The 208,439-nt window shown below is 37.7% G+C and overlaps 4 protein-coding genes across 6 annotated transcripts; 1 reads left to right on the top strand and 3 right to left on the bottom strand.

The window, feature by feature from the left end:
* Positions 1 to 6,870: 6,870 nt before the first annotated feature.
* Positions 6,871 to 17,988, top strand: p2ry2.3 (purinergic receptor P2Y2, tandem duplicate 3). Its single transcript, XM_056265911.1, has 2 exons — positions 6,871 to 7,022; positions 16,845 to 17,988. The coding sequence occupies exon 2, from the start codon at positions 16,857 to 16,859 to the stop codon at positions 17,820 to 17,822; it is 966 nt and encodes a 321-aa protein (XP_056121886.1). The 5' UTR covers positions 6,871 to 7,022; positions 16,845 to 16,856; the 3' UTR covers positions 17,823 to 17,988.
* A 3,576-nt stretch (positions 17,989 to 21,564) lies between these two features.
* On the bottom strand, positions 21,565 to 53,764 carry relt (RELT TNF receptor). Its single transcript, XM_056265906.1, has 11 exons — positions 53,615 to 53,764; positions 37,712 to 37,786; positions 36,623 to 36,715; positions 36,089 to 36,273; positions 35,854 to 35,906; positions 34,813 to 35,067; positions 29,333 to 29,413; positions 29,171 to 29,249; positions 26,436 to 26,672; positions 24,976 to 25,147; positions 21,565 to 21,876 (listed from the first exon to the last, which is right to left on the bottom strand). Exons 2-11 carry the CDS (start codon positions 37,751 to 37,753, stop codon positions 21,865 to 21,867), a joined length of 1,209 nt encoding a protein of 402 aa, XP_056121881.1. The 5' UTR covers positions 37,754 to 37,786; positions 53,615 to 53,764; the 3' UTR covers positions 21,565 to 21,864.
* Positions 53,765 to 61,003: 7,239 nt separating this feature from the next.
* On the bottom strand, positions 61,004 to 164,978 carry LOC130100429 (rho guanine nucleotide exchange factor 17-like). Of its 3 annotated transcripts, XM_056265888.1 has the most exons (22): positions 163,943 to 164,978; positions 163,370 to 163,664; positions 160,165 to 163,243; positions 92,838 to 92,915; positions 88,909 to 89,091; positions 85,289 to 85,405; positions 84,380 to 84,472; positions 83,173 to 83,358; positions 81,833 to 81,883; positions 81,632 to 81,741; positions 79,675 to 79,760; positions 79,350 to 79,468; positions 78,925 to 79,132; positions 77,053 to 77,314; positions 72,323 to 72,564; positions 71,681 to 71,921; positions 65,433 to 65,519; positions 65,277 to 65,344; positions 65,038 to 65,186; positions 63,865 to 64,039; positions 63,210 to 63,482; positions 61,004 to 62,036 (listed from the first exon to the last, which is right to left on the bottom strand). In XM_056265888.1, exons 1-22 carry the CDS (start codon positions 164,475 to 164,477, stop codon positions 61,840 to 61,842), a joined length of 6,834 nt encoding a protein of 2,277 aa, XP_056121863.1. In that variant the 5' UTR covers positions 164,478 to 164,978; the 3' UTR covers positions 61,004 to 61,839. The 3 variants fall into 3 exon arrangements, with proteins under 3 accessions (XP_056121863.1, XP_056121861.1, XP_056121862.1); XM_056265886.1 differs by having other exon boundaries at positions 160,165 to 163,664; XM_056265887.1 differs by having other exon boundaries at positions 83,182 to 83,358; positions 160,165 to 163,664; positions 163,943 to 164,977.
* A 4,641-nt stretch (positions 164,979 to 169,619) lies between these two features.
* On the bottom strand, positions 169,620 to 191,502 carry LOC130100437 (P2Y purinoceptor 3). The gene is made up of 2 exons (XM_056265907.1): positions 191,368 to 191,502; positions 169,620 to 170,732 (listed from the first exon to the last, which is right to left on the bottom strand). Exon 2 carries the CDS (start codon positions 170,707 to 170,709, stop codon positions 169,732 to 169,734), a length of 978 nt encoding a protein of 325 aa, XP_056121882.1. The 5' UTR covers positions 170,710 to 170,732; positions 191,368 to 191,502; the 3' UTR covers positions 169,620 to 169,731.
* Between the last annotated feature and the right edge of the window lie 16,937 nt (positions 191,503 to 208,439).

Raw genomic sequence — 208,439 nt, 5'->3', positions numbered from 1 at the left:
ACATGAATATATTTCCAGAGCTGCTCTGAGAGAACGCCTAATGAGCATTTTCATAATTTTATTTGAGAAAAAACATTGTCAAATACACTTTGAAACGGTTCTTCACTACAACCTGTCAAAATAAAAGTTCGGTTTTACTAAAGAGAAATTCTGGGCATACAATAGAACGAACTTCTCAAAATAATAATAACAACAATAATACATTTTATTTAAACATTATTTAAAGGAATATAATTTTTTTGTCCATGGTTTAATTTAGTAAATCTGTTTTTGCAGCGCTTCCCCCAAAAATAAAAGGACACAAAGATTAAATTTACATTTGATTAGCACCGTTTTTGATAATATATTTGGATTAAATCATAAAAAGAAACATTAATTTTCTGAATAAAATACATTTCATAGGACTATATTATTCTTAAACATTTTAATAAATTATTAATGTTAAAAATAAGTTGTCAATCTAATTCATTATCAATTATTGAATTTAATTGATTAGACATGTTTTATTGAAATTTTAATAAACAAAACAAACGAATGGTTTCAAGTTTGTTATAGTAAAAGAATTTGTTCAACCAAAAAAACCCCTGTTTTCATTAAAGGAGTCATAATGTGCAATTTTCACTTTTCCATGAGAATCAATGTATGTTATGATTGACTAACGATTATACATTGGCCGGGATGTCGATATTCAAAAGTGAAGCGTTTGTTTACCCCAGGGTTCTTAAACTAGCCAACGTGCACGCGCACTCAAATACGAGATTTCAATTTCTCCCCCGGCTTGACGTCAAGACGGGGCCGGATATACCATATATGGACACCGCAGAGGAGGCCCGCCCTGCCCCTCTCCCCATCATATTCAGCGATATTCAGTCAAGAAAGATGCAGAAACGTAGTGCACACGTGAGTTGCTCTGTGGTTGACTGTCATAATCCACATTCTAATGTTTTTTCTTTACCCAAAACTGACCAAACTACAAGGGACAAGTGGATGAAATTTATTTTTAATGACGCTGTTCCAACAACCATCTCAACTTGCTCAACGTTAGGTGCTGCGCTAAACATTTCACAAAAGAATCTTTTACAAATTTGGGGCAATATCAGGCGAAGTTGGCATCGAAGCTACGTTTGGAAAAAGGTGCCATTCCAACAATCAGGGACTTGCCTGAATTTGAAACGGTAAGACTGTGTTTTTATTACTATATTTTGTGTAACAAACAGCAGGTAACTACTAATGCGGTTAATGTATGTGATGTAAACACGGGGAATGGACTCTACGAATGCTAGCCACATCTTTCCACTTTGTTTTACACTACAGTAACGTTAGCTATTATTTAATATAATCGTATATAATATAACAATGACAACATATCATTGTATTGATTTTTTTATATAATAGATAAGGATAGATAAATTTAAAAAACAGTCAAGAATTAATAAACATAAAGAAAAACATAACGTTACATGTCTGCAGATGAAAATTATTAAATATCTAAAAAACCACAACGTCAAAAAAGGCAAAAACAACACATTATAGCAAACGTTAATCTCTATAACCACTGTAAGCTGAAAATAAAGTAGACTACATCTCCGTTAATGTAATCTACATTAAATAAAAGCTAAACTTATGTGGGAGAAAATAGCAAAAAAACGTTTTAGCTCGTTACTGATGTTAATGTATGTCTCAGTCAAAAAAATTGTCTTTACCATTCAGAGACATGTTGATGTAGACGACGTCCTTCAATTGACTGTTGTTCCTCTTCCGTTTCCAGCTCTGGTTCAGAGTCTGGCTCAAACATATACGGTTGAATCCCGTAGGTCGCGGCCAGGTCGGGTTCATTCACAACTTGCGCCATGATCTCTTTTTGGAATGATATGCTGAAGTTACCTGCGGTGTCAAGCCCCCTCCTTCCTGCCACCAATCAACGCGCCCCTCATTTGCATTATTAAAATGACCGTCCACGACAGCCAAAACCTCGCATCAGATCTCGCGAGACAATAATGCATTCAGAAATAAGGGTCAAACGAGCTCTGTGTTTATTTTTTTCCAATTTTTCTTTTTTAGAAGGGCATGACATGACTATAATAGAGCGTGGGTATCAAAGTTAATACTACATTATGACTCCTTTAATTTAACTGTCATTTTAACTAATGATAATAATAATAATAATAATAACCATAATTTAATAATACCGTTTATTTATTTAAAGGTGCTATATGTAACTTTTCTTCTAAAATGAATCCTTTTTTTATTGCCTGTGTGTGAAGGGGTTGTAATCACACATTACAATGATCCACTTGTCGGGTTTAGCTATTACCTCTGAAGGCCGGTATTCCTATTTCTATGTGAAGTCTCCGGGTCGGATTTACTGCGAAATCCATCGGATGTGACGTGCATGCGCACTCCCGAGCCTCTCTCCTTTTATATACAGTCTATGCGACAGCACTGCAGCTGACGACATGGAGTCTGATAACACCAACAAATGACCTGCCTCCGCACAACACACACTCCAACACAAACTCCACAAAAATATAAAAACAAAACAAAACAAAATGTATCTGCTGAAGCTCGTCAGGCCAAACGTGAATCGGATCGACTTAGGACGAAAACACGGATCAACATTGGCAGAGCGTTTGAATTATGGAGAGACCTCCGCTAATTTTATTGTGATAAATTACAAGTTTTCAGATATGCTCAAATAATGTTCAACTATAATGAAATAGCAAGGTAAACTACAACATACATGATGAGACATGAAATGAATACAAAAGACTGTTCCAGGATAACAAAAAGTAGGTGCTTTAGGATGTAACTTTTATTTTATGTACTAGATCTACTGTCTAACGTCACTCATCCCACTACTATCATATTGTTTATAATACACATTTCCAGACACGTTCAGTACAGTAATGTTACTTCCTACGATCTTACTGTTACACTGAAATTGTTCAGTCTAGTTTACTAACCGTTTTCGTTATCATATTATAGATTCACCTATGTTGACATTGCTGATTGTGAAAGATACACGAATAGTTAGTGAAATGCCTTATGCTAGATAACACCACAAATGTAACGTTATCATGGTACGAGCATGGAGCATTAGTTCAACGTCAAGCTGATAAAAGTAGCCTATTATTGTAACGTTGCAGTGGGAGTTTACATGAGTTTCCAGCATGTTGTGTGATGCTTTCTCTGGTGTGTTGAAAGTATCAGTGTGGCCGGTACCATGAGTGATCGCTCTTGTGTTCGAGCACGCGCAAGAGCACGAGCGCTCTTGTAAAAATTGGTTGCAATCTGAAACATCACCGATAGAGGCCGCTAAAAAATACAAATAGCACCTTTAATAATTGATTAATACTGTAAACCGTGATATTTTCTGAGACGTTATCATACTGTGAAAATCTCATACCATTACAACCCTACACGGGGGATTCCCCCACCCGCTGTTAAAAAAGTAACTCAGTAACTTTTACTCTGAGTAAATTTTAAATGAGCTACTTTTTACTTTTACTTGAGTAGATTTTTAGACCGGTACTTTTACTTGTACTTAAGTAAAATTTAATTGAAGTAGTAGTACTTTTACTTGAGTAGAATATTTTATTACTCTTTCCACCTCTGCCCTGCACTACACCACTGACTATATCACGCTATATATTTGCTCTTTGACCAGAGAATGTTCTATTCTATTCGCGTTCTATTCATGCTGCATAATTGAAGCACTTGTGGTAAAGGTAACTAAGCTCTGCTTCTGTAAGAAACCTTACAAAGTGACAGTCCCTGAAGGTCCCTGGAAAAATATAAAGGCTAATTAAGTTTTCATTAATTTCTGAAAAGAGGTTTGTGGAAACGGTTAGCAGCACAAAGGCAATTCCACTATAGGCTTAACTGACTTTGTAAAATCAGAGAGACCTGTCTTTACGTGCCTTCAGTGAGACAAGGGAGAAAAGCCAAACTAAAACTAATATAATAATATAAATGAAATAATAATATTACATGAAAAACTTAAAATTTGAAATGTTGCCTTGGCAACTAACCAAAATAAAATGTTTAAGCTACTTGCTATTTTTAAAGCTAGAACTGGAATAAAATAAATTAAAGCTGAAGTTAAACTAAAATGAAAATGAAAACTGAAAAGATAAAAATAAAAGCGAATTCAAAACACTAATAAATAATAAAATAGTGTATAGGCTTTTAAAGGGTTAGTTCGACCAAAAAAGGAAATTTCTGTCATTAATTACTCACCCTCATGTCGTTACAAACCCGTAAGACCTGAATTCGTTCATCTTTGGAATGCAAATGAAGATATTTTTGATGAAATACGAGAGCTTTCTGATCCCTCCATAGACATCAATGGAACGACCACTTTCAAGGCCCAGGGAGTAAAGGTAGTAAAGACATTGTTCAAATAGTCCATGTGACTATGGTTCAACCTTAATGTTCCGAAGTGACGAGAATACTTTTTGTGTGCAAATCCCCCAAAAATAATGACTTTATTCAACAATCTCTTTCTCTTCTCTTCCACGTCATTCTCCTCCAATGTTGACGTAGTGTACATGTTCTGCTACGTCAGAACACCGCCTCACTATTGGCCAGCTCCTGCGTCAGCATCACACGCATGTGTCGTGGTGCTCACCTGACCAGCGTCGGCCAATAGTGAGGTGGCGTTCTGACATAGCAGAACATATGTACTTAAAGTTTGCACTTTATCAGCAAAGTAAAGGAATTTGTGAATTGGGATTTGAGATGGAATCTAAGTTAAATGTACATTTTGAGAATTGTACTTATTATTTGAGCATTTGATTTATCATCCTTTTTTTTTTTTAGGAAAAACTTCCATATAAAGTCAATCTATGATATATAGGCAACTTAAAGCTGAAGTTTGATGTCGTTTCAGTGCTAATAGCGTCACCGAACGAAACTGCAAAAATAAACATAAATATTTTCTAAACAACTTTCCGAAAACAGTAAACAGATAATCCCGCCCCCAAACACACGCCATTGGTCAAGTACATGTTGTTGTGTAGGAAAAGACGTCCCCTACCCATCTATGGGTCAGGAGGGGAGGTAACAAAGGAAAAAGCTTTTAAAAAAGTGAGGAAAAGAAAGGCAAGAGCACACTTAAATCCTCTGTCCCGTGGACTGTGGACATGTTAGAGAGAAAAGTCAAAGGATTATGGTCTGTATACACAGTTATTGGATTAACATCAGAATGGCCTATCTCTCTGCATATTAAGATGGGATAGGAAAGTAGGCTTTAACACCGAAAAAGTTACATACTTCAGCTTTGAAGATGATGTCCAAATCTGGTTATAGAATCCGGTTGTCACTGCCGTAAATAGGCCTATAATAGACTTGTTTTTAGAGAATAACATAATTGTAACGATTTTTTTCTTGTTTTAAGCAAAAGATCACTTATCAATAAATCAACTTTCATTGAGGAAACATAAATGTAAAATAAATGCCTGAAAATAAATGTAAATATCAAGAAAATGGGACATCATGCGATTTGAATGTTAACTGTATATGTTAATATGTTACATTAGGCACTTTGTGGCGTTGCATTCTCAAAGCTAACACAAATGTTACAATAAGAATTACTTGTATCTTAAGTTACTGTACATTAAAGGTTAGGCTTTGTTCTCATACGGTGAACCCATGACTTTGGTATTGCTCTACAATTTTACATCTATGTCCAAGTTAAGCTAAATTAACCAACATATGAACTTGATCTACGTTGATTTTCCCTTTCAGGTACTGTCATACATACTGAACATCATTCATATGCGATACATTTTCATATTCTTAACATACTGTATGTCTTAATATATATAAAAGATGTAAATCGTATTAGATAGTTTTATCACAACTGAGCTAACAGAAGGGTGAAGTGTAATAAAAAGTGGATGTTGATATTTTTGTCATGTTCCTGGTCTGCACTAAGTTGTAAAATAAAATTCATTAAGAAAAATGTCTTCATTTAGTTCTTTAATCGAAATGTTTCAAAGGAAACATGTTTTGTTGGGAATGGTGCTTTAATTTCACAAACAAATTTCATCTGTTGCACAAGTCAAGCTGAAAAAGCATACACAGATTCATACTTCAAAAATCCTCTGTATATCACCCAGTCTCCTTTGGCATACTATTTTTAGTCTATTATAATTACACAATAATTGTGTACTATTTGGAATGGATACAATATGAATTGGGCACAGATTGAAATTGCTCTATGCTATGATCGGAATAGCATTATATACCATACTAGCCTACTCTTATCATTTTTACAGTACACAGTAAATACTGTAGACAGTATACACATTTTAGAATAATTTACACAGAGACAATAATGTAGCATTTTTGAAACTTGTTTCATAATGCATCCTGTTTCACATAATATTTATTAAAATATTTGGCAGTATATGGTGCAGTGTTCCATTCCAAACAGTGTTTTGTTTCACTGGTCTGACCGTGAACTTCTGGCTCAACCAATGCTTTACATGTTTACATGAACAATGAAAGACTGGAGGCAGGGCTTGAGAGTTTTTTAGGGAGCCTGTTTAGTGAACTAACTTTAACTAGTGCTTTCAAACTGAGTAATCGTGATTAATCGCATCTAGCATACAAGTTTATACAGTATCTCACAAAAGTGAGAACAGCCCTCACATTTCAGCAAACATTTTAGTATATCTTCTCAAGGGACAATACTATAGAAATGAAACTTGGATATATTTTAGGGTAGTCAATGTGCTGCTTGTATAGCACATATACACATATTGTATATTTACAAACTTTTATGCTATGCGATTAATCGATTTGACAGCCCTACTTTTAGTTGTGTGAAGCTCTCAGCAGTGATTGGCATGTCATTGACTGATGTTCTGACCAACGGGAGTTGGCTTAGGTGTGTTGACATGAGAAGTACCGCCCACAATGAAGAAATGCAGCATGAACAAGCAGAGCAAGAGCAGGACTGTGCAGGTATAAAGAACACGAGGGGGAATTCCTGAAAGTATCTGCCGAAAACACATGTGAGTATGTTACTTACTTTTCTTTTACTTACTAAAAATGTGAAGTTTACAAAAAATTTTCTATAATTTGTTACATTATGTAATGCTTATTGGACTTTCCTATGATTTCTTTTGGTACAAAGATAAAACAATCAAAATGCCTCCTTTGTGGAGTATCTTTTTTTATCATTAATTAATTTAGAGGATAATTCTTTACTAATTGACTTAAAAATAATGAGTGGTAAAATACAACGATTCATCCTAAAAACATTAGACATTCTGCAATATAAAGATGTAAAAATTTGTATACTGTATATGGAGTTCAAAAGTCTAAGACCATTTTAATAAAATTACATTGAACTTGTGATTCTTTGCACACACGAGCAGATTTTTTTGCTTTATGATTCTCAAGATTCTCAAATCCTCCTGAAGAACATGACCATGATGTTTTAGTTATGTCAGCTCCAATAGTTATGACAGTAAAGCAATTGATAATATAATTTATACTGAAAAATGTTGTATTGCATTATACAAAATGTAAAGCAGACACATGATATATATAGCCTATATATATATAGCATGTGCAATTGTATATAGCAATTGTATCGCATTATAACAGTTTTAGGATGCCGAATAACATCTGGCAAGGGGACTGCCGATGAAAACTAGCCTGTGGCTAACTCGGGTACGCTTACATTTGTTCTGAATGTTGATCAGTGTAGATTGTCCCTTTTCAAATAAACAAATAAATAAATAATGTGTCTGCTTTAATAATGAAATAATCGAATAATAAAAGCATTATATATATATATATATATATATATATCATGTGTCTTGTGTTTATATAATAAATGTGTATATATTATTAGACATATATATATATAATATGTGTGTGTATACTGTATATATACACACATACAACAAATATCTAGATTTTTAGATATATAAAAGGTTAGAGTGTGTGAAGTGTGTTCAGGCTTTTTGTGAAATTAGCTTTTATTAAAACATCATCTGGCAACTGATGTAGAGAGGAAGTTCTCAGGACATTCTCAGGAGATTCTGAAGATACTTTGTGGCTTGATTTGCTTCACTGATCGATATGATGTGTTATTTTGTGGCATAAATGAGAGTGCTATCAGGCTGTGTGATTAGCAGAACAACCATTTTGTACTTTAAAAGCTCATTTGTGCATCCGCTGAGTTTGGAAAAAGCCATTTGAAATTACTTTGACGCTCTGTTAAGAACAATTTTCCGGGAATATTTGTAGTCTGCCATATGCATGACAGTATCAATATGGGTGTGTGCGGTTTGTGGACATTTACCACCTCTTAGAGAATGGCATGTGTGGTCTATGATCCTATAGACAGATGTCATAATGATCACTTATTCCATTTAAATATTGCAACATGACAGAAAGTTAATTTTTTTTTATTTATATACAAAATGTATGATAAAAAGCAATACCAGGATTTGGGAGCAAAATCAGAATCACTCTATCTATCTGCTTGCACTTATACAAATTATCTCCCAAATTGTCAATACCAGAATGCAAAAAAAAAAAAAAAAAAGAAGAAGAAAGAATTAAATGCTGTTTGGACATACATTTCACTTTATTTGAAATTATATTATTTTCTATTTAATAATGAAAGCATTACAGTTTTTCTCAGTCACTTTGAAACACTTCTTGAATGTCCTTAACATTTGCAAACCGTGCATTTCTCAAAACAAATTGTACAAACAGCACCACACTGTTAGCACGGTTCCAGACAGACGAATGAGGATTAGGATAAAGTTCAAATGCAGGGTTTAATAATAATCCAACAGGCAAAATAACAGAAGGTAGTAGCAACACAAACTCAAACAAGACTGGGCAAACACTGAGTGTAGGTGAGTAACTTAAATACACATGGCAATTAACTAAATAACAAACAACTGTGATGAAGATGAGTGACGGAAACTCAAACAAAGGAACACGTGACTAATGAATACAAACTAAAAGTCCATGAAAACCAAACTAACTGAACATAAGTGTGACATTACGCCCCTCCGAAAAGGTGCGACCTCGCACCGCAACAGACAGTAGAGGGAAGGTGAGGCCTCTGGAGGTGGGCGAGGAGCAGGCGAAGGGATGGAGATAGAAGGCGGGGGAGGGATGGTGATAGAAGGATGACATCTAAACCCTAGCGACAATGAAGGAGAGTGCCCGATGCAGCAGACCCAGAGCTTGGCAGTGACGACAGCCCACGGCGGAGTCGAGGGAGGGAGGAGCCAAGATGCTGTTATGGTCGACAACATCCGGGGGACGACCGACATAGAAGGAGCCGATGGATCCCAGGGCGCAGAAGAAGAGCCGATGGTACTGAGCGACATCGCTGGCACTGGAGACCATCGCTGGCAATGAGCGTCTGATGTGGAACCAGAGTGCCAGAGGAATGAGACAGAGGCGGAGCCGGAGGGAAGGAGGAACCCGCTGTAGCCTTAGGGGTGGACGGCACCTTTTTCTGCCAGAAACCGTTCCAGTGGCTCCTCCTTCCTCACCACCCTTGATGGCGGGGTGGCTAAGGGTTACATGCGCATCCTTCCAGTGGAGCGGGCTGTTGCTATGCAACTGCTCCCTAACTCCACCTGGCGGGGGGAGCCGTGTCTCCCTTCCCGGGCCTGTAAGCACTCGTCGGACTTAACTGGCAAGGCTTACCAGGCCTGTGGGGAAGCCACCTCTGCCTTACATGCTATGGTGTTGTTGCAGATCTATCAGGCCAAGGCACTGAAGGACCTCCACGAGGGTGGTCATGATCCCCAAGTTCTCCAAGAACTTCGTTCCGCGTCGGACCTCGGGCTTCGAGCGACAAAGGTGACCGCACGGTCGGTGGGTCGTGCGATGTCCACGATGGTGGTCCAGGAACGGTCTGGAGGGTCTGGCTGGGTCTGGAGGACATGATACCGACAAAGTCAGGTTCCTTTACTCCCCCGTGTCCAAGACCGACCTCAGGGTTTTACAGCCCCTACTTCATTGTACCCAAGAAAAGCGGTGGTTTACGACCCATCTTGGACCTGCGAGTTTTGAATCTTGTGTTTTGAGTCTCCACAAGCTACCGTTCAAAATGCTCACACAGAAGGGGCAAACGCATCTCCGAATGCATCCGTCCCCGAGATTGGTTTGCAGCGATCGACCTGAAGGACGCGTACTTTCATGTCTCGATTCTCCCTCGACACAGGCCGATTCTGCGCTTTGCGTTCGGGGGTCGAGCATATCAGTACAAGGCCCTGCCCTTCGGGCTGTCCCTGTCTCCCCCGCTTCTTTACGAAAGTCAGAACAGGGCGTTCGCATCCTCAACTATCTCGACGACTGGCTCATACTGGCACACTCTCAAGATCAGTTATGAGAACACAGGGACCTGGTGCTCAGTCACCTCAGCCAGTTTGGTCTTCAGGTCAACTGGGAAAAGAGCAAATCCTCCCCCGTGCAGAGGATCTCTTTTCTCGGTATGGAGTTGGATTCGGTCGCATAGACAGCACGCCTCACAGAGGAACGCGCTCGGACGGTGCTGAACTGCTTGAATACTTTCAAAGGCAGGACGGCGGTCCCACTGAAATATTTAACACCGCTCGGGTTGCTCCATATGAGACCGCTTCAGCACTGGCTTCACGGCCGAGTCCCGGGATGGGCATGGCAACGTTGCACTCACTGGGTGGCAATCACACCTGCGTGCTGCCAGACCATCAGCCCGTGGTCAAACCCCTTTTTTCTACGGGCAGGAGTCCCCTTGGAACAGATGTCCAGGCATGCTGTGGTGGTCACAGATGCCTCTGCCACCGGCTGGGGTGCCATGTACAACGGGCATGCAGTGTCAGGGGTGTAGATGGGCCCCCAACTGCATTGGCACATCAACTGCCTCGAGTTGATGGCAGTACGTCTCGCTCTGAGCCGCTTAAAGAGACCGCTACAGGGCAGGGATGTACTGGTCCATACGGACAACACTGCGACCGTTGCGTACATCAACCGGCAAGGTGGTCTACGCTCCCATCGCATGTCCCAGAGCAGCTGCAAATGATTGCATGCTAATGTGCATTGGCTCGTTTAGTTACACTAAAAGTAGATTGGCTCTCTGGCGAGATTCCTATAAGTCGGTCTGCCGTACGTCTGCGTTCCCTCCTTCAGGGAACGAGGGTTACCATACGTAACCGAGACGTGATCTGAGAAATGTAAAAAGCAACTGAGAGGAAGATAGAGTTAATTTAAATTCAAAATTTACAATAGAAGAAATTGGACAAGCCATTGACAGCATGAAATCTGGAAAAAGAGCAGGGCCTGATGGCATTCCTATAGATCTGTATAAGAAATTTAAGAATAAACTTTTGGTACCTATATTGGACATGTTTGAAGAAATCTTTCAATCGAATATTCTTCCTCCATTGAATAAAGCCTTGATTACTCTCTTGCCTAAACCAGGAAAACCTTTAGATAAATGTGAGAATCTAAGACCCATTAGTCTTTTAAATTCAGATTTGAAAATCATTTCTAAATTACTAGCAAAACGACTACAAAATACTCTCCCTTATGTAATAAATCAAGATCAAAATGGATTCGTCGTGGGAAGGCAGGGCTTCCACAATGTACGGAGATTATTAAATATTATTGTCATAAGGTTGAAGAGTGAACCCAAACGCAGACGATATGCAGACTAACAGGGATTTATTTAGGCACAAAACAGAAAACAAAAACCCACGAGGGGGCAAAACAGGACAGATGGGGCAGTACAACTAGACTAAGACAGGAAATAAACTAGGACTAGATACTGACTGATAAAGACAAGATGAAGAAAACAAACAGCTACATAGTCTGAATATTGTATTAAGAATTGTGAGTTTAAGTACTCACAGGACTCTCACAAAGAGTAACACGCACAGATTGACAATGTACCGACACAGGACAGCAAACACAAGGGGATAAAATAGGGAGGCACTAATGACAAAGACAGGTGAAGCTGACTAGACAAGGACAGGTGAAACTGACTAGACAATAATGACGAGACGAGGATAACAAGGGGGCGGGGTAACGTAACGAGACAACACAAGCACATGGCCCAAGCAATTGGCCATGGGCTTGTACACAAAACACGGGTCTGTCATGATCCAGCCTCAAGACCAGAGGAAATCAAGGACAAGAAGGCCGGATCATGACAGAACCCCCCACTTAAGGAGCGGCTACCAGACAAGACTGATTGTGACATTGACACAAACCAACAAAACATGACAAACAACAGTAGTGGCAAACACGAAAACACAACAGCAGGGTTAGGATGAAACAATAAAAATAACAAACAAGGAAGAGGTGGCGGAGGAAACACAGAGTTCATGGGGGGTGGTCCAGGGTGGATGGGTGTGCTGGGGTTCTTCGGAAAACGGGCTGAGGGCTTAGGGCGAGGAATCCGGGCAGGTTTGGATCGGGACACAAGAGGGGTCTTGGAGGAAACAGTCTGGGGTTGATTAGGGACAGGAGGTACAGTGGACGACGGAGAGGGAATCACGACAGGGGAAGCGGAGGGTGGCGAGACAAGACTCCTGACTGGGGAAACAGCGGGAAAAGGAACAGGACACATAACAGGGGACGTAGCAGACGGCTGTGGAGCGGGAACCGAACTCACAGAATCAGACTCGGCACACATGAAAACAGACTCCGATGAAGCGCTCAAATCAGAACCGGAAGAAGCGCTGTCTGCCGTGGGCTCAGTGACTGCAGCGGGCTCAGTGACTGCAGCGGGCTCAGTGACTGCAGTGGGCTCAGTGACTGCAGCGGGCTCAGTGACTGCAGCGGGCTCAGTGACTGCAGCGGGCTCAGTGACTGCAGCGGGCTCAGTGACTCAGTGACTGCAGCGGGCTCAGTGACTGCAGCGGGCTCTGTGACTGCAGCGGGCTCTGTGACTGCAGCGGGCTCTGTGACTGCAGCGGGCTCTGTGACTGCAGCGGGCTCTGTGACTGCAGCGGGCTCTGTGACTGCAGCGGGCTCTGTGACTGCAGCGGGCTCTGTGACTGCAGCAGGCGAAGAATGGGAGGCTCCCCTCTTCCTCCTCTTTCTCCTAGGTCGAGAAGCAGTGACCATCACCGGAGCTGAGACGGGTTGGGGAAGCACGGCGGGAACTGTGTCGGGCGAAGAAGGGGTTATCTCTGGCAGGATAGACTCCGACGCTGAGGACTCTGAAGGAGAGTCCCACGAGGTTCGCCTCCCTCTTTTCCCTCGAAGACGGAAGGGGGTAGATGAAGTGCCAGGAGTCGTGAGGGCGCCAGCCTGATCCCCAAGCGTCACGACGCCTATCATTCGACCCTCGGGAATAGCTGGCAGGCAGAAGGTGGAGAGCCCGAGGAAGAAGCCTGCGGAACCTCCCGGGAAAAATGATCCCAGAGGCGGGCATAATCCCTCATGATCTGCTCACCCTGGGACGGGATAGGGCAAATGACCCGTTCTCCGTTGGTTGGTGCGGACAACCAGCATCGCTCACGGAACTCCGTTTGGAACTGGAGTTGGGAGGTCATACTGTCTGCTGGGTTCTTTGTTGGTCGGTACATTCTGTCATAAGGTTGAAGAGTGAACCCAAACGCAGACGAAATGCAGACTAACAGGGATTTATTTAGGCACAAAACAGAAAACAAAAACCCACGAGGGGGCAAAACAGGACAGATGGGGCAGTACAACTAGACTAAGACAGGAAATAAACTAGGACTAGATACTGACTGATAAAGACAAGATGAAGAAAACAAACAGCTACATAAACTCACAATTCTTAATACAATATTCAGACTAAGTACTCACAGGACTCTCACAAAGAGTAACACGCACAGATTGACAATGTACCGACACAGGACAGCAAACACAAGGGGATAAAATAGGGAGGCACTAATGACAAAGACAGGTGAAGCTGACTAGACAAGGACAGGTGAAACTGACTAGACAATAATGACGAGACGAGGATAACAAGGGGGCGGGGTAACGTAACGAGACAACACAAGCACATGGCCCAAGCAATTGGCCATGCGCTTGTACACAAAACACGGGTCTGTCATGATCCAGCCTCAAGACCAGAGGAAATCAAGGACAAGAAGGCCAGATCATGACAATTATTCATTGTAAACAGGATGCGCCAAATACAGCTCTTCTATCATTAGATGCCGAAAAGGCCTTTGATAGGATTGAATGGCCATATCTTTTCCGGGTATTAGAAAAATTTGGATGTGGTAATAATTTGATCAAATGGGTCAAAATATTATATGACAGCCCCACTGCTGTAATCATCACTAATAGAAATATTTCTCAACCGATAGCAATAAAACGCGGGTGCCGACAAGGCTGCCCGCTCTCGCCTTTATTATTCACGTTAGCAATAGAACCATTTGCAATTGCAATACGCTCCCATCCCCAACTCAGTGGAATTACAGTAGGACCAACTGAGCATAGGATTTCTCTGTTCGCAGATGATGTGATCTTATTTATTTCGAATCCAAGCACATCAATAAGGATCATTCTTGAAGTCATCCAGTTATTTAGTGAAATTTCAGGTTACAAACTCAATAAAACTAAGTCTTCTATTTTACATTTACATAAAACATGAAAGATCAAACCCAATCCAAGATGTTATACAGTTTAATGTTGTGACACAATTTGAGTACTTGGGGATACAGATTTTACCAAGTTTAGAAAAAATAGTTGAGGAAAATTACAATCTTTTAATAACAGGAATACAAAATTCAGTTGATAGATGGATGCCGCTGCCAGTATCTATAATTGGGAGAATTAACATTTTAAAAATGAACATTCTTCCAAAGCTACTATATCTGTTTCAGAACATTCCCCTCCCACCCCCTCTTGATTTTTTCTCACAAATGAAAAAAATGTTTATACGTTTTCTTTGGAATAATAAAAGGGCAAGACTTCGTTTGTCTTTAATCTACTTGCCTTATGAACGTGGAGGTTTGAAATGTCCTAATTTCAAGCTGTACTATTGGGCTGCGCAACTAAGGTCTATGTTTTATTATACTAATCATTCACCACATTGGATAGAAATGGAATCACAAGGATTGAACATACCTCTTCCCTCATATATATACTCAAATACAACAAAAAAAACTATTAAGAGAAATTAAAAACCCAATTCTTAAAAACATGATAAAAGTATGGAGTGATGTTAAGAGACTTTTGAAAGATCCACACTGTCTGTCTCAATTTAGTCCATTATGGGGCAACCAATCTTTTCCACCAGGCAGGGCAGACGCAACATTTAAGTTATGGAACACCAAGGGACTGAGAATGGTTCGAGATGTGTATTTGCCAAAATCTGACATACTAATGACCTTTCAAGAATTACAAGATAAATTTAACTTAGATAAAAAACATTTATTTAAATATCTCCAACTCAGGAGTTTTATAGGAGCAAGTCAAAACAATGTATTAACGAAACCCACTACTTCAGACTTGGAAGAAATGTTGTTAAAAGATAGTCAAAAGAAAGGCATTATTTCTCAGTTCTATAATCTGATTATGTCCTACGTTCCTGAAAGTTCTCAGGATAGATTTAGAGCTTGGAAAGAGGATTTATCATAGCAACTTTCAGAGGAAGACTGGCAGGATGCATGTACTTTAGCCCACACAACATCAATGAATACTTGTCTTAAAGTTATTCAATTTAAATGGTTAATGCGAACATATGTGACACCAGTGGAACTCTGTCGATATAATGGAAACTTATTCCTGATGTGTGTTCAAAGTGTAACCAATGTAAAGGAACACTGGTTCACTGTATGTGGCATTGTACAAAAATTACACTCTTTTGGGAGAAATAAGAGACATTATTCAAAATATTATTTCCAAACAAATAATATTAGAACCAAAATTGTTTCTTTTGGGCTTATATCCAGAGAAGCATAACTATACTAAAAATGAACGTACATTTATAGACCTTAGTCTGTTTAATGCCAAAAGATGTATAGCTTTATTTTGGAAAAAAACATGTAGACCAAGAGGCACTTTCTGGTTACGGCAGATGCTGTCTGCTCTGCCACTAGAGAGAATTACATATGTGCTAAAAGGCAAACAAGAACTATTTGAGAATATCTGGAATACTTTTATTGAATATGCCAAAGATTTGGATTTAACAGATGACAATGACTGAGATGTGTGGACACTGCAGTTCACTTCTGGACAATAATTTGTAGCACAAATAACTCATTTATTTTATTTTATATCTTTTATTTTAAAGAAAAGTGGTGAATATTTGTAGGCTGTTGCATTGTACAGGGATGGCTTTCTGATAGGCATTGTGGTTGTTTGTCTTGTGTTTGTGTATGCACAAAACTTGGCAAAAAAAAAGAAAAAAAGCAACTGAGACAAACTGTAAGTAAATACAAAAACTACTACACTGAGGTAGCCTATATTTAAATATATAGAATTTTTTTAATGAAAATAATGCCACAAAAATCATAATGGTCCAACGAACAACCTTCCTTTTAATGCAAAATATTGTTTTTACTTTTGAGATGAAATATGAATATGAAATGTGGTCTTGACAGTTTATATGACATTCATATATTACATCGCCGATATATTTTCCAACCCAATTCATTGCAATGACCACTACTGAAAAAATGCTTTCATTCTGTGGCAGCTTTGCCATTATTCTCTCTTTCCATCATAAAACAGGGTCATTTTAATGCTAACGTTGTTTTGTTGACATACAGGAGATGATTAAAAGCATTTTCATCTGTGTTTTTATACATAATATAATATTAACATGTAAATTTAAGCTTCCTATTAAATATAATTTCCCCTTGTTTCATTGTCTTATTTTTTAACAGATCTGGTTCAGAATGGCAACACTTAACGATACTCTACCAAAAAATGAAAGTGAGTATCGTTGTCCTTTAAAAGAAGAATTCAAGTACATTCTTCTCCCGGTGAGTTACAGTCTGGTGTTTGTGGTCGGCCTGGGCTTGAACATCACCGCCATGTACGTCATCTTGTTTCGAACCAAACACTGGAAGCCCAGCACCATCTACATGATCAACCTCAACGTCTGTGACACTCTTTACATCCTCACGCTTCCGTTTCTGATCTACTATTATGCTGATGAGAACGACTGGCCCTTTGGCGAGCCGATGTGTAAGCTGATTCGCTTTCTCTTCTACACGAACCTCTACGGAAGTATCCTCTTCCTCAGCTGCATCAGCCTGCACCGATTTTTAGGCATCTGCCATCCGGTTCGCTCTTTGTCCTGGATGAACGGTCATCGTGCTCGTTTGGTCTCTGTGGGAATATGGGCAATCATACTCATCTTCCAGGCCCCGATCCTTTATTTCTCCAGGACGAGACGTAATGGTGACCTTCTGATCTGTCACGACACCACCAGCAAAGAGCTCTTCAATGATTTTCTGGTCTACAGCTCGGTGGTGATGTTCCTGCTGTTTGTCCTACCATTTGGGGTGGTGCTAGTCTGCAACGGGCTGATGGTGAGGAAACTTCAGGAACCCGGTGTTGGCGAAGGACCAATGTCACAATGCTCCAAGCAGAAGTCGGTGAAGATGATCATAATTGTGCTTCTGGCTTTCATGTTGTGCTTCCTGCCTTTTCATGTGAACCGCAGTATATACTACACCTTCCGCTACCTGGACCCAAATAAATGCAACATGCTTCAGCTCGCCAACAATGCCTACAAAGCCACGCGACCTCTGGTCAGTATCAACAGCTGCATCGACCCCATCCTCTACTTCATGGCAGGGCAGAGCTTCAGAAAATCCATCAAGAATTCTGATAAAACCCTCTCAACCTTACAGTGAAGATGAAGATCTTGGGGGGAAAAAAGCTCGATAAAAAAAAAAAGATTTCAAAAGGGGGTTTTCTTCGCGATGCCACAGAAAAAAAACATTTTTGGTTCCTCAAAGAAACTTTCAGTGAGGAATTCTTAAAAGAACCGTTTTTTCCCTCAGTGTAAAGACATTTTTTCCACTAGCCTATAAAATATAATCTTTTGTGCAATAGGTTTCATGGATGTTAAAGTTTCTAAATGGAACCATATAATGTATTAAGAGCGCATACTCCATTTATGGTGTGGAGACAAAGTCATGGTGGTCAACTTTGAACATGTGGAAGTGTGAATGACATGACTTTGGTTTGTTCCTTACACAAATCTACTAGTTTGCATGAGAAGACTTGGAATATTGCACAAATTGCAATTATATGCATGCATGGCTGCATGCGATCAGAGACGGTATCATATGTTAATGGAATAATTATATCAATCTTAGAGAAGGCATGTTTAAATTTAGGCTGTATTTTTTGTCTTTATTGCACTTTAAATGTAATGTAAAAGTGAAAAAATGACAGGAAATTTTTTGTTAATGGATTAAGATATATTGTTTGTTACTGTAACAATTTCCTGGTAGCCTAATCATCAGGATATTTTATGAAACGATTGACATCCATACAATAGCATGTGAGATTATAGAATAATATGCTCAAATTAATATAATGAAGATGTTAGTTTATTCTATTTTCTGCATTGAAGTGTGAATTAATTTTTATTTTATTTTAAGTGAATCAATACAGTAATTAATACTTTTACTCAGCAAGGATCCATTAAATTGATCAAAAATGACAGTAAAGACTTTTACATATTTTTTTTTTAACTTTTGAAATTTCTATTCATCTCAAAATCTATTCTACTTTCAAAAATGTGTAACAGTTTCTACAAAATAATATTTCACAATATTACTGTTTTTACTGTATTTTTGGCGGGGGAAAAGTCAAACTTCATGCTGGTGAGCATAAGACTTCTTTCAAAAACATTTTAAAAAATCCAACCCCAAACTTCTGAATAGTATATATTACCAAATTATTGCACATATAAATGAATTTCCAGATCTCAAATACTGCTGTAAAGTTCTTTATTTTAAGAGTATAAATATAAAGAAAAACCAACATTATTATTTGAATGATAATAAATAAAAGCAACAACAATACAGATATCCAGAGGAAGTCCAGAGTTTTCCCCTTACCTTGTCGTTCTACTTCATCTTTGCAAACAGCGGTCTATGTCTGGCTCTGACTATGTGGTATTCAAGAAATGATTGCAAACATATTATCGTATAAAAATTCACTTTATATAAAATGTGCATGTTAATGTCAGTAAAAGAACTGTGATGTTATACCCCTGAGTAGCCTTGCTTCATCTGAATTGCAACGGAAAAATCAATAAATATAATGGAAGAAGGAAATTCAGCTTTGAATGCAAAAAGCTCTTGTAGCGTCTTGTTTCTGATCATCTGTGTGACGAACACTCCGCTATACATCCTGTAAGAGGAAGATCTTGATATGGAGGTTACGTTCACACCTCAACATGACTGATGTTTTCCAGTAGGTTCAAGGAACTTATTACCCAGTTATTGTATCTAAAAATACATAGTACATACATGTAGGCGACATGGGGAAAGTGCTCCCATAATCAACTAATGAGTTGTAAATGAGTATCGTTTCATATTTCTCTATAATTTTTTATTTGATGCAGGCATCATTGGATTGTATTTTTTCCCCTCAGTTTTTCAAATACATACATTTTTGCTTTAAATCAAAGTTTGTCATGTTATTCACTTTCTGTTGGCTTAATTGGTTATTGGTTTATAACGCTTTAAAGAATATATATTTTTAAATCCCTATGAAAAAAAAAAAAAATGGAAAAAATACCAGCGCACCACTGAAAAAGTGAGTGCGCTGGTATTTTTCACGGTTGAACGTGCTATTACTTCCGAGAAATTCAGGTAATGACAACCCCATTTACAAAAATTCAAGGCAGTGTGTACGGAACCGAACAGAACGAGTTGTTAATGCCATATTTTAAAAGCACACTGATCAGAGATGTGTCTCTCTTCCGTGTGCACTTAATCACAGCAGGCCCTTGACTCATTCGTTATGCCAGATCTTGCTAGAAAAACAGTGAACAAGAACAAGCCTATAATAAACCGGGGGGGAAAACGGATGCACACTGAAACCAGGACCAAATTGCGACCCGCACCTTCCCACTTTAAAACGTCATAAACTTGATCGCTTATGAGTCAAGCCCAAACAACAAGCCTAACAACGCTTATGATATGATCATTCAAGTACACTTCCGAACATAAACGAAACACACCTCCCCTGTTGAGGGTTATTTGGTTAAAATAACAAAACAGCACGACATTTTGGTTGCTGTAATATTAATCTGGTTAAAATACAGATGGCACACATACGTCTCCAAGATGTCATTTAAAGAGTGCTTTATTTGGAAAACATCTGTGTTGTGCAAAACATCTGATAAACATCTTTAAAAAAGTAGTTTTACATACATTCTAAATAATAAACATCTTAAAGACATTTTCTAAACGTCTTTTTTACAGCAACATAGTGTTCTGGGCCGACACTATGTTGCTGTCTGGAATCTGACAGGAAACTGTACTCCAGAACACTGACGCCAGAACATATAGTCACCACAGTGTCAATCATTGCAATTTCCGGATTGAGTCGTGTTCCGTACACACAGAACGAGAATTTAGGGGACTCACTCCTGTATTTAAAATGGGGTTGTCTCTCCTGAAACAGGTGTGCAGTGTGTGTGGCCTAATTTCCAACACGTTTGATAAAGCGAGCAATCTGACATGCAAAAGGTTAAGCACTAATACTATCTTTAACTGTTACTGTATATAGCAAAGAAGCAGACAGCTAGTCTGAGCTGAGGCACTACAAATGTTCTTAATGATAATACTTTTAAAAGGAGCAATAAATCTATTTTTAGAGATGTTCTCAGCTGTCTGTCCTCAGATTTATGTGGTATATTGTAAGATACATTGCTTCATTTAGCTGTTTTAGAGAAAAGCTTTTTAAAAGCTGTTGAATCAAGCTGATGAGCTGAAGGTTTCTGGTTGCCCAGTGTTTCTGCCCTGTATCCTGTGGATTATAGAATTTAAAGACTTTCCTTGCATACTTGGTATTCGTGCACTCTATAGCACCCTCCCGTGACAGTTGTTAATGGAACAGGTTCATATTTAATCTGAACTTTGTAATCTAATATTAATGACATTCACACATTTATGGTTTTGGGCTGCTGTGCACATAAAACACATTCACTCGATTAGCAAAGATTTTAAGTTTGTGAATTAGTGTAAACCATCTTTGCTTAAGTAAATAAATATTTTTGTATACATCCTGTATTATTGTTTGAATATATGAGGTACGGGTGTAAACACGGGTGTAATGTTTATTAAACCATAACATATATATATGTATAAGAAATTGACAGTTGTATGCATGTTTTTCATGTTTTATTTGAATTCTTTTTTTTTAAAAACAAGGTGTTTGCAAACTTTTGACCATAGCTGTACATATTCAACTCATTTAAAATCTTAAATACTAAAAGACAAACCTACAGTAACAAAACGAACAAAAATGTATAATAATAATAATAATTAAAATAACAGATGTAAATCAAACTAGTTTCTCATAATACTTCTTAATGTCTCTTTAGTGTCTAGTTGTTCTGAGTGTTTTTTTTCGATTGTGCGAGAAGTCAATCGGCAGCAGAGGCTGCGCTTAAGACATCTTTAGTGTCTTGTTGTGAGTAAATGCCATTCGGTCTCCTATCATCTGTGAGCAGAGACCGAGCTTATTGTATTTTAATAAAATAGTTCTATGACTTATGCAATAAATACGAATGTTTTCTAAGGTCTTGAATTCAAGGCTCCTCAAGGTGGTGAACTGACATCACCACATATCTGCCCTGATCGGTCGCCTACTGATGATGTCATCTGCACGAAGGTCGAGTCCTGTCAGCGCATGTCCTTCTCCAACCTTTCATATGTTTATCTGAGAAAGAGGGAGCGAGAATGAAAGAAGTGGTGAGATATTAGTAATATGATATAAAGGATTTCCTGACTACATTTGTCAAAAGAAAAACATTTGTTGGAACACTGTTCCAGCCACCAGAGGGAACTAGAGAAACTCATTTTCTCCTGTTTGACCCGGCATGACCTGAACCAGTGGAAAAACTGACTCCAGCTCTGAGAGGAAGAGAAAAGAGGGTGAGCGGAGGACAGCTGAAAACCAAAACAGATCCTCGCATTTGTCACTGTATTCACCCGTGAAGCACCAAACAAACATCATTAACCCTCTATGGACCGCCACATAATGAGATATAATGTGTTGTAAAAGTTAAAAACTAATGCTAAAAGTAATTTCAACAGATGCAAACTCAATTACATCTTCAAATCTGCCGGGCTGTAGTAGAAACCCTCCTTCGACCCTCCCCCTCCCTTCCGTTGCACGAGCACTAACCCCCCAACCCCCACCCTCAAACCCTTCTTGTCGGTGATTGGCTGGAACACTGTTTGTTATGTTTCGTGGTGCGGGTTGGACCAGTTTGTTTTTGTTGTCAGTTTGTAGCCTGGGCTGTCTACAGAGACCGTGTTTTTTTACAGTGTGTTCAGGGGACAGGCAGCCAGCGGATAGTGAGGAGATGTTTGCTGTATGTGACAAAAAATGTTTCGGCCTAAAAAAGGCGTGACATCGCTTAGAGCACCTTTAATACTACAATTGAGACACACTTTGCATCTAGTTATTGCCTATTAAAGGGGTCATATAATGCCCTTTTCACAAGATGTAAAATAAGTCTCTGATGTCCTCACCCCAGAGTGTGTATGTGCAGTTTTAGCTCAAAATACCATACACAGATATTTATATATAGCATGTTAAAATTGTCACTTTTTGATGGTGAGGGTGACTTTTAGCCTTTTATGTTCAAACCGGAGTCAGAAAGATGGAGAGACTCAAGAAGAAGTGACAACATGTAGAATGCCACAGGACATTTCTGAATGGTTAGTTGATGAATTTGTGTAGCTGATGTGGAGTTAACTGTCTTCTAGTCATTGATTAGCATATTCTGTCTTGATAATCTATAAATCGGGTTCCGGGGGCGGAGTTTATGTACATTTTCGGGTTAGTGACATCACGGGAGGAATGTCGCATAGTCCCTACCAGCCGTTTGTTGTAGTCCTTAAAAAGAGATTGATTTAAAATAAAATATCTCCCTTTGCTTTGAACTTTGAGCGTTGTAACTTTGCAGATGTTGTTTATGCTTAAACAGCAACATTACACACTAACTAAAGTTAGAAAAGTGAAATCATAATCAACCACCCCTTTAATGTACAAGCAACACTATGGGCCCTATTTTAACGATCTGAAACGCAAGTGTCAAAGCGCAAAGCGCAAGTAACTTTGTGGGCGGATCTCGGCGCTGTTGCTATTTTCCCGGCGGGATAAATGCCTCTTGCGCCAGGCGCAAATCTAAAAGGGGTTGTCTGAAGTAGCTTCATTATTCATAGGTGTGGTTTGGGCGTAACGTGAAATAAACCAATCAGAGCGTCATCTCACATTCCCTTTAAGAGCAGGCGCGCTTGTTCTAAAGCGGATTCCTATTATAACGGCGGATTTGCCAGGCGCGCGCCAGGAGCGGTTCACAGCCGAGGAGAGCAACGTTCTCGTCAGGGCCGTAAAACACAGAGAAGTGACATTGGGGATGGAGAAACCCACCCAAATTAACTTCTGTTAAACAGGCGTATGATAATTTGGGTAAATGTGTAAGCTACATGTATGCTTTTATAATAAATTGTCTATCTATCTATCTATCTATCATCTATCTATCTATCTATCTATCTATCTATCTATCTATCTATCTATCTATCTATCTATCTATCTATCTATCTATCGTAATAATGTATGATTTGCAAAAATGAAAACTGCTGCTTAGATGAGAGAATCAAAGTGTATGCGCGTTGTGCACACGCTACATTGATTATGGCCAAGCATGCGCGCTTAAAATAGCATTATGAACAACGCGCAACGCGCCACTGACTTTAGACTAGGTTTTTTCTGGTCAGTGGCGCAATTGTTTTATAGAACAGCAAAATAGCATGAGGGAAAGTTTGCGCCGGAACACGCCTCCTCTTTGCGCTGGACCGCCCCGGGGAGCGCAAGTGTATTTCTTAGTTAACCGACGTGTGTCTGTGGAGGGAAAAGTCCGCTTTGCGCGGGTGCAAAATAGGAATGATACATGCGTCAGTGTACAAAGTCATTTGCGCCGAGTGCAAGATAGGGCCCTATAGGTCATGGGATTGATTCCCAGAAAATGTATGAATTGATCAAACGTACACTTACAATGTTTACCAAATACATAAATGTAACTAAAATGTTCCATTATTACACATTATATGTGTTTTATTTACCCAAAGCACTTGAATTTGTTACATTTAAATACTTCAAACTATGCTAACCATGTTGACCTTCAACAGCGGGTCTATTGAAGCTTGTGGCCAAAATGACATCATATTAGAGAAAGTAAAACTAGGTTTAAATAAAACAGAACCATGTGACTTTATGAAAATGAAAAGCAATTGAATAAGTGTTGTTCTGTGTCATTTATAAATACCATGAGCCCACAAAGGATGCCAAGAGCAGCTGAAAGGATGAATTGTGAAGAGAAGCCTTGAGGTATTTATGTAAATCCCATGAGCTATTGATAGTCAATGTAAGCCATTAGCCCACCGCCCCACAAATTCTTATGCAAGAGGGCAAATTGTTAGGTAACAAAAACTGACCTCCCCTCAATGCAACTCCACTGCATTTATTATTAAAAGATTGCGGCTGTCTACAGTCAGGATGTTCACCAACCCGGACAAGTCAGCTGTGACTAAGTGATTTGAGTGTTTCCCATTCATTTACTGATGACAAATGCACCAGACATCCTGTGAGGATTTTTATGCATGGCCTTAGACAATGAACTTTAGGTCAAGACCATAATGAGAGATTAGAGGAAGAGGAAACTACAATTCAAAAACAAACCGGGCCAAAAGGACTATTATAAAAACACGTTTGGAGGAATATTCCTGTTCCGCATGTTTAGTCACTCACCTCCTGTCTGCACTTTGAGGAAGAGGAGTTAGAGGAAGAGGACACACCCAGCAGTGAACGCTCTTCTGCGGGCTCAGTGTGGCCACTATCCACGGAGTCGGTATCGCTCGATTCCGGTTGGGTGACTTCCTTGGATGCTGACTTCATTTCTGGGATCTGAGCAACTTGGAACCTGCCATTCACACACGGGTTACACAGAGGTCATTGAGTGCACCTGATTCATCACTGTGAGCATAACTGGGTGTGTATCTGAGAATGAGACTGAATTCCCATCTCAAACCAACGCAACTGATTCATTCATTTCAATCAATCATTTATGTATAGGTCTGCTCCAAAACTTAATGCTATCTACTGCCTAGATAGGCTGCTACCTTCTAAGGCAGCATACTAAGTGAAATGGAACCTCATAAGTTAATAAGTGCTAAGGTAATAATAACTCCATATTCTAATAATAAAAAAACTACACAATACACATCAATATTGGGTGAAATAATATTTTTTAATTAAATCTTTTTTTTGTTGTTGCCAATATTAACCCTTTACTCGGCTACATTGGATGAATATTTTACATTTTAGCTCATTTCTATGCATTCTGGGATCCAGTTATTATTGCTAACTAAAGCTTAAATTAAAAACATTAAAAATCATTTAGTTATAAAATAAAATACAAATATTAGATTTAGATTAAAAAAAAAAAAAAACCTGAAATGTTGCCGATTCAATTAAACGGCTGATTAATGAATGATGTTGAATCAGAATATTAATTTCTAAATCTACTTTTTGTAATGTTTATTAAATGCTTTTCCGATCTAACACAATAGTGAATTAAAATGATCTTGTTTTGGGGGTGCCAAAAAACACACACAAAAAAAAACCTAATACATCTGACAAAAGCACATAAAAAACAAACTAAGATTATGAAACTGAAAATTAAAATAAAGTATAATTAAAAGCTAATTCAAAATATGAATAAATACTATAATATACATAAACATATATTAAATCTCGCCTTAAGACCCATCTTTTTAGGCAGGCTTTTATGTGATTACTTTTATGCTTGCATCCAGGCTGTAACAATGATCCTTTTGTTTAATGTTGACTGTTTTATTGTGTTTGTAAGGTGTCCTTGAGTGCCATGTAAATGCGCCTATAAATAAAAAGTATAATTATAATAATAAACAGTACTAATATAACACTGCTGGGATTACCTTATTTGTGAAACACATATGCAATAGATATTGGTCAAAACAAGTTATCTTTTTAGGAAATGTTTGGACGGTCTTCACATGGGAAGTCTAAAAGTGTTGCCAAAGAGCTTCTGTATGTTTAATAAAAAAAAAACAATTAAAGCTAAAAACAGATTTATCATGTTTCAATTGCAACAACAAATTCGGGATTAAATTAAGGCCTTTCTTCTCAGAATTCACATAATTATATTTTACATTGGATTTTTTTCTCACCTTCCTACAGACAGGATGGTGACCTCCGGCGTCTTGACCACATTAGTTGGGCTCTTGTGCGTATCGGCGGGCAGTGCCAGGGCGGGCAGCAGCAGCTCGGGCCATTTCTTCTGACTGCAGCGGGAACAGCAGAGCCCGGAGCGTGAGGCCAGCCCGTTTATAGTGTGCAAATGATGCTGGTGGGTACACAGCCGGGGCAACGAACGGAACTGGGAGAAATGAGGAAGAGCCGGAAACCTGACAAAGAAACAGACACTTACAAACTGGTATCAGTATTGTGTGTATATACATATTTTGTATATTTGTGTGTATTAAAGTTTATATATATATTTTTGGAATTTTCTCAAAAGTACAGCGGACTGGGAAACGCTGCGAGCCAAATTCAAGCTTGTAACACTGGCATGATCACCCTTTGCTCAACTTGTTGCTTCTCTAAGCAACACCCTAGAAACCACATAGCAACACCCTAAACTAATCAGAACACCTTAAAGCCCGGGTATACTTCATTTTCTGCATTTTGCTCCGTCTCAAGCACAGTTGAGTGTGCGAGCCTTTCAAAGTATACTCCTTTGGCCGTAAGTGCAGAAAGACACGTTTGGTGTGTGTACACTATCAAGTAGACTTTGTTTTCAAGCGCTCAAGTCATGCCGAGTCCCAATTTTGCCTACTTATACTACGCCCTAAAAGTATGTACTCTTTTTGTGAAGAATAAGTACATACTTTTAAATGTGTGTAGCAGAAGAGGAGGCAAGCTTTGGGACATGCTACTTCATCATCTTTAACGGACAGCTCTGTCGCTTAGTTACGTGCATCCTGTCACTGTTTAAACTGCCCTGTGAATCCTTTTGTCAGTTAAAATTCTCCACATTCAATTTCATTTCATTTCCTTCCTACCATTTCGAAGAGAAATATAGTAGCACGTTCATCTTTAATGCGGAGACTCTCCTCATGTGTTTGCAATTTGCATGATGCATTTCCAAACAAAAATTCACAATGCTGTTGCAGATTAAATATAATGTGGCTAACATCGAATAAATATCTTTTCGTCAGGTTAGATACTGATAATCACTCAAAATCACACTTTATGACAAAACCTCTCAACTTAACCATTGGACTCGCACATCTGCCATGTTTGTAGTTCTAATCGAATCCTCTTCCAACGTGCAATGGGTTGTGGGCAATATTAGCCGTTAAGAATGCACGGAGCTACACTTCGGATTCTAACCGGAAAGAGTAGACCATCCGGGTATCTACTCATTTCAACATACTACGATTTTGGGACAATTACGGACAGTGTGCGCACCGCTGAAGTATACTTTTGGCTTTAGCAACCACATAGGACATAGCAATACGCTAAACTACTAAAAACACCTTAGCAAGTACATAGCAACACTCTAAAACTACTTAAAAACATCCAACATTAGCAACACCCTAAACTAATCAGAACACCCCAAAAACCATAGCAATGTCCTAAACTGCATCTTAGCAATCAATCACATAGCAAATTCCTAGCATCATGGCAGTGTTTATTAATGCTTTGGCAATGTAAACACTTGTATCGTACCAATGAAGCTTGATTCTTGGCCTACAGAAAGAGGCTTCTAACAGTTCTTAAAATAAGTCGTGAAGTACAAAACAAACCAGAATACATTCATGGAGGCTTGAAAAGCACCCCACCCCCCTCCATAGTTCCACTGTGATGATGTCAGAGTCCCCTGAGGGTCTCTCAGGACAGCTGTATAATGCACCACTCTTGGCTTGCCTGGAATTAAAGGATCTCTTGAACTAAGCAGCCGGCACCTAGTGTCATTTCAGCCGGCACTGATGATGATGGCACTGTGCCGGTTTCTGAGAGGTCACAGTACAACTGTGGTGTCAAAGAGGTGAACTAGGCTCTGTCTCTGAATCTTACGATGTGTTTGACATTGTAAAATGCATAACTAGGACGTAAATCTGATTGTATGAGAATGGTAAATTGTCGGTGAGGGAGCCTCACCTCACTGCTGCAGTGTGAAAATAAACAAGCACTTGCTTCTTGATGATTTATATGTTTGTCAGTGCAACTAATTAACACAGGCACAATCTTTTCCCCCTCAGCTATCCTAACACTACATTGATTCCTTTTCCTTATTAATGAGTTTACAAGAATGAGCTGCATCTATATCTGAGCTAACGGAAAGCTGCTTCCTGTTTCACAACTGGGAATTCCTCCCAGAACTCCAGTCCACAAGTGAAGTGACCATTAATACAATTCATTATAGCTGGAGATGAATGGTAGTGTACGTTTCAAAGTTTAAAACCTTTCCATAAAATGGAATTGTGAGAATCGTCTGGCTCTTCAAAGACAAACAAACCATACACTGAATAAAACATAGTTAATCTAGGATGCCTAAAGCTTTTTATTCTTCTCCAGAACTTCCTGTGGTGAAACATATATGGAATATTCCTGGCAAAGACTCAAGAGTATGAGGAACTAAACCACAATGGGTCTTTGCTTTTGTTATAGGTAAAGTTTCATGAGTCATTTATGATGCTGTGTTGACAATGACTTGCACTGTGTATCACTAATGTGAAAGAAAACAGCTTAAAAATCCCATTGTTATAGGGAGAAAAATATATTGTGTAATAAAAAAAATAGCTGGATTTTGCACTTTCTCAGTTTTGATTTAATTTTGGACTGAGAGTTTTTGACATCGGTGTAGATGTGTACGTTTGCATGTGTGTGTTGTTCTTACTTGATGGATGAGCTCTTGTTGAGGGCCATCTGTTTGTCCTCATATTCCTGCAGAAGTTCTTCCAGCGCAGCAGCGTTTTCTGTAACACACATATTGAGATGCCATAAGACTCACAGTGTGATGTAAGGTTGAGTTAAATGTGTCGAGAAACATCACACACACCTTTCTTCTCTGTGATGAGCCTCACCAAAATGCTTATGGTGTCTTCATTGGGGTCATCAACGATGTATGGACAAGGGTTTGCTGAGGAGAGAGAGCAAAGTATAGAGTTTAACACTTTCTGCTATATTTCATATCAGGGTCTTTTTATTTAGAAACCAATCTAAAAAAAGGACATAAGTGGGTGAATTGCATAAATAAATGCCACAGTCCAATTTCACCCCAATTTCCAAAATATTATAGTTACAATTAACAAAAAAAGAAAGAAAGAATATATTAAAAAAAAATATTTTATAACTGGGATATAGTAATGAAAAATATCTAGCACAAAAAAATATTTTTTTTCTTTTTATTAAAATGAGCATGAATTAAAATTAAGTACAACAAATATATCAATATTTACTGCATAAATATTTTACAATTTAAATATACTTCACAGCAGTGTCATTATCATTTACTAAAACTAAAACTATTAAAAATAATTTGCGGTAATTGAAATAAGGGTTAAACTAAATATAAATATTAGACGGAAAACTTGAAAATGGTGCCTTAGCAACTAATTGACATAAATATGTACTAAAATGACTAAAACTCAAATAAAAAAAGGTAATAAAAATGTCAAAAGCACATAAAAAAATGACTAAAAAAAATAAAAATAAAAGCTGATTCAAAATGTGGCTAAATATTATAATATTATATAAATAATACTAAAACAACACCACTTTACAGTATTGAGAATTTGGGGGGAAATGTGGTTCAAAACCCTTCTTTTGGCGAGATGGTGACACGGCCTTGACCGGTTTTGTGAGATTCACAGTGAACAAATATTACTTTAAGCTCAAGCATTATTTAAAACTCTTCTGTGGGTGTGTATTTGGATTGTCGTGATGTCATCCTCGTCATTAAGTGCTATTTTTAAAAGAGTTTAGGGAAGCCGTCCTCATTAGCCACATCCACGTTAGTTAGAAACATGCCAACTCAACATGAGTCATTGAAGACACAGAAGGATTCATTTATGTCGTCATGCTAATGCTAAACTCTGCAAATTCCATCTCTATTGTGAATCTATTGGATACAGAAGGCTCACTGTGCACAGTGTGCAGTTAACAGTGGTCTCTATGGTAACCGGCTATATCCCAGAGTTCCACAGCGAGGCAGCTGGGGACGCTGAGAAGAAGAGCTCACTCAGCACTCTGCTATATTCACCCAGAATAACCGTCAGCACTGCACAAGCGTGGCTCTATTATTCTGATCAACCAAAGACACTTTGTTAGAATCATATTCATGATACACATCAACTGAAGCTCCAGAAAGTGCCAGGACATTTCAGTCACACTTAAAAATGTAGAAGAAAGACAACGCAGTTTCGAGCAAAAATTTGACAATAAGAAGTCTGTACAGTTTGAAACGATGAAACAATAGATCTAATGTTGAAAAAGAAGACAGTCGGTGTTGTGTGACTGTGTTTGTTTGTGGTTAGTGGATTGTGTTGATGTGAGGTTTCCTCTACTAGGACACCTGTGTAAACTTGAGGAGAATTTACCTCATACATCCATGTGATTGTAAAATGGCTAATATCCACTTATTTCTCCATTTGTCTGAAATAAAAGCGGTTTATTTGCAAATATCATACACTACCCTTCAAATGTTTGAGGTCGATTAGATTTTTTAACGTTTTTGAAAGAAGTCTCATTTATTTGATCAAAAATACAGTAAAAACAGTGATTTTGTGAAATATTATTATAATTTTTTAAATAACTGTTTTTAATAAATGTAATTCCTGTGATGGTAAAGCTGCATTTTTTTGCTGAATCATTACGCCAGTCTTCAGTGTCACATGATCCTTCAGAAATCATTCTAATATGCTCATTTGCTGCTTAAGAAACATTTTTTATTATTATCAATGTTGAAAATAATGCTGCTTCAAAATAAATGCAAAATTAACTTAATGCATCCTTGCTGAATAAAAGTATTAATTTATTAATTAAAAAAATATATATCATTTTACTGACCCCAAACCTTTGAACGGTAATGTATATGTAAATTTTCACTATAAATGTTATATTATATACAAATTCTGACCGTTACATCAAACCATCAAACAAACCACCAAACCATGTGACGTTTCTGGTCTCAAACCTACTAATTTAAATCATCTTTTGTTTCTAATTATGTATACCCAGTATACAAATATATTATATGTAATAGCTATACTGTATAATTGTGCTATTCTAAAATAACCAGTGTGCTTTCTAGCCCACAGCTGATATAGTTAGTGAGGCTCTGAGGTTATTCCATCTCTGTGTTTATCTATTTGTTGCAGACAACAAAATTACCAGCTAAACTTGACGTATGTATTGCAGAACAGTCTTATCTAATGGCTTCAATCTAGTTTCAAACTTGCTGCGAGCCATCAAATGGCTCTTTTTAGCTCTGTCACTAATTGTACTGGTACACCTATGGTGCTTGAACTTTCTAATGCATGGGTAATGCATCTTTATAGTTTTATCTCAGAACAGCAGTCTGACTCACCGATGACAAAAGCATAAAACACACATTATACTGACAGAAAATTGCCTAAATCAACACTGGATCAAAAACACAGGACAAGATGTTAGAAGCTGTCTGTTGTGCCAATAGGTGGTGAGCACTTTTTCGAGATTTACCTCGTTGCTGGGATTGGTAGGCAATCAACTAATGGGGATTCTCTGAGTTGTGTGGGAGGTAAATCTTGGACATTTTGGGTCAATTGGGTACGGGAGACATTATTAGTACAGTGCCCATGCACAGCTAAGTACATACAGCACCAGACCTTTCTTACAAAGCAAAGCTGACCACCGAATGCTCAGACATCTATTAGAGCTCTTGCTGATTCATCTCACATCTGAAATGTGTAATAGCTATATTTTAGATTACCGTTACACACTGAAGTATTGAAATGCTGGTCAAGGTAGAAGTGCTCTCTTGCTCTTGAAAGCAAAGTGCTTATGTAATCGTTGCTGCAACAATAAAAAGTGCCAAGAAAAGACATTTAATTTGGCAACATTTACAATCGACTGGGAATATCAACAGCGGATTGAATGCTGCATTCTGACTGCAAACGTCTTCACTTTGTTAAGTGATTTCGAGCCTATTACACCCCAGGGACCTCCATCATCCTCTTTCATCTGGATGTCGTTACCATCTCTACGAGTCCTGGATCAAACCCAGACTGATACAACAGAAGCTTTCAAACTCCAATTGAGCCAAGACTTTTATTATTAATCACCTAGTAGCTATCTTGTGATATTTTCAATGCACCATGTTCTCAAAGCTTCTTACATAAACAGTCCATGATGTCATCCAATAGTCTATTTTCTTCTTCTGAAGTATATAAAAACACTTCAAATAGAGGCTTCTCTTGGTGAGTGTTTGCTTAGGTCAAAGTGAATCAGATGTAGTCGGCACTGACAACATCAGAACTAGTCAACAGTGTAGTAACAGCAGTTAGAGAGCATACAAGCAGAGAACAGAGTGAATTATTTATCTATCTGAGGAAAGAAGATACAGATGGAGTCTCATGCTGCTCAAAGATAGATGAAGAAAGGAGAGAATGCTTTAGCAACCACATAGCAACGCCTTGGCAACCACCCACTACATTCTAGAGTTTTGCATGAGCAAAAAAAACATAAAAATCAGTGTCTTTTATCATACAGATTGTGCTGATATGTAACAAAGCAATAATTCTCTCACATTGTACATGTATAAGCTTTCACATGACGGGTTAAAGTCATCTTGAAATCAAAATGGACAATTCTTATGACGGTTAAAGTCATGTGCCCTTGTAATCTTTAATCAAAATAACTTCCCCTCCCTCGTTCAGCGACATCTCTCTCTTCTCTGATGATGTATTTACTGGTGTAAGGGCGGGACAACCTGTCACTCACATGAGATCCACCAATAGCAAACCACAAACATCCAATCAATTTCCCATGGACAAAATCAAGTCCCATCCTACACAAGTTCTTGTTTGAGAAGTCGTTTCACACGGATATACGTCACAATAGGGGAGAAAAATCTATCGCAACTTCCGGACTTTAACATCAGCGTTTAACCATCATGTACAGCTTCTTGTGGTTTATATGATTAACTTCCATTTTCTACTTTTTTCTTCTAAACACAAAAAATAGGTCACTGACATCCTGAGCAAAACCCCAAATCCAGCTCTGCTGCTCTGCTCATTCAGCTGTAAAACATGATGTGATTATTGTATTATTTACTCCGTTCCTAAAAACGTTCCTGCTTTACAGGCAGAACCTGAATTATTATGCAAGCGTTATTGTAGATGGAAGCCAGAGCTCATCACAACAGCTGCGGCTCCACCCACTGATTCACATGCATACAAAGGATATGAAAACAGTGTGTTCTTATTTCGTACAGTGATTTTATTTAGGAGGTGGTTTTAGTGTAACACTTGGGCCTTTGTTGCTACTCATTTTTTAAATCAAACTCAGGTAAGGTGATAGCAGCTGCATATAAAGGTGAGCTGCATGGAGATGTTTGCATCATTAATATGGGTGTATGCTTGACTCTTTTGTATACTTGACTTTCAGGGAGTTGTGTTTATAAGGTTTATTTAAAGAGTTAATATCAAACATGAGATAAAAAGCAAGTTAAAAAACTCAAAACATCATTCACAGTCCAGAAAGAGCATTTACAGGAACAGAACTGCAAAAACGCCTCGTTCTGAACTTCCACAACTTTCTGACATCAAATGAATGCATTTGAATACTTGACCATCCAAAAGGCCTATACAGTATCAAAATAAAATAGTCAAAAACGGTGGAACATGATCATAAAAAAGTAAATGATGACTCTTTTTGGTCTGATCAGAATATGCGTCATTCTGAAGTACAGCTGAAAAGTTTGGGGTCGGTACGATTTTTTAATGTCTCTAAAAGAAGCATCTTATGTTCAATAAGGCTAGATTTATTTGATCAAAAATACAGTTAAAAACAGAAATATTGTAAAACAATTTCCAATAACTTTTCTATTTGTATATATTTTAAAACATAATTTATTCCTGTGATGGAAAAGCTGACTGAAAACTCCAGTCTTCAGTGTCACATGATCCTTCAGAAATCATTCTAATATGATGATTTGCTGCTGAAGAAACATTTTTTATTATTATCAATGTTGAAAACTTCATATTTTTTGTTTTTCAGGATTCTTTGATGAATAAAAAAGTTCAAAAGTACAGTATTTATTTGAAAAACGAATCTTGTTTAACATCATAAATGTATTTTTATTGTCACTTTTGATCAATTTAATGCATCTTTGCTGAAAAGTAGTATTAATTGATTTCAAACTGACCCCAAACTTTAGATGTAATCTTCTTAATTACTTAGATTTTTCTAAAAGCACATCTTTATGGACACGCACAGTGATCTAATAAGTGTTTCCTTTGTTGTGTATGGACACGTGTGCGTGAGTGTGTATTGTACCTTCTTTCTGCGGAGTGGCGGCTTCTGCGTCAATGCCCTCTTTCTCTGCGTTGCAGCGGTAGCCCTTCTTCTTGAGCAGGTTGCAGATGAGAATTCCCAGCAGGCCCATCACACAGAAGATGGGCACTAGTGCAAACACAGCATACTCCGCGCTCTTCTCCTCGGGATTTTGAACGTTGGTGGCGTTTGCACCTCCCACTCCAGACCTGCTAGGGGTGCTCCTAACAGCGTTACGTCTCCGCCGGCTGTATGGCTCTGTACATTGAACACATTCTCTTATTAATTACTAATAAGACAGATGATTCTACCTCTGAATTCTGATTGGATGAGTATATATATTTTACTGTTATAAAGTCATTCCTATTTTTAAACTAAATAGCATAAATAATATAAAAAATAATATAAAACATTAAATTTAAACTATATATATATATATACTGTTTAAATTGTATTATATATGTATTATATTATATTATGTTTTATATTATTTATGCTATTTATTTTAAAAATAAGAATGACTTTATAACAGTAATGAGAATCAAATAAGATTTACTATTAAGGATAATGGTAATTATTTATGTATTTATTTTTTAGATGTATATATATATATATATATTTCGTGACAACAAATTAAGAATTCATTCCCTCGTTTTATGAATTCATTCCCCCAATTTAGTAAATCATGGCCACGTTGTAATAATTTGTTCCCTTGTTTTAGTTAATTGAAAACATTAAGGGAACAAATTTGTACAACATGGCCACGATTTACTAAAACGAGGGAACAAAATTAGTAAGTCATGAGAATGAATTTTAATTCGTGGACACGATTAAACTAAAACAAGAGAACAAATTGTAAAATAGCCAGTATTTCTACCATAAACTGCTTATAGCTAGCCTAATCCTCCATATTACTTCGCAGAAGAATTGTTTATTCAGATTTTGTATACTATTCAATGCAAAAATGTATTGAACATTTTTCTTCTTTGTACTTCTGGTTGGTGAAATGATTAAACGTTGATATATGAAAAGCTAGACACTTACTCCTGACGCAGGCGTGGAGGGTGGAGGACTTCCGTTTAGCAGCAGGGTGAAACCTGAAAAATATTTCAGTTCATAAATACTTTCCTCTCACTTTCCCTTTAATTCAGTTTTGGGAACATTGTGCGCCTATGAAAACACATCTGCTAGGACACCAAAGTGACGCAATGATGAAGACAATGACTGGAATCAAAAGGATAAAATAATAATAAAAGAATAAATATTTTTTGTTCTTTACCCGGGAAGGCATCCTCCACACACGGCGTCAGAGTGTGAGGTCGGTGCGGTGGTGATCCAGCGGTTGAGTCCACTGCAGGAGATATGTGGGCGGCACGGCTCAGGGTCACGGTTATCAGAGAAGGTGCCTGCTGGGCAAGTCCGGCACAATCCGGCCTCACCAGGACCCTCAACTTCCCCACAAGCCTTAAAGAAACAAATAAACATCACTCAGATGATATAAATCACAAATTGTGTGAAAGAACAAACTGTTGTGTCTCTCACAGAGTGGTGTCGAATTAGAAAAGATTAATAAATGAAGCTTTCTTTGAAAATTCATATATATATATATGCATTTCTAGGTAACACTTTACGGTTCCATTAGTTAAGGTTAGTTAATTCATTAATATTACCTAACAATGAGCAATACATTAGTATTGCTAATACAGCAATATTAGCAATATTTATAAGCTAATGTATTAGCAAAGTATTGCTAATACATTAGCTTATAAATCATATGTGTGTGTGTGTGTGTTTTGGAGTTGTTGTCTCTCACCGTGGTGGGCTCCTGCCCGGCTGGACAGAGTGGACACACACACCCGTCCTCCCACCGACACTGCGCCGCTAATGTCCCCCATAACTCCAGCAGCTGCAGAGAGACACAAACGAGAACAATCAGTGTTAAAAACACACAAACAAACCTACCTGTGAGAATCAAACCAGAACTAACTGTTGCATGAATAGGAGTATAACAAAGCAGGTAAAATACAGGATTAGTAAAGTGTAGTTTGAGGCAAGACAATACAGGTGAATAGGGTAAATATTAACAGATATCACCATACTTTCACCAGTTGATTAATCACAGGACCTACTGTATATGTTTTATAATACACGTGTAAATATGGAAATAAGCTGATAAAATAAACACAAATTTGCATACATTTCCAGACCATAAATTTGAACATTAGCCAGATCCATTTTTTTTTTTCTACAGCAAAAAAAGGTTTTCTACAGAGAGGGTTTTTATTACAGTCAACAACCAGAAAGAAAAAAGTTATATCATTGAAATGTTATATAAATCAGTTGAATGGTATATGAACAACAAACCCATCTGTAAAAAAACCTTCAGAATATAAATAGGAATAAATCTGTAAAGTGTGGTGTATGTAAAGTTGCTGAAGTGAAGATTTCTGGTTCAGCGAGAAAACAAACTCATGGCTTTTAAAGATATGTATTTGTAAGTTAAATCTACAGATGCAAATAGATATAGTGTAATAAACACTTAAAATGTGTACACTAGTTTGAAAGAAAACATGTTATGAAGGAAGCAAAATAGTCCAAAATCTCAAAATTGACCAGTGCATGAAAAACACTGGGTTTGCCAGTAGTGAATTGTCTTGTTGTAATGTAGTATAGTATAGTGTAGCCATTTATAGTATACTGTAGTGCAGAATGGGATGTTCGTTATTGGCTACATTGCAGGTTCTCTGTGCAGTGAAGGAACAGAGAAGTGTGAGAAGAGACAAAGTGTTCTGAGAGAAACCTCACTGTAATAGCCCTCATTCATCACTGTCAACTTAAGCACACTGCAGTAATCACACACACACACACACACACACACCGTCACATTAATGAGCATACTTACAATCAGACAGACAGGGGCAGAGCAGTAAAGGTGGTTCTTCATCTTCTTCAAAATATTCTTCTATATTCATGTAATCTGAAAAAAATACATGACAGGAACTCAATGACACACGCAGCAAATATAACATCATCAGCGTCAGCAAAAACCACCAAAACCTCACGATGCGGGGACAGGTAAACAGCACTTAGGCTCTCTTGTGGTGGACACATAATGGGTTTGTATGCGTACAGAAGTGATCTATAAGCTAAAGCGGGATATAAATAGTCAGCTAAACTTAAGCAAGCCTGTGGTTTGGGGCAGCACTGCTTTTCTTGGCCTATATTTGGATCAAATATGCTCAGTCAGGCCAGAAACTACTTACTGGATCTACTGGAGCAAAAGAGAAAAAATGATTCTCTGATGAGAAGGTCATGTAGACACACTGAACTATACCATCACTGTTTTTAGATCACTCAAAAAGCCTAAACTCTAATACAAACATCAAGATCTAGACCAGACCATGAAATGCCAGCGGTGGTTCTCAGACCCTCCTCTCCTTAAATGACATTAACTGGAAATCAAATGGAGACTTTAGCTGAAGTCCCTTGCATCTCTGTTTCAAAGAAAAAGAACAACTCTAGAGTTTAAAAAGAGGTCTCAACAAGGTCTCAAAATGTGCTCGAGACCAAGCTCTTCTCCACATTCATTTCATTTCATTCATATATGTACTGTAAGAAAAATATCTGTTAAAAAACAGAAAAGGCACTAGTTATTTTCTTGCAGGACATTATTAAGTTATTAAGTTTATGGACATTCCATTTACCCCTAAAACACAACACAATGCATAATTCAAAATATCTGTAAAAGATCTGTGAAAAATCAATACGGAAAATTCCTTTATATTAACACAGTACATTGTGCCCTGCTTTTTACAAACAGTGCAAAGACATTAAAAACAAGACATGAAAAGCTAAATTGTGCAAGATAAGACATTCTTTTCACTAATTTGTTGTAAAGAAAAGCAAAAAACAACAACAACATAAAAATATAAAATAAAAATATACTAAATCTCTATATAATAACTTTATGAAATATTTAAACAACCATTTAAACGTTGCTAAAATCATCTTCATCATCCAGTTCCAAAGCAGATGCAAAAAAGATAAATAAATAAAACCACAATTTCTAACACAACCAAACACCTGTGCTGCTTTGATCTCATTGCCATGACAACAAACACTGAGTGACAGACACACTTACCCCAGAGTGTCTCTGTGCTCTGTTGCCCTGGTAACAGCTGAGGATGCTCTGCTCACTATGATGACGCCTGCTCACTGTCCCACTGTACCTGTCTACATAACGCTGTCATTCCTTATACTGCCACTCAGAACCACGGCTCCTCCCACCACCTGGAAGAGGCCCCGCCTCCGTTACACAATCCTCCAATCACATGAGTTTACTGATGATTTGCACATTGTGGTGGAGAGGTTTTTTTCTAAGTAAATGTTTTCTAAACCCAAGTGAAGAATATAAAACATGAATGAATAAAAACAGAATAACTGAGCTCAGACAGCACGTGTCCGTCCGCAAGCTTTGACATTTTGGTCCATTCTGGTCTGTGCTGCCACTAATTTTAGCACATGAATGCTGCAAATGTTCGATACTTATTTATACATCAACGGTGAAAATGATTATCCAAAGAAGGTCCTATCAACCAATCAGGTTTTAGGATAGAAAAGGATACAACTGAACTGAATTGAATCCACACTGAACTAACTTGAGCTAAATAATAATACTATTGCCTTTTTAGAGCTATATTACAGCAGAATTAGAATTTGTTTAATATTTGATTCGTGACTCGAATTTATGCGTTTCAATGCAACACTATCAACACCAAAATGAGTCTGCAGCAGTCAGGTGGTACAGGTCAGAGCTCTTTAAGTTGTTTATGTTCATTATTATTGTAATGTTATGTGCTTTGAGCAGGGAGCAATGAGATGGCAACGAGAGAAACTACCTCATGTCTCAAAGCACATAACATTACAATAATAATGAAACATAAACAACTTAAAGAGCTCTGACCTGTACCACCTGACTGCTGCAGACTCATTTTGGCGTAATATTAGATTAAAGACAGGGTAGGTGATTTGTTCCAGAAACATTTTTTGTTATGCTGGTTGAAAGTCTCTTCACATCTGATAGCCATCACTAATTTAAGTGGTCTAAATGTATTTATATATGTCTGTGGAAGGCATAGGACCATAAAATGATCGTCCAATCATTGCATTCGGTCCGAATGCAATGATACGATGTCCTACCTGCCTATCAGCGTATACATGTCAGTGTTTCCGCTACATTCATTCTGCCGTGGCGGGCCGCCACACCTAAAATCATCCCGCCACGGCTGCAGCTTCTCGGTCCGATATTGTTTGTGTTATTGTTAAGCCCCACTAAAGGCATACAAAACATTGTGAAGCACCATAAAGTTTTCACACTATATTCCAAGACTTCTAAAGTCATTCAATAGCATAATGTGAGGTAAAAATGTATATTTAAGTCGTTAAGTTAAAGTTAATGGAAACTCATCTCTCCTCAGCCATCTCATTGGAACTCAGTTGAGACAGTTGAAGCCCATTTTTAGCGATTTTTGAACACTTCCATTCCTGACGCGCAGACTCAAACCGACTCAAACTAAGCTTGATGACGTGAGCAACCTGTCTGACAGACGTTAATCTTCTAGTAGCTGTGCGTGAAATTGCCAACGTTAATCTTGCAGAGACGGGGAACTTGAGCAAAGAGTTATTTGGCGTGAGTGAGCAGGAGTAAGTATTCCGTTGCTTTTATGGACTCATTATCTATGGGCTTCTCCCTTGACGGGACGTCCCCCCGATAGCCTGCGAGCTTCTCCTCCTGTCTGTACGGTCATTTCTGTACAGCGCGACAGAGAGTCGAGTGGTTATGACGCAATCGTTAGCCTATTTTTACTAAAACTGTTTCTACGGGGCCATAATGTAACATAGAAGGTAATGGAGCCCTTTATACATTGTCGTGTTTCTTTAGAAATAAATAATGGACAAATGGAGTCTTTAAACGCCTCAGATGTAAAGTTATTCGCTGTCAAAGTGACGCCAAAATGAATGGGAGTCAATGGAAATGCTAACGCAAGTAAAGTTCTGCTACAACATGGCGGCACCCGGCCGGCTTCAACTTCCGGTCGATGGATTACCCCCTTGGTCATTCTCCATTCAGGATTCAAACAGCACGTCGCGTTCGGTTACGACAGTAACACATAGTAACACGACGACACTCTCTTCAAGATCAATGTTCCCTTTATACTATATTTGTAGATAAAGGTCTATAGTTTGCATAAAATTACTTTATCTTGCTGGAGTTTATAGCGCTTTCTAAATCACATTCCTTTCTCCCGGGTGTCTGTTACTACAGCACTAGAGTAGAGAGCACTATGAATTGTTCTTCATGCGCACTGTAAGTTAACTGAAATTTAAAACTGTTAAAAGAAAAGGCTTAATAAACTGTTGCATAGATATAATACATTAAGCAGATATAATCTCTTCGCTTTGTGCTTTGAACCTTTCAATGCGAAGCGCTGCACGCTGTGACTTCGCGTTGCTTCAAGTGCATCATTCTGCGCACGCGATGCGCATAATCGCTTTGCCGCTCTTATTGGCGCCTTTCATGTTATAATACTTAGGGGAGGTTTAAACACCTGGGATAAGGGGGTGTGGCCAATGGGAATATCATTCATGGGCCACGCCCCTCCCCCTGGCGAAATGGGCCTGCCACCACGGCTGGAAAAAATCCTAGAGGAAACACTGCATGTATTTCCATACCTCCGCGCACCTGCTCATGCAGACGTCACACGTCATCAGCGTGTTTCATGCAATGCAGTTAGACAGACGGCAACCGAAACAACAGTCACCTTTTACAGTTCCTCCTGAACCAAGACAAAAAACGTATGCTGCGTTCACGCCATTAATACCGTAATTTGGAAGAGATGGAAACCTGTGACGTTATACACTGAGCAGTTCGTGGCTTTGGAGACGCTCTGAAGGGAGGGTGGGATCTTTTGCTTTCAAAGCTAGCTTGCTAGCCTCTACGAAAAGTGCCTCCCCTGCATCATTGATTCTGTTATTTTCCTGTTTATGAAGGAATTATTTTCCTCTGAAGCTGCTTTGAACCAATGGCTGCGTCCGAAATCGCATACTCTCTTGAGATACTTATTTTGAATAAGAAATTTCTTCACAACCGCTAAAAAAGTACGTTCTATATAGTGTGAGTGTTTGTAGTATGAATGAAATCTGGACGCACAACATCGTACACACGTACAAAGTGTCCATCGCACACTTCAGAATCTCAAAGTAGTAGGACATCCGGGTACTTTTTGCCTACTCTTTTATGAGTACTGTAAATTTGGACGTACTTTTTTTGTCACCTCCTGTTTTTCGCCTACTATATAGTAGGGAAGTATGCGATTTTGGATGCAGCCAATCGTTATTGTATAAAGCACTATATAAATAAAAATTACTTGACTGAAATTAGGGTCTGTAAATCATTATTTTCAGCCAATAAATTCCCTCAATTTCTTTCCCATTAAGTAAGGAAAATATTAATTCAGTGTTGGATCAAAGTAGCTTTTTCAGGAAAGGAAAAGTTAAATGGCATCTGGAATCACCTTATATTGGTTTGGAGAACAACCGGTCACATTCTTGCAAAATAAAAGTAGTCTCACCCACATCCGGTTGGGCAAGCTTAAATCAAGACTAGTTAAACTTATACTTCTAAAAAAATCCCCAATGTTTCAAAGTGCAAATGAATGAATGAATGAATGAATGAATGAATGAATGAATGAATGCAACAAACAAATGAGTTTACAATTGTGGAAACAAGCATTCAGTCGCCCTTCTTGATGACAGGGCTTTTTGGGAGAAATGTTCAAAGAATGAACGTACCCCCACCTCTTCCTCCGCCCCTGCCGCCTGGCGCCCACCCACAAACCACCCCACAGAAATGGCTTTCCTTCACATTTCAAGATCAGCTGCCAGTCAGACGTGCTTCGTGCCTGCTTAAATTTAGCTCTTTCATTAAAAAGCAATAAAGTCCCAGCGAACAGTAATTACAGTTCTTGCAGCATCTCCATACTGTCCGGTTCTCCGTTCCGTGGCTTTGGAAGCACATGAAAAACGGCATAACGTAAATAAAACAACAACAAACATAACACAATCACCTAGAATTATCCATTTTAGGATCTGTCATCTTACAAATTGGAAACGATGAAGAAGTTGCCCTGGATTGACTTTTGGAAGCGTGGCGTTTTGCAGCTCAAGTCCTGCTAGCATGTCGCTTCAGGATCTAGACCGGAATCAAGCCATAAGGCAAAGCGAGAGTCCCGGTATAAGATTATAGGGCTTTATTCTACAGCAAACCTTCAGACTAGAAACCAAAGTCTAGCCATCGCTTGATTGACACATTCTTGTTAAGCTTTCAGAAGTATTGATTAGCTACAACAGAATAAATAGAGACATCATTTTTGCTGACTAATAACCTCAACCACAAAAGGAACATACCACATTTATCTAATATCAACCAAGATATGAATCAGTAATGATGCTGCTGATCACACTACAGTACTGTAGGTCTCAAGAGAAAAGTGGGGCAGTTTTGTTTGGCTTACTAAAACTCTCAGCCCAGCTTTTAGATATCTTTAACTATACAATAAAACTAGATGTTACTAGCCTATGTTCTTATGAATTTGCTAAGATGTTCTGAGTGGTTTTTAGTGAGTTGCTAGGTTATTTAGCCTACTTGCCCAAGTCAAACGAGCTCACCTCGAGGGAGGGATAGACTTCAATGTAAGTCTCTGGGATTTTTTTTATTGTTTTAACATCCACCAAGTTATAATTAGCCTTAAAAAACGCAAGGTCTCAAGGCGCGTTTTTTAAAAGTTGAACTGATTTTAACTTGAGCGCCACGTTTTTAGAACGCCGTGTCATGCGCGAGACGTTGCAAAAGACGCGAGAGCAACGGTTATACACGTCCGTCTATCGCGTTTACATATAAAAACATTGGAAAAGTAGCGCATTGGAATGAAAAAACGCATTCTGTGTGAACGGCCCCTCAGAAATCACTACCCTTTTCAACAAACTGCACAATTTGAGGTATCATTCGTGTCTTTCAGTATTTAAAGGGATAGTTTAAAAAGAACAATTCTGTCATCATTTACTCACTGTATAATACTACTGTATTATTTCCTTTCTTTTGCAGAACACAAAAGATGACATTTGAAAAATCTAGGACGCCACTGACTCAATAAATGGCCAAAAAATGCTGAGAAAAAAAATCTTCTTTTGTGTTCAACAGAAGAAAAGTCATACAGGTTTAAAATGACAAGATGGAAAGTAAATGATGACAATTTTTATTTCTTTTTTTGAAATATGCCCGTACACCTTTTAAAAGTTTGGGATCTGTAAACGTTTTTAATGTTTTTGAAAGAAGCCCCTTATGGAAAAAACGACACTATTGTGATTTAAAACCGTAATATAAGCAACTGTTTTCTATTTGAACATTTTTTTATATTTTCCTATAATGGGAAAGCTGAATTTTCAGAATCCTTCAGAAATCTTTCTAATATGCTGATTTGCTGCTAAAGAAACATTTCTTATTATCATTGGTAAAACTATTGTTTCGCTGCTTATTTTTGTGGAAACCGTGATAAACGGAGTGGCAAGTTGAAATTTACATTGTACAAAACATTTCTGTCACACAAAATATTTCACTTTCGATTAATTTAATGCTTCCTTACTGAGTATTAGTGTTAATAACTTAAAAAAATCTTAGTAGTGTATTAGCAACAGCAATACTGACACACGCTTTAGGAAACCCACGTGTCACTTGTCTTGTAACTCTCTTGTCAGCAAGTTTCGGTGCTGCTGACATGTGCCATACAACCACGTCTCACTTCCTATTCGCACTCTGAAAGTTCAACACGCTTGTCTTTCTTCAAATACCCACCAGCCTGATGATGCTGACAAATATAGCCTAAGATTTTAATAGCCAGACACTTTCCATTTTCCTACCCTCATTTTCAATCCCTCCCTTTCTCTATTCCTTCAAATGAACTGACCACCGTTTGCTTTCAGCTGCTAACAGCATGTTATGTTGTATGTCCTGCATGTTTCAAGATACGTGCCAACCACGTGCTGCGGCCAGTAACCACAACAATCCCTCTGTCACCAGGGGTGAGGAACGTTATGCAACAAGAGGGACACCATCAAGCCGAATAAAAACCACTTCAGACAATGGGATGAAAAGGGAGTTTCTGCTCATAAAGCTGTTTTGGGCTTCATTTTTATGTTGCTGCATGAACATCTAGAGCTATGATATACTGAGCAGGGAAAAGCAAGGGATTACGATCCATGTGCATTATTCTACTGTGGGTTTCATGCTGAATCGTGAATCGAATTGATTCACACTCCTAACACTGAAGCTATAAGGGAGCCATTCATTGGTTGAATCCGCTGGGAAACTGTGAACACTGTGACGCTATCAAAACATCACTCTGTTTGTTTGAGGATCTCGATCTGCCAACATCGAAAAAATTTGGACAGGACTATCTGTTCGTCAGACCAATGGAAGACGAAAAAATGTTTTCTGAAAACCTGTATGGAAACAGTCATTATTTTTGCAATTTCATTTGGTGATGCTGGTGCCATATAGCGCTATTGCCAAAATGTATTCTTTTGTTTCCCTGTGCAGCAAACATGAAAACAATACAATTAGATTCCCCGTAAACCGCGCATATTGTTTTAACATAAAATGTTAAAGTAAAATGTTTTTGAACCTGCAGAATAGGCATCATGGGGCGGAACTGTTTGTCAAAAACCAGTAAGAATGATTTAACATTTACTAATAGCTTTCAAACAGTGTTAAAGAGATTGCAGTGGTAAATGAAGTGTTTTGTTGCTTGTTTGGAACAGGTCTCCTCTCCTGTTCTTGTTGTGGACCGTTTGCTGTTAAAAGACGAGGTCACTGATGCACAAACATAATTATGGGCCATGTGCATCATTCTACTGTGGTTTCTACTGAGAAAAACAGAGGAAAACCAATTATTCTCTGAGATGAAACATCTGCCTGTTCAAAATAAGGCCCTTGATGTCATACCTAAATAACAGTTGCCAACAATCATTCTGGACAAATACCTACAAAATGGCTATTATCGACTCCCATGCACACGAGATTTGACTATTCATAACCGCTATAGATAGCATCACGATAGCTGTTTTCACCATTAAATACATGATTATGTCATAGGTATTAGATTGTGTCTATATTTAGCTTTGTTTGTTGTTTACTCAGTGTTGGGAGAGCTACAATTTTGATTTTTGACAGTGAAGCTACCCATATAAACATTACACTGAAGCAAGGGCTCAATAAGAATATGATGGCAAAGTTATGCAATGAATGTAAAATGCAGCACAGGGACTCAAACAAATTGAAAAGTACTGGAAAAGGACAATGCACTTCTACTATCGTTTACTGTAGTAAACACAAGCTGGTGGCACCAGTGTTGAATACTGATAATGTAAATTGACACATTGAGAAAGAACCTCATCAGTGTCGGATTCCACTCATTTGATTGACATGCTTACATCACTACCTGTAAGGGACTTTGGAACAGACTCAATGTCTTATTTGCATATTATCACAGCTTTCAGGCAGTGTTTCACTATCTATAATAGAAAAAGAGAAGGAAATCGTTTAATATTCCTATTTCAAGGAAACTTGAAGAAGTAAACCGTAAGATGCTTGACTAGGAAAACACCACTAACATAGCACAAAATAACTGAGATCATGCTGGCAAATAAATATTGATGAAATCCATATATTAAGTGATTCCACATTGTTAACAACCGAGATTCTTACAGCTTGATCTGGAAAAAAAAGAGAGAGATAACTAACTGTACAAAGCAAATTGCCAAACCCTTGTGAAAATGAAGTAATCTAACTTCAAATCATTCAAGTAAATCATTACAAGTGTCATTATTATAAATATATATAAATACATAATACAAGTTTCAAGAGAAATTACATTGAATTTTATTTTACCATAAATGTTTGTCAGAACATTCGACAGTACACTTTAACCATATTTCAATGACAATAATGACAATAGAAGCAATGATGAAATTACATACACCTATACAGTATGTATTTAAGTCCAACTTAAGTAAGTCAAAAAGCTCTCAATTTCAAATAAATTCATTTCATTTCATTGCATTTCATTTTTCATTTAATAGCAAATACCATGCAATTAAGTATCCGAAAACATTGTGTTCAGTAAATGTTTTCAAGTACTACTATTTATTTTCCTAATCTTTTTAAAAGATTTGATCTATTATTTTTAAAAGTGTGCTTAAGTTTACTTATCTTTCACAAGGGAAAGCCTTTTCAAGAAGAAAAAGGAGCAACCTGAAGGGAGACAAGCTCATTTCACCAGTTTTGAAATTAAATAGCAGGGAAACACTTCCTTAATGTAAGTGTGGAACAATTCCTGTTCCTAAAGGGGAATTCCACCTCATCAGTCCAAACAGGAATGTTAAATGCACTCGCCAGAGAAAAGACAATTCTTATGGAATATATTTACATATTATATTCGTTAACAAAAGAAGCACATGTGCAGTGTGTCTTAGATTACTCTTCCAGTGATGCCAAATGTCTAGAATAAGGAAGGTCAAAACCTTTGCCTTGAGATGGGTCGGTCACCCAACTCTGCTGGCTGCATCTTGTTCTCTGAATCTGTAATTAGCCTTTGCTGCAGGAATGTCACATTACCCACGCTGCCCAGTGCTAATTAATGGATGCCGGCCTTTCGGAGGGTGCAGGCCAGGGTCATGTGGCCCAGCATCGGATGGAGGGGGTACTTCCATTCACATGTCCGCCTGTGCCCTATAATGACACCCTGAAAAGGTCCAAATGTGGCCCCGGCACCAAGTGCTGTATCATCACATCCTGAATAGCAACACTTTCCCTTTGTATTGGTCTTTGTGGCCAGATCTAGTGTAAAAGCTAACATTCCTGTAGCTCAACATGGTGCGAGTGATGCCAAGATCCTTGGTTTAATTCCCAGTGAAGTTGAAACACACATACACCAAATATATACACCAAATATACACCTTAAACATCACTCACATCGGTGTGCTAGTTATGGCTAATTCATTAAAGAATTGTTCTTTTAAAAGTAATTTTTTTTAAATGAATGGGTTGAACTGGTTCACTAAACAACTGGTTCACAGTCTAAATGATTCATTCATGAATCTGACTGAATCGGTAAGAGTTCTTGAGTTAACTGACTCATTGAATCTAGAATGATTTGTTCACAAATCAGACTGAATCGCTAAGAGTCTGAATCTCAAATTAGCATCCCACTGACTAATTGAACCAAAAAGGATTCATTCACAAGTCAGACTGGGTGCTTCTACTCAAATTGATTCGTCCTCGTTTCCTTGTTCCTCCACCTTCCAGCCCGTGAGCCGGAAACCGATCGTACTCAGCCATCTTGAAGGTTCTCTCAATTTTCTAACTGTACCGCGAGGAGGCGAGGAATTAGGAGAGAGGAAGCTTCCTGAGGAGTCATGAGCGAGAATAGGGGGTGGAGCTAAGAGGAAATGAGGATACACAAATAAGAAATGAGAAGCACCCACTGAATCACTCAAGCAGTTCTTAAGCCAACAACTCACTGACTCATTGAGCCAAGAATGATTCATTCACAAATCCGACTGAATAATTCAGAGCAGTGCTGCGTTTAATTCCACTTTTAGACATACACTCGCAAATGTCCCTTAACATTCCCTGGGGGAATCTCCGCTTCCATTTTGAAGTGCGTTCAACTTCGTCTATTGGGCGAGTGAAGTTTATTTGGACAGACCCTCGACCCCTCGATTTTAACTGAGGGAGCAAGTTTACTCAATATCATTCAGGCAGATCCATAGACCACAATGCAACACGATTGTGACACCACAGCAGATCGCGCAGGTCAGAGTTCACTCTTCCACCAGAACTAGACTCGTGTACGGCCGTTACCAGAAGCCAGTGATTATAGTTTATAAATGTATAAATATGGATATTTTTCTTACAAAATGGCATCGCTTCACTTCAGAACCCCCTGGAGCTGTATGGATTACTTTTATGATGGATGGATGCACTTTTTGGGGCTTTTGGGCCATTATAAAGCTTGGAAGAGCCAGGATATTTTTTGAATATCCGATTGTGTTTGGCTAAAAGAATAAAGTATACACCTAGGATGGCTTGAGGGTGAGCAAATTATGGGATAATTTTCATTTTTGGGTGAACTAACCTTTAAATTACCCCACCCCACACAAATCTACTGTATGATATTGGACGTATTTTGACATTTAACTGCATAATACTTATAGCTACCTTAAGCTGACAGTTTTTTTTTTTACACAGTTACACTACCCGGTTTCACAGACAATGCTTAAGCTTAGTCCGAGACTAAAACTCATGTTTTTGAGCTGTTTTAACTGAAAGCAACTTGCACTGGAATATCTTAAAATATGTCAGTGCCATTGTTTTGTCTCAAGATGCACAACAGTAATGTTTTTTTTTCCTAAGGCATGTTTATAAAAGCCACTTAAATGCCCTAACTGAACTAAGGCCTAAACCTGGCTTAATCTAAGCCATGTCTGTGAAACTGGGGCATAGTTTCTTGTATTGTAATTTTACCAAACACCCCAATCACATACAGGCCTATAGAATGGTGTGTAAAACAAATTCATAAGTAAAAAACTGTAATGAATCAGTTCCATAGCAGATTGCAAATTTTCAAAGGTTTAGGGAGTTCCATTTAAACCCATTTCAAGAATTCCGCAAGTAGTGGGCACTCATGCAACGTAAGCAATGACGTACATTCGAGTGAACGAGACGGAGGGAAGTTAGCGATGGAAAGGGCATGAAAAAAACTGACTTAAACACAACCCACTAACTCACTGAACCAAGAATGCTTTGTTCACAAACCGGTCTGAATCACTTATCGAGCAGTTCTTGAATCAAAAACTCACTGGCTCATTGAACCAAGATTTATTCATTCACAAGTCAGACTGAATTGCTCAAAGGGTTTCTTGAGTCAACAACTCACTGAAGCAAAAATGTTCAAAAACCTTTTCAGCCAAGAGATGCAAATGAATTTTTAGTACTCTTTAAGGTAAATGCAAATTATATAATATAGATTCTGAATGAATTTATGTAATTTATGAGCGACATCAAACTGAAGTGTACATGAAATTACCCAAAACACTCTTATTGATACAATTAAAAACTAATTAAAGCATAATAAATGGTAGTACTACCTACACAAGAGTTTTGGAACGCTTTAGAGCATGTAAAAGCCATTAAAGAACATTCATTTTTACCATTAATTAAATAAAATATCTCCTGTACGTAACATAGAGATTATTCTCTTCATTCAATGTTATTGTTTACTCATACTACTCAATGTATCACAGTAGTAGCGCTCGCAAGGTCAGCAGGACCCACGGGGACACAGTAAATCCCTGCTGATCTGAGGTTCAGAGCGGTCGGTGCGCCAGCAGCGCCCAAACCACATAGAGGTCAACGCGGACACGCCAGCCAACGCAGGTAGATGTCTGCATGCCAGGGAAGGAAAAGTATACAGTAAATTTGGTTCGTTTCTGGTGAAACGGTCCACCAACACAAATAATGAAGCTTTAATTAAGCCATTGATTCCTGCATCCAGCCATGGAGGGTTTGGGTTCTTCCCAGACATTTGCTTCATAATTTCAGAGGAGCGTGCCCAATGTCAAAGCTGCCAACCAAACTCCCACTTCAAAACTCTGAATTGGTGCTGTCGTTCCAGCACGGGTCAAGAAAGGAGCATAGGCCATTACAGATAACAGTCCTAGCAAGGTTCTTGTTTGGACAGCAGAGTCACACTAGCAGAATCAGGATGGTCAAATTAACTATCAAAACAAAAGTATGCAAGCATGGGAAAAATGCATGGACAGCTATGTAAACACATGAACATAAGTCTCGTTAATTTGGAAACATTCTGGCACTGAATCACAAATGCCAAATTTATCCGATCATGATTTTTCATGGCCTATTACATTTTTTTTTACAAGAAAATTGGCCGATTTTTTTCTTCATTTATGCAAATTTAGTGTTTATTTGCTCTATTAAGGAAAACTGCCATTAAACAAAATCTATCCCCGGTTTCACAGACAAGGCTTAAGCCTAGTCAGGGTTTCTGCAGGTTTCACAAAGTCAAATTTAAGACTTTTTAAGACCTTTTTAAGACCATTATGAATTAAATTTAAGACCTATATCACACCATAAAAAAAATGTACAAAGGAAACGCAGAGTCTCAAAATTACTTGCAAAGTAAATTAATTTATTGAAACTGAACAGTACTGAAGACAGCTTAGATGGATGCACAAAGCTGATTGGCTGTTGCATGTTGGTCAATTTTGTAGTCGTAAAACAGCAAATTATTTTTGGACTAGCGAAATAAGGAACTATAACACCACGCAATAAAAAAACACACATTCCAAAGCGCTGCGGGAGGACGTAGGAAAATTAAGAGCCGTTTAAAATGATTTAAGACCTAGAACACAATACTTCAGCAAATTTAAGACTTGTTAAGGCCTTCAATTGTGATTTTAAAATTATAGACTTTTTAAGACCCCGCGGAAACACTGCTAGTCCCAGGCTAAAAAATGCATGTTTGAGCTGTTTTAACTGAATGCAAATTGCACTGGCATATCTAAAAATATGTCAGTGCCATTGTTTTGTCAAAATATCTACCCAGATATGCACACAACTATTGTTTTTTTTCCCCTAATAATTGAATATGAATATGAATTTGAATAAAAGCCTAAATTAAATCTGTTGATCGTATAAAGTGATCGTGTCTCTTCAGATAATTGGACTAAACCACTCAATTCATATAGATTAGTTTTACGATCTCTTTATGAGCTTTCTGAAGTGACAAAGTTGTAGTTGCGTATAGCTGTCAATGGAGAGACAGAAATCGCTCAGATTTTATTAAAAATATCTTCATTTGTGTTCCGAAGATAAACTAAAGTCTAACAGGTTTGGAATGACATGAGTGTAATTAATGACAATTTTTTAATTTTTGGTTGAACTAGGCTAACCCTTTAAGGCTGCTCGTGCCTCAAAATCTGAAAATAATGTAAAGACTTCATGCTGATGAGTCAGTCTGTCCCATTTAAACACCGGCTGTATTAGAGCCATGCATTTAATCACACTGCTTTATGAGCCTTAAAGTTACTAAAGCATTTGCGTGCCTCATAAAGCAGGTTATGCTGAACACGGCAATACTAGTGCATTTAGTTCAAACGTGAGAATAAAATATGTTCGTACGAGTGTTTGAGGCAAAAAGATGTAGAACTACAAAGAGATTACAATTACATCCAGGCTCTGTGCCAATGCTGCGATTCACTATAATATTCATGGGGGGTTAACAAAAGATGTTAATTATAATGACAAGGGTGGCGCCTTGTAACTTAAAAGATTTTTTAAATGGGATTTTTTGGGGATATATCCAACATGTTCCTATAGGCTGACACATGAGTTGTGCAATGTTTTATAACCCAGCATTTTTGTGTATAGTGCAGACTATAAATTATGCATGCAGCACAAACATGTGTTTCCAGCTGGTATAAACCGCAGCTGCTGCAGTGTGTGCCAAAGTCTGTTGCCAGAAGGTAGGTGTGTGTGTGTGTGTGTGTGTGTGTGTGTGTGTGTGTGTGTGTGTGTGTGTGTGTGTGTGTGTGTGTGTGTGTAGCTGCCCAGTGGGCGACACATTATGATGAGATGTATTTAAACATGCTCGCCGCTTTGTTTCAGTTAACCGAGTTCACTAGAAAAGAGCTGAACAATTTGTGATCCCTGAATGATTTAAGCAGCTGAAGTGGATGACACTATCACAGGAGGTAAATTAAGGCAATACATTATTTTGTTATGCTTCGTTTCATAAAACAAATAAATGCTGTTCCTCTTTCTACTCTCATACATCAGATTCTATGGACATTGTATCAGGTATGAGATGTTTAAAGACCACCATAAATACTGAAGGTAAGTTCACAACATACAGTAAATTAAAACACAACGTTCCTGGCTGCAATGTCGTTTTGGTGCATAATATTAAATTGCTTTTATTTGTTTTCAAATGATAGTTTATGCATTTGCAATTGTAATCACATACATACGTTCACATAATGGATTTTATTACAAATATGAATTATAATATTTAACAGATCAGTACTTACAACAATGTAACTGCTGCAAAACCACAATAAATGGTCAGATCTCTAAAGTAAAGCTTAATGTTAGAATATTTGTTGACGTGAAAGTTATTATAAAGTGTTACCAAGTCTTAGCGTTGTAGACTTTTTCATATTTAGTGCGTCTGTCAATGAGGAATTCAGATAATAATACAAAGTAATAATCCGTTCGAAGCACTTTTGCAGTTAACAGTTAATATTCATAGAAAGACACTGTTTTGCAGCCCCTGAAGTGAACGACCGCAGTAAGAGCATCACGAAACACTAGCAAACTCAACACAACACATTCTATTGTCTTCAATGCGGAACGAGATATCGGCAAAACTTGTCATATCTTAAACTCTAAAAACACCAACATACTGTAGCACAGCTCAGTACAGTATATCACTCATCTGAGTATGAAGTAGGCTATACAATACAGGACACACAACCGAATTCATAAGTTATTAGCCTAACAGTTAACGTTACAGAAAATCCCCCCGGCAGAAATGCCGCATCCGCACTGCAACTGTCCCCATCCGTTAATAAACTATTATACGGACAATGAATAAAGTTTGTATCTTACCTGTTTTACTGAATTCATAAGTGTCATATAATCATCATATGCCGAATGTGTAATCAATAATTACACAAAGAGAGAGAGAGAGAGACAGAACCGCAGAGATGAGAAGAGGGATCCAACATTTGAACCAAGTGACGGAGAAGAACGGAGAGAAATACGTCACACACTGTCTGAGTGTAATATGATCTGCACCTCCCTCTCTCTACTCAGATAGGCCTACATAGGCTACTGTATACGAATGTAGGCTATAAACAAAGAAAATAAAAAATTATTTTAAAATGGTAGCTATAACCTTGCTACAGTGGCAATGTCATTAAAATATCGAACCAAATGTCATTTATTTGCATAAATAGTCTTTTCAAGGAAAAACAAAACTGTAGGTTTAAAATGATAAAGTGGATGTTACTGTGTTAGTGAATCATGTAAATGTTACTGTGATCCGTTTGAATGTGATGAGAACTGACTTAGCCTACATCCACTAAAACACCCAAACAGCAGGTTTAAAAAAAAAAAAAAAAAAAAAAAAAACCCTGAAGCTTCAAACATGATGAAGAGAAGTTAATTTAGTAAGAGAAAATATCCCACTTGGGTTGACAATGAAATTACATTCATTTAACATGTTTCCATGTTAATGCAGCCATCCAATGAAGTGGATATTAATAACCCTTAAATGCATGAATGTTTCACCAATCATTATTACATATTCGGGTCTTTAGAGACCTGTAGCAATAATATAAATCTCCTGATAGAGTACAGAAGACTAGCCTGACTTCGTCATACTCATATTCTAGTCAGGAAAAAACAAACAAACTCTGCACTCAATTGGATAGACCTACAACCAATCAGAGCAACGCAGTAAGTGACATATGTTGAGCTACGCATAGTTGTCAACAGAACTCAACTGCACGCACGCTGGAAGAAGTAGTAAAAGAGCGTTGCTTCTTTAACTTGGTCCTCCATGAGGAGAAACCACACCGACCACGGGGTTTTCATTGCGTCCCATCTTCTTACCGACCATCGGAGCCAGCTGATAAAATAAACTTTTGCCGAATCCCGTAGGAAGGACGGCAAAAACATCTTTCCGATCGACAAATGCCTTGATTGCAGTTCTCTGTTCGTCTTTTAAAATGAATGCGCTGTCGATTTCTTTTACGACAGACGCGATAGCGGAATTATAGGCTACATCTCAATTCTCCAGCTGCAGTCATCTTTGAGGGAAACCAGTTCAACCCAAGCGCTCTTTGATAACGTGATGATTACGTAACTGCAGATCATCTGTCCATCATGGTATAAAGCCCGCCCTGGCAATTTGATTGGCCCGACCATTTCTGAACCGATCATAATTACTCCGATTTTTGTACTACCATCTGGCAAAGTTTCAAGGCTCCAGCACTTACGGTTTGGGCTGCACGATGCGTTTTACGGCAGAAGAAAAATAATAATAAAAATCCTTACAATTACAATAGGTTTTCAGCACTTTGTGCTTGAACACCTAATAAAAATCCTTACAAATACAATAAGCGACCTTTTTGGCGGTTATAGCGCCACCTATGGTCCGATCTCCATGAAACTTTGCATGCTTCCTCAGCATGTTAGGACACATATGCTCATCAATTTTGGTGAACTTCGGACTTTTTCTTCAGGATTTATAGGCTTTTGACTGCATTTTGCCCTGAACCATTTCCTAAATGACCCTGTTATAGCCAACCAAATGCAAATTTTCAACTTTTTTTCGATAATTATTGATCCTCTCACTCCAGAGAACATTTCTGCACCAGTTTGGTTCCGATCAGGCAAAAAACCAGGGACTAGTTTGCAAAAGTAGGTTTTGGACAAAATCGGCCATAAAAAATTTTCCGAGGCTCAAATCGCGAATCCGAGATATACATCTTGTTCGTCCTGAGCCAGGGATCACAGGGATGTGAAAATCTTGATTCTAGGTCAAACGGCTGAGGAGTTATAGCCATTTTAGTAAATCGTGTTGCTGTGGCGCCACCTATGGGCCAATCGGGCTCATACTTTGATAACCTCTCCTCGATTTTTGTACTACCATCTGGCCAAATTTTTTATGGCCGATTTTGTCCAAAACCTACTTTTGCAAACTAGTCCCTGAATGTGATGAGAACTGACTTAGCCTACATCCACTAAAACACCCAAACAGCAGGTTTAAAAAAAAAAAAAAAAAAAAAAAAAACCCTGAAGCTTCAAACATGATGAAGAGAAGTTAATTTAGTAAGAGAAAATATCCCACTTGGGTTGACAATGAAATTACATTCATTTAACATGTTTCCATGTTAATGCAGCCATCCAATGAAGTGGATATTAATAACCCTTAAATGCATGAATGTTTCACCAATCATTATTACATATTCGGGTCTTTAGAGACCTGTAGCAATAATATAAATCTCCTGATAGAGTACAGAAGACTAGCCTGACTTCGTCATACTCATATTCTAGTCAGGAAAAAACAAACAAACTCTGCACTCAATTGGATAGACCTACAACCAATCAGAGCAACGCAGTAAGTGACATATGTTGAGCTACGCATAGTTGTCAACAGAACTCAACTGCACGCACGCTGGAAGAAGTAGTAAAAGAGCGTTGCTTCTTTAACTTGGTCCTCCATGAGGAGAAACCACACCGACCACGGGGTTTTCATTGCGTCCCATCTTCTTACCGACCATCGGAGCCAGCTGATAAAATAAACTTTTGCCGAATCCCGTAGGAAGGACGGCAAAAACATCTTTCCGATCGACAAATGCCTTGATTGCAGTTCTCTGTTCGTCTTTTAAAATGAATGCGCTGTCGATTTCTTTTACGACAGACGCGATAGCGGAATTATAGGCTACATCTCAATTCTCCAGCTGCAGTCATCTTTGAGGGAAACCAGTTCAACCCAAGCGCTCTTTGATAACGTGATGATTACGTAACTGCAGATCATCTGTCCATCATGGTATAAAGCCCGCCCTGGCAATTTGATTGGCCCGACCATTTCTGAACCGATCATAATTACTCCTCGATGGATCGAGTCCAGACCGAACTTCCCGACCAAAAAATGTTGTGGGCGGGGTTCGGGCTGGCATCCAGGCTAACAGAAGACTAAAATAAAGCATATTTTGTTACCTTTTGGAGCTTGGAAGGGTTCAGTGTGAGCAGATGTTTTATACCATCATCACTGTTCTCATCAGAGCTTTCCCAGTACATTCAGCATCTGGCTCATATTCGCAATCTCAAACATATTCTCTAAACTATCATTTATAACATCTTCTAAATCAGTATTTTGATCGCTGACAGCTTCTTCACCAGATCCATCAACAAGTGACAGTGAGACTAAGATTGTGTTGCTCTGCAGTAAATCACTGAGCTATTTTAAGTTTTGTTGATGATACTTCCTATTCTTTTGTTTTCTACATGCGGTAACTATATATGAGTGAAACGTCACTTCATCATTGTGTACCAGACATTGCCACCTTGTGGAATAAAGGTGAATTGTTTTTATTCAGTCCTCAAAGATTAAATTATTTTTGTGCAGAAAAAAAATATACTTACACTATTACACACCTCGGGTCATTAGCGACCCCATTCAATTTTTACAAAAAAAAAAGGGAAAACAGGCATTTTTTTAACAAATAATTTGATTATTTTTAATGAATAATATAATTTATTATAATTTATATTTGCAACAACATGTCAACTCATTAAAGTATTAGACTATATCTGCGTGATACTAACACTATTTTGATGGTTCCGCAACAGACATTTTACAGACTTACTTTGCATGTCAGCTTAACCCTAAGTCTACTACTTCTCTAATAAGAGTTAGTTGACATGTATTTGCAAAGTTACTTATGGTTAGTAGTAGAATGTCTAAAGCAAACTATCGAAATAAAGTGTAACTGTAATTCTTCAAATGCAAAACACAGTTCAGATTTTTGAAAAACATGAAAAACATCAAAGCAGACGACGTGACCGATTCAAAACAATGGCCTGTTCAATTGAATAAACAAGATGGCAAAGACAGTGAATCTGTTCAGTACAATAACCCTAAAAATATAACTGGATAAAACCATCAGTTTTTTTTTTGTGTGTGTGTGTGTGTGTGTGTGTGCATGTTTTCATTATCTTACACAGTCCCATAACGGCCCTAACTGGTGTTCCTCCTCTCCTCTCTGGTAAATAAAGTGCATGATTGTTCAACTCTTTTGTGTGCATTTAGTTTGATTGATGCTTCTGTAGAAACCTTAAAAATGCTCTAAATCTTTAATTAAATGTTTCTTCACTGTTAGGCTACTCTGTAACCTGAGAGAGAGAGAGAGAGAGAGAGAGGGGGAGGGAGAGAGAGAGAGAGAGAGAGAGGGGGAGGGAGAGAGAGAGTTCATGTAGTCTGCGCCATTCTTTGGTTTCTTATACGCCAACTGCACTGAATTGTGCGACAGAATATAAACAGATCTCTCACACAAACCATGAACTGCATTATCAGGCACCGAATGTTCATTGCGTGACATTATAAAGCTTTCTTTGTGCTCTCGCACAACTAGTTCGCAGTGAGATGACGTGAATTGGTCTTGTGTATTTCATTCAGTTGGTGTCAATGTTGGACAGTCATTCAGAACACTGTGCTGACACACCAGCAACACAAGCGCTGATTTAGTAAGATTTGTTAAAAAGAAACTAATACTTTCATTCAGCAAGGCTCGATTAAAATTGATCAAAAGTGACAGTAAAGACATTTATAATGTGACAACAGATTTCTGATTCAAATAAACTGTTCTTTTGAACTCTCTTTTTCTCAAAAAATTCTGAAAAAAAAAAAATCACGATGTCCACAGAAATATGAAGCAGCACTACTGTTTTCAACATTGATATTAATATTAAGTGTTTCTTGAGCAGCAAATCAGAGCATGATTTCTGAAAGATCACGTGACACTGAAGACTGGAGTAATGATGATTTGCATCACATGAATAACTTTTAAATAATTAAAAAATATATTGTAATCATTATTTTACAATATTACTGCTATAATACTGATTTTAACAGTAGTGTATACAAATATTAAAAGCATGAAATGTCCCTACCCTCCTTAAAATGGTGATGTAGGCCTGTCTCTCCTCAGAGGTCATGACCTTCTAGGCTGATCCAACAATTAAAAATCATACAATGTCATTTTTCGGTTGAATTCACAATTCAAATCTAAGTGATGATTCACACTTGATTCATATTTTACACTTACTACTCACTGCTTTTATTAATCGTATAGGGAAATGATTAACAAAAGCAATGAGTGTGAATCATAACCTAATGTTTAATGGATTTACACACCAATATAACAACACAGAAGACATCAATTAAAATGATCTTGCTATTTTAATCACCACACGTGTAATATTTAGCTGTGTCCTACATTTTTGTGAGCAATCCTGTAACTGCATAATTTTACCCCATAAACAAATCTAATATTTCATAAAATTTTGACACCCAGGAAACAAAAGTTACCCAAGTTATTCTAAGAAAAAAAAGTCGATGAATCGAACAGATGTGAGATGGACAGGTCGAACATTTTCGTATTATTATTTAATATAAGTTTTTTTTTTTAATTCGGTTTAAACATCTCATCTTTTGGCACAGAAGATTTTCTTCTCATTTCATTTCTTTAAAAAAACCTGACCTTTTCAAAAGAGTGTTTTGTTTCCTTTCCCAATAAGGTGCCAGTTCACAATCATTGAAAACTTCCTGACATTGACAGTGACTCATACACGAGTCTGATGATGATAGGGATCATGTGTGAGCATGTTTGTAAATGAGTTAACCGAAGCCTCGAGATTCTGGCATCAGTGAAATGTTTAATTACAAACAAACCCACAGTGACATCATACGACAACGGTGTGAAAAAAAAGCATGACAACTGTTACAAGGACCGGCTTTTCTTTTCTTCTTTTAAAATACTGTAATAGTTTTAATTTCAATGAGACGGCACATGCCAAATGAGGAAAAGAAATAGACAAAAATACTTATAAAAATATGCCATTAGATTCATATGAACAATCGTGTACCGTGAGAGCACTATGTACAGAGAAAGGCAATACCAATATTTACAATAAACATTGATGACGTCTTTAACTAGAAAGGGCTGAGAGGGTCACTTACAACAGTAAGACTCGACGATCATCACTGGTTGATTTAGATATTCGATTAAAACTTTAAAATGCAGACTCGGTTTATGAAAATATGATTCTCCGAGGATCTTCGTGACGATTTCTACCTGCGAACATTCATACCTACCCAGATCAATCAATAAAAAAAAAACTTGTGAAATGTTCCCATGCGTGATGCAGTCTGGGAAAAGTCTGACTTCCCATACTTCAGGTCATTCGGCATATTTTGGATACGGGTGAGTGAGTATTTGGGTGTGTTTGTGACGGACTCGGTTCTTTTCAGGCAAACTAATAAGGCAGCTGAAAAATTGCTCATTTAACAGGAAGTGGACCCACCTGATGGCGGGCGGTTCAGCAGTTAATCGTCTCTTATAAGCGGCCACATGCAGTTGAAGGGCTGTAACCCGTCTGACTTCATTCTACATGTCATAACCTACACACATGCACAGTTTATCTATCGACTCCAAACTCTATTCGTCAAATCAAGGCTGTCTTTAGCAATAACACAATTCCCTTTCCCGAATGATGATGAAAACCATGGAAGCATATGGGTAGCAATATTCAATTTGAAATGTAATATGCAAAATGACAATTCAATATGTAAAATGGCATTGCATTCTGTATTTAAATTGAAAACGACCACTGGAATTACAAAGCTGTCAATGTGTGAATCTCATGGAGCCTGTCAAGAACATGTCCATTTTATAATTCAAACTATATGTTTTTACATCATTTTTTTATGACAGTCACATTTCCCCCAAATTCCAATTACCATAATGCAAAAAAAAAAAAAAATTCTCAATATTGTAATTTTAAAATACATACCATGGTATTTGCTGTACTAAATGTAATTTTAAATAATTGCCTGGAAAGAATGCAAATGATTTACAGTAAAGTGAATGAGATTATTTTTTTGCATTACAATTTTAAAACATTAGGGGGAAATGTGATTAATTGGGATTTAAATAACACAATGCAAAAAGAAAATCTGAAATGGTCCCTTCATTTTCTGTATGCAGAATTATTATTTTATTTCTTTTTGTTTTTAGGGTAAAAATTTGACCTGGATGTTTTGTCACTCAAATAAGGTTTCAAAAAAATGTAATCAATCTATCTCACAAACTCACTAACCCAACTTGAGTTGAGCATCACAATCTTTCAGTAGAGAAAATGCCAGACTAACTTATTTATAAATTAAGTGCTATAAAAAAAAAAAGACTAAAAATGAAAAAACATAAATACTGTACAAAAGGATTTTATGTCACAATACCTATAAATGGAATGTCATTGCTGCTCTTTTACATAATATAGTGAAGGTCTTATTTTTTTATACATAAGATTGATTTTATAACCAAAAGAATAAAGTGATAATGTGTAATATCTCTGACTGTGAGTTTGTTGATTATTGGAGTAGTAAAGTGTGTGTGTGTGTGTGTGTGTGTGGGGAATAGCAGTTTGTAGGTACTCTAGCCTTATATTGCACATTGGTTACGTAAGATTAACTCTCATCTCGTCCCGATGAGAGGTTTAACAAAAACATCTTCATTCTCGATTCAAATCACAGTCTGTTGAGACCAGTAGTTGACCATAGAAGTGTGCGGACTGTCCTCTAACAAAGTGAAGGATGAAAAAACTCATCTTTCCCCTCGGTATGTCCATCTACACATTACCCACAATCCTTCCTGCCTCGTGCGATGCGTTCAAACCCGCTCTCTATCCAACAACCGAACAATTCTGTCTATTCCTTTTTTACTTCACCTGTTCCTCTCTGATTATCTTCTCTGCTATGGTTTTTACAATCACTTTTTCTTCTCTGTCCGCTTTTAAAGCTGCGTCTACAGTTTCAACACAACATTCAAAAACGCTCACAGGAAACACCACATGGCAAGCGAGATCAAAATTTCACACCAAGAAACAAAATGACACGTAACACAACGTAACGGAAAACAAACACCCCATTTGTTGACGTGTTACACGCTTGTACACAACGCATCAGAGGACAGGAAGGGGCGGGGTTTCGAGGGGGAAGTGCGTGGGCCAGTCCAGCGGCTTGGTTTGTGGGGGCGGGGCTTCCATTACACGCGCCACAGCAGTAAGTGGTTGGTGCTGTCGTCCCGCCCCACCGTCTCGCTGCTATTGGTCAGTCTAAAGTCTTCATAGCCGTCACCGCCGCTGATGACCAGCAGGTTGGATTTGACAGGCAGGAGGGTGGAAGCGCGCCGTCGGGCTGAGTCTCGTCTCTGCAGGCCCCCGCTGCTGCTCTCAGAGTTCACTGTAAGAAAAGTGAATAAAACACACACATATTCATTCATCATTTGATGCTATGTTAATATCCGTCTTGGATGCAGCCGTTTACAAGTACTAGTCAAACCAGGCAAGTTTAAAACGCTCAAAACTCAATGGTTGATTGACAGGTAAGTATGCGGTCCTTTTTTGTTGTGTGGGATGCATTAAGACCCATTGGCGTTTATCCTACAAATGTGATGGTTTGAGTGATGTTTTTATCTCTGACCAGTTGAGATGGATGTGAATAGCAGGTGTAATTAGGTTCATGATTATCGCAGTCTACATGTTAAAAATTAAAAGAGGGAACGGTCAACACTGCAACTGTAGAAAAAGAAAGTTCTGCGTTTCAATCAATCGAGCAAATTGTCGAATATGCGTGTTTTAGCTAGTTTACCTTGTTTTTTGAACGAAATAAAATAAAATATTTTTAAATGACAATTTCTTTTGCAGGGCCGTAATTGCGTGTTTTATGAATACCCTGACATTCCTAAAATGTAAAAAAAAAAAATATATATATATATATATATATATATCTTCAAATTAATTATTGAATTATCATTAACCATGTTTTTGGGTTTAATGAATACCATAATATTTATTAAATAAAATAAATATATATCTTAAAATATTGATTTAATTATCATAATCATGTGTTTTATGAATGGGGAAACACTTAAAAAAAAAAAAAATCCACACACTATAACAATCTTGCAATTGGTGGTTCCCCATGTCATTGTTAGTGTGTGTGGGATTTTTTTTTTGGTCCATGCACCTCATTTGGACAATTTTTAAGGTGCTATGAGTTCCTGGGTTTCCTCCACAACATTAATAAAATTAAAACATATTATTATTGTTAAGTATGTCATATCATTATTATTATTGTTCTTATGTATATCATATGGCAGTATAATATGGTCAATTTCTTTAAATATACTGCTCAATTTTTTTTTTTTTTTATAAACAAATGATAAAATTACAACACATTATGGACACCAACGAGAACAGATTAAGTTACTTAACTCTTAACACTATAAAAACACACAGACCAGATCGATGTCTCTGTATTGCTGTAATGCATTTATAAATAATGAATATACAGTTTTGTTGCCAGATCCTCTGTCAATATTACCCAGACTGCAATAGGTTGTGAGAAACAAACCTGATTCCGACGTTGGTGGGAAGTTGACGTCAAAGCCCTCGGGCAGCTCTATGCACGTGAGGAAGCGGACGTGTCCGGTGTGGCCATGAGCAGAGCCCATGGGGACGAGGGGGGCACGCAGAGTGCCCGGCCCAGTGCTGGAGGACACTGGCGGGATAGCCAGAGTCAGGACTACCCCTGCACTGGTGCCAATCCACAGCAAGTCCTTACATGCCAGAAGAGCGGTGATCCGCAAACAGGCTGCTTTGTGCTGCCGGATAATGGCATCAGACCCTAAAAGAAAGGGATTTATTTTATTCTGCAAAGTATAATACAATCAGCTCTTAAACAAAACATTCTACTAACTATGAGGAACTTTGTAACTACGTCAACTAACTCTCATTGAGTATTAGTAGACTTAGGTTAGGGTAAGTAGAATAAGTTGATGTATTTGCATAGTCAGTAGAATGTCTGTTGAGGAGCACCAAAATAAAGTATTAGCAGATATTAATCAGACAGTCTACTAATACTCTTATGACTGCTAAGTAGTTGCAAAGTTACTTATAGTTAGTAGAATGTCTAAAGCAGACTATCGAAATAAAGTGTTACTGATTTTCCCCCCTCGTTTTAACATGCAGCAGGTGAAAATCATGAATAAATGCACACTTAACAATACCTGCAAGCATCTTGTGCACGGCTGGTGCCACGTCGACCTCCGTGAGGCTCTCGTATGAGGAAGCGTGGTACAGTCGTACATGAGCACTGCCCTGTAAAGCGATCCATACGCCTTTGCCGTAGCTCACCATACTGGTCACACAGCGCCCGCTGTCCTGACCCACTTGGAACGAGTGCTGAAGAAGAAATTAAAATATATAATAAGACAGAAAGTGAAAATTGCAAAAGATGATGGTCACACTTTAGCTTAGGGTCCAACTAACCATCAACTATGACTTTTGCCTCAATAACCTCGTATTACTGTTTATTGAGAGTTAGTAAGGTAGTTGTTGTTAAGTTTAGATAATGGGTAAGATTAAGGGATGTAGAATAAGGCATTAATATGTGCTTTATAAGTACTAATAAACAGCCAATATCCTAGTCATATGCATGCTAATAAGCAACTAGTTAATAGTGAGAATTGGACCCTAAACTAAAGTGTTAGCTAAATGTTTAATCTGATGATGTCAATAGTCAAGTCAAATTTATTTATAAAGCACTTTTTGCAATACAGATTGTTTCAAAGTTGCTTCACATAAAAAAACAAACAGGAAAATGACATTGTCAATGTTGTAAAATTCATTAGTAATAAAACAAATTCAACTTAAGCGGTAAAGCAGCTCTTAAAATAATAGTGTCATTGTTCAGCTCAATTTCCACATAAAGTAATGTGCAAGATTGGAATATCGCATAAAACATCTGCTAATAAAGCACCGAAAGCAAAGAAAAATTGGCCCAAAATATCTGTAATAAAAATGGAAGTTGCTGCCATCGGGGAAACCACCGTGGATCTTTTTTCATACATCGTAAATGTTTTGGTAAATATGTTTCCATCTTATTTTATGCGCATGTGTACTTTTCAATTGATCGCATACATTTTTATGTGCATTTTTGATCATTTTTGCACATCTTGGCGTTTCCATCCAGGGTTTTTAGTATCCCAAAAGTCGCATAATGCTGGATGGAAGCATAGCTAATGTTGCAAAGTTAGTGTCATCCATCTCAATTAAATAAAAATGTTGTTCTCATCTGATGGTGTCAATGCAGCTGAATCGATAATATTACTGAATATGAACTTTCTTTTAAATCAAAAAGTCTCCTTCCAGATGTCGTGTGCGTGTAGTTTGGGTCTGACCTCTTGTGTTAAAGAGCAGGTGTTGACAATAAGGACCCGGTTCTGACAGCCACACCACAGTTTTCCCGCCACAGGTACCATTTTGGTCACGGGTCCGTTTGGAGAGCCCAGACACAGCGTTTGAGAACTCTGAGGATCCCAGAAACTTCCTGTTATGCAGAAAAAGGACAGAGACTTTTTGTAAATCACTCATATTGGTTCTAAATGAATTTTTTTTTTTTAAATGAATCTGTGCTCACCTGCTTCCCTCTGATAAACAATCACCTCCCCGTTTGCCAGAGACACAAACACCTTGTTGTCAAAATACCTGGAAATAAAACAAAGATGTTAAGGTTGGATGCCGATGCTGGATAAGTTAATATGGCAACAGATCAATGAGTCAAGCGGCTGCTTACAGAATACATAGGATAGAAGCAGAATGTTGCATCTTCATACTGTTCTTCCTGTTTCTGATGTTGTCTGAGGACTGGTACACATGGATGCTAAAAAAAAAAAAAAAAAAAAAAAAAAACAGTGAGACATTTATGATTACATTATTATAATTACGAAACATGACATTTTTTCTTATTTGTTTACTTGTAATCACAAACTTAAATTACACTATCATTCAAAAGTTAAGATTTTTTAAAATGTTTTTGAAAAAAGTCTCCTATTCTCACCAAGGCCACACTTATTTGATCCAAAAGACAGATGAAAACAACAACAAAAAAACAGTAATAATGTGAAATATTGTTACCAATTAAATTGAATGTTTTCTGTTTGAATATATTTAAAAGTGCAATTTATTCCTGTGATGCAAAGCTGAAGTTTCAACATCATTACTCTAGGCTTCATTGTCACATGATCCTTCAGAAAAGTTACTCTAAAAAGGCAATTACTAGCTACTAATTACATAACTACAAAGATTACTGTACTAATTAGTCTAAAAAGTTATATGTCTAATAAATTTGTCTGAAAAGTATTGCATTACTAATTACTTTCTAAATCCTATATCAACCAGTTAGGATATAAATTAAAAGTTATTTTAATTCTTTCAAATTAATAGCATAAAATGGCATAAATTATTCTTGAACTGGACAAAGTTTTTTAAAGGGAGAAGGTTACATTAAAAACATACATTTTAACATTAGACGTAAAATGTTGTTAAATCCACAATCGTTTTATATAAAATTGTTCTATAGTCTATACAGCATTGCAATTACATCAGAAGTAACTGTAATTAAAGTACACAAAAATAGGAGTAATCCCTTACTTTTTTTCTTTTACAAGAAAAAAGTACTTAAATTATTCCGTCATGAATTATACACCCAACACTGCTTCAGAAATCATTCTAATATGCTGATTTGCTGCTAAAGAAACTTTTCCTATTATTATCAAATGTTAAAAAACATGATCTGGCCCATTCGGACAATCATACTTTCAGCTTACTCACAATGGACTTTGTTATGTGTACTTAAGGCTCATTAAACTTTAAGCAGTGTAATTATTTACAATATGTAGTTAAAGACATAAATCAGTTGCATGTTCTCATAAAGAAAAGTTGAGCTATAGATATGTAACGCCAGGCTTTTGAATTATTAGAAAATAATGCACACCCAAAATGTAACATTACTACCTCAGGTGTGCATTATTTTCTAATAGTTCAACAGCCCGTCATCAACTTTTCCTTACTTAAAATGCATTATATAGACAGGCATCAAGTAAAATGCTCCCTAAGACATCTTATTGTGTTTTGTTTGTTTTGACTGTCGATCGGCCGTAAGGCATGAACAAACACTTCACACCTGCTAGTGTGAAGGAGAGAGAGAGAGAGAGAGACAGAGAGAGTAAATGATTGTATGGAAAGTGACAGGATGCACTGAGGACATGGGCAGGTTTGAGCATGAGATAATGTGCGTCTCTCTGGGAACGTGGTAAAGGGGTGGAACTGTAGTCAGATCAGGGTCACCTGAGGTGAGAATTACACCCCAAACAGAAGGAACAGCAGGGGAATACGACTGCATCATTGCGTGCTACTCCCGTTCAACTTTTAATTAGGCCCGTGGGTTTAAAATGCTGTCTAAACACAAGTTTAAACACTTATAATAATTACTTTAACAAATCACGTTATATAAAACAGATCATTAATTTTCCATTGAAATAATCAGAATCGTAATTAAAACTACTTGATATATTATACTTTTATCTGAATGATAAGTTGAGCATTATAGTATAGGGTTTGTTAAAGACTTAATGAAAACTAGTATAATACTTAACTTAAAGGTGCATTGCGCAACATTTCATGTTAAAAATACCCGTTTTTCTAACCCATACATGCTTAAACAATTGCCTGATGGGCTGAATGAGCCCTTCTCTGATCACTGCGATTGCCTCTCTAATCCTGTACAGTAAAATAAATAAGAGGGATTCGGGACGGAATTTGAGGCCACATCCACACGAAGCCAGAGCTTTCCCTATCCGATGTTTTTTTTACCTCGTTCTAAAAAAAAATTCCGTAAACAAGGCGGCATCTCGAAAAATATCTGCGTACACACGAAATCACTGAAACCGACTCAAAACGATCTAGTATACATCCCAGACCAGTATGTGGCGCTGTAATTCTGCCATAGAGATACACTAAAAATGCGAGAAGAAGACTTAGAGCATGCGCATAAACCTTGCGCGATGTAGGCTACTAGACTACTTAGACCGTAAATAAATACTATACAATAATATTAGGCACCGTAGCTTCTTCTTTTCTTTTTTACCAAGAACTTTATTGAACAACTATAAATGGCCTGGTACAAAATAGGGAGTCACGATATTCGATTAGTTAGCGGACTCAGAAAGCTTACCACAAAGAACCGGCAAAAGTAATGAATGTGTCAAATATAGCAAGTAGACATTTTAATTGTTTATTAATAAACTAGTGTTTTCTGTGTCAGTCTTCTCTTGACTGAAAAGATGAAGTTGACGATGCTGACTCGCCACCTTCGCAGTAGCCTATATACTGTATATTGTGAACGTGCTTTGAGTAATGCACTTCATACGGATTAGGCTAAGAGAGAGTTATCTGTTTCTTTTCGTTTTGAATTGTTGTTTGATGTTATTTAAAAGTAGACATTTCAAGCTTTCTATATATTTCTGAGACGAGCTCCAGTTCACGAGCAATGCAAGTTATATCGCGCCGGCGCGTCCATGTTCTGATAATATTGTCTGGTATAGCCTATATTTGCTTCTTATTTATTAAATCCAGGCAACTGGTTGATGAAACATTGATTAAAATTAAGATACAATTTATACAAAACGAAATTCACTTTAAAGAAAGCCTTTATACAAAACAAAACTTAATGTGGTCAAAATTGGGTCTCCCGATATATTGCGCATCTTATTATTACCAAAGTCCTAATCTCTGTTATTACTCATGCATGCGGTTCACTTTTCATAATCAACATAGATTAAATAAAAAAAATAACATTATTTAAACATAAATATTAAACTAAATACATTTTCTTTAATGGCTACAACACGTAGGCCTACAGTAACCTACAGAGAAATGTAATGTCGGAGTGGAATTTGAGCGAGCGCTGTTTTACGGTGAGCATGTGGGGCAGGGGTGCGTTTTTTGAATAATAATCAAATAATTCCCATCGATCGTCGAATATTATTTTTGCTTGAAATGCCCATCCCTACAAAATACGAAATGTCTTAATCAGACAACAGACCAGGGCTGCGTTTCCCAAAAGCATCGTAAGCCTAAGTTGATCGTAAAAACGATCGTACGATTGATCTTAATATTATGGTCTGTTTCCCAAAAGCATCGTAACTTAAGTAGCACTTGAAAATCTTCGTAGAACTACGAGTGCTCTGGAGTAATCGTAAATCCCCAAGTGCATCGTAAGAAGACAGTTATGAGGTCACCTGCAGGACAACCGGCAGATTACACTTTTATCTAGATTTAACAGATTACACTGCAACGCAAGTATAATATATAGGCTAGGTTTTGATTGTACTTTATTGTACACTTTGTTGTACTCGTGTTTTGTTTAAATGAATAAATGAAATAATTAAAAAGGAAAGAAAAAAATTGAAATACACATCTAAATTAAATGAATGAACAAAAAACAAAAAATCATAAAATAAGTAATCTGGGAAATATGCTTTAAAGACCGGGCAAAATAGGGATGAATTAAAAAAAAAAACTGTCAATGACTTGCTGACATGCACGAAAACCAGACATGTATTGGGCATTTCTTGCGGACCTCCTTCCCTGATCTTTGAACACGGTTGCAGTTAGTTTGCAATGTGACAATGTCCTTCCAGATGTTTTGTTTTTCCTTATTTGTATGGTGTCCTTTAAATCTGTTAAAAATAAAATCTTTGTTTCCCTCCATCTCCTCTAGAAGGACATTAATTTGATCTTTTTGAAAGGTATCTTCTCTTGTTTTTTTTTGTTTTTGTTCGGCCATTTTGTCAGCCTGTATAGGTGCTTTATATCCATATAGACTTGTCTTGATTTCTAATCCACAACAAATGACGATTATTAGGTTAAACGTTCAGAATACGATTCCATATAAGGTTATATTTCAGCACTTCGCGAATGGGCAGCGACGCTTAAGTAGCACGTAGAACGCGTTCTCGCGCGTTCATGTTAAGTGCATTTTTGGGAAACGCGCGTGGAATTGCGGCGAGCGTTCGTAAACTTGCACGTAGAGAGCGCTCTTAAGAGCTAAGTTACATCGTTATCGGGAAACCCGGCCCAGCACCATAGCATACGAAAGAAAATATAAATAAATAAATTAAATAAAAATACATTCAAGTAAATAATAAATAAAGGGATACAAGAGGCTCAGTAGTTTCTGCAGCATTATATTATATTATTATGCAAGCACTTCGGCAGTTGTTGTTGCTGTTACGTGACTAAGCAGTGTCTGACTAGTCGACACGTGGGGTGATGACATCATCATTTCACAAAATATACGGATTGGCTGTACACACGAAAATGCAAGGGTGTCGTTTTCAGATTTATCCACTCTGGGACCCGGTTTAAAAAAATAGCGGTTTCAGTGTCCCAAAACGCCGGATCCGTCTGGACGAAACGCCAATACGACACAAAATTTGTACGTATACAGCTAAACGCATCTCCGTGTGGACAGGGCCTGAGACTGGGCGTGACGTCATGCGCGTTCACGCTCACCTGGCTATGTCTGGCAGGTTTGTGTATTTGCCGCCATTCTCCATATCAGCGAAGACAACTCGAGCGACAAAACTTATTGCCTAATTAGGATGTATTGCTATTGGAATATGCTACTTAGCAGATCAATAAAACAGGCTAAACCCCCGCAAATCTTCGGCGGTTTAGCCTGTTTGGCTTTTACGGTAACGTCATAGTGCCATTTGATTGTTTATTATCTTGAGACATTTGAGTGTACTTTGTTGACCAACTGTGTATGGTATGATTATTATTTTGAGCTTTTACAAAGTAATAACTTATATTGTTCATGAACGTGTTTCCATAATAATACAATCATAAGTGGATACAGTAAACACATAAAACAGTTTTCTACTACCCCCGTTTTCCCCTCAACATAGTGTGTAATTTACTCAAATGCCTTTCCTTTCATATATTTAAAATGACTTGCAGATTTATAACTTTATTACCTCTGAAGACATTATGACTGTAAACAAAAGAATTGTGCGGCTGATGCTCCTTTGGTTATGAACAGCTCGTGCTCGTGCAAGCGTGCGTATGCGTGTGGTCCATGAGCGTGCACACCTCTGGTTGCAGTTTCGCTTGTCGCCAGAGGGGGCATAGTTCTGCAAAAACTCAGAGACTTGCGCAATGCACCTTTAAAGTTAACATGAAATTATTTGTTTTCTTATTTTGGTTATATTTTTTAGGTGTTATGACTGTTTCTGCAGCATGTTATTTTCAAAGAAAAAATCTTTATCGAAAATAATTGCTTTTATTTAGGCTGATATAATCATGGCCAAGTGGGCAGTGAAAATAATAATAATAACCAGCAATAGGATCGCAACCTATTTTAAATTTTTTTTAAAGACCAAATGAACTACCGCCCTACATCAAGTTAAGGGTGTCATTTATGCTCGTAAAACCTAAACTTGAGCTTTAAAAAAAACTTAAAAATTAGAAATGTTGCCTTGGCAACTAACTGATATGAATAAGTTGAAGTTGAATAAAAAAAATGACAATATAAATTTAAGCTAAATAGAAATATATTTTTTAAAATGACATAAAATGAAATATCTAAATATAAAAACAAACAAAAGCTAATTACAAAAATACTATAGCAGTATAAATTATGCTAAAATAGCCAAATTAAGTACCACACTACGCCACATTATAAAGGTTAAGTGTACACTGTAAAATTAAACCTTACATTTTTAAGTACAATCAACTTGGATGTTAAAGTCATTTCAACTTAAATTACATTAAACTGACTTTACTACTTATTAAATTAGTAATAATACTTACTAATAAATTAGCTGAATCTTGTATAACTTATAAAAAAAAAAGTTAAAAATTGCTTACCTTATTTTGATTAGTTAAAGCAATGTAAAACCATACTGATCATAACTTACTGATCATATAATTTTTTACAGTGTATTATTTTCGTAAATCCGCAGTCATGCATTGACCCACCAGCCGTCCTCGGTCCCGAGCCAGACAGAGCTCTGGTACGCCTCTGGGTCGATGCTCAGCAGGTCCTCCAGGCTGGCACGGGTGAAGGACCCTCGACTGGACCGGCGCATGGCTCGGCCGTCCACGGGACTGTCCGCACTGAGCCGAGGGGCCCCGAATGAGTTGGGTACGGGAAACTCTTGTTCCTCCTCGGAGCTGGTGGTCTCTGTGGCCATGTCCTTTGAAACGACTGCCTCATCATCTGAGAGGAAAAAACATAATTAATAAGAAACAAATAGCAAAATAAGCGCGTTTTGAGTGACATGATGGTGAGTATAAGGTACGCCACCTTTCAAAAGATTAGAATAATTAAGATTTATTAATGTTTTTGAAAGAAGTCTATTAAGTCTCTATTAAGTCTAAAAAGCAAATCGGCACACTGAAGAGTAATGATGCTGAAAATTCAGCTCTGTCAAAAGGAATACAATACATTTTATAATATTTTCAAATAGAATAATAGTTTTTTTAAACTGTAATAATATTTCACAATATTACTGTATTTTTGATCAAATAAAAGCCTTGGTGAGCATAAGAGACTTAATTATTCCAAACTTCTGTCAGGTAGTATTTGATTTTAGAGACTGTAAATGTGCTTTAACTCACTGCCGAAGCTGGATGAGATGGTGGAATGGGAGGCTTGACTCTGCAGTGTCGATGAAGGGCTGGGAGAGTCTTCGTCATCTGTGTCATCGCTGTCGAAAGGCACAAGCTCCGTGGCGGGCACTACGGGGGGCTCGCTGAGCTCCAGAGACGAGCCAGAGATGCAGATATGAAGCTGGGGTTGTGTAGACGCCGTAGGATTTGACTCAGATGGGGCGGAGGGGGTGGAATGACCGACTCGTTCTCTGCAGACAGAACGGACATTTTTGCACATGCAAACCGCATATATGTGTAAAAAAATTAATTAAGATGAACAGAGGCGAACCAGTTTTAAAAGGCATATTCATATATACATATGAATGTTTGGTAACACTTTATTTGAATGGTCCCTTTTGAACATTCTGTTGACTATAAGTAGCTTTGCAACTACATTTCATCTTACTCTCAATAGAGGATTAGTGAACTGTCTGGTTAATATCTGCTAACTCTTTATTGTGATGGTCGCCAGACGCCAACAGACATTCTATTGACTGTAAGAAACTTTGCAACTACATGTCAGCTTATTCTTACCCTAACCCTACCAGTCTAGTAATACTCTACTAACACTCTAATGAGAGACATGTAGGTGCAACGTATAGTCAACAGAATGTGTTAAAGGGACCATCAAAATAAAGTGAAACCAAATGTTTTAGTAAATGTTTTGTTATTTGAGCTACAAAACCTTAAAGGCAGAGCCTGCTTAAAGGTGACCATCCTTAAAGCTACACTGTGTGATTTTTACCCCCATCTAGCGGTGAAAAGGTATATGACCATCCAGTGAATATTAGTTTCTGTTCCTCTCAATTCCGATTTCGTTTTAACTCCTACGGTGGCCAATGTAGTCCAAGATTAACATGGCTTCCAGTTCGACCTCGTCCATGAGTGTTCCTTCAAGTGATTAGGTTATTGTAGAAAACTATTATAATTTGCAGTAATTTAATTTGTCAGGTAACATATACTGTAGGTTATGACATCTATGTAAAATGAATAATAGTTTTATGTTTTCGTTATTTTTTTTACCATTTCATTGCTAACATCAGTTATCAGGTTCCCAGACCAATGCAAGCTAATCTTAGTAAAGTAACTTTTATCAGTGCTATCGTTATTCTGTATGTTGTACGACATCACTAGCATAAGGCAAAGTTTATATTGTAGGCTATATTATACTTTCAAAAAGGCTTTCAGGTTTTTATATATCAGTCTCAAGCAATCCCCCTCTTGACATTCGACACGGTGCCATCGAGTGTTAAAACGCGAAAGGCGAAGCTTGAATTAACGGGTATGTCCCTCTTTGGCTACAGTACTTTCAAGATGGAGGGGCAACATGGCGACCGACATTAGAACCCCTTACCCGTATGCATGGGCGTCAGTTTGGTTTGAAATGTGGGGGGGACAGAGACGCATTCGGAAGGGCATTTTCAAAAGTGCTGGGTACCCGCGTTTCCATTACCCTTCAAATTGCGCAAATTGAAATCGCGAATTGAAATTACGCTCAATGGAATCACGTCAATTTTCAGGCAATTCGAAAAAGGAATATTTCGCAAAACTGAAACAGTTTTTGCGCATTTACAGTCACCTGACTTAGAAGACGCGGTGTGTTTGGGGTCCTTGGTATACGCAAATAATAATAGGCTAATAATTATCATCATTATTATAACATTTATTAGGCTACATATTTAGAAGATGCTTTTATCCAAAAAAGGAAATAAAGCAATTCGTCAAATGTCATTCAAAATGGTTAGACAATAATAATACAGGGCTAAGATTATCACAATAAACACAAGATTTTGACGCATATCCAAGTGTTTGTGCGGAGTGTGAGCGCGCTGCAGGGAGGGAGACGCGGGCGCGAACACTTGCGTTTTCCTATCAACAGTGGAAACAACTTAAAATACTCTATAATTTCTGGTCATACAGAAAATAATAATACATTATTCGCAACTATGCTTTTATTTGTGTAAACTCACAATAACAAGAAAACGTTGTGCTTTTGTAAAATAAAATAAAACAATCATGCGCGCTTTCATGATCTCCGTGAACTGTAGCGCTACTATGTAAGGTAAAGCATGAAATGTCCACTTTAAAACGAACAAATTCGAATCGAAAGCTAATACCTTCTGATTATGTAATCCGTATGAAAGGTGCATTTCTCTCTAAAGGTGCATTCGCGCGGCGCGCCTCAGCGGAGATGGAGATCTGTTTTTAGCCGACACTAATTTAGAAAACAATAGGTTATTAATAAAATTAAAATGCCTCGTTATTTTTTCAGACATTTATTATCATTAGCTTAAATCACCTTTCAGGCTGTGGTTCCAGAGACATAGGCCTAAAATAAATATGGCTCTTCTCATTCAGCACTGCGGGAAAAATATAATTTTCAGGTTCTAATTTGGCCTTAGAAAACCATTAAAATCTACATTTTTTTTGTATTAAGTTGTGAATATTTTAAATGTTTAATAAAGGGGCGAAAATTCATAAACAAACATCTGAAATTTAGTCGATTTTTTTTTTTTTGCGCAGCATTTGTGTACAGTAAAAAAAAAAAAAAAATGGTGTTCAACTTTGCATTTTTAAAAAAAACAACCACCGTTCATTTTTCGTTTTGCAATACGGGTTAAATAAGGAAAAACGAATGGACACAAACGTACACTAACCGTTTGGACAGAGTTCTTTATTAAATTCATAAAAGAAACAATAGGCTACAGGAATACTGGATTCTAAACCTCAAAGAAATGCCACAATCAGACCTCGGAGCAGAAATGAGGGAGAAACACCCAGAAACTCCTTATGCCGTTCGCAGTATGGGTCTTTCCCTGCCATTAATGCTTGGATAACACACCACGTCTCCTTCCATTAATAATAATAATGTCTAGTGTGGTGGGTGTGATATAGGGATATAGGCTATAAACCTACCCGTTGATGTTTAAATGACTTATCGCGAGAGGGAAAAAAAGGACGTTGTAGGATAACATCAGTTAATGGAAACGCCGTCATTTCGCAATAGTTTTTATCGACATTTAGAAAAAATCGCAAAGGTTTGTGCAAATCTGTAATGGAAACGCGCGCATAATTCATTCTTTTTTCTCTTTCACGCAGGTCATGTTTTGAAAGACGATGTCCTGTAGCTTACTGATGTAAATGTATACAAAGATGTGATGATGTCCGACCAAAAATGTGATGGTAGGCCTACTTTGGGTTTAATTGGTCGTACAATGAGATCTAATATATGTTGTTAGTATTTTTACGTGAATAAATACATAGATCCGCCTCTATTGCGTATAGCCTATACTGTAATGGTCCAGTGGCAGAATTTTTGCCAAGCGTATAGTTTTTCCCCCTCATCAAAACCGATAATGTTTATCAGTGGTTGTATATCAAGAATCTTGATATACTTTATCACTGATAAACATTATCGGTTTTGATGAGGGGAAAAAAAACTATACGAGTGCGGATTAGAATCCGGGAAGCAGGGACACGTTTGTGTGCATTTTTGATTTGTGCTTTCACCGGAACGAATATAATCTCCGCAACGGATTGAAGCGCGCGTCCGAGTGAAGACAATACATTTCAGCGCTAGATCGCCTCTTATTTAACAAATGAATGAAACAAATGCTGCTAGTTAACTGGAGATGTTTTATTTGTATTGGTACATCCGTGCCGCGAGATGTTTCAAAAGTGGTGGGGACAATATCGACCCTGGCAAAAAGTGGTGGGGACATGTCCCACCCGTCCCCCCCGTAAATGACGCCTATGCCCGTATGTATTTTCAATGGCATATTATACACTCACGAGAATACTTTATTACTTGAACGAAGTAAATATACAATAATGAGCACATATATTTTTGAAAGAACTAAGTGTTTTTAGCTAAGAATAAACTAAAAAAGTTACACAGTGTAGCTTTAAATGTGCAGTATGTAATATGGACAGCTAGTGGTTGAAATGGGTACTGCAGTCCAAATTCAAAATATAGGAGAGAGTTGTTCTTCCTCCTCAGACTTGATGCTCACACGAGTCGCCAGATTAAGAACACGCGTGCAAATGACAATGGAAAGTGACGAGCCTTACACTGTAAGCTGATTAGCTAATGTATACGTTTGCAATGTTTTAATTGCCGAGGCTTTTTAGGACGGGTAGAATCTGCGATCTGTGACGCAGTTCGTTTGCTGGCTTCCATGGCTGCAATATGCTGTTTTCCGCCAACCGGGGTGTCGAAATACTATTGGGCGTATTGACAGCGGGCGGGATCACGCAGACAAAAACAAAAACAGACATTCCGACACGGAACACACATTTTGAAGTAGAATAACTGGCTGTAGCATTGTTTTTTTGGAGAAACAAGTATTTGAACTTAACATTTTCCTAAATTTAAACATATTATGGTATTTTTATACTTGTACAGTCCAAAAAATTACATACAGCACCTTTAATAGGTAGGACTAGTGGAGAACTGTACTGTTCATTTACATACTGAAGGATGCTGGAATGATCATGCCACACACGAAGAACATTCACTTTAGGTTGAAAATGAATGTTCTCATTAGCAGTGTGAGCATGTCCTATCTGTATGGGGATTCTAACATAATAGTCTCATGGTGCTCATCAACACAGGGCATCTATTTTTAGTCTTTAACAGGAGAAAATGTCCTGACTCTGCCACACAAACAGGTGCGTTTAGGGCCGTCGGGACTCACCTGCTCTTCAGGCCCGGCACGGCGGCGATGCAGATGATGCGAGCGGAGCAGACTGCGATGCAGGCCTCCACCGTGGGCTCGTCTCGGATGTTCAGCAGACACACCTGACCCACGTACCCGTCGCTGTTACACACCCACACCTCATACGTGTTCTCTGGACAGCTGTGGCTGGGGGAGGCGCAGGAAAACTGCATCCCGCTGCGGGTCTTCATGATGGGAATGGCCTTCAGGAACTCGGGGTCCCACTGGTCTTTGTTCATGGCTGGATGAATACGTACAATATGTAGGGCTTGTCATGAATATAGCATTTATTGTCGTTTTCATTAATATATACACCATATTTGTTGGGATAATCATCCCAATAAACATCAAGTATTTATTGGCCTTCTCATGAATATATGCAGTATTTGTTTTTTTGCCATGAATATACAGTAGTGGCCAAATGTGATGTTCACCCTTTAAATATTATTTAAAAAATTGTCTATTGTTTATTACAAAAGATTTTGTAAGCATATTGCATAGTTGTGCTTGGAGTCAATTGTTTATTTGTGATAACACAATGAAACATGCCGAATTGTGCGGACATCATTTTTGGCCATAATGTCATACAAAGAAAATGAGAACAAGAGAGAATCAACAAAACATTAATAACCGATTATGTTGTAGTCAAATGTATTTTTGTTTTTCTATGCTTTTTCTTTGCCAAATAATTCTGACGGATAAATACCTTCAATTATTATCCTTTTGTATTATAATTGTATTATTAGTAGTATACCTTTTACCAAGTTTAGTGTTTTGTTTTTCCTTCACATTTAAAATATTTAATAAACATAAGATATTTTCCTCATATTTTGATTGTTTGATTGAACTTGTAGGATCATAAAAAAACAAAAACAAATATCCCCCCAGACATCACTTTTGGCCACTACTGTAGGTCGTATTTCTCAGGCTTTGTAATGAATATAGTGCAGTAATTATTGGCATTTTCAATGAATATATACAATTTGTGCTGGTTATACATTAATATATGCAGTATGTTTAGGATTTTGCATGAATACATACTATTTATTGAGCTTTGCATATATATATATATATATATATATATATATATATATATATATATATATATATATATACATACACATACATACAGTATATATATATATATATATATACACACATACATACAGTATATATAAACATCATCCCAAAAAAATTAAAAATAAATACTACATACATTCATGTAAAACCCAACCAATAGTTAATGCATATATTTTTGGGAGGTTCAAGTATTTTTTTGTGCCTTTTGGGAATCTAAATAACTTCTGTTCGGTTTTTTCCAGTGTTGCTCTTGGTAAAAGCTCAAACTATTAAAAAATGTTTTCTGGTAATTTAAATGAATCTGAAATAAAATAAAATATAAATACTAGATGACATATTTAAACATAAAAAACGTTTAACACAACAAAAATATGAAATGTTGCCTTGGCAATTAACTGAAATTAAGTCTAAATTATTCTAAATGACTAAATTAGTAATTTTAGTATTTTAACTAAGAAAAAATCACAACAACTAAAACGTAAACAAAATTACACTATAATATAAATACTAAAATAACACAGTTTTCTATATATATACAGTGGATACTGTTTATAATAATAATAATATATATATATATATATATATATATATATATATATATATATGTATATGTATAAAATCTCTCTCTCTGTATATTTATATTGTCATATTTACTAGTCTGTCTTGTGCTAAATGCTTGCACCAAGTTCATAACAGAAAATTATAATCCCCCTCCTTTTTTTGTTAGGAAAGTAATAATTAGATGTAAATTGCTGGTGGTAGACTATTTACCGAGCTTCTTCTTGGCCTCCTCAAACGCCTGCTCAAAGTTACTGCGGGCATCAGGGCTGCTGAACTCAAAGATGAAGGTGGTCTCGGCTGAAGCGGTGGTCAGCTCGAGTTTAGTGGGTAGTAACGTCATGCTGAAAGCCAGAGACTGTTTCTCCGCCAGCTCCCGGTGCACTGACGCCATCAGATCCTTTATCACATCATCCAAACTCTGACACAGACAGAGAAAAGCAGTTCAGAATATTTCATTCATTCTTCTGAGTGGGAGAGAAGAGGCAAATACTGCATATTAAAATGCTACAGTACGTTAATGAGTCTAATTTGACAAGTTTCTACCAAGTGACCAACACTTTATAGCAACAGCAATACAACAACAAATTAATATGAGGTGTTTTATGCTAAATCATAAAGACTAAAGCTTGACAGACCTGATGGGGGAAACTGAGTGTTTCTGACAGCTTGCTGATTTGTCCAAGCGTGCTGAGATCTTCATCCAGACGACTGATGGTTTTCTGGATATTTTCTCTGTTAGTGGCTTGATTAGAACCTGTGATGATTAAATGACATTGAATCAATAAAATAAAGTCAAACCAAGTATCGAAAAGAAAGTAGCCTAACAAAAGGGGAAAATAATGAATGTGTGAATGAATTAATTTCCATTTTAAGAGCATGTAAAAAAAAAGAACAAAAAGAGCAAAAACCCAAACATGGTAAACATCATTCCATACTGATTGTGTGTGATAATAACGCTACCTTTAACCACCTCCACATCTTCTATGGGCAGTTTCCACAGGAACTTATATTTACTCGAGGTGTCAATGACACTAGCAGCGGAATATCTAAGAAGAGTAGAAGAGAGATCATTTAATCATCAGTCGAGGATATTTCCAACATGAGCTTGATAGTTAAAGTTCTAATCTTGTATCTGAAAGGTTGGTGATTGAAATGCCACAAGGGTTAACCATGAAAGATCCCCACTGAAACATTTACAAGACACTTAAAGTCCTAAGCGTTCATTATTTACGTCCATTATTATTACAATGTTATGTGCTTTGAGACATGAGGTAAAACAGTCTCTCGTGACGCTTTGCTGATTCTGCTGTGCGGGTCATGTGTTTTGGAGGAGAAGTGGCTTTGGAGGGCTTATGTTTTCAAAGCTAACTTGCTATTGCTAGCTTCTTCGCAATTCCCTTTAAATTATTCCTGCAAACACACACAAAAAAGGGACGATGCCTGGTTGAGTTGCTTTAGTAGTGTGTTGAAACTTGCCGGTAAGGGGCGTGACCTTTCCCAAACACGCTCAAAGTGGTTGACCAATCACAACCCCAGGGCTCTCAAGTGTCACTCATTTCGGTCTTTTGTCACGCACTCCCGCCACACATTGTATTTCTCACGCGGAAAAACTATTTATAATATATTTAATATGCCGCAAGGCCCAAAATTTCTCTGGTCGCGCCGCTCTCATGGAACTGGCAGGAATCAAGCGCGTCTCCCCCGGAGGCGACATTTTTTTCAGGATGGTAGGGGAAGGTACCGCCTTTTTCGCCTCTGATTGGCTAGAAGCGCTCTCCTCCGATTGGTTATTTGATTTGGCTGTGAAATGTCATCTCTTCAGATGAGAAGTTACACATATACACACACACTACACACACACAACCTCTAAACCTACCCATCACACACACACTAACCCGACCCCTAAACCTACCCATCACACACACACTAACCCGACCCCTAAACCTACCCATCACACACACACACTTACCCAAATCAAATAACCAATCGGAGGAGAGCCTTTTAGCCAATCAGAGGCGAAAAAGGCAGTACCTTCCCCTACCATCCTGGGGAAAAAATTACCCCCCCCCCCCCAGTCAATCAAAAAAAGAAAGGGGCTACACAATAGCCAATCAGAAAATAGCACTGTTGTATCTGGGTAAGATTTAACGCAACAACCAATGAAAAAAAAGCATTTTTTTTGGAATAGTAAGAATTGTTCACGTGATTCTGCTACAACATCTTCCGAAAGTTTCGTTCACCCACAGAGGAAACCACTGGAGCTTGAGCATCACTCTGAGCACAGAGTAAGTCATGATCTCCTGTTTTAATGTTACAACAAATTCACAACTTGTTTGACACAAACAATGACAACTTGACTGCTGTTAGAGAATGTTTCCCAGATAATTAGCATCTGTTTTTTATGAGTGTCTGTAACTTAGCCAACAGTTTTACAGCCTGTTCACTGACAACGCCTGCTCAGAACAAGTAGTCGAGGCCTAGTCATATTTTCGTTATCACACGATGACTGACATAGTGTCACATTATAAACATCTCTCTCTCCAAATAGGCTTAATAATTCACTCTTTTGGGTGTCACTCTTGGAATTTCTGCAACAATGTCAAATATGTGAAATATAAGGTGTTTTTTGAACATTCAAGCATGAAAACCCATTCTTGTAAACCCAAAAAACAAAATTAAGACTGAAAAGGGGCATAATAGGTTCCCTTTAAAGCATCTGCTAAATGAGATCTGGTACAGACTATATCGGTGCTGTTTTCCTGACCGTCCACTAGGGTGCAGTGTTATTCAGAGATGGACTGCACAGCAGAAGAGCTCAGGGGACTCTGGGGTTTCTAAAGCAAACATCAGTTTTCCCAGGACCTCTTCACATCTATGGACTATTAAAAGAAAGCTGCAAATGCGCATCAGAACTCACAAACTCATGGAGCTCCTGCGAAGAGATCCAGACTTCCTCTTCAGCGTGGTGCAGATGAGCAGATCACTGAACAGAAAGAGAGATCGGTCCTTCTTACCGCCCACCGTTTTCTACAGTAAAGAGAAGCACAGAAGTTTAGAAAGCTCGTCATTTTGGTAAAAATTATCTTATTTCTTGTATGAAGAGCTTATTTGTACTCACCGATTCCACCACCATCTCTTGTCTCAGGAACTTCCTCTGCGGATTCAGGATCTGACAGTAAAAAAACATTATTACGTACCGCCAAAGGGCAAGCTTATTTCTGCCACAGAATAAAACAATAAAAAAGCTAATTGTGACTTTTTCTCTCACAATTCGGACTTTTTTCTATAATTGCGAGTTTATATCTTGGAATTCTGACTTTATGTCCCAGAATTTTGAGATATAAACTCGCAATTCTGACTTTAATTTTCAGAATTGTGAAATAGAAACGCACAATTGAGATAAAGTCGCAATTCTAATAAATAAATAAAGTCAGCTCACAACACAATTGATCTTTTTCTCGCAATTGCGAGTTTGTATATCACAATTCTCATCACATAAGATGTCAGAATCGCAATATATAAACCTGGCAATTCTGATTTTTTTTTTCGTAGAATTGTGATATACACTACCGGTCAAAAGTTTTGGATCGGTAAGATTTTTTATGGTTTTAAAAGAAGTCTCTTCTGCTCACCAAGGCTGCATTTATTTGATTAAAAATACAAACCCTGTCATATTGTGAAATATTATTCCAATTTAAATTTGATCAAGAATCATTTATGATTATTATCAGTGTTGAAAACAGTTTTTTACATTTTTATTTCAGGATTCTTTGATGAATAGAAAGTTCAAAAGAACAGCATTTATCTGAAATAGAAAGCTTTTGTAACATTAAACACTACCCTTCAAAAGTTTGGGGTCAGTAAGAATTTTTATTTTATTTTTTGGGGGAAATAAATAAAAGAAATCAATACTTTTATTCATCAAGGATGAATTAAATTGATCAAAAGTGACAGCAAAGACATTTATAATGTTACAAAAGATTCTATTTCAAATAAATGCTGCTCCTTTGAACTGTCTATTCATCAAAGAATCGTGAAAAAAAAAAGTACATAACTGTTTTCAACATTGATAATAATAATGAATGTTTTTGAGCATCAAATCATCATATTAGAATGATTTCTGAAGGATCACGTGACACTGAAGACAGTGAAAATTCAGCTTTGATCACAGGAATAAATTACATTTGAAAATATATTCACATAGAATATAGTTATTATAAAATGTCATAATATCCAAGAATATTACTGTTTTTTTTTTTACTGTTTAATTTACTGGGGTTTTTTTTCTTCTTCAAATAAATGAAACCTTGGTGAGCAGAAGAGACTTATTTTAAAAACATTAAAAATCTTACCGATCCAAAACTTGGATAAAATATGGATAATTTACATAATAGGGATTTAAAAAATAATCATAAAAGATGCATAAATAAAAATACGAATAAAAAGGCTGATTTATACGTCTCTCACATGCTCCACGCCCTCAATGTGCGCTTCGATCTCCTGCATGACACGGGTCTCTTTCTCCAGCTCCTCCGCGCTCCGTCTGCCCTTGTTGATCCTCTCGGCCAGTCGCTTGATGTTCTTCTGGGCTTCCAGCAGAAACAGGTAGTCCGGGTGATCCTCAGGAGTGTGTTTCAGAAGATCCTAAAGCCCACAAACAGAATGTGTCTTTTAAAACCTAAACTACCAAAACAACAGGAAGTAACTAAAAATAAAATACACATAAAATGCATGGATAGTTTCAGTCCTCGATATTGATAACAGTTACACTTTATTTTACAGTACGTGTAATTACAGTGTAGTTACCCAAGATAAGGTAACGACATGGGTTAAGGTTTGGTTTAGGGGTCGGTTCAGGGATAGTATCTAGTAATAACCCAGTTATTGTAATTGCTATAATAAGTATCTAGTCTGTACATGCGGAACAGGACTGTAAAATAGCATTGCATGTAAGCATTTTTGCCCTTAAGATTAACAGTAAAGATGGGTAAATAAATATGAAGTAGCTAAGCGGTAACCACATACCTGAATGATTACCATGGCTGAATGATTTGGGGAAAAATCAAACTGCAAAGTTTCTGATAAAAATTGTGATAGTGATTTTTTTGTTTGCTGTGCTTGTTTGAAAAGCTGCACAATTTGGCCATAAAAACAAATCCTTTTATTGTCATTTATCAATTTGACTATAAAATAACAATAATAACTTTTATTATTAAATATAAATTGAGAATTTAATATAAATCATTTTATTTTACAGTAGAACTGTAAAATTACAATACTAATGTATGTCTTCATTTCTTAATTAAAACATTGAGCTTTTATTTTGGTGGAAATCTGCCAAATTTAGGTTTATAAACGCTTCTCATTAACATATTTGCTGAAATGGATAGTGCATGTTGTATTCCCAAATAAACGTTTTTAAGTAACAAGGTGCATTTACCGCAAACCAAGGCCCTGAAACGTGCGACGCATTTGTTTAATTCAATTGCAGCCTTTGCGATTTGATAATGCACTAAGACGCATCGGCATTTCGATTTTATTTCAATTCATCATTCAGCCCTACCTAATGTGTTCTAAACGAGCAACAATACATGAAAAGAAAACTTATAAATAAAAACGACCAGACACAAAATGGTAAAAATAAAAAGGGGAAGGTTAGTGTCACCTTAACTAGCAGCTCGTATCGTGGGATCCGCTGCACTGGCTTTATCATCAGATCACCCAGAGCTTGTTTCTCCTTATTCTCACGCATGCTTTGCTGAGGAGGAAAGAGAAAGAATAACAGAGAAAGAGAACACAAACAAAACAAAGTTTAGAAGTACCACCACACTTTATCTCGATTTCAACTTCATGTGTACAGTTTCTCCAACCATGCTTTACTAGATTTCGTCGTTTAGGTTCAGTTTGCAGAGTTACCATTAGAGGGCAGTAATCTTCCAACAGCCGAGTTCAAAAACACCTCAAACATTTTATGATTCAGCTGAGAACGTGATAAATGAAAGATAAATATGCATTTAAAACTAGGGAATTCATGTATTTTTTTTTAACCCAGTTAAATGTATTATTGCTAACTAAAATTAAAATGAGGCTGAAATATAAATAAATATAAATATTAGATGGAAAAAATGTACACTTCAAAACTTAAACAAAAATGAGAAATGTTGTCATGGCAACTAACTGAAATAAATATTTTTAAGTACTAAAATTATTCCAACTAAAACTTGAAAATAAAAAATAAAATAAAAAGTCATTTCAAAACATTCATAAATATAATAGTATAGAAATAATACTAAAATAACACTGGTTTACCCTCATCTCCAGTTAAAGACATTAAAAGTCCAACATAAATACAGAAAATGAACCCTGTCTTTCTCTGTTTTAACAGGTCATAGTTTGCACAATGACAAAATCCATATATTTAAAGTTTAGCTGTGCCAAATGGCCATATAATGTCCAAGAGCTGCCAAACAGCCTCTCGACTCGAGGGGATAATTGTAGTGTACAATTATTTACACAAACACACACACACACACAGAGAGAGAGAGAGAGAGAGAGAAACAAAGGCGTAATGTACCTCTAGAAACTTTAGGAAAGCAGGCTTGGCTTCCTTTGCAATTCTCACTGCGTCTTTGGCGTTCATGAAGTTGTCGATGTATGCTGAATAAATATTGGCGAGGATCTCTTTGGAAAACTGAGGAGAAAGTGGAGTCATTATTGATCAGCACTGTACAGAACAGCTGTGCACCTTTAAAAACATCACCCCTAGCACTGCTAGACACGTTTTAAGGAGCAATAGTCAAAAGTCATGTTACCATATTACATTTATATATATATATATATATATATATATATATATATATATATATATATATATATATATATGTTTGTTACTAAAATGGCTTCCTATCTGATAGTGAGGACTCCGAGTAGTCATCTTTGTGGATGGATGGTGTGTGTGGACAGACAGTCCTCAAATAAATCTCCTTCGCTTGTCGTGAGGAAAGACAGCTCACTGGCAGCGTGTGACTCAGTCTGTTCGGTAATGTGTAACTCTAAAGCCACAGGGGGACAATTTACACCCACCAGAAACAGAGGTCCTGTTTTACGAGCCCTGAAGAACACGCTGACACATCTGCACAATGTCTATTCCATAGAGGCTTTCATTTTCACAATTTGATTTTTAAAAAATAAATAAATAAATAAAAACTATTTGAAACTTCCTGTACAGCCATACGATGGCTCATGTTTCCTCGAGCCTAGCTTGCAGTTGTACTGAACATTAAAGTGCACATGAATATAATAATGTAATTAAATAATTTGATATTTTCGTTTATCAAATAAGGTGAATGACCTTTAGTTTCATGTTTTGTTTTTGTTCTTGACTTTCGCATGAGACTTGGGTTGTATGATATCTAATAAAACTAATAAAAGAAGATAATGGCCCCTTCTTGCAGCACAAATAGTTACCGCCACAATGCTAGGTTGTTGTGGGTGACACTTAGCATTTTGCCATGGTTACAAAGGAGTTCTGATTTGTTTTTAAAGCTTTTTTCCAAATACTTTTTTTCTTTGTAATGTTATGATGCATCTTCAGCTTGAAATTGAATAATTTTTTGAAGTTCCTATGAAGAAAATGAATGAGAACCTTCTCGCTCGAAAAACACGAGCTTAAAGGCATGAGAATAAACGATTGTTTTACTGATCCCTGGTTTCAAAGCAACATGCACTGGTATATCTTAAAATATGTCAGTACCATTGTTTTGTCTCAAGATGCACAGCAGTAATGTTTTTATGTTTATAAAAGTTACTTAAATATCCTAATTTATCTAAGGCCTACTCCTGTCTTCATCTAAGCCCTGTCTGAGACAACTATCTAAACAAGGCCTGAGACTTACATGCACAGGGTTCAGTACAGCCCTAAAGCCTTAAAACAGAATTGTGGTGTCTAAACGAGCAGCGGATCCGACTGCTAACTATCTGAGTTTGTCAGTTTGCGACTAATTTAGTCGGAGCCCATAAAAATCCTACATTTGATGTGCGAATGTGAATCTGACAGGAATGTCTAAACAACGTGTAACTAGGAGTCGTGAGGCGGTATTTCTCCAAACCGGGGCAGAGGGTCAGACAGATTAAAGCCCCACACTGAGACACTTAGCATTCCTACAGAGAGGACAGACCTTCACCTTATTCTGAACAAATGTTAGGCTGCATCCCAATTAGCATAATTATTACACAATGCACTAAAAGTGGTGGGAGAGTCCAGTAAACTACAGTTCCAAAGTTGGGGTTGGTAATATTTTTTATGTAAGTCTATTATGCTCACCAAGGCAAATATAAATAGTGTTTCTATTTATTCTTAATACTGTAAAAAAAATACTGTAGCCTACTTTTTTTTTCTGAGAGTGCTGCACCAACATCCACAGGCTGTTCAACTTCACTTGACTGATTTTCTACATGAACATGGTAAAATAAGCTTCATCACTGACTACTGACAGCAGGGCAGTTTTTTCATCAGTGCATGGCAAACACATTGGAAATGCCAGGTGTGTTAAACAAGAACTGTTTCAGGGATGGCACAAAGGTGTCTGTGTTTAGATCAGTGTGCTCAATAATGTGCTTTTTTGTCATTTGATCATTCTGTCATATATATATATATATATTGATAATGTTCTTTAGTAAATAAAATTCAAACAATCAAAAAAGCCATTCTTTTAATCTCCTCAAATTCTTTCATCTAGTTCCCTCACAGTCCCATTCACCTGATAGGGCCATTAATGGAAAGGGTCATTGTCTTTCCAGGTGTGAAACGCATCAATATTCAAGATCATTCACGCCTCCTCACATATGACCTTTCTAACACAAAACATGTCTTACAAATTTTAAATCAATATGTTGTTTTATGTGAATGAGTGGGCAGGATGATTTTCACATCGTTTCGAAGCATAAATTCTAGGCTACAAGAGTTCTCTGTTCAGTTCTCACAAATCTTGCAAACAAATATTCAGGATGGGTATTATGGCCTCAAAAGAACATCATTTATATGAAATAGAAATCTTTTGTAATTTTAAAAATGTCTTTACTGTCACTTTTGATCAATTTAATGCGTCCTTGCTGAATAAAAGTAATTTCTTTCAAAAGCACACGAAAAAAACTTTCAGAAATGGCACTTAGGATGAGACGAAGACCTAGCAGCAGGAGAATTTGTGTGTACGTGTGTGCGTGTATGTCTGAGAGACAGAACGGCACCAGTATCACGACAGCATAGACCCTAACAATGTAAGACCGGTGGGTTGAGACAGTATGGCGACCATGTCAACTAATAAGCCTACAACCTGCACGTCATCCCTTTAGTATGGAAAACAAACACCTGCTAGATGTCAACACTTCTGTCAGTACCTTCTGAGAGCAGACGACCGGGGCTGAGTGGCCCCAGCCTAGCGTTCACATACACTCTCTGAGCGGATCGCTGGCTAACTGAACCACCCATGTGTTAGTAACGCTCAAATAAGACAATGTGAAAATAGTGGGTAGACTATTATAATTTCTCTTGATTATAGCCAAATTTACCAATTTGTTCATAAGCTATTTTTCTGAACCAGAGAAAAAAACCCTAAATTTGACAGGTCTTAACGGCTGTAAAATTACATGGGACGTTTAAGCAAACAATTTTATAAACCCCCCAAAAAACCCATGGCTGCACATTTCTACTAGGCATCTAAAGCATGTATTTCACTGGGCGTTTAACTGGTAAAGTGACTTTTAGAGCAACTCTGGAGAACATGCAGACATCTTATTTCAATACCAGTCTTTTTGTGGGTTGAGACAGGTCAAGATCTAGGCCATATCACCATTTGATTAAGTTCACGACCCTACTTTTGATTTATTCATCCCAATTTTGCAAAATTCATCGCGGAAATCATAGGGCTCTGTACTAGCATTCAATTATCAATATAATTTCATTCAGGGAACACTCATTCTAATTCTGCATACTACTTGGGACAGATAGTATGCAAATCGGGACACAGCATTAGTCCTCCTCATACACAGATGTATATTACAAAAATCCATCTGAAAATGTTTACCATTTCAAGAATTTCTGGTGTAGTATTTTCAACATAACCTACTATGATTTGGGATGCTATTCTCACATACAATACAGTGCAAATAGTAATAAAACTGGGATTAGGTTCTCACCGACTGAATGAGCACATGTCCTATAGTCTGTTTGTCATGCCACTGGTTGACACAGTCCAGCACTTGCTCCAGGAACTGCTCATGATGTTCTAGAATCTCAGGGATCTGGTAAAACATCTCGTCTACCAGGGACGGGTCACAGAGCGGGGAGTTCTCCGGGTGCTTGAGGGGCTTCATGTAGCCCTGATACCACAACAACAGAGAGAGAGACAGAGGAAATCAACAGTTTAATCTACATGGAACAATTTTTACTTTTTAGTACTGAATAAAATACAATCCACACTTCCATCACAGTGCATTACGGCATAAATCGCTGAAATAAAAAATGCTGTTAAAACCACTAAACTGTGTAACATTTGAGTGTGTTTGACATACTTAGACCATGAACTGGATATGCAATAATAAATATAAAAGAATATGCAATTATAATGAATATGCATGAATAAATACAAAGGAATATACAATAAATATGCATAAAAAATGATAAAGGAATATGCAATAATAATGAATATGCATTAATAAATGACAGAATATATCCATGTTTTTGTGTTTGCATGTGGTGGTCTGGGACAGACTTTGATTAAAGGAAATGCGTGACTCCCCCTTTGGGAAGTAAACTGTGTCCCATCAAATGCAGATAAACATTCTGCTCCCCTGTCTTTACTGTCACAAAACAAGGATTTTTTAAAACCAAACTTGTATCTCATTTAATTATTCATTTGAATTAGTCAACATTAATAGTCATTTCCAACCCGTTTTACTTCCATAAAATGACGTATTAATGGGTAACAGAACATTAAAAAATATAGAAATCTGTGTAGATTTGTGTTTGTTCTTGGTGCACCTAATGTTTTGTTTATTTCACTGCTTTACCTCCATGTATCATTTGTATATATATATATATATATATATATATATATATATATATATATATATATATATATATATCATCTTTGTCAGAATTGTTATAAATCATAAAATAATAAAAATTGAAAATTCAGACTAGAAAGGCATTTCATAATTATAACCTAAATGACAATGAAAGAATACAATAAATGTGTAAGTAGGGTCCAATTTGACTTTTAAAAAAAACGTACCAATTTGGTTGGGGATCGAAAATTCCAATTTTAGAATCGGACACTTATGGTCAGGAATCGGATACCTTTAATCAAATTAAACCTTTGATTTCTGTGTGTGCATTTTAATGTGATTTCAAACCATTTTCAAGAGCAAGAAGACGCGAAAGAGAACTGAATTCGGCACTCGTGTGGCACCCTGCTTTCTTTGCGCACACAGCCGCCTCACATTTAGAGCGCGGTACTGAATTGAGTTATTGTACGTGTCATCTTGTGCTCAAACACACAAATACACACAAAACTACGTCAAAATATTCTCGGAAACACAGTCGGTTTTGTCTTAAGTGAACATAAACAGTTGAGAAAGAAAATGCACGTTAGGGCTGGGGCGGTATGGATTTTTTCTAACCGCGGTTGCAAGATATTCCCGCGGTATAGCGGTAAACCGCTTTAAACAGCCGACCCCCCCCCCCCGAAATATTTTCACCTACATCCGAAAAAAACGAGCACAATTTGAAAGAGTCCAATTTTCATTAAGCTGTAATTTGGCACGAACCAATCACTGAATAGATTTCCTTATTTAAGAATATTCTCAGATACATTCGCACTGAATTCATCATTTTCAGGAGAATACATTATGATGTTGAACGAAATGAAAGATGAACACCTTTTCCAACATGTCTTAATTACAAAAATTATATTCCATATTTATGTTAACATAATATAATGTTATTTTTTATTTAATCTATGTCGATTGTATGAAAAGTGAACACCATGAGTAAAATAGGATCATAAGATGGGTCAGACATGATTTTGACCACTTTATTAAGTTTTGTTTTGTAGAAAGCCTTTCTTTAAATTAAATTTCGTTTTGTATAAATTGTATCTTAATTTGAATCACTGTTTCATTAACTAATTGCCTGGAATTATACAAATATAGCAGACATATATAATCAGGACGATGTGTGGAAGCGACGGTGCGATCTCTTGCGCGTGAACTGGAGCTCGTCTCATATAAATGAACCGAAACTCGTGCGCCCATCGGAGACGGAGTTCACTGCTGATATTCTGAGGATACAACATAGCCAATAGGCTATACTAGGGACTTTAGCCTTTAAAAATCTTTGCTGCATGCGCAGTCTCCTTTCTAGAACAGCCAAGAGCTTTCTAGCCTCGCGGCAGCAGCGCCTTGCATCGCTCATGGACCTTAAAACTGATAAAAAAATTCAAAAAACGAAAATTGATCAAAAAACGTTGGTGCGGATGGATGGCGGACAGATGATGATTTTTGTGCTGCGGTTCCGTTGCGGATGAAATAATAATAGCCTAATAATAATAATAGCCCATCCGCGCATCTCTAATTGAATGTAATGCTATGTGTCATGGAACATTGCGCTCCCCAACTCGCGAAAGGGATTTGCTCCATCTTTTAATAAGTTTTGTTTAGATAACCTTGAATCCATGTAAGACACACTATCATTAGAAATAATCCATGTCATTAGAATCAATGAATCCATATCATTAGACACAACGAGCACACATGTGCAGGCCAATTTTTTTTTTTTTTTTTTTTTTTTTTTTGCGGTGATGACGGTGACGAGCTCAGACCCGCGGTTGGAGTCACGTGACCGCGGTATTGCGGTAATGCGGTAACCGTCCCAGCCCTAATGCACGTGTAACTGTATATTGGATTTTGCATGAGCCCTTAAAGCGACAGCAGCCTAATAAACCTGCTGTAGTCTGTGTAATAATTAACATTAATTAAAGAACAAAAAAAAAGAAAAATCACTCACTGATCTTGACTGAATACTTAACTTTAATAAGGAATAATCTAAGTTTTTTTTTATAAAAAGAACACTATGCATGCAGTGTTATTTTACATTTGATTATAATTTCTGTACCTGAACTTTCTTCAGTTCTATTTCGTTTGTGCTATTGCTAATTTGTTTATTTGTTCTTATTTTATTTCTATTTACTTGTCTGTAAAATGCTTTTACCTTACTGGAATCGATAAGCAGAATTGGAATCACAAAAAACAAAAACAAAAAACAACCTAACCCTACTTACCAACAAACCAAACATCCCTTACATAAACAAGGACTGTTGTGTTTCCATGGTACAGTGATGTATAAGATGGTAACATCATATACTATGGTATTCACATTGTACTTCAAAAATACCTTGGTATTACCAATGCCAAAAAAGGCATGTTAATACGATAGTATGTCTCCAAAAAAAAAAAAACATGCGAACACAGTGTGTTTGTCTCAGGTGAGATGTTTTGACTAGCGCACATCTGGCCAACGCTCTTCCAGCACCTGAAACGCCCTAAAACGTGCCCGGAGACACACTGTTGCCGTGATAAACCGCTCTCGTCTGTCATCCGTCCATCATGCACCTCTACACACCTTTCTCTAGATCTCCCCATCAACACTTTAAGGTGATAAACCTGTGCTTGTGCGTCTCTCTCATTGTTTGCGCAGCCAACCACGGTTGACCCTCTGCACACCGTTTACGCATAATGATGTTGACTGGAACGCAATCATTTACCCACAAAGATAAACCGTTTCTTTTAACACAGAATGAGAGCATAAATGCTGGTGAGAATTGCTCAGTAATGGGGGCCATTTTGGAGGTGCGTTGCCCGCTGCTTGCTAACCTTGTTGCCAGGGCAACGGATGCAGCTGCTGGAATAGGTTGTTATGAGTCAGGAGAGATTGGAAAAGATGATGATTTGTTTCTCTCTTTTGCTTATTAAACTCAGTATGCAGCTTCCGCTCTCGCTCTTACAATAACATCATGTCTATGGTATTCATTTAGACAGCTACATGAACGTTTGTGCGTGTTTCATACCTGTGTGAGTGTGCGCAGAGCGTCAACGTAAGATTGTTCTGTGTCCAGTAAAGTCATCATCACATGTCTTCTCATATCCTGTAGAGAGAAATATGTCAATAAAACATACTGCGCGTCACATAAAACACATTTACATATTACAAACAATAATTATTAAATACATTTTAAATCAAATAAATATAAACAAAAGGAAAATAAATAAAAATTGAGATAAATTAACAGATACATAAATAAATATCTACGTCAAATACATGTAGACACAATCCTGGAGACTCAAGTCTAGGCCTACACAAAACTTCAACGCCCTTAAAGGTGCTCTATGTAACTTTTAGCGGCCTCTAGTGGTGATGTTTCAGATTGCAACCAAATTTTACAAGAGCGCTCGTGCTCGAACTCATAGACAATACCGTCTATTACGCAAATATCTCGGCGAATACTAGACGGATTCGGCGAGCACCGAGCTCGTTGGGACCATCTAGTCGAGCTGAAAAGAACCAAATAAGTTCCATAGTTTTTGGTGGTGTTTTCGCGGAGATATTAGCAGAAAACCATCGGGTGCGCTGCAAAATTGCGGACGCCGGTGACGTCACAATCTCAGAAGAAAATCGCTCGTATCTCTGGAACGCAAAGACCCAGAGAGCTCAAATTCGGGGGAGGAGGTCCTAGGAGAACCCTTGCCCGAACGCTAGAGTGGCGGGCCTCGGGGATGCCCCCTACCGGATCGCCGTTCGCTGGGACCCCCGATTTCGAACGGCTATAACTCGGGGAGCCGGGCGAGTTGGACCTCGGGGGTGGGCTCGTTCGAAAGGCCCCGTCCAGCACTACGAACGATTAGAGTCTTGGGAATATTGATCAAAGATTGACTGAGATATAAGCCGAAAAACGTGCGCCTTTAACCGGACGTAACTCCCTGACCGTCTACAATAGACTGTATATAAGGAGAGAGGCTCGGGAGCGCGCATGCACGTCACATCCGTTGGATTTCGCGGTAAATCCGACCCGGAGACTTCACCATAGATATAAACTATGAGACTTCACATAGAAATAGGAATACTGGCCTTCAGAGGTAATAGCAAAACTCAACAAGTGGATCATTTTAATGTGTGATTACAACCCCTTCACACACAGGCAATAAAAAAAGGATTCATTTTAGTAGAAAAGTTACATAGAGCACCTTTAAAAACAATAGTAACCACAGTTTTGAGCAAAATACTACTATTAGTATACATTTATTAAAGGTGCTTGCCACTTTTCAAAGATACTTTTTTAAAACCTCTAACATTTAAAGTATCAAAAACTTTGCATTGCATAAAAGATTCCTCAAATCACGTGTCTTGATAAGGAGAGATCTGCTGTTACTTTAGGCTATGTACGTCCAGACAGTCGGCTAAAATCCGATTTTTTTGTGAATATCCGATTAGAATCCGATCATAGCAGGTGCAAGTGTGAAAGTCAAAAAAAAAAAAATTATTCGATGAAAATCATCAAATGAGATTTTACGCATACGTTTTGAGCTACTTACAAATGTGGTTTGAAATCCTGTTTAAATAGCATTTCTGGAAATCTGTTTCCGCTCTAATCGAATTTTTGATTTATGTCACTTTCTCACGCCACGTAAAAGGTAAACATGTCAGACGTTGTTTTAGGAAACATGCTGAAAGTCATTGCAGAAACAAAGCTGTGCAAAGTGCCGGACGAGCAGAAAATGACAATATAACTGAGACATGTTTGGAGATCGACGGAGACGACAGAACAGAAGACGTAGTAGTTCCAGTGTGGCGGCTACATATTGTCATGTTGTAAATAAATGTAAATTGCAGTTGTTGTCGTTTTGGGCATATAGCCTAGCCTACCTACCAATGCTACGTCATTGCCACAGAAACCAAAGAAATGCAGATATTCTAGAAAACAAGAGAGGAAGTGGACAGTGTGTGGACAGTGATTCATTTAGAGATTCCAGCCAGATACACAAATAATCAGATTTGGACAGTGTGAACATCGCCCTAGAGAACAAAATATCAGATCAACTATTTTCACTTGGGGTAGACCAAACTACCTAGAAACCACCCAGAACACCCTAGCTACCACATAGCAATCTGCTAAGAACAAAATCAGAACACTTAAGCAACCTCTTAGAAACACCCTGGCAACCATTCACAGCACTGTAATGGTGCTTTTACTCACGGTTTACTCACATTTTCTTAAGGGACATAAACATCTAATACTCATTATGATTTCACAGCAGTCAAGAATGCATTATGGTATTTTGGTGGTGTAAAGGAAACAATTTATAATGAAGTGCTCAAAATAACAAGAGTTTCCTGTTTACTAGTCTGTGTCAGCCACTGAGCCAAATATGTGTCTGTTTCCATCTCTGAGAAGATAACCTTCACTAACCACTGTGAATCAGCCCTGACCGACACGACACAACAAACACATCTGAGTGAGAGAGAGACATTTAAAGAGAAAAACTGATAATGGACAGGGTGTGCCGTTCTTTCATGGTTAAGTTTGTTAGCCAGCATCCGGAATCCTGTGTTTCAGATCTGTTCTGAAATGCCTAGCTCAAACACGCAGTGTGACATGGATGTAATTGGAAAAGGAAGTCACGTGCAGCGAATGCCACACAAAGTCACGTATGCCATGACTACGGGCTGAAGGAGAACGAATGTTTTAGGAATTCTCCAAATAGTCAAACTTTGTTTTAAACTGGTTCCTGGGAGCAGAGACCCCATCTGGGTAGGAACACTCGTACGGGTTCAGAAGAATTTATTTCTGAAAGAACCTCAGTAACATCCCACACAAAGGTCATTACAAAATCAATCCCAAAAATGAGTTTGTTCATTCTAAATGAAATAACATGCAAGAGACCAAAGACGTGCACAGGAGAGATTTTAGAGTTGTGCTCAAAAGTTTACATACCCTTTGCAGATTTTTTTTTAGTGCTGCTGTCAAATCGATTAATTGCGATTAATCGCATCTAACATAAGAGTTTGTGTTTACATAATATATGCACATACACAGACACATAAATACAATATATATATATATATAACTTTAATTATAGATATATATACATATATTATGAAAACACAAGCTCATATGTTAGATGCGATTAATCATGATTAATCGATTTGACAGCACTATTTTCTTTGCATATTTTTTATTTAGCACTGTCCTGAATAACCTGTTTCACATAACAGATGTTTAAAGATGGATCTCAAAATCATACAGTCACTACTGGAAAGGGTTCAAACATGCAGAAGATGCTGGAAAACTGACGAATGTGCAGGATCTGGAGGATTTTTCGGAAAACATTGGGCAGTTTAACTACTCAGGACAAACAAGGGACTTGTGAACAACCACCACCACAAAACACACAGTATTAATACTGTATTAATTAGTATTACTAATCTAAAATAAAACCATTTACAATGGTATTTACATGGCTTATATATACAAGGTATTACAGAAAGAAAGAAAAAAAGAAAGAGGCATGTGTGCTTGTATCTCAGATTTATGCTCATGCCATCCAGTTAATTTCTCTCTCATAAAGAGCAGCCGGTTTGACAGACTGTACTAACCAGCATGCTGTCTTGGTCGACACGTCCGGCTCTTAACTGCGCTAAACAAACCTGCTGACCTGCTGTTGAGTTCCTCAAGCAGGCCGCCACAGAATCTAGTTTTTCCCCTCAAGACAAATCAAACTGCCACGCGCATGACGAGCACATGGACAGGAAGAGCTGTATATGCTGCTAGGTATTTTAAGAGATTATTGGGCCTTTGCCTGAACTTGGTCCGAAATAAAAATTGGTAATAAAAACACATTTAAACTGCATTTAGACCAAAATGCTCTCTGGAGTCTCATCAGGGGGCCAGAAATGTGCCCAGCAGCTCCAACAGCATGTGTGGCAGCCGTAAAAGACGTCCCATAAGAGTATTTCTGAAATGCCCTGATGAGAAAGACACGGCGTGACATTCAGTCACAGGAATGCACAGAGGATTTTGGAAAGGTTACTCTATTAAAACTAATATTGAGATGAAAAAATATAAAATATACCGGTATATGAAATATATGAATAAAAACACTTGCAATCGAACCCATGAACTTGCCTTTGCAAGTGCCATCCTCTACTGTTTACAAACTACACAAACTAAACTTAAAAAATTAAACTGGTGATTCACAGTAAAAAATATATATTTTCATGATTTTTTTTATGTGGTTCAGATACCATAATATTTTGCTTTTCTGTTGATTAAATCACCAATGTATTAAAGTGCCCCTATTATGGATTTCAGGACAAGCAGAGCTGACGTTGTTATGGCGTTTTTGTTTTTGACGCGCGCTGTACGCCATACCTGTCAACATTTGGTTTTCAAAATCCGGGAGATTTCTCCGGGGGGGGGGGGGGGGGGGGGGGTAACGACTGGAAATAAGGTGTGGCCCCTTTAAGAGCTGTGCGCTCCCTGTTGAACTGTCGGCAGTATTGTATTGTTGTATTGTATTGTATGTGCCTGGGCCTCGAACACCCCTTTTATTGTCTATGCGAACACCCCATGTATGCGGGTAATTTTTGTTTTATGCTAATTTTGATCTTATTTTGTTTATAACGATGTGGACGGTAGAACGTGTGACAGACAGTTAGGCTACACGAGTTCGATTTGGGAATAAAGTGCGAGTGTGAGATGCCAATCGCCTCCGTGTGTCTGTCTGGCCTCTGCATGCAATAACTTCAGTTGTGAGCTATCCCTAATCTTCCTGAAGCAACGCGTTACAAACTGTGCTACTTCAGTTTCATTGCGGGGACACCACCTTCAACTGCCATCATGTCTATCGGCTCGCTTTCGGGTTAAACTTTCCGCGACTGCGCAACTGGGTTATAGGTTCCCAGGATGAGGTGACAAACGGGTTGAAATTGTAAATGGTCTGTGGATTGTGTGAATATAATGCATTTAATACAATCTGGCAACTGGTCAATATTGGTCCGATTAATCATAAAGGAGTTTGGGCCATGCAAATTACGGGAGTTTCCCGGGAGAAATAACAAACCGGGAGGGGTCCGGGAGATAGGGCTAAAAAACGGGAGAAACCCGGGAAAAACGGGAGTGTTGACAGGTATGCTGTACGCGGTAAACCAATCAGAACAGACTGAGCTGTCTGGCCAATCAGAGCAGAGTAGCTTGCGGAAAGGAGGGATTTAGAGAGATTGATTCATCTGACGAGTCGTTTGAGAATCATTGATGTGCAAATGTATATTATGAGGAAATTAAACAGTTTTTTTACCTTTGATGCATGTAAAGCTGTTGTAGGAGACTCCAAAACAACATTAGGAAACTTTAAAATAGCATAATAGGGGCACTTTAACTCATTTTTTTTATTTAAATGAACTCAATCAGGTAACTTACTTTTTTAAGTTAAACAAACAATATTTTTTTTAGTGTTGTACATAAAAATGTAAATGAAATAAAACTATTTGATGGAAACACAAAACAAAACAAAAAGCAGTGAAGTTTTGGCAAATTAGAGTTTTAAATCTTATGAAATCTTCTTTCAGTAGTACTACATAGCCAGTAGTAGTCCAATAATCTCATGAACACACATAAAGAAACATTTTATTTATGCCTCAAATAATCTTAATGTGATTACATTGGTCACAACAGTAACAGACACACGGTTTTTAACTGCATGAATCTAATTCATTTAAACATCAACAAAAGCCATGGACATTCTTGCCATTTGGCTTACATAATATCAAAAGGTGCCTTGTGCACCCATCCCATAGCTGTTCTCCTGATGCATTATGGGGCAGCATTATTATAATAAAATCACATAATGAATGCAGGAACATCCAAATGCATTTCTTGGAAAGACGAGGTCGCGCAGAGCAGGAGAACATGAAGCTCACTGGGGCAAATATTTTTCACTAATAAGCAAATGTTCATGGCAGCTCATGTGTGGGACATGTTGGCCTGCATAAACATGAGATAGACAAAAAAAAAAAAAAAAAAGCAATGACCACATTTCTAGAGCCAAGAAAACAGAGATGTGTTTCTTTAACTACAGGCACTTTTATATCCTAAAGCCTGGAACACACCAAGCAGTTTTTGTGCGTCGGCCGACTGAGTTTCCTCGGTGTGTTCCGCACGGTTCCGTGCCGTCGGCTGAAATTGGTCCTCGTCGGCTTTGTTTCGGCCGATTCGACATGTTGAATCGGCGTCGGGCCGTCGGTGAAAGAGGGAACTCTGATTGGCTGTTCAGCTTAGTGAAGAGTCATGCACGAGAATAATAGCAAAACAGCGAGCAAAGAAGTCAAAACTCTACAGATAGAAGGCTGTTCTTATGTTACGTCATCTTACCTGGGTGTTCCTTGGCGAATATTTCAATATTAACACGAGCGGAGTGGAATAAAGAAAGTGTTTAGCAGGATTGATATTTAAAACGGTAAGCACGCACTGCTTTGTTTATGGTTTGTGTATCTGCAGCCGACAGCGTCGGTTTCCCCTTTTTGAATGACGAATATAGAGAATATATCTGCAGAAATAGACAGTTGTCTCATTTACACGCAGGCGCAGAACGCGCATTCTAGCTGACAGTCGGCTGTAGTTCTCTCGGTGTGTTCAAGTGCAGCTTTTTACCCCGACGAGAGGCAACGAGAGGCGACAACACAGTCGGCTTTCATCGGCGCTAGTTCGCCGGCGTCGGCTTGGTGTGTTCCAAGCTTAAGGGTTTATTTCGATCAAAATGAACATATTTCAAGATTATTTAATTGTATTAAGGTCACATTCACATTTTTGAAACTTTACTATGGCTTCATATTTTTTGCTACTATCCATATGCATTTTGCGCATTGAGAGACCATCAAATCATTATACATTTTTTTCGTGAAATGATCAGAAACCATATACTCACTGTCCTTTCCATTCTTGAATGCCATCACAATACATAAATTGAGATTCTATGGAAATAAAACTGACAAAAGCAACATAACATTTTAAAACCCCCATGCATTCCAAGGGAATCAAACCCATGACCTTGGTGTTGCAAGCAACATGCTCTACTGTTTACAAAGTCTGTAATTTCAGCATCACCATTTTTAATTAAAAGGGATCTAAAACTAGGGATTATACCTAAATAAATAAAAATATGCTAAGGGGTAATAATGGAACAACAGTTTTTAAAAGTGAATGTAACTATTTTTTTTTTACAACAGGATCTGCATTTCATGGGTTTAAATACAATATTTTTGTTATAAGTCCCTGAAGTCATCCAATTTGACTCTCATATGCTTATATATGTATAAATAATAAACGTGATTTTTTTTTAATGTTGTTGTTTGATCATCATCTTCTCAGTTGATTAAAAGATTAAGGCAATTTTCAAAGTTTGATAAAATGTTTAATTTTCAAATAAAATACCCCTTAGCAGATTTTGACTATACACAATAAAAATATAAAACACTAAACTAAACTTAAACTAAACCACTTGCACACACACTGGCAAACACACACATCCAATCAAAATAAGAATTTCCTGTTTACTGTGTGACCGCTCACTACGCCAAAAAATGTTTATGGAAGTAAACTAAACCACGAAAAAACCCCTTAAACTTTAGTTCCAAGTAGAATGGTGACTAATGATGAACTACACCAGAGTTGACTTAGGGCATTTTTATTATCATTTATTCACGGACAGCAGTCAGACTTGACAGAGTATTTACAGTAATTTGACATATTGTGCGAGATATTCAAACCTGTTTTGCCCACATGAGCACCACGGCTGTGCTGGAGTAAATGTTCTAACCATTAGGGCCACTGCTTCAGTATAGTATTCACTTTAAACCTCCCCAAAATGCTCTACAGATCTGAAAACATCCATCCATTTGATCTAAATACCCATGTGTGACCTTGATTTACACTCAGGTAATGAGATCATAGTGCAGAGTTAAACGGCTGTTTGAGGTTCTGTAGCATTTGATTGGTTTTTATTAGCAGAGTGTGTTTGAGTTGTGAGAAGATCTCATTTCCTTCTAAAGCTCGCTCTGCTAGAGGCCTGAGGTATAACGTGCACTGTAGTTAAACGTGCTATTTCTGCCAACCGTTGCGGCTTCGATAAAAGAACACGCTTTTACCGCATCTTGAGTAGAGCAGGTGGAATCTGCAATTTGATCCCCCATCGTCGCCAATCAAATCAACCTCCCTTTGATATGATCAAAAACGCTTGAAAAGAAACTCATGAAAGAAGGGCGGAGAACGTTCAAGCGTTACATGGGAATTTGTCTGCTGGATGCAGTTCAAGTGATCTGGTTAGCTCGCTACAGGTACAGGTGCTGTGGCGTACTAGTTAAAGAATATAGCTCGTAATCAAAGCTTGCTGATTTAATTGGTACATGAGGTATAATCATTGTGCCCTTTAGGATGGGGTTAAAGCATCTGCTCTATGACTACTTATTATGATATAATTGAATCAAAGCTAAAAACTGCATAGTAGTTTTTCTTGCAATCCCTGAAAGTATCACAGCAGAAAGAAAAAAGATACCAAAAAAAAATGTAATTGACATAAAACAAATATATTACATACCTAAAATATTATACCCAAAAAAGTATATTTTACACAAGTAAAATACTGAACGAATGATTAAACATTTGAATACAAAAAATATTTTCAAAATTATTTAGCACAACTTTTTTTCTTTTGTCAAATCAACTTGGAAAATGTGGTTCAGATAACATAATATTTTGAGTTTCTGTTGATTAAACCAATCTCCTTCATTGTTATAAACTCACATTTTTTATTTCAATGAACTTAAAATTAAGGCAAGCAGGTAACTTACCAGTACTTTAAAGGTCCCATATTGTACACCCTTCTGGAGCTTTATTTTAGATTTTGATGTCCTTAAGAATACACTCACCTAAAGGATTATTAGGAACACCATACTAATACTGTGTTTGACCCCCTTTCACCTTCAGAACTGCCTTAATTCTATGTGGCATTGATTCAACAAGGTGCTGAAAGCATTCTTTAGAAATGTTGGCCCATATTGATAGGATAGCATCTTCCAGTTGATGGAGATTTGTGGGATGCACATCCAGGGCACGAAGCTCCCGTTCCACCACATCCCAAAGATGCTCTATTGGGTTGAGATCTGGTGACTGTGGGGGCCATTTTAGTACAGTGAACTCATTGTCATGTTCAAGAAACCAATTTGAAATGATTCGAGCTTTGTGACATGGTGCATTATCCTGCTGGAAGTAGCCATCAGAGGATGGGTACATGGTGGCCATAAAGGGATGGACATGGTCAGAAACAATGCTCAGGTAGGCCGTGGCATTTAAACGATGCCCAATTGGCACTAAGGGGCCTAAAGTGTGCCAAGAAAACATTCCCCACATTATTACACCACCACCACCAGCCTGCACAGTGTTAACAAGGCATGATGGATCAATGTTCTCATTCTGTTTACGCCAAATTCTGACTCTACCATCTGAATGTCTCATCAGAAATCGAGACTCATCAGACCAGGCAACATTTTTCCAGTCTTCAACTGTCCAATTTTGGTGAGCTCTTGGAAATTGTAGCCTCTTTTTCCTATTTGTAGTGGAGATGAGTGGTACCCGGTGGAGTCTTCTGCTGTTGTAGCCAATCCGCCTCAAGGTTGTGTGTGTTGTGGCTTCACAAATGCTTTGCTGCGTACCTCGGTTGTAACGAGTGGTGATTTCAGTCAAAGTTGCTCTTCTATCAGCTTGAATCAGTCGGCCCATTCTCCTCTGACCTCTAGCATCAACAAGGCATTTTCGCCCACAGGACTGCCGCATACTGGATGTTTTTCCCTTTTCACACCATTCTTTGTAAACCCTAGAAATGGTTGTGCGTGAAAATCCCAGTAACTGAGCAGATTGTGAAATACTCAGACCGGCCCGTCTGGCACCAACAACCATGCCACACTCAAAATTGCTTAAATCACCTTTCTTTTCCATTCTGACATTCAGTTTGGAGTTCAGGAGATTGTCTTGACCAGGACCACACCCCTAAATGCATTGAAGCAACAGCCATGTGATTGGTTGATTAGATAATTGCATTAATGAGAAATTGAACAGGTGTTCCTAATAATCCTTTAGGTGAGTGTATATATTTGCGGACATGGTATAAGTACCAAAAACCATCTCAATATATTTTTACAGCTCCTTTCTCATTAGCTCTGCTAAGAACAGGTCGATTTTGGCCTGTCTAATTAATAGTCATGAGCCCTTTCTTCTGATTGGCCTGTTGTTTTCTGAGTGACGCACGGCCAGGCCAACCACAGGTAACTAGGGTCATGTACGCTGTAGCCTGCTGTGGCTAGGTGATGCTCAGAAGTAAGGTAAATAAAACAACTGTAATGATGGACATTGCTGTGGGAAATGTTATCCGGCCTTATATGTTCGAGCCGGACTCATTACACTCATTACACTCGGACTCATTACACTCGTTATTGTAAGAGTATTATAATTACCATTACATCAATGCTGCATGCAGATTTAATGTTAACATTAATTTAAACCGTCTGTAAACAAACTCAGACTTTTGAAATAACGTTACCCATGCAAGCACACTAAACGTTAGTTTCTGTTAGCAAAACAAAAGACACAGAGACTTAATCTCGCTGTCTTTAACTCAATAAAAACAACAGACACCAACAGGGCCGGTGTCTGTAACTTAGGAAAACAAACAACGTATTTTGTCTTGTTTCCAACTGATATTCTATCAAAGCTTGTGGCAACCATACACTGTACAAAACAACATGTCAGCATCAATTTAGCAACATGTTAGTGTTGCATATCTATTTACAAACTATAATTTCAGATTATGCTGGCTCCATAATGTATCATAAAATGTGTTAGAAGTTTATTTTACGGCTTGCCAATTTGAGGTCGGACGATGTAGGATGTTACTTTGATGAGTAACATTAGCTTCTTTGAAAAACCGGCATTGAACTGTGCCTGTTTGACGAAAGAGTCACTTGTGAAATGTGCAGAACAGACGGTTATGGTCGAACTAAATTGCTGTGATATTTAAACATTAGCCACTGGTCTCTTATATTAATGTTGTTCGGAAGCCATGTTTCCGTGTTGTTGTTGCTCAGCAACGATGTTGTCTGGGGGTTGGGCAAAAGGAGGGAGGGACGGTGGGCAGTGCTCGGGGTGGTGACTGAAGGCGGTGACGTCACGTTGACGTGAGTAGTAACGTCACATTTTTACGGAAGTCACAACGGCTCGTGAAAAGGCACAGCTACTTTATGCAGGCTGTGTGCATTTGTCTGTGGATTGACTGTTTTGAAACTTATATGGTAGTAACATAGCCCCTAGACCTCTGTTATCATCAAACAAGCCAGGCCATTTCAGTTTTGACAATATGGGACCTTAGAGTTAAACCAACAATTATTTTATTTTTTTCCAGTGGCAGTGTTCAATTCATGAAAAAGGATTCATGAAATATTTTTTTTTCTCATATGCTGATTCTTTTATCTATTTTAGCTGATTCTAGTCATCACGAATAAAAAAGGTAAAAATAAAGTATTGTGTAGAAATAAATTGTATTTTAGTTATATAATAATTTATAAAAATAAATAAATATTACTCATAAAAAATAAATATTCATTAAATATTTATTTTTAATGATTTATTATTCATTAAAGTACACATAGACCACACATACAGTATATATATATATATATATATATATATATATATATATATATATATATAATTTAACATATACTAAAAAAAATATTAAATACATTTTTGAATTCTAAATTAAGTCATTTCAAGTCATCCAACAAATGACAAGCAATACAGTTGAGTCTGCAAAACTTTTAAAGTTTTAAAAACACATCTCGAGACCCACGCATCTCAACTCATTCAGAAAATCCCCTAACTTGTCCAACAATTTTATTAAAAATAGGCAGTCTTGTCTATCCCTAGCAGAAATGCAGGAGAGAGAGAGAGAGAGAGAAAAAAAACAGAACACTTTGAAAATGCACTAAGCTAGTTGCCTAGCACCAGACATCAGTTCTCAGCCCCCTCCACACCATAGATGATCTCTACTGTCGTCATTCCCTGCGATCACAAGAGCTGAAATCACACAGCCTTTCAACACTTTCACAAAGCCAGCTCTTCCCTCTCTCCTCTCAATCCTTCCCCCGGTTCTTCTCTAGTTCTTCCCCAGGAAAAGGTCTTCATTGACTGGCTTTCAGATAAAAAAATTGGTGTCCTGGAGAGCTTCTTTAAAAAGGTTATGCAACTATGACAATGACTACAGCAAAAGCCATGCGTGTCAGGTTGACATAGTCTGATAACTTTCCATTTGCAATATTGATCAAAACAAGCAAAAGAGAAAAACACATCTAACTGTTCATGAATAAGCAAATAAACTAAGCAATGAAATAAGATATGCATTTCCTCAGGCCATGGCTATTTTCAAGAGACCAAAACAATGAAAATCTCACAATATTGCAACTGTACTCATAAGACAGATATAGGGCCCTTTTTTAACGATCTAAGCGTATGGTCTAAAGCGCACGGCGCAAGTGTACTTAGGGCGTATCCGAATCCACTTTTCCTAGTTTAACGGCGGGAAAAATGGTTGGCGCGCCCAGCGCATGGTCTAAAAGGGTTGTCCTATTCTCTTAATGAGTAATTGGTGTGTTTTGGGCGTAACGTGAAATAAACCAATCAGAGTCTCATCTCCCATTCCCTTTAAAAGCCAGTTGTGCTCGCGCCATGGCGAATTCGCTATTTACATGGCGGAATTTGCAAGCGGAAAAACTGAATGCATCTCTAGCGAGGAAACGGATCTGCTCGTGCACGAAGTTCAAACGCACAAGCAGACCATCTACGGGAAAAAGTGTACGCATATTGCAAAAACTAGCAAAAACACTTGCGATTGCGCTGGCTGTATGATAGGGCCTCAACAAGTGGGGCAAATCTCAAGCAATACATGTAATAAAGCCCAATGATTCACACACCGTCTCTGCTAACGGACACAAATGATCCCTCATATTGTGTGGCTTGGGTGCCATTGCATTTCTAAGCAATCAGACTTTTACATTTCATCTGGCAAAAGATAACTGGGTGAAAAAAATTCCCAAACTTACATTTCAGAGGGGACTAAATATCAGACATTTGACCATCAAGAAAACCCTAGCAAGCAGATAGAAACCATCTAGCAACATACTAATAACCATCTATAGTAGAGAGAGCAGTCACACAGGCAAGCACACCATCCATGTCGGTACCACACGCTCAATGCCAGCTCTCCCTGGCCTTTACAAAAACAGGTCATGGGATCACAGCCAGTTGGCTATTTCTGTCTGGAGTAGAACATTCACAAGCAATAAACACACTGAGAAAGAGCATAGCAGACTAAAACAAAGCCAAAAATGAGCATAAAGAAAAGAAGAGGAGACGGAAAGTAAAAACAGCGTTAATATACAAGAACATGAGGTTAGTTTGTAATTGCAGAATGCCACAAGTCTGGAAAAACAAACGTTACTGGCTACAGTGGAACCAAAAAAAATGAACCAATCATCTCGCAGACACACCAGTCAGCGATGAACCTGTTTATGTGCCATTTGCGAGGTGTAAGACAGTCTTAAGACAGACGCCCACAGGGTCACTGCAGACAGATAAATCCCCTCAGTGTCTGGACATAATCCAAAGACGCTCCTCTCAACTCGGCCATGTCAATGGAGTGAGGGAGGGAGGAGGGTTTAACACACACACACACACGTGTGTGTGCAGGTACAGAGCAGAAGAAGAAGGTGGTCTCTCTGCCTAATCTCATGATTCAACCAGCCTTTTTAGTCGCTCTAATTCTATTAAGGATGAGAGGAGGATAACCTGCTGCAGGAGAGAGAGAGAGAGAGAGAGAGAGAGAGAGAGAGAGAGAGAGAGAGACAGAGAGACATGAACCTACAGATGACAAAACACTGAAAAACAAAACTAGTGTGGAAGAAAGAAAATCTATCCACCATCCACCGACCTGTCTGTCTGTCCATCTATCCATGCACCCACCAACCTGTCTGTTCATCTATCCATCCATCCATCGACCTGTCCATCCATCCATCCGTCCGTCCATCCATTGACCTGTCTGTCCATCCATCCATCCATCAACCTGTCCGTCCATCCATCGACCTGTCCGTCAATCCATCCACCAACCTCTGTCCATCCATCCATCCATCCATCCATCCATCCATTCATAAATCCTGTCTGTCCATCCATCCATCGACCTGTCCATCAATCCATCCACCCACCCATCCATCAATTAACCAATCTGTCTGTCTGTCCATCAATCCAGCAACCTAACCGTCCATCCATCCATCCATCCATCCATTCATAAATCCTGTCTGTCCATCCATCCATCGACCTGTCCGTCAATCCATCCATCCATCCACCAACCTCTGTCCATCCATCCATCCACCAACCTCTGTCCATCCATCCACCAACCTCTGTCCATCCATCCATCCACCCATCCATCAATCTGTCCGTCCATCAATCCAGCGACCTAACCGTCCGTCCGTCCATCCATTCATCCATCCCTCGACCTAACTATCCATCCATCCATCCATCCATCCATCCATCCATCCATCCATCCATCCATCCGACAGTCTTAAGAGGAACAAAAAATTAAAAAGGCAATATAAGAGAAGGAAAGATGAGTAAACGGGGGGTGAAGGAGTAAAAGACCTTGACGATGAAGTGTCAGAAACGTAGATGCTTTCTCACAATGAAAACAACAAACCCAAACAAACACGACAACAGGTTTAGACTACAACAATGATCAGTGGTCTCTTCCGTAGGGGTCGTACCTCAGCATTGGTCTGAGGGGCGCCCACGCCTCCCCCAACCCTGTTTCCATTGGGCTCGACAGCAACGGACCTGTCCACCTCTTCGCCCGCCCCTCCACCTCCATCTTCACTGGGGCTCTCTCTACCCTCCTGCATCTCCTCCAAGGCGATGGTGAACTGGGCGAGGGTCCGTACCATCTGCAGCATGCGACACGAGTCCCTCGCCCCGCAGGTGACTGCGATCGACACCCCCCACCCCAAGCCCCCCAACCCCACAGCTCGATCACCTCCACCAGGAGATATGCAGCAACAGGCGCTAGAGAGTCAGAACCCTTCCATAAGAAATACTTTGCAAAAAAACAACTCAGGTTTAAATCCAAAACTGTAAAAATCCAAAGTAGGAGGGCGAATGTGCTTCATCCTCATATAAAACTTTGCGCAGTGTTGTTGGTTTTGCCTTCTGAGGCAGGTAGTGCCGATGACAGAGAGAGACTGCAGAAAGAGATCAGTGTGTAATGAAAGGCAGCAGACGGGCACCAGCTGAACGCAGCTCACCAACAACACAGAGCAGCCGAGCTCAGAGCACCGCTCACAGACCTGACCAATCCATGACCGATCCCAGAATGGATAATTGGATTGGCTCAGCCTGGTAAGGATGGGAACTAAGAGGTGTGGCTTTGTCTCCATGGAAACAAGGGGGCGGGAACTTCAGTTACTGACAGATAGACTCTCCATACAGTTTACAGCACTATGATTACACTCACAGACACGAAGAAAAAAAAGCAAAAAGATTATAATTGATATAAATATATATTTCAATGTTAATATACAATAGCAATAATGCAAATTGATCATTTTACCATGGTATATAATAAAAATATGGTATTACCATGGTGGATATGCAAAAAAAAACATGTTATTACTAAGATTAACGTCCAAAAACATTGCAATGCCATGGTAAATGTCCAAAAAACATGATATTACATTAGTAAATGTCTGAAAACATGGTATTACTAAATGTATTTTAGTGAATATTAATGAACAACTGAACAAACAACAACTGAACAAGATATATTTTCTACAACTTTAAAAAAAAAAAACATTTCCCAAATATACACAACATTTCTCTTTCTAATCAGTACCAGATTCTCACTTTCTCTCTCTTTCTTCCTCTGTTCTTCACATTTAAATCTGTGCTTTATCCCTGCAGGGTTATTTTTAAACTGAGAGGTTTTTCAGCACATTTTTGGGACGGTGGAAGCCATTAGCAGCAAGTGCATGTGTGCAGATGCATTATTGACGTGGAGAGACACTTTCATCATCCTTGACAGAACAACGAAAGTGATCACCTGAAAAGAAACACAACTGCTCCACTTACATCCTCCACATCTTTACTGTGAAAGAGCCAAAGCTTTTGTGGTGTGCATATGCCCATGCTTGACCAATTACCTAAGAATTATGCAAGTTCTTTCTAAGCCGTTTCTTTCAACGGACATTTACAGGGATGTTACTAACCAGTAGCTGACTGATACTCCACCAATCAACAGAGATCTACATTGTGTAATATAATCTTTTATGAGGTATTTTCACCAAAATACATATTTTCTACATGCCTTAGAATAGCTTGAATGTAACTCTAAACCCTTCCCTTATTTAGTATATGCGGTTCTATGAATATGCAAATTAACCCCGCCTCCACTCACTCACACCAGCTCAGAGATCCACTCGTTGACAATCACATGTTGACGTGATTGGTTACAAGATAGTTTGTGACGTCAGAAACACCAGCGATTTCAAACTGCGATTTTGAGACTGAAACTGATGTCTTTGGTTCACTGCAGTTTTAAAGAGAAAATACACAGCAATGGTGCTGACTTATGAATTTGCACATGGTTTGTCTTAAATCATATTAAAAACACCACATAGACATATAAACAACAGTACAAACTTGATTTTCACCACAGGAGGACTTTAACTAAACTATATATACCATGGTATATATTTCAAGCACCATGTAAATACCAGTGTACATGAACATGAGATTCATTCAGTACCTCTGTATTACCATCTAAATCACTGAACCAGTGTAACACCACAGTTAGTGGTGTTTCACAGGGTGTGTTTCAAAAGCTACTGAGCTGCCTAGCTAGACAGCATTTATTATTTAGATGCATCTAAGATACTCAAACAATACAGTTCAGACATGCGGCTTACTTGGTTTTGAATCCTTATGAAAGATCCTCGACTTGATAGTCTGTGGCACTACTGACGGGGGGATATAAAGAAACTCAGACTTGTCGATGAAAAACAAGATAATCTGTTATGTGTCATCCACCCAAACGCTAAAAGGCGCTAACACATTTCTCTATCGCCTGAAGTGCCTGCTAATTTGCATTCAACAAGTCTTACTGGCACTGGAATGCTTGTTTTCATTTTATTCCAATCAGAAGGTTAATCTGCGTGTTCGTATCTGTTAGTTTTCTTGTAGATATTTGTGTCTGGTCCAGACCAGACCCTTCACAGACAACATGTCTGATCCTCTGCTGAATGCTGGTGTTGCAATAGGACATAGCCAATCTGTTGAGGAACAAGTTGATAGTTTCTGATTCTGGTTCTCATAAAGAGATGACAAAATTTTCATTTTGCGTGAACTATCCCTTTAAGAAACAAACCCAGTCTTATTATTGTTAACTAAAGCTACTAAAAACTAAACTACTTTTTTTTTGTTCATTGTAGTAAAACTAAAATTATAATATAGGATGTTGGATTACCAGGGTTAATGTCGAAAAAGGCATGGTATGACTAAGGTAAATGTCCAAAAACATGGTATTATTATGATAAATGGACAAAAACATGGTATTACCATAGCATTTTAGTGAATATTAATAAAAAAAAATACATTCATTGAAATTAAGCTGAAATAAATAAATATAAGATGAAAATTAGAAATGTTGCATTGGCAACTAACTAAAAACAATAAGTTTAGGTTGAAGTACTGAAACTACTAAAACTAAAATGGAAATAAAAATAAAGCTAAATATAATAATAATAATAATAATAATAGAAAAAAGCAAAAATAAAAAAGCAAAAAATGACAAAAGCACATAACAAAATTACTAAAACTAAAATTAAAATGAATAATAATAAAAATACACTTCTGAGAAATGATTTTAAAACGACATTTAAAAAAGCACTGCAGTGGAGCACATTTCCTGTGGTTCCCGGTTAGTACTGAACTCTTTGACCTCTCTGACATTCGAGCACAATTCATGACTGCACTGATTTTCACGGTACCTCTAGCAGCATGACAGATGTGTCCTTCCTCTAATATCTGTCTCTCTTTCTCTCTTTATCTCTCTCACCAGAATGAAACAATGTGGTGCGGTCGGAGTCTGCCGGGAACGCTAAATCAGACAGATCACAACCTGGAAAAAAGTTCTTCAGAAAAACGCAAAGCAGCCGCAATACTGAAATATAAGAGAGAGCGAAACATGAGTCAGAAAGAGGGAATAAAACAAAATGAAAAAAGGATTTTGACTATAAACCAAAACATCAAAAGGCAGAAAAATGCAATTCGGCATGAAACCTGCACATTTCCAATGACCTTAAGGCAGATGAAAAACATTTTCTTTAGTTCAACAGCTCAATTGAAGATCGGACGAGAGTACCCACATCCAGCCCGTAATTCTGCTGGAAAACATTCAGTGCTAGAATAAAAATAGAACTTAAAACATAAATGCTGGGATGCATGCCATCAAACCTCATAAGGCCAAGAGAGGTAGAATGATGAATGTGTGTGTGTGATCGAGCTGTTTAGATTTATTAGTGGTGTTTGTTAAATCCAAGCATCACTATACTCATACACAGTGATTTGAATAAACCTCTAATATAACTCTCTCTCTCTCTCTCTCTCTCTCTCTCTCTCTCTCTCTCTCTCTCTCTCTCTCTCTCTCTCTCTCTCTCTCTCTCTCTCTCTCTCTCTCTCTCTCTCTCTCTCTCTCTCTCTCTCTCTCTCTCTCTCTCTCTCTCTCTCTCTCTCTCTCTCTCTCTCTCTCTCTCTCTCTCTCTCTCTCTATATATATATATAAACACTCTAGCAACTGTATATACATTTATTAGATTTTTAGCCTGATTACTCCCGTCTTCAGAAATCAATCATCATTTATTATTATCAATGTTGAAAACAGTTGTGCTGCTTAATATTTTTGTGGAAACCATGACACATTTTTCACGATTCTGTGACGAACAGAAAGTTCGAAAGAGCAGCATTTATTTGAAATACGAATTTATTTTGTAACAATGAAGAATTTAACGCATCATTGCAAAATAAAATTTTTGATCGGCAGTGTACTACCCTAGGTCTTACACATTAATTGGCAAAATGTTAGCAACACTCTAATCGGTGCCTTATAAAACATGCATCTCCATGGAAACCAAGTTGCCACTGTTCTGAAACATGATGCACTTACTGTAAATCTTCTTTTTGACAGGGTTGCATGGCTCTCAATGATCAAACCAGTAAGGTGTTTTGAATCTGCTGACAATCCCTGACCGAGATATCTGTTCAATGCAAACACCTCATTTATTTGAATCGCATTCATCAATTTAACCCATTGATTTACATTCCAAAAATGACATTTTCTGCAGTCAACTCTGAATGAGGCCGCTTTATAAAACCCTCTCGGAAGCCGCTCATTGCTTTTCCACATGCACCGCAGACAAGAAAATAAATGTATTAAAGAAAGAAGACAGCAAGGACAGATTATCTTTACTAAATAGCAGGCAATAAATTCAAACACAATAGAGAAATGCTGTTAGCAATCAGCTCATCCAGCTGTGACCTAAATTTTGGGCCCTCAAACCAAAAATAATACAGCAATAAAATTCCCTGACTGCATTTAAGTCTCATTCTCACCTATTAAAGTAAATAAAAACTCAAATAAATCTCTAGAACTGTGCTCTCAGATGGGTTTTCCTCTGGTGTGTAGCTTAACAGTAGCAAGACGTTCAAAAGACAAACTCAAACAGGGAAAGTACAGAACATGAGCACAAGATACACTTAAAAAGTCCTGCAAACTCTTTTTGACATTAACCTTTTCTATTTTAGGCACTAACTTCCATCATTCTGCTGGAACTTCAACCACGTTGTCCCTTCAAAACCTGCCCTCCAAAAATAAATTCAAACAAAATAAAACAATAAAAAAATTCAATTAAATATTTTTTAAGCTCCCTTAAAGCTGCTGTACGTAACTTTTGTAATTATTTTTTTTTTTTTTTCATATTTGTTAAAACTGTCATTATGTCCTGACAGTAGAATATGAGACAGATAATCTGTGAAAAAAATCAAGCTCTTCTGGCTCCTCTCAGTGGTCCTATTGCCATTTGCAGAAATACACGCTCCCGGTCAGAAACAACCAATCAGAGCCAGGAGGAATGTCTTAGCAGTGTCAATCACGCTCGTGTACGCGCTGATCACACCCCTCTCTTGCACAGCGCGAGCCGTCGTTCAAACTCAAGATTGCCGGCGTGCTGCAGCTGTGCTTATGACGGAGAAACAACCTAAACTGCCAATTCTCGAGTGACACCTGCTCATAAAACAAAGAGGTAAAAGGAAAAAGACCGATGACGATAAACAAGCGAAAAAGAAAGAATAACACAGAGCCCATTGACTCGGTGTCAAAACTCTAGCCGCATAACATGTAGATAAAATGTCACGCACTCTGCTAAGCAACAATTGAAACCTGCTAATTCACTGGCTTGTCATGTTGCTGAAATAATGTACTAGCACACCTTATCTAGCATTATATATCGCTAGAATAATTACTTACATACTGTAACGTTAGTTACCGTTATATTAACGTTATCTTACTAGCTATTTATAACGTATAGAAAGAGTGCAACGTTATAAAGTTACATGTAGGCTATTGCAAAATACATAATGATTTGAGGACCAAGTTTGTAGTCAAAGAATGGGCAGCCCATAGTCAATGTAAAGCATATTATTGACGTTTAGTCCCTATTAGTGAATGTGCCATATAACTTTTTATCCGCCGTTATCGGTGGCCCTGTTTACTAGCCTGCGCGTTCACGACAGGCTCCGCTGTGGAGGACGGGCTGTGGAGGGAGGGCTGTAGCGCAGCAGAGAGCAAGGGGGTGGGACCTGTAAGTTGTGCTTGTTCAAATTTTCAGGCTAAGTGAACGTTTTCTCAAAACTCCCTACTGCAGCTTAAAAGCTACAAAATGTCATTTTTTTCTTCGCCGATAGGGGTCGCTAACCTCTTACAATAACAAAGGCGTAGGTTGATGACGCAGTGATAAGCGGAATAATGGGACTTGCTGTCATGCTGATGGATCTAATAATGTTTATGGATGAGTGAATACATTCATGTTTTTTATCATGACTGTGGTATGAAGCAGGGCGCGATTGCTAATGAGAGACAGACATCAGCGCCACATGCGAGTCCTGCGGATATAAAGGAATAAGGACATTTAATTTTACCGAACTACCCGCAGGTGCTAAATTACTACTCACACAGGTCAGTTTATTAGACGAATTAAACATGTGAGGTAACGCAGGACTGTTTAATTTGGTCTAACTTTACACTATCATATACTAAACAGCATTTGACTATGTTGAAAGTTATAATGTTATTCTATGTGTTAGTTTGTTTGCTAAATGAGACTAGCAGTAAACTAGATCAACATTAGAATAACATTCGGATCATATTCTAACATTTTATTATGTTGAGCTATATAACATTGATTTGTTTCATTTACATTTGGTCACCTGTCTAATAAAGTACATGCAAGAGCGGCGTCTCTGTCAAGTCCAAGTTAGTCGCGGACGTGAAGCTCTCGGCATCTCGTCTGTCGCCATGGTTACTATGGCAGTACAAGGAGAAACCAGAGATAACGCGGATATTACGTCATTGACAGGCGACAGGCACTTTTTAAAATTGTGAATTTCTCTGAATTTACAAAATTCTTGGAAACATTTAGGATAAAGGAAGTACACAATTGAAAGAAATATATAACACTGTGCAAGTGGTTTTTGGATATTTTGAAACAAAATTCTTACATATTGTACCGTTAATGTGGCAATCTCTTAAATTGGCAATTTACTTGTTCAGCTGATGCTTAGTAATTAAAAATAAAATAAATTACTTTAATAAAAAAAATAAAAATAAAACACCTTTAATGTGAAAACGAGTTCTGATTGTATTTTTTTTTTGCAAAATAATTAATTAAATAATAAAATTACAAACTCCTAAGAAGGGTTTTGATTCAATGTTTTTGAATAAATAAATAAAACGTGCAGCAAAACTAACTAACTAACTAAACTTAAATGTTAATATTACATACTCCTAAAGAGAATTCTGATAGGATTTTATTGAAAAATATGCAGCCTACTGATGGGAAAGAAAATAATATATGACCAGATGACAGATGAGGGCAGACCAAAGGACAGCTTGACTGTGTGTGTGTGTGTGTTTCAGGTATACACTACATTATGGGGACAAAATGATTTAGGGGGTAGGGGTAATAATATACAGTTTATACAGTATAAAAATCATTATGTCTATGGACAGTCCCCATAAAACATGAAAACCCAACGTGTGTGTGTGTGTTCTTGTATATATGGTTTATGAGGACACAAATGTTTATAATGACATGGGAATTACAACGTAAATACTTCCTGTGTCCAAATGGCTTAAAAAAATACTAAAATGTGTTTATTTTATTTTATTCAACAAATGCCAAATTCTTTCTGTGATGTGTAGGTAGGGGTAGTGTAAGGGGACAGAAGATAAAGTTTGAACAGTATAAAACCATTACATCTATGGAGAGACCCTGTAAAAAGCATGTACAAGTGTGTGTGTGTGTGTGTGTGTGTGTGTGTGTGTAAGAGAGGGAGATGGGTATAATGTGGGTGAGTGCACAATGACACACGCTCATAATGAAGACACACTCAAGCATAACAGCTATTAACTGCACTTTGCCTGCCCACCTGCTGTTTTTCAGAACGTCCATCAACACACACACACACACACACACACACACACACACACACACACACACACACACACACACACACACACACACACACACACACACACACACACACACACACACACACACAGCTTGAAGATGTATCACACATAACCTGCAGATTACAAATGAGTGATGACTGCATGAATAGATTTTTACATGTTTTGAAGAAAACCTCTCCATAACAAGACAAGATTTAAGCGATGTTACAATGGATACCGGACGAGTAGTTTAATAATTAGTTTAAACAATGGCAATAGTGACACCACTAAAAACAAAAATAGATTGGGGGTATCGTTGTCTAAATGAGATCATTATATGACAAAACCATGTGGATCTTAAAATTTGAAAGTAATTTGTTGCATGAAATCACTACAACATAATGGTCAATAAAGAGTGAGTGTAATTCGGACAATGAAACGCTCTAGAGCGTAGAATAACAGACTATCCCGCCAGCAGGGGGTGCCAGAGAGCTCAAGTGCAAATCAACACAATAAAAGATCATTCCAGCACACTTCCATTTTCACAACATCTGGATGGCAACTGTTTGCAGTGAGTAGTGACCAGCTCTGTTACTCCATTTGTAAACATGAATCTGGACGCAGGCAGAGAAACTGTGAACGTTACTGTATCGCGCGGCTGAAAGGAGTTATTGTTTGCGTCTGTGAGGGAGAAAAGCAGCGTGGCAGGTCAGACGCTGCTGCGGAAATGTGTGTTGAGGAATCAGAGAGATGAGCCTTATGATATCATGGGAAACGACTTTATGCTACTTGATATTTTTGGGTCATGGATGGATGACGTGTTCATGCTTTCATAGCAGAAGCTGATAAAGAGTCCATAGAAATATTATATAGAATCTCACAAAGTACCAGAGCATTTTGAACATGGTACCATCATGGTATTTAGACATGCACTATCGTAACATCCTGATATCATTTGAAGTAATTAATGCCATGAATTTGGTAATCATTTAGTACTATCGTATTTTCAAAAAGTATTTCCATCTGATATCATCACTTAATGGCCATGTGGAACAGGGTGTGTTGGAACCATGTTATAGTGATGGTCTCAGATGGTCATATTATGGTACTGCATTTGATCATGTGACATGGTATTTACATAACACTTCCGAATACCATGGTACTGCCATGCTAAATCCAAAAATCCATGGTAAATGTTTTCTTATCATTGTAAAACCATGCTTTTTGAATAAAATTCCATAGTATCTTTGAAAAATAAATACTAGTATGTGAATTAAGTTTGGGGTCAGTAAGATAAAATACTTTTATTCAGCTTTGCCATCACAGGAATAAATTACATTTCAAAATATATTCAAATAGACAACAGTTATTTTTAAATTGTAATAATATTTCACATTGTTACTATTTTTACTGTAGTTTTGATCAAATAAATGGAGACTTTGAGAGCATAAGCATGATAATATTTCAAAAGCATCAGAAATCTTTGGTAGTTTATATAAAAGTATCATGGTATGATCATTTACAGTACAAAAAATAGTATCAGTCGCAATACATGGCACTGAAGTTTAGTTCTTTTCTCATTTCGTTCATCTCTCTCTCTAAATACCAAACCTGAATCATTACTCATCATTTCCCCCATAAACTGGGTCATGCTGGTGGTAAGATGTGAAATGAGCTCATATTGGCTTTCATAAACCCAGAATCTGCGCTTGGGTTGTTGTGTGTAATGCACCTGTAGTGTCAGTCAGAGCTGTTTCCAAGCAGTTTAGGCTTTTCCATGCCATTACGCCACTTTTTTCATTATTAACTTGTGCGGTAACAAACCATCTATCTGTCTGTCTGTCTGTCGTTTTTTCTATCTGTCTGTCTATCTATCTATCTATCTATCTATCTATCTATCTATCTATCTATCTATCTATCTATCTATCTATCTATCTATCTATCTATCTATCTATCTATCTATCTATCTATCTATCTATCTATCTATCTATCTATCTGTCGGTCGCTCTATTATTCCATCCATTCGTCCGTCTGTCTGTCATCCATCCATCCATCTATTTGTGTCTGTCTGTCATTCCATCCATCCATTCATCCATCCATTTGTCTGCCTGTCATTCCATCATCCATCCATTTGTCTGTCTGTCATCCATCCATTCATTTGTGTCTGTCTGCCATTCCATCCATCCATTCATCCATCCATTTTTCTGTCTGCCTGTCATTCCATCCATCCATCCATCTGTCTGTCTGTCATTTCATCCATCAATGTGTCTGTCTGTCATTCCATCCATCCATCCATTTGTCTGCATGTCATTCCATCCATCCATCCATCCATTTGTCTGTCTGCCTGTCATTCCATCCATCCATCCATCCATTTGTCTGTCTGCCTGTCATTCCATCCATCCATCCGTCTGTCTGTCATTTCATCCATCAATGTGTCTGTCTGTCATTCCATCCATCCATTAATTTGTCTGTCTGTCATCCCATCCATCCATCTGTCTGTCTCTCTGTCTGTCATCCATCCATCCATCCATCCATCCATTTGTGTCTGTCTTCCATTCCATCCATCCATTTGTCTGCCTGTCATTCTATCCATCCATCCATCCATCTGTCAGTCTGTCATTCCATCCATCCATCTGTCTGTCATTCCATCCATCCATTAATTTGTCAGTCTGTCATTCCATCCATCCATCTATCCATTTGTCTGTCTGTCATTCCATCCATCCATTCATCCATCCATTTGTCTGCCTGTCATTCCATCATCCATCCAACATCCATCCATCTGTCTGCCTGCCACTCCATCCATTCATTTGTCTGTCTGTCTGTCATCCATCCATCCATCCGTGTCTGTCTGCCATTCATCCATCCATCCATCCATTTGTCTGCCTGTCATTCCATCCATCCATCCATTTGTCTGTCTGTCATTCCATCCATCCATTCATCCATCCATTTGTCTGCCTGTCATTCCATCATCCATCCAACCATCCATCCGTCTGTCTGCCTGCCACTCCATCCATTCATTTGTCTGTCTGTCTGTCATCCATCCATCCATCCGTGTCTGTCTGCCATTCATCCATCCATCCATCCATTTGTCTGCCTGTCATTCCATCCATCCATCCATTTGTCTGCCTGTCATTCCATCCATCCATCCATCTGTCTGCCTGTCATTTCATCCATCAATTTGTCTGCCTGTCATTCCATCCATCCATCCATTTGTCTGTCTGTCTGTCATTCCATCCATCTGTCTGCCTGTGATTTCATCCATCCATTTGTCAGTCTGTCATTCCATCCATCCATTTGTCTGTTATTCCATCCATCCATTTGTCTGTCTGTCATTCCATCCATCCATCCATCCATCCATCCATCCATCCATCCATCCATCCATCCATCTGTCAGTCTGTCATTCCATCCATCCATCTGTCTGTCATTCCATCCATCCATTAATTTGTCAGTCTGTCATTCCATCCATCCATCTATCCATTTGTCTGTCTGTCATTCCATCCATCCATTCATCCATCCATTTGTCTGCCTGTCATTCCATCATCCATCCAACCATCCATCCGTCTGTCTGCCTGCCACTCCATCCATTCATTTGTCTGTCTGTCTGTCATCCATCCATCCATCCGTGTCTGTCTGCCATTCATCCATCCATCCATCCATTTGTCTGCCTGTCATTTCATCCATCCATCCATTTGTCTGCCTGTCATTCCATCCATCCATCCATCTGTCTGCCTGTCATTTCATCCATCAATTTGTCTGCCTGTCATTCCATCCATCCATCCATTTGTCTGTCTGCCTGTCATTCCATCCATCCATCCATTTGTCTGTCTGCCTGTCATTCCATCCATCCATCCATTTGTCTGTCATTCCATCCATCTGTCTGCCTGTGATTTCATCCATCCATTTGTCAGTCTGTCATTCCATCCATCCATTAATTTGTCAGTCTGTCATTCCATCCATCCATTTGTCTGTTATTCCATCCATCCATCCATTTGTCTGTCTGTCATTCCATCCATCCATCCATCCATCCATCCATCCATCCATCCATCCATCCATCCGTCCGTCCGTCTGTCTGTCGTTCCATCCATCTATCTATCAAAACTTATTCAGACTTTCTGGTCAGGCTTTCTTAAGCCAACATAGAGTTTGTCTGGACTAAGTTTTTCATCTTGTTGTTAAGTGTTCCAGAAAAAAAACTAAGAGAGACAGTGTGTATGATAAAGAGCGTGTTTATGAGAACAGCACGTTTCGTTTCCTGTGTCCTTAGTGATGATGAAAAGAATGCAGAGGAAAAACAACAAGACCACATTCCCTCCATATTCCCCGATATGTATCCAGGTCCCAAAATAGAGCCGTGTTTCTCATAAGGAGGTGGAGGAGGAGAGCCGGAGAGAGAGAGAGAGAGAGAGAGAGAGAGAGAGAGAGAGAGAGAGAGAGAGAGAGAGAGGGAGAGAGAGAGGGAGAGACAGGAGGAATTTCCGGCTCAGAGTTTAACTTAATAGAGCAGCGACGTCTTTGCCCGACTATTATACAGATGAATATCTCTCTGGCTTTGGCTTGAATCAGACATTTTGGAAATAAAAGAGGATGGTTTGAACGTTTGGTGTAGTTTGTCTTCATAGTCAGGCTCTGATTTTAACGCCAGTTCACCATTTTGTTAGTAACATTGAAGCTGGGAGCCAAGTTTAGTATTGTCTGAGTTTGTGTAGATTATGCAATGAGTATTTCACTCTGAAATAAACATCCTGTCATCATCCAAACCTCTGTGTGTTTCTTTCTTATGTAGAAAAAAAATGTTTAAGTGAATGGAGAATTGTTAAGGCTTACTTTAACAGTGATTGTAGTTGTATTTGTCCCTATTTGGTCACGTCTGTCATTGTATTCCCCATTAAGTTCAACGTTTATGTCATGCTTTAATCAGAGTTTTGATCCGCTAACTCCATCCCAGATGGGTCGAGTTAATTTAGAAAAAAGAAGAAATTACATGAAGTGAAGCCTGACATAAGAGCCTGTTGACTTTAATGGCAGTACTTCACCCGTTTGTTTCATGTGTCCAGAGAGATTATATGAACCTCCCTAAAACTTTTTTTTATCAACTTTTGCTTTTAACATCTTATTTGGATGCGGTAGGAACACTACTGATGATCATTGTTCCTACAACATCCAAATAAGATGTTAAAAGCAAAAGTTGATAAAAAAAAAGTTTAGGAGGTAGAGATAGATAGATAGACGGATGGAAAGAACGACAGACAGACAGACAGATAGATGGTTTGTTACTGCACAAGTTAATAATGAAAAAAGTGGCGTAATGGCATGGAAAAGCCTAAACTGCTTGGAAACAGCTCTGACTGACACTACAGGTGCATTACACACAACAACCCAAGCGCAGATTCTGGGTTTATGAAAGCCAATATGAGCTCATTTCACATCTTACCACCAGCATGACCCAGTTTATGGGGGAAATGATGAGTAATGATTCAGGTTTGGTAGTTAGAGAGAGAGATGAACGAAATGAGGGTGTGAAAGAGAACAAAAACAAGAACGGAATGGAGTAGGAAAGAGTCTTTCTTCCATTCAAACCCAATGAAATCATCTTGTGAGATTTTAAAGGATCAGCAGGCGAATTACAAACACACCAAAGCTCGGGCCCCATAAATCCTGCTGTTGAAAAACACTGCCAAAAATCACTCTTTAAATTGAACATTTAAAATGGCTCAAATCACATTCTTTGTCCAAAGTTTGCATGTCTTTAACTCTAAAAGTATTAAAGATCTCAATATGATTTTAGAATCTGGTCCTTAAACTTTTCTTTTGAAATCTTAATTTTCAAGGCCCTGTATTATTTAATCCTGTAGATATGGGGATCAACTCCATGTCCAAATTGTTGAAGTTTACCCACTTTTCAATAGTCCAAAAGTCCACTGAAATGGTCAGGTTGAAGCACATTAACTTGCTCTCAAAAGTGTATTTATGAAATTGTATTTATTTGTTTATGAAGCGAATTCTATGAAAATAATCTAAAATGATATTAATATATCTTTAATACTTTTTGAGTTACAGACAAGAGAGGTATGTTGTATGCAATTGTTTTGATTGAGAGAAGTTTCAGCATTATTTGTTCCTCAGACATTCTTCTTTGAACACAATAAGTATAAGCTGTTTGAGAAGTTACCCACATTTGGTTTTCGACCATTCAAAATGGGCAAAATTCAACAGTTTGGAGTCGCATGAGATCCCCATATCTATGAGACTGAACCATATAGGGCCTAAAAATTAATTTATAAAAAAAAAATGTATTATTAAAGGCACACTGTGGAACTTTTCAACCTTTATAATATATTACCAAAACCCATTGAGATGGTACATCGACTTACAATAGGTTGAATGACACCTCTGCCGAAGCCTGAAGGTGTCTGTATCGCTTTTCCTAGCACTATGTAACTTCGGGTTTCGGGTAGGAACCCGAGCACAAAAAGAACTACAAAATTCGACCGCTTTACGGCATACGTCACTTCCCCCACCACCCCAACTTACTCAAATTCTAACGTGAGAGCTCAACTCGCGTTTGATTGCCGACGTCTGTATGTTGTCGTCATGGCTGAATCAACAGCTACTCGGAAGAAAGCAAAAATTTTGTCAGAGGAGACCAAAAAAAGAAAAAGGGGGAGTTTAAAATAAACATCGGCATAAAAGTGTATATATAATGTAATATTTACTGCGAATTCGTGTAACAAAACTGATATAAGTCACAACATACTGCCGTATACAAAGGTAAATGTTTTTTTTTCCTTTCAGCTCATATATGTTTGTATTTGTGTAAAAGGAAAAACAAACTGAAGACTACAAATAACGGAAATATGTAGTGAGTTATATCAGTTTTGTTACACGATTTCCCGACTACTCGATTTCATCTCCAACCCATTGCAAAGAGATCCTGAAGACGTTAATTGTTTGCTTCAGGTGTGTTTGATTAGGGTTGGAGATGAACTGTGCAGGACAGACGATCGGCGGGAGCAGGATTGGGCAACCCTTGTCAATGCGACTTACCTGATCAGACATTGTTTTCTGCGTATGCTACTTTTATTCAATTTGTTTTCTTTATAGGATTTATATTATTAATTTTATATTTATATTATTATTTTGGTCAGTAGTGAATCGATTAACTTTCTCCAACATACAAATCAAATACCGTCTGCACACACATAAAGACACGGGAGGCTGACCGGTTGACTGTTTGTTGACTTTTGCGACAATGCTGCGGCGCTTGTGGCCTCTAGGGGCACTAGACGTGAAAATTACAGGTCGAGCGCACCCTAGTGGCCAAAAATTCCACAGTGTGCCTTTAAGAAAGAGAATCTATAAGGATATTTGAGATATTCTTTATACCTTTAGAGATACAGGCACACAGATCTTGGAAAAACACTATTCTACGCAGTTGTGTTGATAAAAAAACAAAACAAGATACATACTAGTTTCAACATTATTTGTTCTTCAGATATTTCTCTTTAAAAAAATAAAAAAGTACTATTTTTCAGATTTACTCTCAGAGCCAAATTTAAATCCCCATATCTCTAGAAAAATGAACCATAGTGGGTCTTAAAAATGAAGGTATGTTAAGAACCAGAATCAAAAGAATATTAAGAGATCTTTAATTATACTCAAGTTACAGGCAGGCAAACTTTAGGCAAAAAGTGCTTTTCCCCAATTTTTGAACGGTCTCTGTTGGCATATAATGCAACAAAGATTGCTAAAGTAAACAGATTTTGCTAACAGACCTACCAATCTCTGTGTAAAAAACAAAATGCTGCCATCTTTCTGAAGTCATTTTCACCCCCCTGGAATTTGGCTCCAAATCTCAGGTGAGAATTGACAATTGTCACTCTCCACAAAATAGTGGATTCTACTCAGTAAATATACACCCATGACATGTACTATTTTGGCTTTCTTCTTCATTATGCATTTCTTTCACCAGTATTTTTTTTTTTTTTTTTAAATCAAAATCAAAATTTTTAGCCTCAGGTTGAGTTGACATGGAATGACCCAATATTCCAATAAGCACAAAAATCCATAGCATGTGTAAGGATAAATTAACTAGATTTTGAATTAGACTGATTCCTTTCTATCAATACATTTAATTAGATTTTGAATCAATTATATTTATGCAACATCTCTCACAGTCTCCCATCTTGAAAACTATTGAAATGCATATTGCATTTTGGCCAAAACAATCGATACCATTGCATTAATAATGGTGTCTTTATAGTTGTATCTTTAGCTGATAAACTGCTAAAACAAATATTTAAATAAACAAATAAATAGCAATTTAAATGAAATAAAAATAAATATAATTAAAAAGAGAATTTAAATAATTAAAAAATGACATAATAAAATAACCATAGAAATAATAACAATAATATTGTAAATAATAAACGTAAAATACTTATTTAAAATAAATAAAGGTAAAAGAATATACAAATGATTAAAAATAAACAAATAAATAAATAAAGGGCTACAGTTTTGAAGTAACTTTTTAGGTAACACTGACTCTGCCATGGAACTTGCAAAGGAGATTTGTTGTAAAAGAAACAGAAAACCGTCAAACCAATTGTTTTTTCTCCATTTTCTTTAGTTTGTCAGAGGAATAAAGAGCATACTCTGAACAAACGGCTCACTGTCATCTGAGCTAACGGCACGACCAGTCCACACCTAACACGACCAGCTCGTGTTTATATCAAGATGGTTGCGGTCAGACTGACGCTTTGAATCTTCAAACCACAAAGCTGTCGGGCTAACAAAAGCATTCTGATGGTTGATAAAGTGAAAGGACTATCTGTGCTTCAGGTACAGTTTCAAAGGGACAATGTCACTGCTACAAATGTGAGAAAGAGCAAAAACAAGAATGTTGCATTCATATACTCTTACTGAACTGCAGTGGTTTTTGCTCTAAAACAACAATAAATCTGCCTGTTACCGCAGCTCGGGAAAAAGCAAGACCTTATAAAGACTTCTTTTAAAGAATGCGTTGTGAGATTGACTGGAATGAAAAACGAGAGCGAGAGAGAAATTGATCAAAGCAAATAGTTATAAACAAGGTGCACCATGATGTCAAGAGAAACACTGACAACTACACACACCACAAGCATGCATTCGCACAAAGCACGGTCTCATTTCAACTCAACATGAAACACATTCACAAGCCATTTCACTTTTAAGTGGGTGTTTGTTTCATACCAGCCGAATGTGGGGATCTACTCTTTTGGGGAGGCTTTTTGAACGGGACAGGGAGGTTGAAGGTCAAGTTCATCCTCCAGTCACATCTCCTCCACACATCCCAATGTTGACTTTATTTATCATTTTTATTATTTCTGTAACCTTACATTAACCTGCATGAAAATGCTGCAAGGTGGTAGAAAGGCTGCATTACTTACAATAAACGTAATACGTTTTTAATAAGGGATTAAGACAGCTTGGGGTGTGAGTGTGTGCAGTCAGTGTGCGCTGTAGAACAAAACGTCAAAGTATCGTCAAGTTATGTTTACCACAGTTTTTATTTTACTCATAAATAACCCCATTATAAAACCCCATCAGATTCGAGCATTCAACATCCCTGTAGTATAACATTAGTTAATGCATTAAATAACATGAACTAACAATAAGCAATATATTTTTTACAGTATTTGATAATGTTAATTAATAAAACTGTTCTAACATCTTCATGTTAGTTCACAGGGCATTAATGAATGTTAACACATACAATGTTTGACCTAAACATTTGTTTAGTAAATGGTGTGATTAACATAAAAAATGCTGTTGTTTATTGTTAGTTCACCTTAACTAATAAACCTTATTGTAAAATGTTAACAATTAAGTAAACAAAATTGTCCATTTTGATTTCATGTTGACTTCAAAACTTACTGTGGACCAAGAGACAGTGGTTTTGGACTCCATAAATGGGATAGCAAAAAAAAAGCATGTTAAAAAGGGAAATGAAAGATAATGTGAAGTAATGCATTAAATATGAGCAAATGGAGAGCAGATAATAAATGAGACCCTTCCATGAGGCACATTTCAGAACATGATTAATTCAACAATAAAAGAATATTCTGGGTAAAATGTCTAAAAATGGATGGCCAGAGACTTTGCACGAAAGAAGATCGCCCTTAAATGAATAATTCATCCAAAAATGAAAGTTCAGTCATTATTTACTCAACCTCATGTCACTCCAAACCTGTATGCGTTTCCTTCTTTTGTGAAAGACAAATTCACCAAATGTTCTCTTTTACATTAGGGCTGGGCGATATGGCTGAAAACTGTATCACGATATCAGTGTTTCATATCGGTCGATATCGATAATTATTGATTTTTTTTATGACCCATTTAAAATAAGGACCAGGAGAAAAAATATATATTACATTTAAACATTTTTATTTTAAACTTAACCTTCCTCTGATTACAATCCCAAGACAGAAATGTCAACACAACCATGGAAAACTCAAATAATTAAAATGTAAACATAAGTCTAAATTCACAATCAGACCTGCAAACTCCTCAGAGTAAAAAAGGTGGCAGTGGCGTGGCGGGACGTGGGTGAGGGGGGTTTGTGATCGTATGTGCCCCCTGCTTGATGTTTTTTTTTGAGACATCACGGTTCGGTACGATTTCGGTACAATGGAGTGAAAAGCAAAACAGAAATATAGAAGGCATTTTTATAAATGTCTTAAGCCTTGTATTTTTTAAATAAGTTTTATTAATAAAGGCATAGAACCAGTTTATTTATAGTGCACTGATAATAGTTTTATATAATTGGTTTATTAATTAAACTAATAAAAAGATAGATATGAGATATGTTTGGTAATTGTACCTGAATGAATTTAAAATTAATTTGCTATATTTCAGATCAATATATTTGTTTTCCTTAATTTTAATTAACCCTAACTTTATTCTCAGCAGAATTATAAATAATTGATTTCCGTATAAAATAATCTACCAACACATTTCACTTTCTTTTTTAATCAACGTGTAACTTAAAAATAAACAGATTAGTGCTCTGTTTTGAGGACAAGAAATGAAAACCAATGCGATATGATGAATGTCCAAAAGATGGAACACACAGACTGTTTTACAAAGGGGTTGGATAAATATGTTTTGCTTTTAAAACGGTGTGTGACAGTTGTAGGTTACAGTTTGACAAGAAATACAGTGTGACAAAAGCACAATGTTGTGTTTTATTGCGAGTATAGGCCTACACAAATATAAGTAAACACTTTGCAGACTGAATGATGTCCTGTATTAACAAAATGACGGAGTATGTTTTTATGTCTCCACTGTTCGATCGCGCCCGCGTGTTTCTCTCTCTCGCGCCCGTGCCTACTCTCTCTCTCTCTCGCCACACACACACAGACACTCCAGCATTGCAATCTTGACATCGCAGCCTGTTCATTATGCTGCGTTCACATCAAACGCGAATAGAGCGAATTATCCAATAATGTTTCGCAATTCTAGCCTGCATGGCATGCAGATGAAGGGCACTCATTTTCTGCTTATCAATCGCCGGTTACTGAAGAAGAACCCAGCAGCACGAGACAACGATGGCGCAACCAAACGAACACGTTACATGATTGCCTGAGCGTGTCACTCCCTACGTTGCTAGGTTACCAGAGAGCGAGTGCCTTTGATAATGCAACCAAACTTGCTTCGCAACCTGTGGTTTCTTCCGACGAAGAAAAAAAATATCGAACGTTTTATCGAACACATTTTTTATTGATATCGATCACGTGTCTATCGCGATACATATCGTTATCGTTTTATCGCCCAGCCCTATTTTACATACAACAAAAGCACACAGTGACCAGTTGTCAAGCTCCAAAAGCATCAAAAAAGAAGTGAAAGTAAATCTTCTGAAGCCATATCTTCAACTTAAAGCTTTATATGAGAAGCAGTGTGTTTCCAAACACTCATATGCATTTGAAATGACAAGTGGGTGAATAAATGATGATAGAACTTCCATTTTAAATGGACTATCCCTTTAATTATAGATCATTTCTGTCATAAAAATAGTCAAAATTAGGTATCCACTGAAGAAATATAAACAAAGGAGCGACAGGAAGCGAGAGACAGAGGCTTAAGGTTCACTGGCTTTTGCTCATAGTCCATGCATGACCACTGCAGCGCTGGTTGTCACAGAAACATCTTAATGGAATTAAGTGCTGTTGGCTACAAACTTTCCTGTTTTAGTGCTGCAAAAAAAAAAAAATGGATCTGAAAATGCTCATGTCAGCACCTTTGCGCGCAGATATCCGAGCGCTTGCGCAGGTTTTTCCATCACAAAACTCCAGCTGCTTAGAATTTACTCACATACCTGTTGAGATTACTGTGCAGTATCCATGCATACCACATGTGCAACCACAAATACACACAAAAGCTACCTTACATGCCGCATTCACATATACAGTACCATTTCAAAGTTTCTATATAGAGCTTCCTCAGGGATAATGGTCTAATCATTTCGGTTACACTTTATTTCGATAGTCCACTTCAGACATTCTACTAACTATAAGTAACTTTTCAACTACGTGTCAACTAACTCTCATTAGAGTATTAGTAGACTGGTAGGTTATGGTTATGTGTTAGGGTTCGGGGTTAGGAGAACAAGTTGACATGCAGTTGCAAAGTTACTTATAGTCAGTAGAATGTCTGTTGGGGGACCAACAAAATAAAGTGTTAGCAGATATTAAACAGACAGTCTACTAATCCCCTAATGACAGTAAGTTGACATGTAGCTGCAAAGTTACTTATAGTTAGTAGAATGTCTAAAGTGGACTAAATAAAATGTTACCATGATTTCCAGCCCGATCCCATGGCAATTCGTACGAATTGGCCACCTCGTAAAATTCGTACGAATTCATATGACCTCACTCGTACAAATTCGTACGATTTTTGCTAATTCGTACATATTTTACGAGTTACCAAATTCGTACGAATGACCTACCCCTGACCCCGCCCCTAAACCTACCCATCACGTGGGTTTAGACAAATCGTACAAATTCGTACGAATTGGTCGTGAGATAGCGTTGCGATTTCCCACACATCATGACATTTACATCAGAAAGAGTCAGCCTGTCCTTCTTCCACTGCAATTTAAACCATGCATTATGTTGTAGTTTACCAGTCAGTTTACTCAAATTTGGTGCTTGGCTATAGTGTTAAATTAGACCCAGCCTAAAAAGCACAATTTTATGACAGATCTTTCCTCCTCGGCTTTCCTGAAATGCTATGCCCAACGATTGTAATCAATTAGTTATATAGCCAATGCTTTTCTCCAAAGTGACTACGCAAGTGCATGAAACTTTTTAACTTATATTTGTCAGAATGCAATTCTTAACGTGCACGTAAACAGCTTTGAGCTCCACACATTATTATAAGGCAAATACATAACTCCCATAATTCCAACCTGGACTCATCATCCAAAATTAGCAATCACATAACATTGTCTGAAATAATTACTCTGTGTGTTAACAGTACATCATCAACATGCACAGCTGGAAGCAGATGCACAATAAAAATTAGTGTGGCATTACAGACATATTTCTAATAACATTACATGCCTTTTAGCTGATTTTATGAGCTGACATATGAGCTATTGTGGGCCAAAACTAGGGGGAGTCAGGATCACCATCCACGGTCTTATCACAATTTTTTTTTCATGTTAGTTTTTAAGACTATTTTGCAGGTCAATAAGCAGTGCAGTACAGCTCAATTATTTTTCCTATTTAAAATTTTTAGCCTTAAAAGGTAAAAAAATAAAAACCAAGACAGACTAAATAGGGGTGGACAATATGACCAAAATTTAATTTCAATTTATTTTATTTCATTATTTTATCTTTGTTATTAATAAGAACAACTATGCAAATTACAAATAATAGGACAAATACAATATAAGATACAAGTGAAATAAACAGTGCCTTTTTCCCATCAACAATAGGTCAATTTAACAATAACTTCAAGTAATAAGTTGAATAAATATGTACAAATAAAATATTACATAGACTTCACTGTATGAATTAAATATACATAGCGTATACAGTTATTCAGTCAAGAGTAAGTGATTTTCTCTTTGTATGTTGTTTGATTAACAGTAGTGAGAGCAGCAGGTTTATTAGGCTGCTGTCACTTTAAGACCGAAAGCACGGATCTAATCTACTTTCAAACTGTTTACATTCAAATTAATCTAAAAACGACAGTGTTTCAGTAAACCTTGTGTGTATTTGACGAGGGAGACACGTTCCCGTTTGCACCGGGTGTTTAAATCCATCTCTCTTGTCCACTTTCAACCACTTCTGTCCTGATTTCTGCGAGGGGAGGGTCTATGGGTGGGTAAATGTATGTACTTTTTCAGATCTCGCGATCTAATGGATGAAATAAGCTCGCGCAATTTACATATGAACGTGCCTGGAGAAAACAGAAAAACATACGGAGAGCAACAGCTTTCGCTTCTGCTCCTAACAGCCACAAGACACGTTGAACGGGAAAAAAAGCGACTTACATTGCATTCAAGCTATAGGCTACACTTTATTAGGTCATGGATTCCCTGAGAATTTGTATGTAGCAATATCAATGGAATAAAAAAAGTACTTTTAGCCATATGAATGATTAAATTTAATGACAACAAAATACATTTTAGGACTTTGAACAAGTCTCATCCAATCACGAGGGTGCTGAAAGTGGCTGTTTCATTGTCCACTCCTCCTAGAGTATGAAAACAGCCTTGCAAATGAGTAACTTTTGATCAAAGTAGCAGCAGGAATGTACCACACCTGAGAGAACGAAGGAGGGAAGCATGTAAACACCCCCGTCAGTTCAGATAAATCTAGCGTTCCATCATAGTGCTCTATCTCCTTTAATATCTCAAACCTGTTCAAAGAGATATGCCAACAGACACTTCAAAAACAAAAGGAATATAGCGAGAAGGAACAGATAAGCCATAGATTGAGAGAAGAAGACAGAGCTTAGTGGGAAAAAAAGCATCAAAAGTGGCCCTAGCACCTATGAGGAAAAAGACAAACACACAGAAGCCCCTAAAAACCACAATATCCTATGGAGCCGGACCAAAGGGCCGTCATTCACGCTGAGAGTGTCCAAACAACAGCTTCTGATGACAGATCTGAAGCGCTGGGAGAAGGTCAACGGTGAAAAGTGCCAAACCGGAGACGCTAGGAAGCTCAGAAAGCGCTCCGGCTGACCCGAAGAAAGTCATTTCCACACAACTGTCATCAGTAACGGCTAATAACACATCTGATTTACAGCTAGTTATTTTTCTTGTACACGTACACACACACACACATGGCTCTGTTACAAACTCTAGTGAGGTGCCTACAGAGGGAGCATTTTAATGCATACACCACGTCAAAGCTGCTTTAAAAGGTAGAAATACTGATAAAATGCATTTCAATAAAAACACAATTTCACACAATATTTGTGTTCTGTGCAATATGCTAACACTGGCAACAACAAACTTATTATTATATTTGTTATTATTATTATACAAAATAATATTTATATTTAAATGATAAAAATGTAATCAATAAAGAAATATTACAATTGCAATAAAAACATACTGTACAATAAAAACGAGTATTTAATAATAGTATAATAATAACAACAATAATAATAATCATATTTTGTATTATTATTATACAAATTCATATTTTTTTATTTAAATTATAAAAATTAAATCAATAAAGAAATATTACAATTGCAATAAAAACATCATACTGTAAAATAAAAATGAGTATTTAATAATAGTATAATAATAACAACAATAATAATAATCATATTTTGTATTATTAGCCTATTATACAAAATTATATTGTTATTTAAATTATAAAAATGAAATCAATAAAGAAATATTACTATTGCAAAAAACATACTGTAAAATAAAAATTAGTATTTAATAATATTCTTATTTTAATAAATAAACATTACTATTGCAATAATATTATTGTACTGTAAAATAAAAAGTGTCTTTAATAATAATATTAATAATAATAATAACAACAACAACTCACTAATATTTATTGATGTCTATTTATGGATTTTTATTTTGTCTGAAAACTACTAGACCTTAAAGCCTTTTTTTGTTGACAACAGAGTTATTAATGATTCTCATAACAAATTTGATCAAATGGTTGGTGAGTTTCCTTTGAATTCATGCGATTCAAAAAATTGTGTGAAAACTCGAAAACCTGTATAAATACAGAAAAATCACATCCTTGTAACACCAAATCAAATCAATTGCAATTGCAATCAATTCATTTTCACGTCAGAAGCATTGTTTCTATGATGCCACCCATGCTGAGCATTCCAGATCAGTCATTTATGAGGCTCCTTGTCACACACACGATGCTGCCTAAGAAAGGAAGGGAAGTAGACAGCAAGGTAGCTCACTAGGTTTTGGAACAGAATCGGAGCCACGCTCCCAACATCCTGTTTATGAACAGAATTCAGAACGTAATAATCAAAGTTTTTTCATTGCAGTGCCATGATTAATGACATCATTTACTGTATCACTGATATCGGGCCAAAACAGGCTGTTGCCTTCCCAGAGTCCATCTGGGGCTATGTTACTGAATAGCTTTTTCATGCATGAGAGAGGAGGGTTGAGTTTACCTATTCTTTAATGATTAAAGGGATGACAATGATCGAGTGAGAGAGAGTAAACGAGAAGAGGTGGAGACGACATCAAAGAAATGAAGCTTGAAAGAAACACCTCAGGATGAAGCTTTTTCAGATTATACCAGGTTTCTTATGTTAAATTATTTATGTTCTGTCATCTGAATATCTCAAACATTTGTACGTGAAGTACATTCCCTCCCCATGACGAATGTGGGATTCCTGAGATCAAGCTTTGTCCCGTCTCGGTTTTAAAGTTCATTAAATTCCATCAGCGCTGTTTTCAAGACCCCACTCGGCCCAAACCAAACCGCAAGAGCTTAAAACTAATGAACAAACCCCCTACTGACCTACAGTACCTTGCATCGGTGAACATTAACCTGAACTTGCTTTATTAAACTCAAGACCAACCGCAAGACAACGCAATCCAGAACATACAACTGGCCACTTATTCTCCACTCACTCGCTTCTATCTTTAGTAGAAATTTCAAGAGAGACCGATCAGAAACGCTCTGGAATACTTCATTAACAGTATATGCGACACATAAAATGCATGAGAGACTCTTCTAACATTCACAATTGACTGCAATAGTTTGACCCTATGTAGTTAAGCTAACAACATTAAAGTACAAATCTACACACACACACACACACAAATATATATATATACAGTCTTGGTGAAAAGCGGAATCTGCAAAATGTTTTTTTTTTACAAAATAAGTGGGATCATATAAAAATTCATGTTATTTTTTTTATTTACTACAGCCTTGAAAATATTTTTAAATAAAAGATTACATATAGTCCACAAGACAAAAAAAGAAAAAACACTTACACACGTGTCACATGCATACATATATATTCATTTTTTTAATCATAATAATAACACTAATAACTATAATAATAAATATACAAAATTGTATGCACATTTTCTTGAAATGTTGCATATATAGTAATATTTTAACTTTTTAATTTATATACACTTAAATTTACTTTTTTTTATTTAAATAGGCTACATACACATTTTCTTTAAATGTTACTGCTTTCATTATATATATATATTTTTTTTTTTAAACACCTAATAGCTTTGTGCTGCATACATTATATAGCTCCGTGAAACTTCTGAAATCAAACTAAAATTTGTCTGGAAAATGATTTCATGCAGCAATTGGTTTATAATTTTCAGCATACCTCATTTAGCCAGCAAGGTTACCTTGGCTTCAAATATGAAAATAAGCTGAAACCTCAAGAACAACATTCAATATACAGTATTACAGAAAACCAAGTTTGAAAGGCATGCACACACACACACACACACTCTCTCTCTCTCTTCAAAGTTTGACAGATAGAGCAAGTGACAGTTCTGTCAACATATCCTTATAGTTAAACCCTGCACGTGATAAAACATCACCTCAGGTCAGGACCGTGCAGAGAAACTGGGCTCTGTTCGCGTGGGTCAGTGAGTGTTTTTGCTGCAGGGCTCTAAAAACGAGGCCTCTGAGTTCAATGTAAACCTAATAAAGCACAGGACCCCTAAAAACCTGTAATATAATGTCTTTAAATAAATATATGGCCTCATTGAGCTCTCGGACCAAGGCGTGCTGAGAGCTGTTCGTCTCATTTAGCGGAGCTCTGCTCTTTCGCACACATAAAGCTGTCTAATGACATCACTGCAGTATGACATCATCGGACCCCTGCATGAGTGACACGGCATGACAGGTCTGACATCATGTCTAGATTCATAACTATACATAACATTGGATTTCAATCCTGTTCTAAAAACAACAACACACACAAAACAACAAACTGAAGGCTATCAGTAACACTGTCATTATTGTTAGCGGTTCCTGTGAATACTTCAGCGGCACAATGATTTCATAAAGGCCGCCTTCTGATAAAATAGATTTGTTTTTGCTCAGCGATATGAGGTTGTACGAGATGTGGCCTTCAAATAAAAAATGCCAGTTGTTTCCAGAGGACCTGAGTGAGAGCAAGAGGTTGGAACACTTAGCAGAAAAAGGGCAGACGGACAGAAAGGCAGACAGACACGCTGACCGTCTGATGAGGACAAGGTCTAATCTGATTGGCAGGCTTTACGCAACTTCATGAGTCATCAGGCACAGGTTTTATCAGTCCGCCTGGAAACAAATGTTTCTGTGCAAGTCAAGCACTTTTGAGAAACAACTCATCATCACTGGATTTGCCAAGTTTGTCAGGTTAGCAGCATCAAATCTTTCATATGTCTGGATGACAGATTATTAAAACAATCTCTTCCTGTGTCAATGTGTGGTTCTTGGCCACAAACTTTGTTGATAGTCAAAATGCATGCCAATTACTGTTCAAAAGTTTATAGTCTGAAAGATTTTTTTGATGTTTTTGAAAGAGTCTCTTATGTTGTCCAAGGTATTTGATAAAAAATACAGTAAAAACAGAAAGATAGTGAACATTTTAAATGCATTTCTATTTGAATATATTTGAAAACAATTTAATCCTGTGATGCAAAACTGAATTTTCAGCATCATTACCATCAAATGATCTTTCAGAAATCATTCTAATATGCTGATTTGCTGCTCAAGAAACATTTATTATTATTATTATTATTAATGTTGAAAACAGTTGTGCTGCTTTATATTTTTGTGTAAAGATTTTTTTATTGGATGAATAGAAAGTTCAAAACAACAGCAACAACTTCAGATTAACTTAATGCATCCTTGCAGAATAAAACGAAACAGATGAGAGCGTAATCTTTTGACTTGCATATTAAGTGTTTATAAACACATTTTGTTCTCTTAATGAGCTGGATTAATGCTAATCTACAGGCTTAGAGGAAAATGCTAATAATGAAATCCCTCCCATTGTAAGACTACAGCAACACAAACCCACATATACACTCACCGGCCACTTTCTTAGGTTTTCTTAGTACTGGTTGGACCCCCTTTTGCCTTCCGAATTGCCTTAGTTTTTTGTGGCATAGATTCAACAAGGTGCTGGAAACATTCCTCAGAGATTTTGGTCCATATTGACATGATAGCATCACACAGTTGCTGCACATCCATGGTGCGACTCTCCCCTCTCCAGCACAACCTAAAGGTGCTGTATTGGATTGAGATCTGGTGACTGTGGAGGCCATTTGAGTATAGTCAACTCATTGTCATGTTCAAGAAACCAGTTTGAGATGATTTGAGCTGTTGCGTTATCCTGCTGGAAGTAGCCACCAGAAGATGAGAACACTGTGGTCATAAAGGGATGGACATGGTCAGCAACAATACTCAGGCCATTACCCCACCATCAGCAGCCTGAACTGTTGATATTGGTAGGATGGATCCATGCTTTCATGTTGTTTACGCCAAATTCTGACCCTACCATCTGAATGTTGCAGCGGAAATTGATACTCATCGGACCAGGCAACGTTTTTTTTTCTCCAATCTTTTATTGTCCAATTTTGGTGAGCACGTGCGAATTGTAGCCTCAGTTTCCTGTTCTTATCTGACAGGAGGCACTGGTGTGTTCTTCTGCTGCTATAATAGGCTACATCTGCTTCAAGGGTGGACGTGTTGTGCGTTCAGAGATGCTCATCTGCAAACCTTGGTTGTATCGAGTGGTAATTTGAGTTACTGTTGCCTTTCTATCAGCTGAACCAGTCTGGCCATTCTCCTCTGACCTATGACCTCAACAAGGCATTTTCACCCAGAAAACTGCCACGCGCTGAATATTTTCTCTTTATCGGACTATTATCTGTAGACCCTAGAGATGGTTGTGCATGTAAAATCCCAGTAGATCAGCAGTTTCTGAAACACTCAGACCAGCCCGTCTGGCACCAACAACCATGCAACGTTCAAAAACACTTAAATCACCTTCCTTCCCCATTCGGATGGCCAGTTTGAACTTCAGCAGATCGCCTTGACCATCACTACCAAATGCATTGAGTTGCTGCCGTGTGATTGACTGATTAGATATGTGCGTTAATGAGCAGTTGAACGGGATAATAAAGTGGCCTATGTATACACTCACCACCGGTGAGTGTATACATAGTTACAACAAACACAAACAGTGACAGAGACTGAATGACAGTGTTACTGTATACTGCCAACTTTTTTTCAGTACATCAAACAGTATTCAAAATGCAACATCTTAAACCGAGGTACTGATCTCACAGCAGGTTTAATTGAGCAAGGAAAGTCTAGTTTTGGCAGTTCAATCAAATTAATCAAGAAGCAGATGTTTATAATCACAGCTGATGTGAATTGATTAGTCACACTTAAAACGGATCAAATTGAGCGCATTGCATTGTGGGATACAAAATTTAGCAAATATAGAGGGTCATGTCGTATTCCATACAAAATTAATATTTGTTTTTAATTTTTTTGAGATTACGAGAACAGAAAAACAGTCTAATGTGTTCAAACTATGTTGTTTTAGACTACTTAGAACTATTTAATTGGTGTGCAGTTGTACTGAAAGTAAAAAAGTACAAGCATTTGTCATGACAATAAAGCACTTTAAAACTGAAAATCTGTAGAACTAGAAGAAGAGCAGAAGAGGGACAGCGATCAACCACACAAGAGAAACCCTGCTCTCTCTCTCTCTCTCTCTCTCTCTCTCTCTCTCTCTCTCCTAATATGGCAGGCTTCTCTCTGACTGTGATCCATGCGGGCTCCGGCGCAGAGACGGCTGCTCCCGGAGTGTGATTAGATCAAAGTCCCTCCCCCTCCATCTCCATCTCCCGTCTCAGACGGCTCAGAAGACTCCCTCTCTCCCCTACAGACCCAACCTGGCATCGGTTTGACCAGCCTTGGCCTGCGCCGTTCCCCCCCTCCGATGCACCAAACCTCAACAGATCCACTGGCCATTAACATAAGAGTACAGAATATTCTCCATTTAAAGCAGGGGGATGATTGTATCACCCCCACCCCTTTCCCAGAAGGTTTTGGCTCCGTCCCAAGGAGCTGGAATGAAATGCAGGAATCCAGGTACAAAATGAATGCCGGGATCGCGTGCGGTCAAAATCGTTCACACACTCACACTCTCACTCACGGTCTCTCTCTCTCTCTCTCTCTCTCTCTCTCTCTCTCTCTCTCTCTCTCTCTCTCTCTCTCTCTCTCTCTCTCTCTCTCTCTCTCTCTCTCTCTCTCTCTCTCTCTCTCTCTCTCTCTCTCACACACACACACACACACACACACACACACACACACGGCTCTGTATGCAAATGCTTTTTTCTTGTATGGTGGACTAACTGTGATTATCATGGTCCATTTTTAGCAAGTGTAAAGTTTTACCATGTAAATATTATGCTAACCATAGAATAACAGTGGTATTATGTAGTTAACTGTAGCATAACTGTGCTGTGAGAACTATGATTACCACACAAAAACATCTTTACATAAGAAAAAAAAAAAAAAACACAGTTACACAAAAACATACTACAGTTAAACTATGGTTGCCCTCACCCAAAAAATTAAGGGAAAAAAAAGAATAATAAAAAAGAAAATATTGAAACTAATACACATTTTTAATCCAAAATAAAATAGAAAAATTATATTACAAAAAATAAAATTATATATATATATATATATATATACACACACATACACATACATACATACACACAAACAAAACCAAATCACAAAAGCTGTTACAACTGAACTTTGCAGATTAATTGATAAATGGCTTTGGAAAACTCTATTTTTTATACTTCAATACTCAACATATACTTAGACATTGAGCATGTTAAACATTTGAGAAAGGAGAACATTATCAAATCAATCATCAGTGCTGAATCAACCAAACAAACAAGGATACATTTATCTCCTGACATCCCCACACACCCTCTTATGTTGCATCTATCGGTCTCTCCCTTCCTGTCCCTCATTTTTTTCATTAACAAACTCTTCTGCTCTTTCGTTCTCACAGTCTGAGAGAGAGAGAGAGAGAGAGAGAGAGAGAGAGAGATGACTGTTTGTTTTCGTGTTGCAAGTGAACATTATTCCCATGGCCATACCACTATATATAGATGGACATGAGTCCCTATGAAAAATGCTCCGTTCCCTCTCAAGTCTTCAACTGCGGCCTGTGATTGCTATGGCAACAGGGGAATAAACAAGCGGAGGAGGAGACCGCAGGAGTCCCGTATCTGTACATCAGCTCTCAATCCCACACCACTGAGGAGGGACAGAGATTTACGGAACACAAAAGCGCAACGCTAGATGTTAATACTGTCCCTTTCACAAGGAGCACAATGTTACAACTTATAAAAGAGCTGCAACCAGGCAAAAAAACCAAAGCAATGTCTACAATGTGTACAAGTTGTACATTTAAATTGTTGGGAAAGTGACGGAAAGCAGAAAGAGGCAGAAAAGTAACAAGATAAATGTGGCAGTTTTTTGATATGGCAACTCAATATTTATTCATTATATATATATAAATAAATAAAATATATTCACACATATATATTAGGTGTAAACACACTTTATCGCGATTCATTGATTTGACAGTAATATTGGACATATCACAGAGTCCAAGACAATTTTGACAAAAAGGTTTCTTTTTATAGAAATTGATACTTTTATTCAGCAAAGGATGCATTAAATTGGTCAAAAATTAAAGTAAAGACATTTATAGTGTTAAAAAAGATTTCCATTTCAAATAAATGCTGTTCTTTTGGATTCAAACAACCCTAAAATTTTTTTAATATATCACAGAATATGAAAATATGAAGCTGCACAACTGTTTTCAACATTGATAATACTAAAAACTATTTCTTGAGCAGCAAATCAGCATATTAGAATGATTTCTGAAGGATCATGTGACACCGAAGACTGGAGTAATGATGCTGAAAATTCAGCTTTGCATCACAGGAATAAATGACATTTTAAAATATATTAAAATAGAAAACAGTTGTTTGAAATCGCAATATTTCACAGTATTTTCCTTACTCTCTCAACTTCTCAGATAGGCTGCATTTAAGGAGGACAAAACACAACAAAAAAGTGAGAGAGAAAAGGTGAGAGAGCAAGAGAGATCGAGAGCCTCATGGCTCGCTGTTTTAGCCCAGTGACCTCCACTCAACGACCTGCCGAATGGATCCAATTATTGACCCTGTTTATATGGAAGGTCGACCAGGGTGTGTGAGAGATAAACGACCTATTCTCCTTTTACACAACAATGCAGAAACTGTAGGGCCCATTAAAACACGTGTGAACCTGTACACGGTTAAACACTTATCCTTGTGCATCTTCTACTGAAATGAACATTCACATATACAGTATTTCTGTTTATTTTTACTGATGGGTCAAGGGCCACTAGATACCTTTGGCCCTTGGTGAGCTAAGTCTGTTTGACGCTTGTACCTCCTCACCTCTCACACTCTGAGGTGGTAAATACCTCTACCTGTGGTAACCAAGAGGGGTGAAAGGTCAAAGGTCAAGTAGGGTCGGGGGCTGCTGACTGGCTGCAAGCAGGAATGCAAACGCTGACCTGAAATCCGGCCTTCACACACATATAAGCGCAGCTCGCTGGGATTACTGGGTCAGGTGGTTGTGGCGTGCTCCAAAACAACAATCTATAGCATTATGAAAGGAGGGATTTCACAGGACTCGTGTCACTGTGGTGAATAAAAGCAGGATCAAAAGGAGTCAAAATTTCAAAAAGTCCATGTGAAAGCATTTCATTTTAGAGCTATTTCTGTGGTGCTTGAGTTTGGTTTGACAAATCAAGTGATCTTAAAGGGATAATTCACCAAAAACAAAAATTCGTTGTTCCTGACCTGTGACTAAAATATATGTTGGTCCCCCAGGCAGAAAATTTGGTAAAAATCAGTTTACGATGTAATGAATTACTAAGTATTTAATTACTGTAATTTAACTACTTTTGCCCTAAAAAAACTAATGTAAGAGATTACTCTTGAATTGTATATATAATTTAATTACAGTTACTTTTGATGAATTTGCATTATACACTATTGAACAATTCTATATTAAACAATAGTGGACGTTACATGAACATTTTACGTCGAATGTTAAAATGTACGTTTTTAATGTAACCTTCTCCTTTGAAATACTTCAGTTCAGGAATCATTTATGCAATTTTGTATTATTTATTTGAAAGAATTAAAAGAGCCATTTCCTTTGTATTGTTCAACTGGTCGAGGTTGATACGGGATTTAAAAAAGTAATTAGTAATAAGTAATGCAATCATTTTAATAGAGAGTAATTAGTAATCTAATTACTCTGTTGAAAATGTAGCTAGTAATTAATTGCTTTTTTTTAGAGTAACTTACCCAAAACAAATAACACTGCAAACATACGAATGTTATTTCAACATTTACTAATACATTTTTAAAATCAAAAGTTGTATCTGTTAACATTAGTTTGAACATTAGACATGTTCAAACTAACATGAACAAATAATGAACAATTGTACTTTTATAATCTAGCATTTTCAAAGGTTGCACTTTATAAAAATTAAGCCAATAAAGAAGGTGGAAAGAGTACTGAAAAAACATACAAGTAAAAGTACCATTACATTCCAAAAAATGTAGTGTGAGTAGAGTAAAAAGTCCAAAAAAAAACTACTTGAGTAAGAGTAAAAAAAAGTAGCTTATTTAAAAGTACTCATGAGTAGTGAATACTTAGCTGTGCATTCTACCCCCTTATAATAAACACTGTGCACCACAATTAATAATAAAAAAAAAACATTGTATACTGTAAGCAATAAGGTACGAGAGGCTGTGGTGCATCATGAATAAGTCACGGCTGAAGAGCGTTGTTGGGCACGACGTGAAGCGGAGTGATTGAAATGAGACATTTTTAATGTTCAAATAAATTTAAATAAACAACAACGGAAAATTTTTTATCTTGTTAGGCAGCATTCTAGCAACTAAATTAATAACATTAATAAAATAGATTAAAGACCTATCAAAATATGTGCCCTTGTGTTTTTATTTATGTAAATATTTAGTAAGGGTTATTTATAAGTGCAGAGAGAAAATAACGGAATAAACGGAAAATGAACATTTTCTCATGCTGAGAGATAAGCTATATTTGTGTGAGGAAATATCACATATTGTGTTGTATAAGTTGTTTTTATTTGAGCTTTCATGCATATTACACATTGGAATGTTGTTGCTGTTCACGGTCAGGGACTATTTTTTTCTAGCGGAAGGAAGGAAGGAAGTGATTTTACTTCATGAAAGTTAACCGTTTTATTTAGTTTTTAATTATCTTTTGTTCTTTGTCAAAAATATTGAAGAATATCTATCATCCATATTTTTAAAATGCATCAAAACAGTACACTCATCACCATTTAAATCATATTGTTTGAAAAACAAATATAGGCCTATATATATTTAAAATTAGGTGTAAGGCCACTGAGCCTGAGCATGCTATTGTTGCACATAAAATATCAATATTCATAACTGTGCAAAGAATTCAAAAACCTTTAGAAACTCACACAATAGTTCAGCATCACACACCATGAGATGAGTTAAATAGAGAGATTAAAAATACCCAATTTTTCTCCAAACCGGTACCAGTTTTTGTGGTTTGATAAAGAAATGAGAATCACTAATGTTTACCTCACTCATCTAATAAACTGAAAAAGGCTAAGACAGTGAGCTAACGCTTATTACAATGTAATTCCATGCCATTAAATATGTTACAATTTAAACGTAAATGCACATTGTTCTAGAAGGGTGGATTCATCCCTTAAATTTTACACAGCTACATTTACTCAAATTGTAATGCTGATAATATAATTTGTAAGGAAAATTGTGCATTAAATAGGGAAGTACAGTGCTTAGCATAAGTGATTGGGGCATGGTTTTATTTCAGTTATCCTAATAGCTGGTTTGATTTGCATTGAGAGATGATCTTATGGAAAGGACCCCATGCCAATCTCTAGGTATGTTGAAGGGCATGTGATGATGTGGGGCTATTTTAATTCCAAAGGCCAAGGGAACTTTATCAGGATTCATATAGTATCCTGGATCCATGAAATAACTGGCCTTTAAAAATAAAAATTCTGCCTGCCTCTGTGGGAATTTAACATAGGGGTGTCCCCTGTATTTTAAGGAAGAACATTTATTTATTTTACGATATATTTTTCATTCACAAAGAAAATTGGTGTCCTTAAAGGTTGGATTTTTCCTAATTTTTTTAATTAAGGCATTAAGATCAATTTCGAAAAGATGATTTTTTTATTCCTCTTTTTAGTCAACTTTAGCATGGGTGTGTTCACTTTTATGCTAAGCACTGTAGGCTATATTCGGGGAAACTTTTACAAAACACACACACATAAACAAATTCGATGTTTTATCAGCAGCATCCACAACAACAACACAAATGTTGAACTTGAAAAATATTTTTGCGCAGATGCACTTGCTAAATGAAGGCGGGTTGTATGAAAGGGATCAATAAATAATAATAAAAAAACGTTGTTTATTAACGAGGTGTAGTCACGCACTTACAGAAACGCAGTTCAAGTTAACGCCATGGGTCATAAGGTGCACTGCATACTGAATCTGGTTCTCCAATTTCAGTACAGAAGGTGTTTTCCCACAGTTTTAGACTGTCCCCAACACACCTTCACAGCGCGCGATCATACTAAACTCGTATACTAACGCGCATATTATGAACATAGCACTTGAGTTTACACTGTACGTAATACCCCCAACCTCACACCAAATGTCAGGCCCTGTAGATAGGCTAGCGCCAGATAAAGTCATTAAGTAAGCAGAAATGTACCTTAGCATATTAGAGGAAGACGCTGATATCTCGATTGAATATGATGCTTGAAGAATGCACTTCCACAGCAGCCACGAGAAACAGCAGGTAGGCTAGCGGTTAAAGTTTTCTATGCAGAATTTGATTTGACAACATATCACGAGACCGATTGCTTGATCCAATCACGTTGATGGATAAAAATAAAATTTTAAAACAAGCATGTAACGAGTAATGACCACAAACGGAAGGAAAATAGCGGAGTAAAAGTACCGATATACATCACTTAAAATGTAGGCTATTCAAGTAAAAGTACACAATTTTTAAACAACTCAACTCAAACAAAGTAAGCAACAATTTCAAAAAACAAACAAACCCGACTTAATTACAGTAACGTGAGTATTTGTAATTCGTTACTTCACACCCCTCTATAGCAATACCCAGACAGCAACATAGTGTCGGCCCAGATCCGGCCCACATCTGGTAGCTATGCGTAGAATCCACATTTCATCCGACAGTATGTTGCTGTCTGGGTAGCCTACTATTGTGCTGTAAAATAAAAACAAAATCTATTTAATAATATTTTATTTTACAGAACAACAGTAAAATTACAATATATTGTATATTTAAATATCCCTGGCTCGTTTGTCGACAACAGATTTATAAATGATTCTCATAACAAATTTGGGAAGACAGCTTACGCATGTTGCATTTTCAAATGCACATTATATTTTGGAATCAAAACAGCCATTTCTGCCTAAAGGTGACACATTTGCATCCCTGGTTTTACCAGTCCTGCAAACTGACTTTCGAATCACATACACAAAGAAAAAGTAGGAGTGAATGTGTGAATAAAAGATCGAGGAGAGAGTGGGAAAATTTTTTTTGTTGCAGTCTCTTCGCTAAATGCAACTTTGTCTTTTATGGAATGAGAACTACGAATGAGAACCAGATGTAGGCCTGACGACACAACAGGCCCGAAGGATAAAAATAGGTCGAGATAAATGGACGGGATAGTTCCTCCGATGAGGGGGGAGGAAGAGGCTGCTGGTGGTGGTGGCAGTAACTTTGCCGTTCCCATCTGGAGCCTTGCGCCAAACTCAACTAACTTCCTATTCATACACAAAATCCAGAGAAAAACATTACTAGGAATGTACAAATTCTGGATGTGATGGCTTTATGCCAATCAAAAGCTATAAAACAAGGATTCAGCTGCAGAAGAGCAAAGACATATTACGATAAAAATGTCTCGTCTAAGTTGTGTTCGAGTGTCCCTTAAATTTAACGGCTAACAACCTCGTCTCCTGTTACAACTTGAAGAGCTCCATGCTGATGTCATCTAATATTCCATCTTTCTGCTGCCAGAAAAACAGTCATGTTGAACAATCTGAGAAAAAGGTTAAACGGTGACAAGATCAACATTCGTTTTCATTCCCAGAGACGCTAAATTTGGGATCCTATATGCGACATGTAGGCTACAAGAGAATGTACTTGACATTGAGCTTTCTAGACTTAACTCACAAGCTTTAAGTAAGACAAGAGTGAACACTTTAAGATGTGTAAGGGGTGAAAAAATAGGGGGAAAAGCTGCTGCTGCAAAAAAAGAAAACATGTTATTGCAGCTGTGTCCGTTCCACTATTTCTGAAGAAGAAAATAATCTCTAAACCTCTCAAGAACAGACCAAGGTTGTTTTTTCAGCTTATGATAAAAAGAAAAAAGTAAATAGGACCATTTTTTTTTTTTTCATTATGACAATTATTTTTATGACGGTTAATTAATTCTGTCAATTCTCATGCAACATACAAAACACATCTCATTATCAATACTGTAATGAAACTAAACAAAACAATGAAACATTACTTACACTGTGTAAGGCATTATAAATAAAATAATTGTTACAGTATTTTTTACTGAAATACAATAAAAATACTGTATATGTAAAAATATGCTTAATTGTCACATTGCAAAAAAATTCCTGAAATAGGCTTAATGTTTTAAATAAAACAAAAAAGCAAGTAATAAATAAACAAATAAAGAGAAAGAGAGAATAAACGCTTGTGTAATGGAAAACAATCTTTAAAAAGGAAAAATTGGAGAACAAAACAGACTTTTCGCATTTTAATCTGAGCTCAAATTTGCCAAGACACCAAATTATGCATCTCAATATGAACTCCCCATCAATTTTTTTAGCTCGATTCTCTTACTGTATAAAAAACAAACATGCCAGATAAAGTTAATACTTCAACCAAACATAAATGAGAACTGCATTAAATCTCGTGAGATATATAGAATCAACCTTTGAGCTACAAAATCATCCTCCGGGATGAACCCGGAGTAACTCTGAAGTTATTTGTGCTCTTGGACAGACGCACGCACACACACACACAGCCTGTAATCCCAAACTCAGGCTTCTATTACCTGCTCTACCGGCACAGGCTCCTCATTCATAGGAGGTCAATCTTGACATAATGGCATGATTTTCCCAATGTCCTCCAGCAGTCATCTCAACTGCGCTTTTTTCTCTTTGTACAAAACATTTGTGCACTTCCTGGCTTCCGACCACCTGTCTTCCTCTGTTACCTCTCCTGCGTTCCGAAGACTCTGGAATCAGCGGTCATTACCATTATCACAATCATCATTAGGAGGGTAATTGGGGCTATTATGATTGATGAAGGCTGATCTGCGGGTCGTGCTGAAGACGTGGGACCCCGAGAGTCCAGCCAGAGGACATATGGTTCACCTCTCTCGACATGCGCACTCACTCGCACACACAAATGTATTAGGCGATCTGCGATTTTGTAAATCCACATGTTTAACTCTTTTAAGCATTCTTTACACTCTTGTGTGAATCTGTAAACCTGTCAAGAACTAGTCAAGGTTATTTAAACCTCAAAATGAAAAATAAGAAAGGGGACCATTAAGATTTTGCACATTATTACTATTTTTATGACAATTAATTACATTCACCTCCCAATTTTGATGCAAAATGCAAAAAAAAAAAAAAAACCTCATCATTATTGTAATGCAAAATAAACCTAAATGAAATACTACTTACATTGTAAGTGGTTTATACAGGATGATAGCATTTTGTTGTCTTGCCTTGTGTTGTCTTAAAACTTTTATTTAATTAAAAATAAACAAACGTTTATGCTCGAACAGCAACATTACACATTAACTAAAGTTTAAAAAAGTGAAATCATAATCAATGGCCGCTTAAATTGTCATTAAAAGACTGTCACATTGCAAAAAAAAAAATATATATATATATATAAATATATATATATATCATTTTTTTTCTTTTCTTTTTTTTTTGTACAAGTGAGGGAAGTAATAATATTGGAATTTATTACTGAAACTGATCAGATAAGCATCGGGCACACAACCTTCAAATTTCCAGGCATTCATCTGACTGACTAAACCTCAGAGGAGGGGCGACCAACGAGGGGTCCTGGCCCTGGCCCAATCTCTGCCAGCCAGCCAAGCACCAAAATCCAGCTCTTTAATCGTGTGCATGTCTGATTTAGAAATTTTTTTGCTGGCATTCTTTGTCTATATTAAGGTTGTAATATTGGAGAAAGAGCAGAGTCTGAAAAAGGAAAAACAAACCAAATGGCTATTTCAGGACTGTCAAACATCACTTTAAAAAGCTGGGCAAATTCAGTTCCGGACCACCCTTAACGCGTCGTGAAACCCAAACACAGATAATTATACCACAGCAACGTTAACAGTTCCTGAAGTGTTACGTTAGCCTCCAATCATGCTAAAGTTCCAAGCATGTGACTTTATCCTCGCAGTTACTCCTGCCATTATGGCCTGTTGAAAGCATACAGTATAACCAACTCATGTGAGAAGTAGTCTAAACAAAACTACTAGCTTGACGGTTATCTCATGAAATCAAACAATTAAAAGGAACGAAAGTTGAACATACATTCAACTTTACCAACATTAAAGGTGAAGCGATACCAAACAAACCTGCACTACATTACTACTACATGTACATTACTACTACTACAGTACTACTTCCAAAACACTTCCTCCATCTTCCATTGGTCGTTCAAACAAGTAGTCCCTTCCCAAAATGGCACCATTGGTTGATAGCAATGCAGAGGACAGTCAATTAACTCTGACACGCTATATTTTCTCAATAGATAATGTTCAGACTAGAATAATAATAATTTAAAAAAAAACAATGTTTGAATGCAAACCTAAAGAAAAACCTGCCTGATTTTTGAAGTCTTTTCCCTTTTCCAGACCCTTCTTCCTGGAGGCGGTACTTGAGGTCTTGTAGTCTTTCCTGCCATCACCATAGAAACGTGAAGCCCCTCTAAACCGCCTCACCGACGCCATTAAAGCCGAACAAAGAGTGAGAGAGAGAGCAGGCGCAGAAGTCTCGATCGTTCTCCTTAAAATTGGCACACAGTCTACGAGTTTGATCTTGAGATGTGCCCATGTTGTCCTGCCAAGACAGAGTCAGTATGCATGTAAATGTGTCAGTCAGAGAGGGACCGCCGCTCCGGTCCACCCACATTCTGAAGGCCCCGGAGCCCACATGCTCAGTTATGCCCTGGCCTGCTACAGTACATGCATTGTCCGTGAGGGACAGCAAGTGGGCTCGGACGCCAATGAGGAAACGCTTGAAGGATGAGGACAGGTTTCATTGTACCGTCAACTCCGTCACACTCAGAATGTATCATAGCTGCCATTTATTTACAGACAAATAATTATACAGTATATGCACTTCCATTCAAATGTTTGGGTTCGGTAAGATTTTTGTTTTTGATAGTCTCTTATGCTATAACGAAGACTGCAGGGTCATTCCGTGTGAACATTTATTTCTGGTGAAAGAAATACATAAATGAAGAAGAAAGCCAAAATATTAAATGTCATGGATGTATATTTAGCCACATTATCTTCTTTTTAAGGGCCCATTATGGTTGAATCCCAGAGTTATGGAGATCTTAATGCGGTTCCATGAGTAAATTGGTAAATTGTACATATTTTCAGTGGTCAAAAAACAAATGTGGGTCACTTTGCATACAGCTGATACTTTTTTCTTTCAAAGAGGAATATCTGAAGAACAAAAAATGCATCTTGTTTCTTTCTTCTGTCAACACAATTGAATAGAATATACCTGTGCCATTTAGACATTCTTTTTTCAAAGTTTGCGTGCCTGTAACTTTAAAAGTATTAAAGATATCTTAATGTTCTAGATTATAATTCTTAATAAACTTTTCTTTTGGAATCTTCATTTTTAAGGTCCTAAATTGTTCAATCCCAGAGATGTTGGGATGTCAATGCGGTATCATGTGGTTACAATACTGTGTATTTGAACTCTTGGTAGCTTCAGAAGCTGTTAAAATGGACAAAATACCTTCTTCCAATTATCCATTAAACTGATTCAAATATAGATTCAAATATAAATACACTTTTGAGAGCAAGTTAAGGTGCCTCAACTTGACCATTTCTTTGTATTTTTGACACTCAGAGAGGTGTGTTTTATGCAATTGTTTTGATAGAGGGAAACAAGATTCAAATTCTAGTTTCAACATTATTTATTCTTCAGACATTCCCCTTTAAAGTAAAAAATAAAACAAATTAAACATGGATCCGCACTTAGATCCCCATATCAATGTGATTGAACCATACAGGGCCTTGAAAATTAAGATTTCAAAAGAAAAGTTTGAACCAGAATCTAAAATCATATTGAGAAATCTTTAACACTTTTAGAGTTACAGGCACGCAAACTTTGGAAAAAGAATATTCATGGAACTGAATATTGTGTGTGTTAATAAAAAAATTTAAAAAAAAACCTAGATACATTTCTAGTTTCAACATTATTTGATCTTCAGATATTTCACTTTGAGAGGAAAAAGTATCAGCTGTGTGCAAAGTGACCCACACTTGGTTTTCGACCACTAAAAATGTGTACAATTGAACAATTTACTCATGGAACCGCATTAAGATCCCCATATCTCTGGGAATGAACCATATTGGGCCTTTAAAATTAAGATACCTAAAGAAATGTTTGTTAAGAACCAGAATCTAAAAGGATATTAAGATATATTTAATACTTCCTGAGTTACAGGCATGCAAACTTGGGGCAAAACAACACAAGAAGTGCTTTTCCACCTTTTTTGAACTGTCACCATTGGCATTTAATGCAACAAAAATGTCTAAATTCAACAGATTTGGCTAATAGACCTACTAATCTTTGTGTAAAAATAAAAAGATGATGCTGCCATCTTTCTAAAATAATTTTTACCCCCCTGTAATTTGGCTCCAAATCTCAGGTGAAAATTGTCATTTTGACCCCCCTCTACAAAATAGTGGATTACTCAGTAAATATACATCCATGACATTTAATATTTGGGCTTTCTTCTTCATTTATGTTGGCCTTTCTTCAGAAAGAATATTAACAAAATAAAAAATTTGAGTCTGGGAAGTTTCTGAAATTTGGTTGATTTGACATGGAATGATCCTGCAATGTAATTAAATCTGTAATTAAAAGCTGAATCTTTCCTCCAGTCTTTAGTCACACGATCATTCATAAACCATTCTACTATGCTGATTGGCTGCTCATTCATTTTTAAGATCAATGTTGTAAACAGTTGTGCTGATTAATATTTTTGTGGAAACCAAGATACATTTTCTTTGATGAATAGAAAGTTCAAAATAACAGCATTTATTTGGAATAAGGATCTTCCTTAACATTATAAATGTCTTTTCAGACACTTTTGATTAATTTAATGCGTCCTCGCTTAATAAAAGCTATAATTTCTCAAAAAAAATTCTTACTGACCTCAAACTTTTGAATGGCAGATGTAAATGTAAGATGTAAATACCACCTTGTTGATGTGTAAAAATCAAGATAAATCCACATGAAATCCAAATAACTAAGTTATAGAGTCAAATTCCCAAGTTACATCAAATTCATCTAAAACTGAAATTGATCAAGGTAAACTAACCCAGTTTCTAAATCAAAAACACTGCTCCATTCCTGAAGATTCCACAAAGACATTTGTGATTTTCTAAATAGAATTTATGCAAAAGAGGTGGTTCTTTTCCATGTTGTCCAAACTTGTGGAGAACACTGATCCAAAGTGGAAAAGAATGAAATATGGATGTCTTACCCACATCACACACACAGCTGCAGCATTCCGGGTTTATAAAAAGGGAAAAGAACCACAACATGGAGAAGATAGCGGATTGAAATACACAAAATCCAAATAGTACAGTCATAAATCATGCCTTTTGTCTTTGTTCCCCAAGATGACAGACAAATATGCTTTTTTAATAACCGCACACACAGAAGTCCAATGACAAGAAATAAATTAGACGGGCAGCAGTGATTCTTTAGAGAACCCCAGAAAGTGGATAAACCATTCTCTCCCGCATAAGCAAACAGAACACTGTAATTACAGAGGGTGGTACCATCGTAATGAGAGACAGAGAAAGCAAAGTTATAACTGACAGAGTATAAAACACTAGGGACAAAGAAAGAAGAAAGCTGATATAATGACATAACGATAATAATTAGTGGCGCTTGTTAAAGCAAACATCACTATTATTAGTGCTCATACTTCAGATTGAGGGTTTGTTCTAAACCTCTAACCCCAAGTATGACATTTTGGCATGCTTACCATTTGTGCTTACGGACAAAAATGATACCTTAAACCATGCAGCTTGTTGTGGAAAGCTGTTACTTTACTTAGTTACTGGATTATTTCCACCTGCAAGACAATAAATCACACAGATCCTAAACTAAAATAAGGGCTTGGAACCATATTCCGAGACCAGAATATCACAGAGACTTCTGGGTGCAAGACTCTTTTTAAAACCACCTAAATATGACTCAGGGCACCCTAGGAATCAATGAGAACACCCTAGTAAACACCCAACACTCTAGCATCATGTATACAGGCAAGAATCACCCATTAAGTCAATCTTTTAAAATAATATTTGGTCATCTGAACAGTTAAACATCACTACAAAGGTATTGTGGGTAAAGAGTCTTTTATGATTAATAATAATAATTATAGTTATATATATATATAGACTGTGTGTGTGTGTGTGTGTGTGTGTGTATGTTTGTATGTATATATATATATTTAGTGCTGGGCAACGATTAATCGCATCCAAAATAAAAGTTAATGTTTACATAATGTATGTGTGTGTACTGTGTATAATTATTTTGTATATATACAGTATATAAATACATATGCAGGTATATATTTAAGAACAATGTGTTATTTACATATAAAATACTTATATTTATATATAATATAAATTATGTTTAAATATATATATATATATATATATATATTATACACGCACACACACACATTGTATACATGCAAATATTTCTTAAATATATACATGCATATGTATGTATTTATATATAAAAAAAATTATACACAGCACACACACACATATTATGTAAACACAAACGTTTCTTTTGGATGCGATTAATCACGATGAGTGGTTGCCCAGTACTAATATACATGTATATTTTAACTAACTTTATTATTTGTTTCATATTAAATAATTTATAATAAATAAATATGCAGCAATTTTTTTCAAATTTGTCAAACAACAATAAACTTTAAGAGTGAAACAAACACCATGGCAGTTACAATTGCCCTTTTCTTTTCTTGTTCCTCTCCCCATTTCTCTTCAATTCCATGCCTTGAGTTCATCTCTATAAATCAGTGCAATGCAGAAGGCTTACATGGAAGATAAACAAATCAACACACAAACACTGGAGCTGTGCCAGATGTACCATGGGAAAGGGTGAACTGCATCATTCTGTGACCCTGTTCTCATACTGGAGCTGTCTTACACAGCCTACCACTCATAACAAAACACACAAACACACACGACAAGCCCATTTGCTGCTTTTTAAATGTTCTAACTACTCGCACTTTGAAGTTAAAATAGCAAACTAATGCATAATAATGAACAATAAGTTAGTCTAAAAGTAGTCTAAGTCACATTAATGTGTGTCATTTTATTCATAAGAATGAAATGACAAAACTTTATTTTTGATTCTCTTCAGAGAGAGACAGAGTTGAAAGAAAACTCTTCTTAATCCAGATTTAGTAAAACTGAAACCATTACAATAAAACAATAAAATATATTTAAAAAATATAACCTTTTGAAGAAAAACTTAGACTTGAAAACAAGTAATACGCAAGAGAAAACCACTAATAACACCGTGTCTACACCGGATGCGAGCAGTGCGATGCAATGCGACAAAAGACAATAGAACCCAATATAATCAGTGATGCTGTCTACACTGGATGCGGTGCGACACGACAAATACTCGGAAGTAAACTGATGCCTCCTATTTATGTCGTATACCAAGCACTCACAATACTTTTCATAGGAAGGACAAATGGATTTGCAACGGTCGCTTTGTCGTGTCCAGTGTAGACAGCTTCTAGCTGTTGTGGCCGTGTCGCATCCAGTGTAGACATGATGTAATTCTCAAATAACAAAGGTCTAAATTCAGGCAGTAGTTACACACAAGATTCGGAGATAAACCACCTGTTTGATTATCATGAGGCCATGAGTATTATTTTGCTCCTGACGGAAAGCTCCTGCGTTTCTTTTACTGGAAGTAAGAGTGGATAAGTGTCGACTGAATGACAAGTGACCTCTAAAAACAGTTTCATTTCGAGAGGGGGCAACATGAGGAATTTAAAAACACTTGTAAAATAAGTGTAACACGCATTCGAGCGTCTATCACACTGATGCTGAAGAATTGAGTTAAGTTTGGAGAAAAGAAGCCCAAGATGGAGATATGGGTGGTCGGATTATAGAAATGAAGAAAAAAATACGGGTTCTGATTGGTGAGCCCTCATACTGACAAACCAGCTACATACCACCTACATCTCCAATCACTTTGACGTTTCCCAAGTTCAACTAATCTGGTGTGAGACTTGATCCTGGCAGTATTTTACCCTCATCTGCATGACAGAACGCTTGAGTTTAACTCTAAATGCACGCACCCTCATGCTTACAGAGACCACCAACAGTAGAAAACACCAGAAGAAGCCTCATCTGATGATGGATAGGGGTTTACATCTAAATATAAGCAATAAAAATAGTAGGACCATGATTAATCAGATCATGAATGTGTATATGCATTAAGGAAAGAACTACATATTGGGCATCAGTGCAATCCAAATCAAATCCCAATGGATAAAACCAAGTTAGAGGGAATGGAATCAATATTCCTGATAACAGATAGCAGAGGAAGTCGAGTCCAGGTCACAATGATCACCCGACACAACACAGCCCTGAAGTCTCATGGGGTCGTGACCCCTGTGTGAATGCTTCTGCTCTGGTGGAATTATGGGTAGCTGTCCAAAAAGTACTGTGCATCGAAATTTGTGTGGGGGGTGGGGGATAAGACATAATATATATACTGTATATATATATTAAATGAATAAAATATTAAACTAAAATTATCATGTAAACTACAAAAAATATGAAAATAAAAGCGAATTCAAAATATTAATAAAAAACTAAAATAACACTATACAAACAGTAGTACAATATTCCTTGAACCTTTATAATGAATGTATTCTGAAGGAAAGTATGTTATCTGTCCATTAAAGCGGCTCATCCTCTTAATGTCTCTCTCACTCTCCTCTGAAAGCCATATGCAGACAGCTCAGGAGCTGAGGAACATTGTGGAGGGATGAAGTCATTTTTGTCATTCTTCCAGAAAAGAGATTCAGCCCTGATATCAGGTACTCTGACAGGGAGGAACAGTGGGAGTAATGGATGACAGGAAGGCTATAAAAAAAAAAGAAAAGAAAAGAAATACTTGAAAATGAAAGGAAGGAGAAAATAAAGGACTGATTGAATGTAAATGAAGCGAGCAAAAGAGCACAGGAAAATAGAGGAGAAGAGAAAACAGGGTCTAGATGTTTTCCTGTTGTTTTCATTTAAACAGGCACCAGGAATGTGGCCTTCTTTTCCTTCACTACAAAACGGCCATGAACACAACAGCCGGAACAGAAAAGAGGTGAAAGTCCTTCGGATGAGACGTTAAACCGAGGTCATTAAAAATACCAGGATGTCCTTCGGAGAAAAGAGTAGGGGTTTAACCCCGGCATCCTGGCCAAATTTGCCCATTGGCCCCTGCATCATGACCTCCTAATCATCCCCATTTATACTGATTGGCTTCATCACTGTCTCCTCTCCACCGGTAAGCTGGTGTGTGGTGGGCGTTCTGGCGCAATATGGCTGCCGTCGCATCATCCAGGTGGATGCTGCACATTGGTGGTGGTTGAGGAGATTCCCCCCCTTCTATGTGAAGCGCTTTGAGTACCCAGAAAAGTACTATATAAATGTAACAAATGATTATTTTTATTATTATTAAAGAAAATGTTATATATAATGGCTTTGGCAACTAAATGAAATCGAACTGGGCCAATTAACTGTTTGGTTACACAATACACACATTCTTCAAAATATCTTCTTTTGTGTTCAGCAGAAGAAAGAAATTCATACAGGTTTGGAACAACTTGAGGGTGAGTAAATGATGACAGAATTAAAATTTTTGGGTGAACTATCCCTTTAAAATGGTTCGCAATATTCCAGCCTGAGCTGCTAAAAAGTGTCAAACCAGTCCTTTTAACCAGTCTTAACCCAGTAAACCAGCTTAGCCTAGTAAAGGTGTTTTTATTCTTCAGCAGACGCATGAATCATTCACAATAGCAGCAGGGACAGTGCAAGCAAGTTTAAGGGTGAGAAAATCTACAGACATCTCCAAGACATCCAGGCATTACATTAAAACACACTGACTTAAGTGTCTGAGTGAAATGAACACACAGGGAATTACTCTCAGTTAGAAGGAACGGCACAGACATGACTGTGTTGAGACAACAGTCCAATCGAAGGCAGACAGCAAACACATGCACTCATTTTAACTGAGCCTTTAATCCAGCTAAAGACACTGAGCAGCAGTTACAGCCAGAACAGCATCAAAGCTCTGACAAGTCATGCAAACACAGCACAGTCGTCTGGTGTGTGTGTGTGTGTGTGTGTACGGTCTCACGCCTGGCACTTTGTTTCCAAACAGTCTCCCGAGCAGAGCGGCACATTCCAGCCTCAGCAGCTCATCAAACATATTAGTAACCACAACAACTTCCTGTTTCTGTTCCCCAGCTTCCTGTCTGCGCAGGATCACTCGGCACAGGCACTGATAAAGGAGCAGAGACACACACACTAAAACTGTGTCCCTACCCTTCCTGCTAAAACACACACACACACCTTAAACCAGTTAAGACCTGCAGACCAGCTTTGCTGAAGTCATAGAGCTATAAATAAATGTTGATAGCCATTCAGATTATTTGAGATCAAATTAAGATCATTGACTTTTGACTGCAGACTTTGTTTTTTGGCAAACGGAGTACAGTTTGAGACTTTGTTGAGATCTCTTCTGAAACAAGCAAGCCTTTTCCATCAGTTGTATTTGAAATATACAGGGCTGCAACGATTAGTCGACGTTGTCGACAACGTCGACAATAAAAATTTGTCGACAAATATCTTTGTTGTCGAGTAGTCGTTTGATCTCACGTGACCTAATGTAAGGGCCTGCAATCCCGCGATTTGACCGCTACGGCGCTGTAGCGCTAGAGTGTAGTGCAGCCCTTACAAATGCTATTGCGGTAGAAGAGAAAACAGCGCGAATTATGACAGTGCAAACGAATCCGAACTAGCAAGGTTTAGGTTTGGGAAAGTTTCACAAAACTTCAAATCAAGAATGCTGTCGTGTGCAATGTTGGGGTGCAAGAGGAAACATCCCGGCAAAAGAGGAGCCGGTGAGAAGTGAGTGTTCTCCAGCTGGAGCTAACTAACCACCAGCGGCAAATCTCTCTTTATTAGAGAATGCAATACTACTAATAATAGTAATAATATTATCAATAGTAATATAATTACAGTAATGTGATGACTTATTTTGTATAGAATAAAGCTTGATCGAGCTTAGGAGTCAGGGCTGTTTTTATTATTGTAACACTATTAGTATATTAGGTATTATTATAGTCTTATCACTTGCCTGTATTTTGTTCAATAATCATGAAGACTTACAAAACGAGATGTTATATCCTTCCTATGATATAGGAAGAATATCACGGCAGTCACTTTATCATACTATAAATTAAAAGGGAATGAGAACGTCTCTGTCAGCTCAATTGTCATGTAAAAAAAGATTGTAATTTTATAATTATAATAATTGTTTGCAGATTAATATTTTACCATTCTTTGTGTCCTGAAGTAAATGTCCCTTTTTCTGTTTCAGTTCTAAGAAAAGCAGTGGGCCTATTAAACAATGCTTAGAGAGCATTTGTGTGTGATTTGAGTTGGACCGAAATCTGAAAACTTAAAGAGAATGACCTGTTTAGTTGGCTCAAAGTTCATTAAAACAACTATTTCAAAAGCTGAAGTGATTTTCTTTTTTTTATATTATAGTTAGAATATGTATAACTCAATGTTTTAACTAATTGGAAAAGCTGAATAATCGTTCCAAACTTACTGATCAGTCTGCGAAATAATCGACGATTAGTCGATTAATCGTTCTAATAATCGTTAGATTAATCGATTATCAAAATAATCGTTTGTTGCAGCCCTATGTTTACAGGCACTTACAATGGAAATCTATGGGACAAGGCACTGCACTGGAAGCAACATTACAATATGCACTGATTTCAAAATATAGCCTCAAAAAACATATGTGTTAACATGAAACTAGTTTGATAGAATCGCTTACTTTATGCAATGTTATATCCAATCCTTTAACTTCAACGTCATGAAAATTACCATTTACATGGAGTTAACTCCAGCCAATGGTATTACATCATTAATGCTTATGCATTTAATGCACTTCTATAAGGTCTTTTAGAGGGTCCTCATACAACTAGATCCTCATACAACTAGAAAGGTAGTCTCATCTAAAAAATTGACAATTTAGATGACTTTAAGGATCAAATAAAATATATTTTAAATCAATAGTTAAATTCAAGTGCTTTACAAAAACACACGCTTCACATGTCTCCTTATAAACCCTCTAAAAGACCTTATAGAAGTGCATTAAATGTAACTCCAATTAATATTATTGGTTTTTAAAACTTAACCGAGGAAAACAAATTTCGTGATAATCAACCAAATGCCACAAATGCTTCCTTGAAGTTCTTTTTCAGTTTATTCAAGAGCATCAGAAACTTACTTTGATTTTTTTGTCATTAACATTATGAACACAAACACTCACACATGTGTGATCAACATGACATCATGACTTTGCGTAAACATACACGCCACTTTCAATTCAAGTGGCGTGTTATCTATACGCATTTTGAGGTATCCGCGTGTATGTCAACGCCGAAATCTTTTGCGTGTATGTCTACGCCATTAAATGTCCGAGTGATTCCGCGTGTATGTGTACGCCGTTAAATGTCCGAGCGAAACGAAGCAAAATCTATATCTACATCTGTGGAGCGATATTTCTTTTCCTAGGATGGTAGGAGAAGACTCATAAATGGTATTAACCCCAGTGACGGGTAGGTTTAGGGACGGGGTTGGGGTAGGTCATATATTTATATATACATAATACAGTAATATAACGTTAAGTCAAAGGCGTTGATAAACACGCTGAAAAGCGATTATGCGTGTTGATAGCACGCCAAAAATGAAAATACGAATTGGCGTGTCATACATACGCCATTTCATGAGATCAGTCTGGTGTGATATACATGGGGGTTATTTAGTAGGCTGTGCTTTTGTTACATTCTTTTATCTCAGATCTTTTGCTTGTCTTCTTTGTACAGCTGAGCACAATGTGTTCACCCTCCTCTATCCGTTTCACATTACCGCAGCATTTAGACATCTTCACAGGTTACTCACAAAGAACTCAATCCGAGGGCGTTTTCCCATCCACAGCCTGTCCACATGTGTTTTTCCTTCTTTTTTCAGGGGTGTGTTTACAGTTTCTGATCATCACAACCTCAGGGAATACTTGGCTAACCCGTCTCACACAGACAAGCTCTACACACACACACACAAGCTCTACACACACACACACACACACACACTGCAGCCCGTGTAATAAACACCCTGTGTTTATGTTCTGAAGCACTCCAAGCCTCAATATTCATTAACCCACTAGTGTCAGATGTCTGTACTCTCCTCTTTCGCTGAAGAACAAGTACAGTGATGCAGTCAACATAATTACCACGGCCTCAACTTTTACCTAACAACAACCATTATACTGTGGTTAGTGATTACATGATAACCCAAATCACAGAAAATAACTCCAAACATATGGAAATAACTACTTGTACGTTTACTTTAAATAAACTGAAAGAAAATGCAATCCATTTGCCCCAAAACGTATTTGGACACTTTCAATGTCAAAGATTGAATGTCATTGCATTAAATAACTACATACCAAACTTAGTGGCAATTTTTAAAAGGAAAGATAAGCATTTGCTTGGCTATTTAGTTATATAATGCAATGACACTCATCCATATTTAACTGTGGCTTAAGTGTACAAATACTTTCTGAGGCCACTATATTCATATACAAATGGCATGTGCTGCAGACAAAATCTTTTGGACACTGTTCAAATGATGGAGAAAAAACACGAAAGAAACATCAAACAGCCCTACACATGTCATAAAGCAGGCATTAGTCTCTGGAAATGTGCCTGGAGCTTAAGAGGAGGAACATTTAGCTCTATTTACACTTTGTGTTATCATTAGCCGCAATACGAATGTGTGTGTGCGAGTGCCTGAGAACAGAGTGAAAAGCGTGTGCAAGTCTCCAAGCCTCTGTCAATGATGGACTCAAATTAGACTGCATAATCCCGGCTGAATGAAAAGGCCATACAAACATTTCCCCACTGTGCACTTCATAATGACCCTTGCAAGAAGAAAAAAAAGAAGAAAAAAAAAAGGAATTTGGGAGCAATAGAGGCCAACAGAATGTTACTCAAACTCATCTGCACCCTTTATATAATCATCCAATATCAAGCCGCTCCAAACACGGCCCTAAGTGGACCACAATACTGAAAGGACAAGCTGGCACAGACGAAATCTCAGGAAAATACAGCACCATAAAAGGTGGACTGAGGAAAACTATGACCAAACCCTGTGTCTAAGACAGACCAACCGTGCTACAGAGGGCTTACCAAGTCATACAGAGAAATAATCCATCACTAAGAGTTTGCAAGACTTCGGAAAACATCACGACCCTCAGACATACACTACCAAGCACTATGCTCTTAAATATGATGTATTTGAATGGCATTTCTCCCTAAGGTCAGTTTGGTAACAAGCCTTTTTTGAAGGTTAATTTCAGCTGTTTTAACCTTCAATAGAACAGATAAAACATTACATAAATACACAAGAGGGTAAAGCATTCCTTTCAAAATATGTGTAGAATTCCAGAATATTATGACTTTTCATAGTCAAGTAAACAAAGGAATTTGCAGCACACAGTGCACAAACACACTGCAGGCACTGGACCAAAACGAAGGTAGGCAAAGTAAAAGAACAACTACAAGATTCCAGAAGAACCTGCAGGGGGGAAAAAATATGCCTTTCATATTTCTAAGAAACATCGTTCTGCTCTTTTCATCAGAGACAAAGTCAGGAACAGTAAATTCAACTGCACAGCCTGCACTACAACCTGAGGTAACAACATGTCAAAGAGTACACAAATAAATACATGATTTTGCACACACATGCCCACTCAAGCCAAAGGCCTTGAAATTCTCATCCAAGTTCTCTTCAGACTGAGTGATATATCAGTTTTATCCTTAATCTAACTCAGCCCAACACACCAGCATGAAGGTCTCATAAAATTAAAAACTATGCAAAAACACATTGACTTGCTTTGCTTACAAGTTATAAATTTCAACAGTTAGAAACAATTAGAAAGTTAAAAAAAAACTATTTCCAATCAACCGTCTTTGCTGTGTTTTTATAGATATACACATCTGCAAGAACTTATGCAATAACTCGCCATAAACAAACAATTCAAAGACAGTTAAATACCCAAAATAGAGAATAGAACACATCACTCACCACTCTTGGTTTGGCCTTCAGAGGGACAGTGGAAAGTTCCTCACTTGACTTCCTCTCCAGTTTTGGCTCAGTGGTGGGATCTAAAGGTGTGGAAGTAGTGCCCTCCAGAATAACCCCACCAGTGGCTGCTGAGGTCTCCGCAGGGGACTCTGGAGAGTTCAGGGCCAAGATGTATTGCTCAGTGACGTCCTCTAATGATGGGGTGTCCTCCCCCGGGACTATTTTGTTGGGCGATAAAGAGTCCTGGCTAGACCTCTGGAGATCCTGGGATACTTGGGCATGTGAAGGAATGATAGGCACAAATGTGGCAGGTTCACTGGCATGACGCACATGTTTGGGTCTGACCTTTGAGGTTGGAAGCTGGGGGAGGATGGATGTGGAGGACTGCTCTTCACCATGTTCATCTAACTGATCCCCTTCATCACAAGAAACCTGATGGGTAAAGCGGTTTGTGCGTTTTTTGGGGCTTCTGCGAGTGATGCGAGGAGACAAAACCTGAGCTAGCGTAGGATCAAAAGGAAAGGATGTCTCCCCTGCTGCTTTTGTTTCTCCATTATGACCAAGGTGGGAGGGCAAAACATGCTCAGACTGAGAACGAGACCTTCTGGTTGGACAATAAAGTTGTCGTTGTTCACTGTTCAGTGCCCATAGCTCATCTCTTTGCTCAGATAAGATGGGCTCACTGCTAGAAGGTGGTATGGATTGTTCTTGTTCACTAATTGGCTCGCTGGGATGCTTTTGAAATTCTAGGACTGTATCCACCAATTCTCCACGTCTACTGGGGTCGCTAAAGCTCTTTTTCTTCACAGCCTTGCCATTTGCTTTCTCATCAATAAGATTGTCCATTGTACCAGGTTCACAAACAATGCTCTGAATCACAGTACTGTAATCTTTCAGGCTGTCACTACACACGGAAAGGTCACTGGCGGCACTGCCTGTATATTCAGAAAGGTCTGCGGCAGAGGACTCCACACCACCCACCTTGGAGTTTAGAGAGAGTGAACCGAGCAGGTTGCTGTCCATGGAGAAGCTCTTTCCGCCATCCTCTGCAACTGAACAACGTCTATGAGGCATGGGATCACTCAAGGAGCGGTATGCAGACTCACCGTTCGACTCTCCGTTACTGCCATTGCTGGACTCTGAACCATTGTTTCCAGCTGAGGAAAATTTCCTTCGCCTGCGAATAGCACTAGGAGTAGACGGAGCCTCTAAGCCCCCCTGGTTTACATTTTTACAGTTGCTAATGTCTCCTCCTGTGGCTACTCCCTCATGCTCTGTCCTAACAGACGGAACCTGAGATGAAAGAGATTCCTCTGGTGTTGTATCAGGCGACTGCTCTTCGTACAACCCTGACTGATTCCAAATGGTGAGTGTCTGACCCAGCAAGTCTTTACTGCAGGGCAGCCCCCCATATGAGCCAACCTCTGGCTCTGTGACAATTCCTTCATCTGTCAGGCTAGATTCATGACCAGAGAGTTCATCCAATGACTTATCACAGAACATGTTCTCCTCTGAATTTCCCTTCTGTAAACATTTTTCACTTTTTCCATCAGCCTCCCCTTCCTTACACCCAGTAAAAACAGGGTGTTCAAGTCTCTTCACCTCCTGTTTTGCCTTATTTTCTTTTACAGTGTCTATTTTAGTGTCACTGCTTTTTGTCTTGAAATGGTCTTCTTTCTCATCATCATCATCATCATCCTTACTTTCACTCATTTGACAAATGTCTCTTATTACCTGTCTGGCTTCCTGTACATAGCGGTCTTGTAGAGGGGTCGGCATTGGTTCGTCGTAACCATAGGTACTTCGGCAGTCATCGCTCTCCACCTCCCTGTCAGCAATCACCACCTGCTCACCACTGCCTTCAGAGTCTAGCCGTTGCTCGGAAGAACTCCTCAAACTTGGCCCGCTACAATATTGCTGTCCTACTGGCTTCTCAGAGTAAGTGAACGACTTTGCCCTCCTCAAAGTAGCAGTGAGATCCTTCAGTGAAGGGCGTCCATGGTGCGGACGATTTGTCCTGGAGCCCATTCTGTACACAGATGCGCCTTGATCAGAGTTCAGATTGTCCTCATCATCTTGTCCTTTTTTTCTCATTCTTAACTCAGACAGATCAGTCTTAAGGTAGCTAAGAAGCGACAGAGTTTCTGAGGCAATGTCAGGGTTGGACATAGAGATCCTGTTCCTGTCTTTCTCATTATTTAAGGAGTGGCAGAATTCTCTGTTTTCTGAACTGCCTGTTTTACAGTCTGCTGGGATCAGGCTGGGCACAAGCTTAGGGCGAACTCGAACTGGGGCACGGGAAAAGTTATCTCCATGTCCAAAACTAGGCGAGCGGTACATAGTGGCATTGCCATGGTATGTTTTACTCAGAACCGCTAATGATGCCCTGCTGAAGCTGTGGATGTTGGCTGGCTTATCCTCTTCTTTTAATGTCTCTGTGCTAGAATATCTGCTACTATTTTTTGACCCCAACGGACTGGATATAAATGAGGGTATGGTGACTTTTGAAACCCGTGACACCTGAGGAACAGAGCTAGTTCCGACTGACCCCTCAAAATTTCTATATAGGTGCCTAAAACTGTCCTTAGTCATATGAGACCGTTGAGATGGATTGTCTCGTGCCCATGACATGCCCGCATAACAACCTCTAGAACGGAAACCCTCAATCCTGCGGCGCACCGTCTGAGAATCACACGGCTCCATCATTACAGGCTGGTTGTCGCTGTCATCTGACTCCTCATTGTCCCTGCTGCAACTGCTTTTCTTCTTTTTCCGTAGCGAGCGCCGTCTTACGTCCCTGTTGTGTTGAGTTAGTGCTGCAGGGCTATCCTCCTCACTGCCTGAGGACCTTCCTCTCAATTTAGCCCTAGTGCCATGCTTGTTTTGAGGGAAGTTACCGACTGTCCATCCACTTAACTCCTCGTCTTCTTCTCCAGAGCTCAGTCTTCCCCAAGCACCGGCTAGTTCTACGGAGGGCCCTGTCTGTGGTTGGGAGGAGTTATGCGTGGAATGCAAGCTATCCGGTGGCTGTGGCTGCTCTGCCCTCTGTCTCTGCTCCTGCAGCTGCCAACGGTGAGACCTGAGGGGCAAAGCAGACGTTCTACTGTGTGGTGGGGGAGCAGGTGTAGAATCACAATTCAAAAACTCACAAGAATTGCTTTTAGCACTTAAATTATGGAAGTCAGGGATTGAATAGTCCACATACAATGCACTGTTGTCATGATGAGAGCTGTTTGTGTCTTGCCAGGCTCCCCTTGGCTGGTGGGGGAACTGTTTGTCACTTTCGTCAGGAGTTGAAATGTCCTCTTTAGCATCAAAATGCTGGAGGTGTTGACAGGCAGATTTCAAGTCATCAGCATCTGAAGTTGACCTATGTTGTTTTCTGCGTCCATCGCCAAATAGTTCTCTAATCTTAGTAACGCTTGGCCAGTTTGCATCAACATGTATAGTCTCTCCATAGGAAGGGTGATAGCCACGACGAGATTTGCATGTTGGGATCCCTAAGACAAAAACATTGTGTTTTTAACTCACAGTATGATAGTTGCATTTACATGTATGCATCAAGCAGCCATTCAAATGCAGAAAATCACTGGCAATCTGTCATATAACAGTCAACGATATACAGTATGCAATGCTAAGTTTTAAGTACAAACCAGATCAGTATTTTAGTTTGAGCAGACGTGTTATAGTAAGTGTCTTTGTTTATGGTTGACGATTAGTTAAGCCCTAATAGGCAAAAAAAGAACCAAGGATTTCAAAACAATGTATCTTAGCCTACCTGTATTTGTGCCACCCACAGTCTTCCCGAGCCTGTGTTTATCTGCTCTGTCCGAATCCGATTCTGACACAGACTCTTGAGCAGAGCAACATTTGTTACTGTCTTTGAGTTTCTCTTTCACAGACTCCGAAAACTCCTTGGATAAGCAGCCACTCTCGTTCAAAGACGAATCGTCGGCACTTGTTATGTTTTTAACGCTTCCAGTGTTGACTAATGAGCTCTGTGTCCCGGCTGTGCTCAAACTGAACTTCTCAGAGAGCTCACGAACCGATGGAGATATTCCATGAGACGCTTTCTTGAGGTCTGCGGTTGAGAGGCTGGCCGCTGAGATTTTGGAAACTTTTCTGGATACAGAAACAGCGTGCGTCGCTTGTGATGGCTGCGCGCTGTGCTCTACGGCGTCTGGGGGAAGGGCACCGCACCTATCCAAGTCCTCTCCAAATGATCTGCGCTTCTTTGCGCTCCAGCTATCCAACTTTTTGAAAGAGACGCTTCTACATACAGGCGCTTTTCTCTCGCCTTCCCTTTCAGCCATTGCGATGCCTGTCCTCCCACTTGTCCTTCTTGCTTTCTCTCAGTTCATTGATAAATAGTCCGCACTTTTCTTTCCCTTCTTTATCCGTGGTTGCCTTTACCCCCCTGAAAACAACTTACAATGCCCCCATTAACCACAAAAGTAGCTTGGCAGTGTTTTCCGGAGAGGAGGACACACACACAAAAAAAAAAAAAACACTTCAGGAACAACAGATGAGATTGTTTACGAAACCAGAGTTATATCCCAAGACCTTTGCGCATGTTTGCCTCCCTTAGTGTCCATACATGCATTTAGAAAGAGCTCAAAGTTTGAGCAAAAAATTCCCAAGTGTTTCAGCCCAACAAACACTAGAGAAACGCTTGAATAATGTACTTTTTCCAAGGTAAATCCCATTTCCTTGGCTGACTGTCTATCTTCATACGCATCCTTTAATTTTAAGCTTGACTAAGTGCGCTCAGCCTTTTTTAGGCACAATTAAGGGTTTCCGTGACTTGTGGCTTTTTACATGCAGATAGTTGCTTGGATTGGGGGCGGGACTAAAACATGAGGTCGGGGTTAGAGAGAGAGAGACCCCTGGGGAAAATGAGGGGGGGGATCCAGCTTTTCCTCTTTCTGATGTGAGAGAGAAGATAATGCTGACATAGGCTTCAGTTCGTAAATGCACAGTGGGAAACTGTTGAACAAATGATCATCTTCAGTTTCTTTGCTCAGCTTTGGGGAGACTGAGACAGATAAATAGTTATTGCCTTTTTAACCAAAAGCTCTGTTTGTATGCAGAACTAGCTTTACAGTAAAAACTTTTGCAGTCCTTTGTTTCGAAGGGTTCTTTTCTCTCTCCCCCCCTCTCTCTTTCTTTTTCGTCTATCTTGCCTTTTATTTACATGACTAGAGTGCATTCTAGTGGCCATATTCTCGTTTACACAATTGCCTTTGAATGTCATTGCTTAAAGGGATAGTTTACCCAAAAATGAAAATTCTGTCATGATGTTCCAAACCTGTATGCATTTCTTTCTTCTGTTGAACACAAAATAAGATCTTTTGAAGAATATGGGTAACCAAACAGTTGATGGGCCCCATTGACTTCAATAGTTTGGGAAACAACACTATGGAAGTAAATGGGGCCCATCAACTGTTTGGTTACTGACACTCTTCAAAATATCTTCTTTTGTGTCCAGCATAAGACAGAAATTCATACAGGTTCGGAACAACTTAAGGGTGAGTAAATGATGACATCATTTTTGGGTGAACTATCCTTTTAAGATAATACAATATTGTAAATTATTTGTCACTTTTGTCAATTAAATTTATTTCACAAATCAAAATTTCACATAACACGTTTCAATAACAAATTCATTCAGAAAGACCTCATGTATAACAATTTACAACATTTAGGAAATACACTATATTAAAATAGCTTGATTGAATATTATACTTACATCTTGAGATTCTACCAAATTATTTAGAGAAATAGTGTTTGATATGTATAAATCAAAAGCAAAAACAAACATTAATTGTCAGACATTTTATTTGCACATTGACTATACAAGCATTCAATAACTAGTGTACTTACTTGAAAAATATATTGTATTCTTATACTACAAATATAGACACAGATGCAATGACTTTGCTTTAAGTACATTTGGATAACAGTGACATGTGTATTCATCATTATATGGACAGTGATGAATTTTGCCCCAAAGTTGCATGTTCATAAATTATTTCATTTCTTTAAATTCTTTCTCTCAGTATACACTCAACTAATGCTTGACCATTTATACTGAAGCAGGAAGCAAAAGACCAGTTTAATGTGCAAACATCACATCTGCTTTTATTAACAAAAACTTTTTCATAGGTAAACTATACCACCTACTGGTCGTTCATAATGCCTGAGACACAAATGGTTGTTGCTTCAAAGTGAGTTGAAGTTGCTCATTAGTTAAATTTGTAGCACTAGCCTATATGTTAAAAATAGCATACAATACTACTATCTCTGCACTAGTGTATGCAAATTGCTTGTATGCATGGAATACACATGATCTGCTACATTTGCAAAAAAATACTGTGTACAACCAGAGCACACTGTGCTAGATAACATATCCAAAATTCCCTACTTGACCTTCCACTTCTAGCATGATGAACCTGAAATAATATCAGTCTTTTCTTTACTCATTATTTGATTGGACTAGCACTTTTTTTTTCAGGGTTAAAAAATGCAAAATAATGAATTTTTTATTTTTATTTAATGATAACTGAATGCCACTTGATGAATCAAATATGCAACATGGAAAGGTCATGTGTAGGATACTTCTGTTTGAAATGTTTATCACCGCAAATTAATGCATAATGTTTCTCAAACAATTTCAATGAAACCGCAGGATATAGTATATGTGAATGCAGTGTATGCTTTATGTTAGTATTCCACTCCGAACATAAAAACAAACTATTTTATTTAGCTTCATATTTGTGCACATTGAAGGAAAAGTTTCTTATTTGCCCGTCAGATATATACAGTAGATTGAATAGAGAAGACAAAATTCATAAAAAATTACACAAAAAAAATCACAAACATAATACTGGCCAAATGACTGAAACACACTCAAATATACTCTGTTGATGCATTCTAGCTTTTTTCTTGATGGTATTTATAAGGTTTTGTAGATTTTGGTCAAGCTTTCAAATAAAAGATGTCTATATCTGTGATTAAACTGCCCTGTTCATGAAAACACAATGACAGAACAGCAGCACAGCTCTGTTCCTGAATCAGGCACTGTTCATATGTTGTTGTTAACACTAGATCCTTCTCTTGTAGGACAAGACGTCACTTCATAAGGATCTTGAGCTGTACAACATGTTATTAAACCATCAAACATCTGATAATGACTTTCCTTCAGATAATGTGCAGCAGATGTAGTATGGTAAACAGATGGTGTTATTCTTTCCATTCCAAATGCTTCTATTCATCTCTATGTCTCATCCATAATTCCACTCTTCACTGTTTCAAAAGAGTTACCTCGAACCTATATATCATGCATACTTTAAACACTACCATTCAAAAGTTTGGGATCACTAAATGTTTTTTTTTTTTTTTAAAGTCTGTTATACTCACCAAGGCTGCATTATATTGATCAATGTTGAAAACAGTTGTGCTGCTTCATATTTTATTTATATAAACACACACACACACACACACACAAGTCATAAAACAGAATTATATATTACAAAAATATATAAATAAAACTTCTTAATATGAATAAAGAATGTGTGATTTCTATTTCTTTCATATCAAAATAACAAAAAGTTCATACTTTCACCACTAATGTAACTTCACTAAAAATGAAAGATTATTTCTTTAAGTTGCACTCTAAATCCCCTTGGATTAGAAACATTTCTTATTTCTCAGCTCTATTAGTCTTATATCAGCAATTGTATCTTCTCTTATTTCCTATTGCCATCATAACATGTTAATAAAATGCACCACCTTTTCACATGTAAGGAGAGATCAGCTGATCTTGACTGGATCAGCCAAACTAGTCATCTCATTCAGCTGCCATTCACAGGGTACGAGCTCACAGCTCCACTAGTCATCTGCCATGCTTTGGTGGGCTGTTCTCTAACTCAAAGCAAATGCAAATGTCCATAGGGTGATGCACGATAGTTTCAATCTTAATAAATGATTTTTTGTAACACCGAATCGATCAAAAGGGTCACTTCCTTCAGCCATTACATACTCCTTTCACAGTAGAGATCCTAAATGCTTTGTACGTTTTGTATATAAATATAAAAAATGTTTTGGTTTCAACATCCACACAACCTACTAATTATCTTAACGCCAAGACACCACAGGTAAATATGTGCAATATTTTTGTTAACTAATACTGTAGATATCACCATACTCCCCCAGGTAATTAATCACACTACATAAAGACATGACATTTTCCATTACAAGTTTTCTGAAATGTTGTTTAAATATGCAAACAATGGCTTTTTTTTATTTTTAAATGTACTCATTTGTGTACATTTCCAGAACCAAAATCTGAACACATGCAGGATAAAGCCAGATTTAAAATGATTGATTCATTTCATTTTTTTTACAAAGGAGAATTTGTATATCTCTTTTTATCAGTCCATAAATCAGAACATACTCCCAACAGTCTGAAAAAAATGTCATCATGTTTTTAAGAATACAATATTATATAAATCAGGCAAATGATATATGAACAAACTAGAAAATAATCTAGAAAGGAATAAAACTAAAGTTTGGAGTATGTAAAGCTGCTGAAGTGGAGATTTCTGGTTGAGTGCAGGCGAAAAAAACGCAAAGCTTTTAAAGATATGTATTTATAATTGAAATACACATGCAAATAGATAAACTGTAATAAATTAAACACTTAAATGTGTATTTTGGATGTTCTTTTGACTAGTCTGAAAGAAGACAAGTTATGGAAGCAAAATAGCCTAAATCTCAAAAGTCCAGTGCATGAAAAAACAATGTATTTGACTGTAGTGTCTTGTATGAAAGGGTTTGTTCACCCAAAAATTTAAATCCTGTCATTAATTACTCACCCTCATGTCGCTCCAAACCTGTAAGACGTTTGTTCATATTCCGAGCTCAAATGATCTTTTTAATATAACCTGAGAGCTTTCTGTCCCTCCATTGACAGCCAATGCAACTACCACTTTCAAGCCCCAGAAAGGTAGTAAAGACATCATAAAAGTAATCCATGTGACTCCAGTGGTTTAAACTCAATTTTATGAAGCGACATGCTTTTTTGGGCCAAAAAAACATAATTTTTCCATTTTATTTACTAAATAATAATCTCTGACACACATTCACGCAACAACGTCTGCTCTTGCGTCAACACAACACACATACAACGTGGTGTTGTCATGAACGTGCATTGGAGATTAACATTTAGTCAATAAAGTGGTCAATTATGGGGGTTTTTTGCACACACAAAGCACTCGATTCACTTCATAAAATTGAGGTGAAACCACTGAAGTCACATGGATTACTTTAATGATGTCTTTACTACCTTTCTGGGGATTGAAAGTGGTAGTTGCATAGGCTGTCAATGGAGGGACAGAAAGCTCTCAGATTTCATTAAAAATAACTTCTTTTGAGTTCCGAATATGAACAAAAGTCTTACGTATTTGGAACGACATGAGGGTGAGTAATTAATGACAGAATTGTCATGTTTGTGTGAACTAAACCTTTCATATACAGTAATATTAGACAAAACCAGGCGTGTTCCAGTCAGATTTTGGCAGTCATGTCTTTCAGTGAGGTGATTTTGAGCAGCAGGCTTCTGGTACTGCGCCTGTACTGCGGCTGGGTGAAGTAGAACAGAATGGGGTCCAAAACACTGTTCATGCTGGCAAAGGGTCTGGTGCTTTTGTACACCACAGCCAGCAGGTTCCTCAGTTCACAGGGGGCCGTGGGAAAAGTCCTCACTAGCAGGTAGAGCGTCTTCGTCATGTGGAACGGCAAAAAGCTGATGGCGAACACCAGCGTTACAATGATGATCATCCTGATGGCTTTATTCTTCTTTTCCGCGGCCGAGACTTCTCTGGCTTCGCCGACCTGCCAGAGAACCCGCGCCATTTTGCAGTACAGCACCACGATCACCAGAAAGGGCACGACGAAGCCCAGGCAGGTCAAGGTGATGCCGTACGGGAAGTATTCTGTTGCACGAACGGGAACGCTCAGGTCGTAGCACACCGTGCGGTTGCGCTGGATGCCGGTGGCGGCGAACTCAAACGTGGGAGCGCAGAGCAAGACGACGGCCACCCAAACGCCAGCGCAGACCAACCATGCCAACCTGCGCCCGCCCTGTTTAGGCCACAGCGTCATCGGATGGCAGATGCCCATGTAGCGCTGGAAGCTGATGCAGGTGAGGAAGAAGATGCTTCCGTGAAGGTTGCTGTAGAACTGAAAGCGAACCAGACGGCAGGTGAAGTCGCCGAACGGCCAGTAGTCCTTGCTGGCGTAGTTGTATATGAGAAGAGGAAGGGAACAGACGTACAGAAAGTCCGCCACGGCTAGATTCAGCATGTAGATCTTGGTCCGCGTCAGTGTGCGCCGTGAGCCCCAGATCCGCAGGATGATAATGAAATTGAGCGGCAGTCCAAAGATGAAGACCAGGCTGTAGACGGATGGGAGGAGGTAGCGCTTGAACTCCTCCTTGTAGGTGCAGGAAGGCAAAGTGGAGGTGGAATGGTTAAGAGATTCCATCTTAATGGATATTGCCTCACATTCTGAAAAAAAAAAAACAGAAATGTTTAGGAGTCAGTGTAGTCATACATGGATAATAATTATTAGATACTAGATTTTTACTTTTTCTGAAGAAAACGTAAGTGGTGGTTGACTGTACGGAAGGGTTATTATAGTTAATCGAAACCAAAACTTAAAAAAAACCCTGAAAAATATACTGAAATACTGAAAAATAAATGTTAACTGAAATCAAACCAAATAATATATATATATAAACTTAAACTTATTTTATTTCAGCTTGTTGCCAAGACAATATTTCTCATTTTCATTTGGTTTATCTTGATGTACTAAAATAACTAAAATTGAAATAAATTAATAAAAACTACATAGACATAATTTTTTTTTTTTTGAATTAACGTTAAATAAAACTAAAATTAAACTGGAAAATGTAAAATACAAATTAATTCAAAATATTAATAAACAATATAATTGTAACGGTTATCAGCTGGAGTGCCCTTGAGAGCCACCTGAGGGCACTCCACATCAGACTATCATTGTTCACTCACAACTACATTTCCCATAATTCACTGCCCGGACTCATCATCCCTGATTATCACATTCACCTGTGTCTCATTATATGGGGTGAACTAAACAATATAATGAGACACAGGTGAATGTGATAATCAGGGATGATGAGTCCAGGCAGTGAATTATGGGAAATGTAGTTGTGAGTGAACAATGATAGTCTGATGTGGAGTGCCCTCAGGTGGCTCTCAAGGGCACTCCAGCTGATAACCGTTACAATAATAGCATATCAGTGATACTAAAATAACACTGCCGTGCTTTCAGTGCATTGCTAGGTGGTTGGTGCTTGCTTTTGGGTATATTTAATTGAATTTACAATAACTGTTTTATTACACAGTTCTCTGGAATACTTCATTCTGTTTTGGCCAACAATGTTAGAGTCTTCTTGGTGTTTTTTTATTGCGGGTTTTAGTTAGTAGTATATGAGACCACTTACCGAAACTGGCCATTATCCCTTATATATTATATTATATTATATTGTCTTTATATTTTATAAATTACATTTTGTTTTATGGGTCATTAAAAATGGTGGACAAACAATTCCCACAAAATACCCCAAATTGATCAAAATTGAGCCAAACATCAAAATCAATAAATTCATATTTTGATCCCTCCCCATCATTACCTGTCCACTGTCCTTTCAATAAAGATTGAAAACAAAGCACTTTGAATTACGCTTATCCATATTATTTCTCAGTAGATGGTTTTTCACAGCTCTGGAGATTGAGTTCTCATTGAGAATGAACTTTAATTGTCTCAGTATGTTTCTCATATAATTTCAGTTGGGAGTAATTAAAATAGACACAAATGAAACAACCACTTGATGTTGAATTCATAGTTCATATTGAAATCTCTGACATATGAATGTTGGCACAGTTTGAGGTATTGCTAATATCTCTTCTGAAATCATAGGAGACATTATTGGAGTCTTTCCCAGGAGAAAAGAAAGTGACTTAAGCAAAGGTCTCCCCTTAATCTCACTGCTGTGTAGAAGAAACACTGATATATAAGATCTCAATGGTGATAGAGAACTTAAAATAAATAGATCCTTAAATGACACTGGTAAATTATTTTCAGAAGTACAGTAGAAGTGTTCCACACACCGCAGCATATGAAGTAAAGAAAGGGGGCGATGGCGTAGCACAAAGTATCCCCAGCTAGAATAACAAATGTGGCCCATTCACATATTTGTCGACCCGTATGAAGCTACCACAATTATTAATCTAAAAACTACTGAGAAAATACAGATGGCAGAGCACTGAATAACATTACATAAAACAAAAAGGCATTACATTCAAAAATTTGTCTCCATATCCATGAAATAAACAAATTTTAGTCCTAGTTAAACAATTTCAGCGGTTTTACCATGAATCCAGACCACCACCACCAAAAAGTAATTGTGTTTGCTTTACTATGAAACACACGCTTATGACCGCTTCACTAACACGTAACACACTTATTGAGACCCGTTTAACAGATGCATAATTTCATGGTAAGTTATAACAGCCTGAACTGGAACCAGTGACAAATAATAACAATACAGAAAAATAATCAACTAACTAGTCCACCAAACATGAAAAAATATATATTTTATCATGCCTTTAGCCTACTTAGCTGCATTTTTCTTGGTGCGGGAAGTTTGTGTCAAATGTGACAAAACAGACTGTACTTAACTAAAATGCTGCTAGTAGCCTAATATCCTAGAAAGTATAAAGCCTATGCACTCATCATATGTGTTTAAAAAAAAAGAGTCTATTTCATCATTAAAATCTATTTTCACATTCATCTTGACTGAGGGGGCAGGATAGCGACGGCCCTGATTCTCTGTGTGCATGGAAAACACATTTGTATAGTCCAAATATAGTAAGTAAAATACAAATTAGAGTGAAAACATAGCTTGTTCAAACCCAATTAGAGTAACAACATTCAATAATGTTGATTTGTAATTCATGCAAGAAGTAAGATAACTAACTGTCAGACTCTCAGGAGCCACTGGGCAAGTTCATTAATCATCCTGCCGAGTTAGAGCACTCAGGCCGTCTACACTGCTATATTTTATAATCTCTGGTGTTGGATAACACTGCATGTTAAGACACAACTCAGATGGTATATACATACAAAGACAGTTTTTTTCCTGGCTCAAAACGAGGCGAGGTGGCAAAATCCTGATCATGTATTGTAATAATAAGATAATAAAATGTGTATTTTTCGTAGACCATCATATAGCCTACGTGTTTCCGACAGTATTTTTGTGGGTGGAGGAGCTCGGTAACTCTAGGGGGGTCCGGGCGTAAACAGAATGAGAACCTGGATCCATCATGCCTTGTTACCACTGTGCAGGCTGGTGGTGGTGGTGGTGTAATGGTGTGGGGGATGTTTTCTTGGCACACTTTAGGCCCCTTAGTGCCAATTGGGCATCGTTTAAATGCCACGACCTAGCTGAGCATTGTTTCTGACCATATCCATCCCTTTATGGCCACCATGTACCCATCCTCTGATGGCTACTTCCAGCAGGATAATGCACCATGTCACAAAGCTCGAATCATTTCAAATTGGTTTCTTGAACATGACAATGAGTTCACTGTACTAAAATGGCCCCCACAGTCACCAGATCTCAACCCAATAGAGCACCTTTGGGATGTGGTGGAACGGGAGCTTCGTGCCCTGGATGTGCATCCCACAAATCTCCCTCAACTGGAAGATGCTATCCTATCAATATGGGCCAACATTTCTAAAGAATGGTTTCAGCACCTTGTTGAATCAATGCCACGTAGAATTAAGGCAGTTCTGAAGGCGAAAGGGGGTCAAACACAGTATTAGTATGGTGTTCCTAATAATCCTTTAGGTGAGTGTATATCGCCAGTTACATAAAATCAGAATCATCCTCGCGTTTTTGGTGATTCCCTATTTATTTTTTATTAATTTTTTTTTTTTAGATTCTTTTTTATATTCTTTAGGTTCTTAGGAGGAAAAAAGATGGCGGCTGGTAGCGGCAGAGTGGCAGGTACTGCTGTCTTACCTCTCCTAAACCATACTGGGAGACCGCCAGGTTATCATAAAATACGACATGAAACTTGGGCGCCTCGGCGATATAAAAACTCTGTTAAAATTAATACGTCCTTACACCACGTTATTTTGGTGATGCACCTGCTTTTTCTGATGGGCTCACAGATATGGGTGAGCTGGAGCTCTACCTCTAAACGTGTGCTTATGGACTCACCTGCAAAACTCGCTGTCGGTGTGCCGGTGGTCTCGTGGAGCCAGTATATCCTATACTCAAACATCCTGGATGATGGTCGAGCGAGGCGTGCAAAAAAAAAAACGCGAGTCCCGAGAAAATGGCGTTCGTCAGCTCCAGTTTGTATCCAGCCTCTCACGGAGACTTCAGATGCTCCAATCACAAAGCCTATGAAGTGACGACTCAACACGGGCGATATGGACTCTCTATGGTGGACGGCACTGATCCTCAACAACTCGTCTTAAGACCGGCGTGCATACTTGGACTTCCAAAAAATACTCTAAATGTTCCGATCCAATCTGACTTGTAATGCTGCCCGAATCATGCACTGTTCCTTCGTTGGCCAGAGGAGAACTGGCCCCCCGACTGAGTCTGGTTTCTCCCAAGGTTTTTTTCTCCATTCTGTCACCTGATGGAGTTTTGGTTCCTTGCCACTGTTGCCTTGGCTTTTGGCTTGCTTAGTTGGGGACATTTAACATTTGATATTCAATAATATTATTGATCTGCCTTACTTAAGGTGGACGTTGACGCAATTTCTTTTAGAAACAAACTTTGTTATATTGTTATATTGTTTTTGTTATATTGTTTTCATGTTATCACTGTGAAGCGCTTTGATACAATCTGTATTGTAAAAAGCGCTATATAAATAAAGGTGACTTGACTTGACTTGACAAAATGAGCTGCGTGGACACTCTACATCTATGTCAACAAAGCCAGGCCCAGCCGTCGTTCTCTGCGCAATCCTCCTTTTGTGCGGAGATGTCCATTCAAATCCTGGACCGAGATCTTTGGACATTGACCAAACGGCTGATTTTGACATCCCGGCGAAGCATGCTGCCTTTACCGGCGCGGGAACTCGAGGTAATATTCCTCCAACAAACATGATGATAACTTCGTGCCTTAAACAGCAGCAGATGAAATTGTTTCAGACTGTAAATCATGCGAGTGTGTTGTGGGACGCTAAAACGAAGCCGAAAGGCATTTTTGGTGGCCACTTGAACATACGTAGCCTTATTTCAAAGACCGAACAACTTGAACATTTATTAACGGACTCAAACATCGACTACTTATGCCTCACAGAGACTTGGTTAACCCCAACAACACCTTTATCTGTTTTTAATATTCCAGGGTATAATGTGTACAGACGGGACAGAAGGAAAGGGAAAGGGGGTGGAGTCCTGATTTATGTTAAAGACAGCATTCAAAGTCAGCAAATAGTTTTTTCAGAAAACAATCTGGAATGCTTGGGGGTAAAAATTACATTATCTCCCCAAATGTATTTTGCTGTCTTTGCAGTCTACCGCCCTCCTACCGCCACAAATGAATTTTATGATTGTCTAAATGTTATACTTAAACAACATGGAAAAATGAAAGTTATTCTTATGGGTGATTTCAATTTAAATTGGCAAGACAAAACGCGTAGGAAAAAGCTTAAAGATATTGCCAAAACTTTTCAGATGATGCAGATAATCCATAAGCCTACAAGAATAACAAAATCTTCCCAAACACTTTTAGATTTAATTTTTACAAATAAACCAGATAGAATTAAAAAGATTTATAACCTTATCACTGGGCTATCAGATCATAATCTTACTTTGGTCTCCAGGAAACTGTCAAAAACACGCTTTAAAAATCTGAATTCGGTGAAGGGGAATTCCATGCCCTTTATCGCTCCAAAGGACATGGCCTTTATTGAAAATGAGATAAAGCAAGTAAACTGGTATGACAAAATTGGTAGTATGCCCTGTGAGCCAGCTAGTGCTGATTTAATGTCAACTATTAAAGACATTATTTTAAAATACACCAAGAAAAGGGGCAAGAAAACAAATAAAAAATATAATCTACCCTGGTTTAACACTAATCTCTGGGAAATAATGAAAAAAAGGGATGCTTCTTTGAAAAAGTTTTTAAAAACAAAATTAAATACATCCGATGCAATTTGGTTTCAGAAAAAAACATTCCACTGAAACTGCATGCTGTTACTTCCTTGAGGAAATTAAAATGAGCCTAGATCAAGGAGGAGTGGTGGGAGCAGTCTTCTTAGATTTACGCAAAGCCTTTGATACAGTGAATCACGAGGTACTGATAAACAAGTTGGGTAAATACGATATTTCAGTAAATGTCCAAAATTGGATAAAATCTTATTTAATAAATCGAAAACAATGTGTGCAAATAAATGGAACTTTGTCAACGTCTCTTGACTCCACTGTGGGAGTACCACAGGGATCAATTTTAGGGCCTCTATTGTTTTGCTTATATATTAATGACCTGCCTTTGATTTGCAAGGGTACAAACATTGTTATGTATGCTGATGATACAGTTTTATATACCCATGGGAGAAGTGCAACAGAAGTAGCCAAAAAGTTATCAGATGTTATGAGTAAGGTCAGTGACTGGTTATATGACTCATGCCTTACATTAAATGTTGAGAAAACTGTAACTATGTTTTTTACAAACCGGTCTAAACTTAATATTTATCCGGAAGTTTTAGTAAGTGGCCAACATATAAAACATGTAGATGCATTTAAGTATCTGGGGGTAACTCTAGACTCGACGCTTAGTTTTAAAGGTCATGTTAAAAATATGTGCAATAAATTGAAATTTAACTTAGTAAATTATAGATACATAAGAAATTCCCTCACCACTGTTGCATCCAGTACATATTTAAATGCAATGATTATTTCCCACCTCTTGTACTGTATTACATCCTGGTCTCAAGCATGTAAGACAGTCATTAAACCCATAGAATCCCTGTATAAAGACTGCCTCAAGATTCATGATAAAAAAACTCGTTATTATCATCACTGTAATATATTGGTCAAATATGAGCTGCTTAGTCTTGACAATTTAATAAAATACTCGAATGTGTCTTTGATACATAAAATCATATATAGTGCTACTGCTCCCCCTCTGAAAAAGTTTGTCACACTATGCTCTGAAAAAACAGAGCGAACAACTAGAAGTGTCACAAGGGGGGAGTGTAACCTCCCTCGTCGTAAAACTAAACTTGGGAGCTCCTCTTTCTCAAGTATCGCTATGAGACAGTGGAATACCCTTCCCACGGAACATATTTTATGCACAGATTTTCACACTTTTTCTGGCTTGTCAAAGAGTTGGTTGCTAAGTAAGCAAGTTTGCACACATTGTTAAGATTGTGTGTGTGTTGTCTATGAATGATTGTCTAGAGTTGAATTGTGCTATAATGTGTTTAAGATGCTGCTATATTGTTTATGTGTTTGTTGGGGAGGGGTGAAACCGAGAGTAAATAGGCTGATGGTCTCCCTGTTTCTGTATTGTTAATCTGTATACCTGTATGATGGACATCACTCTTTTCAAACTCATGTGCAATTTTATTTTAAATTTTAAATTTGTTATACCTGCCCAGGGACTACAGGTGCAAATTAGCAAATGTTGCTACAACCTGGCCCAAGACATATTCTCTTGTTTAACAAGTTTAATGTTTATTGTGCATTGTCCCTGTTTCAAATAAAATAATTTCCTTCCTTCCTTCCTTCCTTCAAATTGTTTTAAGCAGGGCATTTGTCCGGTTGGGCAAGTAGATACAATTCTCTTTGAGAAAGCAGTGGAGTGGGTTTTTTGTGTAAAGATGTTTAACAGACAGACGTGAGAAAAGATGTTGGGACGTTGAGGACACCATATAAATGTTTGGGTTTAAAATTCTGGGGCTGTGTGCATAAAGCTGCTCAGTAAGGGGCCATTCACACAGAACGTTTTTGCTTTGAAAAGACACACAGGCAGGGACAGTCCAAACGGCTGGTGGCAATGGTGGAAACTTGACAGCAGCTCAAGGAACCAGAGGCTTGGCATAGATGTAACCAGCACTAGGCACTAGAGTGGCTTGCCAGGACAGGAGAGTCGATGACCAGGGTAGAACAGGAATCAACACAAGACAAGACTCAAAAAGACAAGACGACAATAACAGAAACAAAAAACGGACAACTATGACTAGAGAAAACAAAATAGACTAAATAATAACTGGAGCTAGTAAAGGGAAAAATAAAGTAAATAAAATAAATATTTTCTAGAAATAAGTAACTGGAACATACAAACAAAAATAAATAAAAATAAATTTAGCACTGACTGACAATATTTGTGAGAACCGCATACACACCAAACCAGCAAAGACATGAGGGAAAGAGGCACAATATAAAGGGAACAGCGCATGAGGATCAGGTGAAAACAATCAAGCAAGCGTTTACACTTGGCATTAACATGCGATCATAGTGATCCGATCTAGCATATCGGATCGTAAGCCAATCAGGACACGGTGCGTTTACACCTGTCCACATCAAGTGGCTTCTGTATCTGGATAAAAGATCGGATGTCGGATTACCGCGAAAAAAAAAAAAAAAGGATGGCTCTGGGTCAAAGTCGACCTGAAGTGGTGGGTTTTCTTTTAAAAACAGTTTTCAGTCGGGGTACATTTTACAAATCTCGCAAAATGAGGAGGATGAAGAGGCTGCACGTACTAATAATGAGGATAGATCGCACTCGACTGTATCGCAAAACCACACAGCTTCATGCAGCAACTCCTGGAGAGAGGAGGGGGAATAATGACAGTGGGCCGGGTTTTGTGTGACGTCCACCTGTGAATGCAGACACGATGGCTGGATTGCGTTTACATTACACTGAGATCCGATCACAATGCGTCCCTCCGAACCTGGACACACTGATCGGATAAGATTCCGATCAGAAGCGCGTTTACACTTGTCTTTTTAATGTGTATGTGGACAACATCCGGATACAGGTCGCATGTCAATGCCAAGTGTAAACGTAAGGAGGTGGAACAAGAGTTTGATGCCGAGAAGGCTTTTGATTTAGTCAATTGGCTTTTTAGTCAAGAGTGTTCTTTCAAAGTTTAATTTCCATGCAAGTAATTCAAAACATATAGGCCTAATCTTGTCCTTCAGCAAGAATTAAAATAAATGGTAATCTGTCAGGGAGCATCACATTGGGTAGGGGTGTGAAGGGTGGCCCTCTGTCCCCTCTCCTCTTTGCATTGTTTATTGAACCCTTGGGATAGCGGATTAGGCAAATTTCAAAAATAAAAGGTATATATTAAAGAAGATGAGCACTTTTTGCCGACGACATATTGGTGTATTTAAAGGATCCAACTGAGTTGTTGGTTGAGCTAATGGAAACATTAAAAATCTTTGGATCCCTTTAATATTTTAAAAACACAATATTGACTTTTGAACTTCAATCCACCGAAATAAAATAAAAAATAAACTATTGCTTAAAATGGGATCTTAAATTTATTAAATATTTTGGAATACATATCTCCAAAGATATAAAGGACTTAGAAATACTTAATTATGGTCCCATTTATAAAATAAAATAAAATAAACATTGCAAGATGGAATTTACTACCTTTTTTAAAATATGAGATCTAGAATTGACTCACTCAAGCAAAACATCTATTTCAGTCTTTACCTATTGCCTTGCCCAAAAAAACTATTTACAGAATGGGACACATTGATTTCCAGATTCATATGGCAGGGTAAGAGACCAAGGGTGAAATTTAAAATTGAAGATATTGAGAGTGGTTGGTTTGGGGAGATTCCTATACAAGCGAAAATTGCATATGAAAATCTAATAAAAAATAAAACCAATGTATTAGGGTAACTCTAACATTTTGGTATGAGGTTATTAAGGAGTATAAAATAAAAGAGTTTGTGAAAGTACTGAAATGGAGTACATTTGACTTTAAACCAAATACGTTAGATATGCGTTTCAAAATATGGTATAGGAAAGGAATTACTGCCTGTTGTTCAATAATGGATAAAAGACAATTATTAGACTTTCAATCTTTGAAAGAAAGATTCATTGTAGAATCTAAGAACTTCTTCAGATATCTACAATTGCGACAACATTTCTATTAGAAAATTTTAAAAATGTCTGACGAAGATCCAAACAAGATTGCTTTAGTACTTAAAATAATCCCCTCAGCGTGTAATGCTCAACCAATGGAGAAGACTATTACTAAATTCTATATTTTCAAGGAGATTATTCTTTATGTACAGTCGTGCCCAGAATTAATCATACCCTTGGTAAATATGATAAAAAATGGCTGTAAAAAATAAATCTGCATCGTTTATCCTTTTGATCTTTCATTCAAAAAATTGGCAAAAATCTAACCTTTCATTGAAGTAAAAGAATTGAAAATGGGGGGGAAATCACATTATAAAATAAATGTTTTTCTCCAAAACACGTTGGCCACAATTATTCATACCCCTATAATTTTTTATGAATAAAATATCTCTGAAGTATATTCCCATTAATGTTTACCTTTTTTAGCACACCAGGGTGACTAGGAACGTGAAATTGTCCAGCTATGACTTCTTGTTTCACAGGAGTTTAAAAATGAGGAAGCACAAAGGCCAAATTCCCTTAATCATCCATCACAATGAATAAAACCAAAGAACATAGTTCTGATGTGCATCAAAAGATTGTTGAGCTTCACAAAATAGAAAGTGTATGTAAGAAAATAGCTAAAGAATTGAAAATCCCTATTTTGGCCATCAGGGCAATAATTAAGAAGTTATAATCAACTAAAGATGTTACGATTCTGCCAGGAAGAGGACGTGTGTCTATATTTTCTTAATGGACAGTGAGGAGGATGGTTTGAGTGGCCAAAGACTCTCAACTAGTCTCTGCAATTATCCATCTGTGATCGTTGGAGTCTTGGGGTTTAGAAAGCCTATTTAAAAAAAATATCAAACAACCCCTACATCACCACATGTTGTTTGGGAGGTTTTCAAGAAAAATGCTCCTCGCACATCCTAAAACAAACTCCAGCATATTCAGTTGTCAGACACGACTGGAACTTCAAATGGCACAGGTTTCTGTGGTCAGATGAAACTAAAAAAGAGCTTTTTGGCAGCAAACACGCTAGATGGGTTTGGGGCACACAAGGATAAAAAGTATCCCATGTGTACAATTTAATATACCATTGGATCTTTAATGTTGGGGTCCTATTTTTCTGCTGGAGGTCCTGGACTTCTTGTTCAGATACATAGCATTGTGGATTCTATCAAATATCAACAGATAAAAAATCAAAACCTGACGCCTTCTGCTATAAATCTTATAATGGGCCGTGGTTGGATCTTCTATCAGGACAACGATCCAAAACAAACATCAAAATCAACACAAAAATGTGTTAGGGAGTACAAAATGAAGCTTCTGCCATGATCGTCCCAGTTCCCTGACCTGATGAGTGGAGTGAACTGGAGAGAAGAAGAACCAACATGGATCTGGGAATCTGAAGGATCTGGAGAGATTCTGTATGCAGGAATGGTCTCTGATCTCTTGTCAGGTGTTCTCCAAACTCATCAGGCATTATAGGAGAAGACTCAGAGCAGTTATCTTGGCAAAAGGAGATTGCAAAAAGGTATTTAATAAAAGGGTATGAATAATTGTGGCCAACGTGTTTTGGAGAAAAACATTTATTTTATAATGTGATTTCCCCCCCACTTTCAATTCTTTTACTTCAATGAAAGGTTAGGATTTTGCAATTTTTTTTAATGAAAGATCAAAAGGATAAATAATTCAGATTTATTTTTTACAGCCATTTTTGATCATATTTACCAGGGGTATGATTAATTCTGGGCACGACTGTATATTAAGGAGAGGTCGGAGAAGGAAAGCAGTTTGGTAATAACAATTGAGGATTGGGAAAAAATATGTAAACTATGGGCAACTTCCCACTCCATTTTTTTTAGGTAGCACAAATATTTGGAGACAGTGTGGCACTCAGGATGGCAACCACTTTCACATATTTTGGGATTACCCTAAGATGTTTTTGGAAAGATATACATATACTAAAGATTAGGCACTTCAATTGATTGCAGTTTTGAGGTACTTTATTATGCCGTTGGTTTCCTGGGAAAGGAGGAACAAACATACGTATAGAATAATTCTTGCTTCTTGCCATAACTAGATGCTGGTATAAACCTAATCCTCCACAAATAAAGGATCGGATTGATGTCTTAAAAAGTATTTTCAATATGGAGAAAATTGCATTTTATGTGAATTTTCAGAAGGATTTGTTTGTTGATTTCTGGTCCAAATGGATTGAGTATAAACTCCTATTGAACCAAATACCTTTTTGATATAGATTGAATTTTTTTGTTTGTTTGTTTTTGTCTTTTTTAATTATGAGTGATGCGACTACCTCCCCCTTCTTTTGTAAATAGTTTCTGTGTTGAAACTGAGAATAACTTAAAGAGATGCATTGAGGTGTTTTGTATTATGAAGAACTTGTCACTGGAGGGTTTTGCTATTCCTGATTAAGGAATATTTTTGTAAACTGGTAAAGGTGTAAAAGTGACAAATGTGAACAGATTTGAATTGTATCCCTCAGCAATAATAAAAAAAATAAAATAAAATAGAGGAAACCACACACTCTCCAACATGAAAATGTGTTTTAGACCTGCATAATAGTGGAATTTGTATAAATGTGATCCATAGTTGAACAAACAAGTGAAATCCATTGATATATTCATTTATTGCAATTAATGGGTTAATCGTGGGGTGACAACAACTTATTAATAAAATCTAAATGTAAACAAATGAATCAACAATGAATTTCATTAATATTACTTGGATATGTGTTTCTGCAGAGAACTTTTCAGTAAAGTCACTTTACGTATGACTATACATACAGAATGTACATATGAATATGCACATCCAGCCGGTTGTTATCGCTGAATATGATGCTATTACGTCATTCCCTTGCAGACTCACGATTGGCTGATTCATTTTTACTACATCACAGTAGTTCTTATTCCACAACACTTACGTGTGATCTAACTAAGTCAGCACTTAAGAATCAGTCTTTGACTTTGCTGAATCTTTTACTCTTAGAAAAGTCCTACTTTTTACTGTGAATTTTTTGACTCACAATACAAAACTTAAGCTATTCTCACACAAACTTCGATATATAATAAGCAAACGTGCTCTGTACATGAGGTCTCTGTACTGATTCCCCACAAAGAGGCATTTGTTTGTCTACATGTTCTACACTTCCCCATAATCTTAAGGGTTATACCCCCGGTTTCACAGACTAAAATGCATGTTTCAGGCGGTTTTAACTGAAAGCAACTTGCACTGGAATATCTTAAAATATATCAGTGCCATTGTTTTGTCTCAAAATGCACATCAGTAATGCACGTTTATAAAAGCTACTTAAATGTCCTAATTAAACTAAGGCCTAATCTTGGCTTAATCTAAGCCCTGTCTGTGAAACCTGGCCATAAAAGTCCATATTTATGTCCATAAAATCAAAAATAAAGCCTACTAAACATAATTATTCACAGAAACAGCTTAAATGAGCCATTATTTAGACCCAATGAGCTGCTGGTTGTCCCTGTCCTGATGACATTTCATTTTTATTTCTGATAATCTATTTTACTGTAAACTTATTATCAGGGGCAAAAACTTGTTTTTACTTAGTATGTTAAAATACATGCTAAATGTAGAACTCTTGGACCATTCATGCATCAATTTCTTAGTCACAATGTTGTTAATGGAAAATGTAGTTTACATTGAGTTACATAAAACAATAAAAAGATTTCATTGCACAATTACTATTAGTAGAGTCCTGCTGATCATGTGAGAGACGCTTGCTAAAGACACAGGAAAAGAAAGCGTTCACATTCCTCTTTTACTCCTTTCAGTTCCCATTTTGAATGAGTTGGTTCATATTCAAATGAGGTGCCCTATCAAAGAATGCAAAGAATTCACTAGAACGGTGATAAAATACTCCTCAATGTCTCCATTCACAAGGTTTTGTGAGCTTTTATGTCCAAATTATAATTTTATTTGTTATTTAAAGAGAAACTTGGCTATGCTGAAAAGCCATTCACATAAGCTTCTGAAACTACTGAAATCCATGTTGCAAATTTTTAAAACTTTAATTAAATTTGATCCTATCAAAGTAAAAGCTTTAATTTCCAGTTATATCAACATTGCACATTACTGCAGGAAATGGCATCAGTAAATGTGAATTTTTACATAGTACCTAATTTTCACAAGCTGATCTAAACTATGATTAATAAAAGCATTGCTGCAGTGAACACTTAACGTTCTTCTATTTCATCACTGAGTCTGACAAGCTTATGAAGAAGTGTTGTGCAACATACATGAGACATTCTGTTTCACAAGAGTGTCTCTTTGTCTAAGTCCACGTGTGTGTGTGTGTGTGTGTGTGTGTGTGTTTGTGCCTGCCCAGTAGTAACACCTACAAGGTATTTAGCAGATGCCTTTAATCCAGAGATCTTTGCAGTAGTGTGATTGCACAGATAGTCCATCTTGAGTAACCGTTGCTAAAGTGCCTGATTGACCTGGTAATCATCACTCGAGCCCTGCACCCCAGGTCATCTCACTGATCCTCATCAGGTCTTATTCATTCATCTCATAGGCAGATGGAATGAAAGCAGCATGCTGGATTTGTCTAGACAGGTTCAGCAACACACATCCGACTATTCAGAAAACCGGCCTCGGGTGGGATTGAGCTAAAACACTGAGTTTTCGAAAAGAGGAATGTTTCAAATCCAAGCACAATGGTTTTCTGTCATGTTTTTTAGGTAACACAATTTTTGTTTAAGTTTTCTCATATTTATGCAATATATTATATTAAAATTGTATAAGTTTTGTATCTTTTTGTATCTAAGTGACTACAGTGGCTCTATCTTTAAGTTTATCAAGCGACGAGAATACTTTTTGTGCGCAAAAAACAAACAAAAATAACGACTTTATTCAACTATTCATTTCCTTCTCTGTTGGCCTCGAGATTTCGCGTAGTGTAACAGCGCAGCGCTTCTGTTATACGTCACACACATGACCAGCGTCGGCCAATAGTGACCCTACGTGTGACGTACAACACAGAAGCGTTGCGCAGTTACACTACGTGAACTATCTCGCGGCCCACAGAGAAGGAAATAAATAGTTGAATAAAGTCGTTATTTTTGTTTGTTTTTTGCGCACAAAAAGTATTCTCATCGTTTGATAAACTTAAGATTGAGCCACTGTAGTCACTTGGACTATTTTAACGATGTCTTTAACTTTTCTGGGCCGGCAAGTTGCGATCCCTTAGAAGCCTATGGAGGAGTGATCCAGCTCTCAGATTTAATCAAAAATATCTTAATTTGTTTTCTGAAGATGAACGAAAGTTTTACGGGGTTGGAACAACATGAGGGTGAGTAATTACAGACAGAATTTTCATTTTGGGGTGAACTAACCCTTTAAAGGTGCTGTTAGACATCTGGGAAAATGCTAACTTTAGCCTGATAGCAGTAAAAGCGTATGTCCCACCCTCCCTGGCTGCAAATCGCCGTCCAAAGCTACGCTTCCTGAGACCATGAACGCGCACAGCCAAGAAGACCGGAGACAACGTTACTGCAATACATCTTGTGTCATTCACCGGTGAGAAAACTTTATAGTACAGTGAGTAACACTACAATACCAAACGTAAACACATTCTTATAAACAGAATTAGATGCAGCAAGTTTACGGTTTGTTTAGCTGAGAGATGAGAGTCTGCTCTGATGAAGATATATCGTAGATCCTTTGCAAGTGCCACTTGTTGTCGGTTCAGAAAGAAAGTTAGGTTGTTGCTGCTTGCCTGCCATTCTCGCTCTGTCTGCACAGCGTACGTGAACGCGCTGATGACTTATTATGTCTGCGTGAACAGCCTGCGTAGTGGTATGCAAACACACGTTGACTGACAGGGAACACATGCTATAATAGGACCTTTCAGACCGAATGCAACGATTGAACGAACGTTCTATGATCCTACGCCTTCCACAGACGACATACATTTATAAAAATACATTTAGACCGCTTAACAGAGTGATTGCTATCAGGAGGAGACTTTCAAGCAGCATAACAAAAAAAAAATTCTGAGCACCTTTGAGACACCTTTGAGACTTAACACACATAAAGATGGTTTCCATCGACTGGAGAGCAGATTCTAGTCTTTGACAGTCAGAGAGGAGCACAAACCTAACGACTGAGTCAGTCCACTACACAACACACATAACGACTGATAAGTCACGGCGGGACATAAGCCAAAATCACCGATACCAAGTCTGTATGATTTCTTTTGTCTGCCAGGCAAAAACTGTAGATTAAAAGATCATAATTTTACGGTGGCCGAGAGAGCTCAACGCGATGCAACTGAAGCAAACACATGCAAATAGAAAAAAACACATGCAAATAGAAAAAAATGTGTGCAAATAGAAAAAAAACACCTGCAAATTAAAGAAAAACATCATCATCAGTTTCACAACACACGTTTACTCCAAATACAGAAACGCGCTGCAAAAGTTCACAACACAACCAAATACAGAAACGCGCTGCAAATAACACAGACCACAACGGAAATGTTTCCAGGGGAACCAAATAAGTGACGAACCCGGCTGGGACGTGCTTATTGCTCGTGAGCTTCCCTATGCCATACTCCCTTCGAAGGGGAGACGGCAGAGCCCTTAAAGTGGGACTTTGGAGTGAGCAGGGCTCTAGTGTGCTGTTATGTAGCCGTGTGGAACGCACTTGATGAAGGAGCAACGAAAGACAACATAATTCCTCATTATTTTCACCTGGGATGTTCCCATGACAACGCAGCACGGCGTCCATCAGCTGAAGAGCTGTTCTTACCACAGAAATATAATGCTGTTAAAATAACGGTTGCAAATACATTTTTATTTTTACTTTACAAAAAAGCTTTTAAAATATGCGTGTATGTGTCTCAACTTTAAAACTTTGGACCCTACATTACCTAACATTTCTTATGAAACTTTTCTTTATGAAACAATGAAACAATTTGTACAGTGTAACTGATAAAAGATAAATATCTTTCCTTCATGTTCTTCTTCTCTATCTTTTTTATGTATTTATTTTAGTTTTCAGCTCATTGTTCTTTTCTCATTTGTATTCTGATGACATTGAACATATTGTTAATACATTTTGTATATTGTATACAAGGTGTATGTCATACAAATGTAATCTCTGTATGTTTTGCAAAAATAAATAAATACATAAAGTAGAATTTTAAGCTGTAAGCACCAGCACACATAGATTTATGGATATCTATGCCAGCACGTTTCCCCTGGAAACATTTCCGTTGTGGTCTGTGTTATTTGCAGCGCGTTTCTGTATTTGGGTGGTGTTGTGAGTATTTGGAGCACACGTGTGTTGTGAAACTGATGAAGATGTTTTCTTAATTTGCGGGTGTTTTTTCTATTTGCATGCGTTTTTTTTCTATTTGCATGCGTTTTCGGTAACACTTTAGAATACGGTTCCTTCGTTAATGAATAACTACACAGGAACAAATGAGTAACACAATATTAACAATCTAGTAACTACTATTAACTAACAAGAAATTCTGATTAACGAATTAGTAAGTAACAGCGCACAGATGAAAGTGGTAGTTCACTATTAACTAATTGGTAACTACTATTTTTTTTATGCTTCCAAGAGAACTACTGAAGAAGAATAATAGTTCATGCAAAACTAATCAATAACTAATGCAGGACAAATGACTAGCACTACATTAACATTAATAACTGCTGTAAACAAATACATAAGGTTTATCAATATGTAATAGCATAGCAGACTTATGATTTGGGAAATAATTAGCCTATGCTCTCTCCTAGAGAACTATTTATCAACTGAATAATTTTAAAGAAATGGCTTTTTAAATGCAGTTGTCGGGACCTTACTTGTCCTGTAGTGATTCAATGCCAGTCCAGAGGAATGCCAGAAAATTGGCCAGAGTCACGGTGACGGCTGGAACATAATGAGTTATCGGCCATCCAAATACCATATACAGTGATTTTATTATTTAACCTATACCTCAAAATTTTTTTTTTATTAATGTCTCCTACCTCATACATGTGTGCAAATATCTTGTGAAGGATTAGAAGATTCTACACTTTAGGATTGGCTTTTCATGTAAGAATCATGATAACTAACTAGTAATGACTCAAGTGTTACTACATAGTTCTAAAGGAATTACTAATTATTTGGATCCGTATTCTAAAGTGAAGATCATGGTAACTAACTAGTAATTACTCAAGTGTTACTACATACTTCTATTGGAATTACTATCTAAAACTTCACCAAAAACCTCAAAAGCTTAAAAGAATTAGTAATTCCTTTAAAAGTATGTAGTAACACTTGAGTCATTACTAGTTAGTTACCGTGATCTTCACTTTAGAATACGGATCCAAATAATTAGTAATTCCTTTAGAAGTATGTAGTAACACTTGAGTCATTACTAGTTAGTTACCATGATTCTTACAGTAGTTCTCTGGGAAGCATTAAAAAAAAGTAGTTATTGATTAGTTAATAGTGAACTACCACTTTCATCTGTGCGCTGTTACTTACAAATTTGTTCATCAGAATTTCTTGTTAGTTAATAGTACTTACTAGATTGTTAATATTGTGTTACTCATTTGTTCCTGTGTAGTTATTCATTAACGAAGGAACCGTATTCTAAAGTGTTACCGCGTTTTCTTCTATTTGCATGCGTTTTCTTCTATTTGCATGCGTTTTTTTTTTTTATTTGCATGCGTTTTCTTCTATTTGCATGCGTTTTCTTCAGTTGTTGCGTGTTGAGCTTTCTCGGCCACCGTATAATTTAGCAAATCTCTAACCCAAATATAATGTGGTTGCATTTTCATTAGCAAAAAAAAAAAAAAGGTGTTTACATTTGAGTCCTTGCAGTCATAGTTATGGTCAAAAATAGACAGCAAATCCAAGAACGCAGCTGGAGTTTGTCATAATTATGGTAGAATGTGACATGAATCTAAACTGCATTAATGTAACAATGTTGACTGAGACGGTGCAGCTTCAAGGCGCAGAACGGAGAGGGAGTGGTGGTTATGGCTGTTGATTTTGGCAAACACAGAAAGCTGACAGCTGTCTGATGGCTAGACCCCAATCAGGACTCATTTGTGTTAAGAGCGCTGTAGCCTATATGAGGTTCTGTTTAACTGTGAGTACATGTATTCTTGTGACGCTTGTGCAAATATCTCCAGGGGTGGTAACAGAACGTTTGAGAACCAGAGAGCAGCAACCTGAGACAACAAGTCTTAATTTAGCTGTTACTTCATATCACAAGCTCTTATGCAAATTTAAGACATATTTCTGACTTATAGTATTAAAGAAAGAGAGCAGTGTGGTTTCATTTTCATGTTCAAGGCATTTATTATTTTCCGAACACCCTCTTCCACACCTTTTTTTCTGGGAAACTTGTCACAAAGCGTTTGTTACAAATAGACTTGCTAAACAAACAAAACAACTGTTGCAATGAAAAATGGAAAAATATCCTGTCAGGTCTTGAAAATGCATTTGACCCATTAATTTTGCAATTCCTTGCATTGACAATAACATCTCAAACTCTGTGATCCCTGGTTATACAACATAAACAAGTGACATAGTGTCCATGTGTGGCCATTAAAATAGAAGCAGATATACTAGTAAGAGGGTTGTTCACCTTGCACGCATTTATCATACCCAGTCATACTCAGTGTCAGGTGCAAAAATAGCACACTAAAGCATGGGTTTGCTTGCAAGCAACATTAAGCGGTGACATTTCCCTACAGCAAAACTGCAACAAACAAATATCTGTGGAACAGTTTTGACAAGGAAAGTCATGTTTCTGAGTGGGACATGGTTCTCTTTTATCTTTTCCTAGAGATTGGCTTGTTTTTTCTCTCTGTTGAGGATACAAACTGCCCTTGGCACCACTGGCTGTGGTTGCTATGAATTTAAGGTCAAAGTATATATATAAAAAGAGGCTATTGAAGATTCTGATCTGGATCAACAATCTCTTGCGATGTTTTCTTCTCAACACACACACACACACACACACACACACACACACACACACACACACACACACACACACACACACACACACACACACACACACACACACACACACACACACACACACACACACACACACACACACACACTTCTACCCACACCATGATGTTATATCCCCTAATGAGACATCAGTGTCTGTCCATGTGCATGAAAAGAAACACAGAAGCCATTCACTAAAGCATCACTAACCTACTGGAATCCACACTGCAAACAATGGCTTACAGTGGAATCCTGCATCATACTTCCACAGAGCTGTTTATACAGATGTTAATGTCTATCAGAATGATAACTTTTACTTGATAATGATAATGATATGACACTGCATTGGTGTACTAACTGGACAAAATAAATAAAAGTGACAGATGGTGTGAAGCTGAAACTGTAAACCAATCAATAAATTATTTACTAAGTCAATAAATGGATTTCACAGCCAATAGTTAACATTTGAATACATAAGGATTTAACCTAAAATCTATGACAAAAAAAAAAAGCTAAACATTTTTATCAAGACATATTTTTTTCCATGGAATTAGTTTTTCATTTTAACATTAGGCCAATATAAAATCCGAATTATGGATATAAAATCTGAATAGGTAACAGATGTTGGTAATTATAACTAGTTATGGGTAGACTTATTTGTAATCGTTTGTTATTGTAAATAAAACCTGTTTATTTTATGTGTCACTGTTTTATACTTATTTCTGTCCATAGGGTATTTCTATATTAATTTTGAAACACTAGGACATTTTTTATATCATAAACCTCAATTAGGGCAAACATTAATTAGTATCTGCATGCGTAAATAACTAAAAATCACCATGCATGCCCAGAATAAGAAGCTGATGTAGCCTATGTTATTAAACTGCTCATTTCATGCCAATGGATTACAAATATCGTTAAAAACAAAGTGTACACGTGTTTTAATTGCTTCCTAAACTTACCTTTGCATCCACTCTTTAGTTATTTCCGTCTTGATCATCGGTAAATAAAAACTCTGTATGCGAAGCAAAAGTGAATCTCCTCAGACAGACGAAGAAAAGTGAAGAAGCGAAAAATTCTGCACTGCTCTCTTCTGCTTTTTCTGCTTGCGCGTCATCATTACCGCCCCCGTCTCATTAATATGAATCACGTAACGTTACGTCCAGCCCATTAGACTTATCTGATTGGCTGAAAGACGTTGACAAGTGCTACATAATTCATTCATTCATTCATGGTAGTGGACATGTCACAAATGCTGTCTATAGAGCTTGTTTATGTAATTGTGTGTAAAACACCAAATACAATGTTTTGGAAACTGAAAACAGAATTTGAAAAAATTGCTGAAAATTTCTGTAGCTATGTCTATACTATATAGAGCCTTTGACACATAAGGCTTAGGTATCAATTATATGGGGAAAGCTGCGGAGCAAAGATAAAAAGATTTATAGGCTATAGCTCAAATTGCCCCTAAGTTAAAACGGCGGCTACAGTGTTTGGTTAGCATAATAAACCATTAATATCAACAAACAAACTATCAGTCAACAAATTATTCTTTTGTAGCTTACATGATTTTGGGTGGCTTCTCTCTCTACACACACACACACACACACACACACACACACACACACACACACACACACACACACACACACACACACACACACACACACACACACACACACACACACACACACACACACACACACACACACACACACACACACACACACACACACACACACACACACACACACACAAAAGGTTTAAACAAAGTTTCACAGCTGTTCTGACTAAGCTGCTGACTAATATTACACAGTAGGCTATTGCAGGTTTATTAATTTTATGTGAATCCATGCAAACTCGCTCATGTTTTTGCTCATTAAAGGTGAAGAACAAGTGAACAAGTTAAGGCATAACCACAGGCATGACAATACTTGGGTAAAATCTGATACTTAGAATATCCAGAGATGTCCTTTAACCAACACTAGATTCACTAAATGCCATTTATTACACAGTATTTCTTACTGCATAACAAGTGTAGGATAAATATAGTCATATTACCACCTCTATATTTTATACTTGATTTTTGAATCAAAACAAACTGATCGTTTCTTTTCACACAAATTATGTTGCTCCGAAAGTATATATATAAAAAAACGAACATGGCAAGTGTAGACAAAACTTGGCAAAAGAAGACTGCAAGAGGTTTGAAAATGTCATTCTATAATTTATATAATGCAAGAGGTATGAAAATGTCATTCTATAATTTCCAGTGAACTGGAGCAAATATTAATCAGAGGCTGGCTCATATGTGTCACATTTATTTTAAAGAAATGAATCCAGTAATGCTTGTTTAACTGTAAGAGGTTTTGGATACATGCAGATTCGAGTGAACCTATTAAACAAAATGTTTCATTAGGAATGATATTGTTTTTATATTGTTTTATAAAACTGTATGGTAAAAATATATCTTAAAAGTAAATTTTAAAGTAAAAGTAAAATGGTGTGCTTGTATTTCCTTGATTTTTAGCATCAGACATGACATTCCATGAACATGTCACAATTTTACAGAAGTCGGGAGAGAAACACTTTCCTGGTGGCACTTCAAAGTTAATACTGAATCAAAATAATTTTGAAATGGTTTAATAGCAGTAGGCCTATTTGGTTACGGTTACACTTGAAATAGTTACAAAATGTATGAGATGATAAAACACAGTTAATTGTACCCAAATTGTTACCTGAGAGATAGTTAAATGGATAAAGTGAGCAGAGAGATGGAAGGGAGAGCTCAGGTAGAGAGGAAGAACAAAGTCGCCCAATAAGAAGAAACAAAGACATGAGGTGGCAAGGAAAGAGTGTCCCAAGAAAGGGACCCAGAGGAAAATAAGAGCCAAAGAAAAGAGTGCCCAAGAAAAAGAGACCAGAGCAACCGTTGAAATCTTCTTTTATTCCTTGACCATACCCAGAGGAAAAAAAAATTAGATCTCTTTAACATCTCAAATGTTTCTCAGATATGAGGTTACTTTAACATTAAATGGAAACATTTGCTTCAGTGTCCGGCTTCTCACACTTGTCTCCTTAGACAAAACTCTCACAATGGTCTCCTTTAAGGTTTCAGAAGAGATCTCAACAACATCACACACTGCTCATATTTGTCTCCTAAACTAAAGGATTGAGTCATAAGGCATTCAACGTGTCTTTCAACAAGGAATGCTCCAGGGTTACTGTTCCAGTAGTAAGACTTCTGTAAGTCAGTTATGTATATATGTATTTAATATATAGGCTTTTTTTTTTTACTTCATTTAGTGCCTGTCAAGCACTTGACTTCGTGCACTTTTTGGAAAGTTGTTGAGATCTCTCTAAACTTTAGAGGAGACTAAAATATAAGAGCTCCAGTGTCTCTATAGCTAAGGAGAAAAATCTGAGCACAATGTGTGATGTTGTTGAAGTCTCTTCTGAAACTTTAAAGGAGACCACTGTGAGACCGGAACAGTGAGACCCGATGCATGAGCGCGAGAGAGGTGAGAGTAGACGCCTCTTGCGTATACTCGGGGGCTGAGCTGGGCAACAAACTCAAGCTCCTTTTCTCTTATATCGACATCCTCTGACATTTCTCTTTAAAAATTCTCGTTTCAGACTTCTAATTCATAACCGGTGTTTTGTTTTGCTCCATCCGCTGCATGCGCTTCCGCGTTGGTCAATACGTCATAGGCCGGGTTAGAGGTCACTCTTCAGCTGGAACTCGACTTGCGTACGGCCATTACCGGAAGCCAGTGATTATAGATTATATAAAATTATAAATATGGATATTTTTCTTACAAAAACACATCGCTTCACTTCAGAAGGCCCTTTTTAAACCCCCTGGAGCCATATGGATTACTTTTATGATGGATGGATGCGCTTTTTTGGGCCTCAATATCTAAGGTACCATTCAGTCCCATTATAAAGCAAGAGCCAGGATATATATTTTTTTAAATAAATCAGATTGTGTTTAGCTGAAAGAAGAAAGTCGTATACACCTGGTTTGAGGGTGAGCAAATTATGGGATACTTTTCATTTTTGGCCGAACTAACTGAAATTAGCATGCTTTCTTGAGCAGTGGCCTGTGAACACAACGTTCCAGATTCATTAGAGCTCACTTTATCTAGAAGAACATACTTTTTAGTCCTATTGCTGTTAAGCATTTTGGGAGACATGCCTTGGGTTTCACAGACAAGGCTTAAGCCTAGTCCTAGACTAAAATGCATGTTTGAGCTGTTTTAACTGAAATCAACTTGCACTGACATATCTTAAAATATGCCAGTGCCACTGTTTTGTCTCAAAATGCACACCAGTAATGTTTTTGTTTAAATTGATCTAAGGCCTAATCCAGGCTTAATCATTACTTCTATATAGATTTATATATTAAGTTGCTCAAAGCAGGTGGCAAAACATTTAAACATGCAAGTAAGTATACATTTTATTTATAGAGTACATTTAAATTAATCTTACACTGACCAAAGTTCTGTACAAAACAATCATAAAATATCAAATAAAATGCAAAAATGAAAGATAACAGTTGGTAATCCATAATTTAATAATCAGGAAAGGCTAAAGAGTAAAGATGTGTCTTAAGTCTAGATTTGAAACCAGAAATAGAAGGAGCACTCTTACAGTCACATTCAGTTTGTTTTGTTTTCATTCAGTCACATGTGTTTCGTTTGTCTAGTTTCCCGCCACTTATGAGTTGTCATGGTTACTAATATGATTAGTCCTCTTAGTTCAGCTGTGTCTCCACATTAACCTTGTTTGTACCACTACTTAAGTTCCTTTGGTCCCTCAGTTCATTGTCTGTGCACTCGCACACTGTTTCATATGTTGGCTTGTTATTCTGAGTTCATAATAAATCTTATGTTCTTTTATGATCATCTTCTGTGGTTCAAAGCGTTACAGTCAGATGGCAACTGATTCCATAACCATAGAGCATGAACTGCAAAGGCTCTGTCACCTTTCGATTTAAGATGTGACTGTGGGACATGTTGGATACTTTATTGGCAGACCTGAGGGACTTCAAATAAATAATACGAGTAATGTAAGACGGGTCTTGTCCGTTTAGAGCTTTAAAAACAATCAGCAATTTTTTTTTATTGAATTCAAAAAAAGACCGAAGCCAGTGAAGACAAGCTAAAATTGGAGTGATATGATCACACTTTTTTGCACTAGTTAACAGTCTCTGCTGCGTTCTGAACCATCTGCAAACGTGAAGATTGAGGAAGACCATGGTATAAACAATTACAATAGTCCAGCCGTGATGTAAGAAATGCATGAATAACCTTTTCCAAATCTTGAAAGAAAAGTGTTGATTTAAATCTAGAAATAATTCTTAATTGATAGTAGCTGTTTTTAACAACTGAGCTAATTGGTTTTTCAAGACAAAGCTCAGTCAAAGATAACACCTATTTTTTTGTTTGTGACTTCCTGCGTGTAGATCTCACTCCATATGTTGAGTAAATAGCTATAGAGTTAATGGTTTTGGAGGGACCAAAGATAATCACCTCAGTTTTCTCATTGTTAAGCTGGAGGAAATTATTTGCTATCCAACATTTAATATCCTTAAGACAGTCCAGGAGAGGTTGCAGAGAGTCTCTAGATTTTAATGGAGGGTCATCTGAAAATCATCTAGGAGAGAGTGGGGTAAAGTGAGACATTTTTTACATTTGCTCCCCTCTAAGCGAGCTAAAATGATATATCAGTAAAATGTACACATTTCCCAGTAATTCATAGAAATTTGAGTTTTCCTAATTATATTATCGAGTGGAGGCTTGTACAGATTAAAGAGCAATGGCCCCAAAATGGACCCTTGAGGAACCCCACAGGAGAAAGAAACAGAGAAACTGGCCAATAGCCACTGAGAATGTCCTGGAATTAAGATATGACTCAAATCAGAGTAGTGCTGTATCCTTAATGCCTACCCACTGTTCAAGGTGTGATACAAGGATTTTTGATCTACTGTGTCAAAAGCAAAGATCAGATCCAGTAAAATCAAAACGGCATTTTCACCAGAAACAACCGCAAGTAACAAATCATTCATCACTTTTAATAAAGCTTTTCAGTATTGCAGTGAGTTGTAAAACCGGATTGAAATGGTTCAAATACCGGTGATGATACACAGGGCAACTTTTTGAGCAATGTTGCTGGGGAATCTTGCAGAGCGATTGTTGCTTGGGAACTTTCCCATTGAAAATGGGCAATACATTTCTATCTGGATAATTTAGATCAGTCGTGGGCCCTGTGTCTCATCTGGTTGCCCGTTGACGGCAACATTGCCCAGCAACATTGCTCAAAAAGTTGACCTGTGTATCATCACCTTGATAGGACAACCTTTTCCATTACTTTCGAAAAGAAATGGCACTTTTGAAATAGGAAGATAATTATTCAATCACTTCACATCAGCATTGAGCTTTTTTAAGCAACGGCTAGACAACTGCATGCTTTAAAAACGCAGGGACAGTGCCAGAGACTAAGCAGGAATTTATGAATACTTGAATGCTAAAACCAATAGTTTCAAAAGAACCTTTAATGATGTCAGCAGGCATTTACTTTTCTTATGTTAAAACCACAAACATTTTAAATTAAAATTAACCGCTGACTCTCATGCCTTTTCTTTTGCATTTGAATCTTTATACAAGAAATCCTGCGGGTCATAAAGAACTTGTTTTCCCACCTCCACCACGAAGAGATGAGTGCCATCCATTATGTCACCTTGTTGAGGTAAGGTGTTGTTTTCCTTGCTTTACCCTGGGCAAAAAGCCATATGTTGACTGTGAAACACAGATGCATTTAATGCATTATATGCATTTAATTAATCTCAGACCTTCATGTTCTCAGAGAGAAGCCCTTTCTGGGTCCAGACAGCTTGGGTCCATCCTAACAAGTACATCAGTCTGCTGGTCTTCAGTGAGAGGCTTTGACTGACTATTTGATGTAAGTTGCAGATCTGTTATTAGTATAACTGATATTATTATTATAACTATATATTACACTAAAAAGAAAAGGTTCTATATATGGCTCTGCCAGGCGCTTAATTTAAGCTTTTAGGGGTTCCCATCATGTAATCATTTAGTTTTAATTAATTAAATAAAAAATTAAATTTCAAATTTCATTTCTTCTTATATACCGTATAATCTTTTTGGCACAAAAGGTTCTTTAAAAACGAGTCAAGAACCCTAGGGTTCTATAATAGAACCCCACTGAATCTTTTTTTCCTGTTTAGTAGACATTCATTTTCTTTTATTTTGTATAGCTGAATCCACACCTGGGCTCATTTTCTTTTCTTTTTGCCACTTTTGTCATAGTAGTGAGAAAAGATAAGAAATGAATGGGAATGGAAACTGGGAAATGCATGACATGCTCACCATGGAACTTGTTGGAGCATGTGCAGTAACGGCTCATGTTGAGTGGGATGCAGAAGTTCAGGTTCTTCATGGCATCAGACCTAATGAAGTTTCAGTTAAGATCTAACGGATATTTCCGTCCACAGAAGGGCTGGATTACAGACCGGGCCACTGCCTCGGGGTCTTGAATTGCCAGGAGCCTCTGAAACCTCAAGCTGTACGGCCTGAGACTCAATGGAAGTTGGCACATAATTATGAAATAGGTTGAAACCATCTTCGTCCATCTCCCCATCATCTCTATCTAATATCCGGTGTCAGGTTTGACTTTATAATCCCCGCTGATGACAGTGACCCCAGCAGAACGCCTGTTCAATTCTGCACACATGTACTAATACTAATTAATGTAGTAAATTGGATTGTGGGGAACATGCAGCTGGCAGCACTGGGGAAATTAGGGGAGGAAATGAACACACACAACACAAATGAACATTACCTCCTTTCTAAATTTAATTTGTTTTAATAACCAAATGATGTTTTTGGGACAGATTCAATAGTACCCAATACAACTTTCCAGGAAAAGAACTACGGATGAAAAGAAACGCAGCATTTTTTAAGGAACTTACTCTTCTCTCTGTAGAATCATGGCTTGATTTAGACGAGAGGTCAACTGTAACAGGGCAATTATAATGCACTACATTTGTTCAAACACAAACAAGTTATAGTGACGGTTCAGTATATACTTAATAAAGTTATCTTTCTGCCGGTGTAAAACTTCTTCACTCGAAATTTTCAAGGAAATCTTATTTTCCTTATGCTGTCTTTAAACTTATACATCTCATTTAATCTCTAGTTACAAGTTAACAAGAATGACGGATGTTAAGCCTATCGCTGGTAGCTAAACAAAACACTATATTATTTCATCATGGCTGTAAAGTCGAGATCAACTGTGACACTTGTTACATCAAAATGTGACGTTTGAGTCCTTAAAATATGCAATGAAGATTATTATATTAAACTGTTAAAGTCAGTATCCATTCCTGACAGATACAAGAAATATTCTATTTGAAAATTATTTATAAAGGTGAAAAAAGCTATGTTATTACTTTGAGGTTCCGTATTAGTTGGAATCAGTTGTTCCCAACCACCATTACATATTTAAGTAGTCTGTGAGCATGCCACAGCTATTTTACCCAGTAGCCCAAGACTGGTTGCCCACCGAAGCTAAGCAGGGTTGAGCCTGGTCAGTACCTGGATGGGAGACCTCAGCACATTCCAGGTCCAAGTTTATCTATCCATCTCTCTAAAAGTGGACAAAGGTTTGCTACATTTTGATTGGATCTTGGTGGACTAACACATAACAAACTGTCCAACACCATCAGGTAAAAATGCTAGGACAACAGCCAGAAACCTCTTAGAGGGCAAGAATACCACCTCTGGAACCAATCCCAGGAAGGACAGGACTTCTCATTGGTCCACATGCAGTTTCTGCCTTTAACCCATCTAGAGACTAATTCCTAAGGTTTTGGCCTGTGACCGCCATAAAAATTCCTCAGGACCTCCGGATGCAGCAGCAGTGGCCACTATCCATCGAAATCTGTTCATGTTTGGAAACCTTAAAAACGGATGTAAACTACACACATCCATTTCATACTTATTACGAGGAATACGTATTCTCTGTAACAGCTATTTGTTGTGCAACATCTTGCAGAAATTAAGCTGTTAATATACAAATGAATGAATGCATGAAAGTTCAATCTTTTTCCATCTTGATTTGTTTAGAATATTGCCAAAGATATTCTGGTGGTGGTTTGGAAAGTGAGAAATGCATTGGTAAAAGAGAGGCTTTTAACTATAAAAGACGAGAGGGCCACACTGTGTGTGTGTGTGTCCTCTGATGCCAGCAGCCAATCACAGCACAGGAATGGAGAAGCGCCAAATTGCAATCTCCTCCTCATCGGAAAAGGGATAAAAGTATACTTTCAACAGACACTCCTTGTTCTGGGACTCTTGGTTCATCCAGTGAGACATTAACAGATAAGACTCTCGTTCTGAGTCTGTCCTGTAAGGGAGAGAAAGAAACAGATCAACACAGTTTTGAGTCTCCAGTGTTTGAAGGAAGAGACTGTAGTCAGTAGCTCGTGAGTCAGCACCAGATACGACCACGTTCTGAGCCTCCAGTCTGTGAGGAATCAACTACAGCATGTCCCGAGTCTCATGCCAGAGAGACAAAAGTGGATTAACCAAGTTCTGAATGTCTGGCCCAGAGAGGCAGAAGATAAACAGAGACATTTGCAACATGGTTAAGCTCAGGAGAGCGAACCATCAGTCAAAGGTACCTTTGTATGTGTGTTCCAGATCCAGATTGTTAAAGGGGTCATATAATGCCATTTTTGTACAAGCTAATATGATTCTTTAGGGTCTAAATTAAAAGTTTGTAATATACTTTAATTAAAAATTCTCATTAGTATTGTAAGAAAACACTTATTTTACCTGGTCAAAAACAGCTCTGTTTTCAGCACGCCGTTTCAGTGCATATGACTTTAAATGATAATGAGCTTTGCTCACCCCGCCTCTGTTCTGTGTGTACACCATTTGTAACACAATAACACAATAACCATAACGCGTTGTTCAGTATAAACGTGGGATTATGAATTATATTGAGAACGTCATACATAGAAAACATGCCGTAATGTACCCTGAGTGTAAACCTTAGACGCATTCATTGTGAAGCGTGCAGCTAGCGATTTGCAAAGATTAATATATTAATATAAAGTTTAATAAAACGTTACACTCACTTCCGTTCTTCTGGAGATTCAGCAGGAACACGAATATCTGGTACCGATCCTTTTTTCATGAGCAGCTTCTTAGCAAATCCAGCTTTATACTGATACTCGTTTATAAAGCAGTCTGTCTGGTGTGTGAAATGATTCGCGCAAACATGAGAGCATTGACGTTGCTTCTGGGGAATATTCCCTTCGAAAACAAACTCAGCCACTGCGTCTTCAGCGGTTCGGATTTAGGAACATTAAAATGACTGTTGTGTTCGTTATTACACCCAAGAACAAAACACCACAATCACTTAGACACCATTCTGCTCATAGACAGTGCTCCAGCATATCAACAATGACCGCGCCTGTCTGCGCGGACTATGATTGACAGCTCCCTCACGAGCGAGGGCGGGTCTGTGTTGAAACGCTCCTGTCAATCAAGTCAAGTCAAGTCACCTTTATTTATATAGCGCTTTTTACAATACAGATGGTATCAAAGCGCTTCACAGTGATAACATGAAAACAATATAACAAAGTTTGTTTCTAAAAGAAAATTGCGTCAACGTCCACCTTAAGTAAGGCAGATCAATAACATTATTGAATATTAAATGTCCCCAACTAAGCAAGCCAAAAGCCAAGGCAACAGTGGCAAGGAACCAAAGGTGACAGCTCCATCAGGTGACAGAATGGAGAAAAAAACCTTGGGAGAAACCAGACTCAGTCGGGGGGCCAGTTCTCCTCTGGCCAACGAAGGAACAGTGCATGATTCGATCAACAATCGTGGGAGGGGCTTCCGACCGTGTGACGTCACACGGTCGAACGGCTTGATTTGAGGCAGGGGAAAACATATAAGGAGATTAAAACAAAAACACTGGATGGATTTTTAGCATTTTATGATGGATGTGTACAGGCACTGCCAACACACATGTCAGTACAATCAACTTGTAAAAGTGCATGTACCATTATATGCCCCTTTTAAGACCTTCTGGACCTACTTCAGGCCCTCATCTGCGTATTCCAGATTTTAGGACCCTTTTGGTTCTCCAGGAGATCGGTATCCCACGGAGCTTCACGTCAAGCCTGTTGATACAGATTCCAGCTCCTTTCCCCACTGTATTGTCACCCAGCAAACCAGTGGAAGACGTCACCGCCATCGAACTGCTCACTCGACCACGTGGAACGTACATATCACTTAACCAAACCTCTTTCCAGAGACCTTGGCATGGTTATGATTTTCTAATTAACTTTAGATGTAATATAACTGATCCTATTTAAAGCTGCAGTCCGGCGTTTTTCCTCTTTGTCGCCATCTCTGTTCGAAATCTGCAATTGCAGTCATTCGCGAAATTATCAACTTAACGTGAGTTGTACTTCGATACGACACAGCGCGAATGAACACAATGTTTGAGGAGACTGTGAGGCTGTCAGTCACCGCGCCGGTGTGGATACTGGCATTCAGAATCACAGATTATTATTTTTGGAAGTATGACCAACATAATCATTTTCACCGTAAAATGTCATCTGAAGTAGTAAGAAACATACACTTTTGTTCTGGTTCTGACATTGCAGTAAATCGCGCTGATTAAATCTAACAATCGCTTATAAGTTATCATATCACGCAAAACCGTGCAAATGATACTTTGTTCTCAAATTGTTAATGTTAACAACGTCAGCATTGCGTGACTACATGTAATGTCCTTCCGATATTATCCGTGCTTTCGCATGGGTCCAGTTGCAGTCTCTTTTTTTCTGTAGCCACTCCGAAGTCCGAACGAAGTCTTTTGCATTTTACAGCGGGTGAGTCTCCAGTTGTCACTGGTGATTGTCGTTTGAACCTTTCTGGATCCACCATCAAATTGATAAGTTTAATTATATCAAGCGCTGTGAGAAAAGGCAATAAATCTCCACCTCCAGCATCCTCACACGCAATATAGCTTATACTAGCCGAGACTCCTTCTTTATGTGTACAGATGTGACGTAATGACACAAAGACATGCTCGAATCTCCCGCGGAAATCCACCAGTACCACTGGAATTAAAAACATTATTACAAGCTTACCGTTTTGAATCGAGCTAATAGCAGATAGTTTTGAACACTGGCTGGTTATGTATTTTCTCAAATATGTATTTTGGATCATTTTAAACCCCAAAAAACCTACGGACTGCAGCTTTAATAACAAATAATATTTTGTTTGTTTGATGCATAAGGTTCTTTACTTTATTTGTTTCAGAGAAACAACAGTTTATCTTTCCATAAGATAACATAACTCTTCCATAGCCACACTCAACTTAATCACCTGTATTTTATGCGTCTTATGCACTTGATTCCTTTATCATTCATGGCATTCATTTAGTAGTTGTGTTAAGTTATTCTTGTTTATATTTTGTTAATAAATTCCTTGTGGTGATAATACAGAAGAGGCTCTAAAGTTAACAATATCAATCACCAATCTTTCAGATAAATCAGCTAACCAGCTCCCTCCAGTTTACATTAATTTCATATGGTTGAACAGCTCCTATTGGGAGTGTTATCATACTGCCAAGGGAAAAGACCTTGACTAGTTCCCTGACGAAAGAGAGGGGGGAAGTGGTTATCTGATATACTCATTACCGCACCTTTAAATGACGTGTGATCCAAAAATCCCAACGTCAGCGGCGACGCAAGTACACTGCACACTGGTGGTGAGTGAGACACCTGATATGATTGTAAAGTGCTTTGGGTGTACAATAGTACATAATAAAGCACCACATAAACACTTTCTTCCTATTAAAAAAAGCTACATCTGCACATGTTCTCTACTGCCACTAAAAGTCCTTGGGAATGTAGGAAACACAGATCCATACATGCTGCAACGCGTGCATCCTCTCTCTCCAAATGCAGAAGAAAAAAAACAGCCTGTGCACTTAAACAGTTTGAACAGATCCATCCACATTTCGTAAGAGGGTTCATTACAAGAGACACATAATTTCTTGTTTTTAAGAATAAGTAACGTTATTTTTGTTGGCAGCAGTGGTTTAGAGAAATGATTTCATGCAATTACGTAACTCAACTAACCAGGGCTGCGTTCAGCCACGACAAAAAGTTGCTAAACGTTTTTCAAACTGAAACGTGCGTTGAATGCACTGTTCTGATGACGCAAGAGTTGCAACTATGGCAGCTGAGAAGGCCATTCTTTGTGAAGAATTTTCAGAGCCTGATGAAATCGGTATAAATACATATTTAATACTGCAAAATACGTTCGATGTTACAGTCACTGCCCTTGCCGTCCAGACTAAAAGAGACCATCCCAATCGAGGGAATAAGGGATTTGTGGAAACTGTGGTTCCTAATTATTGCTATGTTACAGTCATTGCCCTTGCCGTCCAGAATAAAAGAGAACATCCCAATCGAGGGAAGGGATTTGTGGAAACTGTGTTTCCTAATTATTGTGATCCAACATTTGCCACGCATTTCAGGACGAAAAGACAAACATTTCACGTGAAGGATAGGCTACTTCTTACCCCCGAGACTGTGTTATGATCTATATGACCTTATTATTTGTATTATTGCTGATCACTGTTGATATGCTATATTTTAACTATAAAACTCTTACGACAAACATGTCTTCCGATATCTCCAATTGTTGCATATACCGAGCTGCAGCGGACACATTTGTAAATGACTTTACTTGGACCCATTGAACGTGTGCGAGCTGTCTTTTTAATACCACGTGATTTATATAGCCTATATTTTGCTGCTGATTGGGTTGACATTTTTGACACACCCACCAAACAAGAGAAAACGTATCTCAAACCCTGTTGGACACAAGGGGGTAATCCACCAGCCGGAATCTGAAGTCTCCCCAGGGGCCGCCATTGGTTACCAAGCCTTCACCTGCTGTTAGCATTCCATTGAATCCCATTCATTTAGGCGTCACTTTGACAGCGAATAACTTTACATCTGAGGCGTTTAAAGACTCCATTTGTCCATTGTTTATATCTAAAGAAACACGACAATGTATAAAAGGCTCCATTACCTTGTATCTTACGTTATGGCCCCGTAGAAGCAGTTTTTGTAAAAATAGGCTAACGGTTGCGTCATAACACGCGACTATCTGTTGCACAGTATAGAACCATATAGACAGAAGTAGAAGCTCGCGCGCAATTGGGGGGACGTGGATGCATAAAGTCAAGGGAGAATCCCATAGAGAGTTGTAAAGTTGCTTCTGCTGCTAGCTCATGGAAAGCTAATACTCACGATCTCCGGCTCTGCAAGATTCGGAAGGGAATGATTCAGATTCCTCTTGGCACAGCTACTAGAAGACGTACAGGTTGCTCACGTCACATCTACATCGTCAAGCTCAGTTTGAGCCTGCGCAGTGCGCTTGGCAATCAGGAAGTGAGTGCTTCTAATTGACTTCACTTTTCTCCGTTGAAGTCTATGTGTGTCCATTTCTTTTACTAGCTATGGTTGGACACCGTTTCCAGGAAACATGTCGTTCAACCTGGAAACTGTAGCAAAACGTTGCGCACCGGTTTGAGCTTGAACGTGCCCCAGGTTTTCTGGTCTTAGCTGGTTTTGGATGATGTCTCCACCTGCCCAGCTGGAAACCCCCCTCTAAAAATCAGCCTACTGATCAACAAATAAGATTGGTTTTGCCTGTGCAGTGATAAATGTTAAGTTTTAGAAGAAAAGGTTCTAAAGGGTTCTGTCTGATTGAACCTTTTAAGGGTTCCCAGGCATTCTTTCTTTAGCCCTAATAGTTTGTCCAAAAAATTAATTACTGCCATTTACTCACCCTCAACAGGTTTATGGAACAAAGTGAGGGTGAGTAGACTAAAATGATGACAGATTTTTCTTTTTTGGGTAAACTATCCCTTTAAATCAGTTTTAAAGAATCCAAGGAGAAATGTCTTAAATTATTTCATAATACTTTTGTGTTTAATGGGTTATTTCGTTTCTAGTTATATGTCTGTGAGCTGTATAATGTTTTATAAAATTAATTAAAACTAAATTGACTAATCCCCCCCCCACCCACCCATATTTAAATGTCCAGTTTTAAATACAGTTTGTCACATCAAAACGTATTACTCACCTTGAAGTAAACTAAGATTGTCTCCTACTAAACTTTTATTTAGGGGAAAACAATCTTTTAATATTAATTCAACCAATTTAAAATTGAATCAACCATTAAATAGCCTACATGAATGTTTCGCCAAACATGATTAGCCTACATTCGGGTCTTATAGCGGCCCGGATCTATATTTAACACGCATAGACTCTACCTGTCGATATGATATAAAACTCTCATGATATTAGAGTAACAATTACAGAAGACTAAAATAAAGCATATTTTGTTACCTTTTGGAGCTTGGAAGGGTTCAGTGTGAGCAGATGTTTTATACCATCATCACTGTTCTCATCAGAGCTTTCCCAGTATACACATTCAGCATCTGGCTCATATTCGCAATCTCAAACATATTCTCAAAACTATCATTTATAACATCTTCAAAATCATTATTTTGATAGCTGACAGCTTCTTCACCAGATCCACCATCAAGTGACAGTGAGTGACACAAATTTGATAGCGTTCAGTACTTGCTCTGCAGTAGGCCTAAATCGCTGAGCCATTTCAAGTTTTGGAGATGATACTTCTATTCTTCTGTTTTCTGCATGCGGTAACTATAAGACATTGCCACCTTGTGGAATAAACGGGAATTACACTTATTCAGTCATCAAAGATTCAATTATTGTTGTGCAGAAAAAATATATACTTACACCATTACACACCTCGGGTCGTTAGAAACCCTATACATTTTTTTAAATGAATGGGAAAACAAGCATTCTTTTATAATTTTTTTCTTGGTATATTGTTTATAATTAATTGATTGAGGAATAATAGGTTGATGTCTAACTTTAAAACCTGAATGAGGATGAGGGTAGTGAATGAAGTCCCGGGTCACTAAAGACCCAAGGACCAAAAAATACCCTAACAATCCATTATCATGATATTATGTGTGAGTGTGTGTTGAAAAAACAATGGAAAGATTTTTGGAAAGATTTTAATAGTTATTGAATGTTCTACATCTTACAGTAAATATTATACAATTACAAACTTGGCTTAATTATGTCACAGAGATCACTAACTGATCTTCAAAAAAAAAAAAAAAAATAATAATAAAAAAACCCCCAAAATAATAAAAACAGTTTTACACTTCATTTCACAAGCCTGATGCGGGTCTCCTTGCTCAAACGGTATACAGCACGGCCTGGACGGCACTGGCGAAAACGCGCTCGGACCTGCCAGAACCTCGATGGTGCCAGAACCGTGCTGTCGTGCGTAATGCATACTATGGGGGCAAGGACTCTTTAACACTCACTGAAGGGAGATCAATTCTGGAAGACTTTCCCCTTTTTGCTTTACATTTAGAATGCAAACAACAAAGCCTTATTCTCTATATGGGTCAAACATTAATAGCCAATTTCCTAAACAGTAGCGTGAAATAGCAACCTCTTGTATGTTTGCGTCAAAGCCTATGGTACATATCAGGTTTTCAGCAAGAGTGTGAAACCAGTGCCACAATTACTTTAGAAATACCTTTACATACTGGTGACGTGACACTGACTTCACTAGAGCTAATAACCCGTTGCATGCATCACGGGCGCTAGTTAACAATCCTTTGATCGATGCCCTGAAACCAAAGAACAGAAGAGTGCATGGGTTTGCAATATCGACATCACATGTTCTCAATACGCTCGAAACAGAAAAAAACAAACAGAAAATTGAAGCCTGGTCCACATCACGCCGAGTGAAAATGACTCCGTTTACGACTGATTCAGAAAACAAACACCTGATTTCACACAGAAAACAGATTTTAAAATGGGAGAAATACATCAAAATGTATAATGTGTGGTGAGTGGGAAAATATCTGAGTACTGATATTGGGAAAAAAAACCTTTTCTGTTCAGGATTAAAGGAATAAATCACCCAAAAATAAAAGTTCTGTTATTATTTTTTCTTCTTCAGTGGAAAGGAGATGTTTTTTGTTTGTTTGTTGCAGAATGTTCACACTGCTTTCCTTTTTGGATGATCTAGCCCTTTAAATTCACCATGACCCAGTGTTAAAATGTTTTACATCCCAGTAACTAAGACAGCTTTGCTCTTATCCAATTTGCACAAAAAGAATTTGCCACCATTTTAATCATACACTCTCAAAAATAAAGGTGCCAAAATGAGGTTTGAATATTTTTTTTTTCCACTGTAAAGAACCTTTTGTACAATGGAAAGGTTCCATGGATGTTAAAGGTTCTTCATGAAACTATATGCCAATAAAGAACCTTGATTTTTAAGAGTGTAGCAGCAGATTGCTGAACTCTGTCCCTCCCGTCATTGCAAGAAGAAGAAGAAGAAGAAGAAGAAGAAGAAGAAGAAGAGAAAGACAGATTAGGGAAAGGCATGTAGACGAAGAGGAAACCTTTTAAAGACTTGTGCTCTGAAATGCCTCTCAACCACATGGACTGCATCACTCCACTCCAGATCAACTATAAAGATCTTCTATTTAAGAAAAATGAACATCAATCATTAATTAAAACTTTAAATAACACTTACGTAAAAAGCGCCTAAATTACATGTCAGAGTGGATGGTAACGTCCTCTCATTCTGAATCGACCCTTTTTTCATTCGCAGTGTAAAAGGTCACTCTAGTCCTAGAGTTCAGAGGTCTGACGGATCAGCCAATGTTTAATATGTCGACTACAGCGATTAGTTGCATCGATCAAGTCTTGTGATGCAAACTTATGAAAAGACAAAGGAAATATAGTTCACTGCGTGATATAATACTGTATAAGATCAGCTGGAAAAAAAGGAAAGAGTAGGGCAGAGAGGGCATGAAAATGACATCATATGTCATCAAA

The sequence above is a fragment of the Rhinichthys klamathensis genome, unplaced genomic scaffold (assembly GCF_029890125.1).
Source record: "Rhinichthys klamathensis goyatoka isolate OS25496 unplaced genomic scaffold, OSU_Roscu_1.1 h1tg000242l_1, whole genome shotgun sequence".
In the NCBI taxonomy this organism is placed as follows: domain Eukaryota; kingdom Metazoa; phylum Chordata; class Actinopteri; order Cypriniformes; family Leuciscidae; genus Rhinichthys; species Rhinichthys klamathensis.
The sequence above is the reverse complement of the archived record's forward strand: the minus strand, read 5'-3'. Positions and strand labels throughout refer to the sequence as shown.

Bases quoted from the DNA above. Each gene is read 5' to 3' on its own strand.
- relt (XM_056265906.1), bottom strand. From the start codon at position 37,753: ATGAAGAACCACCTTTACTGCTCTGCCCCTGTCTGTCTGATT. The intron at 35,068-35,853 runs GTAAGTGTCTAG...TTCAATGTACAG, and splicing joins CCTCCACGCCTGCGTCAGGA to AGCCATACAGCCGGCGGAGA. The intron at 29,414-34,812 runs GTACAATACACA...CTCTCTCCTCAG, and splicing joins CGCCACTCCGCAGAAAGAAG to CAAACCCTTGTCCATACATC.
- LOC130100437 (XM_056265907.1), bottom strand. From the start codon at position 170,709: ATGGAATCTCTTAACCATTCCACCTCCACTTTGCCTTCCTGCACCTAC.
- p2ry2.3 (XM_056265911.1), top strand. From the start codon at position 16,857: ATGGCAACACTTAACGATACTCTACCAAAAAATGAAAGTGAGTATCGT.
- LOC130100429 (XM_056265886.1), bottom strand. From the start codon at position 164,477: ATGGCTGAAAGGGAAGGCGAGAGAAAAGCGCCTGTATGTAGAAGCGTC. The intron at 79,761-81,631 runs GTGAGTTCTGAT...TACTCTTCTTAG, and splicing joins CGCAGGAGCTCCATGAGTTT to ATATTCCGCTGCTAGTGTCA. The intron at 64,040-65,037 runs GTCAGACCCAAA...TTTCTTCTTCAG, and splicing joins CCTGCTCTTTAACACAAGAG to CACTCGTTCCAAGTGGGTCA.